At 35.5% G+C, this 288,358-nt stretch overlaps 11 protein-coding genes, 1 long non-coding RNA gene and 2 other non-coding genes across 15 annotated transcripts in view; 5 read left to right on the forward strand and 9 right to left on the reverse strand.

Annotated features, from left to right (window-relative positions):
* Positions 1–15,680, forward strand: part of LOC136807701 (uncharacterized) — a 27,567-nt gene extending 11,887 nt beyond the window's left edge. The window contains exons 10-25 of the mRNA XM_067064301.1: positions 323–430; positions 861–998; positions 1,959–2,054; positions 3,162–3,278; positions 3,677–3,790; positions 4,218–4,340; positions 5,065–5,202; positions 6,626–6,766; positions 8,777–8,905; positions 9,394–9,534; positions 10,870–10,968; positions 11,687–11,779; positions 12,117–12,407; positions 12,529–12,618; positions 12,902–13,710; positions 14,245–15,680. Coding sequence (XP_066920402.1) covers positions 323–430; positions 861–998; positions 1,959–2,054; positions 3,162–3,278; positions 3,677–3,790; positions 4,218–4,340; positions 5,065–5,202; positions 6,626–6,766; positions 8,777–8,905; positions 9,394–9,534; positions 10,870–10,968; positions 11,687–11,779; positions 12,117–12,407; positions 12,529–12,618; positions 12,902–13,710; positions 14,245–15,342 — 3,725 coding nt within the window. The 3' untranslated portion in view covers positions 15,343–15,680. The remainder of the gene's footprint in view (positions 1–322; positions 431–860; positions 999–1,958; positions 2,055–3,161; positions 3,279–3,676; positions 3,791–4,217; positions 4,341–5,064; positions 5,203–6,625; positions 6,767–8,776; positions 8,906–9,393; positions 9,535–10,869; positions 10,969–11,686; positions 11,780–12,116; positions 12,408–12,528; positions 12,619–12,901; positions 13,711–14,244) is intronic.
* A 403-nt stretch (positions 15,681–16,083) lies between these two features.
* Positions 16,084–18,058, reverse strand: LOC136807716 (melatonin receptor type 1A-like). Its single transcript, XM_067064325.1, has one exon. It carries the CDS (start codon positions 18,009–18,011, stop codon positions 16,272–16,274), a length of 1,740 nt encoding a protein of 579 aa, XP_066920426.1. The 5' UTR covers positions 18,012–18,058; the 3' UTR covers positions 16,084–16,271.
* Positions 18,059–28,563: 10,505 nt separating this feature from the next.
* On the reverse strand, positions 28,564–76,766 carry LOC136807702 (uncharacterized). Its single transcript, XM_067064302.1, has 17 exons — positions 76,683–76,766; positions 62,844–63,103; positions 57,296–59,509; positions 56,438–56,706; positions 55,401–55,536; positions 54,910–55,025; positions 52,841–52,978; positions 51,770–51,882; positions 51,280–51,433; positions 50,156–50,263; positions 49,388–49,448; positions 48,924–49,027; positions 48,122–48,457; positions 47,530–47,732; positions 43,311–43,495; positions 30,950–31,037; positions 28,564–30,428 (listed from the first exon to the last, which is right to left on the reverse strand). Exons 2-17 carry the CDS (start codon positions 63,037–63,039, stop codon positions 30,326–30,328), a joined length of 4,524 nt encoding a protein of 1,507 aa, XP_066920403.1. The 5' UTR covers positions 63,040–63,103; positions 76,683–76,766; the 3' UTR covers positions 28,564–30,325.
* Positions 76,767–78,013: 1,247 nt separating this feature from the next.
* LOC136807690 (ras-related GTP-binding protein C-like) lies at positions 78,014–93,700 on the forward strand. The gene is made up of 15 exons (XM_067064291.1): positions 78,014–78,123; positions 78,336–78,406; positions 84,959–85,036; positions 85,794–85,920; positions 86,188–86,289; positions 86,586–86,642; positions 87,368–87,437; positions 87,685–87,757; positions 87,941–87,980; positions 88,203–88,277; positions 88,430–88,494; positions 88,783–88,860; positions 89,419–89,517; positions 91,716–91,812; positions 92,694–93,700. Exons 1-15 carry the CDS (start codon positions 78,118–78,120, stop codon positions 92,775–92,777), a joined length of 1,122 nt encoding a protein of 373 aa, XP_066920392.1. The 5' UTR covers positions 78,014–78,117; the 3' UTR covers positions 92,778–93,700.
* A 2,429-nt stretch (positions 93,701–96,129) lies between these two features.
* Positions 96,130–174,113, reverse strand: LOC136807691 (cadherin-23-like). 2 transcript variants are annotated; one of them, XM_067064293.1, is made up of 63 exons: positions 173,936–174,113; positions 148,081–148,140; positions 142,879–143,024; positions 142,268–142,330; positions 141,732–141,818; positions 140,930–141,133; positions 139,575–139,703; positions 139,168–139,246; positions 138,619–138,722; positions 137,925–138,104; positions 137,318–137,449; positions 136,908–137,075; positions 136,406–136,473; positions 135,420–135,663; positions 134,869–134,992; positions 134,415–134,515; positions 133,790–134,035; positions 133,324–133,371; positions 132,783–132,834; positions 132,388–132,515; positions 131,509–131,633; positions 130,997–131,093; positions 130,364–130,457; positions 129,937–130,178; positions 129,087–129,264; positions 128,496–128,626; positions 127,815–128,022; positions 125,871–126,083; positions 125,107–125,231; positions 124,293–124,655; positions 123,811–123,991; positions 123,260–123,402; positions 121,604–121,742; positions 121,137–121,309; positions 119,991–120,507; positions 118,803–119,719; positions 118,030–118,318; positions 117,335–117,429; positions 116,607–116,750; positions 116,075–116,174; positions 115,547–115,703; positions 114,666–114,835; positions 113,840–113,955; positions 112,823–113,006; positions 112,138–112,343; positions 111,116–111,298; positions 110,889–110,999; positions 110,272–110,377; positions 109,184–109,251; positions 108,655–108,720; positions 106,443–106,464; positions 105,904–106,002; positions 105,570–105,616; positions 104,614–104,829; positions 104,174–104,262; positions 103,236–103,322; positions 102,655–102,723; positions 102,258–102,324; positions 100,779–100,956; positions 98,709–98,778; positions 97,481–97,702; positions 96,918–96,957; positions 96,130–96,628 (listed from the first exon to the last, which is right to left on the reverse strand). In XM_067064293.1, the coding sequence occupies exons 2-63, from the start codon at positions 148,112–148,114 to the stop codon at positions 96,218–96,220; spliced, it is 9,795 nt and encodes a 3,264-aa protein (XP_066920394.1). In that variant the 5' UTR covers positions 148,115–148,140; positions 173,936–174,113; the 3' UTR covers positions 96,130–96,217. The 2 variants fall into 2 exon arrangements, with proteins under 2 accessions (XP_066920394.1, XP_066920393.1); XM_067064292.1 differs by lacking the exon at positions 173,936–174,113 and adding an exon at positions 148,548–148,691.
* Trnas-gcu (transfer RNA serine (anticodon GCU)) lies at positions 99,722–99,803 on the forward strand. The gene has a single exon. It is a non-coding gene; the product is annotated as a tRNA-Ser (tRNA).
* Trnag-ucc (transfer RNA glycine (anticodon UCC)) lies at positions 122,262–122,333 on the forward strand. Its single transcript has one exon. It is a non-coding gene; the product is annotated as a tRNA-Gly (tRNA).
* LOC136807821 (uncharacterized) lies at positions 160,462–162,284 on the reverse strand. The gene is made up of 3 exons (XM_067064443.1): positions 161,903–162,284; positions 161,518–161,583; positions 160,462–160,536 (listed from the first exon to the last, which is right to left on the reverse strand). The coding sequence occupies exons 1-3, from the start codon at positions 162,257–162,259 to the stop codon at positions 160,462–160,464; spliced, it is 498 nt and encodes a 165-aa protein (XP_066920544.1). The 5' UTR covers positions 162,260–162,284.
* Positions 174,114–174,953: 840 nt separating the features above from the next.
* LOC136807692 (biogenesis of lysosome-related organelles complex 1 subunit 2-like) lies at positions 174,954–179,714 on the reverse strand. Its single transcript, XM_067064294.1, has 5 exons — positions 179,566–179,714; positions 179,253–179,351; positions 178,150–178,269; positions 175,771–175,875; positions 174,954–175,476 (listed from the first exon to the last, which is right to left on the reverse strand). The coding sequence occupies exons 1-5, from the start codon at positions 179,669–179,671 to the stop codon at positions 175,445–175,447; spliced, it is 462 nt and encodes a 153-aa protein (XP_066920395.1). The 5' UTR covers positions 179,672–179,714; the 3' UTR covers positions 174,954–175,444.
* A 4,677-nt stretch (positions 179,715–184,391) lies between these two features.
* Positions 184,392–190,646, forward strand: LOC136807822 (uncharacterized). Its single transcript, XM_067064444.1, has 9 exons — positions 184,392–184,607; positions 184,816–185,040; positions 185,228–185,397; positions 185,538–185,706; positions 186,006–186,101; positions 186,552–186,686; positions 186,934–187,086; positions 187,316–187,858; positions 190,572–190,646. Exons 1-9 carry the CDS (start codon positions 184,392–184,394, stop codon positions 190,644–190,646), a joined length of 1,782 nt encoding a protein of 593 aa, XP_066920545.1.
* A 10,213-nt stretch (positions 190,647–200,859) lies between these two features.
* LOC136807800 (uncharacterized) lies at positions 200,860–201,836 on the reverse strand. The gene is made up of 3 exons (XM_067064423.1): positions 201,469–201,836; positions 201,231–201,356; positions 200,860–201,133 (listed from the first exon to the last, which is right to left on the reverse strand). Exons 1-3 carry the CDS (start codon positions 201,518–201,520, stop codon positions 200,916–200,918), a joined length of 396 nt encoding a protein of 131 aa, XP_066920524.1. The 5' UTR covers positions 201,521–201,836; the 3' UTR covers positions 200,860–200,915.
* Positions 201,837–206,242: 4,406 nt separating this feature from the next.
* On the reverse strand, positions 206,243–208,490 carry LOC136807694 (sodium/hydrogen exchanger 6-like). Its single transcript, XM_067064295.1, has one exon. It carries the CDS (start codon positions 208,461–208,463, stop codon positions 206,718–206,720), a length of 1,746 nt encoding a protein of 581 aa, XP_066920396.1. The 5' UTR covers positions 208,464–208,490; the 3' UTR covers positions 206,243–206,717.
* Positions 208,491–219,965: 11,475 nt separating this feature from the next.
* On the reverse strand, positions 219,966–235,255 carry LOC136807824 (uncharacterized). The gene is made up of 27 exons (XM_067064445.1): positions 235,078–235,255; positions 234,681–234,789; positions 234,013–234,250; positions 231,007–232,332; positions 230,393–230,530; positions 230,075–230,136; positions 229,760–229,806; positions 228,977–229,175; positions 228,543–228,804; positions 228,194–228,262; positions 227,835–227,876; positions 227,585–227,647; positions 227,224–227,273; positions 226,600–226,672; positions 226,193–226,221; positions 225,748–225,779; positions 225,379–225,467; positions 225,008–225,052; positions 224,053–224,207; positions 223,751–223,843; positions 223,089–223,154; positions 222,783–222,871; positions 222,390–222,495; positions 222,124–222,229; positions 221,468–221,562; positions 221,037–221,135; positions 219,966–220,712 (listed from the first exon to the last, which is right to left on the reverse strand). The coding sequence occupies exons 3-23, from the start codon at positions 234,140–234,142 to the stop codon at positions 222,456–222,458; spliced, it is 3,099 nt and encodes a 1,032-aa protein (XP_066920546.1). The 5' UTR covers positions 234,143–234,250; positions 234,681–234,789; positions 235,078–235,255; the 3' UTR covers positions 219,966–220,712; positions 221,037–221,135; positions 221,468–221,562; positions 222,124–222,229; positions 222,390–222,455.
* A 43,387-nt stretch (positions 235,256–278,642) lies between these two features.
* Positions 278,643–279,211, reverse strand: LOC136807801 (uncharacterized). The gene is made up of 4 exons (XR_010846722.1): positions 279,174–279,211; positions 278,986–279,045; positions 278,798–278,857; positions 278,643–278,669 (listed from the first exon to the last, which is right to left on the reverse strand). It is a non-coding gene; the product is annotated as an uncharacterized lncRNA (long non-coding RNA).
* Positions 279,212–288,358: the final 9,147 nt, after the last annotated feature.

Below are 288,358 nucleotides of genomic sequence, written 5' to 3' on the forward strand. Positions count from 1 at the left end.
AGGAGGGGGGTTTATTTCAGTAATTCAAAGTTTTGATTTGGCACTAATTAGTATTATTTGAAAGGAAAAAGGTATGTAATCTCAAATTTAATAACGAGAGGCAGAATGCCCTAGTTGAAAATTATAAAATTGTGAAACTTATAAAACTCAAAAATAAGGTACATTTCGATGAATTCGAATTATATTTAGGTTCAATTAAGGTCGAGGAGGGGTCCGTTTTTACGGTATCTGAAACTTATTCGATCTTAAATTCATTGATTTGGATGTAAAAACTCGGTTAACCAATTTTTAATATACCTCTGAATACAACCTTTTTTTGTAGATCGTCTCTGTTATCCAAACCCATGTGCAAACGGCGGGACCTGTGTGGATGATAAAGGAGAATTTCATTGCGTTTGTCCATTATGGGCCCGTGGACGAACATGCCTAGGTAAGTCTTATTGAGGAGATATATGTTTTCTAAAAAATCTTTACAAAAAGACCAAAGGAATAATCAGATGCTGGTTCGAAATATCTGGTATTTTAATTCCTTCTGTTATTGTCCTGACCAAAGTTTCAAAATATTTTTGTCGAGATATACAAGTTATCAAGTTTGAAAGCAATAACAGAAATTCAACGTAAAATTTCAAATTGTGATATCTCGAATAATTATGAAAAAAATACTTGAAGATTTTACTAAGGACCAGATAAGGTTACTGCAAGCCAAATATCTCAAATCATCTGATTATCCCCTAAAGAACCTCGGTTAAAGAAATCTGTAGCTCTTAGAAGCTCTCTAAAGGAGATACAAACTTTAAGTAAATTCTGAAAGGTTCAAGTCCCAAGAGACAATTGAATCAATTATTCATTTTATTTTTCAGACGTTAGCCCCTGTTTGATGAATCCGTGTCGAAATGCGGCTAAATGTATCGATAAATATTCTGGTTATCGCTGGGTCCTGGGACCGACTGAATATTATTGTATGTGTCAGCCACCTTACTATGGTTCCCATTGTCAGAGTAAGCTCTTTGTTACTTTTGTTATTTTTTTTTGTCGATTCTTTTGGTCAATCCTATTGAAAATGACAAGATGATAAGTTGATAATCGTTTACATCTTATGTAGGCCGGATTTTAAAACCTCCCCGATTTTTAAAAGTTCGTGATTCTGTATTATAGTACATAAAAAAGAGTAGACCGAAACTATCATGGGTGTCAATTTTTTTTCGGCTACTGGGGTATTTTACAGACCAGTTGAAATAAACGTCTGATCATCACAAAAGATTACTCATCTGTGTTTAATTGTAGAGGGGTGGGGTAGAATAAGCCGGGAAGATGTGGAACTTTGAACGAAAAATAATGAAATCATAAAATCGGGAAATCGGGGGAGGGGGGGTGCATAATTACGTGATGCAGTGCCGTAGGAAGCATTTTCATATTGGGGGGGGGGGGGGGCTGGAGTTTAGTGACACCGCGAGGGCCAACCATGGTTTGGCCCGAGGGGGGAAATTTTGAAAATTTGAGCTCTAGATTGCTTGAAAATGCACTCAATTGTGACAATTATGACAAATTAAAAAAGAAAAACTTTGCATTTTGCAAAATAACCATTTTTGAAAAAATTATTGGGGGGGCATAGCCCCCTTGCCCCCCCAGTTGCTACGGCACTGGATACTGAAGTGATTTTCTTAATTTTTTGGCATAAAATGGGGGGAGGTTGACATTAGTTCTATTTATACTGAGACGATTAATTTGTCTGAGACGAGCAATTTAGAAAATGAGCATTATGGAGGAGTGTACTTGCCATTCATGTATCAATGAATAGGATCTCCTCCACAGATCACATTTTACAAACTACTCGTCTCAGACAATTTTTCCGTTTCAGTATAAATGGAACTATTATAAAGTGATTTTGGGATTAAAAAATCGAAAAAATGGAAAATAACTACCCAACCACTTAAAATTATAATATTTTATTTTATCAGTCAATCGATGTCAACAATGTGATGAGCATGCGCATTGCAATGTTGATCGATGTGAATGTGATGAAGGTTACCGTGGTGATGGAAAAGTTTGCATACGTAAGTCTCTCGAAAAATTTCTTTAGCCTCATTGGTTGAAATAAAACGCATGAGCAACCACTTCAGAAAGTCTTCTCGTTGGTTGGTTTCTGACACGTGATTGAATTTCTTTAGCCTCATTGGTTGAAATAAAACGCATGAGCAACCACTTCAGAAAGTCTTCTCGTTGGTTGGTTTCTGACACGTGATTGAATTTCTTTAGCCTCATTGGTTGAAATAAAACGCATGAGCAACCACTTCAGAAAGTCTTCTCGTTGAATTTCTTTAGTTGGTTTCTGACCCATGAGATTGAATTTTTCTTTTAGCCTCTCATTGTTGAAATTGAACCACTTCAGAAACTGACACATGAAAGCAACCACGTTCAGAAAGTCTTGACTATCCTCTCGTTCGAAAGTTCTCTCAGTTGGTTGGTTTTTCTGACACGTGATTGAGTTTCTTTACCTATTGGTGAAAGAAAAGATAATCAAAAACCATTCTATCACTTCCGTAGTTTCTAAAACTTATTGGTGAGTTAAATGAATGAATGAACGCCTTAAAGGAAGAAATTTTGGCGGAAAGAAAATTTGGCGGATTTGGCGGATTTGACTGAAATCCGCCAAATTAAGTTCCCGCCAAAATTTCTTTTTTCCGCCATCCGCCAAATTAAATTCCCGCCAAATTAAACATTTTGAAAATATGATCTCTTTTAAGGTATTTTTGCTATTTTTTCGCTGTTTTGACGCCACCTTAAGGTTAAATTTTTAAGCGACCGCCAAATTAAATTCCCGCCAAATTTAGTTTTTTCGTCCATCCGCCAAATTAAATTCCTTCTGATTAAACTTTTTTGGCCATCCGCCAAATTAAATTCCCGCCAAAATTTCTTCCTTTAAGGTAAATCATTTTTTCTCATTGGTTGATTTATTTTCTGGTGATTGAGTCGTCTTGCAGTAGTTGGAAAAGTAAGTTACTGAGGAAAAATTCAATCTGAAATGGAGCAATGGATCCCAAGGAGCGAGTAACTGAAACTGAGACAAAATGCGTTAGTAATCACTGATGGAACAAGTCACAAGAAAAATAAATAAATGAATGAATGAATGAATGAATGAATGAATACTTTTTTAATCATAGGAATTCCACACCCATGCCATCCGAACCCTTGTTTGAACGGAGGAGTTTGTGTAGACGAAGGGAATGGACACTACCATTGTCTTTGTAAAGAACATTATAAACCACCAAACTGTCATGGTAACACTTCTATTTTGAGCAGTTTTTAATAAGAATTCAGTGAAATTCTATTTCATATCTGATCTTTCTTATCTTATTTTATGAGAATAGGCCCTAGAATTTTCCTCAAGGTAAAAAAAAGAAGCAGATGTAAAAATTTTTCAATCCCAAGTTGAATCTAAATAGAAGTATCTTGAAGAAACTTAATTAAACGTTTTATTTTATTAGAAATTAGGGACTTTTGGAGTTTACAAAACCCTAAAATGTTCTTAACAGTTGTTCTTAATATTTTGACTATCGAAGCGCCTTGTGTAGTTTGTTCTTATAAAAAACGTGCATTTTTCACACGGCTGTTTACCTTCCTTGTTTGTACCATACTTACTATTCATCCATTATCTTCTTTCGTCGTCTTTTTCTAGTTGTCGATATTTGTGATCCAAATCCTTGCAATGGTGGCAAATGTGTGCCAGGTGGCTCAGAAGGGTATAGATGTGAGGTGTGTCCTGAAGGAATGAAAGGGAAGCATTGTACAGGTAAGTTTGATTCATTTCCCGATCGGAATGAGATAGTAATTCCGATCGGGATAAGATAATCATTTCGATCGGGATAAGACAATCATTTCGATCGACCTTCAATCATTTTTTGTGAATTTTCTTACACTCGATAACATTTGAAAATAATGTCCCGTAAGAATGAAAAAGAGTTGCACTGGTGAGTAGAAATTTTTTTTCGATCGGGCTAAAAAAGTCGGATGACTTGACTTCCAGCGATCGATTAGATTTCTTGAAAAACATTTGAATTTTCTAATTATTCCATCGCACCGAGATTCTAATATAATTTCCAGATTGAATTCTGGTATAAGGTGTGTACTAGGATCAAATTGGATTAGGAAAACTTGGAAGATCGGTAGTCTAGCATTCTTAAGAAAGTTTATCATTATCTCATTTTCCTCGTTTCCAGTGCCGGACCCTTGCGAACCAGACAAATGTGCACCGAACGGTGAATGTATACCGAACATTTCGGACGAAGACGCCACGTACTCATGCAAATGTAAAGGACGATATATTGGGAAACTATGCAAAGGTGAAAAAATTAAAGTTTTAGGATCCATGACAAACTTTTCAACCACATGAATTTTATTCGAAAGTTGAATGTATTTGAAGACATTTTCGCGAGGGGGAGTCCGCTGCTAAGGCCTGGCAAAATCACTAGAATAATCATAGTCCGTATAAAAAACCCTGGAAGTCTATTGTTGTAACTTTTTGTTAAGTTTTCCTTTTGTTGATAACGATTTTAAAAATCGATTTACTCAGTTGTTGATCACGTTACCGTTAAATACTCCTCTTGGGATTGGTTCAAAAGTTAATCACATGATCAAAAAGTGAGCAAAACAAACTAATTTGTCGATGCAAGTTCAAGTTCCAAACAATAGAAGTAAACAGAAGGCTTCCAGACTGGGATTTCTTATACAGACTAGGAAAAAATTGAACGTTTAAAAAGCGAAAAACAAAACAAGTTTTATTGGTAAAAGTTTTGGAAATCTGACTACGATTATCTTTGAAATAGACTAAATTAAAAGATTTTAACATATTATCTCGTAAAAAGATTTTAAGATGAGTCGATAAGTATTTTTGATTAGTTTCAATCCACTTGGCATACCGTAGGCTTTTCAAGATCCTGTAAGAGTCCATTTTCAGAAATTTCAAAATCTTCAGATTTTAAATTCGGAAAAAAAGTTGTGCGAAAAGGGCACATACCATAACCTGATTTTCATTTAAAATTCGTTTTCTTTTTCCTTTCATTTTAGAATGCGCTTGTCGGAACAGTGCTTTAGCAGCAAGCTTGAAAGGTCAGAACATACCACAACCGTATTGCGACGCTGAAGGCAAATGTCAATGTGAAGATCCTTATTTATGGGAAAGGAACCTTGGCTTCTGCAAAAAACGTAAGTTAAGGTTAATCTTTGCCCGGGGGGGGGTTACTTGGGCAAAGAGAGGCTCGATGAAGTGCCGCTAGCCAGGGTGCCTTTTTTCACCTCCATGAGTCCCACGTAGGGTCGCAAAAACACCAATATAGAAAAATCAGTCCCTCGTAGGGTACCTTTTTGTGAGGATTTGGGAAAAAAACGGAAAATTTTGAGAACATTTTGGAATTCCAGTACCATTTTTCGAAAATTTTGGCAGAATTTTCAAAAAACGAGTCCCATGTAGGGTCCATTTTTCGAAACTCAACGGCACACCTCCGTCGGTGGGCAAGGATAGTACCCCGGAATCTTTGTTTGGCTACAGGAGTTCTTTAAATGTCCAGAGTTTGGTACATTTGAGCCTACAAAGTAACAAAGCAAAAAATGTCCATTTCTACTAAAGAAACTCAAGTCGATTCACTTTAACTCTTTAAGTGCCAATGTCGAGTATATTGGACATGGACTAAGTTAGAAATCGTCATTTTTGGTCTAACTCGTAGGAATTGAATTGTGCTTCATGGTCAAGCAAAAAAAAATTCAAAGCGAGATTTCAAGCCAAAAAGTCAAAAAATGTAAAAATTTTACAAAAATCCACTTTTTTGAGATTTTGACCGTTTTTTGACCAGTTTTGTTCAACTTTATTCTGTCCTCTAGCGAATTGATTTGAAGTTTTGCCACTGGGCACCTATCCGTCATTCAGTTAGGTCCGCGCTGCTTTAATTCCCATGACCCCCCCCCCCTAGCCCCCGCCCAAAAGAGACAGGAGACTCAAGCTATCCAACGAGCTATGAATAAGCTTTTAACTCCTTCTAGATCCGGAGATATAAGGCTTTAAAGTTTGAACTAGCGGTTTTCTAAAAAAAGCTTAGAAAAAAAAGGACCATGGCACTTAAAGAGTTTAAGTGTGCAATTATTTTTGTTCTGCATGTCATTTATAACCAAAATGGAGAGAAAAAACGCTAAAAAACAGGGATTTTTTAATCCAACCACCCAACAAATCTAACAAATCGGTGTAGGAAAAATGAGGGATTCTAATCTATACGGCACAAAAATTTATTCTAAATTATTTGGTGACCACTTTCATGTTTGAGAATAGATGTCATCGGAGTTTTTGGGTGGTTTTACATCTGTAGGGGAGAATCGATTAACACTCCCTTTGTCGATAACAATTCAGATCATAAACAAAACAAAAGCTCAAAATCCCTTTTACGAATACACAATTTCTTTTTATAATTTCTTAAAGAGCTATCCGAAATGGGGATTCAATGTATCGCTTTTTAGAGAAAATCAAAAACTCCCATAAGGTCTATTCCATTAATACAGAGATTATAGAACTTTAGGAATAACATGCAAGATCAGTGATCCGGTTGATGAATGATTTATTCTTGTATAATTTCATTGTTAGATACTGACGAGTTTGGTAACGACCCATGTGATCCAAATCCTTGCAAATGTGGAGCGCAATGCATACCAGACAAATTTAAACAAACGTTTTCTTGCGTATGCCCAGCTCGTTGTACTGGCAGAACGTGCGAGTCCACACTGTGTAAGTATGATCTGATACACCCTATCCACCCATTGACTTCAAAGTCTGAAGGGCTAGACACGAGACTCCTGGATGGGAAATTAAGCCACTTATTTCTCTTTCTAAACGCGTGACTTTCACACGAACGCTAGATTGAAAGTAAACAAGATGAGTGTAAAATTTTTGTAGGAGAACAGATCTTTATGACACGGTAATTATCTTTTTGTATTATAAATAGATAATTAAAGACAATTACAATCTGCTCTCATACACAAATTTTGCGCCCATCTTGTTTTCGCTACTCTGCACCCTAACTCCACAGGAGGGTTGGGTTCTAGTTTACAAGGTTCGAATGACGTCAAATGCCATCGGACAATGCAACGGCTTCAGAAATTTGACGTTATTTAATTCTTGTAAACTTGGACCCAACCTTTTTTATGCGGGTTGAAATTGCAGACTGTTTTTTCCGCCGGGGATACTTTTTTGGTAGATTTTTCCAGATAGGCAAGGCTCCAACATGTATGCGAGACGGGTGTAACAAAGCATTTCGATCAATCATAGTATAAGAAAGCCGCGGCTGGAATGATAACATCTGAATGTCTGTTGTTCTATCTCTGCCGTATTTGATGACTATTTGTTGATCAAGAAATCAGTAATATGGCATCTTTAATGGTAAATTGTATTGGTTTGTCGTTAATACTTAGGCCGTGTTCAGACCTAGGTTTAAAGTAATTATGTCCGCATGCTTCTTTTATATTCCTTTTGTATTCAACGGCACGCTCCTCATTAGTTAAACCAAAGTTTAAAAAGGAATCACCCTCTGGTTTAAAAAAAAAGTTTTTACGATTTCGTGACAGTTTTCTGAATAGACGAAATCAGAATTCGCACGCATTCGCATGCTCCTTTTGTAAATTATGAAAGGAGAACGTGAAATTTATGACTTTGAGACGCTCGGAACGTCTTTAGCAATTTAGGCAGTTAATGGGCTTTTAATGAGAATATCATGGATCGAAGTATGGAGATTCCCTTATTCCACAACAAAAAAATGAATTTGTCGATGTCTTACTCAAACATTAAAAAGGGAATTCCTTTTTCCTCTCTTATGTAATCTATCTAAATGATGAAATAGCAATTAAGTCGTTGCATTTCTTAATTCCCATATCAACTTAGTACTACTTAAGCCTTAAACTTAAACTTTCAGGTCTGAACACGACCTTACTTCTCAGTGCGTTTTAGACATTAATGATATGCCCTTGATAATACACTTGAATTATAAAATCATTGTAAAGGAAAAATCAATATTAAGAAATTTAAACAAGCACAAAATGGCTGGGCTGAAAGAACTCAAAAATTTATGAGGTGCCTCGAAATGCCTTCACAATATTTCAGTGAAATCTTTTTAGAAATCAATGAAAAAGTACATCAAGATAATACTGTGAAAATTTCAAGCCAGCACCTTTAAATTTTATCATTTAAACTGACAGGAAAGTTGTCATCTTGAATATGGTAATTTCAACTTAAACTATTGCGAAAAACTATTGTTTCCACAAAATACCCCTAAAATATGTCCAAAATTAGTTCAAGTGTTCTATTGGGTACAGATTCAAAGATATCTAGCAATAAAAAAACTTTTTGTGAAGGAAATTAAGAGAAAATTTTCAAAAACTATTTACCAATAATAAACTGAGCATCTTGATGTTCTTATAAAGCTCGGAGACAGAGATGGAACAGCAATTAACTGAAAAGACAATGCGGTACATATTCCAGCCGCGGCTTTCTTATACTATGGATCAATGTTTTACATTTTTTTAACAAACCACTCGAAAAATTGATTTACAGTATGATAGCTTCTATTCATCATATGTACTACTGCAACGACTTCACGAAATTATGCAACTTTTCTGTTTTTTTATTCCACCGAATACGTCACTTTTTCTATTGTTTAAGTGACGTATTGGGTGGAAAATTTCAAAAGTTTCTCAGAAGACTCTTCAGTGGTGCATATCATGAATTTCTCAAATTATCTTTCAGATTGCGAAGATAAGAAGTTTCAAGGTTTAAATCCATGCAAAAACGGGGGTACCTGTATCACATACGAACCAGCCTTCAACACTTATTGGTGCAAATGCCCGCCTGGTTTCTACGGACAAAACTGTACACGTAAGTCAACTAAATAGATTTTTATCTGATGGTGCTCGAAAGCTCTAACACCAGCTAAAATAACATACAGCTATCATGCGCAGTTCGAGACAAAACTGCGCAAGTATTCAATAATATAGTGGTTTTTATCAGCAAAATGAATTTTCTAGTCATTGTAAGATTGTAAGTTGTGTTATTGGGCTATTCCAGAAATAGTCTGTACCCCCTATATCGTGACATCCAGGTTGGTCTGGAAAAAAAACTCCAGGGTGGTCTGGTTTTTGAATGATGAAATCCAGGGTGGTCAGTAAAATCGGGTTGAAAAACCAGGGTGGTCAGTATAACGAGGTCGAAAATCCAGGATGTTCCTGAAAAATTGGAAAAAATTCAGAGGGCTCACCTGTTTAAAAAAAGATCTCCTCAACATATAGTAGAGGGTACAAATTTTTTCTGGAATAGCCCATTGTGATATTTACTTTATAAGAAACCATCCATTTAATTTCATTCAGAGCACGTGACAACCACTCCAGCTCCCGATCGCCATAATTGCATCCCAAACCCCTGTCGAAATGGAGGAGGTTGTGTGGATTTGGGTGATCAAGGCTATGATTGTAGATGTTCAGCTGAATTTACTGGGCCGCATTGTGAAAGTAAGTTTCAGTACAAAACCTTCACAGTTTCAGTTGGGTCATCGAAATGTAAACAAGTCTACATCTAGGTAGATAGGCATCTCATATAATCATTTTTAAAAATTCTTTTGACTATCTACAGTTACAGTATACTTCGAATTAAACTGCCCAACATTGTTTTGTAGAAAAGACTCAAGATGATCAGCTAAACTTAATGTCCCAAATAATTATTGAAAATTTCAGTACAAAAACCTCTAAATTCCATTTGTGCCATCGAGAATTTCTTAATGACGAAAGTAAAAAAAATACCTTTTATATTTTCTATGCACATTTTCTGATGTCAGGAGCTCGTTCCATACCTCCTTTAAAGATGACTAAAACTTTCCATTAGGCTTTCTTCTTTTGTTATGGCTTCTGTTGTTTTTCTTTATTTACTTATTTACACCTGTAAATAAAAATAAAAAAATATGGAAAAAAAACACAAATGAGATTACAAACTTAACCAAGAGTTCAAACTTTTACGTTTATTTACGACCGTAAAGAAGTCAAACCGTTCAGCTTCGTTGCAAAAAAGCTGTTTTCAACCCCCCCCCCAGGATGGGTCTAAATATAAATGGTTCTACTCCCTTTTCTACTTTCGTAGACAAGCCTTTGACTCTAGACTCTCTCTCTCTAATCCGATCTTCAAGGAACAAAGAATTTTCTTCCAATCAAAGAAAGATTCAAATCACAGAAAATCTTCTATAAAATAATTTCTAGCTGAGGGGACAAATATCTAAGTTCGAATTATAGAAAGATTCGAATAGTAGAGCTTCGAATTAGAGAGAGTTGACTGTCTGAAAAATTCAAATTATTAGTAAAGGGTTTCTTGTTTGAAGGGACCGGAAGTTAACCCTTAGACCACGAGGGACGCGTATATGCGTTCAAAACAAGCCAAAATACCGAGCCTTAGACTTGAGGCCATAGCTCCTGACTTGATTTCAAAAGTCATAAAATGCTTTTAGAAAGAGTATCAAAATAGCTTTCCAATGGTACCAAAACCATCTTCTAAATCAAAAGCTACAAGATTTTATGACACTTTAAAGTTTTGAGTTTCAAAACAAAAAATTAGAAAAATTTCAACTTTTCCAAAAAAAACAAAAAAAACAGCGCGCACAAGGGGTTAAAGACGTTCACCGTTCAAGTATATGGAACTGTTGTACTTTAAAAAAATTCTCTCTAATTTTTTTTTAGTCGATCGTTGTAAGTTATATGGACATTACTTAGATAAACGTCAAAACAACGTTGTTATGAAGCTTCTAGTTATGAAGAATCTACTGTATCTGCTACTGTAAACATTTTCTCTATTTTTTTCAGTCGATCGTTGCAAGGATTGTGATGATAATGCACATTGTTATGCTGGTGAATGTATTTGTAAACATGGCTTTACTGGCAATGGTTATGAGTGCGTCAGAAGTAAGTGTTTTGAATACCTTATCGGGGAAAACTTCGTCGGGAAGAATTTTCGTCGGGGAAAAATATTCGTCACTTGGTCAAAATTTCGTCACTTTTCCCCGAAGAAGTTTTCCTCGATAAGCTTCGCAGTTTTTTAGTGTACTTTGGCTGAGGATGAGCATTATTCCAATTTTTCTATTCTTCTAAACAATAAGCCTATTGTTCTAACTCTGAAATCTCACTCTGATATTCTTCTGCGTGTATGCACCTTTCCGATTATAAAGAGATGCTTTGGTTTAAAAACAATGGGCTGAAACTAAATTTAGAAAATACCCAATCAAAATTTCAACAAGAATCTTTCTCCAATAGGTCAAAGTAAATAAGCCTCTTTAAAGACTGCCTCAATATATAATCTGAAGCGAAGAAAAGACTTTGTAACTTTTGATACTTTCGTTGAAAAGATAATCAGGAATGGAATGTTTAAAACAGAAAATGTTCATCAGGCAGGCCCGCCGGAACAACCGTAAAAGTGAGGAAACTGAAGCCTCAAAACGAGATAAAATTCGCTACAGATTTGAGAAAAAAATCTCATTTGCTCAAAATGACTGAGGGTCTGGTCAAAAATTGAGATAAGAAATGGAAAAGATATAAACTCTAATTCTTGAAAAACCTTGCTTGATTCATTGAGACACACTTTAGGTTTATCACCACTATCATGATAACTAATCTGTGTTTATAGAATGCAAAAAGCCTTGTGGAGAGTATCAAATTTGCAGTCAAGGTGTTTGTGAGTGTATGCCTGGCTATTATCTCCACAATAATTTCTGTCTTCGTAAGTAAATTGAGTTGATCTCTTCTAGTCTCCTGTTTAAGAATTGAGGTAGCTTCATCTCTACTGTACTGAAAATGAAATCATGTCCAAATCATGTATGTATACAGTAAACTCTCTCTTATTTGAACTTCTATTATTCGAATCTTTCTATAATTCGAACTTGTTCCCAGTATAATTCGAATCTCTCATTTAAATCAATCAATCATTTCACTTTCCATTGTTTTCCCTGCATTTTTCAGTGTTTCTGCCAAACATTAAGTCCATGATTGTATGTAGTATCTAACCATCTCTGACAATACTCATAATTTCTTGATTCTATTTTTCTTTTTCATAAAAGATATACCAATTGAAGAGGAGACTGATAGTTTCACGGGTCATCACGGAGGCGGAACGGGTGGTCAAGGTGGTGGAACAGGCGGAACAGGAGGTGGAACTGGTGGCGGAACGGGCGGAAATACATTACCCACATCAAAACCTCATACCACAACAACAACAACGACAACAACAACAACAACAACAACAACAACGACGAAAAGCCCTCACGTCCGTCCTGACCCTGTTAAACCAGGGGGTGGAGGAGATAACGGTGGCGGTGGACCTGGCGAAGGAGAGGGCGGAGGCACACCAGGTAAATCCGTTCTACATAATTAATTTCAATTAATCGTTAAATTGACTTTAGCATAAGAGATTCATTTTGGGGTTTACATCCATTACTTTCAAATGACACTGTTTTCTGTTTGCTGTTCTAGGAAGTGAAAATGGCGGTGGCGGTGATAGTGGTGGCGCTGGTGGCGGGGGAGCTCCTGGAAGTAAAGAAGAGGAACAAAGTCACTATCCAAGTAAGAAACTTTAAAATGATTTCAACAATTATACAAAGTTTTCATCGGATCGTATTTGGCTTTGGCTTTGAAAGAAAAGTCGGGAAAAAGAAAGTAGTAAAAAAGTGAGGTTTCAACTATTGTCCTAAATGAGATTGCAATTTTTTTTTTGCATGCGTAGAGATAAATCGATCTCTCCTCAGATATGATAAGTTCTGATAACCAGATTTCAATAGGACATCTAGATTAAACTTTAATAATTACAAGAAACCTAAAGAAAGATGTCTTGTTTTGTTCACTTTAGGCCCAGTCAAACCAGTGGATCCAAATAAGGGCGGAGGAGGTGATGGTCCACCACTGGCACCTCCCACGGATAGTGGAGACAAGGGACCACCTGGATCTTCAGGTGGGGTAGCACCCCCTACTGGTGAAGAGCCTAGTGGAGGCAAGGGGCCACCTGGAAGTCAGGATGAGAAAGAGGTCGAGGAAGGGAGGCCACCCGAGGAGGAAGCAGTTGAGCCACCGGAAACTACAGAGGATAAGGGAGTTCCACCAGCCGAGGTCCCTTCATTAGAGAAAGAGGAGGAAGACCAGAAACCACCACCTCTTCCACCTCCTAAAGAACCGGAAGAAGAGAAGGCAGAACCCCCTCTTCCCAGCGAAGAGAAGAAACCAGAACCATCTGAACCAGAAAAACCTCCTCCAGAGAAGGAAGTGGAACCACCTAGCAACCCAGCGCCTCCATCAAACCCAGCACCAGAAAAACCAACCAAGCCTGCTCCAAAACCACCCACTGGGGAGACAAGCAAGCCTCCAGTAGACGAGACAAGCAAATCACCGATTGAAGAAACCAAGCTTCCAGTAGAGACAATAAAACCTTCAGGGGGAGGTCCTCCTGGTAGTGGCGCACCAGGGTCTTCAGGAGGACCCCCTACAGGAGGGGGTAGTCCCCCTACCTCTGGTGGAGGGGGACCTCCAGGGTCGAGGAGGCATGATGACGTGGGGGTTTCAGCAGCTGAAGAACACTTATTGAAGGAAGAGGAAAGAAAGGAAAAGGAGCAGAAGAAGAAAGTGAAAGGATTTGCGAAACCACCTGAAGGAGATCATTTTAAGGTGAGAGGAAGAAGATCAGGCTCGGATACAGAGGGAGGAGAGTGCATTTTACTATCGTATTACCTTATATGGAAACTAATTACTCTCCATGAATAAGATAGCCTACCTCCTGTATCCGACCCTGAAAATTCTTTTTTCTCTCTATAGTTCATAGATTAAGAGGTGATCTTATACACTAAACAACCTTTCCAAAAGCTGAGTCAAATATTTAGTAGGGTTAGAGTCATATGGTAATATTGAATTACTTACTAAATTGAAAAAATAGAGGGAAATCGATTTCTATCAGAAGTTCTTCTTAGTCATACATCAGTCATGAAAACATCAGTGGATTATAGCGAAGAGTGATAGCAAAACATCATAAACAAGCCTCTTTATAGAGCTATGATAAACCTGAAGTTTACCTGATTTACCGATATTTCTAAATCAGTTATTCTCTGACCTTTGCAGGTTTATATTACTGATGGGGACAAAAAACATCTTAGTAGAACTCTGACAAACCTGATGTTTATAGATTTTGTTCTCTGACCTTTACAGGTTTATATTACTGATGGGGACAGCGAAGATGACAAAACAACGAAACCGTTCCACACGAGTCAACCAAAACAACCCATCAAGCCGCATAATACTCTGGTAGAAAAACATATCAACGAGATGAAATACCGTGATTTAGATAAAGAGCAACGCAACGGTGATTACCGGAAATTTCACGGGCGGTATACGCCCACAATTTCGGGCGGAGATAAACTGCAACATGGGGCGTTACCTACTTTACAGCATTATATTGATGAGATGAGTAAGGAAGAATTGAAACTAAACCATGGCGTAGAGACTTCGGCACACCAGGAGAAAATTGAGAGTCTGGAGCGAAAGGACCCACAAGATGAAGAGGAGAATCGAATTTTGGAGGAAGAGACGATATACAAGAATCTAAAGCAGAGTGAAAAAGCACGACAAAAGAAAGCACATCAAAAGAAAATTGAACATGAGGTTTTAACTGAGGAGGAAAAAATGTTCAGAGCAATGCATCATACGCAAAATAAAAATGTAGAGTCAATAACCAAAGTTGGGGTACCACTCATGGTTAAATTTACGGACCAGAAACAAAGGCCGGTGAAGGCGGAAACATCCACACAAAAAGTATCGAATGTGATTACCGATGTTCAATCTACTGACCAGGACGCTAAAGGTAGCTCTGATTTGGTCACTGTTACCAGCCAGAACCTAGCAGCAAATGCACCTGAAAAGGCCACCGATCCACCTGTTGGGTCCTCAAAGATAAAGTCGGAGGCTGCAACTCAAGGACCCGCAAAAGCCGAGGCCGATAAATGGGGAGCCAAGTCCCCTGATGATGTTTTCAACGTAGCTGACAGTATACCAACCGAAGCTTCTTTAGACTCTTACGAGAAAAACTTAGTAAATAATCACAAGAAAGGATCGAAGGGTGATTCGAAAAATGACATTATTGAATTGTTGAAACAATATGGGAAACTAAAAGATGAAGTGACAGAACTGACTACGGATGGTGAGGGAAGTATGTTGGACTTCAATGGGAATAAGAAATCAGAACCACTCGTTGCTGGGAAAAGACATACCCGTAAGAATAAGAACAAAACAACAGTGAAGGTTCAATAGAAGTGAAATGTGCTCTGAAATGAGCATTCTCTATGATGATTACAAGAATAAATCGGCGTTGATAGTATGGGACAGAGAAAGTTATCTAGATCTACATTATGGTATTGAGGATACGTTATGAGTATTTTGGCGTACGCACTCAAAAGAGAAACTACTGAGATTAGAATTTTTCCAAAATGTATATGGCAGCTTATCTTTCGGAGATGTACCGAGACCCGCTTACACGTTAGGAGAGATTTAAACTAAATTTGTTGGCAAATTTAAATGATTTGATGATTCAATTACAAACCGAAATATTGCGATTCAATAGAATATGTATATGTTCTATGAGAAATTAACTCAGAGATTTATTTTTCTATTTTTGGAATACAAATTTCTCATATCGTCTTCAGGCAGATTTATAGCTTGCAGATAAAGGGTTAGAATTGAAGGGGCCAATATATGCGTCAACTGGGACTTAAGCAGTTCAAGGACCTTCGCCTCATATTTCTTGTAAGAATCAAAAGCTTTCTATCAATTAAGGAATGTTTTTCTTTTAGGACCCTGTTTCAATACTTTCTTTCCAAATGTTTCCCATTTATCTTTGGAAAATATGTGTATATTTTTGATGTTGGAGAATATAATTGTAGTCAAACTTGTGGGGCTAAAAACTTTTGGAGAGTATTTTCCGGGCCAAGTTTCATGCAGTTGATACTTAAGTAAAAGTATATATTATATTATAAGATAGAACTGGGGAAATTTTAGTGTGGGAAAGAGTAAATGCTTTATTTTTGTAACTCGTAAAATATATAGTAAATTAACAAAATAAATAAATTGTGCGTAAATATAAAACAAATGGAAATCATTTCGGGATTTCTCAAATTTGGAGGGAGTTAGCCTTCAAAGATTACACTAAAAAGGGCTTGAAAAACATTTCCGCGTGAGGCCATTCAACAATGAGTTTCGGACAAATCGTTAAACTCGTTAAAACTAATTAAAGTCACGTTAAACACTACATCTTCTAAATCGATTTCAGCCGATTTTTCATCATCGATATTTATCGAGCCACATTCTATATTGTTTGAATTAATATCAATTGAGTCGAGCTTTTCGTATACTGAGACATCAAGTCTATCACGGAAAACAGCAACTGATTTAGGCCGTTCCTTTCCGGCCTCGTGGAGCCAGAAGAAAGGGCTCGAGTCTTGACTCTTGGGAGATGAAGACAAATTATTCTCGGAAAGATAAAGGAACGACTTATTACGATCCAGTTTTTGACATATGTTTTGGTCAGTATAACTCAGAACCATCTTATATGATTGTTGGGCTTTTTCTTGCCATAAATCAAGAGTATGTTTTTTACTTGATGAAGTAGTTACACTCATTTTCGGTCTAATGAAAGGCGTTATCCGAGGTAATTTTTTCTCCGTATAATCAGGGTCATATAGATCGTAAGGGTCTATATTCACGTCATTTTTTGAAACAGTTTTATGTTTTAACCCACCTCCGAAATGATCTTGCACACTCCATGGTGTGATCCATAAGAAATCGTTATCGGTTTTTGATTGGTCCTTCTCGGTCACGTGATGCTGAACGACCGTTGGAGCACGTGTGCGCTGCATCATTGAGATAATATGCCGGTACCGATCCTTCTTCCGGCACGGTGACAATAATTTCCGTATAAAACCCCGATAAGCCCGTTTAAAAAAGGGATTACATCCTGCATATATCCAGGGATTAAGAACAGCATTGGAAAACGTTAACCAATAAAATAGAACTGTGACGTAGAGGCTAAGAGGTTTGGGTTCAAAGGCCATGTAAAACCAAGTGATCTGATTGGGTAGCATGCATATAGCAAACAATAGAACAACCACGGTAAACATGTTCAAGTAATATTTTGTTTGCTTTTGCCGCGCTATAGAGACTTCCGACGTGATAGATAACTGACGTTTTAAATCTGACCGACATTGAGAAAAAGCGATTTTATTTTTTAAGAAACAGCAACAAAAATATTTCACGATGAATGGATAGTGGTGCGACTTCAATTGTACATTATCCATGAACTTTATGGTTTTTGTGTTTCGCCGTTCAATGATGCGCCATGATAGAGCATATAAGGCAACCATTACAGGCAATGGAACGCCGATTTGTACTAAAAACAAAAATATGGTGTAATTTTTACCAGCCTCTACGCTCCATCGTTCCACACATGACCAACCAATGTCTGACGACCAGGCTAAATCGAGTGTCAAATAATACGGTAGCACAGTCGCTAAGGAATACAAATGTATAAAAATGGTAACTAAGATAATTTTGATAGTTCCGGCGCCTGATCGTGTGTTGTATTTAATAGTGATATAGCGCTCTATTGCAATAAATACCATAATGAGAGAAATGGCGTTGACTTGAAAAGTTGATAACGGCATCAACAGCTTACAACTTATAATATGCGACGAAAATAAGTCACCACGATACAAAGTCAGCAAATCTGGTAAAACACCAAAAAGCACTAATAGGATGTCACATATGGCTAAGTTAACGATTAAAATACTTGTGAATACTTTCCGCAATTTCTTCATTTTCCATATACTGAGGATGATGAGTATATTACCGAACAGTGAAAAGAATAAGATGAGAATGTCCACTACGGTACGAATTCGGATGAAAATTTCGTTCTGTGAATTATCCATTGTGTTATTGGCACCGCTTGATGTATTGGGTTGTTGATATGGGGACATTTTTGCTTTGCTCTAACATTCTCTAAAACTTAAAAATCAATGAGATAAATTATTTCATTAAAATTTGACCGTCGCTTCAAAGGCAGTAGCAGTAGCGAGTTTTTGTATTTGCACATTTGAGGACGGCAGAGTGACTGAAGCGATTTGGAATAACCTGCAGTATAATACTAATTTAGCGCCGTCCCCAGTAAGTCAGGATCTACACTAATAAGGAGCTGACCGTTTCCGTCGCAGAAAATCACTGATACATAAACTCGTTTGTTGTTTGCGATGTGAAATAAATTTTAGTCATTATTTATAATATTTTACAATAATGTTATCAAAATAATCAAGAATCTTTAACAAAAAGATAAAGGTTTTGACGGCTGATGCATTAAAACTTACCACAGCAAGACAAAAAGTGAGAAATGCATAAATTTTTGCACTTTCTTAGAGGTTAGTATTACGTTTTGTTAACCGGTTACTTTTTCGAAGCGGGCTACACGACTTTTTGCGCAATGCAATTGGTTCTTTTCGCATGACGACGGGCCTACATTTTCCAGAGTTGCCCGTCGTTAGGAAAATTCATTGTGACGTCACTTTTTCAAAGGAAAATGAACAATGCGTTGACATCATTTCTCTCATTTTTTATTTCTGACGTCAGAAATTATAGCAATTTTTTATCGCTTTTCGCTTGTTTTTTCTGCTTTATTTCGCTATTTTTCCTGGATAAAGCGCTAAAAATCAATCGAAGCTTAAGGAAACGGTTAACAAATACAATAATGACCGGCTTTTTTCGGGCTGTACTGAAAATATTGCCCTCGGTCAACGCAACAACCTCGCAAGCTCGGTCGTTACTTGACCTCGGGCAATATTTCTCAGTACAGCCCTCACTAACCGGTCATTATTGTATTAATGTAGGCCCGTCGTCATGCGAAAAGAACCAATTGCATTGCGCAAAAAGCCATGTAGCCCGCTTCGAAAAAGTAACCGGTTAACAATGTCCAGAGTTGCCCGTCGTTAGGAAAATTCATTATAACGTCACTTTTTCAAAGGAAAATGAACAATGCGTTGACATCATTTCTCTCATTTTTTATCTCTTGTCGCTTGTTTTTTCCGCTTTATTTCGCTATTTTTCCTGGATAAAGCGCTAAAAATCAATCGAAGCTTAAGGAAACGGTTAACAAATACAATAATGACCGGCTTTTTTCGGGCTGTACTGAAAATATTGCCCTCGGTCAACGCAACAACCTCGCAAGCTCGGTCGTTACTTGACCTCGGGCAATATTTCTCAGTACAGCCCTCACTAACCGGTCATTATTGTATTAAAGTGCAGGGTGTGTTCTCGGCGTCAAGTCGAAGAAAGAACATCTTGAGAAACCCTCCCATGTGGTTCTTTAAGGCGCTCAAAATACCACAAAATAAACAATCTAAATTGAACAAGTTTACTTTTACAAAGGTTACCTTATTCTCGATCGAAAAAAGAAAATCAACTTTAAAGTCTATCTCAAAAGTATGTGAAAATGTGGACACTTTTTAGCCATTCCACTTTATAACATGTTAAAAATTATTCACCGTTGGAAAGATACCATGATTTGAATGTCATGATTCGAAGCAGTAAAAAATTTAACATTTTCCTTCATATTTTCCTAATATTTTTGAATTTATAAAATTTTTCAATCTACTAGAGAATCCGCCTCAAAAATATCTTTCCGACGGTATAGGTATATCATTCCAGCTTTTCAACATATCATATGGAATAGACGATATCGGCTTTCCGAATTCTCCCCGAATGATTACCCATGATGCATTGCGCAAAAAAATTCACGGACAATATTGACATACTGATTTTTTTTTGCGCAATGCATCATGGGTAATCATTCGGGGAGAATTTCGTTAAGCCGATATCGTCTATTGGGTTCTGAGAAACTACTAAACAAGTAAAGTATCTGCATGCTTTTGAGACAGACTTAAAAATGAATCCATGATATCAAAAACAATCTTTTGAATTCTTATTTATCTCTAGAGCGCTGGATTGTTCTTGCGTCTGACTCGTTGAAAGATTTGACCACAAACCATGATTGATACATTTTGGATTTAATCGCTATATGAGTATGAGTTTTCTTCTTTGGACCAAGGATGCGCGGATTTTAAATCCAAATTTAGAAAAATAAAGTAGACTATTTTTATGTTGGATTCATTTTCAACTTGAGATCGTGTTTACGCTCGTGCAATCACTCAAGAGGTACTTGAAGTAACATCAATATTACTTTACAAGGTCGAGATATTTTTACTCTGCTCTCCATTAAGACGATATACCTGATACCTTCAAAAACTATAGAAACGCCTATTCAAAAACCATACTTTAAAGTGTCAATAGTGTCTTCAGTGTCTTTTAAAAGCTTTCAGAAGCTGGAAATCTGTTAAATAAATTTTGAATCCATATGGAGCACCTCTGACTTGATGCCAATCTTGGCAAGATATCTTGCAAGATATTCATGACGTAATGTTTGATACGGAATCACCCAAAAAGGGACCCGGGTGTTTTCCAATAATTTTGAATTTAAGCAATAAAACTAGTGGCGAACGCCCTGGTGTTTTGGATGCTTCTGTATAAAACATAACGTCACGAATACAGTACAGTAGAAGTACATCTTATATAACACCACTAAACAAGACAAAACGATTTGTCAGCTTGTCAAACATATAACCATCTGTCAAACGTACACTTGTCAAAAAGTTTTTGATAATCTTCTTGTACAAGACGTGATAAAAACACCGTTTCATAATGTTATCTTTCTACTAATCGTATCAAAGACATGGATTAATGTTAAAAACAGATTCTAAATAGTGTACTCTACGCTAAAACATGAATAAGTTTAAAACTCGAAACTCTACTATAGTAGAGCCTGTTAAAACTCGAAACTCTATAACTCGACTGTCTCTTTATTAACTCGAACAAGTTTTCTCGTCTTTTTAGTTAAAAATGCCTAAAAATCTTACTCCATAAGCCAAAATTTCTTTAACTCGAACAAATTTGTTCCAGTTATATAGACTCCAATGTATTTCAACAGTGCGTATAAACGATTTTATCGATCTTTTTTTTACAGGGATAGTGAGCGAGGGAAAAACTATTATACAATAAGGTTACTGTCAATTATGGTAGTAGTCGGAAAAATAATTACCGCAAAATAGTTTTAGAAATTATCAACAAATTAATTCGCCAATACATACAAACAAATAAACTTATAATATGCGATTACTACTCCGTAATTATATTTCGCTGGTACGGAAGGAAACGATTTTCCGTAAATTATTGAGTCTGGTAAAAATGACAAAATTCCGTTCTATTTGTCCGACCGATTGACAAAAATTTTAATCACGTTAGTGTGAAAACCAATCCAATGAAAAGATCCATTTGATATCCTTTGATTAACATTATCTCTAAAAGACACCATTGCATATGTCAGTGTTTTTTACACTTTTGGCAAAAACGTGAAGTTTTTTTAAACAGGTTTTTAAAAAAAATACAAAATGCACCTTTTTTTAATATGATATCAGGAGATCGGCAACGGATTGAAGATTCCATTCCATTTTTCCCGAGCCTTCTAGAGAAACTAAACCAGTACTTATAACCTCTTAAAGTTAGGAGCACGTTAGGATTAAACGATTCCATAATGAAAATGGATTATGGATTCCATGAGCAATAACTTTTGATCTAATGGGGCTTTGGAACTGAAATTTGGCAGGCTGGAGCATTTATGTATTTTCTATTCCTAAATAAAAAATCTTCCAGCTGGGAGCAGTTTGGGATCACTTATTTCTAATTTTTCTTTGAGTTCAAGCCTTTTTAAACTGAGGATTATAGTATGTTTATTTGATATTAAGTAGTTCAAATTTAACTATTTGGAAGGTTTAGGCTTTTAAAAACACGAAAATAAGATTTTCCACTAGAATAGAGCATCTAAGGATTATCAAATCCTTCATTGAAAGTAACATACTTTGCCTTATCTGAAATAAGCGTCTTAGTCTGGAATGAAATATCCTAAAATGCTCTAAACTGATTTTTTACGTTATGCATAATATGTCGTTACGTTAATGACCTAAAATAAGCTAAGATAGAGCCCCGAAGGATTAATAATTCCATTTTGCGACAAGTTAGGTTCGGGTTAGGGTTGGGGTAGGTTCACCACTTTAAAAAGAAATTTTTAATCCCAAAACGCTCGCGAAACCGCACTTTTTGGTATCTAAGAATGTTTTAAAGTTAAGTGGAAGTGACTTTTGATTAATTTTAGATTGTGATCAGTCCATTTTAACGATGAAATGCATCTTTTATAATTGTTCAAGTTCAGAGATGTTTTTTGGATGGAATTTCGGATCCAAAAGTGCTCTTCGTCATTGTTTCATAAAATATAGAGACATGTAACAAGTTCAGACCATCAAAATCAATCCAAGAGCCACTTAACTCTCATAATTCCAAAATTCTTAAAATCTAATATTTTGGAATATTGGATCCTTCTTCGCTCCTGGGACCAAAACCAAAAGTTCTAAGCTCGTGTGTTACACCTTTTTCGAAGATTTCATCCCAAAATGCTCGTTCAAATTCATTTTATTCAAGAAAAACCGTTTTTTTTTTAAATTTAATGTCACGTTTTTGCCAAAAGTGTAAAAAACACCGACATATCAAGATAACACGACATTTTGGACAGGCAAAAAAAGTTGAACCAATTTGAACACATTTTTTGACCTGGTTTAAACAGATTTTCATTCAAATTCCGAAAAGGTCCGATACCGACCGTCATCAGGTAATTAGAGCTCATTAAAGTAATCTCTTTTACTCGAACCTCTATGACTTGGATGCATAGTTTCTAGAAGGGTCAAGACCTTGCTCCCTTAGGTAGGAAGACCCCCCTTAAGTTGTAACCCCCTTAGGAAATATATTTGAATATTCAGACCCCCCCGGGGGTCCGTGCGGGGTTCGAGTTAAGAACTCGAGCTTATTCCACTGTATCTACAGAAAATTTTTGCAATCCTTCTCTTTGTTTTAAGGCTTTCAAATTATAATACCTTTCGGACTCCTCCAGATAGAAAACCGATGTAGACTTTTACTCCAACAACTCCTAGGTATAACAAAGAAGCACGAACACATACCCTAAGAAAAGTCATAAAACTGCCATCACGATTCGATTACCACGATTTTACAGAGACTTAAATGTAATGGGAAAATAAAAGGCCTCAACAAACCTCCAAAATATATTTCCTTGATCTGAAACACAAATAAACAGGCACATTCGAAATCGTCATTCATTTACGAAAAAGAAACGTTGACGATTATTAAATTCAAACAAAATACGCTTAAAGAACCTCAATGAAAATAAACTTCCAGAACTTTATAAAAATCAGACGTGACAAAATAAACAAAACTACGGCTTAGTCCCTTCAAAACATATTCTCTTGAGAAAATCCCACTAATATAACTATAAACAGGAGAAACCTTGTTTTACAGTCAGATTTGCTTATAAAGCCTCGAAATAACCCAACATCAGAACAGGATGAAGAACGATTTGAGGCTAAAAATGCTAATGAAAATAAGAAAAGCTGAACCTTAGCAAGATTAACAATAATTTACTGATTATCTTATGAAAAAAGCCTCCAATAGTAATACACATGTTTTTTTTATTAGAACACCTAAAATTTGGCTGAGCCTGGATGTGCTTATTTTTTTAGCAGTTTTCAGCCTAAAATGTTCTTAAATGCGTTCTTAATTTTTTGGACTACTTTAAATCGACAACATCATGCAAAATAAAGAGCACTTAAAGTTGGTAAAATTTGGACAATATTTGACTCTCGATTTTAGAAAATCCATCCCTAAGTTTGGTTAAAACTGCTTGAAAAGAGGAAAAAATTGTAGTTTCTTGTCATTTTTTTCCAAACTGGGCATGGGCATGTTCTTACGATGCTCTTAATTTTTCGACAAATTTCAGCCTAAATGTTCTTATAAACTGGGTTCTAATAAAGAAAATAACGTGTAGAGTATCATCAACTGTTATAACTTTACCTGCACCAGAGTGTGGGCAGTCTTTAACTCTTACTTAGACGATCTTATCATCTACACAAGATCTCGAAGATCACTAAAAAAGGGAATAATCTATGAGGCGGGATAAATTTGAAAATGGTGGTTAGCCCCGGACTGGAGTAAGCAGTGGCGGAGGTGTCTACAGTTTACAGTTTTCCCAAACTCTACCACCACTTTTTTCCCATAAACCACCCTGATGCCCTGACTTTGCGCATATATATTTTCCCGCGTTTACTGAACCTCTTAACGGACGATAGCATCGTCTAACTCTTACTGGACTACACAAATGTAAATACTTCACGTCGTCGAAATTCGCTTTGAACGAATATTATAACTTTGACAATATCAAGGTTTAGAAATATTATAGAATACAAGAAAAGAATGCACGGCCACTAAACATACGAACCTATAATGGTAATGATAAACTCATTCAGAGAAAAATACATCACATTTATCATAACTTCTGTCCCTCTATGGAAAAGGTACAAAACCCTGTCAAGATTCATCAATAAAAGTAGAGGGGAAGGATTTTAACACAAATATCATAATTAAATTCCATTCAAATTTAGGGATTACATAAAAGTAAAGTAATGGAAGTAAAATTCGGGATTTGAAAAACTAACAAGGTTAACGTTCAAATAGTCTAACAAAATTAATTTGAAGAGGTTGATTGTGGAAGGGGTATCGACTTTTGTACGACCTTTCCACGCAATTCATTATATTCATGACGTAATGTTTTATACGGAAAAACCAGTAGTGGCAGATTTTATACAACTTTTGTCTACTTTAAATTTACCACTACTGGCTAAAACCGGGGTATTTCCGTAGAAAACATTACGTCATAAATATCATGAATTCGTCACCAAAGTGTTGCAAGCATACAATTCGAGGGAATGTGTTCTCTACAGAAAAAATGGCTGTGGCATAATATGATTCTGATATTATCATAGTCCGTATAAAAAACCCCGGTCTGGAAGCCTTTTGTTTCTTTCCATTGTTTCTTATTACTTGAACTAGCGTTGAGAAATTAGGTTGCTTTGCTCACTTTTTGATCATGTGATTAAATCTTAAAGCAATCCAAAGAGGAGTACTTGGTACGGACTATGGACATATCCACTAGAAAGGTAGTAAAAATTGACAAACATTTCTCACATAGGAGATGAGGCGTAACCTGTGAAATTATTTTGAACAATTTTGGTAATAGAACAGGCCAGGGTATCATTATACTATAAAAGAGATGAAAATGAAGAAATTCCGCCTTTCATTCAGAAAATGTGCACTAAGAATTCCCAAACACACCAAACAATAAACTCGAAAACAACAAAGAAAGGAAACTACAGTTATCGGCAACGCAGAGATATGAAGGAATCATAATTTTTTCAATTGAATATATCGTAGGATTTGAAAACAAATTCTGCTGAATCCATTCAAAAGCCGGGGCAAGGAATTAGACCATTAGACCACATAGAACTGTAATTCTTAAGAACTGTCGATTCAGACAATATTGACGTTTACATTATTTTGAATTGGAGACTTTCGTTCAAAATGTGGAGCTGCTTACTTCTCTTCGTCGGCATTTTTTCACATCACATTCTCGTAGGAACACATGACGTACCGGTAAAAAACCGACCGCAACCAGACAAAGATCACCCTGACGAAGAAGAGCCTGAGATCGAGGCTGATGACGAACACGTGGACTGGGAACCAGTTCTTGAATTCCCAGACGCGCGGCCTGATTATAAAGAGACCGCGCGGAATGGGTCGGAGAATCTACAAGAAGAGGGGCATTGGCAATTACATAAAATCGTGAACGCCGTTATTCATAAAGAGATACAAACTGCTGAAATGATTGATGATTTTCAGAAATTGGCCATTAATGGGTCCGAAGGAGGGACTTTTATCAAACCATATGTTCCGATGAAAACTTATATGGAAAAGAAGAAAGAGGAACAACGAAAAATGAAGAAGAAGGAAAAAGAAGAAATTAAAGACCAGAAAGCGGATATTGATAAGTTGAAAAAACAAGGTGTCGTTCTTACGTGACATTAACGCAAGCCTTTGCACTTTTGAGGGCGGTAAAGTGACTGAAGCGATTTGGAAAAACCCGCAAAATCGAGGACGGTAAAAGTGCTGATTCACCGTCGTCCTCAGCCAGTCAGGATGTAGACAAATTAGAGCCTTTCCGTCTCTGTCGCAGAAGAACACACGCACATAAACTCGGTATTGATTAGCTGTTGTTTTGAGATGGTGAGGAGAATAATTGTGGCCACAATTCAAAAGTATATAAGATGGAAACTGAATTGATAGGAACATAAAAGAAAAAGCCCAGCTTTCTTTTAATGACATTGCTCAACAGATGCTGAGATCATCATTATTATTCGACGACACCCGGTCGAAATAGATTCTTCAGATTCTGACAGAACTGGTACAGAACTTCATTTGAAGAGTTTGAAGTTTGAACTAAGTGTTTTAGCAGATAAAATACCGTATTTCTTTGAATAACCGCCCACTCGTTTATTTGAAACAAGTAGCTGTGAAAGAGAATTATATGAAGGCAAACTTAAATATGAGTTAATAATTGTACTCTTTCCATACTCAAACTCATTTTGACCTATTTTCACATCTCTAAAATGACATTTTTCAACTGAAAGACAACGAAAAAGCAAAACAAGGTTCCCATTCACTTTATTAAAGTAACTTTGGTTAAACGCTATTAAAAAAACCCATTCTTTTAAACGCCCCCTCCCTCCTCGAATTAACACCCCTCCTAAAACCTAAAATCGCCCGGGACGTTTATTCGAAGTAATATGGTAAGAAAAAAGAAAAGAAAAATCCATAATGAAGTACTGACATTGTCAAATATAACGGATATTACGCATATATCGAGATTACATAAGTTGCATCCTTTATCGATACGATGGTTAGACCAATCCAATTGACAGGGGATTGTTAATGAGAGAGTTGACATTCGAAGACGTCAAACATTACAGAGATGCATATGAAAAGTTGATAATAAGAAAACCCGGGGGGGGGGCACTGGCTTTGCGGACTGACGGTATGTGCGGGCCGAAAATTGGCTTTTAAAATTGCACCCTTACAGTGCAGCAAAATTCGATGAAAATCATACCCTTAGAGTGCATCTTCCCCCAAATTTTCAATCCTTTTCGTGCAAAAAATGGTCAAAATTCTAGCATTTTTGGGCAAAATATCTCGATTTTCAAGAATTTTCTGAAATTTCTACCCTTACAGTGCATCTTTAGTTTTTCCGACCCTTACAGTGCATTTTAAACATCTTGGAAAAGGTACCCTTAGGGCCCGCACATACCCGTCGGTCATTTTGCCCAGCTGCCCCCCCCAATAAAAGGACTGAGAAATTTGTGTAAATCGTGATAATGAATGAGATATGGAAAGTATATGCCCACTTTTAAAGAAGGAAAATATCAGATTTAAGTAAAACCCGAATAAGAGAGGTCATCAATGAAATTCATTTGGTGGCTGAATTAATGAGCAGCAGATAGCATCTTCTCATAATATGAGTTAATTTTATTGGTTTAAAAGTTAGAGCTCATAAATACCCAGACTCTTTCCAACCGTTTCAGAAATTGATCAATTCCAACAACATCTGATTCAAATTAGGTATTCGGTTCCTAGTCGATCAAAATAAATCAAAATTGTAAATTTCAAGTAGATCGTTAAAGAATTACTGGGATAAACTTTCGCGGGGATTAAAATTCGCGGTTGGGCCTATCCGCGAAATTCAACAATTTCGCAGAGACTTAATTTCGCGGGTGGCACTATTGGGTGGCAATATTTTCACGATTTTGTGACTTTTACTGTCAAATCATGCATTTTGGTTGTTGAAATACGCATCATTAGCGCTTCTTTGATGCCAGTAAACATTCAAATAGTATTTGTTTGACATATTTAGAGTTTTGTTTAAAAATATTTCGCGGATGAGGCCCTTCCAAATTTCCATTGGGACTTAAAATCCCAAATCCGCGAAATCCGCGAAATTTAATCCCCGCGAAAGTTTATCCCATTAAAGTAGTAAAGTAAATAAATAATCGTGGCAGTGTTATCGATAATTGTCAATTTGCTTGTGATCAGCTTGTCAGTTTACCTAAAGTCTTTTAAATATGGAAGTCTGGAAAATTATGTGTTATGGTTATCGTCAACGTTGCGTCAATGTGAGGAAGTTTGAAGCAAAGAAAGAGGGTCAAAATTGCTGCATAACGTAAAAAAGGGATCAGAATTAAAAAATGCATACAAAGAATGGAGTGGCGGGGGAGTGGCGGGGGAGTGGAGGGGCGTTTATTCAGGATCTTACTAAACGGTCTAAAACGGGAAAGAAATGGCTGACATGGTCAAAAATCGAGTATATGGTCTGAAGTGAATGTGGTGTGAACTGAAAATATGGCTAATGGGGAAATATATGAGAAAAGTCATTCGTGTCTGTAAAGATTTTACTGTCATTATGTCATAATACGTCTTCATGAATAGAAAAATATAAGAAAAAATAATTTCAATAAATTAAATGTTTTAAAAATCATCATTGATTTTTATTCTCAACTAGGAGAAGATTCTTCTTTGACCAAATTACATACCCTAAGAAAAATGCTATTAAAAAATAAATTCAATCATTTTGCTATATATGAAAAAATGTACAAAAATTAAAATTATATAAATTCTCTTTTTTTTAATCATATAATTAACCTTTTCAGCGCAGAACATTTATAAAAAATTGTGAAATTTTCAACTGTTTTGAATTTTGAAATCTAAATTTTCAAAGTGGTATAAAAGCTTGTGGCTTGAGCATCAAACAATGGTTTTAGTTTAATTCGAAAAGCTACTCTTCCAGAACAAATTCGGTTTATATCCTTTTGGCCAGGAAATATGACCTTAATTGCCTAATAGTGTAAAAGGAACCTTTTAAAACGAGTATGCGAATCACTCGAATCTGAAGGGCATTCAATGGGCAAAAGCTAAAACAATTTAGCCACACATCGTCTTTTTAAAATCAGTAAAACGATAATTAGAAGCAGAGAAATTATGTAGTATTTGATTGGTCTTGTCCGCCTTAAAGGTTTTGTTTTTAAATAAGAGTGGTAATGTCGGTGGTAATGGGGATTGTCGAGGTCAGACACTGGTGTTACAAAATGCAAGGGCGGTATAATTTGTATCCACCATTCGGTGGACAGCTAGGTAGATATCGAGAGAGGAACTTTTGGGTCGTCTTCGACTGCGGTACTTAATTTACACTGGTAATTAAAAAAAATAACCATGTGGCCGCTCAATATTCCCCAGAGACAAAGTTTTATTAAGTTTTATTGAGTTACTCGCTTTTTTTTATAAGAATACACTTTATAAGAATGTCCATGATGAAAATGGCCAAAAAATTAAGAATATACTAAGAATATCACCATCATAGAATTTGGCTACTCATGCTAAGAATGTCATCTTTAGAGCATTTTCAATTATAAATTGCCAATTACCCTCAAGTAAGGCTCACTCCTTTCACAAAAATGCCATTTTATGCTCGAGAAGTATGTACTAAATGTTAAATCTAGTCTGAATTAGGATCCTAACCCAAGAATGCTGTAAGAATATTTTAGGATGATTTTCCCGAAAAAGTTAAGAATATCCATTATGAAATGGATTTACACCATTCTTATAAAAAAGCGTGTATATAATAAACTTCATTTACGGACTTTCCAATGACCCTCAAAAAGCCCTGAGAGCCTGGACATTAAAAACAGGTGGAATTTGAAATCTAAAGTCTAAATTTACCCTTATAAGATTCCCAAAGAAGTAATTTGTAAGAAGAATTAAGAAGTCCTTATAAGATATAGCTTGATCCATCAATCAGAATCAATAATTGCAGAGAAGTTTTATTCGTTCTTCACTTTCTCAAAATGTTCTTTCTCTATTCGAGGTTATTTAAAATTTCCAGAGATAATCAGAATTCATCCTCAGTGCTACTGAGTCAAATGAAGATCTCTAAAATCCTCGGGTAAAATCAAATTTACCAAATAAGGAATAAAGAGATTCTCATACCAACATGACGTCATAAGGAGCCAATCATAAGCTTGAAGTCATCTTAAGATTAAACAAAGGATAGACGTGAAACTAGGCTCACTATCAATTTAACCATTACATCATCAAGAGCCAATCAATGTAATAATTCATAGAAGATTACATCATTATTGGCCAATCAATTATCCCTTTTGATTAAGTTTGTGTATTGTAAATTACCATGGGAACATTCAGGTGCAAGTTCTTGGAGTATGACTTCTAGTGCTGCATATAAGATGTGTCTGGAAATTAAATAAAAAAGACAATTGTAAACAGAACACCGGCGAGTTTTAAGTTTGGGATAACTCAAGACTCGTCATTTTAAGTACTAGCCTGTACCAAACTTTTCTTCGTTTCCCATTACTGGCAAAACCTTGGGTGTTTCCGAGTAAAACATTACGTCATGTATAATCATGAATACTTTGCTTTGCTTCGTTATCTCATCAAAAAGCAAGCTTTGATTTCAAATTTGAAATTGATATAATTATAACCAAGGCTCCATACGCTGTAAAGGTTTTGTTTTTACATAAGTGTTCCTGTTTCATATCAGACACATATTTCATAGCAGGACAGTGTCTGCCTATTGTTACATTATGCTGATACAAGCAAAAAATGTTTATCTCTTCCTCTTTTTGACCAATCTTGCTCCACGTCCGTGTCAATCCAATGTGAAAAAGCTTGTGAATTAAAATTGATGAATAAGCAAAACATATCACTCTTATTTAAAACAAAACTTTTAAGGGTTGATAAGAGTAAAGCTTACTTGTTGATGCGTTCATATTGAAGAGATTTGACGAGTTTTGTACAGCATCCTTTATAAGCTGGTGTTCCAATGCTCATGCGCACGAAGGCTGAAATGAAAAAGATAAATTTGATATTAAAAATTTTCTATTCAATTTTTAGACGATATAATTCGGATAAATTCCATCTTCAAGTTTAAAATAAAGTCTTAACCCTTTAAGTGCCAATGTCGGGTATATCGAACATGGGCTATATGTAATGCACATTTTGAGTTAGAAATCGTCATTTTTGGTTTAACTCGTAGGAATCGGACTGGGCTTCATGGTCAAGCAAAAAAATCAAAAGTGAGTTTTTCCAGCGAGATTTTAAGCCAAAAAGTCAACAAATGCAAAAATTTGACAAAAATCCACTTTTTTGAGATTTTGACCGTTTTTTGACCATTTTTGGTCAACGAGTGATTCAAAAACCTCCAAATTTGGCCCTGCTTTACTTGATTTTCTTCTCTAGCGAATTAATTTGAAGTTTTACTAATGGGCACCTTTCCGTCATTCAGTCAGGTCCGCACAATTATGCAACGAGCTTCTAGCTCCTTCTAGACCCGGAGATATAAGCCTTTAAAGTTTGAAGTAGCGATTTTATTTAAAAAACTTAGAAAAAAAGGACCGTGGCACTCAAAGGGTTAAACTGTTGAAATTATACCATAATATAATATGATGAGAGTTGACTTAAATTCTTATTTCCTACTCAGAGTTTCATGGCGCGCCAATCTTCAGTGAAACGAGATCCATCTTCATAATTCAAAAAAGGAGAAGACAAACTTAAACTATTGAGCACTCTTTGAGGAGAATTACAACCTTCCAACAATGTTAAAATCATATCAACACTTCTACAAACTCCTATTACACATTACAAAACCCATGTATTACACGTTCTACGTATAACAGCTCTTGCAGCAAATAAAATTGAACACATTTCAAAAAAAGAATTAGAAACCATTAGCATTACGAGGCGAAAATTCTCGATTTAAATTTAAAAAAATCAAATTCAAATTATGAAATACAGTTTGAAATGAAAACGAACAACGAATTGTCGTTGATGCTTTTCTTGAATATTCAAACACACAAAAACTAAATTATCATCAGTATACTACTGTGGCTAGCAAGTAGAACGGACTGTGCTCCGTATACCGAGTTTATCTTTCTACATCTGCAATTTGAGCTTTACTAAGCTCATTTGACGTCAATCGATACTTCGATTATCAGCCGGATTGAGAGAGAATGATATATGAGTGAAGATAGAGAGTCTATCACCATATTTCTCTAAGCCCTGCCTGGCAGTGCTTGGGATTCGAGCACAGTCCATTGCGGTGCAAGTCTGTGATCGAAACCTTTACACTACCAATCGGCAGAATGTTAGTGAGACACAGTGATGACCTTATCCAGATGGTGAGTGAATGTATACCGAGTTTATCTTTCTACATCTGCAATTTGAGCTTTACTAAGCTCATTTGAAAGAACTGTGTTCCCATTGTTTGAAAAAAGCCTCATTCAGAAGCCCCCAAAAACCATTACTTTTAATTGCCTTAAACACGCACAAACAAGTACAGACATTCTCAAAGGTGGAAAATACACCTTACCTATTGCAGTTCTCGAAAATGCCAGCGTTGTTTTATTTTACAAAGAATTGGAGACAAAATTAAAGAATCCGAGAGAAAAAGAAAGAATCCGAGACAAAAAGAAAGAATCGAAAAGAAAAAGAATAAATCAAGGATAAAAATAAAGAATCGGGGATAAAAAAAGGACAGGGGATAAAAAAAAGAATCAGAGGGGGGGGGGATAAAAAGATCATTGGGACCATTAAGATTTATAGAAATCTGGCGACGTTGTTTTAACGTAAGAGTACATTGTTCAAATAGTAAATAGCAAACTTAAGAAATTGTTCTCTAAGCCATCATGTTCTGTGGACTGACAAGACCTCTTTTGATTCAAAACCCATCACTTTTCCATGTTTGTCGTGGATGAACAAGGAAGTTTTAAAATCTTTTTATCACTTTCTAAGAATCGGCAACTTTCGTTTGTCACCAAGTTGCGAATGCGATCATCAATCCCATTATAATTGGATGTCGTGAGCATCTTAATTATCTCAAGCCTTATAGCTTTAAGTGTAGTTTAATTTGAAGATTAAAAACATTTTTCTACACGTTATTTTATAAGAGCATCCATAAGTTTTGAGGCCTTTTGCAATGTTCGTAACTTTTTTATCTTAAAGCCTAAAAATGTTCTTAACATGTTTTTATTTTCACCACTTTTTAAGTATTTTTTCCACTTTCCAAAGAAATTAGGTATCTTACCGGGTGTGCCACAAATGAGTTACCCTATTTGATTTGATATTGTTGGCAGTAAAAAAAAGATTTTTCAAATATTGTTTCGGAATCATTCAGAGGAAAGCTTACAGTATATGGCCCCCAAAACGGAGACGGCCCCCAAAACGGAGGTTGTCATTAAAATGAGGATTCTGACTTGTAGATTTATCAGAATTAAACGATTTTTGTTTATTTTGAAAGAATGATGGTTATACTTAAAAATGAGCATGCTTTTGCTGGTTTGAGACGGATTCAAAATAACATATTTGCGTCTAAAGGAAATATTTTAACACCAAAATTAGACAAAAATTGCATATAACTCACTCTAGCTCCTTGGATATTGAAAATAAGTTATGAAAACGGGGTATAGGAAACTTTCTACACCTAATGCCGTTCAGAAAATGCAAATACATATGTGACTTTAGAGGCTGGGTAAAAGATATAGCATCTTGAAGGTCAACCAGTATTTTGGAGCCCTAGAATCAGCATTGATAAAACCGAAAATTCTAAATATGAGAAAAAGCAAAAAGTTATGGAATTCTATTCCTATCACCTTGAGTTAGTAGTTTATAACAAAAAATTAACATTATGTATAAAATTTTTCGCTGAATCAGCAAAAACGGCAAATTCTGTCATTTTTTTGCAAAATATAGGAGAAAAATATCTTTAAAGCTTATTATTTTCAGTTTCAGTTATGCTTTTTTTCTAAAATTTTCACAACTTATTCCATACATGAATGGAACTATTTTCAAAAGAGATTTGTTTTCAAAAACTTGATTAAGACGTTGTTAAATCAAAATTGTCATTTTGAAAATTTCTAAATTTTCAGTTTGGACTTTGCAATATCGAAAATCTTGAAATACTTAATAGAAATCATAAATTTTACATCCATCGGGTCGTAAATTTAAGGGAAAACACAAATATGTTCATAGTTTTCCCCCCTATTACAACTGGGCTTAATAATTTGATTTTAACTACACCTCCGTTTTGGGGGCCCCAAACCTGCATTTTGACAACCAGGGGTATACTGTAAAAATGTTATCAAATAAATTTATGCCCAAAACCCTCTAAATCACATTTCCAAACTATGGTCAAAATTTTGTATTCATATCTTAAAGATATCTTGAGAAATCGCCAAAATTTCAAACCTCCGTTTTTCGGGCCATTAGAAAAAAGCTACCTATTTTTAAGCGATTGAAAAATATTGTTGAAATTGAAAATTTTGAAAAATAACTTCCAGGAAATAAAGTAGAGATGTTAAAGGTTTTCATGCAGCAAAAATTTTTGTAAAATCTCTTTTCCTCTAGATTTGAGAGAAATTTCAAATTTGATCGCCGTTTTTGGGGCCACATACTGTAACTCAAAATTTGGTGTATTACTTTTTAATTTTACTTCATTGGTTCAAAAGTTCTGTTCAATAACCGAAAATGTCAAAAAGGCGAAAAACAGTATTAAATTGATTGTAGTGAATAGAGACACAAAACGATTTTATGCATCAGGAAATGTATTTCCAATATGTAAAATCACTTATTTACAAAGTTAAGCATCCCTGTAAATACAGGGTGAATCAAGATGAGCTGCAACAGTTCAAACGAGGCATTTTTCTCAAAACTTTCACCTTCTCCACCTTTCTCAACGATGATGTACACACAGAAAACTTTCGGAAACTCTTGGAAAGATGTTGAAACTTTTGTGGGGGTTGAAGCATTCTGCATCTAGTTTATGCCCGAGGGAAAAACAGAAGTAAAAAAAAAACAATAGAGATAAAGAAAACATAAAGAGTGTTACAGAGAGCAAGACTTCGTATTTTAATGTTTTGGAAAAACAAGGGGTCCTTTCTCTCATAAAACGATACCCTTGTTTTTAGCCTTTTTTGACATTTTTTCAAATTGACATTTTAGGTTTTTGAACATAACTTTTGAACCAATGAAGTAAAATTAAAAAGTAATACAGCAAATTTTAAGTTAGGCTTTCCTCTGAATGATTCCGAAACAATCTTTGAAAAAATCTCTTTTCTGCTGCCTACAATATCAAATCAAAGAGGGTAACTTATTTGTGGCACACCCGGTATAACCCGTAAAGCCATTCTAATGTTCTTAACTTGACCTTGTTTTTGACCATCGAAGCCTTGTTTTTATATATTATGCTTTTATCAACGTGTTATTTATTTTGGACCTTCAACTTCGATATCCGCGTCTCTCAGCAAATTGGATTGGAGTTTTGATATGAACTTTCCAAATTTCGTCAAACGTTTAAAAAGTATTGATTATTTTAAAGTGGAGAAAAGTCTTTGAGCCGGTTAGCCTTTACGTTTAACTACCGTTAATAATGATATTATAAAGTATTAAAAATTGAAATTTTTCTTTTCGGTAAGTTTGAAATAAAAAGGTCTCATTAAAAAATCCTATTTGGCTGTTGATGTTATCCAACTTTTGGGACAGAACGAATCGGTGAAGTCAGCCTCTTCAGACAACAAGGAAATGTAAATTGTTTGTTTGTCGTTAAAAATCAAACACAAATTAATCTTCGGGTAAAATCTTATTAGAGAGACGGCGCTACTAAAAATTTATGGAAAAGGAGGAAATGTATGCGAGTCAATTTTTAAATAGCACGATGTTTTTAGACGTCTGTTAGAGAGAGATGATAGTAAACGCGGAAAAATATACGCAAGAGTTTACAGCCATATCATGGCGGTTTACGGGAAAAAATAGTAACGGTAGAGCTTGGAACGAACGTAAACACCTCCGCCACTGCTTACTCCACCCCGGGCTAAACTCTTCTTTCAAATTTATCACCGTTTCATAAATTACTCCCTTTAAGTGACCTTGTGTAGACGACAAGATCGTCTAGATTATTTTTTATACTCTATAAAGTCCATTCGTTTTAAGTGCGCACTAATTCTTATCTTGCCTTCTTTTTATTAATCAATGCCTTAATTCTAACAAATTAATACTGAGAAATATAACTTTCATACTGTATATCAACATAATTTTGAGAAAAAATAAATTTCAAAAATGCTCGAAAATGGAGATGAAGCAAGCGCTGAATGCTGATTGAACCTATCTGATAAAAACTGTCAAAGAGACGAAGAGAAAAAAAAAGCTCAAACAAATAGATGAGTAAGGAAAGAAAAAGGAATTTTAAGAGCAATTACCGGGTGTTCAGGCAACTTTTAAAAATTTCCAGCAACACAAATCAATTTTATTGGCAATCAAGCCATACTTAATTAAAAGGTTTTCGTATGAAAAAACACAGAATTATAATTCTTTAAGGCGGCGATTTCCGACATATTTCCGGCATTTTTAGCTGGATGAAAATTTTCTCGAAAATCAGAGTTTCAGGGAATTGCAAATACGCATCTCTGATGAAAACAAGCCACATGCTAAATGGACCTACTTAACAATGAGAATCAGATAAAAATAGAAAAATTGCCAAAGAGTAAGAAAGTCAAAACTTAAGGTTAGTAGACCCTTAGGCAGTTTTTGGAGCAATAAAAATTTAGAAAAACGGCGATTTCTGGCATATTTCCGGCATTTTCGGCTGGAAAAAAATTTTTCTCCAAAAATCAAACTAGGCAGGGGGGGGGGGCACACAGTTACTACAAGACAGTATGACACTTACTACCGTGGTGGTACTGTATTCAGAAGTTATGAAAACAGTTACTACACAGTGTAGTAACTGCTGCTTGGGGTGGTGCCGAACACTAAAACTAGCATTTTTGGTGTAGTAAGTGCTTATATTTTAATTCTTTTTAAAGAACTTTCAAAATTTTTCACAAAAAATGAATTTTTTTGTGAAAAAATTCTTTGTTAAAAAAATATTTTTGTTATAAATGGACGAAAAAAAATTTGAAATTTTTCTCAGACCCAACTTTGAAATTATGCTTTCCCTAATTATCATTAAAATGTTCTCAACAGCTGTTAATCAAGTAAATTAAAAGAAAATTTAGCACAAAAATGGCTTTAGGTTGAAAAATAATCGCAATTTAGGGTAATTTCGAGCATTTTTTTGATGATATCACTCAAAAACAGGGGTGGTACCTGGAAATCTTTTCTGAAAACAGTTACTACCAAGATGTAGTAACTGCAAAGGGTGGTGGTCCTGAAAAAAAGTGTTGAAAAAGCACTTACTACACATCATGTCTTGTAGTAACTGCGTGCCCCCCCTGAACTAGGTCATGTTTTGAGCATTGCGAATACGCATCTTTCTGCAAAAAATCAGAAAAAATTAAGGATGAAAATTCGAGAAAATGTCAAAAAACCGGTTTTTCCGGCGGAAAAAATGGTTTTTCGAAAATCGGGCTCCGTCACATTTTAGGTATTAGCGAGTTTATGTATGTGTGTTTTTCAGCGACGGAGACGGTAAGGTTCTAATTTGACTAGATCATGACCAGCTGAGGACGACGGTAAATCAGCACTTTTACCGTCCTCGATTTTGCGGGGCGGAATTGCGGGTTATTCCAAATCGCTTCAGTCACTCTACCGTCCTCAAAAGTGCAAATACATAAACTCGGTATTGTCACTTTGCGACCTTTTCGAATGCTTCAATTTTTTGACGTCACTTTTAACTTTCGAAGCTCCTGCAGTAGCGACAAAATCGAATTTGCGTCAAAGCACTCTCCAGGGGAATAAGGCGGGTCCGTGGAGGTCAAAATTCTTGCAACGTTGCAAATCATTTTCATAGGCTAATTTTAGGCTCAAACGAAGCGTATAACCAACTAGAATAAGATCCAGTCTACGCAGATGTTTTTTTATCTAGAAATTTTGCGTAATTCGCAAAAATCTTCAATTTTGCGATATTTTAATGACGTCATAAAAATTGAAATTCCAATAACTTTTGATAGAACCATCAAAATAATTTCAAATTTTCACTAAAGATGCATTTTCAAGGCAAATTTTCAAAAGATTTCAAACAATTTTTTAAGTCTTGATGACGTCAGCATTTTTCAAGGATTTTAGTATTTTGGCTGAAAAGTGATGACGTCATCAATTTTCGATGAAATTTTTTTCTAATTCTGAAAACATTAATAATATGCATCTTTGGACAAAATTTGAAATTATTTTGATATTTCTATCACAATTTGGAATTTCAATTTTTATGACGTCATCAAAATAGCGCAAAATTGAGGATTTCTGCGAATTACGCAAAATTTCAAAATGAGAAAACATCTGCCTAGACTGAATCTTATTTTACTTAGTCATACGCTTCGTTTGAGCCCAAAATGAGCTTCTGAAAATGATTTGTAACGTTGCAAGCATTTTGACCCCGCCTTAATCCCTGGAGCTTGTAGTGAGGTCAGGTAGCACATAAAAACGTAAGAATACTTCAGATGGTGATTAAAGCATGAAATTTGGCACATATGATCCTTAGAGGGTCTAAAACTTAATTTCAAACAGTAACACCAAATTTTGCCACCTGGCCACCTGCCAGATGACGTCATCAGGTGGCTGGGCAAAAAATTATTCCTATCTTCCTATCAAAAGTTATGGAGGTTAGAAAGTTTTTTGATGACGTCATCATAAGCCTTTCCAGGCAAAACTTAAAAACCTCGTATCTTTGGTACAAATTGATCAAATTTCATGTTTTATACATGAATTCATATCAAAATTCATTGCTTTTTCCGATTCTGATGTTCAAATTGAATTAAAAGCTTTAAATCCTACAGAATACTAAAACTTAGATTTTGAGCTTTACAAGGCAAATCAACGCAGCGTTCTCCCTTCAGGAACACAGTGTACAACCAACTAATTTTTTTGGATGTTTTAAGCCTTCCTATGTTGTTTAGACCCAAGCATCAGATGGAACTTCAAATTTTGACATGGATTCATGTATAAAACACTAAATTTGGTCAACTAGTTCCGTTATTACGGGATTTTAGGTTTTGCCTGGAAAGGCTTATGATGACGTCATCACAAAACTTTAAACCTTCATAACTTTTGATAGGAAGATTTTGAAAGCATGTTTTATACCTCGATTTTCATCAGCATTTCATGCTCTTTCCGCTGATACCATCAGATTTTAAATATTTTCAAAAAAATAAATTTTTGCTAAGCCACCTGATGACGTCATCTGACAGGTGGCCAGGTGGCAAAATTTGGTGTTACTGTTTAAAATTAAGTTTTAGACCCTCTAAGGATCATCTGTGCCAAATTTCAAGCTTTAATCACAATCTGAAGTATTTTTGTGCTAACAGACCTCACTATTGAAAGGCTTCTATTTTTCCGAAAGTGGAAACTCAAAGTGGAACTCACGGGAACTCACTAAAGGCCGATCTCCACTTCCGCGCGAAATAGGCGACAGTTTTTTCTTAACCTTTTTTAAGATTACGTCATAGAAAAGTTTCGAGCGAACAAAAAAAAGTTGAAGGAAGTCCTACTTTTTTCATCCGTTACGTCAATTTCGACCAATGGAATTGCTTCATTTTTCAACCGACCAATGACCTTACAAAAACGCCAAAAAGATTTCGCTCATGTCACACGAAAGTGGAGACCGGCCTTAAGAAACGGAATGAAAAAAAACTCGGTTTTCTGGTGAGGTGCTTTCTAGGCGCTTCAAAGTTCAAAAGTTATAGAGTCTTTTCAACGGTCTTCATGATTTACACCATTGTAATGTCTTTCAGTGACACAACAGCTGATTGGTTGAAGGTGACGTATTAACTGATTGGTTGAAAGTGACGTATTGATTGATTTTACGTCACTCTCAACCAATCAGCTGTTGCGTACGTGGAAGACATTGCAATGGTGCATATCATGAATATAATATGTTGGAATTTAAGCATTGGTTAAAAAAATGATGAACAATTAAGAGTTAACTTCGAGTTCTTTAGATGCAATATAAAATGCGTTTCAAAATTGAATTTTAACTCCTAGACGGTGCGCGTTTGTTTGATTGTTGGCTGATCAAAAGAGCATTAGTAATCTGATTCTCTAGGTCACGCGAAGCTATTTTGGACTAGACCTTTGTAAATATGTAAACATTTGCGGGGACTTCAAAAAGATTCAAAGGATAAATGCGCCTCTGTTGTTGTGTATAAAAGGAGGGTGGATAAGAAATTTAACATCACTCAAATTTTGACAACAACAATTGAACAGAATAGGAGAGCAGAAATGAACTTCAAGTCAAGTTTTGTCCTGGTTCTGTTCCTCCAATACATGGCTTTGGATTCAGTCTACGGAACAGCATGTAATAGACTCGTTCAAAAGATCCGGAAGCTGATTTCCGGTCCTTGCGTTCCGTGCAAACCAATGAAGAACAGCAGATTATGTGATTGTAGAGATGTCATTCCAATGCAAGATTGCAAAGCCTTTTTACAAGCTGGATACTCTAAGAATGGTTTGTATAGGCTATCAAGTCCACACTTCAATCAACTGAGCGTTCGCTGTGACCAAAAAACTCAAGGTGGTGGTTGGACCGTGCTTTTGCGTCGAGTTGATGGTTTCGTCGATTTCGCACGAAATTGGCATGACTACAAACTTGGTTTCGGTCGTTTAGAAGGAGAATTTTGGGTTGGTAATGAAAATATGCATGATCTAACTAAACCTGAAATGGCTCCGAGGAAATCCCAACTTTTGATCGACATGAAGATCAAAGGAAAACCCCGTGTTTCTGTGCATGCACTTTACGATACGTTCGCAGTTGGAAGCGAGGGAACCAAATATCAATTGACCCTGACCGGTGCGACAGGAAATGTGACAAATCCCAATATCTTTACACATCACAATGGTATGAAATTTTCAACTTATGATTCTGACAATGATAGGCATTCTAAACAATGCTCACATTTGCATGGTAAAGTTGGTTGGTGGTATAACTTTTGCTACTTAACGCTGTTAACAGGTCAGTACAAGTTCACTAAAAAGGATGGTGAAATCACGTGGGATTGGAATAAAAAAATTCAACCGACCTTCGTCGAAATGAAAGTGCGACGTATATAGAAACTTTTACTGATTGTGTTATATATGTTTATGGTAACTAATCCTATTACACGTTCGTTACCGATTAGATTTTGTTAGTGCTTTTTTTGAAGCTCTATGAAATTCTACGTCTCCTTGTACACAATTTATTAGTATTTTAAATTAGTATTTTAAAACCAAATGTAGGTCACAGGAGACTCTGAAAAGCAAGCTTTCATTGAACTTTCACTGGGTCAATTTTTCAATTTGAGAAGGGCACGTAAGGACGAGTTAAGTGCATATAAGAAGGCATAGCCGAAAATGTCAATTGACAAACTTAAGATCTGCGGTGCCGAAGAAGTTCTAATAAAAAAGGTTCTGTGCAATCAAACAAGCCTTCTAGGGCTTCAAGAGCCAGAAATATAACGATTTGAAGTTTAGAATTGTCTATATTCTAAAAAATATTTAAAAAGGGTCTTTTACAGAGTGTTGATTATATTGAACGTAATTTTTCTTGCTTTTTTATTCACTTGTAATTTATAATTTGTTACTTGTACACCGTCTTCTTTCGTCTGGAGAGGATTTATTGACAAGTCTCTTTGTAATTTCTTATTTGTTTTGGGAGAAAATATGATAAAATTTTTACTATAATATTTTCACATCTTTGTTCCCTCTCCAGGTTCTTCAGACAACGCAGATATGTAATTTTTTGTTTGTTTACCGTAAATCAAAACATAAACTTATCTCCAGGTAAAATCTTATCAAAGAGATGGCGTTTGACCGTTGACAACATTAGGGGTAAAGGGACCCAATGACGTCACAGGTATCTCATGCGATATCTCGAGTTTGAGAAGGAGTTGGGAGGTCGTTGACTTCTCATTGGATCGAGAATTCTATGGGGAATAAAATGGTAGGGGTTATGAGGCTTGAAAGTGACTTTGAAATTTGGCTGAATTTTTAGGTGTTTTCACTTGATGACGTCATCAAAACAAGTAAAATGGGATATCTCGAGATTGGATAGGGGTTGGGAGATTGTTGACCCCTCATTGGATCAGAAATTTAATGGAGAATAAGTTAGGAGGGGTAAGAGTGGTTATAGAGACTTTCAAAATTCAATATATTCGACATCAAATATATGACGTCATCAAAACCAGAAAAATACAATATCTAGAGTTTTAGAAGGATTTAAGCAATGTTTGACCCCTCATTGGATCGGAAATCATCAAGAGAATCTTTTGAGTCAATGAAGAAATACTTTCGGTGAAGTGAAAAGTTTATTAACCTTTCGATGACGTCATTTAGGGCTCAAATGACGTCACCAAACATGAGTTTTGGGATTTTTCGAGTTTTGATCGGTCTTAATTGGCAATTTTTCGTTCTTGGGATTAAATCAGTCCATAGTTTTCCCTTTACTATCCAAAGGGCTTATGATGCTTTCAGCTTATCTACTCCTCGGCGGATGCGACGCTGGGTGACGGCTAGTAATATACTAAATGAGTGTAAAGTAATGTGTGTAACGCAAGATGGTAGCAAAGCTGCAATTTCGAATGGTTTTTCAGGGGGTTGATTCGAGTATGAAAGAGGGATTTTGTGCAGTTTTAAGACAAAAAATCTTATTGTCTTTCGAAAAAGCAGTACTGCGTTGTTGTTTAAATTCAATGTTTAGGTTTCATTTTCATCTAAGATTGAGCGCGAAAAATAGGATTTGACGTTCGAATCGAAGAAGCCCCTGCATTTTTTTTTTAATTCAACGCATGATATATCACAAATTTATTTGGATAGAAATATGGCTTTAAATTCACAAAATCATCCACTTAAGATTAGCTTTCCAACGAGGTCTTACTTTTAATTTTATCTTTTTTTCTTTCAAGTGCTATAAAATGTGCGGACTGCAAATTTTATTTTGAACAGACTTTAAATCACAAACCCGGCAGGGTCCAGAGACCGATGAATACTTTTTGAACTTGGCGTAACGGCTTATCGACCCTTGGCTAACATCATTAATAATGAGTGCATAGGGCTGAGACGTCCATCGATCTCTGCAAATATTTCTCTATAATATTCCTCTTAAACTTTAGAAGTAGGTTTCAGATTTTTCCTCCTCAATAAAGTATAAAGTGTAAACTTACATGGTATAAAATCCATCAATCTTTGCAGACATTTCTCTTTCGTATTTCTTTTTTCTTCAGTAGTAGGTTTGGGTTTTTCACTTCTCAAAACATCATGCTCATCCCATATGACATTGTAAAGATCGTTCAAGTATTTATAACATCGTTCTTTCATTACTGCTTCGTCAAGCTCGCGATTGATCAACCTGAAAATTGAGAAAAATGAGCGTTTAAGACTTTAAAATACACAAATTTCCTATTAGCAGATTCATATATAAACAAGTGATACTTTTATGGACCTACCTGGTTATGCATTTAACACATATAATTGATATCTACGTGAGCATGACCGTTAAACAATCATTCAGAACACAAATAGTGACGATCTGTCAAAATTAGTCGTTTGTTTCTTATAAAAAAAACGTTTAGAAACCAAAATTTCATGCCCTTGAAATATTCTTTCATATTCAAGACTTCGTGAGCAAGAAATACATCTATCTCATCAAAAAATTGAGTAATGTCGCTAAGAACATTGATGTATCCTTATTAATAGTGATTCTTATAGATAAACATGCGTTTTTTGAGCTAAAAAATTCTTTTTTTACAAAAATCTGCTTGAGCCATCTTTTACCTACTTTCATGCAAAAATTCAGAAAAAAACAATGATCCAATATTTCACAAAGTCCAAAAACCTTTTTTAGCCGTTTTTTGGCCCAAATAATTTGCCCAAAAACATTTTTTTTTCAAATATCAGGGTCCGTCACATTCGAGGGTTTATAATTATGCATCTTTGTGCAAAAATCATAAAGAATGAAAGAGCCAATCTCGAGAAAAGCTAATACCTAAGTAATTGATAATGTGCTTATAAAAAAATATTGAATTTAGCCAGTTTTTCTATAAAAACACGCCAAGCAACCAAAATTTCGTGTCTAAACACTCATATTCAGCCCTCATGAGCAAAAAAAACATCTCATAAAAAAATTGAGTAATTTGACTAAGAACATTGATGTATGCTTATTAATAGTGATTCTTATAGATAAACATGCGTTTTTGAGCCAACAAAATTTTTTTGCAAAAATCTGCTTGAGCCATCTTTTACCTATGATGGTACCCTACTTTCATGCAAAAATTCAGAAAAAATTAATGATCCAATTTTTCACAAAGTACAACAAGCTAGATGCTGAATGGACCTACCTGATGATGAAAGTTAGATAGCAATGCGAGGAGAAAAAAATCAGTCAGAAAATATATCGTTTAGCGAAAATGCATAACGCAATAAATTCATCATTGATTGTTGATGGGGGGAGAGGGAAGGGTTGTAGGGAAAAATTAATAGAAAGTTCTGGTCGCAAAAATCAGTTTTATTGACAATTGAATCATGCTTGATGGTGAGCATTGTTATCAATAATGTTTTTGTGTGAAGAACATAGAAATACAAGGAAAACATATAATGAAAATCTGCAAAGACGGCGATTTCCGGCATTTTCAACCGGAAAAATTTTTTTTCTCAAAAATCGAACTCGGCCATGTTTTGAGCATTGCAAATACGCATCTTTCTGCAAAAAATCAGAAAAAGCTAAGGATGAAAATTCGAGAAAATGTAAAAAAAAACGGTTTTCCGGCATATTTCTGGCATTTTCGGCCGGGAAAAACTATTTTTCGAAAATCGGGCTCCGTCACATTTTAGGTATTGTCATTTTGCATCAGTGTGCAAAATTTCATGAAAAAATATAAAGTACAGCTCGAGAAATTCAAGAAATACCGTTTTTCCGGCGAAAATAGGCTGTTCCGGCGATTTTTAGAAAGTTCCGGCTTCAAAAATCACTTTTATTGACAATTAAACCATGCTTGATGGTGGGCATTGCTATCAATAATGTTTTTGTGTGAAAAAAACAACGAAATATAAGGAAAAAGTCCGATGAAAATCTGCAAAAACGGCGATTTCCGGGATATTTCCGGCATTTTCAGCCGGAATAGAATTTTTCTCAAAAATCGGACTAGGCCATGTTTTAGACATTGTTAATACGCATCTTTGTGCAAAAAATCAGAAAAAACTAATGATGAAATCTCGAGAAAATGCCAAAAAACCGGTTTTTCCGGCATATTTCCGGCATTTTCGGCCGGAAATGAATTTTTTTCGAAAATCGGGCTCCGTCACATTTTGGGCATTACCATTTTGCATCTTTGTGCCAAAAATTAGGAAAAACTAATGAGCCAATCCCGAGAAAAGCTAGTAACGAACGGACGAACGGACGAACGGACGAACGGACGAACGAACGAACAGAGGTTAATTTATAGGACCTACAGCCCACCGGGGTAGGTCCAAAAAACCCGTTTTTTAGCCATTTTTTGGGCCAAATTTGCCCCCCAAATTTTTGCGAAGCGAATTTATGAGCGAAGCAGTTTTGCTATGTGCACGTACCTTTAACTTCTATCCCAAGCAAAAAATTGCTATAAAATTTGCTATATAAATCACATCTTCAAACCGATGCTTTTATCAAAATGACCTTGAATGGTTTGGCTTGAAGCCACGAAAACTTTCTCGATTTGGTAGCTAGGACTGCGAAAAATGCCGTTTTAAAATGGTGTACCCTAACAGTGTAACAGCAACAAAATTACCGGAAGCCGAAACACGGACTTAAAATCTGAAGTTGATCAAATTGCCGCGCGGGCGGCATGCATCTAAGCAATCTAATCAGTGGTTCTTTGGTTTTAAATGTTTATTCTGCTGTTAAATGGAAAAAAATTAGTTTGAACGTTGACAGAAAGGATCCTCATCATCCCTTGACTTTTAACAGCAAGTATCAAGTATCAAATAAGGTCAATTAATGAGAGGTTTTTGCAAGTCGCGTGGACGGGCGGGAGGAGTGCTCTTTTAGTGAACGAAACTTACCTTGCAAAGCCAAGTGGATATTCTATGATAAAGAAGTACGGAGATAATCAAATTTGTCGAATTTGTCAAGAAATAAATCAAAACTGCCCAAGAACCAACAAGCCATTTTTGTACATTTTTGTTTTTGTTTTATTTTTATGTTTTGATGATATCGACAGACGATTCGTGATTCGAATAAAAATGTTCGATTGTTCGACGAATATCGTACGATTTTATTAAGGCACCATTTACACTAGAATAACTAGAAGGAAAACGAGAGCGATGCGCGGGCGGGCGGCAGGTGTTATGCCACCGTGGATTATGTGGTGTGTTTGGGGCATTAAGGCTCTTACGACCCTGTCTCTATAGCGGCTTTATTAATTAGAGGGATTTTTAGAGTGTCTCTTATTTTGCTAGCAACTTGCGAATTGAGGTGGAGTCTGGATCGCTTCGCAACCCTTATACAATACGGCTAGTTTTTTCGAAAATCGGGCTCCGTCACATTTTGGCCACCACCATTTTGCACCTTTATACCAAAAATCAAAAGATTCCTATGATTCAATCCTGAGAAAAGTTGGTAACAGACGAACGGACGGACGAACGGACGAACGGACGAACAAACATAGGTTAATTTATAGGACCTCCACCGGGGTAGGTCCAAAAAATCACAAAACAAAAAATGTCGAGTAAAAGCTCTGATTGGCTGAAAATTGCACACGTAAATATATCATTTTCAAAATGCCCATGATAAGAGGTAATCTCGGCCAATCAGAGCTTTATTTGACATTTTCTTGTGACCTCTTCATGAATCTACATAGACAGGAGACCCGTCCTTTACTTTTATAATCTGATGAGGCAGATTTCTGCCTCAAAAAATTTACAGTGGGAAATTCGAATGAAGCGATGTCCTCACTTACTAAAATAAAAACCAAATTTCGGAACTTGCGCTTTCTCTAAGAAAGTGTAACCAGTAAAAGAATAACAAAATTTGATTGGTTATGTTTTCAACCGTTATTAGGATCTGGGAAATCCAAACTCTCAGCCCATAATAAAGTATAAGAAAAATAAGAAAATATAACATGGATCTCCAGACTACAATCTACACGAATTTGTGTATAATAGAAAAGTTATCTCATTGCGTTGAATTCCTCCCTACGAAGATTACCTCCTAGAAAAAGTCATCAACGACCATTATTGCCTTTCGAGAGAAAATCAATTGTTCACAAAAATAAACACGTACCAGGATTGGAATAACGTATTCATAATTAGTGAACAATCTTGTCAAAATATTTCAAAATCCTGCAAGAAAACATAACGAGTGTGAAAAAAATGATGACAAATTTTTCATTCAAAAAGCTTTTCTCTTACCATTCAATAACACCACCCAGGCTAAACAAAATAGCCTGTTGAACTCTCTCAAAGCTCAACCATGACTTGTAGCCTCTCAATATCTGACATGCGATCGCCAAAACAGCATCAGTCAAAGGCCATGACGATTGGTATAAACTTTTCTCATGTGCAATCCTAGAGGCTAACTCCTCTCTTTCTTGGTGCAGCTTAGCGGCTAGTTCCTGAAGGATGAAGCGGAAAATGAGAGTGAAAATGATAAATGAAACAAGAATTATGCTATAATTTGTTACAAGACATGAAAAGGTTCGGTATCTGAACCTATTATCATCTAAGAGTAAGTTTTGCGACCGAATTCGGAGTGGATATTAAAAAATCCATTACCCTGGATTGTTCCTTTTCTTTATAAATAATCGAAAAAAATTAATAAAGAGGTGTCAAGATATAATTTCGAAATCTTTGTTCAGACTCGACTCTATGCACCGAAGCCTAATACTCTACTTACTTAGTTGTAGTATCTAAGTAGAGCATTCGGCTTCGGTGGATAGAAATATTGTATTGTAGTGTTCAGTATGTTGGAGAGGGATCTATGAGCTCAAAGTCGAATGAATACCTCTGAAAATTTAGCAGCGATTGATGGATTTATGGCACCATGTTGTCTCTTTGGATCAGCTCCTTTTTCATTGATCAGGTTAGCTTTCAATACGGTTTCCGAGTGTATCAGATCTGGCACTTCAGCGCCGTCTCCGTCGGTGCGAGGGCCCAGCGGATGTGACGGCTCAGGAGTCGTGCGGCCTGAGTTGTCGAGTGAACAATTAACTGCGGGTGACGTTTGGAAGTAGGTGGGCGCTTGGGCGGACTCATATCTGACTGATGGGTGGTGTTTGTGGTTTTTGAATAGAGGATAGTTTAAGACGAAATGTGATAGGACGAGCTTAGAATGTTTGTCCTGTAAAAAAGAATAATTGAAACACTTAACAGACGATCGATCTTTTACGATTAACTAGCAAATCGTTTTTTTTTGACTGGGGGTCGATAATATGAGTTTGTAAACCAATAATTTGTCTCTTCCATTATTAAATTCCTGACTTTCTGATATATTTGAATTAGTCGTCTTATGATTTTCTCCGACAAAAAAATTACTTTTAATCAAAGGAGAATTAACTCATTGATTGATTAGTTTGCCAAATTTACGTAAGGTTTAGTCGATCAGATCATTTGATAAAGACAATCGCCTCTCGCTTATTCGAACTTCTATTTTTCGAATCTTTTTACATTTCTTACTAACTCTCAGTTCCCATCAGAGAGAAACCCTTTTAAAATGCGCTGATATATCTCTCTGTAATTCGAACAAATACGATTCCCCGTCAGAGTTCGAATTAGAGAGAGTCGATTGTAATATTAAGAAAAAATACCACAGCGTCATCTTCGGCGTAACCAAACATCCGGGGAACAACATAGCCGTGTATGAAATAAGGTGAATTCATCCCGAGTCGATCCACTGTCTCTTTTTGTCCAACTATAACAGAAGAAAAAAATTGACGATGGAACTAAAAAACAGCTTCATCGAAGGACCGTGGTGTAAAATAGGCCGTATACATTTTCATTTGAAACTCCCATATAAGAGAAACACATATGAAAGAAAAAGTCTCGTCAGAAAAATCAAAAAACAAGAAGAAGTACTCTCAGGTATCTAATAAACGGAGGGTTTGGAATAAGTGGAAAAACTCTCAAATTTCAATAAGGGGGAATAAAATGTGCTGGGTGAAAAATTTTCGAAAAATTAATTAGCGGTGGGGACGCTTATTAGGTACCCGAGAGCAAGTATACTTTTAGAGCCTTATCTTGCGTGCATAAACGTTATGCCTTGAAAACTTACCATGGAGGGCGTGTTCTTGTTTCACTTCGGAAACGATCCGTTTCGCTTTGCTTTTGTAAACCTAGACAGATAGAAAGTGAAAAACGGTTCATTAATTTGTTTTATATAATGCGTCAAATAAAACTTCAGCTTCTCAGTTGTATCTAAATGAATGATTGGTCAAAGATCGAACAGTACGGAAAGAAAAAAATGAGGCCTAATAGGACCTACACTTTACACCTACACTTACTAAAGGAACCAGAGCCATTCTGCAACATTCATGATATTCATGATGTAATGTTTTTTACGGAAAGACCCCGGTTTTTGCCAGAAGTGGCAAATTTTATACAACTTTTGTCTAGTTTAAATCTGCCGCTATTGGCTCAAACCGGGGTATTTCCGTAGAAAACATTACATCATGAATATCATAAATTCCTCCTTTTTCAAATAGGAGCGCTGAACGCTGTCCAGACATTGCCAGTTCAGTACACGCGACAGAAAGATACCACGATGCATAGTGATGACACTCAAAGTACGCGGGAGAGCATATAGCTCGTCACAGGCGTGGAACGGGATGAGTGACACCACACACCACAATGTCTAGCATATCGCCCACTCTCTTGTATCAGATAGTGGTACCCAATTCCCCTCACATGGTATAGGGTTGACCTGGATGAAGGTACGTTCACTTGTCAAGTAAGCTGTAGTATGATGGGGTAATTGAAGTCGGACCTCCCGAATGGAAGGCAAGGACGATTCACTTTCGGAGAAATAGGTATATACACCGACCTGCTTTTTCTTCTTGTTTTTGAGTGAGATGACGTCATCATACTCTTCTGAACCGAGAAAATCTTTGAATTCGCGACTGTTGCATAATTCAGGACGTGAAACAAGACTCTATGGAATGATTGAAACACAAATGATGATCAATACACACAGGCATTATAAAGGAAAGCGAAAGACCATGCTGAATTTCGATGAAAAAACTTCGAGATAAGGCTGTTTTAGACACAACTTCCATGAAAACTATCCATTTAAATGGCTGAGAATAGCCTCATGAATAGCCCAAGTTTCAACATTTGCGTGATGCTACACAAAACTTTATTCAAGAAATAAATTTAGCATTTTATCGTCCATCAAATTTAACGTCAGATGAACATTGAAACCAGTTGAAACAACTAAAATAGCGAGTTTATGCTTTTGTACTTTTGAGGACAGCAAAGTAACTGAAGCAATTTGGAAGAACCCGCAGTTTTGACCCGCAAAATCGAGGGACAGTGAATGTGTTGGTTTACCGTCTCTGTCGCAGAAAAACAAAGATACATAAAAGCTCGCTAAGTTTCTGGTGGGGGTGCTTAACATTTGTACTAGTAATCTCATAGTTATGAGGGAAATTCGGGATAAATTTCCCGAGGTCAATTTTGAAATTTTTTGAAATTTCCCGAGTGCAACGAGGGAAATTTAAAACATTTCGAAATTTGACCGAGGGTAATTTATCCAGAATTTCACGAAAACAAGCATGGGATTCCTGGTTAATCTCATGGTTTGGATTGAAATTCTAACAATTCTGAAAGACGTCAATTTAACACTTGAAATTAATCTGAAACTTTAAAAAGAGGTCTCAAAAAAGTTATAGAAACGCGAATTGAGTTTTAATTAGATAGCATTCCATTTACTTAAGCCTTCGGAGTTAGTAAGAAATTCGAAAAAGATGATGAATTTCCAAACGATGGAAATTTCACTTTTGCGGGAAATTACAAAATCTTGGAGGGAAATTACAAAAGCTAGGAGGGAGATTACAAGTTCGCGGGATATTACAAATTAACGTAAACAAAAAGGTCAATCGAATTTCAATCAACCATGAGATTAAACCTAAAGAATATATTTATTAATTAAGAAAAAGTTAAACTTACAACGAGATAAGTTTCAAGTATTTTCCTCCGCCCTTCAATAACGTCAGGATCCATACGCCCGAATGGCATGGCGTAACGTCGGTTAGGGCGTAGAATGCCTTTCATGTCTTTCGATAATCGATGAGTGAGGCGGTTGTGAAGAAACAAAAACTCCCTGAAAAATATGAATTTATTTTAATATTCATGATGTAATGGTTTTATACGGAAAGTAGATTTTCTCTATGGTAAGACCTCCAAGTTTGCTCTTATTTAGCCTGTGCCAATCTCTTTTTCATTCACTGAAAGAATAACGCAGAGTTCGGTTTGTTATACACTTTTTACAAGCATTGCTTTTTACTGAGAACACTTCAAACATGTATCGTCTTTTTTATCTCCCTAATAAATGGAACAGGTCCTTCTTTATTTTTAGAATTGGTACTAACCTGTATCGCCTTTTTATCTCCCTAATCAATGGAACAGGTCTTTCTTTATTTTTAGAATTGGTACTAACCTGTATCGCCTTTTTATCTCCCTAATCAATGGGACAGATTCTTCTTTATTTTCGGAGTTGGTATTACTAACAAGTTGCTTTTGGTATTGATCAGGCCATATACGAATATCGTACTGAAATAAAACAAAAGGTTCGTAAAACCTTTGGCCTTAATTTGTGAGTACAGTTGACACTCTCCAATTCGATTTTCAAGGCAGCGAAAACTTTTATCAAATTAGAAAACCATTTGAATTACGAAGTGCGACTTTTCAGCTTATAGGTCCGGAAAATTTTTGAAAAGTTAACAAGCGGAGGGGGGGCGTTTATTTGGAACTTAAGAGTAGTTAGATTGCTTAAACCCAAAATATTTAAACAAATGTTGTCTCTGTGCTGTCCAAAAGTCTACAACCGTGAAGATACTCGAGCCCAGGGTCCAGAACAAAAAATTCAAGTGACAAAAAAATCCCCAGTTGCAAATCTGAGGGAGGTTCAAAATATATGACGGAGATTGTTAATTACCTAATTAGGATTATGGCTAAAAGCAATACCCTCCGTCATTAAGTTTGAACATCCCTCAGATCTATCATTGGCCATAACCATTTAAAAGGGATAATCAGATGGTGTGAGGTTAAATTATTTTTGCTTAACTATTTTTTCAAAGTCGAGAATTTTCTAAAAATGAGTTGGAATTCTATTGTTTTCTTACTAAAAGTTAAAAACTTGTAACTTGAATATCACAACTTTGGAGAACGGCTTGGCAAGAAAATTTTGAGGCTCTGTTCAGGAAAATAGTAGAAATCAGCTTGTCAAATATCTCAAGCCATCTTAATCCTTTTAAACTTTTTTTAGTCTGCAACCGCAGTCGGAGGCGACCCGAAGTATCCTCTTTCGATAGCTATCTACCCGAAGGTAGAAGAGGGCACCTCTGTTAGGCGATACTTCTCATAATTGCTGAGCATCAAGCAGAGAGGCATCAAGTACCATTTTGAGAATCTTTGGTATGCCCCGGCTGGGGGTTGAACCCACAACCTTGCAAACTGTAGCCGGATGCTCTACCACTGCACTACGGTCGCTATTTTGTTAACAACTTACATGTATGCCGTATAAAGTATATTTATTGATGCCTGGTTCCCAGCCTTTTTCAGTTGCAACCTCTGTTGACGGGATGGATATCATTTGGATTGGGTACAGCCATGCGGCTGGTAGTTTACTTGGGTGTGGCATAATAACCTTAAATGAAAAAAAACAAACGATACTTTTATGGACCTACCTGGTTATGCATTTAACAAATATAATTGATATCTACGTGAGCATGACCGTTAAACAATCGTTCAGAACACAAATAGTGACGATCTATCAAAATTAGTTGTTTGTTTCTTATAAAAAAACTTTTAGAAACCAAAATTTCATGCTCTTGAAGTAATCTTTCATATTCAAGACTTCGTGAGCAAAAAAAAAACCTCTATCTCATTAAAAAATTGAGTAATTTGGCTAATAACATTGATGTATGCTTATTAATAGTGATTCTTATAAATAAAGATGCGTTTTTTGAGCTGAAAAATTCTTTTTTCACAAAAATCTGCTTGAGCCATCTTTTACCTACTTTCATGTGAAATATTGGATCATTGTTTTTTTTTCTGATTTTTCACATACTCTCTAAAAGTAAGCCCTCGTGAGCAAAAAAAACATCTATCTCATAGAAAAATTGAGTAATTTGACTAAGAACATTGATGTATGCTTATTAATAGTGATTCTTATAGATAAACATGCATTTTTTTGCAAAAATCTGCTTGAGCCATCTTTTACCTATGATGGTACCCTACTTTCGTACAAAAAAATCAGAAAAAATTAATGATCCAATTTTTCACAAAGTCTAAAAAACCCGTTTTTAGCCGTTTTTTAACCCAAATTGGCCCAAAAATTTTTTTTTTCGAAAATCGGGCTCCGTCACATTTTGGCCACCACCATTTTGCACCTTTGTACCAAAAATCAAAAGATTCCTATGATTCAATCCTGAGAAAAAGTTGAACGTAACGAACGAAACGAACGAACGAACGAACGAACGAACGAACGAACGAACGAACGAACGAACGAACGAACGAACGAACGAACGAACGAACGAACGAACGAACGAACGAACGAACGAACGAACGAACGAACGAACGAACGAACGAACGAACGAACGAACGAACGAACGAACGAACGAACGAACGAACGAACGAACGAACGAACGAACGAACGAACGAACGAACGAACGAACGAACGAACGAACGAACGAACGAACGAACGAACGAACGAAACGAACGAACGAACGAACGAACGAACGAACGAACGAACGAACGAACGAACGAACGAACGAACGAACGAACGAACGAACGAACGAACGAACGAACGAACGAACGAACGAACGAACGAACGAACGAACGAACGAACGAACGAACGAACGAACGAACGAACGAACGAACGAACGAACGAACGAACGAACGAACGAACGAACGAATGAACGAACGAATGAACGAACGGACGGACGGACAAACACAGGTTCATTTATAAGATCTCCACCAGGGTAGGTCCAAAAACACGTGTAAATAAATTTGCAGAATTGAGCTCTTAGAGAGAGGGTAGAATTATGTGGCAGGTAGTTTTTTTTGGTGTGACCATATACTAGAAAGAAAAGCACGTGGGAAGAAACGTCGAGGGAGGGTGAAACTATGTGGTAAGTAGTTTGCTTGGGTGTGGCATGATATATAAGAACAAAAAAAATCTCAAAAACAGAACACAGCAATTACAAAAGATTACATATTATTTGGACCAATTTTGAAATTTTTATCGAGTGTATGTATAATTAATTGTTAGGATTATTATGTTAAAGGTTTTGTTTTTAAATAAGAGTGATATCGTTTGCTTAGACATCAATTTTAATTTACAAGCTTTTTCACATTGTATTGACACGGATATGGAGCAAGATGATCAGAAAGAGAGAAAGGAGAGAAAGAAAAGCATTTTTTTTTATATATCAGCATAATATAACAATAGGCAGACACTTTCCTGATATGAAATATGTGTCTGATATGAAACGGGAACACTTATGTTAAGATAAAGCCTTTTAATCCAATAAGAAAACTAGTAAAGTTGAAAATAGATAACAATTAAAAACATACCTCTCCTTCGAATATAGGTATATAATAACTCGGGTCCTGAGCACCATTCGCCCCACTGACAGCCACAGCGGTTGTTGGGTCAACCATCCCAGCAAACATTGCATTTTCTTTGGAACCTTGTGAAAAATCGACAGGTAATTTTACTGCAAAGGATTTCAACAATTTCGAAAAAATAAAGGATTTTTAAAATGGAAAAAGTTTCTGAGAGTTTGTCGTTTTTTGAATCGATTCTATATTTCAGAAAAGTAAGAAGTAAGAAGTAAAAGTAAGAAGTTTATGACCACAGTAGAGGGCGACCCGAAGACTTATTTTCTTCAGCTATCTACTCAAAGATGTGAGAGGGTGCAATTTCCTGGATTGCTCCACTCCTTGATTCTTCTCTTAAAAAGTTGTTGAGTATCAAGGAGAAAGTAACATTGTTGGAGTCTTTTTCAGGGAAAAATGCTCGACGATAAATTACCAACTTATACAGAAATATAGAAAACGAATACCTTTCGATTCAACAGACTTGACAGACTTGGAGTCAATAGGAAGGTCTTTGTCAGTTACGGCAATCTCTTTGGAGAGGGGATCAACAACCATGGATGGATCGATGTTGGATTGGAAAACCTCCTCTTCTTCTTCAACCTTGATAATATCAAAATGGCAGTTCAGCAATCATTAATTGAAATATAAAACTAAACTTCCGTTGTTTTTACAAAACATTTAACATTTTTTATTTTACTTTAATCTTCTTCTGTCTAAGGAGCATGAGTTGTCAACACGCGTATATGCTCACAATGACCACAGTTTTGATGCGAATTAGTCAACTGAGGGCTTGAGTGAGATTCGAATTATTTAAGGAACATAATAAAGGTCAAGAAATACAAAATTGCGTATAACAGCTGGAAACAGAACTTGATAGTTATCAGCTTTTTAAGTCCAGAATTGTACCAAAAGCTGTAAAACCCAATATCAAAATATACGCTTTTATAGTAGAGCAATTTTACAAGAACACAGCTATAAAATTTGGATAAAGCCTTATACTAAATCAATAGCAATTTAACAATCATAGTTCAAAGATGAAGCCCTTTTCAAGTAAAGAGCTGAAAGTGTTGGTAAAATGAAGGGCAGCAGAGGCTTCATTGGTTGAAAAATGGTAAACAAAATAAGAATTAGTGCAAACTTAAAGGGATGATCAGATGGTTTGAGATATTTAGATTACAGAAATCTTCTGTGGTCTTTAGTAAAACCTCCAAGTATTTTTGTGTTACAACTTTCCAAAATCGAGATGTCAAAATTTGAAATTTCTGAAAATGGGTTCTTACACGGTTTTTACACGGTTCTTACGTTGAGATTCTATTGTTTTCATCCTAAAAGCCAAAAACTTGTAACTTAAATATCTCGACTTGGGAAAATAGTTAGGCAAAAATATTTTGAGATTTTGCTCAGGACAATAGAAAGGATCCCACATGCCAAATATCCCAAACCACCTGATTATCCCTTTAAATTTTTTTTTCTGTTAATAAAAGTTAAACATTAGACTAACCTCTAGGCCTTCTTCCTCAACTAGATCCTTAGGATCTCTCCAATGGGTATGGATAGATGATGGATATTCGGGAAGACTGTTGAATTTTGTCGGTGACGTAGAAATAGACGATGATTCAATCTTCAGTTCGTCATCCTCCACTCTTGTTAATTTCCCTTTCTTGGTCAATAATTTTCCTCGGATTTTCTTACGAATATTTTGTATTTTTTCATTCCGCTGTGATGTCGTTTGCTTTGACTTTCTCTTCTTGGATGGGAATTTTTGAATACCTTAATAAAGCGTAAAGATTTAAAAGAAAACAATTGCATGTTTGATCTAAAAGCATTAGCAGCAGAGTATGCAGGCTACAACCAAAAGATACGTACTAAGCATTGAGTTTCAAGCCCGAAGGGCTAGAGGTGGGATGGGAAATGAAACCATTTATTTCCTATTCAGAACGCCCGCCAGTAGTTTTTACACAAACACCGGATTGAAACTAAAATCTATAGCTAGATTTCAAAAAATGTAGTCCTCCTAAACAAAGGAACCGCTAGATACAATCCGTCGTTATGATTATGGCGCGTTCTATGTGCTTTTTGGATGGGAAGAAAGTAGCTTCAATTTCTCTTGCCTGAGAAGGGTTAAAATTTCGCCTCTAGCCATTCGGGCTTGAAACTCAATGGTAATAAGTAAAAGAAATCGAGTATTATAATGCAGGTCAGAAGTCACGATGACGATCTTTTGAATCTTTAAAAAATAAGGGAGATCCTGGACTCGCAAACGTTATTTCGATGCTAATTTAAAGTTATATCGACGATACATTATGGACATTAGATCGATCTTAAAAACAACGTTATATTCCAACAAAGAAGAACATACCTTTCTTGAAGAATTGAAGAAACTGTTTGTCAATGGTCGATTTACGTTGCGCTAAATCCAAACTGTTTGAACTGGAACTCCTCAATCTCGTGTGTTCGTCAAGGACGCTCCCTTCCAAAGCCGTTTTGAAGGTCTGTACTGAAGCTGCGTGACTCAATTTACGAACCCTGTTTTTCGAGACACGGCTAGTAGGAACTATCTCGTAGTCAAGACTCGTATCGAGAGATAAATCAGAGCGGCTTGCGAATGAGACATCAGAGATATTATCGAACGACGAGGACTCTCCTTCTTCCGTAGGAACTTTCTCACTTTCTTCAAACGTTTCACCTGACGCTAAAAGTGTCCCTGAACTGACACTATGATCTGAGATATCGATCGGTTCTGAGCAAGGTGCTAACGAGTTATCAAGAGCTAGTGGATCAACAGTATAGCTCTCAGTGTCAGCTTCAGCGTTACAGAAATGTTCAGAATAAAGACCACATTCGTGTTCGTAAAATTTTGGCGTACCAATATTGATTCGGACTGTTTTACGACGTTCGTTTTCACGTTTTTCACGCTCCTTGAGTTCTTTCTCAGTGAAAACAACCTGTGCTCTTTCGTTCTGGAATGGACTTGCAAGATACGTCATTTCAATACAAGTTGGACACGAAGGCGCTATTTCATAAAAGGCACCTTCCTCGCCACTCTTATGCACTCTGACTATTTCATCTTCCTCTTTTTTATTTTCAATACTTTTAGGTGTGACCGCGGTTGTTGTGGACGGGTTTACTGAAGGTGGTACTTGTGATTTACGTCCAAAATTCATGGTCACACTCCCGTCAATAGATTGTGTAAAATTTCGAGCTTTCATTCCTTCAATGTGCATATCCATGGACGAGCAACTTATAGTTCGATCTCCTCTAAGACAAGGATCGATACAGTTTATAGTGGACATTTGTCGAAGCATGGCAGCTGAAAATTCAGGTACAGAGCTAACACGTGCTTTCAATTGCTCTGCTAACTCGTCCTGCTTCAAAGGCATACCGTAAAAACTTGGATGTCTGAAAATCTGATCTCTCGAAGGCGGACATACAGCCCAGCCCCCTTTTTCCTTGACTGGAGAATCAGTGACGTCATGATCATGCTCACTGTGAGCTAGAGAGGGAGCCCGGCCACTATCTATCGGCTCTATTTCCTCAATTCCTTGACTCAGCTTCAAGTCTAGCTTCCCTTTTTTAGTTCTCTCATGATCTCTAGCGCTAGTTGAACCATAAACGGGGTAAGAGGTTTTCATATCCAGCTTATCGAATCGAAACATATTCTTCGTTTGGTCGATATCAGAATCGTCCCCTGACGAATCGTTCATATTGAAAATCTTTTTTGATTGTTTCTTTGCTTTAGGTCGTGTGTGTGATTTCCGATTTCGCACTTTACCAGACGTTTTCTTGGGAGGTGTTTTAGCTTTGATTAAATGTTCATGAGTACTCTCATAATTCGTTTCAGGGCTACTAATATCGACATTTTCCATTGTTCTTGACTGGTCATTCTCAAGCTCTTCACTCTCAATTTCCTTATAAGCATCTTCCCATTGTTTCAAAATAACCGGTAACGGTAGAGAAGGCTCCAACACATCAATAATAACCTCATTTACAAAATGTGGGTCTGTAAAAATCTGTACCAACGGTTCTAAGCATTGTATGGCTAGAATTTCACGTAATAGAAACCGTCCGCTTAGACAGGAGAACGTCTCAGCAGGGACATACTTTTGTAACAACATATCAATCAATGTTTTTAAATAATCTAATTCAGATCCTTTGGACTGTGTCGCAACGTGAGGTACAACAGCCTCTTCGTAAAGTTCAGATATCAGCGGCGCAAAATCTTCTTCTCGTAAATTCGGATATTTCTTATGTACAATAGCTTGGCATTCGTCAAATGTTTTGATATGTTTTTGAAAGACGTTTATAAGGTTGACAGTCACATTCGGAAGACTCAGATCCTTTAAGCTCTGGTGTAATTCAACCGTTATATGTTCAATTACTATTCGTGTTTCTTCTAAAAAATCTTTCTCATCAGGTCCGAGATATAGATACCATGATTCAACAAAGTCACGTAATATTGATGTGATGTATCGGTCGAGTATTTTCGCAATGGGTTTTGGGAACGATCGTAACCCATCATGTTTTCTGTTTGCAGATGTTGGCTGTTGTTGATGGGTGTGGTCATTGGTTTTACCTGAAAACAAATATATAAAAAATTGAAATTTTAACAAGATAAAAATAAAGCACTGATCGCTTTTCATGAGGATGTCAAAATCGTTTTAAAATCCTTTGTGTGTTCTTACAACGTTGTTTCGACGTCAATCTAATGTTCACAACGTCCATATAACGTTAGATGAACGTTGAAACAACGTTGTGTGCCAGCTGGGTAGGGGCAGAAATCTTTCAATATCCTGTTGAAAACAATGATGCTTATTCAAACTAAAGTCATCATTCTTTTGAGAAAAGTTTGCAGATACAGAAGGCAAAGAAGAACAACTTTTCGTTAGGCTATTATGAAGCCTTCCAAAAAATCAATAGGTTTAATACTGCTATTCTGCAGTCTTGATAAATGAAAGAGAAAGTCTCCAGAAAAAACATTGGTATTGATAGGGAGGGGACTTAAAAAAAGAAAATTAGAAAGAATTTAGTGGCATATGTACAAAAGCTGCCAAATTATATAAAAAGAAGGAAAAAATCAAAAATTTTGACCGGGGACCCTTTTCAGGGTCCCCCCGGGCCCCATTTCTGCGGGGTACTCAGCGCGACCCCGGACCAAAAATAGCCTAACACCAACTTTCTTAAAACATAGTCATGTGGCATATCAAATTATCAGAAATTCTATGCTGATTCCAAAAAACATTAGTAGTAGGGGTCAGAAATAAAGCTAAAAAAAGTTATGACCATATCTTGGACCAGATTTTGAGTAAATTGCATAATTCGCAAGAAATTCGAATAGAATCTTGATTATGACTAACATTTTATGTTGTTAGTAGTTAAACTTTGACAAAATTCTGGTTTATTGATGTAACTGTTTTCATGATATGAAGACATTTTCAGGTTTATTTAAGTTTTCTTTAGAGAGAAGGATTATGGATGTGTGAAGCTGAGGTACCTTGAACAAGAGCAAGATATATTTTATCAAGCCAGAAATTGCAAAAAAATCAAGGAATAAAAAGTTTTTCAATTGTAAAGAGCATAACGAACTGCCACATGAGTGGGCAGAATGAATGTAAAGATAACCTTTGGATGTTCTTTACCAAATGCCAAGAAAGCGTTGGAATATCTATTCACCACTAAGATGGTCAATACAGGAAAGAATAAGAATTTTGAAAAAGCTGTTGAAAAGGGTGTTGTTGTAAAGGGTGTTGTATTTCAATGGATTTTTTGCAATGTTTATCCAAAGAACTATCGAACATCGGAGCACGATATTAAAACATTATTAAATAATTATGAATTATTGAAAAAAAGAAGCACTTCAAAAAAACAGATGATTTTAAGCAAATAGGTTAAAGAATTGTTTGACATTATTGGAAAGATTTCTCTTTGATTATTGAATAGTCCATTGCTAGGGCAAAATCTCTCCTAGGACTGACAGTGATATCCAATTCAATTCTTTGTAATTTTCGTTTAGGTATACAAGTTGAGTTCAATCCATAGACCATGATGGCACCTTTAAAGTTTACATTTCATTTGAAAAGGCATTGTAGGGTACAGTCATTGATTGGTGCTAAATTTAATTTAAAAGTTCAAAAGAAAGAGTAAGGCTACAAGAAACAACCTGGGTGTAAAAATAAGGCAAAATGACTGGACATTTTACAATAACCAAAAACAAATCCCACTAGAAGGGTTTTGTACCAGTTTCACTGATAGACTCTTTTTTAAACTTTCCAACTCACCGAGGATGCTCTTAAGATCTGCCATTGAGATACTGGTAGCTGATCTGGCGCCTTCAAATATATTTTTAACCCATTTTGATAACCCCCCCTTGAACTCAACCTCTTGCCATTCTGCCTCCTCATTCTGCATCCTGCAAATGTAAACTTTAAAGGTGCCATAATCATGGTCTCTGGATTAAACTCAACTTGTATACCTAAACAAATATTGCAAAGAATTGAATTGGATATCACTGTCAGTCCTAGGAGAGAATTTGCCCTAGCAATGGACTATTCAATAATCAAAGAGAAATCTTACCAATGTTAAACAATTATTTAACCTATCTGTATTTCTCAAACTTAGGCCAGTACTCTCGGGTACCTAATAGCCGGGGGTTTGGAATAAGAGGGGGGCATAGTGCGGAAAGGGTCTGATCCCCTTCTTGGCAACCCCCCCAACCTTTAAAAATATCTATCCCCCAAGGGTTTTGGGCTAAATTTTCGAAAATATATAGTGTATAGTGTGATCCGATAATCCCCTCAGACTACTCAAACAGAAAAACTTCCTTTCATGCAGACCAAATTCATAACAACGCTGGAAAGAATATCTACAATATACGTAAGCCCCCCCTTCTCAACCGATCCCCCCTCCTTGCTATCCCCCCTTTTTAATGAAAATTTCTTATCCCCCCTTCTTCACTTTTTTGGAAGGTATCATCCCCCCTTAAGCCCCTGGCTATTAGGTACCCTAGAGTAATCATCTGGTTTCTTTGAAGTGCTTCTTTTTTTTAATGATTCATAATTATTTATGTATTAATTTTAATTATTTATAAAATTGTAATAATAATCTTTTAAAATCATGCTCCACTGTTCAATAGTTCTTTGGATAAACATTGCAAAAAATCCATTGCAATACAACTCTTTGCAACAGTTTTTCAAAATTCTTATTCTTTCCTGTATTGACCATCTCAGTGGTGAATAGATATTCCAACGCTTTCTTGGCATTTGGTAGAACATCCAAAAGTTATTTTTCCAACATCTCAAACTTAACACAGGTATTACAATCTTTACATTCATCTGTCCACTCATGTTGCAGTTGGAAATGCTCTTTGCAATTGAAAAACTTTTTATTTCTGTGTTTGTTTTGATTTTTTGTCTTCATATCATGAAAACAGTTACATTCAATTAACCAGAATTATGCCAAAGTTGAACTACTAACTACATGAAATATTAGTCATAATCAAGATTCTATTCAAACTTCTTGCGAATTATGCAATTTACTCAAAATCTGGTCCAATATATGGCTATAACTTTTTTTAGCTTTATTTCTGACCCCTACTACTAATGTTGTTTGGAATCAGCATAAAATTTCTGATAATTTGATATGCCACATGACTATGTTTTAAGAAAGTTGGTGTTAGGCTATTTTTGGTCCGGGGTCGCGCTGAGTACCCCGCAGAAATGGGGCCCGGGGGGACCCTGAAAAGGGTCCCCGGTCAAAATTTTTGATTTTTTTCTTCTTTTTATATAATTTGGCAGCTTTTGTACATATGCCACTAATTGTTTTTTTCTAAGTCCCCTCCCTAGATTGAACGTTAATTTTTAACATTTTCTACCTTTACAAGTTGTTGTAAAAATTTTATTAAAAGAACTTACTTGCCCCACCAATGAAATTTGGTATTTTCAAATACTTCAAATAATTCTCCAGTCTCAGTCTTGTGTTTAGCGTGTAGCAAATGTAAGTGGTCACCAAGGTGATTCCAAAAATACAAACAGATGTGTAGACGTATAAGAAACTGTATGATAAACATAGTAAAAGAACGGTGACAAAAATCAGTTTGTGTGAGACCATGGCTGCCTTGCTGTTGTTTGTGATCGTGTAAATTGTTGTTTTTTATGAAAGTATTTCACATTTTCTGAAAAAAAAAAAAGAATTCAAAGCTGTACTGGTGACAGGAGATTTATTGAACAAGCTGTAAAAAGAGGAGGATGTCTCTAGCATGGAGTTTTGGTGGGAAAGAAATGCAGTGCATCAAGAACAAGTCTTTCTTGTACAGTAAATTTATTACCAGTCCCCTAAAAAACTGACTGTGCCAACAAGGGATAGATGTATTAGACAACGACATCTTTTAATTAGAGCGAATCGCAATTCAAAGAAAAGAGATGATCTAGAAAAAAGATGGAAACCCCTGAGGAGGGTGATATTCGGCAAAAGAAAAAAAAATCAAGAAAAGATGACAGAATCAGCTCATCATAAACTTGCACCTTACAATGGCATAAGGAAGCTAAAGAAAAACGATCATGTAGGATAATAAAAACGGCACAAGAGGTTAAAGGGTCTTGTTTTACTTAACTGAAGTGGTTAGAAGGGGAATTATAAAAATTAGTGTTTTGAAAACTTTCCGTGAAATTAATTGAATTTTTTTTTTCATTTTTGAAACCCTTTGTGGGTATGAGCTACCTTCTACTGTAAAAAAATCCAAAATTCATGAATCGATAATTGACAAAATCGTTGAATGTGTTTAAGAAATCAAATTGTTGAAAGATTCTTGAAGACAATGTGGAAATACTTATGCTCAATGCGTGAAAGCGTTGGCACGTGTAACTGTTGTTTTTTACAGTCGTCACACGTGCAAACTTCAACCTCCCTAATTTAGTCAAGCCATAGTCCGTATAAAACGCTGGTATGGAAGCTCAACTTTTTGTTAGCTTTTTCCTTTGTTAATATCAAAATATGAAAATCGATTTGCTCAGTTTTTGATCACGTTACCAAGTATTCCTCTTGGGATTGGTTTATATTTTAATCACATGATCAAAAAGTTAGCAAAATAAACTAATTTCTCAACACAAGTTCAATTAGGAAACAGAAGATTTCCAGACAGGGGTTTTTTTATACAGACTATGGTTTAACTTGAAGCTTATCTTCTTCAAAATTCATGCCAGATATTGAGGATGATCCCTTTATTTTGTCCCTTTCAATACACGTGTATAAATTGTTAAAACTAAAAATTTTTCTACCTGCAGGACTGCTCAACAATATTTCCGCCCAAAATTTCTGAATTTAATCTTTCCACTCACCAAGGCGTTGCTAAATAAGCTTTTCTTTCCCTTCTGTTAAAAATGTGTCCCTTCATTTATTTTGCTTTATTGCAAACCTGAGTTTTTCTAGTCAATAGAAATGGAAACATACCTAATTTTATATCAGAAGTTTTTTTGGTGAAAATTGTTGTTTTAATACAACTTAAACAGGAGTTTTAACAGGAAAGCAATATGTGTTCAAAGGCCTGCTATTAATAAAAATGTAACAATTGAAGCTATTTAACGTTTTTTTTATAAAACAATCCACTATCAGAAAAAAAACATATAGCTTATTATTAATAAGTGTTTCTATCTAGAAAACTTAAACCATCGTGCTCCACCGTGACAATATCATCCTTTAAAAAAAAACAAGAATCGCAAAATTGCGACTAAATATTTCCTTAAAAATGAAGGTCATTATTGACATATATAAAAAGGGATAATTAGCCTTAGTAAAAGAAAGGTGAGAGTTACAAGTTACGTGGTTCTAAAGGTTCCTCCAAGTTCTTGTTTACGACTATGAGAATCAAACAAATACAATTTTGAAATCGAGATGTAATTGCCTTCAATAACAAGGAAGTTTTTATCAATAATGTCATCTTTGTCAGAAAGTATTTCAGCAGAAAAATCAACTTGTCCAATGACAGTGATATCAAAGTAATTATTTTCAAAAATAATCCGAGGAAGCTCATCCATTTAACAAAAATCTTTTAATTCCAGTACACGTTTTTTTTTTTATATAAGGAACCTTAACTTTGCTCTGAGCCTGGAGTTCCTTATTTTTACAGAAAATTTCAGCCTCAAAGTTCCTTTTGAGTTCCTTATTTACATAGCTAGTTCAAGTGAAAACTCTTACTTTTACTGTTCCTTAGAACTTGTTTTCTTATTCTTAGCCTGAGCAGTTCCTTAACAATTCCTTATTTTATGGACTACTTTCAGCCTCGAGTTCCTTATAAACGTGTTCCTTGTAAAAAAAAAACGTGTATTTTTATAAAACTGGGTATAATCTTTCCAAATATTAACACAACGAACTTTTGTCCAACATATTGAAAAAAATGTGTTAGTAGCACACTGCTTACCCGCAGTCTCTCCAAACATTTTGTGTGCCTGATTAAAGTTACCTTGGATTGTTTTTTCAAAAGTCATTTTCAAAAATCTTAGCGTTTTATTAGCAAGAGCTTTTATCGTGAGAAAATAATATTTTAATCCACGAAAGTGGTAAAAAATACTTAGAGAAAATGGTACTATGAAAGCCCATTCTATACTCCTAAATGATAGTTGAAAGGTCAGCAGTTGAGAGGGTTGATTAAAATAGAAATCAAAGCACACATAATGAAGTATACATTTATATTTGTCCAGAAAGAATTGGCATGTTGTTTGATTTGTTTTGGTGTTTAAAAATATGTACTTATCAGTCCTAAAAAAAATACAAACTTGAATACAATGAGGGCAATAAGTCTGGTTAAATGTTACTTTATTCACAGGATTTAAGGATTACTGATAAAATACTACTGCAGATGAACTAAACTCAAAAACTAAAACAATAAATTTACATTACGACAAAGTAAAAATTTATCTTTAATAGCAACAAAAAAAATGTGCCTCAAAGTTTTAAAGCATTTAAATAGCTTTAAACAGAGCTAGTCAGAGCTTCAATTCAGTTCAGTAGGTATAGAGAATTCAAGATTTGAAAACAGACACTGCATTTGTTTACAAGACTAGAGAAAGATGTCAACCATCCACACGGTTCATGAAAAAAATAAAGTTTATCTTTTTTTTGGTAATCAATTCCAACAAACAACAATCAAGATACTGTACCCTAACAGGATCCCACGGTGTAATCTTTATCAACCAACAAAACCCACACCACCAAAATTGTAAAAATAAGTCAATATAATTTCTACGACAATTTCTCGTAAAATGTTTTTTTTCCAACATTCTGATACCAATCTGCAATCATGACTGGAGTCATCGTGTGTAGAGTGACTGTGTATAAAAACAAATTTTATTGAAAATCATCCCACGGTCATGGTAAAGCTAAAGATTTATCAACCAAACAAAACTGACGCCAAGTCAAATCTGTCGATTAAATCGGCAAGTACAAAACGCCTACTACCTACTACTTAATACTTACTACCTACTACTTACTACTTACTACCTACTCCGTTTGTATACTTTACAGACCAGAACTCTCCTTCGCCTTTTCGAAATCTCTACTACATATTTTAAAATATTGGTTTTGTAATATCTGAATGCTAACACACAAGTCTTTGCTTTATATTTACTTGAAAAAAGTGTTATCTAAAAGAATATTTAGCATATTTACGTAGTGAGTAAATATTCTCTTCGCCTCATATAAGTATAATGAAGTATAAAACAAAAGGCCATTATCTTGATTTTTTCTTTTTCCTAAACCTACTCTCTCTTTCTTATGATTCTCTTATTATAAGAACTTTCCTTTTTCCTAAACCTACTCCCTCTTATGACTCTTATTATAAGACGAGAGCAGCCACCGAGGGGTCTCTTCAAAATATCTGTTCTAAAGGCATGTTGTTCCAGCTGAAAATAGCGATCTGTTCTAAGAAAAACGGGAAAGTTGTCTACCTGGAAATTATTGATCTGTTCTTACATGAAAATCTGCCACCTGGAAATTTTCGACCAGTTCTAAGCAAAAATTATGGCCGATCTTTTCCCTTAAATATACGCTTCCCAATTTTGGTCCAGCTGGGAAAATTCTACCTGTTCTAAAACCTTGTCCCCACTGCCCGCTTTGGTCATCGATTTAATCTGTTCTATAAGTTTTCCAGCTTATCTGGTACCAAATGTGGAAATATGCTACGACACGCTTTGTTCTGAAGGTCGGGCATATCGGTCCGCTCCTTTAGAGCTTTAGCGTGGGCGGCCGCCAATACGCCATCGTAAACACTCGCTCTTTTCTGATCTGTTCAAAAGGTTTCCAGCTGGAAATTAGGGATCTGTTCTAAGGCAACTACTTTTTTATTTTCTGGTTTACGGGCTTTTTGAGGTAAAATTTTGGAGAGGAGGATGGAAAAAAAATAAAAATAAAATTGACCTTTTTATTTTTTTTTATTTTCTTTTTTAGAATCTAAAATCGGAGGAAATAAAAAAATAAAATATACAAGTTTCTCTGCAACAACTCTCACACGTGCAGAAAAAAATTTCACTTGAAAAAAAAAATCTGATCTGTTCAAAACAGTACAAAGAACAATCGTTATAATAGCAATTTTATAGGAAAAAGAAAGAGACTTTTAAAAAAGAATACACGTTTTTTTTTTTATAAGAACGTCAAAATTTTTTGAAGCCTTCGGATGTTCTTAGTTTTTTGGATTTGAAGCCTAAAAATGTTCTTAAAATGTTCTTATTTTCAGCATTTTTTGAGCATTTTGATGTAATTTCTTAAGAAATTGCATGTTTTAAAGTCTCCAAAGCCTTAGTATGTTCTTAGAATGTTCTTAAATTTTTGGGCCTCGAAGCCTTATGTTCTTATATAGTTTGTTCTTATAAAAAAAAAAACGTGTAGCAGAAATGGTTTATTATTTGTTCTCTACTTTCATTTTAACAATGGTTTTCAGTTAAACAATTTAATTAGCCTTTCATCTTTCATCTTTCATCTTTTTATACCTACTCTCAAATTTCAACAGTAAAATCAGAGAAAGGATTTTAAATAAAAGAGATTATAAAAAAAGAAAGAAATTAAAATAAAAGGAAATGGGAAGAAAATCCATTTGGGAAATTCCATTAAAATAATGGGGAAGTTCCCTGGCATTGGGGGAAGGATCAAAAGTATCTTCACAGCTGTGTTATATCATTACGATATCTAAACCCTCTCTCTCATTCTCTTCTTTTCTGTTTAAAGAAAAGTCTTCTTTTCTGTTTAAAGTAAAGTTTTTTTATTTCTTTCCTCTTTTTTGCATGTCGGAGGAGAAAAAATAAATAAAGGTTTTTGAAATCTCTATTTTATTTTTATTTTATTTAAGCAAAAATAACATCGGCGGGCCCGTAAACCAATAAATAAAAAAGTTTTTGCCTAACATATTAAAAATATTTCCAGCTGGCAAGTAAGAACACATATTTTCAAGAAAACTAATTTCTATTATCTGTTCTAGGATTGAAATATTTCCATCTGGCAAATAAGAACAGATATTTTACAGGAAATCCGATTTTATGATCTGTTCTATTTTTTTCTCAGAAAATAGTATCAGTTCTATTGGCTTTAGCTTTGTTTGGCTGGATAAACAAGATCTTTTCTAGTAACGAATAATAATAGTTTGATCTGTTCTGAGTAGAAAATTGGTACCCTGGAAATTGGGGTATCAGTTCTAAAAATCGAAAATCCTTCCAGCTGGCAAATAAGAACAGGTATTTACAAATTTTTCGTCGGTGGCTATGCTTGTGATAGGAATACACGTAAATATTTAAAAGAGGCTCTATAATATAAATAGGGGGTCAATCTCTATCCTATTGTATGATCTGCATGATATCAAATGGTGCCAAAATATTTCTTGGAATTGGTTTGTTAAGCTTTATATTCAATAACTGTGTCAATATTTCTATCAAAAATTTCATTTAGTCAAATTGACACCTCTAAAACATCTCTTTGTCTGTAGTATTTTCCTACTTAAAATTTCGACCTTGCGATACTGAAAGCATCTTATTGAGCACAATAAGAATTTTTGCTACATAAAATGAAGTCTACAAAGGTCATATTTAACGACCCTGTCAATAGTTTGGTTCAAAAGGGTTATTTTGTCAATAAATGTCCAAGACATGTCAAAGGATTTTCAGCAAGTACCCAGTGAAACATAGGGCTCTACTTACTTAAAGTATTTCAACTTTTTAGATTGATTGATTCTTATAAAAAAAAACAGACATGAATAAATAAGTTATTGTGCGAAGGAAATATTTTTCTCACGAAGAAGTGCGTCTGTAAACTTTATAGAAAAAGCGCGGGAAAAAGTCATCAACAAAATAAAAGAGAGAAAATATTTTGAAGTCTCCAAAGTACGATAAAAGAAGAAGTTTTAGCTTTTTTACCACCAAAGTTTCAGATTTTGGTAATTTTAACATGCTGGATATTTTAAAGGTAATTTCGAGCCGTTTTGACCTATTTTACAGTAGGTAGTAAGTAGTAGGTAGTAAGTAATAAGTAGTAGGTAGTAGGCGTTTTGTACTTGCCGTCGATTAAATATTTCCATAAAAATTGGAATCGAAACTTATCTCATAAAATGCTTTTTTCAACATTCTGGAGGTGCTTGGTGCTCAAAGTTAGAGGTATCATATGTAGAGCCAAGCAATACATGAAAAGTCATTTGCTATCCCATTTGCCATGAGATATATGAGTCAAGAAATCAAACAAAAACCAACAAATCAAACAACCAACAAGTCTCTTCACATTTCATGTCACATCGAATCGTGTTTATATGCTGATATGGGGTAACCAGAAAGTCAATCCACAAGAACAGCCATCTTCCTTTATTATGGAGTGTTCCAAAACTATTGGTAGGTTGTTTAGAAGTAAAGAAACCCACACAGTTTGATTTATTTTAAAGATTTAACTTGAAAACGGGAAATATTTAATAATAATGAAAACAATAATTACTGATCTATGCTTGTAAATAGTGATTCTTATAGATAAAAAATTTTATTTTTTCAACCAAAACATTTTTTTTATGAAGATCTGGTTTTACCTTGCGATTTACCTTATGATAGTACCCTTCTTTCATGCAAAAAAAGAGAAAAATATAATGATCCAAAAAAAAAACCAAAAAAACCCTATTTCTTGCCATTTTTTGGCTGAAATTTATTCAAAAAATGTTTGTTTTTTTTTCAAAATTCGGGCTCCTTTACATTTTGGTCACCACCATTTTCCACCTTTGTACCAAAAATCAAAAGATTCCTATGATCCCAGGCCATTTTTCATGCCCTTTAAGCGTCCGGTTATCGAACGCTGCCTCTCCTGAAATTAATCAAAACATTGGTAGAAACAGCCTTTTCAGTGGAAAAAGATTAGAAAAAATGCCCTTTTAGGCTACCAACGGACGCTGCCCTGCCTTTCTAAAGTATACCCTGGATCCTGAGAAAAGTTGGTAACAAACGAACAGACGAACACAGGTTAATTTATAGGACCTCCAGGTTACAAGTAGGTCCAAAAATCTTTGTTGATAGTCATAGTCATAGTGTAACAGGGTTTACAGCTCAGAAAAAGATGAAATATTAACAGTTTCAGAAAACAGAAATAGTACTTAAGAGTCAGATGGTGTAAATCTCAGCAAATAAGACCCTACTTTATGGCTTATCACCTTTTTAAAAATATTTCTTTAAAATTCCAAAAAGGATGCATATCATAAAAAACATAAGATCAAACTTGTATACTACCGGACAAGGTGTATAATATACAAACCATTAAAGAAATCTAAATGATGGCAAGAAAGCTATTTCTTTTATCTAAATCAACCCTAACAATAATATCATTTCCTTGTTTTTGCATGTTTTAAAATGGTAAATTCGTAGGAAACTGGGAAAAATTGTGATTTTGTTACTTTATTACCAATAAATGACAATACTGTTTAAGCTATTCCCATGAAATGCTTTAGTATGATGGTGCAGCTAATTCAAGAGAAGACGCAATGGACTAGCCCCGGCTTGAACCATCAAAGTAAGCTTAGCAGCGATTTGAAACTCAGCACGCTAACCACTAGGCTACCGAGCTGCTGAAAATTTCCGTAATTTGAGCAAATTTGACATGTATAGTATATAATGGGTAACCAGACTTCACGAGCTAGGCTAACTGTTATGACCCTAAATCCTCCAAATGAGCACCACCCATGCATACATCCTTCAGGGTTCCAGCTAAAGCTCCCGAGCAGTACAAATTGGAGAGGAAGAGACTTGAGAAAAAATTAATATTCTCATTTTGTAACCCAGATAACATTTTTTTGGCATTCATTTGTTATATTTTTCTCTCTAGATGTGCAACAAAGATCGAAAAAGATTTAAATACAGAAAACTTGACAACCCACACCTGAAAAATGTCACCCCCACCTACATAGGGTTACCCCCACCTACATAGGGTTACCCCCATCTGAAATTTCTCATCAACCCAACCCCCACCTATTTTTAAAAATATGAAAATCCTCAATCCCCCCTGAATCCTGGGGGATGCCCACTATGGCAATACTTGCGTCTTCTTGGGACTTAGTTGCTTCTATACTTTCCTTCTGATGCAACCAAATTCAGAAGTTTGATCTTTTATTGTTTTAATGATGTCTCTTCTTAAGATACTTTGTTGGCTAGTAACATGAAAACCAGAATATGATTTTTCAATGAGAATCAAAACTATAAAGTGCACTTACAAACATCAATATGTCAGATCTAACAAAATTAATAATGGCACTGTCATCATTGACAATAAAACAAAGGATTTTCTGTCAAGAGCCTTGTAAACATTCCAACAACTTCCATTGAAATTATCTGTCACAGCTAAGTCTACCATTTTAGCGCAGCTCGAAGCAAGATTGAGCTGAGAACGCACACGCAGAACACCTGTGAGCTCCCGCACGGGTGAAAACTGTCAATCTGTCAATCATATTCTCAAGCGAAGAGTATGCGAAGCAATTCTAACTTTACGATAGTGTCGCGGACCATCAGTGGATAGTATTCAATTATCTTTATCCCTTTATTTTCATTCCTAGAAATTCAAAAAATAAAAAAGTTGTATTTTTTACTGCTCTATTCACATACTGAATTTGAAAGATCTTCTAGGTGGCGTTTTTTTGCAAACTTCAAAAAACTGATTTTTGTCCTGCTTTTGAAGGACTTTTTAGCTTAAGTGCTTGCGTGCAGCATAGGGTACCGTCAACTGCTCTAACTTGGCATGGGACTATCTGACAAAACATGGGACTACAATTCGTCCACCATTTCACCGAACCTCCAAAGTCATTTGATTTGAGTCAATGAACGGCATATTAAAAAATACACAATTTCCCTTTCGCACCAAGTAGGCTTTTAAAATCGAAATATGGAAAAAATCCGTAGTGGAACACAATGGAGCATTTGAAATCACTCGTGCTGCAAGTTATAGAAAGGTTGTAAACTGTTTTTCTTTGCTTAATGGTCAGAGAGGAATTATTCTTTTTCAATCAGTGATTCAAGCTTTCATATTATTCCTGTCTCTAAAAAAGGGTGTCGGAATTAGACGAGGGATGTCGATATTAGACCAAGTTAGGATACACACTCTACTATTGTACTATGTACTGTACTATTTTTGAACTTTTTTAAACTTTTATGAATTTTAATCTAATGAATCTAATTTAAAATTGTATAAATTACCTACCTACCTATCTATTCTAATTTTTTATATCTTTATCTTAGCTATTAAACTTTTTCATTTTTGTATTTTTATGTTACAGTAGTAGAATTTGCGAGATTAGGCATTTTATGTCTTATGCAAATATAAAACTAGAACTAGAACACTCGTTATTTGTTAATCCCATCGAGCGATAGGCGATAAGGTGGCGGGCGTTCTCTAATTCTCCAATCGGTGTCTGGTCATTTTGAATAAAAACAAAAAAGTTAAAAAGGGCGGTGCACTATCAGTGAAAGTTAGGCCTGGGTCACCAATAAGTTGTGTTCACGTCCTCCGACCGACTCACTTTTCATCTTAAAAATCTGACTCTTTTCTAGTCGGAAAGTCGGAAAATTTGTCGGATTTTTTAGCAATATTATTCAAAGTATTTCGTAGATTCAGCGTAGTCAGCGTTTTGATCATTGCGTGATTTTAGGATTTTTTCCGCAATAGTTCAAAGTGTGTTAAAAGCGCTACGCAACTACTTTTTGCGAGGTTGCGATATGCAAAATAATCAAATTTCGGCTTGCACGCTTGATGATTCTTGTCGCCTGAATAAACATATGCTCAGATTGCATCGCATCCCATGTTTGGACCAATCGTCCCAAGTTAGAGCAGTTGATAGGTACAAAGTCCAAATATATGTGTTTCCCGTAAAACTTTTATTTGCATGAAGAACCATGGTCTATACTGCCAAGATAGAGATGGAAAAGCGGAAACGTCTATTATGTCTCTTCTTGTTGATACAAAGTTAGGAAACTTCTTTAATGCAAGCTTACTACAAATCCTCGTTATAAAGTCAATCATTCCACAATTTTCTTATCATGTTCCAAAAGAACTACCGTGAGATTGGGTAACTTGCATCAGTGGAGAGGCTAACATGCATAGCCCTCAAATGATGAATGACCTGTCTTGGTCATTAAAATACAACTACGCAGCTCCGCTCGCAGCTCTACTCTACCATTTTTGTTTTGATTTAATAACTTTGTATTTTAATGACCAGCCAGGTCTTTCATTTGAGGGCTATGCATGTTTTAGAGCCTCCACTCCAGACGTAATTAATCGAACAGTTCGATTACCGAACTAATCGAACTTTGTCGAACTTAATCGAACGACAAAAGTTCGATTAAATTCTTTAATCAAACTTTTTAAAAGTCGCTAAAATTGTGAGTATTCGATTAAGTTCGACAAAACATATTAAGTTCGACAAAGTTCGACAACGAGAAATGTTCGACAAATTCGACAAAAAACTCAGTTCAAAAAAGTTCGACAACAAAAAATGACCTCCTTTGGGTGCTACCGTGGACGGCCCCTGGGGGTCCGATTGGTGCCCACTGGTCAGGGAAATGTGAGGGTACACGTCTGCACCGTTGGGGGTCCTTCAAAGTTCCTCAAAGTGTTGTAAAAAGCCGGCAAAAATTGCGGAAAATGATCTCTTTTGGGTACCAGCCCCGGTGGGACCAATCGAGGCCTCTACAGGCCCCCACAGCCTACCACAGCCCTTCGGACCGCTTCGGATACCATCTGCCTTGCTTTCCCTCAAAGCCAGCACCCTCCATCAGTCATCCGAAGCCTTTAAAAGGCTTGGAAAGGCAGAAAAGCTTGAAAATTGGTCAAAATTGGAAAAAAAATGACCTCCTTTGGGTACCATCGCGGACGGCCCCTGGGGGCGTCGGCCGGTGTGCCGGGAGGTCTAATCGGTGCTCACTGGTCAGGGGGGATGTGAGAGTACACGCTTGCACCGTTGAAGGTCCTTCAAAGGTCCTCAAAGTGCCATCAAAAGCTGGCAAAAATTGCCAAAAATGCCCTCCTCAATTGAGGCTGCTACACCCCTTTCTCACCAGGAAAAATCGCCGGTGAGACCAATTGAGGCCTCTACAGCCCTCCACAGCCCCCCATAGCCCTTCGGACCCCTTCGGATACCCTCTGCCTTGCTCTCCCTCAAAGCCAGCACCCTCCATCAGTGCTCCGAAGCCTTTAAAAGGCTTGGAAAGGCTTGAAAATTGGTCAAAATTGGAAAATATGACCTCCTTTGGGTACCACCGTGGACGGCCCCTGGAGGTCCCGGCCGGGGTTCCAGGGAGTTTGATTGGTGCTCACTGGTCAGGGGGGATGTAATGGTACCCGCTTGCACCGGTGGGGGTCCTTTAAAGTTCCTCAAAGCGTCGTCAAAAGCCGGCAAAAATTGGAAAATTGGTCAAAATTGGGAAAAATGACCTCATTTGGGTACCACCGTGGACGGACCCTGGGGGTCCCAGCCGGGGTTCCAGGGAGTTTGATCGGTGCCCACTGGTCAGGGGGATGTAAGGGTACACGCCTGCACCAGCGGGGGTGCTTCAAAGTTCTTCAAAGTGTCGTCAAAGGCCGGCAAAAAGTGCGATTGGATTACGCGCAAGTGGAGAGGCCTTCAGTTGCTCGGGTTTTCTCAAATTTTTATTCGATTAAACTTGACAAAGTTTGATTAAGTTCGATTAGTTCGATTAAGTTCGATAAATGTAATCGAACTAATCGAACTGTCGAGGTCTCTTTAAAAAAAGTTCGATTAAGTTCGATTTCAGTAATCGAGCGAACTTAATCGAACTTTGTATTTTGAGAAATTTGTGAGTATTCGATTAAAGGTAGACAACCGAACTTAGTCGAACATTAATCGGCCAACAAGGTTCGATTAAGTTCGACAAAGTTCGATTAAAAATACCGTTCGATTGGTTCGATTAATTACGTCTGGTCCACTACTGTGCACTGAGTCAAGTACCCGATCTCACGGTATATCTTCTAAACCAGGCGTAGTTAATCGATATAATCGATGATCTTGAGTAATCGATAAATAATTGATAAGTAATCGATGGATTAGATATCGATTAACCGATAGAATCGATAGGTAATCGATACTCAAGATTTTTTCAAAGCTCGATTATTTATCGATCAATTTTGTCATCGATTGTTTATCGATTATAGATCGATTATACTTCGATTAAATTAAGTAACGATTAAAAATTGATCGGCTATCGATCACAGCTTTTGATCGATTATATATCGATCAAAAATTGATTAATCATCGATCAAATAGTTAATCGATCAACTATCGATTCGATTCGTGATCGATTATTTATCAGATTTTAGGGAGTGGTACTTTAATTGGATTAACTTTCGCCTTCCCGAGATTAAATTTCTCGATTTCTCGAATTTTCGCCATTTTCGCGAAATTAAAAGCAACATTTTTCGCTGATCTCGATTGGGATGTACTTTTGAATTGAATCCAATCCCCTGGTAGCATAGGCCTAGAAAAGCTACTACACTCATTTTTTTATAAGCATACAGTAAATTTCGGCTGAAGCATTCTCAAACCCTCTGAAAGGCTGAACAAAAAAAAGTTTAAAAAAAACAAAGTTACCGTTTTATTTAGAGAAGGGGCGTTATTGAATGGTTTGCCTTTTTGGAGGAGCATTATTAATTAGAAAGCGGGCGTTTATTCAAAATAATACGATCGGTATGAGATTTGGCGAATTCCAGAAATTTTCTTTACTTCATTAAATACCTTATCTTGGCCCTTTTTACGCCGGACCTTATTAGCGTTAGTTTTGGGCTTGTTGGTGGAATAAGGGCCGGCGTAAAAAGGGCCGGTAATGTAGTCAATAGTCGGTCACAATCAATATATAATCGATAACGATACGTGATCGAAGATAAGTAAATAATTGATAAGTAATCAATGCATGAACGATAAGTAATCGATGATTGTTAACAATCGATACATGATTGATAAGTAATCGATAGGTTGTATGTAGTCGATATGTGATCGATAAGTAATCAATAGCTTGGAAATAATCGATCACTGATCGATACTCAAGATTTTTTGAAGGTCTGATTACCTATCGATTCTATCGGTTAATCGATATCTAATCCATCGATTACTTATCGATTATTTATCGATTACTCAAGATTATCAATTATATCGATTAACTACGCCTGGTCTAAACTTCTTTCATGTTAGACTTTGATCACTTAATTTTCGCAACCCCCATTAGAAAACAATTGAAACAGAGTTAAGAACTTACCACAAATCGATTAGAATTCAGTAGAATTTCAGGATTGAAGACAAAAAATACGAAGAGGCAGTCGACTTCCTCTCAGTTTTTCTCGGAAAAGGATAATTACAAGGTCTCAAAAGAAGGTTGTCTATTGCTCATTCCGACATTTTAAATTTTCCGGGGGTTTTGTTGTTTGGAATTGATTAACTAACAGTTAGGTAGGGTCAGGGTTGCTAGTAACGGCTTGTCACTGTGCCGGGTGCATACCACTGACCTTTATATAACCCTGGACCAAACAATATCTGCCATCTTTGATTGGAGTTTTTTTAGAATTGGTACCCAAGGAGAAGTAGTCTAGCAAGCTAGACGACTAATTCAGACATAGTAGAAATAAAGCAAAAAGTAATGAAGGGAACAATTTTAGTCGTCTAGAAACCTTTGTGCACAAACTCCAAATCAAAGAAAAATGTCAATATTTAAATTATAATTTTTTCCCGCTCAAAAAAAATATTGAAAATAAAAATGTGTGTGGATTTGTGTGTTAAAAGTTTTTCATTTTGAGTTGATTTTGTTTTGGGAGTTTGTTGTTGCTTGATAAATTGTTTTCTCGCTACGCAAGTTTCTGCGTAGCTAGCCGGGGTATCTATAAGGCTGGAACACCGGATTCTTCCAGTCGTTTATACAAACTAAATCCCGTATTAGTATTAGTATTATTAGTATTACACGCATATAAACGACTCCAGTCTAAAGGAGAAGCCATTGCAATGTTAAAAATTAACGTCTAACGCCGCTACATCATCAAAAGAATTTGAGGAAAAGTAGCCCTAGCGCTCTCGATGCATTTACACCGCTATCGAGTAGTGCCGACATTAGGGTACCAATTTTCAAAAAACTCCGATCAAAGATTTTGCTTGGCTGGGATTGAGAAGCTTTGTCCAGGGTTATATAAAGGTCAGTGGTGCATACTCGGCGCCTTGGGCCCCGCAGGGTTGCTAGTAACGGCTCGAATTTCAGTCAGGTTATAAGTCGATGTCGGAATGAGCAGTAGACAACCTTCTTTTGAGACCTTGTAATTATCCTCTCCCGTTTTTCTCAGTTTCTGACTTGCTTGGATTCCGCTTTTGCTGCTCTATTTTGGCACAGAGAGCGTTCTGAAAATCTAGAATAAAGGTAAAGAAAAAAGCCACAGCGGCCGTGAAATAAAGGGAAAATCGTGAGGCTGTCTTAACTTAGGTAAGGGTGAAGTCTATTTCGTATCAGGCTGAGTTCTTAAAATTTCTCCCGGGTTTCAAACTAAACCAATGACGTTCATTGTTTTGAGCGGCTAGAATAATTTTTCCTCTATGAGCTAGTCTAATATTAAAATCATATGACCGAATGCCGACCTGCCACAATTTTCCTGAATTTTTGTTATCTGGTTGTTCTTTTGACAGAGTTTTGCATTTTCAAGCACAATTAAATCATGGCTGTAAGTTTTGTTATTCATTATCCTATGGTATTTTTATTTAATGCAATTGAATCCTTTATTTTAAATCCAAAAGGCTCACTTTTTGTCAATTTTCAGAGTCTGAATCAAACTTTTTGTAAATTTTGTAAACTATAAATTTAATGTCGGAACTAAACTGAACTTGACTGATGAAATTACCTGATTGTGTCTTCATGTCTATTTTTACTTTCTAGTCTTATGATGAAGATGAAGATTTTGCTGGAAGTGGAAGCTACGTTGTTGGATCATTTCCTAAAGATTTTGGGTATATTATTTTATCGGCGATCCAAAAAATATATCTTGTATTTTACATGTACAAAATATAAATTGATGAAAAGATGTTGTTGCATTGTAGCGGTAGCAGCAATCTAACGTCACTTTGCTACAAAAGTGCCCTGTCCTTTTTTTCCAACACAAAAAGTGCATTTTTTTGGGCCACCGATAAACCAGTTATCAGACATTTGGTTGTACAATATGGAAATATTTCACTCGTTCCAGATTTCCGTATATTTTCCTCGCCTAAAGGCCCGGAAAATATTGTACGGAAGAATCTCGGAACTCGTAAAATATTTCTCATATTGTACTTGCAATTGTCTGATAACTATTACATATATGTATTCTGCGAATTCAGTCTATTGGACAGCAAAAGGAAAAGATAACATATTTTTTACTAACATTTCTTTATCCAAGTGTGTTGAATTTTTAATCAAGAATTGCTATTTCAAAGTTGGTAATCATATACTCGGACAAAACATCGGTATCCCGATAGATCCAGCTCCATTTTGGGTGGGCTAACCTCTTTCTTTATTATTACCAATCTAAATATGTACAAAATTTGATATCTATTAGTTCTCCTAGAGCATACAATTTTCATTCAGTTGGTAGATTTATTGATGACCTTTGCGCTATTAATGATAGAGATGATTTTTTCTTATATTATAATGATAGGTGCCGTGGTATAGTGGTAGTCGACCTTGGCTTCTGTGCAGGGGCCAGGGTTCGATTCCCACTCACGGCAGTTCACTTGGCAAGTGAACATTCCTTCGCCCGGGTCAACCCATGCCATGTGAGGGGAATTGGGTAGTCAGTTCAAGGTGCTGATGGGACGCTCATTAGTAAGCGTCCATAGTTGCGAAAATAGGCCTCTAAAGCCTCCTGCAACTCAACCAAATAGAAATAGAAATAGAAATAGATATCTATCCACATAGAAGATCTTTCAAATTCAGTATGTGAATAGAGCAGTAAAAAATACAACTTTTCTATTTTTCCTTTTTTTGCAAAAGTTCTAGGAATGAAAATAAAGGGATAATGATAATTGAATAATATCCACCGATGATCCGCCGGCACTATCGGAAAGCTAGAATCGCTTCGCGTACTCTTCGCTTGAGAAGTTGATTGACAGATTAAATTTTTCACCCGCGCGGAGCTACTCGCAGGCGTTCTGCGAGCGTTCTCGGCTCAATCCTTGGACTGTGTTAAAAATGGTAGACTCAGCAGTGACAGATCATTTCGATGGAAGTTGTTGGAATGTTTACAAGACTCTTGACAGAAAATCCTTTGTTTTATTGTCAATGATGACAGTGCCGTTATTAATTTTGTTAGATCTGACTGATGTTTGTAAGTGCACTTTATAGTTTTGATTCCCATCAAAGAATCATTTTCTGGTTTTCATGTTATTAGATGCTGTTTTAGAGCTTTAGAGCTAGCCTGACCTTTGTGGATATAAGCATTGAAAATAACATCTTTTGCTACAAATTATTTGACAAGAGAGACGCCTTTCCCTTTTTCATTGTGAGAATGCCACATTAAGATAGTAATTTACCATCCATCATCTTTTACAGTTCTATATTCTGAGGTCCTACGCATTGCTAGATGCACTCTTCTTTTTGAAGATGTTCTGCCCAGAATTTCAGAACTATTCAAACGCATGCTCAATCAAGGAGCTGAAAAATCTTTCTTGCGAAAACAAATTGTAAAGTGTTTTGATAGATTTCCAGAGACTTCGTGAAATTTGGAGAATCTTTAAATGATTTTTTGCGCAGTTTCATTTTTGAAAAATTGAAACATTTTTATATTATGTATGTTTTCTCAGTCATTTTCTTTTTCGTTCTTTCCCGTGCGGACGGCTGCACGGCATTTCGTACTTTAGGTGTCGAACCGGGTTCTTGGCCTACTTTTTGAAAATTTGTGTTTTTTGATATTGTCTTTTGTTGTTTGTCTTGTTCTGTCTCTTTAAGCTTGTTTGTTTTGTCTGTTGTTTAACCCCTTTTTTGTTTCTTTGTATTTGTGTGCTAGTTTTTGTTTATTTTTCTATGTTTGTTAGTTTGTTTGGACTGCAGGTCGGTTCAGGGTTATGGAATCTCTGGGGGAGGCTGAGTGATGGAAGTCCTTAAAACATGTTTAAAGCCACTGCACCTGTCGCAAGTCGGGAACTAGCCTGGGAATCCAAGCTCATAATCTTAGAAAAAAACAAAAAATACCTCACCTCACAAAGTTCTAAAATTATAGCGCTTGGTGCAGGTAGATTAGTCTGGCACAGAATGTTATAAACAGTTTGTGTGTGAACCCTTGTTGACAGACTTGCTGAACTTTGGAAACCCAGGCAAACACACATAATCAACTTACCATAAAAACTCTTTCACAAGCTCTAAAGACTTTCAAAACTACTAAAAACCACATCAAAACATCAGCCACATGTATTTAGACTTCCAGCCAACAGCCATTTTGTTTCGAAATGAATCTATGTTTTCATTTTCATTTGTTTTCCTTTTTTCTGCAGAGTCAGCTTTTTCCATAAATTATGCGCGCGCATCGAAATCATCAAAATGCGCGCGAAAGTACTGGCAAGTAATACGCCAAAAGCTGGCCAATCAGGCCGAACCTGCATTGCAGGGAAAAATCTCCCTGCAGGCGAGTTACCTGTGCCAAGCGTTAAACAAGCAGCAAAGATATCATAAACTAGACTGTGAAAAAAGTTTAACGCTTGGATTCCCAGGCTAGTCGGGAACTCCAGATTGCATTACATTTTTGTTGGGTTTTTTAGTGGTTTTTGGTGTTTTTGTTTATGTGATTGCTGTGTTTGTGTTTCTGCTTGACTTTTTAAACTTTATGTCTATTGGTTTGTTGGTTGTTTTTCGCATAAAATTCTCATTTCCTGACAGAATGTTTGATTGGTTTGATTTATATATTTAGAAAAATTCAAAAAAATAGAAAAAAACGTATAATTATATAAATAATAGTCCCTTTTTATGTTTCATCTTTCTTTTATTCAGTATTTTCAACACTTGCTCTCCTTGAGGTCAGATCTCTGATCTTCACCATATATCCTAATGTTACCAAAAACTCTGGAAGCCATCAAGTCTTGAATTTAGTTTTTTTAAGCTTAATATTTTTATTTGTCCCATATTTATTGGGGTTGCTTCTATAAGCAAGAGGAAACTTTTGTAGCCTTGAAACAGCCTCTTTGGGTCTAAAAAAAAGGTTATTGAAAAGCTAGATATATGAATTATGCTAGTTGACTACAAGAGATTTGGAATGCAAAAAAGTGAATTCATGTTGTTACAGCTTTCTGACTATGTAAAAGTCTAGAAGTATACCGTCAACTGCTCTAACTTGGGACAATTGATCAAATCTTGGGACGGTTAATTTCTGGACTGTATTTTCGCTTACTATTTTAAATCTCTTTGACAACAAGTTTGTTTCAATATATATCAATCAAATATTCACCATCTCATAATCACAACCAAATGTATTTTCAAAGCATTTTAAAAGTACATAATTTGAAGAGTTAATTAACAATTTTATCACGATCATGCTGCTCACATCTTGACGCCATTTTCTTTTGTGTTGTTTTTCTCTAGAGACTTTTTTCCAGCGTGTGCAATTGATTGATTGATTGACATGACAAAGTTACTGAGTGTCGATACCAGATCTCACATCTGTGTTTGGACACTTAAGAGCCATTTTTTTTAAAAATCTTCAGAATAAAGAAAGTGTGATACCTCACCCTCTTAGATTTTGATGAAATTTTGACCAAATGATCCATCACACAAGAAAATAAGACCATGAAAATTTCACCTTGATATCTCAAGTAGTTTTGAAGATACAGAGTCTCAAAGATAGGCTACTAAGCGGAAATTGACCCCTAAAAATCATGAACTCTGGTGGGGAGCAGATTTTGAAAGCCAATGAATTTTTATTCAAGTACATTAGAAAGCTGATTTACAGTGGATTTCAAGAACTTTTTGTAGGGAATCAGAAAAAATCAAATTGAGTCTCCAAAATTTTCCCCGAAAATCTCTAGCACCTCCTGTAGAGGGCTTCAAACTTTCTGTAATCTGGGTTTGGAAGCACTTTTAGCTGTCTGCTGATGGTCCTTGGAGACTTTTTTGAAGCAAACTTTTGACCTGGAGTGTTTTACTGGTGGGTTTTGGCCACAAAAATAACATTTTCAGGATTTCTATTTTTGCGTAAGCGTCAAAAATGGCCGAAAAAATTGCTATTTTGGCTGATCTGGAGCAAAATTCAAGATGGCGTATCTTTTTGAACCCCCTACAATTTTTTTGAAACTTTCAGTAATGCTTCCTTAGTAGGTCTAGTTTATAACCTCAAAAAATCTCAGTGGGGCCTTGAAGTCTCTTAAAGATATGATCAATTGAAAATTTGCTTAACTTCGTTGTTTTTTCCCTCCTAAAATGCTAAATCAGGCCCACTTAAGGCCTCTAAAGGTAAATTCTTGTCAAAATATTGGTTGATCTTCTCTAGCCAACTAATCATTGGCATTAAGGGAACAACTGTAAAAAAATTCAGGTCATTTCCATTAACAGATGACATTTTATGACTGTTTCTTTATTTTTAAGTATAGAATATGTAAAAAAATGGGACTGACATCTGGCCTTTCCTACCATTCCAGGGCCTATATTTTCAGGAAAAGCCTCAACCTTTTACAGTTTGGTGAATATTATTCTTAAATATAAGCAGGTTACTTCAACTAAATGGGTTTAACAGTACTTAATTCCTATTCAAAAACTTTTTAGACTCATTCAGAAATCCTACTTTGACAATAATTTGCGCTTTACCGCAAAATTTCTAAGTCCAAGTGTCGTGATTAACTTTAGACTGTCCAATATCTCTATATTTGTGTACACTGTCAGCCTTACTTGTTGATTCTTAAATAACTAAGCAACATTACTAGGGTGATATTTTATGAGATACTGCAAACAATGATGTTTAAATCATCTGGACAAGAAATATTGGACAGTCCAAAGTTAATCACGACACTTGGACTTAGAAATTTTGCGGTAAAGCGCAAATTATTGTCAAAGTAGGATTTCTGAATGAGTCTAAAAAGTTTTTGAATAGGAATTAAGTACTGTTAAACCCATTTAGTTGAAGTAACCTGCTTATATTTAAGAATAATATTCACCAAACTGTAAAAGGTTGAGGCTTTTCCTGAAAATATAGGCCCTGGAATGGTAGGAAAGGCCAGATGTCAGTCCCATTTTTTTACATATTCTATACTTAAAAATAAAGAAACAGTCATAAAATGTCATCTGTTAATGGAAATGACCTGAATTTTTTTACAGTTGTTCCCTTAATGCCAATAATTAGTTGGCTAGAGAAGATCAACCAATATTTTGACAAGAATTTACCTTTAGAGGCCTTAAGTGGGCCTGATTTAGCATTTTAGGAGGGAAAAAACAACGAAGTTAAGCAAATTTTCAATTGATCATATCTTTAAGAGACTTCAAGGCCCCACTGAGATTTTTTGAGGTTATAAACTAGACCTACTAAGGAAGCATTACTGAAAGTTTCAAAAAAATTTGTAGGGGGGTTCAAAAAAGATACGCCCATCTTGAATTTTGCTCCAGATCAGCCAAAAAAATAGCAATTTTTTCGGCCATTTTTGACGCTTACACAAAATAGAAATCCTGAAAATGTTATTTTTGTGGCCAAAAACCCACCAGTAAACCACTCCAGGTCAAAAGTTTGCTTCAAAAAAGTCTCCAAGGACCATCAGCAGACAGCTAAAAGTGCTTCCAAACCCAGATTACACAAAGTTTGAAGCCCTCTACAGGAGGTGCTAGAGATTTTTGGGGAAAATTTTGGAGACTCAATTTGATTTTTTCTTATTCCCTACAAACAGTTCTTGAAATCCACTGTAAATCAGCTTTCTAATGTACTTGAATAAAAATTCATTGGCTTTCAAAATCTGCTCCCCACCAGAGTTCATGATTTTTAGGGGTCAATTTCCGCTTAGTAGCCTATCTTTGAGACGCTGTATCTTCAAAACTACTTGAGATATCAAGGTGAAATTTTCAGGGTCTTATTTTCTTGTGTGATGGATCATTTGGTCAAAATTTCATCAAAATCCAAGAGGATGAGGTATCACACCCTGAAGACTCTTAAAAAAAATGGCTCTTAAGCGAATGCGCGCGATCACATTTACAAATTAGTCCACATACATTACTTTCCCTCAGCCAATAAAAACGTGATAAGTTATCTTGTCTCTAGGTATTTGTTGTGGAGTAATTAGTTATTCAATAGGCCCTCGCGTTCTCCAAAACAACTATTCTGACAGATCGTCAACTTTTTGGAAATGTCTTTACTGGGTGTGTCACAAAAAAGTTTCTCTTTTTCAAGTAGTAAATTTTCTCAAAGTTCTAATGAGTTTTAAAAGAATCAATCCTACCCAATACAAAGGAATTCATAAGAAAATCAAGTTCACCTGGTAGCTTTTTTGTAGGTTGACATATAAATGTGTTTTGATATACATATTAAAATGTTTTTAGCACACTTTATTTATTGATTTTTTTAGGTATTCTGAAGATAGAGAGGAGCCTTCCAGCCAATCTGATGAATCCAAACCAAAAATTCTCTTGATGGGTTTAAGAAGGTTTGATTTAATTTTCAATGTCTTCTAGCTTTTCCATACAAAAAATCTGCACATAAAATTGTTATTAGCGATGTTCAAAATATCTTTCATTATTTTCAATTTTTTCAATGTTTTTACAATGTTGAATGCGTAATTGGGTGCTGAGTAATTATTTAAAAAAAGGCAAAGTGTCCACGTCAGTTAGTGGAAATACCTCCATTTAAAGCATGTTCAGAGTTCACAATAACGACTTTTTATTTATTACGGAAACAAAAGAAAGGAGAACAAGTCATTAAAACTAAGAGTCAGCACTCTGTGTTTGTGACGTAGGTTTTGTAATTGATTTTCACAGTTTTTTATTTCTACGTTATTTTTTAAACCTCTTAGTAGGAGAACGTGTCATTCAATAAGGAATTTTATAACACTTCATGGCAGATTTTAAAAAAGACAATTAGATAGAAAACGAAAGTTTCTTCGTTTTTCATTTTCGCATTTATGGGGAAGAATATTCGATATGAGGATTCCCATTTTTGTAAAATCGCGATTCCCCATGGTTGCCAAATGGTAGCTATGGGTAATTCCTTTGTTCTTTTGCTATTTTCTTTTGTTCTGTGTGACGTAAAGACGCTTCGTAAATCGAAGTACTTTCACTAACTGCAGTTTTGAGACTGAAAAACAGAATGGAGTGAGTGAAATAGCTAGTGGGTCAAAAATTAAAACATTATATCTCTTTATGGTTAAGATCAATTTGCTAATTGAATGTCTTGCAATTTTACAGGAGTGGAAAATCTTCCATTTTAAAAGTTGTCTTTCACAAGATGTCTCCAAATGAAACGTTGTTCTTGGAAAGCACAAATAAAATTGTGAAAGATGACATCTCCAATAGCTCATTTGTACAATTCAGGGTAATGTCACATTCTTATTGTCTTCTTTATAAATCTTTTTACATTTTTTACAATTTTTTGACAGGAGAAACTTCGACTGATAAAACCTAGTATGTCTGATCTGTAAATGGCCATCGTCCATAGAAACTAAATTCAGAAAAGGTCAATTACTTCTATAATATGTAATCAATCAATGATTTTAACAACATCATTATTCCAAACTTTGGAGCTAATGGAGTAATTTAATTAATTATGAAGTATCTATGTTTAAAAATTGTGCTCTTTTAGATATGGGATTTTCCTGGACAGATAGATTTCTTTGGGCATGATTTTGATTCTGACCAAATCTTTAGTGGATGTGGTTCACTTGTATTTGTAATTGATGCACAGGTAAATTACATAATTTTCAGAAAAGCAAAAAAAGTTTGTTCCTAAATTGATTGATCCTTCTGAATATTTTCAACGTAAAGTTCAAGCATAGAATTGTGTTTTCATTTTATTTGAATAAAATTCAAAACATATATTTAGACGTTTCGGTGTCGATCACGATCATCAGTACAAATTGAAATTTGTTCCTTACCAATTCTTACAAGTTCTTCACAATGAACATCTTTTATTCAATACTTTAACCTATTTACATAACCTCAACATATTTTTCTACACTGAAAAATCTCTTCTTTTGTCAGGACGACTACATGGATGCATTGACCAAATTACATCAAACAGTCACAAGAGCTTACAAGGTATGTTATTATCTTATGGGTAGACCAGTAAACTAGTCGGTTATTACTAATAATAAAACTGTCAATCAAATAATGTAAACACTGATTAAATATTCAGCGCGTGTGAGAGAAAAGGAAAATAACCGACTAGAAGCTTCTTCCAACGCCTTTTTTTCTTCACCTAAAATCGTAAGGAGAGACATACAGATTTCTGTATGTCTGACTCGTGCGGGATTGCATTTATTTTTCTTTCTGTTTATTGCATTTTTGGAAATGCTCATTTATTTATATGTTCCCATGTTTAATGTTACTATGAAATATCATTTAGTCAAAAAAGTTGGATGGATTCTCAAAAACCTAAAAAAGGTTGTAAAATTAAACAACGTTTTTTGAGGGAAGAAGCTTCTAGTCGTTGAAATTCAGAAAAGACACGCAACCTCACCTCTTCGATTCTTTTTATTTAGAGCTTGAATTTTTTGTATATGGGTCTGTTTTCAACGACTAGTTTACAAGTCTATCTTATGGGAAATTATTTGACTGATTAATTTAATCCCAATTTTTGCCAAAATTCTTTGTGTTTCTCAGGTTTTTCATTTTTCAAAAATGTTTCTGTGAAATTTGTTCCTTAGTTACCAAGAAAATTAATTGAAATTGCATCAATTTCTTCCACTAACCAAGTTCTTTGTATCTAGTTCTAAGGAAATCTTATTGAAATATTCAACTCTTTCACCTTTGAATCTTTATAGGTCAATCCAAACATTAAATTTGAAGTTTTCATTCATAAAGTTGATGGGCTCACAGATGACCATAAAATAGGTTTGTTGGGTTCTTTTTTCAAAGAATTTTACAAGCTCAACAAGATAAATACAAGACAATCGTCTGCTTTCTAATAAATTTCATCTTGTTTTTGCATTCTTTAAAATATTGGGTCCAAGGAAAAATTTCTCAGTTGCAATATATAAGGGAAAGAAGACTATAAAATCTTCAGTTGCTCTTTGATACAATTAATCAAACTCAACTAGAGCTTTCTTTTTGACAGTTAATCCTGTTTTTGGAAATTTAGATACACAAAGAGATATTCACCAACGTGCCACTGGCGAACTGGAAGATGCTGGTTTAGAAAATCTTCAATTAAGGTTTGTAATACTGTTGTTAGTTCTTCCAACAAGTAAGCGTTTTTATTTTTCTTCTGTTATGTATTTAAATGAATATATTGTTGGTTTTTAGCTCTAAATTCTCTAGAATCAATTTTGTCTACTTTGAATATTTCAGTTTGCAGTGTTTTGAATTAAAATCTTTTATTCCTTTTCTGCTTTTAGCTTTTACCTAACAAGTATATACGACCACTCCGTCTTTGAGGTATGGAATTCTCTTGATTTTAATGAATGAGTAGTTTTGAATTTGATATTATAAACTCTTCCTTTTAATTCATTACAACCTCTGATCATATATTTTCTAAAAGAAGGTTTAAAGTGTTGATGAATATAAATGCCACACTCTCCCCCTCGTTGAACTGTGGTTGATATGTAGACATGGTGCTATAACTGCGGACATTATATAATACTCATTTTCTTCTTTTAGGCATTCAGTAAAGTTGTACAGAAATTAATCGTCCAATTACCTACACTTGAAAATCTTCTTAATATCTTAATACAGGTTAGAGTACTGTAATTTCTCCACTCTTGTGTTACCGCTTCTAATCTTATTTCCTTGCTTTAATATTAGAAAGGAATGTTGTAAAGTCTTGTAAGAATGAGGAACTACCTTTTAAAAAATCAACACTAAATTCCCCTTTTTCTTTGTTTCAGCATTCTGCAATTGAAAAAGCATTCTTATTCGATGTGGTCTCCAAAATATATATTGCAACTGACAGGTATAAATAGTCAATTATTTTTTTGCTACTTTTATAAGTTCTTTGCATGATCTACTTATAAATGTCAGAAAATCGGGCGTCCAGAAAATTTCATGTCTTAAAATTTAAGTCTTTCGACCGAATTTGACTTTAGTGAATATTATTTCCAGACAAAATAGCATCTCGAAAGGCTCTTGTAATTGTTATTAAATAACATTATAAATTGATGGAAAAACAAAACTCTTTCTCTTGGAAGTTTGCTTTCATCGCTTCAAACTTAAAATATTCGATCTTTTTCTTTCTATTCAGTGCACCAGTAGATATGCAGTCATACGAATTATGTTGCGATATGATCGATGTTGTTATAGACGTGTCTTGTATCTATGGGTAATTTATTTTATGTTCTCGAAAATGCTGAATTAAAAATTAAAGTCTGAGGGATATCGTTGAAAAAGGTTTCATCATTCGTATGCGTGCCTAAGTATCCCCCCCTGGCGTGGTAACAATAAAATAGATCTTTCCACTTTTGGAAGCAATTAATTGAATGTGGAGTGGGAATCGGTGATAGATTACATCTAGGGTTCTCGAAAAGCAATTACGATGCACGGAATTCGTACGTCAGGTGGCTCAAAAAAATCGCCCTGACTTTTTCTGGGTGAATTCATTTAATTCGTCTTTCCATAATGTCCGTTGAAAAACAGCTAATCACCACGAATTCCTCCTAAAAGCGACAGTGAATTCTTCTTTTTTCTTGCAATACTGGACTGGAGTCGTTTATAATCCATGTAATACAGTAACATTGCGCTGGTATATAATAACACAATAAGCGTAACGGGATAATATCAGTTTGTGGAAACAGTGCTATGATTTGCCCCTTCCATCATGTTTTGTTTATGTCTGAATTAGCATGCTACACTACAGTGTAATATCATGTTTTTTCTACAGGTTAAATGAGAGTGGTGATCCGAACGCGTATGATACAGAAACTGCTTCAGTTATCAGACTCAATAATTCAACCGTCTGTTATCTACGAGAAGTCAACAGGTATGACAAATTCAAATATTTACTTTAAAGGGACAAAACTTCTCAGATTTCGTAGATTTGGGTGTCATTCGCAAATTTAGGTCCCAACAGGGTGGCCAGCGATACTGGAAATACTTGAAAATACTTGAATATACTGGAAAAAAATATTGGTACTTGATTATACTGGAGTTTGTATTGTACAATGTATTGTACCCTATTTGTAAGGTTAGACATTCTTGGTTGGTCTTATTCACTACTTAACCTATTTGATATGGCTTTTTTTTTAAAGATGAACCTTATTGGGATACAAAAAATGAAAAAAAGTAAAAGCAGAATCTTAGATATTCTTCAGCTCAAGTTATTTACTGCAAGATAACCCTCATTGAGAATTTCAAAAATCTAGCCTTTGGAGCATGTATTGAAAGAATATATCCAATGTGCACATTTCCACTCTTTCTCTGCCAAATGGATATCTGATATTTGCAAATCAAGCTACTGCTGAAAAATGGAGCCCATGGTAAATGAATTGTGCAGGCTAATGCTAAAGCGGTCAGGGAAAACCTGGAAAACCTTGAAAAAGGGCTATTTTTAGAAAAAGTCAGGGAAAACATGGAAAAGCCAGGGAATTTTTGTAAAATTCTTCAAAAGTCAGGGAAAAGTCAGGAAATTTCTTTCTAGAGTCCGTTGAAATTGATGGTTTTAGCCAATCTTTGAATCCCTATTTTTCAAAATTTTCTTTGTCGGACCCAACCATGGTGGGTCCTCCAAGTAATCATGAAACCCACTAATATCAGGACACTTGACCTATCTAAAATTGATGGTGGTATTTTTGAAAAGTTTGAAAGGTAGTGACATGAAAAGTGCTCGCCAATTTTCTATGTTAAAAACTCTTGCTAGAAAATAAACCTTCTGGGAGCAGTGAGCCATAGGGAAATGATTCTAGAAATAAGAAGTTGAAAATTGGGAAAATGTCAATTTTTCAGCAAAGTTTTTGATTTGACTGAATTGAATAAACTCTTAATTACACAGTTTCTTCGTCTGCTCGAACTGGAAATGTCTTAAAAGTCTTGAAGTCTGATATTTGAAGAAAATATTTCTGATAGTCTCTAGAAAACATTCTGGAAATATCGGAAAATTTCTTCCTACTACTTAGAATTGCAATAAAAGAAATTCTACCCACTTCGCTCGCAACCAAATCTTCTGATTTGACAACCTTGCTGCGTAAGCTGTTAGTAATAAAATTCTAGAAATTAGACAACCGCTGTAGTACGCCATGGTGTCATAAATCCACTAGTTTCTAGAGCACATTTTGATCTGTTGTTTAATTTGAGAAATAATTCTGGCATCAGTGACATTATTTTGTGCACACAATTTTGTCATAATATTTTTAAGAAAGGGAAGCCCATAAAATTTCTGGCAAATTGAGGATCCGGATATCCCTCTTCTAACGAAGCACCATACGTAAAGTTCAAATATACTTGAATGTACTTGAATTTTGCACCTTCATATACTTGAAAATAGCAAAGATATACTTGAAAATCATCAAAAATGCTCCAAAAAGTACTTGAATATACTTGATTTTCAATGACAAAAATCGCTGGCCACCCTGTCCCAATTTAAACTTCAAAAAGCCTTAACTGTGAAAAATCTTTTAGACAAAGTTTAAAGAAATGATAAATTCCAACAACCAACAGATAGAGCTGGTACTGAAAAGGCAAGTTTTTCCGAATAGTGTGATAATATTAATTCCTACGAAATTTTATTCCTTAGCTATAGAGATGTTTACTTTGCTCATTGAAGATTTGGAAAGTGCACTAATTTTTGACACCATGTGAAAACCATATTAGTGTGGTCGTGTTACAAAAATACAGGCTGTTTGTAGGAAAAAAATAAGATCTAGCTGAAACTTTCTCCAGACCCTCTCTATAGGATGCTTATACCTGAGGAAAAAATCCCCTAAAATCCCACTGGTGGAACATCCTTTTTTTGGGCAATTTCTATTTTCCCTAGACAAAATCCTAAGGGCGAAATTTTTTGAAAATGGGGAAAATAGAAATGTCCCAAAAAAGGGATGTTCCACCAGTGGGATTTTAGGGGATTTTTTCCTGGGGTATAAGCATCCTATAGAGAAGGTCTGGAGAAAGTTTCAGCTAGATCTTATTTTTTCTTGAGATGGATTTAGATTTGGTTCATATAACGTTTCCTTCTTGTTCCAACAGGTTTTTGGCTTTGGTGTGTATTTTACGGGAAGATAATTTCAGTAAACATGGGTTGATTGATTACAACTTCCATTGTTTCCGCCAAGCAATTCAAGAGGTAAAAATCTTCATTTCTCGGATAGCCGACTTTATCAAAGTTATGTAAATTGAAATCCTCAAAACTCAACTGGGCTTAGAAAAATCGAAATAAGATTACAATTCTTTGTTCAATCAATAGATATTCAATTTATGAATAGGTTTTTGGCATAAATTTTGAGGATTTCACTCTTGTAGAAATTTGTCCGTCTTTTTTGGGACACACTGTATAAAATAAAGGGGAGTTAGAACGGAACAGGAATAGCCGGAGTTGAAAAAAGTACTTTCAAACAGCCAGAGCATAACAAATATTTTAAATATACTAAAAAAAGGCTGTCAATTAGAACGAAAAATCAAAGTGAAACATGTATTGATTTTTAGAGTGAATAAGGGTTTTGTTTTTTAATAAGAGTGATATTGTTTGCTTACTCAATCTATTTTAATTCACAAGCTTTTTCACATTGGATTGACATGAATGTGGAGCAAGATTGATCCTGATTGATCAGAAAGAGGGAAAGAAAATCACCAGTATAACAATAGGAGACACTGTTCTGATATAAAATATGTGTCTGATATGAAACGGGAACACTTATGTAAAACTAAACCACAGATTTCTGTAAAGTCCGAAGGGCTAGATGTCGTGCTTCAAGCTCTTCCAAGCTCTTCTAAGCAAAAAAAAGTGAATATCGCAAAAAATATTGCTGCTATTTTCTTCGAAAAGCTTCTTATTGGTCAAGCGCTGTAATTCTATTGTAATGTTACATGTCCTAGGTAGGGTTTCCTACCTAACCTCGGCATACTTTTCAGCCAAAGCACAATATCTAGCCCTTCGGGCTTTGTAAATCTATATGACTAAAACCTTGAATATAAAAAATCCTTAAATTTCTTATCATCTTTTCGCAGGTTTTCGATTTACGACAACAAGCACGCGAACAAGGCATCAGGGATTCATCATCAAGACCTAAAGGGGAATCTCTCGTCGTTTAAATGCAATGCACCAATCAAAAGCCACGCTTTAGCTGCTTCAACCACTTAAAAAAGACTATGGTATCATGTGATATTGAGATAGCCAATCAAATGCATTTAAAAAGGTTTTATTGGGATTGAGTTAAAATAGTGGTTATAATACATTGCACATTAGAACTTACAATAAACGAGAGAGAAAGAAATCATGAACTCTTATACCGTTTAGTTTCCTAAGTTATAATATTCCTAAAGACAGTTACGCGAAAGGGATATTTCAAACAATTTTCTTCTGCTAGATTCTGAGACTGTATAGACCTTTTCATAAATTACGTAACGAACATCACTTGCCTCGTATTCAAACAATTACCATGATGATTATATTAGTTTTATTAAAGTCCGCTGGCAGTTAATCACCTTGGCAATAATTTCAATACAAGGCAATTGATGTTCTTGACGTAATTCATAAAAAGGTCTATCGGGGAGGAATTATGATCATATACCTTACTGACTCTTCTTATACAGGTCCTTATAGCGCCAAAGAATTACGCTGCTGCTATATTACGCCGCTAAAGGCCGGCTTAAAAAGGGTTATAAACATGACAACAATCTAATATTCTTATAGGCTAAGATTTTAAACTGGGTGTGTTGTATTCAATTTTTGATGTTCGTTTTTTCTATTCAGTAAAACTGCTTGAAAAAACTTTTCTCAAAGTGAACTCTTAACCCGAACTCTGAAAAGACTAGCTGGATTTATTATAGTTTGAAAGAACGGAATTTGATAATAATGCATTTTGTAACTAGCGACATTTTTTATACACAATATAGCGAATGTTTTATTTTTATGTTAGACAATATTATTAATGTTATTATGTTTTCGTTTAGATAATTTTTTGCCCTGAAAATTTTAGTTAAAAATTTGAAAATCTCAAGCTTGTTAAATTATTCACCTAAATTTTTTGACCCAGCTCGACGTTTTTCTATTTTGTATCACTAAAAATTAGAATGATTTTTCGGTTTTGTGTGAATCTTCGAATTTAATATAAATTGTCCAATTAAAGGATATATTGTTCTTAAAAGATTGTTAATTAATTCGAACAGTGATTCTTCTTGTGAAATTCTTATACTTTATTCTTATGATGAAAGGTTGTCACGTTCGGGTGGGTCAAGCTGGAGTTTTTATAAGGTTTTCGATGATTCGGTTGGTCGTTGAATCTTGAGACAAAGGATTTCATTGCTTTTTCTAAAGAACGCGTCATCTCTATTATTTCAAATGACCAATTAGTGAAGCATCTTATAAAAAAATCCAGCTCATCCCGTTCGGGTACCATCACTCTGATACAAGAGTATGGGGAGATATGCTGGACATTGAATGTGATGTGGTGATGGTACTCATATGCTCAGTACCTGCGAGGACGCAAGGTTCTCCCGTACTGTTCGAGTATCATCCTCGATACAGCATGGCTCTGATGTGTCGCCAGCACTGGTAAGCGCTGTGATATTATATATAATATATTAAACTACCCCGGGATAGTCCGGTCCAATGATATCTGCTTCTCTTCTCTCTCGTTGATGAATTACTGCACGTTACTGCAAACAAACTCTCGTTGTGACGCACCTTGACGCTTCCTGAAACTCTGCATATCATAAAAACTTCAACTTTCAACCTCTAATCCTTCGTGCATCCAATTGACTTAAAATTTTGCAAATGAACACCAAAATATTGGTCAAATTTTATGAGACAAATCCATGACACGTACTCTCGGGTACCTAATAGCCGTCCCCCCCCCCCCGCTAATTAATATTTCGAAAATTTTCCACCCAGGACATTCTTATTCCAACCCCACCCCCCCCGCTTATTAATTTTTGGGAAAATGGTTTTGAAAGTTCCCTTTTTTGTCTTAATTCTGCTGTATTATTCCCACCTTTTGATGTTTCGTGTACTTTTCAGAATTGCCCAGAATTTCCTAAATCAACCATCATACAAAGTTTCAACAATATATATTAAATAGTTTTTGAGATATTCCATTTTGAATTTTTTTGGACTTTAAAAAAAAGTTTGTTAACGACCACCTTAAGAGACTCTTTTTGGCCGAAAGCTGCAAACTCTAAGATATAAGATGGCACCCCTGTGTCACAGACCCGCTGGACCCCAGCCCCACTATTTGGCAAAAATTTCGTCCCCGGTTGGAAAATACCTTGAAATTTCAGCTCCACTGGGAAATTGACTTTGATTTCATCCCCATTCGAAATTCAATGTTTAAAATTTCACTCCAAAACCATCCCTACTGGATTTTTTATGGAACAATAGAATTTTTATCCCCATTGGGATTTCAAAAGGAGTTTTTATCCCCACTGAGGAAAATAATTCCACCGAGGCTGTGAGACAGGGGTGAATACTGGTTTAACAGCATCTTCTTCCCGAGAATCAAGAGCTTCGACCTCTCGGGTCGTGTACTTAAAAGGAATTGTAAGTTTAAAATGATCATTTAAATAAACTATCTTTACAAAAATAATATTTTCTTAAAAAAATATAAATTACTAAATTTTCAGAAGCGTCTGTTTTGGGAGCTCAATAATGTCCGTTTACAAATATACATCGATATGATAATAATCTGTGCGTTATAAAGGGTGTGCATTTGCCTCACCTAATTATCAAATACTAAAAGGTGAACTGTACTGCAAAAGAGAAGTGCGCTCGTCAAAACACTCTCTCGCACGGTTTTTTTTATGGCAGACATACTCCTATTTTTTACTTTGTAGGAGAATTGCCCCTATTTTGCGTAATAAGAATAATGGTCTGGAAATCGAGACTAGGTGTGCGTAAGAAAAGTATTGAGTCAAATGTGACTTTTTAAAACCTTGAGAGTCTCTCAAGGGTAAAAAAACGACAAAAAAACGATAAATTAGCAATTCAGGATCTCAAAATCACAAAATATCAACTAAGGCTCATTAAATCTGATATTGGAAAAGTAGTCTCTCAAAAAACGTCGAAATTCAGTCTCTCAAAGACACGATTTTCGAACTTTGGCTCGTCACCTCGAAAACCTAGTACCCACCCTCAGAGGACTAGAGAGGAATCTTCCCCCTTTCTCAAGCAAGAAAAAGGTGAAGCCTTAAGATTTGTGCCGCATTAGGAATAACAGATTGAATCTAGCTCTTTCTTCGTTTTTCACGGGGCATATTTTTCGAAATATGGTGATAGATTTCACTTTCAATATGGTCCTTGTTGTGTGAAACCACGTGCAACAAGCAGGGCTTTTAACTCGACGAGTGTGCAGGAACGTTACAAACGATATAAAAATGCATGTGAAAATTACATGGAATTTCAAAAGCTCTCCATTGAAAAAGTCAAAATTGCATTGCTTGCGAGTTCGGTAAAGCCTATATGCATCATCCCATATAAACTAAAGCGAAAAATGGAAAAATATTTCTTAATATTACAAAGTCTATAATAAGTCTAACTACAGTCGCGTTGGACGTAAATTAGGATCATTTAAATCCGGTGGTGCAAACGGGTTTGTAGAATTCCGATTTCCTCGGATATCGGGATTATCATCAGCGTAAACAGGAACAGTAACCAAGTCATCAATATCATCGGCAACAACTGATGTCGTCATTTCGGATTCAAGATCGTCATGATCCAAACCCCGATTCGGGTAACTACCACGGACTCTTTGTTTCTCTTGACTAGCCGCTAAAATCGCATCAAATAGCGTTAGGTTTTTCAGGCTATCATTATCACGGTCTTCTGATTGTGTTATGGTTGATGAGGGCGGTGAATATCGGGGTGGTTTTGGTGGTGGTGGGGCGGGAGAAGGTAGCTCAACAATTTTGGGATGGTAATCTATCTGATCCAGATATTGGTCTTTATCCTGTTGGGAAAACAAAATATATTGTTGTTTTGAAAGATAATCAATAACAATTTGGACGATTCTAACGTCCTAACTGTTTACTCCACCCACTCCGCCCCCAATTTATGACACCTTCTGAATTATTTCCTTTTTAGTGACGATATGATTGTAAACAAAAAGTGTATTGTTGATTCGCATTTTCAACTTGAGTTAAATTCTTCTCTTAGCATATTCTCCAATAAACGAGCGACAGTCTTTTTCAATCAGTTTACAGTAAGAAAATCTTCTTTTCAACGTCGAAAACACTTACCCCTGGTTCTAGTGTTGTCCCTTGGAAAGTGGAAAAGGACCTGAAAAAAAAAGAAAGATTTATGATAAATTTACGATTCACCAGCCACACTTTGTTTATAGGAAGTCAGGCTAAAACTGATATTTAAAATGAAAAATTTTCGGAAAGAATGCAGTCTAATCGATTACCGATTGAACAGTTTTTTCCTGAGAATGGACTGAGTCAGAGTTATGGGCTATGACTAATTTTGGTCTCTAAAATATTCCCATGGCCCATAACTCTGACCCAATCCATTTTCATAGATGCATGTTGTAATGTTTCTTAGAATCAGTGTGAAAAAAACTTTCCAACGGTATATTATATGACATGTTTTGAAGACAAAAGTCTTTTTTTTTGCCTGGGAGGCATTCTGGTCTGTAAATAACAAACAGGTGTTCCGGAAGTGGGTTAGAGGCTTAAAATGTTTCTTACCCCATAAGATACCACTATACAAAATTTCATGCTTTCTAGCCAGAAACGAACAACTGATGCACACTTTCCCCTGGACTATATAGAGTTGGCGGGAAAAAAATCGAACCACTTACCGCCCAAGTCGTGGGTGCTTACCACCCACGGCGCTCGAATCTGTCATATCGCCATCTTGAGATCTCCCCGAAGAAAACATATCACTAAAATCGTCATCATCTGTTCCCATTATCTCCGTAGTATCTTTATCTCCATTAGGTGAACGTTTCTGAGACGCACGCGAATCGACTGTTGTTGTGTAATAGTTCTGTGTCTCAGGGTCCACAGCTTGTTGGTTGTAACTAGTAGAGAAAGAAAAGAAACATTTTGCTATTGATCCAACTAAAGCGTGTAAACTTATATCGCAAAAAAGTGTTCAACCTTAAAAAGATGATTACTGCAGTGATGTAGATGAAGGTAAAATTTACTGTTAAACTTTAGATTTCCACCGTTACAAAAAATTTGCTAGTTCAAAAATATGATCACGAAGAAAAATGAGCTAAAGAAGTAAAGAGTATTATTATAATAATGAGTTTGTTAGATGAAAGTAAGGAAAAGCAGAGTTTGACAAGGCGGACTATTTTATAGTCCAAGACTAACCACTTTCTAAGCTCAAAGCCCTAGGTAAATTTGTGAAAGGGTATTGTTGATCAAGGAATTCATACCTTATTTCTGCCATTATCACCCCCTCCCCCCCCCCCCCCCCCCCCCCCCCCCCCCCAGCGCATCCGAAATTAACGCATGAAAAATCCAGGAAAGTTTGCTCAAAATTCATGAATTCACGCAAAATATTTGCGAGATTCACTGATTCAAGCAATCCCCTGTGGCTATAAACTGTGATCATATGATTCCTGCATCTGTTCCATGCTATTTTATATTTTATATTTAATTTACAGGGAATGTGTGCAGATTTTCCTTCAAGAAATACCTAGAAAACAAGACATTTTAAACTTATACCAATTCGCAAAAAGTGTTCGACCATAAAAAGTTGATTACTGCAGTGAGTGAGTCGAAAAAGCATGTACTAAAACACGAATCCAATGAAATAGGGTAATACACATAGATTTGTAAAGCCCGAAGGGCTAGATAGCGTACTTTTGCTGAAAAGTGTGCCATGGTTAGGTAGGAAATCCTTCCTAAGTCACGTGACATCACAATAGAATTTCAGCGCTTGACCAATCAGAAGCTTCACCGGTTTTTGAAAACAATAGCAACAATATCTTTTCCGATATTCACTTTTTTTTTGCCTGCAATGGCTTAAAGCACAACACCTAGCCCTTCAGGCAGGTATGTAACACGATGACTTACTATGAGAATCTGAAATCACCATGCAATGGTTGCATATTAATGTCTGCTCCTTTCGATCGATATCTTCGATCTAAAATACGAAGAGTTAAGCATTATTTTGCCTGATTTTAAAGAAAGTAACGATCGATCGATCTTGTACCCAGAGCCAGTTGTAACACTTTGTTACTTTATTGATAGTCTATGACGTGACGCAGCCTTTCGCGAGTGCTGTCTGAATCATTGAGTTTAAAGCCTGAAATGCTAGAGTAGAATCTCTAACCTTTCCCAGGCAAGAAAAAAATGAAGCCATTATTATTTCCCATCCAGAACATGCCTAGAACGCGCCACAATCATCACGACGAATTGTAATTAGCGGTTCCTTTGTTTTTGAGGACTGCATTTTTTGAGATCTAATGATAGATTTTACTTTCAATTCGTCGTTCGTGTGAAAACCACGCGCGGACGTTCTGGATAGGAAATAAGTGGCTTCATTTCCGATCCAGGAGTCTCGAGTCTAGCCTTTCGGGCTTGGAAGTCAATGGTCTGAATCACAAAAAAAGCGAGCAAAGAGACTGGGTTCAACAGGATCAAATCTTCAATCATCCCTCTTTAATATGTTTTGTCATATCAAAAATCTATTTCAGGGATTTGCGCAGCCTACCTAAAATGCATAAAAGAATTTGTAACGGCACAAAGAATCTATAAAATTTAAAGGCTAGCCTCCAAAAAACAGAAATTAACTGGCAAAATTATCAAACGGTTTAAAAAAAAATTCCAATCTAGATAATAGAATCAATTTTCCCAAGACGTTTTCCTACAAATGAGGCATTTTTGACGATTGTCAGATTTCCTAAAATAAAGATACAGTACAATTGTTAAGAAGAAGGAAAAACTTTTCTTCTAAAAACAAAATCATAGTTGAAATGAATTGTTTCTATTGAATGGAATTGTTTCAGCATTCATCTCTTGGCAACTGACTTCACACCTCGACGAAATGTTAAAAAATTTATTTCGATTTTCAATTATGCGATCAAGACGAGGTGGCCGAGTGGTTAAGGCGATGGACTGCTAATCCATTGGGCTCTGCCCGCGTGGGTTCGAATCCCATCCTCGTCGAACAATTTTTAAGATATAGTTGTGGAAAAACTTTCAACCGGTTCGAGTTAAGCAGTCAAAACTTTTGCAGGTTTTAAGTCAAAAATTGTCTCTAAGGGAGGGGGTTTATCTAAAGAATCCTATATTTTCTAAAAATAGACAAAAAGAACGACAAAAACGACCGAAAGTGACTGTACCATGCCTACGTATTCATTCCTCTTTGATGATCACGGGGATTTACTACGTATAATTTAAAGAACGACAAATTGCGCATGTGTGTTATAATGCAGAATTCTTTAGAGGAACAGACTGAAGGGTCACTTTTTCGCAAAAATATAGTCTCTCTAAGGGTCGGTTTCAGTTATTAGTCATGAACAGTCGTAGGCTGTCACGCCAGGAGGGCCGGAACGCGGGAAAATTGAGCGTAAAAGAATCAGGTAAGGGTAGGAATAACTTATTATCGATGGGTTGGGCTAAAACAGCCCCTTGAAGCACCTACAAGCACCTGTTACTAACTTTTGCTCGCTATCCTACGCAGATCTTATTTAGCAAACGTCTACCTTGAAATCTTGTAGAGGTTTCATACGTTTTACTGTTATAGTTATTTATGAGTGTCTCCTTTTCCTTGGACACAGGAACAAGGAAAGGTGTTTATAAAGAGTTTTAATAAAAAAGATAATTGTCGCGGGAGAGTGGTGTAGAAAGCAAAGTATACACCTTTTCGACCGTAGTCGCGCGGTCAGGCGCGTACCACTTTATAATTCAATTATCCCCCTAAACTCGATCCAATCCTTTTTTGTACCTTTTTCTATTGTCTATAGGTGCGAAAAAAAAGACTGGGTCGGTTTTAGGGTAGTAAAACGGACAAAAATTGCCCGCGCGGCAATTTGCGTCTATGGTCGAAAAGCAAAGTATTCAGCGAACGCAGTGAGCCTAACGCAAGCATAAGCTGCAGTGAAATACAAAACGACGTGGTTTACTACATAGTCTACTCACCACTAGCAAAGGCATCAGCTCTAGCAGCTTTGATTTTTTCTTTTTGTCTTTTCCTCGCACAACAAACACAACATATCAAGATGATGATCAGCAACACCAAGAAGACTGGAACGAGGATGGCCACAATCAAAAGAATGGTGTCGTCATCGTTCTCAGCTATTTGTGGTAATGGTTGACCCTGAAAGAAAATATACATGAATAGTTACAGTGTGGAATCTCCATAACTTGAACCCTAGTCAGAAAATCTTCGCTATCTTCGCTTTCTGATTTACATGATGACTCTACTCCCCCCATCAGAATTTTTAAAGGCAAAAAGTGGTTGAGCTCCAGCTTCTGGACTACTTTTGCACCCGCACAGGGACACTAATTTGTTCCTGTTAAGGAAATTTCTAGCCTGTTAGACGAAAACCGCTTTTTTATCGCGATTTAACATAGAAAAAATTTGGTTTGTGGGAAGGCACTGGCTAGGAAATTTCGAGTTATGGAGTTTATAAGCTCTAGTTTAGACGGCCGACTTTCTGCCCTGTCTATTCTAATTGTTAGAGTAGGCAGAAAGAGGGCACAAAGTTGGTTGTTAAAATCTTTGCTTGGAAAGGTTTGAAAGAAGACATTACATTGACGTCAAAAGAGGGCTATGCATCACTTTAGACAGCCCACTTTATGCCCTCTTTAATTCACAATTAGAATAGGCAGGGCAAAAAGTGGGCCGTCTAAACTAGAGCTAAGGCGTTGTTAACTAAAGGGACGAGAATACTTGTTCGAGACAATCGAGATATAGAGGTTTGAGTTAAAGAGACTCTGTATAAAATATAATTTCTTGCTTTTTTCACGGCATGACGACAGGACTGGGTAAAACCCGAGCACTATGACGCGTTGTAATTCATCCTCGAAATATTATGATTGGTTCAGGCCCGTAGGAAGCATTTTCATTTTGAGGAGGCCAAAATTTCATTTCGTCAAATGCCCCTGTGCCCACCCCCCCTCCCCGGTTACTACGGGACTGTTGGTTGATAGATACATCACGTGACATATTCCATGGCAAAGAATACAAAAAAGGTTGCTGAATGAAAGTACAGTTGACGCTCTCTTATTTGATTTTCAGGGGGAATTGGATTTTCATCGAAAAAAAGGGTAGCATCGGTAATGAGAGTTCTGGTTGACCGGTGGCTTTCAATATTATCGCATAATGGAGCGTATTGGAACGTCAAATTAGATAGCGTCAACTGTTCTTTCGAGCCGAATTTAAGCTAGTTAGATAATGAGTGAGCGAAAGGACGAGCAAACAAGCAAAAGCTAAAGGTGGGGACTTAGCAATCTCCTTACATTTATTAGCCAGAAGTGAAATCATATTTAGCAGTCAGATTTTCACTGAACGTTTGCGAGGAGAGTTAGTTTGAAATAATAATTTAGTCAACTTTCATCATTATCAAGCAGTTCCTTCTTTACAACTGATGGTGGATGATAAAAACAACTTTTTACCTCGTATGTTGTGACATTCCAATATTCAAAGAAGTCTTTGATCAAATGATAATTTTCTTCAATCGCCCTGAAAACAAATGCATTGAAAATGAAAATGTTTCTTTTAATAAAGTTTTTCTCTCTGCAGTAGTATCGAGCACTCTAAATGATAAAAATTAGTATATTTCAGTTTTCCAGGGACCAATAGTATTATTATCGGTCAGTAAAATGTCAGCTTCGGAGAGTTAAAAGTAATTAAGCGTGTTGTGACAACATTAAGAAAAATTACTCAAAAAGTAGAACAATTTGTCCAAATTTCTCCAAAATCTGTAAACTTTATAGGGACACTCTGCATCTATAAACCAGTTGAAGCCTCCTGTACGAGATTCAGGGAATCTTTTGTATAGTAAAAACTTACTTGAGCACAATGCCTCGATTTTTCACTTCTCCAGTCTCTCGGTTCATTGTATGAAATATAAGCACTGTCCTATAAAAGAAAAACAAAAGGGAACGATAAGATTGCGGCAATATCTCTACGCACGTTATTGCGATTCACGCTTTTCTCAGACTATTTCACGAATTTCTTCAAAATGTGAAAATCCTGGGCTTGATTCTTCTGACACGAAAAAAGTCTGTGTTGATCCCTGTGATACATGTATGTTATTAATTCATAGTTTAGTTCAACCCAGCGATTTGTAGTGTTAATGTTCAAGGTTCAATCCATTGGTTGGTCATGCCAAAGACTCCAAAATGGTACTTGTTGTTTCTCTACTTAATATTCAACAATTAAAGAGAAGGATCAAGGGTAAGTGGTGCAGCACTTTTAGTAATCAAAGCAAGGTTTTTCGTCTGAGACGGAAAATACATTTTATGCAGCAAATCAGCACAAATTTTTGAAATTTTAGTGAATTATACAAAGTTTTGGGACGTGAAAGCCTCTATATATACTTTACGGAAATCCTTCTGACACAGAAACTTTTAACATTAATAAATTCATACCTTGTGGTATCGGAATCTCCGTTTTCCAGAGTTGCAAATCTGATCCCATCGATGTTTACAATGCAGCCTGTGACATTTTCAAGTTTGCTGAATAATTTAGATAAGAATGTAAGAATGAGTATGAAAAATGGTATAAGCCTTTTAACTATATAAGAACCATATAAGGCTTCGATGGTCAAAATATTAAGAACAAGTTAAGAACATTTTAAGGCTTTGGGGTCTCTTAAGGATTTCATAGGAAATTGATGCTCAAAAATGCTCTAAAAATGGTGAAAAAAAGAATAGGTTAAAATAATTTTAGGCTTAAAACTCGAAAAAAATTTGAAAAACGTGGACACATTTTTTATACGCAACTCTATTTTATAAGCAACTCTCCATTTTTCGGGTCAGGGCTGGGCTTAGCATATTAGCTCATTTTCTGAAAAATTTGCTTTGTCCACCCCTGATATTATACCATATATATGCTTAATGGGTCGAGGGCTATCGTTTGCCATGCTTAGATTTAATAAAAATGGCTAATTTCAGGGCTCGAGCATCATCAGCACAATTCACACCTCGTCGCACGTTAAATGTGGCGAACCCAAGAAAAGTCTGGTGCATTTTCCACAACACTGCACAGTATCTGCCCGCATAACTAGGTAATAAATTGATTTAAAAAATGGTACATATTTTTTTATAAGAACATCCAAAAGCCTTCGGATGTTCTTAATTTTTTAGCCTAAAAATGTTCTTAACTTATTTTCACCAATTTTTCTAAGAAACCAGTTGTTTTAGAGTCTGCGAAGCCTTAAAATGTTCTTAGCTTGTTCTTAACATTTTGGCCATCGAAGCCTTATGTTCTTATATAGTTGTTTTTATATAAAAAACGTGTATACACCCCTGCAATACTTTTACAACAGTTGTTTAGTTATAAACACAGACAAGTGTTGATTACTCACGTGATGAAATCTGATTGGTTAGTTCTCACCCAATCAGGATTCGTTCTCATTGTGATCAATACTCTTTGTGCATCCGTCACAACTGTTATCTAAAAACAACAAAAATTTTATATGTACCATAAACGTAATAAAGATATAGAGAAAACGTCTCGGTAATGACCTAAATGGTCGTTAAAACGTTTTATGATCTTTGCCTGAGACCGCCATATTTGCCCGAAAATCACACCAAAATTTCCGAAAAAGAATTTGCACCCAAGTCATTTTGATTCCCCTATCCCTTAGCTTTCCAAAAATGTATAACAAGTGCTTTGACTAAAACAATCGAGCGACCTAAAAAATCAAATTTCCCTCTACTTAACACTTTTAGCCTTAAAATCTCAAAAAGGTTGAGCTCACACTTTTTAGTAAATGTTAAAATAAAAAAACGACTGAGTATGTACCTTCACGTTTGTAGAATCATGCGAAAAATTGCCGACACCTCCATTATCTTTGACCATCACTTCAAAGTTGTACACAAGTTGTGTCGATTCTGTGAATAAGCTTTGAGATTTTATCCAGCCTGTATTCACATCGATTGAAAATTTGCCAGTTGTTGATGAACCGTCCTCTAGACTGTAAGCTAATACAGTTTCTGATGGACTGTCGGCGTCTATAGCCTGCGATTGAATAAGGAAACAAGTAGTTTACAAGTAGTCTACACAATAGACAGCTCCAGCCTTTTAGGCCTTACTCTTGGTCTATAGGCACTGCTATGGGCGGCTATTAGTAACCCTACTGGTAATTCGCGAGTAGCGTTCATATCCCGAAGGGTAGAAGTTTTACACTCGAAACGAAGGAAGATATGACGTAGCCTAGGAAACAAGTAAATAGGTGACACAGTACATACTACATGACAATTATTGATTTTTGTAAGGTGTTGAACTTTAATAGGTTAAATGAATTAAAAGCATTGGTCCCACGAAGTCTAGGACCATTTGGAAACTAGCTCATTCCCAGGGCGGAGCTCAGAATAAGCGTAAGCGTAACTAAGGCTCTTGTACAGGCGGCCTCTAGTACAGGCGGTTCTAGAGGCCTAAAAACCGGTTTTCTGGCAAAACTAAAGTTTCTAGCCGATTTGTTTCGTTTTTTCAATTAAATAATCGCCATTAAAAACGAACAATGGGACGCTGGACTCTTAGAAACTTCTACGGTACAAAAGATATAAAGACCGCATTGAAAATAAAATTAACATAAAGCAACATAGTACTGCCTTCTGGCATTACACAAAAAATCTAACAGCTGATTTGCTGTAGGTGACGTGAAAATAAGTCAAGACGTCACTTGTAACCAATTAGCTACGGGCTATTGATGTGATGCCAGAAGGCATGAAAACAAAATCTTTGAACAATAGACTTACGATTAGTTTTAATACTTTTGTGCCATATTCCGCTTTATCCGATATTCCTGAAAATAAAGATGTACAAATTAGAACAATAACCAAATAAAGTGCGAATGTAAAGATCTTCATTCACACAAAAAAGTGTTAAAATACAATGAAAGCTTCATAACTCAAACACGCTCGGGGAACATAAATTAGTTCGATTCATGAAGATTTCGAGTAATGGAGGCACCAGTCTATAAGGCTTTGTTAACTGAAGGGACGAGAAAACCTGTTTGAGTTGAAGAGACATTCGAGTTATAGAGGTTCGAGTTATAAAGACTGTAACTGAAAAAAGGGAAAGGGAGTTTACCTCCGATGAAGAGATTTTTAGTGAAAACAGGAGGGTTGTCATTTTCATCACCAATCGTAATGTTAAAATCTTCTGTGATCACCTGATGGTCGATTTCTCCTGTGAAAGTTAACCAAAAAAGTAACGTCAGTTACCCACCTTTCAAACCTTTGCAAGCTAGCCTTACAACACTACTAATTATTACCCTACCTACAATTATCACGCCTTGTTTTTAAGCTGGCCTAATTCTATATTTCCCCTATGACCTTTCTTCTGACTGAATTTACGAAATGATATATTCCTCGATGCAAGAAACTTTTATTTTTCAATTCAAGCTTTAATAAAAAATAAGTTCTGGAAACTATTTCAGTTGTCGGGGTAGTCTGTACACAGACCCGATATCTACGGCTAATTTCAAAATACATTGCATTGAACTACGCTACGATAATCGTGAGATACGCTCTGGTACAGAGTATGTCGGGGTCATAGAAATTGCACAGAACAGAAAAAAGGAAGAAATAGATTGTGTATAAATCGGGTATTTAAGACAATCAACGTACTTCTTCGACGAGATCCAGTATTCTAAAAAGAGAAAAGAATACGAACAGATGGGTTATGAACACTGACCTTTATATATCCCTGGACAAAGTTTCCCAATCCCAGCCAAGCAAAAGAGTTTTTTGAAAGTGTTACCCGCATCAAGAGCGCTAGATCCACTTCGCTTATACAGTTGTGGGATGTAGCGCCGTTTGTCGTTAGGCAAGATTTTAACACTGCAATAGCTTCCTTACGGGTACCAATCACTGACCTTTATATAACCCTGGACCAAGCAATATCTGCCATGTTTGATTGGAGTTTTTTTAGAATTGGTACCCAAGGAGAAGCCATTGCAATGCTAACAAGCAACATGCTGAATGGACCTACCTAATGATTAACATCAGATGAAAATAAGAAAAAAGTGACAATAATTGTACAAAAATTCAGAATGGAAAAATAAAGCTTGTGTGTTGAATAATGTAAAATGGTAAAAAGGAATTTCCCCAAAATACGAAAATCACTTAAACCATTCAGGCCCAAAAAACCCTATTTTTAGGTAGTTTTTGGCCCAAATTTGCCCAAATAAATTTTTTCTCAAAAATCGGGCTTCGTCACGTTCTTGGCATTGCCATTTTGCATCATTGTGCAAAAAATCAGAAAGAAATAATGAGTCAACATTGAGAAAAGCTATATTTTCTTATTTGGTTAAAGGGAATTTCCCCAAAAATAAGAAAATCCGTTTTTTTAAGGCGAATAAGAATTTTCCGGGAAAAACCACTTCAGCCATTCTTTAGAGAATCTTGCCCTCCATCTTTGTACAAAAAATCAGAAAAAAGTAATGACAGGATTTTGCACAAAGTCCAAAAAACCCTATTTTTAGGCAGTTTTTAGCCCAAATTTGCCAAAATATATATATTTTTCGAAAATCGGGCTCCGACGCATTTTAGGCATTGCCATTTTGCATCATTGTGCAAAAAATCAGAAAAAAATAATGAGTCAACATTGAGAAAAGCTATATTTTCTTATTTGGTTAAAGGGAATTTCCCCAAAAATACGAAAATCCGTTTTTTTAAGGAGAATAAGAATTTTCCGGGAAAAACCACTTCAGCCATTCTTTAGAGAATCTTGCCCTCCATCTTTGTACAAAAAATCAGAAAAAAGTAATGACAGGATTTTGCACAAAGTCAAAAAACCCTATTTTTAGGTAGTTTTTGGCCCAAATTTGCCCAAATAAATTTTTTCTCAAAAATAGGGCTTCGTCACGTTCTTGGCATTGCCATTTTGCATCATTGTGCAAAAAATCAGAAAAAACTAATGAGCCAATCCTGAGAAAAGCTGGTAACAGACGGACGGACGAACGGACATGGGTTAATTTATAGAACCTCCACCGGGGTACCCGGAGGTAGGTCCAAAAATTAACGTCTAACTACATCATCAAAAGAATTTGAGGAAAAGTAGACCTGGCGCTCTCGATGCATTTACACCGCTATCGAGTAGTGCCGACATTAGGGTACCAATTTCAAAAAAACTCCGATCAAAGATTTTGCTTGGCTGGGATTGAGAAGCTTGGTCCAGGGTATATAAAGGTCAGTGGTACCAATTCAAAAAAAAACTTCGATCAAAGATGGCGGATATAGCTTGGTCCAGTGATATATAAAGGTCAGTTTTTATGACTGAAATCTATGGTCGTTTTTGTCAAAAAAGGACTGGGGTTCCAATTTTCAATGTTTTGGGGCTCATATTCTGCTTGTATATATTTCACCGTCGCCTCTCTTTAATTTCCATGAAATAAGATTTTCCTTTGAATTGGAGAAAGATACGAATTGTAGAGTGCAATGTATTAGTTGAGTCACAGAAGGTTCGAATTAGAGAGAGTTGATTATACACTTGACCTACTTATAAGCAAGAACCAAAATATTTTGTAGAACGATAGTTAACGATGAATAAAAAAGAGAGAGTACACTCTTTTTTTATAAGAACATCCAAATTTTTTGAAGCCTTCGGATGTTTTTAACTTTTTGAGTTTTAAGCTAAAAGCTAAAAATGTTCTTATTTTGACCATTTTGTGAATATTATTTTGACCATTTTCCTAAGAAATAGAGTGTTTTTGAGTCCACAAAGCCTTAAAATATTCTTATCTTGTTCTTAACATTTTGGCCATCGAAGCCTTATGTTCTTACATAGTTTGTTCTTATAAAAGAACGTGTAGTTTCCAATAAAAAACGAGAGCCTTACATAGGTTGAAGTATTTCGGTTGCTGGCTTCAATCTTCAATACGAAAGATGAATTCAACTCGCGATCCTATAGAATAAACCAGAAGAATAAAACAGCAAAAATTAAATTTAGTAAATGCAGAAATTATTTCCAGCTTCACGCTTTTTCTTTTATAAGAATAGTGTACTTTGGTTGAGGGTGAGCATTATTCTTATTGTTTTAAACCCGAAATCTCACCCTGATTTTCTTATAGAAGTTATTCTTATAAAAGAAAAAGCGTGTACCTTCCCAGTAGCGTTCTCAGGGGTGTCAGAAAATTTGTGGATGAGAGAACAATTATGTTACAAAGTAATCTTTTTATATTATGAATAGATAATCACTTTGTCATAAACATCTGCTCTCCTACACAAATTTCCGACAGCCCTGAGAACGCTGCTGCTCCTCCTATAGTTTCCAAAAATTGAGAAATAACATGAAAATAGTTCCAGTGATAGAGATTTATGCAAGTGTACATGTTAAAATGTTAGAAAAGATAAGAATTGTGACTTACCAAAATCTTATTGGTTCTTAATTCTCCTGTCTTGTGTCCGATAGTAAAATAATCGTCCGAATTACCGCCTTGAAGTGAAAAAGTAAGAAATCGAGTGGATAAGATGAGAGGAACTAAGGTAGCAATTGCATTCCTCATCATATGACGTATGGACCTTGTAAATCCTGGACAAAGCTAAGCTCTAGTTTAGACGGCCCACTTTTCGCCCTGCCAATTCTAATTGTTAATTAAAGTGGGCATAAAGTTGGCTGTTTAAAGTCAATGCATTGTCCTCTTTTGACGTCAATGCAATTCTTTCAAAACTTTTCAAGCAAAGATTTTAACTGTCAACTTTCCGCCCACTTTTTGCCTACTCAAACAATTAGAATAGGCAGGCCAAAAGTGGGCTGTCTAAGCTAGAGCTAATCCGCCATCTTTGATCGGACATTTTTTGGAAATGGAACCCGCAAGGAAGCCATTGCAATGTTGACAATTAACGACGGACGATGCTACATTATCACAAGTAATCAAGAAAATCGGTGCATTTCCACTTCTATTAGTGCTACTAATAGGGTGCCATTAAAAAAAACTCCGATCTAAGTTTTGGTTGGCCGGTCTCCAGGTTCTACATATGCCATTTCACAGTCAAAATGAATCATGGGTAATCAGGACTAGTTGCGTTCTAGTTTTTTTTTCTTCAAGACTTTGGACCAATAGTAAGTCGTCATTAGCGCGCAGTGGTCCTGATTACCCATGACGCTTTGCTTGCTATATTATAAATCTCAATGTGCTGGCCACGTCATGCGATTGTAAAACTCCCTGGTGAACGAAGGATGGGAACAATCCGAAAACTTCAAACTTTTGGATAGTTTAGAAAAGGCTTTTGGGGGGCTATTCATGATATGTATTGCGATGTCTTCTGACATTACATCACGAACCCAACAGCTGGTTGGTTGAGAGTGACGTATTGACTGATTTTACGTCACTTACAACCAATCAACTGGTGGGTCAGAAGACATCGCAATGCATATCATGAATAGGTAATAAGCAGGTCTAAAGGAGAGTGAACTATTAAAACGTTCCACTTTAGTGTATGTTATTATACGTACCGACAATGAAAAAATAGATTTGGTCTCCATCTGCATCATTAGCCTGGATAGTGGTCACTGAAGTACCAATTGGTGCATTCTCCATCACCTCAACTTGTGGTTTTATCTACGGAGTAACGAAAAGCATATGTTATTTTTACACACCTCAATATTTGTGAACATTGTGCACGTTCTACATCCAAAAAGACGACGTCTCGTCAAAATTGAATTCTATTTATACAAACTAATATTATCACGTATCAATAATCGTATTATCATATAACACGCATATTACTGTATCACACGGATTATAGACCCTTGAAGAGACCATTTCGAATTTCTGTTGTTTTCGTAATCCTTAAAGAAGATTTCTCATAAAAACTGAACCCCTTTCGCCAGCACTTGTCTTTCATTCTCTCGCGCCCAAATAATCGAAAAGAGCTCGAGACTGAATAGAACGTTTACACGGAAGACAAGCAAAGAAAGCTTTTTCGTACGATTCATATTACAAGGTTATCTTAGATTCTCTAGTTTACTACAGATAAGACGACTGCAAGAACACTCAATACAGAACCGGGCATCCTCTGTACAGTTATTGTCATTTACATCTAAGATTCCCAAGGAATATATATACTTACATTAGTAGGGAACAAAGGAATGTTATCATTGATATTGATGACCGGAACAACAAACTCTTTGATGACTGAAAGTGCAGTGTCTCCTCCGCCATCCTTAGCTTGCACTTTCAACTATGGTGGAAGGTGAAATAAATTAGATAACTATTTTTTTCTAATTTGCATAAAATGAGGTAATGAAGAATAAGAATAGCATGAAGACAATTTGGATTTAAACGCACTAAACGAACCTTATACTCTGGAGTCCGTTCATAATCCAAATATTTGAACGTTTCGAGTACGCCCGATGTTGAATTCAATACCAAGTCACCATTTTCGTTACCAGAGATGATGGCATAAGATACAACACCGCTCGCTCCAAGATCTTCATCATCAGCACTGAATGTTGCAATGTATGTTCCTTCTTTGACATCCTGAAATTTCAATGAAAATATAATATGAACCTCCCCCTTCTTTTAAACAAAAACCTTAACAAAAGTCACCGGCGAGTTTCTGTATTTCTTGCGCTTTTGAGGACGGTAGAGTGACTGGAGCGATTTGGAATAACCCGAAGATTTACCGTCGTCCTCAGCTGGTCAGGATCTAGTCAAATTAGAACCTTACCGTCTCCGTTGCTAAAAAACACAAATACATAAACTCGGTACTTAAGGATAGGGGTTGAGAAAAGTTGCCTTATAAAGAGAGTGGTAGATTTTCAAAGGGAGAGAGTACAACCTCATTTCCTTCATATCATTGTTTTTTTTATGCTTACTGATAGCACAAGAAAAATTTATCAGGCGTCCAGTAATGTAAATATAAAGCTATGATACACGAGGACAAGGTTGGGAGAGGCAAGGATTTTCAACTTAAAAAATATGCGACATTAAAGGAGATAATAGTTCATTGTCACTTGGCGCAAATTTCCAAAAAAATGGCGGTATTGTAAGGGGTAGGTATGCTTTTCAGAGTTTGGTGGTCACAATAAAGGTCGGTTATCCACTTTCGCACAAAATGGGCGACAGTTTTTTTTTCAACCTTTTTTTGCCTGAAGAAAAGATTACGTCATAGAAAAGTTTCACCCGAACAAAAAAAAGTTGAAGGAAGTTCAACTTTTTTCAACCGTTACGTCAATTTTGACCAATGGAACTGCTTTATTTTTCAACCGACCAATGACCTTACAAAAACGTTACAAAGTTTTCGCTCATTTCGCGTACGCCGCGAAAATAGAATAACTCAACTCAATATAAAAGAAAAATAATAAAAAATATTGTACCTCCGATAGAGCTTTGATTTCAATCTCACGGAATCGCGGTGTGACGTCATTAACATCGGTTACCGTAATACGGAAATCTGTAGTTGTCGACATTGCCGGATCTCCGTTATCTATAGCCTGGACCTCAATCACGAGTTCATCTTTGGTTTCACGGTCTAGCGGCTTCTCAAGGCGTAGTTGTCCATTAGTAGAAAGATGGAAGAATTCTAAAAGAGAAAATCCATACTTATATTATCATCTGTAAAAAATCCGAGAAAAAAAATAGCTTTTATCATGGGATTCAAAATCACGGTGAAGCATACAATGTTCTAGTCTTTCATCAAAATTTAAGAGTGGAAATAAAAATAATCTTATCCCTTTAAATCCGAGTGACGTGTATAAACATTAAGAATTAGACAGTATACCGAGTGTCAGAATTAAGGCTGTAGCTCCGACCACTTGATTTAAAAGGGCAAAGTATGAAAAAACCTTTTTAATTGTACCTTGTTGACTCTCTAGTTACAAGCTTTTATTCCAGTTAAAAGTTTTCAAAAAAAAATCAGGGTTAGGGCTAGAAAAAAATTAATTTTTCAGAAATCTATTTAGATATTATTGGAGTTTGCTGAATTTTGAGGTGGAAATCTTTACCCCTAGCAGAATACTGATAACTGCATCAATTTTTTATATAATTATAACCATTACTAACCATTATCCCCTGAGTTTGGATCCAGGACGTACGATACTTGATTATTGGTCGGCCCATCAGCGTCAGTCGCGTAGAAAGTATAGATAACACCGTCAACCGGGAATTTCTCAGAAACACTGACATTGCAGCAATAAGGTGGGAAAACTGGTGCGTTATCATTGTGATCAAAGATATGGAAATCAACCTAAGAGGAAAAGAGAACGACCAGAGAATACATTACAATGGCAAATCGCTGCCATCAAGGCAAAAGGTCCAATCTCAATGTCTGAGAAAACTGAGAATTTTTCTGTTTGGCTAACCTTAAATCTTGAGCTTGGCCCTTTTTTCATAGTGAGGGGGTCCCATCTACATGAAAAAGGGTCAATCTCAAAATTTAAAGTTTCATCAGACACTAATTTTGAGATTGGACCTTTTGCCTTGATGACAGCGAAATATGGTCACTATGTTTTGAAAAAACTTTGGAAATTCTGACAAAGATTTTAGATTGTTCCCATTCAAAGACACTTTTTCGCTAATTTTGACACAAGCCAATTTTTGTAATTTCTACGGCATTCTCTGTCAGTTGCCAAGGTTCCCTCAACTCCTTTAACAGATGGTGCTTTTTTATCCTAAACGCAAGTCAAAATAGTGGGATAGGAACGAACACGCCAATTGTCGTCTTCTAATATTTTAGGTAATGAAAAAATAATACGGGAAGAAATACAGTTTTAAAATGACAATTACAGCTTTGGAATCTTAAGGAGAATATATAAAATTCAGATAATCCCTATCCCCTTTTTTATTTGAGCTAGACCTGGGAGTTTAAATGCTGAGGTGGAGCGCCACACCTACTCTCAGCTACCCAGTAACGTACCGCCTAGATCAGATTACCCAATCTGAGCTACTCGTTCGCTGAGTTGGCGGTGACCGGGGATGGAGCCCTCGACTATGGGGGGTCCGACTATTGGATTGTAAGGCAAATACTCTACCGACTGAGCAACCAAACTCATTTAAAAGTTCATTGATTCAAAAACTTACAAAGACATGGGTGACCATAGAGCGTTGTTCAAAGATATCTTTGTTGTAAGCAATGGCCACTAAGCTATACATTCTTTGTGTCTCGTAGTCCAAAGTAGTTGCCAACTTGATGCGACCTGGAACAAGAAAAAGTCGTTGTGCCGATAGACCGTAGATAATCCGACCGACAGATTATACTGAATAGCAAGTTTAAAAGAAATGCAAAAAGTAATATCTCGATTAAAATCGTAAAATCATTTAGACCATGTTCACACGCTGTGGTTCCTTCCTCTCCGAAACGAAATGAAACCATTATTTTATTGGTCAAATTCAAAATTTACGTCACTTCTGACCAAATGAATAATTAGCAAAACGGAACCGTAGCGTGTGAACGTGGTCTAAGTGATTCCAAGAAAATAATACTGTTCTTTCAGGCCAGGCTGCCCATTTTAGTAATTTTTGCTGATAACACCATCCAACACAAAGAAATTATACGATTGTAGGTTTCCATTGTGAATTCACTCAAAAAAATCATGATATGTTTAGTTTTCTTTTGTGAAATACAAGCCAAGGAAGACGCTTGCAAAATTCACCTAATCAAAAGATGTTAAAATGTGAAGTAAATTCTGCATTGTATTGGGAGAGTTTAGGCTCATTAGAAAAAGATTCAAATGATTCAATTGATGGTTTTAGGTTTTAGAAAGATTTTACTTGTGTCTTGATCCAAAGAAAGTTTTTCTAGCTTTCTTTAGATAATATTAGTGTCATTTATTTCGAAAAGTGTTGTTAAATTCTGCATTGTATTGAGAAAGTTTTTGCTCATAAGAAAAAGAGTTCGCTATCTTACCAGTCATTTCATCGATTCGGAAATCTCTGTTGGTATTGGTGTTGTTCCAATCATAATAAACAGTTGACAACAATGCAGTGATATCTTTATCCTTGGCAACGATACCACCAACAAACAAACCAACTGTTGCGTTTTCCATAATGTCGAATGAATATTTCTGTTTGACGAATCTGAAAAAATGGAGGATTATTTTACTACATTATCGAATCCGTTATTTTTTGAGACTGAAAGTAATTCTGTCCTTCAGATAAATCCAATACTTTAATAAAAATGCAAGTACAGTTGAATCTCGCTAATTCGAACCCAAACAGGGAATATTATTTGTTCGAATTACAGAGAGATTCGAATTACAGAAAGTATAATAAGTCGGTATCTTCTTGATGGGGACTGGAAATAAGTTCGAATTATAGAAAGATTCGAATAGTAGAAGTTCGAATTAGCGAGAGTTTATTGTAACGTGTACGTCTTTTAAGACCGTGTTCGCACGTGACGGTTCGGTTTCGCTCCGAAACAGAATGAATCCATTCTATTGGTTAGAAGTGACGTAACACTTGAATGTAACCAAAAGAATGGCTTCATTTCGTTTCGGAGCGAAAAGGAACCGTCACGTGCGAACATGGTCTAATATTCTTTCAATCGATTCTTTTGAATACACGGTGACACACGCCAACAGTTTTCAATCAATATAGTGAACTTTGAAAGAAAACAATCACTACTATCATCGGTATTTCTTCTTGTTCAGAAAAATACTTGAACGAAATAAAGTTATTGAAGAACGTGAAAACTTATTTAACTGATTTAACTTTTTTTGAATAGGTTAGTAGGTTCTACACCTTGATAACTCCGTTCTTTGTTGTCTTAGCTATTGGTAATAAACTCACATAGGGAAATTATCGTTGACATCTTTGACTTGTATTTCAACGTGAATTTGCGTAGACAGAGGTGGGGTACCGTGATCTGTTGCTGTGATGGTCAGGTTGTATTTCTGTTTCGTCTCCACATCCAGGGAGGTTCTCACTCGAAGCTGCCCTCCTTCCGCTGGAAGAGACGAGAAATGATACAATAATGGCCTCTTACTTTAGATTTATACGCCATGGAAACAATACATAGTCTATTATTGGTAGATGGATGTGTTATTTTTTTCAAGACTTATAAACAAAAAACAAATTTGCCGGTAAGATAAATTGAAGCAAGAGCACTAAAATCTTTTAAAAAGTAAAACATAGTCCCTAACTAAAACAACAAACTAAGTCAAAATAAGAAGATTAAACATCTGCAATCAAAACAAGAAACTTAAAAACAAGTTTTATTAAAGCTCCTTGGTCAAAACCATACTTTCCAAAGTTTTTACTAGAACGTTTTGAATCTTTCACGGGCTGACAGGTATAATACGACAGGAACAAACTTACGACTGATATAGAAATTGGAATTAGGATCACCGCCAGTAATGGAGTACTCAACTTGACCATTGCTTCCAATGTCTTTATCTGTTGCCCAGATTTGTAAGAACTATAAAAAGAGAGGAACAAAATGGGAGTTTATAAATTTGTGTTTTTCAGGGATGGAGACGGTTAGCTTCTGATTTGTCTAGATCCTGACTGGCTTACTGAGGACGACGGTATATCAGTACTTTTACCTCCTAGATTTTATGGGTTAAAACTGCGGGTTATTCCAAAACGTTTCGGTCGTTCCACCGTCTTTGAAAGTGCAAATACAGAAACTTGCTTAAGAACGAGGAGGAACGCGTTAATGCAGCCCGCACTTTTCCACGGACTAATATATAAGTAATTGGAAAAATTATTTTCTGTTGTAAAAAAACACTCCGTACGGCAAATGCCTGTTAGTAAGAACATCTAGTCTGAATTGCAGACCTCTACAAAACCCCAGGTAGTACGAATCCGTTAGTGGATGTCAGCAGCCTGAGCAACATCAGGAAATTACCGGTTGTAGTGACGTAGTATCTTCAAAGATTGCTTTTTGATATTTCACTGAGGTAAAGATGGGGTTGTTATCGTTGACATCGATGAGGGAGATTTTCACGGCAACGAAAGCCTGGTGGTTTGGAACATCGCCGTGGTCTGCTGCCTGAAAGAAGAAGAAAAAAATTAAATGTTATAATTCAAAAATTACTCGAGTAAAGACTCTCGCAAGGAAGTTCATTACTGAATTCTCAGACTTTAGTATTTCAATGAGTTAAGCAAAATATTATATATGCCATCATCTTTTTATCGAGCTAAAATTTTACAAAATACTATCACAATTCAAAGGGATTATCAGATGATTTTTGATATTTTGGCTTAGAGATACCTTTTATGGTCCTAAGAAACACCTCCAAAGTTTTCGACCCAATTATTTTCCAAAGCTGAGATTCAAATTTTTACTTGAAAACAATAGAAATTCAACGTAAAGACTGTGTAAAGACTCATTTTTAGAGATTTCAAAGAAGTCAAATATCTCAGCTTTTCTTTGGGAAAAAATTGCGTCAAAAGATTTAGAGGTGTGTCTCTGGAACATAAAAGGTCTCTAAGCCAAATCTCTAAGCCAAATATCAAAAATCATCTGATAACCCCTTAAAGCAAACAACTTTAGACCATTAACATTTTATCTATCTACCTCAAAGAAAATAAAATCTTTTTTCGAAATTATCCAATTTCATTTGTATTTGTTACCTGTACAGTGAATTCGTAGAAACTTCTTGTTTCTCGATCCAGACCCCTTTTAGCGTAAATGTATCCATTCTCAAAATCGATCCGGAAAAATGAACCTGTGAAAAAAAGTAAACAAAATCTACTCTCGACTAAAGAAAAGTAAACGTGTGAAACTTCATCTCAGAAATTTGTTGCTGAAAATACCCTTTCGCTCTAAGCAGAACAAAATATTCTGTCAGTTTCGAGGAATTTTCGCAATTGGTTGAAAGGTTAATACTAAAGTCGAGAAAATTTCTTTTCTTCTAAAAACATAACACTATGTAGTAAACTCCTAAAATGGGCTTTTCCGGAAAGAAAAATTACCCCACTGTTGAGGATATTGATTTTTCGAAGTATCGAACCCCCTGGATATCCTACTTTATTAGGATATCCACTCTTAAAAATATGCTCAACCCCCTGGATATCCTCTCTTATAAAGATGCTTACCCCTGGATATCGTATATTTTACTTGAAAAGACACTTTATCCACTCCCTTGTAGATATTTAACCCCATGGATATCCGCCTCAACAGGGGAGGGAGGCACGGACTATTACTGGAGAAGCCCAATATCCCGATTAAATAGTCCAAAATCATAAGAATTTCTGAAAACCCTTCTCTTAAGAATCAAAGGAAACTTTATCAAAAAATCTCGGAAAGTTACACAACAGCAACTTACTGAACTGCGAAGGTTGTATATTGTAAGCCACCAACCCGTTAAAATATTCAACATCTTGGTCGGTGGCCGTGACTTTCCCGACGATTGTCGTCGTGTTGATGTCTTCCCGAACATCAAACTCGTATTTTTCACGAGAAAAGATCGGCTTATTATCGTTGTAATCAGTGATATTAACTGTTACTATGGCAACTCCTTTGTTTGGGGGACTGGCACTATCTTCCGCGATTAAATTGAATGTAATGAATGATTGAACTTCACGGTCGAGTTGTGCTGCAGTGTAAACAGAGCCCTATAACGAAGTGTAGAACGAGGGGGTCTTAATAAACAACTAGGAAAATGTATTGCAGGCACTGACCTTTATATATAAAGGTCAGTGATTGCAGGTTTGTTTACATGGTTGAAATATATGCTTTTGGGAACGGCCAATAAACATATATTACGCAGTACGCAGTGCTGACGGGTTCTAACACAAAAACGAAATGTATACTTTACCATCTTATTTGCCGGAAAAATCGGAAAAAATATTGTTGCTATTGCTTTCGAAAACCCGCGAAGCTTCTAATTGGTCAAGCGCTGATTTTCTATTGTAATGTCACGTGACCTAGGTAGGATTTCCTACATAACCACGGCACACTTTTCAGCCGAAGCACGACGACATCTAGCCCTTCGGGCTTTATAAATCTATGTAACCAACCCAGTGAGGCATATAAAAATCAAAATCATCAGGAAAACAAAAATCAAATACAAAAATGAAAACAATAAACTTTACTTACATTTAGAGGGTAAACTTTGAAGGTATCTTGACCACCAAACAAAGTGTACGTGACCGAAGATTGTCCCGTTACTAGGTAACTTTCCAAAATATCACCCACACTGAAATCCTCACGCACGGTCAGCTGGTAAACGGTTTTTTCAAACTTTGGCGCGTTAACATTTGTTGGTAGAACTTTCACCGAACATGAAAGCGATTCTGATAGTTTTGGCACCCCATTGTCAGTAACATGTGCCGTAAAATTGATCATTTTAGATACACGAGGCGTGAAATTTCCATTTTTTGTAACAATACCTTTCTTAGGGTCTATAGACAGTAAGCCATTAATATCTGAACTTAAACTATATGTCAACTCAGCGTTTACACCTGAATCTAAATCACGTGCGTTTAAAATGAACAGTATGGCCTTGTCCGGATATCCATCAGTGACTTCCGTTAAACACTGACTGTTCAAAAACTCCGGTGCATGATCATTAATGTCAATTATATTGACATTAATGACCAGGCCGTCCAGAGCTGACTTTAAACCAGCCGAATCTGTAGCTTGGAACTCGACTCGATAGAATGACACACTTTCGCGGTCGAGCGGTTTAGCTAGTTGGACATCTCCTGTGGTAGGGTTGATTTTAAATTGACCAGCGTGGCTGCTATAGGCTATGTTGTATTTAACAACGTCGTTTAAGTCTAAATCTTTAGCCTTGATTGTGAATATGGTTTGGTCGATTGTGGAATTTTCTAACACGTCTACTGTATCGGTCGAAGGTGTGAAAAACGGAGGAGAGTCGATTGCGTCTAGAACGTTGATGTTGACGGTGACGTTTCCGCTCAGTGAAGGAGTGCCTTTGTCAGTAGCGAGCACAATGATGGAGTGTGATGATTGACGTTCGCGGTCAAGTTGTGAGATAAGTTGAATGCTACCTGCAAATTTGAGAAGAATCAAAACGAATAAGGTATAGAGTGTGGCGTATCAGTGACCAATAAATTAGTGCAAAATGAAGGCTAAAGTGCCTATGAGAAGAAGAATGTCTCATTCTAAATGGGTGGGAATTCCAATTTTCATTGCTTACAGCTTGAAAATTGATTCTCATAAAAAGTAGAGTCGTTTCCAGAGTTAATTAATTTCCGAAGATGATTTTCTAACCGTAAACGATTCTTTGAGTAAAGATTTTTGAATCATATCGTGAGTTACCTGAGCTCTGATCAATCGTGAAAAGAGAAGACATGCTCGCTAGCGAGTAAATAATTTCACTGTTCGATCCCATATCCATATCTGTTGCACCCACATCGAAAAAAGGTTTGTCAATTTTTTGAGACTCTAGTACGTCGACTGTTACTGATGAATTAATGAATATAGGTGCGTGATCGTTGGTATCTAAAATACTGATTGTTACGTTTGCGTCCGCAAAAAAGCCGCCCTCGTCAACCGCACGGATGATTATAGTGTACGAATTTCTGGTCTCGCGGTCGAATGTCGCTGTCGAATAAATTGCTCCAGTTTCTTTATTGATTTGAAAGAAGCCGCTATTTAATGGTTGGTATGAAATCTGACTACTGCTGTCCGGATCCGTAACTTTTATTGGTGACTCCATAGTTACCATGGTTCCCGTTTGTTGATTTTCCAAGATGGTAGCATAGTAGCGTGGAGAATTAAAAGATGGTGGGTGGTCGTTGACGTCGTTAAGAGCGATGAACACAGAAACTGTAGCCTGTAAGAAATTAGAAAATTTTGCTGAAAAAAAATTACTTGAAAAGCCGCTAAAAATGAATTTTGAGTCTGCCTTCTTCTTAACTTTCACAATTTTACTGATTCTTTTAACACGTTATGTTCGATGATATACAAAACAGACGCAATAATTAACTTTATGCTGGCAATGCACATAACGAAAGAACTTATTCCAATTTATGGTTGTGCAATGGGGGGAGTTGATGTTTTGTCTAAAGAAATGCTGTGTGCGCAAATGAAAATTATGAGTTAAAATGTAAATGATACCCTCTAAATTTGAACGAATTACAGTCTCATATTGGGCTGTTCCATTAAATTTCCATACAGGGGGTGGACGAACCTTTTTAGAAATGTGGTGATACCCCCTGGAAAATGCCAAAATTTACAAAAGAAGTCTTGGAAGAATTATTTTCATACCTTAAAGATAAGGGCGGAGAACAAAAATGAGTATATTACCTACCAACTGGAAATTCCTCTCAGATTACCCCCTGGAAATGTTCTTCCACCCCCCTGTATATGGATATAAAATGGAATGACCCATTCTTCTAAAATTAATGAATTTTCAAACGAATGTTGTTATTTTTTTTCATCAACTTCTAAATTGTTCTTTACCTTTCTTGGAGCAGGGAAACCAAAATCAGCTGCTTCAACAGTTAACGTGTAAGAGGGGACTAATTCACGATTTAAAGCTCCTTTTACACTGATTTCACCAGTCATATTGTTGATTTGGAATTTGTTTGCACCGTTACCATTGACGATGCGATACCAAAGACGACCATTATCTCCTGAAAACATAATGAGATTTACAGTAACTTGTTTCTTCAGGATGAATTATCGCGATAGCTTATTTTCGTTGGTAAATTGTTAACTTTGAAAATCCATTAGTCTCTTAGCAAGTCTATTGAATGCTTTGAATCTTATAAAATCTCTTGAAATATTTCAGAGCCAACTTCAAACTGACCATAATTTGGTCTTATAACATCAGCCGAAAAAGAAGCTTTGAGCGTGAGCATGAAATGAAATTGAAATGAAACAAACAAACAAACATCAGAGTAAAAAACATTCAAAAACCAACAAACCTTCGTCTTTGTCTGTTCCGTTAACTTTGATCACCATCTGACCGTTGGCTAAATCTTCCGGAATATTGACGGTATATGAACTTTCGTAAAATTCCGGATCGTTATCGTTTATATCCGCTATCTTGATCTCAACTTGACACTGAAAATGAAAAACGAAAATTTAAAATGTTTACGCTGTCTACGAACAAGACTTGTAATGTAATGCTCACGCGTACCATTTTTGTCTGAATGAAATAATTGGTCTTGGTGACTACGTGTTCCCTTTGACATAATAAATCAATGGGAAGATGCTGTAAGATATTTACGGCGGTTAGGTCTGAAAACGACTTTTAGACTTTTAGAGCGGGTTTCAACTGATTATATAGAGCTTCGGGGGTACTAATAATGGATAACTATTCTAGTTACTTTGATTAGTTGCATGAAGTAGGATTTAAGCAATGGAAGTCACAATTAATTATTGAGGAGATAAAATAATGAGATGAGATAATGAGCTTCAAAATGTTTTGCTTCTTAGAAAAAGGAGGGTAGACTCAAAAGCTATTAAAAAAAGATGTCAAAACACTTCAAAATGTCAATCATCAGCAAACTGTGATGACCACAGGAAGTGATGATTGTCAAAACAAAGCTTAAAACTGATAAATGGTCGTCTGTAAAATAAGCGTCGGTGGTGTAAAGGTTAGCATTGTTGCCTTCCAAGCAATAGATCCGGGTTCGATTCCCGGCTGACGCACATTTTCGCATCAAATGATCTTTATCAGTTTTGACATCCCCCACTAACATCATCTCGAAAAAAACTTAAATGGTGATTAATGTAGAATTCAGAAATTTTTCTTCCAAAACACTCATTTCTGAAGATATACCAAACATCTGGGAGTACTTGTTCAAACTCGGAAGGGCCGAGAGATAGCCGAGTCCAACAACCCTTATTATCCATACAAAATTGTAATTGACCTGTTAATTATTATCGAAGGAATATTGACCCGCTTAACGAAGGGAGCTTAAAAACGGTAATAAATTTTGTCATTTTATTAAATAAAGTCTCTATTGTGACCACTGGACCTTTATATATACCCTGGACCAAATTTCTTAATCCTGGCCAAGAAAATTCTTTGATTTTTGAAAAGTGGTACTCTAATCATTGAGTTTCAAGCCCGAAGGGCTAGAGGTCAATCTCTAACCTTTCTCAGGCAAGAAAAATTGAAGCCTTAAAATATGCGCCGTATTTTTGATGACGGATTGAATCTAGCAATTCCTTTGTTTTCGAGTGATATATTTTTCGAAATTAAGCGGTAAATTTTAGTTTCAATCTGTCATTTGTGTAAAAACCAGGCGGGTCGCTCAAGGCCGCGCAACTTTGGTAGGATTTGTTGGCTTCAAATCCTACCAAAGAGATTGACCTCTAGCCCTTCGGCCTTGAAACTCAATGACTCTAATGCGGTACTACTCAATAGCGGTGTAATTGCATCGAGAGCGCTAGATCTACTTTCTCTCCAAAACTTTTGATGATGTAACGCCGTCAGACGTTAATTTTTAAGACTGCAATGGCTTTTTTCGGGTACCATTTCAAAAAAACTTCGATCAAAGATGGCGAATATAGCTTGGTCCAGGGATATATAAAGGTCAGTGATTGTGACACAATCGAGGTCAGATACTTACTGTCGAGGAGAGTGAGAATTCATTTAATTGCACCCCATCATCAGTTGCTTGTACTGTTAAATTATAAATGGCTATTGTGTCCACATTTAGTGCACCTGCTACACGAAGTATTCCAGAGTATGGATCACTGATGGTGAAAGCACCTGTGAGAAAGAAATGGAAAGGATAATAATTCATAGTAAAATAAGCGCAGTACTCTCTAACATGAAAGTCTCCGAGGTTAATAGTCAGGTTGCCGGACCTTAAAAATTTTAAGTTTAGTTTTAACTTCACTGTAACCTCGTGTGGATCAAAACAATCATTATCCTATCTTGCTGTCTACATGGTCTAGAAATATTATTTTATCCAGCTGACGCTCTCTAATTCGATTTGATAACTTTCGATTCGATCTCGACTTTTAATTCGATTTCTTCGAATAAAGGAGTGTATCGAGTGGTAAAGCGTCGTTTATGAGAGCTTTTTGTTGAAGGTGGTTTCGAATAATGGAATGTAACACGTCGAATTAGAGAGCGTCAACTGTAAACTCATTTCAACTGAAAATAAAAAGATACCTCCAACATTGCCTTCAACAATTTTATAAGAAACACGCCCACGAACGCCCAAATCTTTATCGAATGCCGTAACAGTCATAACCTCACGGCCAATTTGATCACTTTCGGCTGCCGTGGCTTTATACAATTGTTTGGTAAAAGATGGCGTCTCATCGTTATAGTCAGTTACAAGGACTGTCACCTAAAAAAGCACAATTGAACTTAATTTTAATCATTTTATTATTCCCGACTCGCAAATGTCTGATATTTCGCCCAACATCAAATTAATATAACTGCTGAAATCTCTAAATTATGAAGTTATTGTGCCAAAACAACCAATCAGAAAACGATTTGATCGATGAAAACTTTGAAACTACTTACCAAATTTGTCAAAATGTCGTCATAAAAAATGTCGTCTTCGAATTAAGAACTGTCAACTTGTATTTGAGTATTTGACATGATATATTGTGAATAAAAATCCAACGACGTTAGTTCTGACTTACCTGAGCAAGAGCGAATTTTGTTTTATCACTTTCCAAATATACCATCGCTCGGAAGAGTAAGATCGCCTCACCCTCACTGTTATAAGTTGCCCCGGCTGCTTCCCGATCCAATTCCTTCCGTAGTTTAACATGTCCGGTCTTCGAATCGATATGGAATAATCCCGCTTCTCCACCCTCGACAATCTCGAACACAAGGGGCGTTGAAAGGGTGGTAGTGGCGTTGAGTCGTATAATTGAGGTGTTCAACGGGGCGTTCTCTTTTATGCGTACAGTGTAAGCGTCGGAAAAAGCATTCGGGTTTGGTTGGAAAAATGGAAGATTGTCTGGCAACTTGGTTATCATGATGGTAAGCTCAGCACTTGTCTATGAATAAAAGATTAAGAAAGTGAGTCTTGAAGGGGTAAATTTCGACAGGCGACAACACATTATTTAGAAATATTTGATTTAATAAGGCATCAAAAAAACTTGGAAATTCCTTTCTAAAATGTTTCGTTTTTACATCTTATTACCATATTGACGTAAAAATCGCATCGGTGCGTACCGGTCTGTAAACCGAATCATGTATACAGTGTACACGTTTTTGTTTATAAAAATATCCAAAGTTTTTTAAGACTTCAGATGTTCTTAATCTTGTGGTAGTAGTAGTTCTTAAATATCCTTAAAATTTTCTGCAATTTTCAAAGAAATTGGATGTTTTAGAGTATACGAAGCCTTAAAACGTTCTTAATTTGTTCTTAATATTTTGGCCATAAAATCTGATTAAAAAAGTAAAGTGTATCATAATTAAACTGAGGCTTTAACCAACATTTCTTACCAACATGGGATCAACTCCAGCCTGGATATTTAGCGTATGTTTGCGGCTAGTTTGACTATCAATCGGTTTGCTAGTCGTCCAAATAACTCCACTGTTTTTATCGATACGAAACAAAGTGGACGAGCCTTAAAAGTGAAAAATGATAAATTTGATTTGAGCTCCACTTTTACATACCGAATTTGCCTCGAACTATCTGGTTGATATTCAAGAAACATTCTTCCGAAGCTTAACCCTTCGAGCATCTTCCTAATCTTTTAGCAGGGGAAGCATCTCGAAGCATCAAGTCGTTTTGGGTTTTGAGGTCAAAGGCAGTATGATTTTTGTATTTTCGATTTCCTCAGCCTCTCTATTTCGTGTATATTGGCTGTCAAAACAACAGGTGGGTTACTAAAGGACGATTTATTCCTCATTCTTTAACCCGGAAGAAGCCCCCCCCCCCCCCCGCGTGACGCCTAGTTTAAATTTGAGACTTCCATTTTCGGTCAGATGAAAATAATTGTATTTCGTTTGCGTTTCGAATGACTTCTTTAATCCCCCTCACCGACATCCCCTCAACAGACCCCGACCTGCCCTAAAAGAGTGAAGAAACTCTTAGCTTTCTAATGCGTTACAAAAGAGCTTCTAACTTTCCAGTTCCGGAGATTTAACGGCTCCAAGTTGAACAATCTTTGAGAAAACTCAGAAAGAAAAACAGTCTGGTCGATAAAGCGTTAACTTGAGCTAAACTATTATGCACCGAATTTAGTAGTAAAAAGTGTAATCACCTTCTAAGATCTTAAAATTCATGATAGCGTTTTCACCCATGTCTTTATCTGTAGCGTTGACTTGAAAAATCGGAATGTTCATCGCAGTTGCTTCACTGATGTTTAAAACGTTCGGTAAATTATGAAAGATCGGCGCATGCGTGTCACGATCTTGGACTGTGATAGTGAAAGTGGTCACGGATGATAAAGAAGGAGTTCCATGGTCAGTCAGTCCTAGAAAGAATTGTTGGAATAGTATGGTTATAACGTAGGGGTTAAAGAACACATTATGTATAGTGGAATTCCGGGGGAGGGGGCACTCGATTCAAAAACGACCATACGTGTGGCCCAAAATTAGGCCTTTGAAATCGGACCCTTACAGTGCAGAGAAAATTTTGCAAATAACGGTGCATTTTCTTGAAAGGCATGACCATTTTTAGACTCATCTTTGCTGATTTCCACCCTCACAGTGCACTTTGGGAAGCTTGGAAAATATAACCTTAACCCTATTATTATCAGGCTTTTTCGGATTTTGTATTCTCAAGGGGGGGTGTTTTCCACCAGCCTTGTATAGCTTTTGATCTAGAAATGGTACTGACTTGAAATTTGGCACAAATGTTGTCTACCATAAAAGGAGTTCATAGAAAAAAATTTGGGTTGATGACGTCATCATAAAGGTGATGACGTCATCACAAAGTTTCACAATTATCGCTAACCAATGAAAAAATACTATTCAATAAAATAGCAATTAAAGCTGAGCGAATGGAGATTTTTCAATTCTGTTTTGAATTTCTAAAAGCCAAAAAGAATATCTCTAACATATTTGCCAGTTTTTAACATACTAATAAAATCGAGGTTTAAAATCCATGCAGAAAATGAGTAAATTTTTTCAAAAAACAATGACGTCATTTTTTATGACGTCAGCAGTTTTTGAAAATTTTTAAAATATTTTTTAAAATCTATCATTGATACCTAAAACCTGTCAAAATTTGAAGTCAGTTGGATGACTAGGTCAAAAGTTATGCTAAATTTAAGATTTTTGGATTTTACAGGGTTTTAGCTGGATTTTATTATATGCCTGCACAAAAAAGTCATAAAACCTGATCTGGTCGGTGCATAATTGTAAAATTTGGTATACATGCTTCTAATAGAATTATAGTATAAGTCAAAAACTTTCAGAGTTTAAAAAAAAAATTCAGTGAGCTATTAACAAAAGAGTGCCAGCCTGGTGGAAAACACCCCCCTGATAAAAATAGGGTTAAGGTCCGTACGTATGGTAGGTCATTTACCTTGAGTGCCCCCCCCCCCCCGGGAATGGAATTAGGTGTTCCAGTTGTCAGCTTCTTTGTTTGAAAATTTATGTTGTCTAATAGGAAAAAGACTAGGCTGCCCGCATCCCCTCTGATAAGTTTTGATATAGGGGATGCGAATCAGGCTCACAAAACCGTTCCGAACTTAGCAAAAAATCTGCTAACCAAAAAAAGAGTTGAATGATAGAGAACTTTGATTGACAGTTTGTCGTCTTTTGTTATCTTGAGAGTTTTGTTTGCTAATTCAATTAATTTCGATAAACAAAAAGAAATAGAGTTTTTATTTGAATCTTTATTTGATTTCTATTTACGTCATTAAATAACTCAAACAATACACATCAAGTTTTTTGAAAAATACAAGTCGCCAAAATTCTGCAAAATACATAGCTATTCGGTAATTTTCTCGGAAGCGATATCAGAGCCTGATTCGCATCCCCTATATCAAAACTAATTTGGGGATGCATGCAGCCTAGAAAAAGACTATTCCAAACAAGATTACGTGATTCGAATACAATAAAGTTGCCCAGATTCTTTGAGTTTCGCTAAATTTTATGAAGGAAGGACTTTCATCATCGAGAGAAATCCCTTTTATATCTAGCTCATTTTCATTTAACATGAAGCGCAATGAGTGAGGGCTGTATTCTTATCTACTTACCGATTTGTATTGTGTAAGAATCCGATAAATCCCGATTGATAACCCGTTTATTGGTGATTACACCAGTTGATTCATTGATCGCCAACAACTCATTGGTCAGATCGAAGTCCTCTGGATAATTATTGTATGTTGTTGACGGGATCGTGATGTTGAGTATTGCGTATGAGATTTCTGCATTTTTTGCTGAGTCAGCATCTTCACCGATGACCTAGAAGGAGAATGAAATAGTTTTAAAAACTTGTTTTACAGAGGTTTTTTTAATATTTTGTTAAGTTACGTAATTTTAGTCATTATGGAAGCAATTAACTGTCGATTTGCGTAAGGGATCGCATCCACAGACTCGAACTTTTGCTTCCATATTATTTGCAAATCTAACTTGCGATTCAAGAAAGTGCTCTATACCATCGATAAAGCGATATATCAGTCAAGAATAGAGACTAATTTATTTTCCGATACTCGGAGTTTCGTGCCGCTTCAGGCAGTCTTCAGTCAGATTTTCAAAATCAAAAGACAAAATCTGACTGAAGACTACTTGAAACGGCACGAAACTCCGAGTATCGGAAAATAAATTTGTCTCTATTCTTGACTGCTTCCATATTACGTAACTTAAGTTATAACGGAAACGGCAGTCGTTGCATATTTCTTAAACAAATTCTTCTTTATATGAATTGTAAATCTTACCTGGAAGAGCTCTGTTCCGATTGGATCAGATTCAAAAATATTGATTAGTGTAGATAGGGCTTTAACTTGAGGTGTATTGTCATTGATATCGTCAATAGAAATCGTTACTGAGACTTTCGAAGTCGTTCCTCCTACAGAATAAAAGTAAAAGTCTGTAAGACACCTTTAAAAAGATAAGAGCTACCTGGATAAAACTTACGATGTCCCTTGCTGTGTTTCTAGAGACCATAGAAAGTAGAGACCAAATGCAAGCATTTATCAAAATCAAATTCCAAAGTTGCTTCCCACTGTGACGATGTTTTCATGTATAGTTACGTAACTTCCGCCATTATAGAAGCAAACGTTCAATCCGCGTGAGGAATCGCTGTTTCCAATGGCGGATCTTTAGTAATCATGGTTCATTGGTTTTTCGACCAACACCCCAGGTTCTAAATGGAAGTCTCAGTCTCAGGGAAATACTTTAGCAATTAAAACCAGGCCGTGTCAGCTTTTGTCAAACTCCTTTCGAGTAGATTTTAGAGGAAAAGAGGAAAGGGTTCCAAGGAGTATGAAAATTCTCTCAAAACATGGTAGAATTTTTTAAAACTTTACCATCACTTGCTTGCACGAAGAATTTGAATTGTTCATTTTTCTCATAATCGACTATTTGCTCCAAAAACAATTCGCCAGTATTTTGGTCGATACGGAAAAAACTTTCGGCTTCCGTCGAAATTGATAACGAATATTGAACCACGCTGTGACTCCCTAAGTCCGCATCTGCGGCTGACACCTGTGTGTGATGTAAAAAAAATGTTCAAGATACATTAAAGTGAATCTGGCATCAAAGATCTTGCATTTTCGGTAAAGAGATGTGTCACTTCCCAAAGCATGATTGTTTAATTCAACTAAGAAACGTTAGATCTGGGTTTCATTTTAATTTCGCTAAAGCGCACTTTCTTTATACAAGGGTGGTTGTGGGTGGAGCGCCCTTCTTGTCGACTTAGTTCTTTTCCGTTCCGGGATTTATCTCAGTTTGAAATGATAGAAGCCGAGCAACAACACCTCTGACAGGAAGCAGAAAGCTCTGTAATGAAAATTTACGTCCCTACCACCCTGCTGAAAAGGTTGTAGGCGACCCTTGTATATATAGTTAGTATATTTACTGTACGTAGTGGGGACTAATTTTCCCCCAAAACGTATCGAGCGGCCAGCCAAAATATATTTCATTCCAAAACTACTTGACTCTATCCTCAGCCACTCCCCAAGCGGTATGCAAATTGAACATTAAAAGCGGTTTTTGGCAAAAGCCACAAAAGAGTGCTTTCCATTTTCTTTGGCGGAGTACTCATAACAGTGAAGAAATTTTACTGGCGGGGGTCAAATAAGCATAAGTTATCTACGTGACAACATTGAAAGAAATTACTAAGAACAGAGGCGTTAATTAGTAAAAAATATTACTTACTTTTAGTAAGAAAGCGGGAACTGACGAATTCTCTGCTACATTCGTTTGATAAGAATTCTCATCGAAAATCGGTTTATTGTCATTCAGATCTAACACTTGAATCCTAGTTTTGATAGAAGTTGACAGAGGTGGTTGACCATCATCAGATGCTGTTATTGTCAGATTGTACAATGCTTCTGCTTCTCTATCCAATGGTTGAGTGGTTTGTAAAACTCCTGTCTGTGCGTGGATATGGAAATGACCTGGAAATAAAACAAGGTTCATACTACAGATATCTTATATAAAACACCAGGTGAATTATTCTGTCTGTGGCAAAATAATGCACCACCTTTATAAGAAGATCAAAGTTCAGTGCTGACAATCGAGCTTTTAATCCATAATGGCGGATTTTCATTAAGTTTGGAAAATCCTGAAAAACCTCACATACCATCGTGGTTGCCATGAGTGATATTATAAACAGGTTGGCTACCATCTTTGTCGATAGATAAAATGTAGCCAACTAATGCTTTATCAGGAAGGTTCTGTAAAGTTAAAAAGTGTGATATCAGACAATTGTACAACGTTTTCGGATATTCCGAACCAAGATAAACGGTAGTATAAGGTGAGGTTAAGTGCCAACCCGGACATTTTGGTTTTCAGAATTCTATAGACCGATCCCAAGTGACGTCATTTTCACCCACGATCAGCCATTTTTTATTAGAAATGGTAGAAAGAAAATGTGCAGGATGGTTTAGTAAAAACTTATAACTTATAACTTATAACTCAAAGTCTTCAAATATTTCCCGTTTAGACCTGCACATAGTTTTTTTGTTTCGTGGGTGAAATTTATGTCAGTTAGGAACAGGCAGACTGCTAGAGGTTTACTTGAAGATAAGTCCCTAACTGGATTTTGCCGAATCGGTCTATTGTCATAGTTGTCTACACGAGAGAAAATGCGATGCATTGTAAGGCTTCCAAAGTGATACACGAAGTTTTTAAACCGTGAAAACTGATTCCATTACAAGAAAGTCCTTGTAACCCAATAATCGGACGTTCAAGCAATGTGATAAATGATACCTACCTCGTAGATTTGAAATGAATAATATCCGTTTTCTGTCGCAAGGAATTCTGGATAATTGTCATTTACATCTTTTATGGTGATGGTTAGAATGGCATTCCTGTGAAAATAAATAAATGAATGAATGAATATATGGACGAACGAACGAACTAACGAACGATTTTTGCTTTTTGAAACTCAAAAAGCTGGGTTAGCATTGAAGAAAAACAAAACTTTTTTTATAAAAATCAATAAACGTTTATTATAAGACAATTTTTTTCTCAGAAGTTTGAATCTCGATGTATTCTTTTTCAGTTAAATGTGAGTCGATTATTTAGCCTTATAGCCTAGCCCGGGGTCCACGATTCAAAATCTGTTATTGATGTTTGTCTCTCATTCTTTATTGCAACTTCAAGTAGCTTTTCTGTTATTTGGAATTTAAACATTTTTTTCTGAAAATGGCAACCTCGTCAAATGCTCCTAGTCTACTGCACTGAACAAAGTTCAGCCAGAAGTAGACTATCTTATAACCTTACCTTGAATTGACTTTAGCCCCTTGGTCTTGTGCTTTCAACACTAGCGTATATGCTGATATCATTTCACGATCCAATGTACGAGCTACTGTTACCAAACCGGTAGTTTCGTTCATCGAAAAATCGTTCTGCAAGGAAATGGAATACAGTTTGAATCATATCTATCATTCTTCTAGTTTTTATCTTATACTTTTGGGACTGGTTGCACTATAAATACACCCCTCTGTCATAGACCCGCTGGGACACCAGCCCCACTGAAAAAAAATTTCGTCCCCGGTGGACAAAATACCCATCAATTTCAGCCCCACTGGCTAATTGACTTTGATTTCATCCCCATTCGAAACTCAATACAAAAAACTGCTGTCTAAAACCATCCCCACTAGATATTTTAAGCTCGGGAACAATAGAATTTCTTTCCCCATTGGGATTTTGATATAAATTTTTATCCCCACTGTGGGATAAAGTTCCACCAGGGCTGTGAGACAGGGGTGTATAAATGCACTATAAATGACAGCTTCCTGTTAAACAAACACAAAATCCTCAATAATTTCGGCTGATAGGATGCCGTTGTTCGTCCTGATCTGGGAAAGGGTATTTCACTTAAGGGCTACACACACTAGAAAAAATATTGTAAGGCAATATATTGGTGATTGCATGAAATATGGTTAAAGGCTCTAAGTGTCTAAGTTCGATTTGCAATATTTCATTAACATAGGGTAAATTGTTCGCTAATATATTGTGTATTCTAAGTAGCCCTTTAGGGTTGCTCTTTAAGAAACCGCTAAGGGTCGCAAAAATCTAATTTTAACCCTAAGGGTTGTAAAAAACAATAGAAAAAGGGAAAAATCCCAAAGTCCTGATAACCCATCATGCATTATTTACCTTGTTCGTGCCTGACGCTATAGTGTATTTAATTGATGCATTTTCACCGAGGTCTTTATCAATAGCGGTCACTGTGATCACACTTGTACCCACATCCACTCCTTCCGAGATCTCTGCTGTATAAGATGCTAAGAGATGAAAAAAAGACAAAAATTTTAACGAAGAAAATTAAAAACTCATTGTCAAGTGTAAATGTTCTGTGACGTTTCCTTTCAGTTACGCCTTAAAAATTTATGTATATTTTGGAACATCTCCTCCAATGAAATTCGAACAAATTGATTGTATGATAAAACTTGATGAGAATTGGGCTAAAAAATAAACATATTACTCGGAACCGTCGTAAATGAGACTGAAAGGAAATATTTTCATGATGTTTTAAAAAAGTATTTTCAAACCTTTAGTGAAAACAGGGCCTTCATCATTTTGATCTAACACTTGAATCAGCACCTAAAACATCCAAGGAAAAAAGCGATGAAATTCTTGTGAATGGTGTTGCTGTGCTAGTAGTTGATTTTTAAATATAAGCACTGAGTAAAAGTTATTGCTGTAAATTTCTTGAATAATAAAGTCCTTTCAATAGGTTGAATGTCAATATTGATATACGGACTTTTAAGGCCGGTCTCCACTTGCGCGCGCTTCAATCGCTCTTCTTCGAGCAAAGCTTCCACGCTATTGGTCAAAAGAAAAATGAAGCAACTTCATTGGTGCGATATGACGTAACGATCGCGCGCTTGAAAAAAAAGTTGAAATACATTCATACGCCTTTTTATGACGTAATCTTTTCTCCAAGCAAAAATGATTGAAGCCAAAGTTGCGATAGCAGCGCGCGCAAGTGGATACCGGCCTTTAGGCGGGTCTAGTGTAATCACACTTTCAAAAGTGCCATGCAGTAAGTCCGGTATGTTTTATTTTTTTGTATGATATTTTTAAACCTACCTGGCAACGGCTAGATCTTTGCGGGATACCTCCATCTTTGACTGACACCTGTTCAAGAAAATATAATATCACAGTTTTGCTACTTTATCTTGGAGATCTTTGGACCATTACAATTTTGAATAGAAAGGAAATTTCACATCAGTTTGCCAGGCGGTAAATCTTCCAAGCAAACGACGAGACCGCGGTTAGTTTCTCAATATTCACTGGTGAAACAATTTTTTATACGAAACCTTTGAAAAATAATGCACCATCTCAGGCAGACCACTCTACAACTTCACTTCTTGTTTTATTGAGAAAAAAAACACCTATTAAAAGTAGACATCTAAAAGAAATTCACTATGTGGGCTATTAAGATATTTTATTATTTTGCTTCAACTGCCGCAGTTTGGGAAAGGTAGAGTAGCTCTATCTAGTGTTTTCTATAAGTTTCAGTCCAAAATATCATCAAATTTCCCATCCAACATACCGTGAGATTGAAAGATTGGATTTTCTCTCTATCTATAGCCTTTTTGGTGAATATTTTCCCGTCTGCTTGAATTTCGAAGGTACCGTCTACATTACCATCTTCAATCGCATATTGTAAAGCCCCATTTACACCACTGTCTTTATCAGAAGCGAACAGTTGGAGAATAAATGTGTTGATTGCGTTGGATTCTAAAGCGACGCCAGTGTAGATGGTCTGATTGAACTTCGGAGTGTTGTCATTTTCGTCCTAAAGATAGATGAATTATACACAGCAGAGTGGTACTAACACAGTCTATTCTATAATAGGTTAGATTCATCGGTGAAGTTTAATATCACAAGCTTACTTATTAATACAAAAGGGTATAGCAAAAACAAGAATTCTCATAAATAGACTACAACTCCAAAGCAGAATGAGAGATGAAGTTTTTACAAGCTCTTATTTGATTTGGTTGGTCGTTAACCAGTAATAAAACAATTTTGTTGCTTTTTCTAAAGAACGCGTCATTTTTATTACTGCAAATGACCAATTATTAAAGTATCTTGTAAAAACTCCATCTCATCTGGGAAAATCACCTAAACTAACTTGAGCAGTTCCATTGGTACTGCTTTTTAAAATTCATTAATACCTGTATGAGAAACTTGAGGAAAGACGTTGTTCTTAATTGGACGTCAATTCCAAGGTCTTGTGCGGTGACCGCAAGATCAATTATGCTTGCATCCTCGAAGTCTAAAGGTTAATAGAAGCTAAGATTCAGTCAAGTCCAAACATTGGCATATGGCATATTTGGTGTTATTTTCAAAACACACTTTAAAAAGTAAACAACCTTTAACGGCTGCAAAGTTAGGCAATACTCGAACTATCACTCTAGGTTCTTAAAAAACAAAATGGAAAAATTGAAAAACAAGACAAAGGGGCAATCAAAAATGTATTTTGACATTATATGGCGGTTTGATCTAGTCGTGTTTTCCCTTTAAACGTTTGGCGTTTTGTGATTGACGTTTTTGACTCTTAACAGACAAGACTAGAACATAGTCTAGTCTAAACCTCCGCCATCGCTTACATGATTGTAAAATACATACCTAACGGTTTGTTCAAAGAAATAACACCGCTGGACGCATTGAGAATGAAATGGCTGAAAGAACTGGTAGAGTTGGTCAAAGTGTAAAGCAACATTGCGTTTTGACCAGAATCTGCATCGTTCGCCTGAAAAAGTAAAAAATATAAAAAGTCTTAGTTGGTTTGCCAATTTGCCACAATCTCTAAATTTGCGAGTTTATGTATCTCTGCTTTTCAGAAATGGAGACGGTTAGCTTAGGATTTACCTAGATCCTGATTGACTGATGACGACGGTAAATCAGCTTTGTTACCCGCCCTTGATTATGCGAGTCAAAACTACTAGTTATTCAAGATCGCTTTAGTCGCAAATACATAAACTTGCTATTGTAATTACTTCTCCGAAACCTGAGTAAGAAAAAGTAAACATAGAAATTTTACTTCACGTTGTTCTCTTCTTTTGGTATGTCCGTCAGTCATGAGCTCAGTGTGTCAGGATTTACATCATACAATATGAGGAATTTTCACATTGTTGAAGCAGTAGTAGAAAAGTTTCCATTTATGATGATAGACTTACCTTAACTTGGAATAAACTTGAATTGACTTCATTTTCTTTAACAATGACTTGAGCCGGTAAATTTGTAAACTTTGGCGCGTTATCATTATAATCCGTTACCATGACAACGACAGAGGTTTGTCCTTTGTTTTGAGAATTGGTGGAAGTATCAAAACCTGTGATGGTTATTCTTACTACAGGGTTCATTTCGAAATCCAATGAGTTTTTGACGTAAACGGCACCCGATGAGGAGTTCACTTCCAAACTATAAATGATAAGACTAATAATGAATGGGCTCTTCCAGAAAATAACAGTCCATAATGGGTGAAAAATATTTTGTCTAGGGGTATCGAAAGAATCCTGAAAAACTGCCATGTCCAGGCTGCCGATTTGATGCTTGTCCATGGATAAAACGCGTGTCCAGGGGGTGAAAATCGAAATGTCCATTGAAAAAATAATATATCCTCCACCCCCATGGAAGATTTTCTTCTGGAAAAGCCCAATGTTTGGTCGATACCCTCGAATTTTGAAAGCAGGAGTTACTTCACATTCTACACCGTTCGCCCCAATATAATGCAATATTAATGTTTTGTGGATCAAGGGCATTGACCTTTATATACCCTGGACCAAGTTTCTCAATCCTGACAAAGCAAAATCTATCTCAATAGCGGTGTAAATGCATCGAGAGCGCTAGATCTACTTTCCCTCCAAAACTTTTAATGATGTAGCGCCGGAAGACGTTAATTTATAACACTGCAATGGCTTCTTTACGGGTAACAATTCAAAAAAAACTTCGATCAAAGATGGCGGATATAGCTTGGTCCAGAGATATATAAAGGTCAGTGATCAAGGGTTATTTCAAGCATACCAAACAAAGGAAAAGCTACATACATATAAAGGTAGTATAGTATATCTGATGATCGCACAAGGCGTGAAACTGACAGTAATATATGGATTTTAAATTTTAACAAATGAAAATATATGTACATATAAAGTTATAAACTTACAGATTCAGGTCATTATTATCGATGCGATAATGTACCTCACCAAGAGATCCCAAATCCGCATCTGTGGCCTGTCGAAATACAATAGAGATTTATCATGGTGTTTCACAGTCGAACGCTTATTAGTGGTTAAAATAAAAAAATTTATCTGAGTCGTAAAATGGACACAACACAGCCAATTAGCACACATTCTTGAGACTTTGGTGAATTATGTATAATTTTAAGACGGAAAAGCATCCTTATATACTTCGCTCTGACGGAAATTTGTCTGACATAGAAGAACTTTTAAGACTGTTATTGAATACATAGAAAAACGAGTAAGAATCAAAAACATTATCAAAGTCGGTCGGAAACAAAATGGCAAAAATTTCTTGGTTTCCCCTTACGGCTTAAATCTAAATAATTTTTTTCAATTTTACTTTTGGCGGCATTTCGGTTACCTTGGAAAGACACAACACATAATATGCAGTCGGTCATTTTACGTGGTAGCAAAGTAATTTTTTACCTTCACAAAGCCGAGCGTTAAACCAATAACAACATTTTCAGACGTCGTAAAACTGTATTGTGATTCTTCGAAAATTGGCGAGTTATCGTTCGCATTTTCGAGTTGTATAACGACTGTTGCGTTGCTGATGTGTTTTCGATTCGGGTTGTTCAACTCGGAAGCAAAAACCTTAAAATTGAATCGTTCAGAAAATTAAAAGTACTGTTTAAAAGCAAAGAACACGGCTATAACTACAGAAGGGAACTTGACAGTATAAGGACAGTTTAAGATCGTCATGTTGAGCTTGTAATGTTAAAGACTTAAATGATTCATCGACTATAAGCCTTAAAAACCTCAATAACATCCTAAAAATAAGAGCAGCCGAGTCATCATCATTATACATCCTTGCTCAAAAACAGGGTGTAACTTACTTTAAAAATATAACTTTGTTTCGTCTCATAATCCAGCACATCGGTGTTAACTTTCAAATTTCCGGTGATTGCATCAATGGTGAACAAAGTGAAATCTTTATCAAGAGAATATTCGAATACTTTGTTGACGGGCTATGAATGGAGACAGTAAGGAAGATTTGATTACAGAATTATCTTTATACATCACCGCATATATACCACTATGAAAGTTTAGATAAGGCAGTTTTAGCAGGGGGTAAGAACAATTTGAGGTTAAAAGTATCAAAAAAAAAACGGAATGAAGCCATTCTATTAGCTAGAAGTGACGTACCACTTGAATGTAACCAATAGAATGGCTTCATTTCGTTTCGCTCTGAAACGGAACCGTCACGTGCGAACATGATCTTAGCTTTAGATCATGTTCGCACGTAACCGTTCCATTTTGCCCCGAAACGAAATGAAGCCATTCTATTGGTTAAAAGTGACGTAAAACTTGAATTTAACCAATAGAATGCCTGATAGTGCGCCGAGATATTTATCATAACAATATTATTTGAAAGTGAAAGATTTTTTGTATATCTTCTCTTGGCCAAACCTCACTTCGCTAGTTCAATATATTGAATCTTACCAAAATATCAGCATCAGTGACTGAGAAACTGGTTTTGATTTCTGTTCCTTTGGGAGTGTTTTCATCAATCACGAAAGTGTACTCCTCCTGAGGGAATGTCGGTAAATTATCGTTAACATCGCTTAAAAAAATTGTGACGTCTACGAAGGAGAACGCTGATGAATCGTGTGCTTCTGTTGCCTGAAGGTAGGTGTAAAAACAAATAAATTGTAATCTAACTATGCGACATATCTCATAGCCAAACAATCACGAGTGTGAAATTATGGGCAAGGTTCGATATACATTTTTGGACAGTGCCATTTTTAATAAATATCACCACATATAAGAATACCTACTTCAATTACCATAATACACGGGTTGTTGAAAAATTATATCAATGCAGTCATAACATGTGATTACTCGAAAAAGTTCACGTGACTTTATTCCCATGTTACTTGCTTTACAACTTACAGCTGATAACAAATGTCATGTAACAAGCACATCAAAATTTCAAGTAAAAGCGTGATTTGTGTGCAGACTCTAATTTTGCAACCTGAGTATTGATTGTTTTATCGTGCTCTTGGAAACAGTTATGAAAAGTTTGTCACTGCTAAAATCCACCGCGTGAATTTCAAACAACTTTCAACAGGGAGAAGACAACATAATAATGAAATTTTCCCCAAGATAGTCAAGTAACTGACAGGTTATAACTTACTTGAACTTTGAAAGAATAGCTAAGTTTAGTTTCCATGTCGAGCGATTGTGAGTTAGATAAAACACCTGACGTGACATTGATCGAAAACGTCGCAGAATCCTGACCTAGATAGATGTAAAAAGTAGAATTTTTTTAACAGCATTAGCACCACTACCTATGATTTTGATATAAGGAGTTAAAAAGCCTACCAAATGTTTATCCCAGTTTCAATAGACCTTTTCATAAATTACGTCACGAACACCACTTGCCTCGTATTCAAACAATTACCATGGTGATTATATCCCTTGAGACATTAAATTATTTATTATGAATAGAAAGGATTTTTAATAAAATCCGTTGGGAGTCAATCACCATGACAATAATTTCAAAACGAGGCAAGTGATGTTCGTCTTATCACAGCAGACTAGTTTATCATGGGCAGATCAGAAATTAGAACAATAGCCCCACAATGTTAATGACGCCTAAAGCAACTCCTTAAATAAAAACATCTTTAAAACTACAGTTTTGTATCCAACTCTTACTACAGAGAGACATTTTATGAAACCTTACCATTGACAATGTTGTACATGATTTGATCATTGACACCCGTGTCTCCATCTATAGCTTGGATACGCAAAAGACTCGAACCCTGATATAGGAAAAAACATCACTGTCACTACGAAACTAGCGAAGATTACATGAGTTGGATCTGAGAATTTCTATTGTCTAGAATTCATTTTGCAAGATCGGAATGAAATGGTGTATTTTTCAACGATGAATTTTTTATTATAGTTTATGTAAGAATCGGAGATTTGAGCAGTCAAAGAAAAGAGGACTATGGGTAAACAAAACAACGGTGTATTCTTGGGTTTCTTCTTTGTTAAAGGGAGGAGATTAAGTGAAAGTCGAATTTTTATCGGAACTTCTTTGTTACAAAGAGAGGAAGCGAAAATCGGGTTAATATCGGGGAAACAAACCTTTGGTGTATCCTCGGGAACTTCTTTGTTATAAGGAGATGAGGAAGTGAAAATCGGGTTAGTATCGGGGATATCTTCCACGTTTACGGTGATTAAAGTATCAGCTTTCAGCGGTGGATTTCCCAAATCCTATAATGGAAGAAATTCTTTAAATTTTGAAGAAAAAAAAATCTCGTTTCACCAGTTATTTGAACTGTTCCAAAGAAAAATGGCGATGTCTGTTTTTGGCCCAGCGCGCAGCGGAATGGGCCTTTAAAACACAACTGGTCGAAAAGATTTGACTTTGTCGGGGCCAAAGCGTGCAATTATCAATTGACGAATCCAGTCTAGAAATTGAATTATCATGCGTAAGAACATAAAAACCACAAACAATCAATACCTTCGATTGATATGGTCAAATCTTTCTAATTATAATAAGAGATACTTATTTCAGAAACATAAATTCTTTATTGCTCGCCCGATTCGAGAAAAAAATTCACTCTTGTAAATTAAGTTGTATGGCGACCCTGCCACGGAAAATATGTTGAAACTACCAACACTGCTGGGCCTTTAAGCTGCTTAGGCTTTCTTGTTTTTCTTTGACCAGTTATTGGAACTTTTCCAAAGAAAAATGGCGATGTCTGTTTTTTCTTTGACTTAGCATCAATCTCTAGACAATATACACCTATCAACCGCGCGGTCGGCTTTAAAGGAGGTTTGGTGATGAATTTACAAGGAAATGACGTTAAAATTCTTTGTTAGGATGCCAAATCTAACACTTCAGGCATTTCGACGTAATACCTTCCTGGTAGACTCGGGCCCAGCTTCCTCGCAATTTAAAGGTTGATAGGTGCATATCATAAACCCCAGTCTTGCATGACAGAGCAGTTCATAACTTGAAATACGCTATTCTGTATAAGTAATTTGTTTATCACAATGATCACGGATCGTTTTACACTTTACAATGATCAGGCCATATTTTTTTGTCTACAAAGAACCATTAGGAAATAATTCAGAATGAACTTGACCACAAGGTAATAATCTATTAGTAGAGGGCGCTTTATTTTAAGTTTAGTAATTTCAGCTATGTTCCGAGAAAACGACAACCTTGTCTCACACAGCCCCGGTGGAATTCTTTCCCGCAGCGGGAATAAAATTTCTATCGAAATCCCGATGGGGATAAAAAATCTATTAATGCGGATGAAACAAAGTGAATTTCCCAGTGGGGCTGAAATTTCAGGGCATTTTTCCCACCGGGGACAAAATTTTGACCAAATTTTACGGTTGGTTGGGGGGACCACCGGGTCTGTGGCACAGGGGTATAATACTCTACAAAGCAGGTGCAAAAGGGAAATAAAACATAATCTTTGACATACCGTCGCTTCAATTTTCAACGTGTAGCTTTTGTCTGTCTCATAGTCAAGCTGTTTCAGCACTATAATGGATGCAGTATTATCGTTGTGTGTTTCGATATCAAAAACATCCGTTTGTAACATGAATTTGAATTCAACTCGCCCACTGTCACGAAAGTCATTGTCTTCGGCGCTGATCGTGAATACCACTGAATTGGTTGTTGCATTCTGTAAAAGTTAATTAATTTGATACGACTTTCAAGCGAAAAAAATTAGGAACATTTTTAGAATATTTTAAACCATCGTAGACTGCAAAGATTGTTAGGAAATTAGACCAAAATACTCGCTCGCCACATACTGGAAATAAGAACGCTTTAATAACAAAGTTTTCAGGCTTCAAAGTTCGTTTTGGATACTCAGTTTTAGTAAATCGATTATCAAATATGTAGTTAAGCGAGACAAATTTTGTAAACTGCTTTAAAAACTTTCCCGGCTTTTTGTTTGGCTCTTCAATATAGATTACACTAGTCTCTCGCTAAATCATACTTCTTTTATTCGAATATATTTCTATTATTCGAACTAATTCTCAGTTCCCATTAAGTCAAACAAATTCTTTATTGGAAGAAACAAAACTTATCGTTCGAGTTCGAATTAGCGAAAGTTCGGGCGAAGTGACCAAGGCAAAACTTTTGCGTGACAAACTGGACTTGAAATTTACTCGACTTAACCCCAAACAGGAACTGCAAATTTTGCTGGATTTTTAGACTAGCTTCTTTTTGTATTTTTCTGAGACAGTAATCGGTGTGACGGAGGACTGCGAACTCACCTCTGGTACAGAGAATTGTGATGGGCTTGTAAATTTCGGTATGTTATCGTTGACATCTAAAACGTGTATCAGAATGTTGACACTATTCTGAAATGGAAAATTAATTTCAATGAAAATATCAGAAAATTGACACTGTTCTAAACATTGAGAATGAAGCATTGGCTCACAAATGTAACATCACTAAGTCGGAGGAATTCTGATGCTAAAAATAGCAACATGCTCCATCACCGTGCGTGAAAGACCGTACTTTTCAACGAAGAATATTTTGTTGGGTACAGGCTAATACATACTAATGCAATCATATTTCAGTAGCTTACACTTTATGTAAATTAAGAGTACAACACCCCCACAAAAACGCCCCGGCCTACCTTAGTCTAGTATGCTAAGCGACTAACTTAGACATTCAGATGAAAGAGACAGTTTTTACTTTATGCAAACTGATAAACTGATATTATCCCGTAACACTTATCATATTATCACATAACATTCATATTATTGTTTTACACATATTATAAACGACTCAAGTCTAGGCTTACCTCGACCTCAGTCCCACCAATTACAGCTTTAACATATCCTTTGAATTGATATTTGGTTTGATTCTAAAAAGAAAATGAAAGACATTTCAGTGCAAACGGTTTTCTATTGATAGCCATGGAAACAACAGAAATGTGACAAACAAACATTAGTTCGAGTTAAGGAAATTTCGAGATTCTCAAGGCGAAAGTTTATAAGGTATTGTTAACTGAAGCGACCATAAAACCTATTTGAGTTAAGGAGCTATAGAGGTTTGATTTACGTGGCTATTTCTTTTAAAATCAAGAATAGAAGATGAGCTGGCTTATTCGGTTTAACACGGTCATTCGAGTAAACTCGTTGTAGAGGAGTAAAAATACCAGTAGTACTTTAAAGGGTCATAACATTTGATACTAAAACTTTTGATTAATTTTTTATTGCATATTAGGAATCTATGTTAAATTCTACGCAATTCTGTACGTTCTGAAGTAACTTGAAGCAGAATTGAGGCAACAAAAGTCCAAATGTACAATTTCTGAAAAGGGCTTGTCAGTGAAAGGGTTAAAGAGCATCATCTAACGAATCTTCTCTGTTTAACATTAAAGTGAAAGCCTAATGTATAATCTCCGCCTACCTCTCGATCCACTTTATTTTTTAAGGTCAGTGTCCCATTCTTTGGTATAATATTTAAGATCTGTGCACCCACGCCATCTATTTCGTATGTCAGCGAGCTTTTATTTTCGTAGTTAACGTAAAGGCTCAAAATATTCACAATAGTGCCTGAAAATAATAAGATTGAACCATGAACTTCTAACGACTGGACGGAGAACTCATTGTTTCAAAAACAAAGCGCGGCTTTTTCCTTTTTGCAGAGAGCGCGTTGCCGCCAAAAAATTGAATTTTGGTGATTTTCAACATGGCGTCGAATTTTTTTTTCCCGACATGGCTTGCATAACAACCAAAGAAACTGATATATCTTTCTTCGTGCTTATGCTATCACTATGGGGTTTTGATTGGTGAATTTGAATATGATTCATGTACCAACATCCAAAAGGAATCAATCTCAAACTTTACATTCATCGAGACAAGTCATCCGACACTTGCACCTTTTAAAATCCGACAGGCTTTTATTTTGAATTCGTTGTGGTCAGAGATGGACCTGGATCTTGGCTTATTTTGAATGAATGGGAATGAATGGTCAACTGGTGATAGATCAAGGGTTTCTTGAAAGAATCAAATGGGATTCACACCCATTCATGGCCTAGAAGCTCCACTAAATTTGATTTGAAAATCATGCTGAAATGACGTTGTTGTCAAGCTGTTTTTGCCTCATTCACCTCCGCTGGTGCAGAAACCAAAGTTTCGAACTTCTTGAAAAATTTAATTTCAAAATTGATTCAATCATGTTCAAATCTAAACCAGAAACTGGATATAAAGAAGGAATACAGAAAATTGATTGGTAAAGATAAGAAAGACTAAGAGATCTTGGATATTTTGAGTGCCATCCACTGACTTTCTGATCTGGATTATATATATGCATTTTGCACTGGCAAGCTGGCAAGTTGGCTGAGTTGATAAAAAAGTAAGTAATTTTTAACCTGTTTGTTCATCTCTTTGATCTCTGAACTGTCTGACTGTACTGGGTATAGTGTACAGTAGGGGTTATTAAACATGATGCTAATTTTGCAGAATTGACGTGTTGGTTTGGCGTTTGGTACTTCAAAGGTTTGACTAGTTTCTTATTGCGCTTTGTGGAAATACAAAGCTGGAAGATAATAAATAATGTCAAAAATGCTGCCAGCATCGTACTTTGCTGGGATTGATTCTAAAGTTTAGAAATTCTATATAGTTCTGAAATACCCCTTAGCATCATTCCATCCCACACAAATTTTATTCAAATATTTACTGAATTGGCAGGACGTCTGCATTCCAGCCATAATTTAAGAGCAATAAATTTATTGGTGTGTCCCTGATAAATCTGTTACATTGTTATCAAATGAAAATTAATGTCATACTGTAACATTGTTGTCAAACTAAAAATAATGAATTTTTGTTCTATTTTACAGGATGGCTATAAAAAGATTGGAAACAGATTGGGCGAAACATTGTCAAGCTTTAACGTAACTACGGACTACAAACGTAAACCATGCTGGAGATTACATTTTAAGAGATGCAACCATTTGAATCAATCGGCAAATCTATGTATTTATTTGGAAAATTTGTCTTTGAACCCGTTTGATGACGTTTTGAAAATATTAACATTTTAATGCCATTTTTTAAAAGTTTAAATGGATGCAATCTATAATCAAACTATAAAGTTGAGATCTACAGCATTTGCATTTCATGCCCTTATAAGAGACACATGAACCGTTACAGTAAACATCAATGTTTGAGAACAAAAGACTAACTGGGGTGGGCAAATGATGTGTGGTTATTTTTCTGGTATTTGTGGTATATATACATTGATAGATTTCTGATGGAATTACAGTAATTTTTTACATTTTGCTTTCAAATTTTCTGCTCTTTAGAATGAATTTGCACACTGTATATACTTTAATCGGATTAATTTTCGCGAGATTAAATTTCGCGATTTCGCGAATTTTTGCCATTTTGGCGAAATTAAAACTCGCGAACACGCGTGAGATTCCTGGTTCGCGAAATTAAATCCACCACAAAACTTTTAAAATTGTATTTTTGGCGGAGAAACAAGTTCCAAGTCTCCATTTTTGGCAAAAAATGCCTATTTTCAGCTGTTTTCTGGCTTATTCGCGAAATTAAATCCATGCAAAATATTTCAAAACTCTGACTCGCGAAATTAAATCCAGAAAATTTCGCGATTTTTTTAGCTCGCGAAATTTAATCTCACGAAATTTAATCCGGTTAAAGTAATAACTGATTCCCTCACTGATACAAGAAATTATGATTTTATTTTTCATATATATTTTATCAGACCTTATATTAATTTCTTAAAATTTACTTCAATTTTTTGAAGTTTTTAAATGAGCATTTGCAGGATATTTTGCACTTAGACCTCAATTTGAAAATTATTTAATGTTTTTGTATCTTCAGTATTTTTGTCTGATTTCATTCATACTCTGACTAGGGAGATTGGATTTTGGCTAAAATATTCTATAGGAACACCTATAATAAAATGAATATTATTGTCTTTGAAAATTGTATAATTTTTAAATTAGATTTTTGTACCAGTTAACAAGGGTCCTGGTAAATATATTTCATCTAAAGAAAAATTAAAACAAGTTTAATGTCTGGTCTGATTTTGGGATTTCTCTTTTATACCCAAACTTTTGCTTCCAAAATTTCACTTATGTCACTCCTTTTTTCTACCCAAATTAGGAAAAGTTATTAATTTTGCTCCCTTATATACATAAAATCAGTAGAAATATTACAAATTGCCAATTTTATATTAGGTGTACTTACTACTAGGAGGTCTATCTGGGTGTATGATAAAATCTAAGATATTTATTTATGGTATTTAGTGACACAAGTGGTTAAACAAAAAACTGATAACACTCTAAGCACCAGGCGTACCAGAATGCCTCGTACAAAAACTTCTTTTGCCTGTACTGATTTAAAATTCTTTTTGCTCAATTAAAAAAGTAAAAATTTTGAGGTATTAACTTGTACAAAACTTTTGCTGAAAAAATTAGGTGTTTTTTTTTTTAAATGGCCAAAAATTTTCTAAATTAAAATTGTGAAATGTTGTTGAAATGTGGTATTAAACAGGTTTCATTTCAGAAATTGTAAAATTGAAAAAGATATGCACACACATGATTTAGGTCTTTGAAATACTGTAATTTATTGCTTTGTGAAAATTTAAAAGACTGATCAAATTGTGTACACTTTATCAAATTAATTTGATTAAATTCCACAGCATAGAGATTTATCCTGTAAACATTAAAAAAAATTGTACATAAAATTGGTAAATCAATAAAATTCAGCTAAAATATGTTTGAACTAATTTCTAGATAGCTCAGCCCTTTCTTAACCGAAATACCACCTCAAAATTAAAGTAAAATTTAAATACATTTAGCAGAATGTCAGCACTGTTGTTTTGGACTCCAATATTTTTATAAAGCTTTTGAAATTAATCTTTGTTTCAGTCTAATAAATTAAAATCATCCTAATTACAGTAGAAAAAAGTTTTCATTACCAAAAATAACATAAGTAAAATTCAATCAAAATTTTTGAAATAAAATTTCTAAATAAAAATTGATTTTCGCCACTACATTCCAGAGTCACTGCCAATTTATGTTCACGTACAAATTTTGGTCATTGTGCAGCTATGACCTTACCATCGCTGGGAGTGTCAATATTGTCAGCAAACAAAATAACAAAAAAGCTGACCATCATTCCATTGCAGTCTTTCATGTGTATTTTCCAATATTTTAACAAAGTTTGACCAAACTGACATAAAGTATAGTCAGGAAAGTCATATATAATATGCCAAACTATCACATGTTCAATTTAGAAATTCATTTCCAAATAAGTCCTGTCATTATAATGTCAATTTAAAGAAATGGATATCGATTTTTTTCTGCGTGTGTGAGAGATTTAATAACAAACTTAAAAGCTTTGCTTTTTACTAGAATTTGACCAGTTGATTAACGACATTGATTTAGATCAATCCAGCTGGGGAGTAACGTCAAACATCATAATGTATGATTTATCGTAAATACATGTAATTCATCTTTCTTGACATCAGCATCTCTCATCTGCTCCTCATACAAATCCCGTTCAATGAATAAATGTTAGTCGTGGATATAACCATTTTCTGTTGTTGACACCACAGAATGAGAATCCTAAAAATGTAAAAAAATGTACTTTAAAAAAAGCAATTTTGACAAGGTATATATTATTTAATTTTCTATACATTTGAGTGAAGGACAGTGAAGGTAGTAGGGTAGTAGTTCTTCGAAAGCACATTTGGTAAATTGTTTCCTGTACTATCAGTAATGTATATGTAGGGAAGATTTGTGAAAATCAAAAAAAAATTAATGATTTTAGTTAGAGAGTCGAAGAAACCTCATCAGCTTGTCAGCATTCTCATTCCAACAACATACTTTTCCCTCTCTTTTCATAGAAAAAAGAAATAAATATTCAACTCCTACCTTTATATTTGGATGTGAATCTGTATTTAAAAGATTGCCAATAGATATTGTCGATATTTTGATGAAAAAGCTTGTAAAAGTCAAAAATTTCCACTTCACACTGATTGATGGTGGGAGAGTGCTTTCGAAAAAGATTGTTTTTTTGCCCGACATTCATACAAATCACAACGACTTTTTCTGATGCAATATCACGTGACAAGAACGTCATCATCCTATTTATTTGAAACAATGAAAACTACGCGCATATATGAGGAGCTCTCCGTCCAGTCGTTAGAAGTTCATGATTGAACTGAGAACTGTCTTCTCCCTTTTTTCTGAGGGGGGATGGAGGGGGACTAGATATATATTCAGAAGGTTCTAAAATAGGGATAAACCAAAGGTTTGGCACTGAAGTTACTGTTATCCTCGAACAGTATTATAGGGTTAAATACAGTAGTGTCTAATAGACGATATCGGCTTAACGTGAAAACACAGATTTGACCTCCGAAAATTGCCCACAATGCTTTGCGCAGAAAAAAGTTTACGGTGAAATTTTTTTCCGCACAAAGCATTGTGGGGAATTCTGTCTATTAACGATTTGAAAGGTGTCACTAATTTTTTTTTAGTTCAGCGTCTCGTTAGTTGAACCAAAGGAGACAAACGGTTTAGGCGGTTCTGTTACTTTTGAGACTGCGAAAAAAAAATGAAAATAAGTTATAACGTAATACCTGGAGGGGCGTCTTCGTAAATTGTCCATACCATAGTCTGTGAACCAAAGCGAGGTGGATCTGAAAAAAAAGTAGCAAAAGTAAAAGTTGTTGGCACATTTAAGTTCTTGGAACATGAAATATAACATAGGTTTCCGCCCTTATATTGGAAGGTGGTTCGAGACAAAAATACCCTTAGATGTTAGAAATTTAGGTTTATCTTTGTATATTTGAATTTAAGTTAGTTCTCCTCACTTTTTGCTATTCGAGTCAGGGGATTTGGACATGATCGGTCTAGATTTGTACAACAGTTAGGGGAGTTATTAACTGCTTCAATGCCGATTATATATAGGAAATTTCTACGAATTTCTAGCAGCTAATGGTATCTTTGGCTCGATCCTCCGTCCAATAGATTATATATCACCAATTGAGCCAAGAACTAGGAAACGTCATATCAAAAAAGTTGTGTATTAAAATAAATACAATACCTTGACTTTCCACCATCGCCAGTAGAGATTGTCCAAAAATCAAGGCTAGTAAAACTCGACAAATCATTTTATATCGAATCCAGTAGACAATATTTGCATATTAAGTTAAAAATCGTTTTTAGTTTTATTTCTTTTCTGAAAATCTTCTACCATAAAATGGTCATTAGAGAGAGCCAAGAAAGAAAATGCGATTTCAAAATGGCTGAACAAGTAACTAGATTTCACATTTTTCACACCCAAGTAATCTAATCACTTATATCAGCAATCATAGAAATTTTGAAACTTTTTCATGTGCTTCAAAGTCTTGCTTTTAAACTACGTGAAGAATACTTTATCACCTTTCTAAGCTAGACAAACCATAAAAGGTCACAAGTCTAACCAACAATCACTACTGTTAGAAATTCATTTTAAATCGCCAAGATACTAAATTCACATTAAATTTCCGTTTTCCTTTAGTCCATAGCAAAATGAAGCAATTCTATTCGTTTAAAATCGTTTAATAGACCTTATCGGAGTTTTTGATTTTTCTAATAAAGCGATGCATTGTGGGATTGTTTCGAGTGCATTACAATAGAATTCCCTCGAGGAATTTCTAAAAGATATCTATTGTAATACACTCGAAACAATCCCATAATGCATCATTTTTTTAACTCCGATAAGGTCTATTTAGTTTTGACATAATGAGAAACCACAAGCGCGATAGTTCTCAGAATATTCCATAAGTACTGGCAAAGCTATTGGATGTCTTGTGTTTCTTGGGCTACCAGCAGCGTGATGCCTTATTTTTTATACAAACGTTGCGTGAGGAAAATTTAACAAACAAAGTCCTAACCCTATAATACTTAAGGTATTAACAGTGCGAAAATCAATAGAACAACCTATTTTCTACTCTGCAGAGTGTATCTCACGTTTATCGCTTCGTAGTACACTTTGTGCGCTTTGTCTGTTTGATAGAAAAATTCCCGTACGGAGAACTCTGCGATGAAGTATGATTTATAAATAAAAACACTTCTCTCGTCGTCTCCCCTCTATCACCAACACTCCATCGCAGCGATCGGTTTGAAAAATCTCGAATGAGAAAAGACAATGGCAACAGACCCTCTACGGCCCTCTCTATTTCCCTGCATTTTACCCCCGTTTTACTCAGATTTGCTATAAAATTATGTACGTTGTAATTTAGATGGAAGCAGTGTTTCCTGGCCTTGGCGTGAGGAGAATTCAACAAACAAGTCCTAACCCTATGATGCTTGAGGTATTAAGAGAGTGAAAATCAACAGAACAACTCATTTTCCTGCATTTTACTCTTCTCTTTATTTTTGCTCGCCAAATTACGTAAGATTTGTCATAAAACTATGTACGTCACAATTAGATGGACGAATTTCCTGGCCCTTATTTTTATTCCTTTAATATTTATCTATTTTGCACATTCATCAAGGAAATTAGCATTATTAACATATGAATTTGATCCTCGGTAAATCGAACCAAGGTTCATTTTATACAGTCCATTCTCTCTAATACACCTTTTCGACCGTAGTCGCGTGCCACTTTGTTATTTAATCTACCAACCTAAACTCTTTGAGAGAACTGGGAAGTACATTAGTGCAGGATCCGTTGATTCACAACCTAAACTCGATCCAATCCTTTTTTTTACACTTTTTCATATTGTCTTTAGGCGCGAAAAAAAGGCTGGGACGGTTTTAGGGTGGTAAAATGGACAAAAAAATGCCCGCGCGGCTACGGTCGAAAAGGTGTATTCGATCTGCGCGAGATAAGAATTTACTTCGAATTTGAGAGAGATTCGAATTAGAGAAAGTAATTTAAACGACTTTCCACCCCTAGAGTTCTGTTATTTTAGTTCCAATTAGAGAAAGGTTCGAATATAAAGTTTCATTAGACAGAGCAAACTGTACTTCAAAAAGGACAGCAAAGCGCAACTCCATAACTTGAAAAAAATTTGCGTTTTCCTTTAGACCATGTTCAGACGTTACGGTTCCGTTCCGTTCTGTTCCGAAACAGTTCCGAAACAAGTGTGAAAGTCAAAATTCGAAACGTCAAAAAAAAAGACGTTACAAAGCAAAACAGTTTCGCTCCACTTTTTTCATCGGAACGGAACTGCTCCGTTTTCTTGCTCCGAATCGTTTCGAAACCAATATGAGCACACTGCATCCGTAACGAAAATAATACCGGAACGAAATGGAACAGTAACGTGTGAATATGGTCTTAGAGACTTCACTGTTTTATAACAGCGTAATTGTACTTTCTAACATAAAGATCTCGTAAAGTACAAATATTTTGGCTATGTGAGCTGCAGAACCACCCAAAACTAGGTAGAAAAAAGTGCGTCTTGTGACAAAATTGAAAGACCTCATTCGTAGTGCCATAGTACAAGAGGGGAGGCGTGTTAAACTTACAAACATAATATAATAAGCTGAAAATCGGGTTATAAAACAAATCTTGAAATAATATTATGTTAAAATAACAGATTTAAAGCCCCTTTTCGCTGTGCTATGTATAAAAGATGAAAGACCTTTAGTAAGAATCATGCAACAAATACCAACGCATTTTCCTTGCATCAACGGCAACACTGCCAAAATCCTTATTTTGTCATTGGGCTTTTCCAGAAAAAAACAGTATACCCCGTGTTGAGGAGATTCATCCCTGTGTGACTGGAAATGCTGTAACCCCCTGGAATTCCAGGTAATTTCAGGTCTAAACCCCTCCGGATTTAAAAAGCTACCTCCATGGAATTCCAATTATTTTTGACAGATTTTTGTATCTCCCTATGGAATTTCGCCACACATCAAACCTTACGGAAACGGAAATGGACCTCCTCAACAAGGGGTATACGGTTTTCTTCTGGAAAAGCCCATTGCATGACACTTTTGACACCGAAATACCGTCACTTTTTCTTCAAACACTGAATCATTAACAGAAAAATGAACCATTAGAATCAAAACGTCAAACCCGTAAGACAGCGCCAAACCCGTACGACACCGCCAAACCCGTACGACACCCCCAAACCCGTACGACCCTCTCTAGGCAGTTATAGGGCTAAATATTGTTTGTATTTTGGAAATTCACTAAGTTGGTAGGGATATACAATTACCTAAAGAACAAGAAATTTCATGGACACTAAGAAAAAATAGACAATCATTTTTGTCATCTACATATATAGTCAACTCTCTTTGTCTTATTCGAGCTTCTATAATTCAAAACTTTTTAGCACATTTCGAACTAAAATATTAGTCCCCTCACGTGAAATAGCGTTTTAATATTCACTCTGTAATTCGAAAATTCCAGATTCTATGAAGGTCGAATTAGAGAGAATCTAAAACGAAAACCTCAAAGCAGCTCATACTGTGATAGAGAAATGTTATAATAAACATTAAAGGAGAAATTTTGGCGTAAAGTTAATCTGGTGGATGGCTGGAAAAAAATTTGCCGGGAATTTATTTGGCGGTTGCAGGATACAACATTTACCATTAAATAAGCAAAAAACATATTTTGAGGCCAAGGTTTTCGAATTTGAATTTTGAGAATGTAAGCAGATGTAAGGTATAAATTTAATTATTTTAAAAGTTTTTCAAATAAATCCGTAAAATCCACTAAATTTACTTCCCGTCCAAACTTCTTTCTTTAAAACATTATAAATATAATCCTCCCAAATGTTTACACTACTTTTATGATGATGTACAACCAGTTCTTGGTACATCTGACTTGGTATTAAATCATATCCAGCATTCGTTGCTCGTTAGTACAGTTGACGCTCTCTAATTCGACGTTCTACTATTCGATAGGCTCCCTTAATCGATGAAATTTAAAGTCCCCGTCAACAAGAAACTCATAAACGACGCTCCCTTATTTAATAAGCTCCCTTATTCGATGAAAATCCAATTCCCCTTGAAGATCGAATTAGAAAGCGTCGACTGTAGAAGACCCGATTAAAATGCTCACGCCGGCAGTAAAGGTCAAAAAATCCTCTACTCACCACTTATTTACTATGCACAACAAAAACAATCATATACAACATATCAAGTGTCGAAATCATTCAGTACCAAAAATGTAAATGCCTGTAAAGGCATGTCTCAAATTTGACTTGTAAAAGCAAAACAGCAGACAGCCTTGAATACACTACATTTTGCAATCTCACATTACACCCACTCTTAACAAAACAATACCACTCTTAACAAAACAATAACAAAGCCTTTTTTCACATATACGTAAACTGTCGAACGTGCTAACCGCACTGGCTCAACTTCAGTATCTTTGAAATCATTCGTAGGCCCAATTGTAAACTTAATGGCTTAAGAAAAATTATAGCATTTTGGGTTTTAGCCTCGTTTTGGCAAAAAACTCGTCCCCAGGCCCCAAAAATTAAAATTTTGAAAAAATGAAAAAAAAACCCCCAGGGATTTGCCCAAGGATCAAGTGTGCAAAATTTCAGCCAAATCGGACCATTTTTGAAGTCTCCAGCCTGCCCCAAAGTTTAGCCTCGTTTTGGCGAAAAACTCGTCCCAGGCCCCAAAAATTAAAATTTTGAAAAATGAAAAAAACACCCCCCAGGGATTTGCCCAAGGATCAAGTGTGCAAAATTTCAGCCAAATCGGACCATTTTTGAAGTCTCCAGCCTGCCCCAAAGTTTTAGCCTCGTTTTGGCGAAAAACTCGTCCCCAGGCCCCAAAAATTAAAATTTTGAAAAAATGAAAAAAACACCCCCAGGGATTTGCCCAAGGATCAAGTGTGCAAAATTTCAGCCAAATCGGACCATTTTTGAAGTCTCCAGCCTGCCCCAAAGTTTTGGTGACAGACACACACACAGACAGACACACACACACACACACACAGACATTCTCAGATTCTAGCTCAACTGAAGTTGAGAATAATACTTAAGATCTTCAAGAATTGGGAATTCCCTAAGCTTGCATATTGCTTCAAGGCCTTAAGTCAAGTTTTGCTTACGTTCAAAATGTTTTTCTTATTCATTTTTATAATTACAAAAATGGTCGAATAAAAGGACAATTTGTGTTTGGACAACTTTTTTGTTCCTAAAAAAAGTATAAACACAACAATACGCTACTAATCGGCTTCAAGATAACATTCACCATTTTTGCGGTCAATTCATTTTTACCAAAAATGTTGCACAAAGTAAACACCACAACCATAAAAATATTTACGATTGTAATTTGTTTTTCTTTTCAATACACGCGCCATTGTATAGCTGATAGAAAACCGTCCTTTAAGGTGCCTTGGTTCTCTTAAGCCCAGACCTTTTCCAGAGTGCCAATACCAATCGAGAATTGACCATTAAGTCGAATATAATTAAACATATTAGCTTTTGTACGATCTCGAGCTTCGGTTGAAGTATTAAAAACGATATAATCGTCTGAAGGCACACTTGAAACGAGGAAAATCAAAGCATTGAGAGTTTTGTCTGGAGCACTCAGAACCTCTTAGCACGTATCAATGGGTAGCAAAAATGACATTTGAAAATTGACACTATCATTACAAAAAGAAGGAAAGGAGTGGATTTTTTAGATATCTTCCGCTGTAATAACCTTAATTGTGATCGTTGAAAAGGAGAAAAGAAAACCTCTTTCAGTTTAAAAATGGTGATGAATGTTGATTTAAGGGCGTTAAAAAGTGATCTACCGGAAGTACTTTCTAGTGTTCTTTGCGATTCATAAATAACAGAGAAGAACACGGTGGAATTACCACAAACATTGTACCTTAAATTTAATTTAATTTTTCCCGTCATCCGCCGAATCAAATTTCCCCTGCCAAACTTATTGTATTATCCAAATGTATGATTTTTCAGGCCTTGAAACAGATTTTTTTGATGTAATAACGTTATTGGTAAAAAAATACCCTTCATCCGGCAAATTGAATTGTAGTATTGAACCGCAAAAGTTAATTAGCCAAATTAATCAATTATTATTGATTATATAGAACCCTAGGTCATACAAAAAATGCCACTAACAAACGTCAATCCTGAACAAATAAGCCGTTCAAAAAGGCAACCGGAAGTAAGATAAGGCTAACTATCTTGATGATAATTCAGGTAATAGATAATACCATAAAAAGTCTATCAAGTCAACCATCATATAATACAACCCACGATCATTAAGTTTTTAACCAACCGAATACCTAAAGTTTAACATGGTTGCCAAACAGTGCCAAGAAGAAGAAGGCATTAAACACAGACAGGCCAAAATAGTGGATCACTTGACATTTTGCTGAATGTTGTTGCCTTTTACTTTACCAGCAAATAAGCTAGCAGCGTTCACTAAAAACCCAATATATTGTTTGATTTTGGGCCTAGAAGTAGAAATGTCTTTTCTGTAAACAAAACCGACATCTACTACATTTTTAAAACCCATTGCGGTGGAAAGGTACTACGCTACGTCACATACGAGATACACGCTTTTTTTATAAGAATAGTGTACTTTGGATGTACAAAAAAAAGCGTGTACTCGTTATGAGTACAGAGTAAAAATTGCCTTGAAAAAATCAAAACCTGTTAGAATTCAAAACCTGTTAGAATTCGAATCAAATTAGCAGAAATAAACAAATCACAACATAAACAAACACTACAAAACATCAACAGTTGTTTAAAATTACTAAAAAGAAAATGATTTGGACAAACTCAAAGGAAGTTTAAAAAGGGTCACCATAATGCAGTCGATGTCAATGGCGTCCTACTGGTTAGATGGTTTAGACGTTCAGATATTACGGTTCGAAACAACGGTTCTGAAACACTGTGTGGACACCAAAAAAAGAAGACGTTACAAAGCAAAACTGACCGAAACACCGCCGTTACGTTATTACCGAGTTTATGTATGTGTGTTTTTCTGTGACGGAGACGGTAAGATTCTAATTTGACTAGAAGTGCGGGTTATTCCAAATCGTTTCAGTCACTGTACCGTCCTCAAAAGTGCAAATACATAAACTCGCTATTTTCATCGGGACGGAACTGCCTACTTTTTTGCTCCGTAAAGTTGTGAAACCAATACGAAGACTCTCCATCCGTAACGACAATTCATAACGTCTGGATGATGTTTTAGTCATAGATTTATAAGCCCGAAGGGCTAGATGTCGGGCTTTAAGCCATCGCAGGCAAAAAAAATTGAATATCGGAAAAAATATTGTTGCATTTGTTTTCGAAAACCCCTTGGCACACTTTTCAGCAAAAGCACTCTATCTAGCCCTTCGGGCTTTTATAAATCTATGGGTTTAGTCAGAAATGATTGTCCAGAAATAATAGCAACAGTAAATAACAAAACAACTCGGGACAAGCTAGTTAAAAGAACTATTCCAACCTAACCAGATTTCACGATCACGAATTCGTTCCAAACTTTGCTGATGATGGTTTTCGAGGAGCGCAAACAAAGTCATCCTACTATAGATATCCCTACATGGAATGTATATTGCCACGATTTATCGTCGAGTCAACCTCCATTCACTTGTTTAAAGAGAACCTTAACGAAGAATGAAGAAGACACAAACTTAGATATTTAACAAATTAGAATTGTAATCAAACCGGTTCGTAGTAAGCTTATATACTTTATAATAATAAAAAATAAAGAATAATTTCCTAACATACGAAATAAAGAAAATGTACTGAAATCACCACAAAGTAAAATTGAATTCTACTCAAAATTCGATATATTCAATGAGTATAATTGAAACTGAAGACTAACTTATAAACTCAAATAAAATTATACGATACCCAAAACTACAAATTTGTCACAAGCACAAAATTAAAATCATCAAGATAAAAAAATCATCAATTATTATCAATCAGAGCACCATATCATCAATATCATTTATGACATCAAGACTGATCAACAAAAATAAAAATGCCTTAAAAACAAGCATAGTCTGTATAGATAGGCAAGAGGATCTTACTATTCAACGCTATTAAGGACTATTAAGATGTTGGAATATAGGATTAAGCTGGTAATAGGTATAAAGAAAAAAAACACGAGTATAAATTCATAAGTCAATAAATGGTTCATTATCATGTCTTTGTGTATTCTCATTTAATTATCATTTCGAGTTATAAAAGCATTCGTCATAGCGTTATGACTGTTAAGCACTTTTTTGTGTGTTAATTGTAAGAAAACAATTAGATTCTAAATTAAGTTATAATAGTTGATAAGAAATGAATTGGTATTAAATTAGAAGGTCTTCTCTTCTATGCATTTTTATGAAACAAACTTCAAGTATGAAAAGTTAACATTTTGGCTTGTAAATGGATGAAGAAGTTGACATTTGAGTTGAGGTATCTAAAATTCTTTCTGCAACATTTTATAACATATAAAAAGGTAGAGCATAGTTCAGTTTTAGAGTTTAGTATAATACGCTGTTATACACTGTGAATCTGATAGCCTGAGATGGAAAACAAGACTCGTTGGAGCTGGTTGAAAGCAAAAAAAATGTTTTTATTTTCCTCTTTGTGAGCAATCTTGCTCCACGTCCGTGTCAATCCTATGTGAAAAAGCTTGTGAACCAAAATGGATAAGTGCGCAAACGATATTAAAGGAAAATAGATTTTACACAGAAAATTAGCATATATTAATGAAAATTTGCTGAAATTTACAGAAGTTTGACGCTTTATAAACGGAAATCCGTTTGAAACGAAAGAAATTTTAACACTGTTTTAAGCAGTGGAATGGACTAATATATCAGCTGTCGCGTCAAAAATTGTACGGGGGGTTGGGTTCCAGTTTCGTTCGAGTGACGTCATATGTCAGAAATCTTTAAGTACTTAACAATGTCCAAAACAGACTCTTTTTATACACATATCAACCCTTGACCGCGGGGACTTGAACTGGAAACTAATTTACAAGGAAATGACTTCAAAGTTTGTTGTTTTTAATAATGTTTATGGAATGAATTTAGACATTTTGACATCACTTGTTCTTGGTAATCTCAGACCAAGTCTCCTCACATTTTAAAGATAAGTGAATTCTATCACTCTTCTTTTGAGATTTTAATTTAAAGAAAGTGAAAAATAGGACGAACAAAATTGCTGAAGAAAAGGACTTCCATTCTTTGATAACATAAATAAGTAAAGAAACCAAAGTCTCAATTAGTAGTTGCTATCCTATGAGTAGTTTACTACGAACTATAGCCAGTGCTAGACAAACTAAGGGTACATTGTAACGTTAGAAGATATTCGACATTTTTGACCAAGGTAAACTCAAATCAACCCATCTCCTTCCATTAAGTTCAACTTTTGACTTACGATGCTATTAATAATGACACTTACTTTCGAATTTGTTGTTTTTTTCGAGTGCAATTGCTGAAGTTCAGAAGTTCTATGCGCTTAAACATTTACCGTGAACTTGGATCAGTGAAGGGAAACTTAATTGTCTAATTAGTATTTATTTAAATATTAGTACTTCTATCATTTGCTGCTGAGAGAAATCATTATGGGCAAGACTACAGGATTTAAACTCAGCATATTACGGTGGTCAAAGCTAAGCAAAGTTTTTCTCTGACACGGAAAATAGACTCAACACAGCAAATTAGCCCTGGTCTTCAATATTTTGCTAAATTCTAAGGCGAAAAAGCCTCTGTTTAAACTTCGCAGAGACGGAAATCCGTCTAAGATGGAAGAACTGTGAACACTGTATTTACCAATGTTGGCCGTTATTACAAGGTAGTGCTTTAAAGAACTTATACCAATTCAATATATCTGAAGCCTTTTACGGCGAAACTTAAAGGTTTTGGCGAGATCGGCGAGATCGTTTGTTTACTCATCAATTTTAATTTACAAGCTTTTTCACATTGAATTGACACGGGTGTGGAGCAAGATTGGTCAGAAAGAGGAAAACAAGCTAGATGCTGAATGACCTTACCTGATGATGAAAGTTAGATAGCAATGCGAGAAGAAAAATGAAAAAATCAGTTGGAAAATATAGCGTTTAGCAAAAATGCATAACGCAATAAATTCATCATTGATTGTTGATGGGGGGGAGAGTAGACTAGCAAGCGTCTGTCTTTCCTTGGACACAGGAACGCGGGAATAGTGCTTATAATAAAGAGTTCTTATAAAAAATAGAAATTGCCGCGGGAGAGTGGTTTGGAAAGATTCAGTGAACATATAGAAAAATAGATCCTATTGCAAGTTTAATCTGCAGCAAAATACAACGACGTGGTTTACTAGTCTAGAGGGAGAGGGAAGGGTTGTAGGGAAAAAATAAATAGAAAGTTCTGGTTGCAAAAATCAGTTTTATTGACAATTGAATCATGCTTGATGGTGAACATTGTTATCAATAATGTTTTTGTGTGAAAAAACAAAGAAATAAGGAAAAAGTCAATTGAAAATCTGCAAAAACGGCGATTACCGGCATATTTCCGGCATTTTCAGCCGGAAAAGAATTTTTCTCAAAAAAACAAACTCGGTCATGTTTTAAGTATTGCGAATACGCATCTTTCTGCAATAAATCAGAATTAACTAAGGCTGAAAATTCGAGAAAATGTCAAAAAACCGGTTTTTCCGGCATATTTCCGGCATTTTCGGCCGGAAAAAAATGTTTTTCGAAAATCAGGCTCCGTCACATTTTAGGTATTGTCATCTTGCATCAGTGCGCAAAATTTCATAAAAAAATATTAAGTACAGCTTGAGAAATTCAAGAAATACTGTCTTTCCGGCGAAAATAGGTTGTTCCGGCGGTTTTTGAATAGTTCCGGCTTCAAAAATCAATTTTTTTGAAAATTGAAACATGCTTGATGGTGGGCATTGCTATTAATAATGTTTTTGAATGAATAAACAACTAATTCTAAGAAAAAAATCCAATGAAAATCCAGAAAAAACGGCGATTTCCGGCATATTTCCGGCATTTTCGGCCGGAAAAAAATGTTTTTCGAAAATCGGGCTCCGTCATATTTTAGGCATTGTCATTTTGCATCATTGTGCAAAAAATCAGAAAAAAATAATGAGTCAACATTGAGAAAAGCTATATCTTCTTATTTGGTTAAAGGGAATTTCCCCAAAATACGAAAATCCGTTTTTTAAGGCGAATAAGAATTTTCCGGGAAAAACCACTTCAGCCATTCTTTAGAGAATCTTGCCCTCCATCTTTGTATAAAAAGTCAGAAAAAAGTAATGACAGGATGTTGCACAAAGTCCAAAAAACCCTATTTTTAGGTAGTTTTTGGCCCAAATTTGCCCAAATAAATTTTTTCTCAAAAATCGGGCTCCGTCACATTTTGGGCATTGCCATTTTGCATCATTGTGCCAAAAATCAAAAAAAACTAATGAGCCAATCCTGAGAAAAGCTGGTAACAGACGGACGAACGAACGAACGAACGAACGGACATGGGTTAATTTATAGGACCTCCACCGGGGTACCCGGAGGTAGGTCCAAAAAAGAACATTTTTTGTTTATATCAGCATAATATAACAATAAGTAGATACTGTCCTGATATGAAATATGTGTCTGATATGAAACGGGAACACTTATGTAAAAATAAAACATTTAAGTTAGGAATTAAGACCAGGAATAAATTACGTTTGGATACCTTTTAAGGACTCTGACCATAGTCCAAAAATTGATTTTGGTATTTGAACATAAAAGTTATATTTCAGGTTCCTTAACACTTTTAACAAAGAATTGCCTTTATTAAGTGGAAGAATCTGACTCTCACAGGAAAGTTTTAAGTCTCTTTTGGGAATTGGATGAGTGATTTTCGATAAAAAATGTAATAAAAATGCTTCGAAAAATCATTTAATGAGGGAAGGAGAGTGAACAATAAAATCATTGCTGCGGACATAGCTAGTACACGTGAAATCGGCAAAAATCTCTTACTTGTATATCCAGTGTATAATAAATCCTTGTCAAGACTAATTTTGAAATAAACAGAGAACTGTTATTCGTGATATGCATCACTTCAACGTTCTCTGACATTACATCACAGATCCAACAGTTGATTGGTTGAAAGTGACGTATTGACTGATTTTACAACCAATCAGTTGTCGGTTCTACGATGTAATGTAAAGAAGATATCGTAATGGTGTATATGGGCTCTTCCAGAAAAAATATATGGGAGTGTTAAAGATACCGGACATCCGGGAGTGTATAGGCATCAAATAAAGGCTGGATACCAAGGGGGTTGATTGAAAAAAATTTTTTTGTGGATATCAAGAAGATCATATAGTAGAAAAAATAACGGAATATTGAACATTTTCAAGTTGTATATAGTTTAGAGGTTGAAGCAAGAAAAGTTTTGAAGAATAAGTCAAGATTCAATGTTAAATCTGTCAAATTAAACACATCTAGAAATCGGCCGTAAGTTCAGAGCCTCAACACATCTCCATGAGTTCATGCATATCATGGATACTCTGAACTAGCTAACCTCAATCAACTCATCATCGGAACAATAGCTTTCTCATGATATAAAACATTTCCAAATTATTTAGTATACCTAAAAATGCCCTTTTAATGGATGATGGAAGTCAAGGAGATTCAACTCGATTTGTTTCCGTCGAATATCAATATCATTTCGACCGGATATTTTTTTACTTGCTAAACAGATTAGCGCTAAAGTTACATTGCATAGTTTGAACGCTACTCTGTACCAGATACACTCTGGTTTATTCACGTTTATCATGTCGTAGTACACTCTGTGCACATTGTCTGTTTGATAAAAAATTCCCGTACGGAGACCTCTGCGATGAAGTATGATTTATAAATAGCAACACTTTTCTCATCGTCTCCCCTCTCTCGCCAGCATTCCATCGCAGCGGTCGGTTTGAAAAATCTCAAATGAGAAAAGACAATGACAACAGACCCTCTACGACAATGAATTTTAAATTAGCCGTAGATACTGGGTCTGTGTACAGACAATCCGAACGTAGGCTTAAAACTCACTTGAAGCGAACTTTACAGAACCAAGCAGTTTGACATAATCGCATTAGTACTGATTTCTTAATCGGGTATTAAAGAAAAAGTAAAAACCATACCTCTTTGATTTTCGTGACTTCGTCAGTGTTGGGTGAGCCATATGAACGATTTTGACTAGGTAGCACCTGTGAAGATAATCAAAATATTGAAAAGTGTACCTGTTGGTCGCCCGTCGATCAAATTTTGCTGATAACGATTTCACGTTTAGGCTAGGTTACGTAATTTCCGCCGTAATTTCGAATCTGTAGCAGGGGATACAAATCGCAAATCGAACGTTTCTTTCCATAATGGCGGAAATAACATAACTTAACAAAAGATGAAAAACCTCTGCTAAATAATCTGTCACAGAATTTAAAAACTAGAAGGGAAAATGGTAAAAAAGTAAAGAGGTGAGAGGAGGAAACAAAAACAGTTAATCTTTATACAAATGTCCGGCAAGATTACCTCTGCACTGTTCTGTCTGCCAATTCTCGTTTTACGTTGGACAATATTTCCATCAGAGCTTCTCCTCCTATGCTCGCGATGCGCATGCTGAGAGCGGTCATCTTGTCGTGACCCTAAGGATAAAGGAGCGTTTGATCTACCCGCAGGTTGTTGATGGTGATCGTGCGTTGGTGATTCAGGACTGAGAGAAAGTTCGTGTAACATTTGATCAATGTTTTGTTTGGTTCTAACGTTTTTAGATGCTTGCGGTTGTTGTCTTTGGAGATCTTCGTCTTCGTCTGTGGATCCGTCTCCAGATACTTGTGAAAAGCCATGACCGCCACCTATTAAAAGGAAAAACAGCTTTAGCATGTTCATGGTTTTAGAAACATTGGAAAAATTGTTGTCCATCCCAAATAATACTGAGTTAATGCACATGCATGTGTGTTTTTCTGCGACGGACACGTTAAGGTTCTAATTTGACTAGATCCTGACCACCGTTATCAAAAGTACAAATACATAAAATTGAAAATATCTCGGGTCCCTAAAGCTAAGCCACTGATTTTTTGGTACAGTTTCATCTATGCGTTTCTCTGTTGCGGATGCGGTTAGTTTTCATTTGCCCCATCTTAAAGTGAATGAGAACGACGGTATATCAGCACTTTTGACGACCTCAATTTTGCGGATAAAAAATGCGGATTTCGTCAAAACTTTTCGGTCATTTCATTCCATCCTCAAAACGGTAGACACATAAACTCACTATAAAAACAGTTTTTATTACAAAGTTTGCTTAGACCATCCGATCGAACATGTCAAAATAATCTAACATTTAACCGTCAAGGAACTCCTTTTTGCGGGAGTTTCTAATGTCTTTAGAATACAAATTACCGTATTCGCACTTTTGAGGACTGAAGCGATTTTGAATAACCCGCAGTTCTGACCGGCAAAATCGAGGACGGTAAAAGTGCTAATCTACCGTCGTCCTCAGCTGATCAGGATCTAGTCAGATTAGAACCTTACCGTCTCCGTCGCAGAAAAACACATATACATAAACTAGGCAATAGCTTTCAGGCGAATGAAACATCCAAAGAGCAGAAAGAACATTGTCCTTGGACTTTAGCTTGCCCGTCGTAACTGGGTTATTCGAATCTGGACAAAGAGTTAGAGCCTAGACTACTTTCATATGAAAGTAAGAGAGCTGAATCAGAATTTTTAAAACGGGTTTTGATCGATAAGAACAGACGGAAGAGCGGTTATATATCTATAAAGAGTTATTTGCAAATCTGACTTGCGATTCAAGAAAGTGCTCTATACCATCGGTAGAGCGGTATATCAGTCAACGATAGAGACTAATTTATTTTCCGATACTCGGAGTTTCGTGCCGTTTCAGGCAGTCTTCAGTCAGGTCTCTATAAAGAGTTATATACTGGTTTTAAAAACCCAAGTGAGTTTCAAAAGTTACTACCATTCATAATAATATTCCAATGGTAGATTGGAGCTAATTCATCGAATTTCATTGAAAAATGAGGCAAAGGAAAAGCGGACATTAATCTGACATTTTCATGTCTTGTTCTTTCTTGGTAATCATTAATAGTTATTAGCTGATGATTTTTGAATGATATCTTTTTCTGACATGATGACAAATTGGTCAATTCCTATTCTGAATCGAAGACCTCTAAGAGTTTAACCAGAACAAGTGATACTTTTATGGACCTACCTGGTTATGCATTTAACATATTTATAACTGATATCTACGTGACGTGACCATTAAACAATCATTCAGAACACAAATAGTGACGATCAATTAAAATTAGTCGTTTGTTTCTTATAAAAAAAACGTTTAGAAACATAAATTTCATGCTCTTGAAATATTCTTTCATATTCAAGACTTTGTGAGCAAAAAAAAACATCTATCTCATAAAAAAATTTAGTAATTTGGCTAAGAATATTGATGTATGCTTATTAATAGTGACTCTTATAGATAAACATGCGTTTTTTGAGCCAACAAATTTTTTTTGCAAAAATCTGCTTGAGCCATCTTTTACCTATGATGGTACCCTACTTTCATGCAAAAAATCAGAAAAAATTAATGTTCCAATTTTTCACAAAGTCCAAAAAACCCTTTTTTAGCCGTTTTTGGCCCAAATTTGCCCCCCAATTTTTTTTTCGAAAATTGGGCTCCGTCACATTTGAGGGTTTATAGTTATGCATCTTTGTGCAAAAAATCATAAAGAATGAGAGAGCCAATCTCGAGAAAAGCTAATACCAAAGTAATTGATAATGTGCTTATAAAAAAATATCGAATTTGGCCAGTTTTTCTATAAAAACACGCCAAGCAACCAAAATTTTATGTCTAAACACACATATTCTTTAAAAGTAAGCCCTCATGAGCAAAAAACCCTACTTTCATGCAAAAAATCAGAAAAAATTAATGATCCAATTTTTCATAAAGTCCAAAAAACCCGTCTTTTGGCCCAAATTTGACCAAAAAATATTTTTTTCCAAAATAGGGCTCCGTCACATTTTGGCCACCACCATTTTGCACCTTTGTACCAAAAATCAAAAGATTCCTATGATTCAATCCTGAGAAAAGTTGGTAACAGACGAACAGACGAACGAACGGACGAACGAACAAACACAGGTTAATTTATAGGACCTCCACCGGGGTAGGTCCAAAAATGAATTGCAGATTATACTCGATGAGTTATTTATTATTATTTCTACTTGTACAACAAAACTAAAATAAAAATACATATCTTATCTGGCTTAACTGGGGGGTTTGTACTTTTACGGTGTGACGGGATTGGCCCTTTTTTAATACGGTATTACGGGATTTGACGAAAAAAAAGACGGGAAAACGGTATTTTAAAATCAGACAGTGACGGTATTTGGCCTTATTTTTTGTCATTATGCCGGTATTTGAACATGGACAAACCGGTGTGACGGTGTTATTATTTTTTTTTCAATTTTCGGGATTCAGCAAAATTTTTGACGGGAAAACGGTATTTCGAACCCCTACAAACCCCCCCTTAACTTTGTTAATCCTGCGGCGGATTTAGGGACGCCGTTAAAAAGGGCCGGTATAAAAAATCCATTTCGAACCTGGTCCTTTTCGATCGATTCAAGCAGATTGATTAAAGTATGATGTGAAAAAAAAAAAAAAAAAAAATTAATCCAAAAATTTGCAAAATCGTCGATTATTCAATCGAATGCACAATAAACCTTTTCATAAATTACATCACGAACATCACTTGCCTCGTATTCAAATAATTACCATGGTGATTACTTCTCTTGGGACATTAAATGTTTTTTTTATGAATAGGAAGTAGTTTTAATAAAGTCCGCTGGGAGTTAATCACCATGGCAATAATTTCAAAACAAGGCAAGTGATGTTCGTAACGTAATTTATGAAAAGGTCTATTTATCAGTCAAGTTCGAGCATTAATTGCAAATTACTTAATACGGCGCATAACAAAAGAAAAAGGTTTAACAATATAATACGACCTCAAATGCTAAGAAACGGATTCACTACAGGGTGTCCCTAATAAAAGTATCGAGTTTGAACATGCGATTGAGTAAAAAAGTTTGTGTGTGTTATCGCTAAAATATAAGAACGTTCTCCATCACATAGGCTCATAACAAAAGGTAGTTACATCTTATAAATTAATCAATAGCCCTTTTACAATTCAAATTCCCTCGTTTTACTTTTTTATTGTTCCATACATTCCATTTTTATTATTTTCATAGTTTTACATACGATTCTTTACAAACATGTTTTAATTGTTGCGTTTTTCTCATGATCGTAATTTCGTTGCATTTGCAAACAGGCAGAGTATGTTTTTATTGTTACGTAATGACAAAGAAAAAAGAGGGAGAGCTTAAAATACAATTTTGTGAATACACACTTAAAACTTTCTACTCAATCGCATGTTCAAACTCGATACTTTTATTAGGGACACCCTGTATATTCAATCGAGTCAAATAAGGAAAATTTAACTTCTACAGCAACAAATTAAAATAAACTTATAAATCAAATAAGATATCATAAAAATGACAGGCAAGCATAACACAAGAGCTTCACAAATCAACAAGATTTCACCGAGTTTGTAATAGAGTTTGTCTTGAAGCAAATCCGCATTGTTAGTCACTGCCCAAAACATGTTGAAAAATGTCAATAATAGCAAAACTAAAATTGACACGATTTGAATAAAATTCAATCTCTCCTCCCTAAACGGCTTTTGCACAAAATCATGAACAGCAAAAATAAAGAAAAGCAAACCCACTGGATACAATTTGACGATCGGTGACGAAATAAATGTTGTCATGACGATCAATAACAAACGGCGTAAAATCAAAACAGGTTCCCAGATGAGATGAGATTCTTGGTTTTTCAAACTCAACTTGAAAGGTCCGTTTAACACACCCAATATTTCATCTTTTTCATCGAGGGTGGTTTGGTCGAAAACAAAATGGTATTCAGTGTACGCCAGAGGGCGGATGACCATGAAATAAAGTGATAGGGGCGGTAAAGTAAGGATGAGAAGAAACTCGTTGGGCGAAATACGATATGATCTAAGGGCGCGGCAGCCAGTGTACAAGACTAATGGGAAAGGTACCACCCAAAAACCAATCACAACCATGATAAGATATTGCCAATCAGTATAACATTTGATGGAAGCTTGAACGCGAAGATATGATTCGCCAGCAACCTCTACACAATGAATATTTCGTAAACAAAAAACTGAGATATTGGAATAACTGAGTAGCAAAACATTGACATATGCTCCTTTCAAACGACGTAAGAATGGCTCACAAGCTTGAGCGGTATTTCCATCCTTGAACCTCTTCTTTATAATGAAATTGACTGCAACACAGATAATCATTACCAGTAAAAGAATTGCCAAACATGCTAACGATAAACTAGATTTCAATGCATCCATAACAACCATACTATTTGTACATAAAGGACAAATTTTGATGAAACTGGAAGTGAAATCCAATTTGATATTGAAGAATGTAAACAAAAAGCTGACAAAGTTTGGCATGTGATAATAAGTCTTTGCTGAAGCAACAACTCGAATGATGGAAGCGGTTTGGTAAAAAAAGAATGTGATTTTTATTACGCCAGGCAGTTGGTAGGATGGCGAGAGGTTTTTCCTAAACGGGGAACTCGCAATCAATAGTTTGTTGTTATCATTGTTATCCAGAAGTAATTCCTCGGTCTCAAACAATTCTTTATTGACAACATTTTTATGTTTGTTTCTCATGTAGTTCCAAACGTCTTTGTTGAACAAGAAAAACAGACAAATCAAAGCAGCCATAAATATATATCCCAACCAAACAGTCCACGAATATTCACAACACGATTTATCCGTACATTTGTTGTGACTGAACAAAGATAAAACATGTCCTTTTTGGCAATCACCGCAAAGTCTCCCTTCCCTATTCCTAGCACAAGTGTTGTATGACTCGCACGTTTCCAAAGACGAACAACAATATAAAGGAGGACATGAATAGAATGTCACTTTACCAGAGCTGTCAGCTAATCCCCAGTAATTTCCTTTACTTCGAATAATGTCGTCTTTGCAAGAGGCTTGATAGGGGCAAAGGTAACAAACAATATTATGCTGTTCAAGCGATGATGAAGCTGTATCATTGATTCTTATGAAGGCCACGTCGTTAGCGTTATAAGATGAACTATTACAGCTGACGCAATCGAATCTTAGGAAGTGTCTTTTTACATAATAATGCTTAAACTGTTTTCCATGTGGGCATACCAGCTTAGTATGTTCATCAAAGTAAACCCATGAAAGGCCACTTTTATAGTCATCAGTCTGAAACAAAACACTTGTATCGAACATTGACATAGGGTGAGCGCCAGCCACAATGGAAGTGTTCTCTATACGGAATGTCGAGCCAGAGATTAGAACCCCACCGGTCATTTTGACTTTGACTGAGCCAATTTGACCAGGAAGTGCCGAGTTATTTCTAAAAATGCAATTTGATAGCATATACGTTATCTTTTTATTGCTTGTCATTGTTAAAGCTGCGGAACGTTCAGTTGGTGCATTTCTACCATCGTCTGAACTGCCCATAAATTTCGAATCTCGAATGATTACGGATGAGCTTATGATTTGTACTGCACCGTATATTGCGCTCTCAAACGTGCAATTTATGATGTAAACATTACTATTTTCGATTTGTAACATCAACGGGACGTTGTCACGACTAAAGTTTCCGCTATTCGATCCGTGAAAATAACAATCCTCGATATTGCTTTGATATTTGGAGGGTTTCAATGAGGGACGATCAACATCAACACCTGTTATATGTACAGACGAGTGAAGCAGATAATTAAACTTCAATATTACATCATAGAAAGAATCGACTTTGATGTCAGAGTTTATGAAAGTCGACCTAATCGCGACCAATTTTAAATGAACTGTATCACGGTGGACAAGATATCCGAAATCAAGAATACTGTTTTCAAAGAGGCATTCAATGAATGTGATTGATTTCTGAACATTTGAAGCTTTGAAAGTGTTACCACGAGCGTTCGCTGCTTTAAAAATCTTTGAAGAAATTGTTGACACGTTTCGAGTCACGTCTATAAGACCTAACTTCGATATCCGACCACAATTCAAAAATGTTGTCTTATAAAAAATAACGGACGTGAAAAAGTCGAAAACGTTTAACAATTGCGTGAAACGATATTCAGTTTTAAGATTTAGAGTACAGCCATTCACTTTCATCATAGATCCATTGTTAAACTGGAAGATATGAAACGGTGTCCAATACTTGGCATCATAGACGATGGACAGATTGTTTAAGGTGATCTTGCAAACAATATCGAAGAGGGACTCATCACGAAGAGATTCGGAGAATTTTATAACGGCTTTTTTGTTATGTAATGCTGGAAATGAGGTAAACGATAGGGTTTTGTCGATAACCAGAGATTTATTTCGAATATAGGTGTATTCAGCATCTAAAAGAATGGTATCGTTGTGTTTGGATATTGAGATAGCGTAAGAAACGGTGCGACAGGGATGCGTTTGTTTGCCGCATGTTTTGATATCTTCACTTGCTTCGTTCTGTGAAACGTAAATCTCTCGTGATGATAATCCTATGAAAATAAAAATAAATTTGAGCGGTGATGCCAATTTAAATTTGTTTTTGCGGGACAACAATTTGAGGACCAAGTAGATCGGTCAAGTTTAAGACAAGGAAAAGTTTAGCAAAAAACGCGGAGAGAGGAGGTACATAGAAGATAATGTTCAGTCAATGCTCAAAAATTGGCTTTTTCAACAGGAGAACAAACAAAAAGAAGAAAAACTTCATGTCGTTTAAAAAATAAAGTAGTAATAAAGGGAGTTTACCCGATAAATATTTCGTGCTTGAATTTCTGTCTGTAACATAAAGATTTGCCTCCCCCCACGCTTCAAAAGGAAACCCAGCAGTAGTGAACGAAGAAATGACAAAATATGACAGAAAATAAGTATATTACCTTGAAAGTAGTAAAATATCATCAAAAGTAAAACACGCAATGTCATCTTCTATGAAATGATGATTTTCTTGGACTATTTGTCCATCTCTTGAAAGCATTGAAAACACAAAGGGTTTTCCAAAAATGCTGATAGATTAGTATTTGTTACTATCTATATTATCACCAGTTATACATCAATAATGAAGTCTTTGTTTTTATTTATGAGTTGTTGGCTAGTCTTTCTTATAAGAACTGAAAAAGAAAACGAAAGTCAAATTACTTTGATGTGAGTATGAGCGGACTATCTGACAAAACATGGGACGGCCATTCCACCACCGTTTCACCGAACCTCCAAAGTCATTTGATTTGGGTTTAATGAACCGCGTATTAAAAAATACATGATTTCTCTTTCGCACCGAGTAGGCTTTTAAATCGAAATATGAAAGAAATCCGTAGTGGAACACACGCGAGTGTCTGTGCACTCTAAGAGGAACGAAGAAGTATGATTGATAGACTTGGTGGAGTTATCAAAACAAATTTGTTGTCAAAGTGATTTAACAGTAAGTAAAAATACAGGCCAGATATCAACAAGTCCCATGTTGCGTCCACTCGTCCCAAGTTGGAGCAGTTGACGGTACTACACAAACTAGGTTTCACAATAAATCTACATAGACTCTTCAGTAATTTCATACACGTTTCGCATCCCCTATACAAAACATATCAGAGGGGATGCGTGAATCCTTTAACAAACTTTAATAACAGTCCTTATAGAAAACTGGAAACAGTCTGACTAATTCTTTCACGATTTAAAAGTAAACATAACTTGAGCGAGGGTATTTGAAATAAGTGGTTTAAAAAACCATAATTGCACAGTTTCGCAATAAAATGTCTATACGTTGATAGATCATAATTGCACAGGGGAAGTCCTGTAATTCAGTCAACCTTTATAATCATACTCATCGCAATCCAAAAGATATCAAAAGCTTTAATGCAATAAAAAGACCTTTCTCTCGTAGAAGATAAATATTACCTGATAATACTTAATTCTAAATTATTGCCTAGTCAGAATAGTCGATTCACGGAGAGATTCTCGAGAATATCTTCTTGGGGCGACTTTTAAGCTTGATCGAAAAGGGGAGCTCCTCGATTAATAGAAAGTCGAATTAGAGAGATATAACTGTAGCTCCTTGAAATAAGTGTGTGTCTGTCCAAAGAACTTTTTTAAACAGACGATTTGTCCCGCGAGCTATAGTCAAGAACATTTTGAATGTACCGATCATATCAAACTAAGAAAATAACTCAAAATTAGATATTGCCTGAATTCAACAATCCCTGTGTAAATTAAGAATAAATAGGATTTCAAAAAGACTCGTTCACAATACAGTCTAGATAAGTATAATTGTACATTAGCCAATCTTTTCAAATTCAAAGTATTGTTTGAGGGTCGAGAGCTCCGCTCGTGTGTCTAACGGGATGTGATAAGAAGGCTAGAATTAAATAGAGTTAATTTTTTATCCGTCAGCCTATTAGACCAGCGGTGGCCGAGGTAGTGAATTGCGTCACTTCGTAAATAATTCGATCTCGAGAAAATCCACTTCAAATAAAGAAACATTTTTTGTAGTGCATCCGAGAGATTGAAATCAGCAAAAAACCTGAGGATATATGAGGAACTTTTCTTTTGACGGTAAAAAATTCTTTTCCAAAATTATGAAAAGGGAGAGCCTTCTAAAAGGTCCGATGGAAACGGAAATTATCGAAAAATTTAACAAACATGGAGACCCGATTATTCGCCGCACGAGAGTAAGTGATCTTTAAAACCAATGTAAGTTTAAACTAAAATGAACAACTAACCAAAGCATTGTCAGCTTGAGAATCACCTGTAAAAGAAACAAGAACAATGCTTAAAAATTCTACTTCTTTCGCTTACCGGATAATCCAAGAAAGATTACAGGGATTCGATAGACCTTATTGGAGTTTTTTATTTTTCTAAAACAGCGATGCATTGTGGGATTGTTTCGGGGGTATTACAATAGAATTCCCTCGAGGAATTCCTAAGAGATTTCTATTGTAACACCCCCGAAACAATCCACAATGCATCGCTTTTTTAGAAAAATCTAAAACTCCGATAAGATCTATTGGTAACTGAGCATATTACAATGTGAATTCAAATTCAACAAGCTAGATGCTGAATGGACCTAGCTGACGATGAAAATTAGATAGCAATAAGGAGAAAATGAAAACCATCAGTCAGAAAATATAGCGTTAAGCGAAATTGCATAACGCATTAAATTTTATCATTGATTGTTGATTGGGGGAGAGGGAAGGGGAGTAGGGAAAAAATAGAAAGTTCCGGTTGCAAAAATCAGTTTTATTGACAATTGAATCATGCTTGATGGTGGGCATTATTATCAATAATGTTTTTGTGTGAAGAAACAAACAAATAAATATGAGGAAAAAGTCCAATGAAAATCTGAAAAAACGACGATTTCTGGCATATTTCTGGCGTTTTCGGCCGGAAAAAAAATTTGCTCAAAAATCCGAATAGGCCATGTTTTGGGCATTGCTAATACGCATCTTTGTGCAAAAAATCAGAAAAACTAATGATGAAATCTCGAGAAAGTGCCAAAAAACCGGTTATTCCAGCATATTTCCGACATTTTCTGCGGGAAAATCTTTTTTTCGAAAATCGAGCTCCTTTACTTTTCGGGAATCACTATATTGCATAACTGTGCGATAAATCAGAAAAAACTAAGGATATAAATTCAAGAAAATGTCAAAAAAACGATTTTTCCGGCATATTTCCGGCATTTCCGATCGGAAAAAAATGTTTTTCGAAAATCAGGCTCCGTTACATTTTGGGTATTGTCATTTTGCATCAGTGTGCAAAATTTCATAAAAAAATATAAAGTACAGCTCGAGAAATTCAAGAAATACTGTCTTTCCGGCGAAAATAGGTTGTTCCGACGATTTTTAAATAGTTCCGGCTTCAAAAATTCAATTTTTACATGCTTGATGGTGGGCATTGCTATTAATAATATTTTTGAATGAAAAAGCAACGAATTCTAAGGAAAAAGTCCAATGAAAATCCAGAAAAACGGCGATTTCCGGCATATTTCCGGCTGGAAAAATTTTCTCAAAAATCGGACTCGACCATGTTTTGGGCATTGTTAATACGCATCTTTGAGCAAAAAATCAGAAAAAACTAATGATAAACCTCGAGAAAATGCCAAAAAAACAGTTTTACCCGCATATTTTCGAAAATCGGGCTCCGTCACATTTTGGGCATTGCCATTTTGCAACTTTGTGCCAAAAATCAGAAAAAACTAATGAGCCAATCTCGAGAAAAGCTGGTCACAGACGGACGGACGGACGAACAGACACAGGTTAAATTAAAGGACCTCCGAGGTAGGTCCAAAAATATCGTTTTTCATTGCATAGAGGAAAGACAAACTTAAAGCTGATCTATATGTAGCCCGGATGCCACTTAAAACTTTTTGATGAATTGGATGGCGCTGATAGGTAGCCCGACGTAATTTGGCAGACTCCATTATTTGGCTTTGCTTGAGGTGGTAGCAAATCCATTCTCCTTTTTGGAGAAAAACAAACAGAAAACCACGACCAATGGACCATTTTTTCTCAAATGTTAGAGGCGTTTTTATGTTTTTATTATAGTTTAACAAACTTTGATGGGGTTTTAGAATACATTTAATTGTCTTGATGTTTTCTTACAATTTTCGAAAACAAAATGTGAAAAAATTCAAGATGGCAATGTCCTCTAGTTTTACTTTACTGGACTCAGCGCCATCAAAATCATCAGAAAGCAAAGCCCAATCTATATGGAGCTGTTTGCTGATTTGCAAAGACAATGGGAGAGTGACTGAAGCGATTTTTAATAAACCCTCAGGTTCGACCAATACGATTGAAGACTAAAATACGCTGTTTACCGTCGTCCTTAGTCAGCCAGAATCTGAAATTACTTAGCAGAGAGTAACCGTCTCTGCCACGAACTTGTCAACGGGTTTAGTTGCAGTTTTTTTCTGCTAGACGGAAAATTTCTTGATATAGATATTTTGGTATACAGTGACTGGCCCAGGGCCAGAAAATTTTCAGATTTTTACCCCCTAGATTGGCTAAAAAGGCACTAAAATTTATTAATTAAAACAACTCAGAATGTTCTTAAAATGCCTATCATACAGCGCTATATATCTATCTAAAACCAAAATGTAAAATCAGCAATAAATACAGTTTTAATACGAGATTTCTTTCTGATGGAATTATTCTAGAGAATAAAATCACTATTTCTCGCTAAATAACCATTTCTAAATGAGGCGGAAAACTTTGACTAACATTTCTGTAAGACGGAAATCCGTCTGAGGCGGAAGAACTTTGATCACTGATATTACGCATAGGTTTATGAAATTTGATAGCATTCAACCTCAAAAAGGTATTCCAGAGTATGCAATTCACTTTAGGCAAATTTAGGCTGAAACGGATTGTGCCAAACATCATGAGGTTTAATGGGGTTCGAAAAAAATTACATCTAAAAGAAGAAGAACAACAAAAAAACTTACATTGTTTTGTTTATCTTTCCAGTTCTCATTTCCAATTTCTCCTTCCTGTGCATCTTCTTTTGGTTTGATATGGATGACATGGTGATTGGTTGCTATGGTTACCAACAATGGTTCCAGAACTGTTAATTTTGTATTAGTTTTAGTTAATATTTTGTTTGTTTATTAATGGTAGTTGACTAAAAAGGAAAGAGCAACACTAAAAAAGATTCTAGCTTTATGGAAAGCTTGCTTTACTTCAAACGGCGGAGTGAGAACTATTTCACTAGAACCTCGTGAAAATGAGCATTCTCTAATTTAGGTAGGGGTTACCTAGGCTCTTGACAGATGATAAGGATTGAAAGTCTGGTGGCACATATTCTTTAACTTGGAAATCTATATCACCCCTCGAATATTTCAAAAATCATCTTTGAATTTCAAAAGAAAAAAACATTATTTCATTACTGTTAATTTAGGACTCTTCATGATTATTTAATTACTACTTATTACAAATTACTACTTACTCTCAGGTGCCAAATAAACCGGGGGTCAAAATAAAGGAGGGGGTCGTAAAAGTTTTTCAAATTAAATAAACGGGGAGGGGGACCTAATTACCGGGGGGGTTGGAAAATGGACCTAAATAAGGTCCGGGGGGAGGTTGAAAAAAAATCGAAAAATTAACAAGCGGGGGACGTTTATTCGGCACCTGAAAGTACAGGCATTATTATTTCTTAAACAATGTTGGTAGTTTAGATCAATGAATAATTAGATTTTTTTTTCATTGATAAAATTGCCCCAATGCTGACATCCTTTAAAATGGGAGCAATAACAAAAAATAAATGCAAAAATAGAATATCTTAATAAAGTCTAAATAAATTATCATTGTATAAAGCAATTTCTACATGTAAGAAAACAGCGATACATACATTGATACGATTATTTACGTAGACTAGTCTTAAACTAATTTATTTACCATACAAAAGAATTGGAAAAAAAAGCTATCGCAGAGATTTTTGATCTCCAATGGATATAAGAAAAATCATAAGATTATTGTTGATGATCTTTAAAGATTGAACAAATTTAAAATGCAATATTTTCAATATTTCAAAAATTTTATAAATTACATGACCTGCATTAATTAATTTACTTGAAATATATTTACAAAATCAGTTTTTCTAGAACAATAACAATAGGAATTTCACACCCTTTGAAGCCTAATACAGAAAGTAAGCTTGTGAGATATGGGTATGTCTGAGTTGAAATAAGTCAAAAATTACAGACAATTTAAGAAAAGACTCTTTGGAAAGTTTCAGTTTAGAATTTAATTCAAAATTAAATAAACTTTGCGAGACGGAGACTCTCCTTCGTTCAAAAGACTTGTGATTCTGTGACCCCTTTTTGTATTACTAACAGGAAACTTTTGTATGTGAAGAAAAACGCTTCATTGATGTCTGGCTTTGCTGAACATGGATTAAGCTATTGAAGCCCCAGCTAAAGAGAGCAAACCAAACAACATTATTACTACAGAGACAATCACCTCCTTTCCATGGTCTTGAACTTCGTTTCTAGAAAATAGGTAAAAAGAATTTATAAATTTCATCTTCATTTAAGTTTACTTCAACCTCCATGCCCACAAGAGCTTTGAGACACAGAATATTATAGGGATCTGTTTTGGTGAAAAGAAATATTGAGAATGATAGGTATAATAGCACCACAGAGCTTTGTTCTGAAGTTCTTATTTAGATCGAAACTCGAACTATATAACAACGTATTTATAGTTCCAAATCTGAACAACAAGATTTTGTGTATTTTGGACCTGATGGACCTTAAGTCAAGAATAATATTAACAACAAATATACCTAATTGTTTAGAGTAGCTGTCTAACTTGTATGCAGTTTGTTCCAACTTGAGAACACTTTCTTCTAACAGGTCAATTTGTTGTAAATAAGGTGCCAATGCCTTGTCTGTAAAATAATAAAAATCAAAGCCAAGTTATTTTCCATAATGATAAATCAGTTTTTTATAATCTAATCCAATCAGGGTGCAAATACTTTCCAATTGGCTTCCATTCAATCGTGGTAGACTCGAACCCAACCTCCACTTAAACAGGCAAAAAATTGCAATTCAATTCAAACTCTATCGAAAGTTACATTTTTTTAATAAGCATATCTTTTTTGAAAGACAGGCTCAGTTATGTTTAGCTGTATTTTGGAATCAAGCTCAAATTATGCTACAGTTATTCTTATTCTTCCGGAGATTGGTCTTTTCGGTAGATTCTTGACAAGAATTATTTTAAGAGTTTCATTAGGTTCAAATTGGAATTATGCTATTGGTTTTTTAGTGTAAATACTTGACAGAAGATCTTTTCAAAATCCATAAGCTCACTGGTGCTTAGTGTGCATATTTTTCACCAAATCCCAGGTCTTAGAATGCATATAAACGTTACACTTATATTTAAAGAAAAACATCTATTCGCATTTGCAATTTAACTGAGAATTAAATTGAAAGGAACTTTAACAAGCAATATGCTGAATGGACCTACCTGATGATGAAACTTAGATAGCAATAAGGAGAAAAACAATCATTTAGAAAATATAGCAGTTAGCGAAAATGCATTAAATTTTATCATTGATATTTGATGGGGGGGGGAGGGGTTTAGGGAAAAAAGAAATAGAAAGTTCCGGTTGCAAATTTGCAAAGGTTTTGTTGACAATTGAATCATGCTTGATGGTGTCATTGTTATCAATAATTTTTTTAAGTGAAAAAACAAAGAAATATATGGAAAAAGCCCAATTCAAATCTGCAAAAACGGCGATTTCCGGCACACTTCCGGCATGACAAGATTCTCAAAAATCCGAATCGGCCACACTTAGGGCATTGCTGATACACATCTTCATGCAAAAATCGGGAAAAACGATTAATGAAATCTGGAGAAAATGGCAACAAACCGGTTTTGACGGCATATTATCGGCATTTTTGGCCGAAATTGTTTTAACTTTCAAAAATCAGGCTCCGTCACACATTTTAGGTATTGCCATTTTTTCATCAGTCTGCAAAATTTCATGAAAAAATATAAAAGTACAGCTCGAGAAATTCAAGAAAAAAAAATCGTTTTTTTCCGGCGATATTCGGCTGTTCCGTTCCGGCGATTTTTTAGAAAGTCCGGCATCAAAAATCAGTTTTATTGACAATTGAACCATGCTTGATGGTTGGCTTGTTATCAATAATAATTTTGCGTGAAAAAAAAACAAAGAAATAATAGGAAAAAGTCCAATGAAAATCTGCAAAAACGGCGATTTCCGGTATATTTCTGGCATTTTCGGCAAGAATAGAACTTTTCTCAAAAATCGAACTCAGCCATGTTTTGGGCATTGCTATTACGCATCTATGTGCAAAAAATCAGAAAAAACTAATGATGAAATCTCGAGAAATTGCCAAAAAAAAAAACGGTTTTTTTTCCGGCATATTTCTATTTCCGGCATTTTCGGCCGGAAAAAAATGTTTTTTCGGAAATCATGCTCCGTCACATTTTAGGTATTGTCATTTTGCATGAATGTGCAAAATTTCATAAAAAAATAGAAAAATAAAAGTACAACAGCTCGAGAAATTCAAGAAATACTGTATTTCCGGCGAAAATAGGTTGTTCCGGCGATTTTTAAATAGTTCCGGCTTCAAAAATCAATTTTATTGAAAATTAAAACATGCTTGATGGTGGGCATTGCTATTAATAATGTTTTTTGAATGAAAAAACAATCAATTATAAGGAAAAAGGCCAATGAAAATCTGCAAAAACAGCGATTTCCGGCATATTTCCGGCATTTTAAGCCGGAAAAAATTTTTTATCAAAAATCGGACTTGGCCATGTTTTGGGCATTGTTAATACGCATCTTTGAGCAAAAAATCAGAAAAAACTAATGATAAAATCTCGAGAAAATACCAAAAAACCAGTTTTTCCGGCATATTTCCGGCATTTTCCGCCGGAGAAATTTTTTTTTTTTTTTTTTATTTTTTTCCAAAATCGGGCTCCGTCACATTTTGGGCATTGCCATTTTGCATCATTGTGCCAAAAATCAGAAAAAACTAATGAGCCAATCCTGAGAAAAGCTGGCAACAGACGAACGAACGGACGAACGAACGAACGAACGAACGAACGGACAAGGGTTAATTTAAAGGACTACCTTAGGTAGGTCCAAAAAGAAGCATTCAGACAGATTATGAAGTAAGAAAACAAAACATACATCTTTCATTGATATCGTCCATATTAGTTATCAGGTTGTTTGTAGTCTTGGACATGTCCGTATATTTTTCTGTAGCCATCTTGTTTAAGTTTTCCAGCAATTTGTAATCAGCAGAGGTAGCTAAATCCAAAAATATAAGTATTATATAGTAAATTTGATAGAACAAAAAACATCAGACTTTTTCGATGAAAATTATCTCCACAAGAACAATTAAAAATAACTTATCACAAAAATACTGTTTTTGTTTGGTAACGTTACCAACTACTTTTGAATTATCATTGTTTTATGCCACTTCTATTTACCATAAAAACTTTAAAAATCTTTAAACAGAATCTAGTTTGTTTTACTAATTCGACTGTGAGAGACATTTTTATAAACCATATATTTTGGGCTTTTTTCCGACAGGTGGAAATTTATATGGCCGGTTTTCTGTCGTGTCTAATTCAAATAACTTCATAAAAAAAACGAAGTCGAATTGAGTGCAGCAAAAGAGCTTCTATATAAATCAAATTTTGATTTGAGGTCGACCTTAACAATTGAACAAGGCAAATTTTGCCGAACTTAATTAAAAAGTGCGGCAAAAGATCGGCACTGGTTTAAACGACCCACTTTTTTGTCTTTTTTGACACGGCAAAAAAACGGCCATATAAACTACACCTTTGTAATGACGTCATAGCTTTTTGGATGAAGTCAGCAATTTTTTTTTCCTTCCTGGGAGATTGTGTCATAATGGAGAACATCTGTATGAATTTCTTTGTCCTTAGCACTACTAGATTTCAAAATTTCTGAAATTTTTAATCAAGTCTTTTTGATTAAGAAATTTACAAGTGTAACAAAGACGTATGAATTCTTGAAAAAGAAATTATTTCTTGCAATTCTTTACCATTTTTTGGTAAAGAATTTAAAGTTTTTTTTGTTAAAATTGATGAGCGAGTAAACAATATCACTCTTATTTAAAAATAAAACCTTCAATATAAGAAAAGAGTAGAACTATTTGAGACTCAAGTGCCAAAAAGCTGAGCCTCAACAAACATTTACTGGTTATTATAGAGTACAATTATAATTTGTAGATGAGTTTTCACGTGGATCATCCCAAATTTTACCTGCTAATTCACCGTTGAGATAATCTGTAATTTTATCAACCATGTTATCACAAGATTCTTCTAAAGTTTGTGGTTCCACTTTTCTGACCGCCACTGGTGCTATTTTAAAGGTGAAAAATATAATTATAATTATTTTCACAAATAAATCTGATTTGAATATTTTTTATTAATCATAAATATTAGTGTGCTGTGGTGAAATTGTCGAGTGAATAATTTGCATGTGTTTAAAGAAAGTATTCCTGATTTTTCTGACGAGTTTTACATGATTATGGTAAAATGATGTTATTAAACAAAAACACCAAAAAATACTTACTGCTAACATCACTGAATGAAGAATCTAGATTTTCTGAACCAGAAGAGGTACTGATATTATCAAAATTAGTTTTCTCTACAGCAGCTTCTGCAGCAGCATCTGCCATTATTCCTTTATTTCCTTTTGAGACAAGATTAATTTGAAATCAGTTTTACAGACCCTCTACAAATTGAAAAACCAAAATAAAGCACTTTTTTTGAAGCACACTTTGTTTCCAACAACTACCTCCTTAAGTGGAAGTAACTAAACTTAGATTAAAACCTGCCTAAAAATAGCATTTTGCAGAACACTTTTGATTTCTTTCTTCATTACTTTTTATGAATTAGTTTTAGAATGTTTTAGAATTCAGCAAAATGAAGAAAGAATCAAAGAACAAGGGTGTTATGCTATGCAAAATGAGAATATTATCTTTCTGATAAAAATCTAACTCTACTGTAAATAAGAAAACAAAATCAAGAATGTGATGTGAGAGTAAGCAGGAGTAAAATTTCCCGGGAATAGTGTACCTAGCAGTGCGTGGATCTAGGTGGGTTCCGTCTTCCACGTCGATCTTTGGGAAGTTGATCTTCAAATTAGTTTTCAAGGTGGGCTTGGCTCAAGTTTTTTCATCTATGGCTCAAATTTTAGGTAATTTCTCATAGCTGTTGAAAATATTAATTTCATTAAAAAGCGCTGGATTATTTTTTCATGAATCCCTTTAAAAGTTTTGCAGTGCATTTTTGTGCTTGCGAGTCCAGTAAACGATATAGCGCTTTCGCAGCATTAATCTTTGATACGAATTTCAGCGGGACGCAAGCGTGACTAACTTTTTGAAGAGTTCTCTCACGTGGCTTAGGTCTTTTTTGATTTTGAAGAACTCCCAAAAATCAATTTTCAGGGCTTTCAAATTTGCCTTAAAAACGCAAAAAAATGCAAATTATGCAAAAACTGCGGGTTTTCAAGCTTATCATGGTAACATTTAAACTCCAAATCAGCACCCTCAAATTGACTAAAATCAATGGTCAAAGCTTATTCACCCGCATTTTGAAAAAAAGTAAAACGTTTTAAGGGGCCTGGTCATGGCCTAATATTCAGAAGCATATAGTACAACATGGATGTAAACAATCTGTTCAATCCAAGCCAGCATGGCTTAAGAAGTGGACGCTTGTGTCTAAGTCAATTGCTTGAACAATATGACTTGATATTGAATATACTTGACGAAGAAGCAAATGCAGATGTTGTCTACCTAGATTTTTTGAAAGTCTTTGATAGAGTTGACCTAGCCTGGATATCCAGACCGTAAACTATTTCACTGTCTAGTTTTTTTTAATATTTTGTCTCTGGTTTACGGTCTGGTCGAAGTAACTTGTCTACAGGGATATCTGTCCCTGCATACAGGGATATCTGTCCCTGCATATGCGAGTGTCTCTAATTGGTCAGTACGCGCCCAGTCACTGAGTAGAATTTTCGCGGGGTTTGTGATATTTTTCGATGCGCGCGCATAATTTATGGAAAAAGCTGGCCTTGCAAAAAAAGATAAACAAATGAAAATGAAAACTAAATAGTTTTGAAAGTTTTTTGAGAGAGGTTTTACAGTAAGTTAATTATGTGTGTCTGCCTGGGTTTACAAAGTTTTGATAGTCTGTCAACAAGGGTTCACTCACAGGCTGTATCAAACAAACTGTACCCAACTTTTTTAGTTGCACCAGACTCTAAAATTTTAGAAACTTTGTATGTTGAGGTAAGAGTGTTTTTTTCTGAAATTTTGAGTCTGGATACCCAGGCTAGAGTTGACCATGCAATTGTCCTACACAAGATAAAGCAACTAGGAATTGATGGAAAAATACTACAATGGCCCAATTCCTTTCTTACAGGAAGAAAGCAGTCAGTGCTTGTAAATGGTGTGAAGTCAAAACCACAAGATGTCTTATCAGGAGTCCCTCAAGGAAGTGTCCTGGGTCCTTTGATCTTTCTTATACTCATTGGTGATATTGACAAAGACATCTTAAACAGTATTGTGAAGTCCTTTGCTGATAACACCTGTGCAACAAAACAAGTCAAGACAATTGAAGATGTTGTCTTACTGCAATCTGACTTAGAGAAAATTTACAAATGGACAGACGACAATAACATGAAACTTAACGACATAAAATTTGAACTGTTTAGATATGGTCAAAATCAATTTATCAAGGACCATACATCACCATCAGGCAATATAATTGAAAGCAAAAATGTTGTAAGATTTGGAAATCCTGATGAGTAACGATTGCTTGTTTAAAGAACAAGTAATTTCAACCATTCAAAAAGCAAAAAATTTAACTTCATGGATACTGCCAACTTTTTCATCGCGGTTATTTGAATGTATGACTACACTCTACAAATCGTTGGTAATACCAATTTTAGAATATTGCTCCGTTCTATGGAGTCCAAATACATTCAAAAATCCTTTCTAAGTTAAGGAAAAAAGGCACCTCAAACAGTTATTGGGAGTGTCTCAGCTGGCTGTGCCAACTCCAAGAATCAAACATCCAAACTTAGAGATTGCACTCTTTATGTACAAGACTGTACAAGGTGCAAAACTATTCAATGCAATGCCAAAGAGCATAAGAAACTTAAAAAACACTTCAACTGAAAAATTTAAAATTGCCCTTGACACTCACTTTAAGTCGATCCTGGATGAACCCCAATATGTCAATACTTGACATGAAAAATATCTGCTGAGATTCTTTTTCCCTCAACAGATTGATCAAACAGAGGCGTGATTCATCAAGAATCTTACCTGAGCACTTTGCTCGAACACCTACACAAGTAACAAGTAACACAAGTAACAAGTAACACAAGTACCATAAGTTGGTCTAATATCGACATCCCTTGTCTAATTCCAACACCCTTATTTAGAGAAAGGAATAATATGAAAGCTTGAATCACTGATTGAAAAAGGATTATTCCTCTCTGACCACTAAGCAAAGAAAAACAGCTTCAACCTTTCTATAAATTTCAGCTGATAAAAAGGGTGTCTGAATTAGAGGAGGGGTGTCGACAGTAGACCAAGTTACGGAAAGTAGCAGCCAGTAGCGGCCTGGCTTAAATTTCTTGGTGGTGCAAACTATGAAATTGGCGCCCCTAGTATTTTTGTCCTTATTTGCGCCCTCCATCATTAAGTGAAAACTGTAAGAGCAGTGACTGTTTGAAAGTAACGCCGCTAATCTTTGAAATGGAAATTTTATACCTGGTAAGTCGATTTAGTCTATATTTTTGCTTTCTAAAACTCTTATCAGAAAAATCACCAGGTAATCTTTAAACTTTTGCGCCGCTGGTCTTACTTTACTCTCTTTTTTTAAAGATCAATGGTTGAAAGAGGCCCCAAAAATTCAGAAGTTGGGAGGAAGGGTTCCTTGTAATTGTGGCGCCGCAGGTAAAAAATTTTGGTGTAAGAAAGGTCAAACAGCTTAAAAGATCTTCTAAAATGGAGAAAGTTAGTCAGTATAAGACCACAAAAACACAAAACCTAAGCGAGAATCAACAAGTTTTGATAATTTTGGCAATCTCTCATTTTGGGGGTGAGCATTCTCTTTAACCCCTGGTGGATACACAACACTTCTGTACTTCTGATTCAATATTGATAGAATTTTTGAAAAAAATCAAGACAAAGGATGCAAGATGGTAAAATAAAGCGCCGCAGGCGAAAAAAATTAACATTGTACTCATAGAAGGCGCTATAAACGTGCCGAAGGGCGCCAAATTGCCCAACTAAACATCAAAAAAGATTTGGCCCCCTCTCAGATCTTTCTGCACCCCCTGCCAGGCCGCCACTGGTACAGCCGACTGAGAGATTTTTTGGAAATTCTTATCTTCTAGGAGACCAAATGTTACCGTAGAGTCGTTTAATCTCGACATACGTCTTGCAATCTCGACACCGGATCTGTAAAATAATCAAAACAAACCTTGAATGAAATTCTTGGTATCATTCTTATCGAACAAGTTCATCCATCAAACTAGAAGATCAGTAAACATTACAATCCTTTCAATTAAAAAAACAGCCAAATTATAAGCAGTTTTACACAACACACGAAACGCATGCAAACTTCCTCATAACTTTCTCGTGTCCATCATTAAAATTTTACAACTTTATTACGCTTCAAGTCACGTGATAAAAATAATTCGCGCGCTTAGTCGACCTGGTTTCCCCGTCCTTATTATTTATTATTGCAAGCACACGCTCTAGGCGCTAAGAGGCCGAGTTAAACTTCTAGGCGCCGCACCTAGCACACCCGGTCCCCCTTTAAAGTTATTTATTATGCGCTCTCCGCCGGGGCGGGGAAGAAGAAAACTAACAAAACTAAAAAGATTTAACGGTGGAGAGAAATGCTCTTTTTATCTTTTATTGTTAAATAAATTGTAATCAAGCATAAATCTCTGGGGATAACTTCCATCCGCACGGGCAATCTCATACAACTCCCTATTTTTCAAAAAGACTTTTAGAAACGCCATAATTAAACGAGCAAATATTTCCCTGGAGAACGATTATCTTGGGATATTGTTGTGTATAAAATGGCATTCTGCATCAGAGAGCTCACACAGCCATCAAAGTCCTCTTCATTAGGACAGCGAAGTACGCAAAGAAAAATAATAGAAAGGTGAGTGTTGTTTAAATTTGTTTTAGGTAACTTTTCTGCATAGAGAAACTTGTACTCAATTATTCTTTTACAATCTCAATTTGCGACTGGAGTTCTTTTGTAGCTTTTGTAAGTTATCTGTGAAATCTGAACTGTATGCTCAAATTTTCTGAGGATTCCTTTTGCCATTCTTTTATCAAAGTTTCGCCACTTTCGTAATATTTAGTGAAAATGGCTCCTAAAGGCAAGACATCAAAGCTGGAAAGAGAGGAAAAAATTCAGAAGGCGATCAAGGCAGTTGGCGATGGCGAATCCGTTAGGCAAGCTGCAATCCGGTTCGACCTTCCGAGAGTCACCTTGTTGGATCGGATCAATGGAAAAACCAAATCTTCTAATGCAGGCGCACCCACCGCATTAACAATAGATGAAGAGAAACGGTTTGTTGAAGTGAGTAATTTTCCTGAAGGCAGAATAAACGCTTTAAATAAAATATTGAAAAACCACTAGTAGGGGGGGTTTCAGTTTTAAAATATCAGAGCAGTTATAATCACTATTGTGTATTATTTGTGGGGTATTTTAATTTTAAAAACATGTAAAAGCAGACTTGCAAAAACCTCTGCATCTGGAAAATAACTTCACCTCTCTTTCCCAACAGGTTTTAAACGTGTTCGCGCAATGGAAATTTCCAATTGACGGGACCACCCTACGTGAGATGGTGCAAAAATATCTGAACAAATTGGGAAGAAATGTGAAATGTTTTAAGAATAATTTACCGGGAGACGAATGGTTGCGTAGGTTCAGAAGACGAAATAACGTGACCGTACGATGTGCGGACAAAGTCAGCAGGAGACGCTTCAACGTCACAAGAAACGACCTGAAAGTAAGTGCACGTGTATTTTTGTGTTTTGAGCCTAAAATCGGACGGAAATTGTAACGGATTTAAAACTTTGTTATAAATACTGGTTTTTGCTGAGGTCATCAACTTTGTTACAAGCGACCATAATTGATAAGAAGGGTAAAATATAAAGTGGCAGATAGGGTTTGAATGGCTATTTTTTATTACACAGAAGTACCACGAAGAATTGTCAACGGCCATAAAGGACATCGATCCACGTTTGATATTCAATTATGACGAAACCAATTTACAGGACGACCCTGGGAAACAAAAGGTTTTGGTTGGGCGTGGTGCACTCAAGAGAGTAGAAAAATTGGTTGAGCATTCAAAACAAGCATACAGGTGTGTGAGAGTTCATTCCTGAAGTTTTTAATATTTCTTATCGGTTTTTCTATTGTTTTGTAATTATCATGTAACTGGGAATTACTTCTATTTCCTACGCCTCATCACTTAAGAATGCATACCTTTTTATCTGATTTTAGCATTATGTACGCCGGTAATGCAGCCGGCACGTATCTTCCGCCAATGATTGTATACAAGGCGGAACATGTATATGTTCAATGGACGTTAGGTGCTCCAGAAGGAACCGAATTTGGTTCATCCAAATCTGGGTGGTTTAATGGTAGAACATTTGAACATTGGTTCTTTGAGGTAAATAGAACTATTTAACATTTATTAAAGGAGAGGCTTGCGGCTAAATCCACCACTTTACCGTATTATCTTCCTTCAAGTTGTTTTTTCGTCGTCTCTAATTCGAGCTCTCAAAAATATACTTTTTCAATTATAATACTCCCACACGGGCCTTGTATTCAAATCATCATAGTTATTTTAGTCCGTCATTTTACTAAAACTTTGTTAGAGGTCTCGTTTCAAGATAAGGAAAAAGTTGTATATGCTGATAAGATGTCGGCCTTCTCGTGCGTTTACTAAACCAATCTTTTATGTTATAGCTCTTCGTGAAGAATCTACCCGCCAACCGTGGTGACGAGTTTTGTGTACTCATTGGAGACAATCTTGGTGCACACTTTTCATTAGAAATTTTAGAGGTAAATATAACTCAAAACATTAGTATTTCATTTGGTTTACTGATCCTATAACGGTATAGCTTTACAAAGCATTTGAAATATTAATTAAACATGTGATCACGCATGAGCCACCTCGTTGGATAAATAACTTTCCGCAAAAGACTGTACGAACATTTTTCAATTAGATTCTGTATTTATTCTCTGGTTTCTTTTTCTAGTCCCTCTCACAGTTACCATAACAAATAAATTTTATTAGGACTACTTAGGCGTACAAACTTTCGCGCTTCTCGCCAATTTTGGCCATTTACGCGAAAGTAAATGTCTTTGAAAATTCTTAACAGGGCAATTCGCGAAAGTTTATACTCGCGAAGGTTTGTACGCCTAAAGTACCTCGACCAAGAGTACTATTTTCTTTTGAAGTAAGAAATGCATTGCATTCAGATTGGTTACATTTTGCAATCCTTTTTTTAGGAATGTGTGAAACAAAAGATTCTGTTCATCGCTCTTCCTCCAAACGCAACTCACCTTGCACAACCACTTGACGTTGCCGTTTTCCGTGGGCTGAAGGCAAAATGGAGAAAGATTTTGACTGACTGGCGGATGGAGGTAAGATTGAATAAGGACAAAGTTAGTTTCATGGAATTTACAAAATGCTAAAGTGTTCTTTAAAATGTGATTAATTTTCGCTTTTTTCTACCCGCGAATAATATCTGTGTAGAGCTCAAACCCGCGAAATTTAATGACCACTAGTCGCGGTTTTCTCGAATTTCTTTCGACCGCCAAAATTAGTGCTGGTGAAAATTAGTTCTTGACGTATGTATGGACGACACTAGTTATTATCATATCGTTTTAGAATTCTGGTAGCACGATTCCAAAGGCAGAGTTTCCACCGTTGGTATTCAAACTGCACGAGACGCTCCAGCCCGCTTCGCTCATCAGTGGTTTCAAGACTTGCGGGATCTATCCACTAGATCCAGAACCGTTATTGAAGAAAATCCCAACAGCGGTAATTTGGAATTTTAACTTTAAAATTTTCTTTAGCAAATAATTATTGTCTTATGTTATATGCTCGACCCTTACATTTCTCCCTGGAGTTTGCTACATTAATTGCCTTTGGAATTATAAGTAAAGATGTTTAACTCTAAATCATAAAAATGCCGCGGTTTGAAAGGCTGAACTTCTTTCAAATTAACGTTACCTTGTTTTGTTAATGTTACTAATTGATTCTTTTCCAGGAAGAGACAATATCAAAAGAAACGTCGTGTTTAAACGAAGTCACCGTGCAGCATCTGGTCGGTATGCAAGAACTGACCAAGAGAGCGGCAGAAAAAGATCGGCCAAAAAGACCCTCAAAGAAGGACATTGTGCCTGGGCGTCCAATTTCACCCAAGGATTTGTTGTCATCGTCAAGTTCGACACCAACTTTGTCACCGTCACCGTTACCATCACCGTCATCGACATCGACATCGACATCGACATCGACATCAACTCTGTCATCGTCAGCATCAGGTTCGACATCAACCCCGTCATCGTCAACATCAGGTTCGACATCAACCCCGTCATCGTCAACATCAAGTTCGACATCAACCCCGTCATCGTCGGCATCAAATCACCACACCACAAATTTCAGTGATGTTGAAGATGAGATCGAGAGCGCTGACGACAATAACATTCTAAACGAAGCTGAGAAAGGTGAAGAAATACAATCGTCCTACTCGTGTGGTGCTTGTGGTGGTTCCTGGGAAGAAGAAGCAGAAGATCAATGGATCGAGTGCGAGGTCTGTGGTCAGCCTTTTCATTTACACCGTGAATGTAGTGGGCTAAATATCCGGCGTGTAAATGTGCAAAAATATAACGTTGCTGCTTTACCGGCATATTATTGCACGGGTTGTAAGAATTTCCAACCACCTGAAAAAAAAAGAAAAATGTGAAATTCATTATAAACCATATAAATGTGTCTTTCTTTTTTAACATTTAAACCCTAAGTCCAGTCGTTTTTGTTCGGCCGCGCCTAGATATAAGCAGGTGGGTAGGGCGGGATGGTTGGCGGTCACATCAAATTCATAATAAGGAAACCGGGTTCTTTTTATTCTTTTCGGTTCACGGTAAAAATGTCTACTAAAAAATTCCTCGCGTGCAAAACAAAATGTTGAGTTGTTGTGATTTGGACATCTTCGTTGAAAGCATGCTAATTAGTTTTTAGTGATTACTACATCGTTAAAGTTTTCTTTTCAAATATAAGTAATAACACTTCACATTTCTCATATTATATTAACAATCTGTGACGTGGATAGAGAGAGAGAAAAATTTAGTGATTGATTGATAACTTTGGTATGTATTTGTTTATGTTTGATTTTTTATTTCGAAGACCAGCCTACAGCTATGTCGAGATTGCAAGACGTATGTCGAGATTAAACGACTCTACGGTATGACCTTCAATTTTCTAATACAAATGATATGTTCTGATTTCTAGGAAACCTTTATCGATCTATTTGTCTCCCTAAACTTACTACTATTTTATGGTTGGGTGTGTTCTAAAACCCGGGGGGGGGGTACTAGGTTGGTGAATGAGGGGTATGTGCGGACGGGACCTCCAAAAACCGACCCTTAGAGAGACCAAATTTTAGTGAAAAAGTGACCCTTAGAGAGACTTTTTCGAAAAATTTTCTCTGATTTTCAAAAATTTCCTACCCTTAGTGAGACTTTTTTGTAATTTTTTCTCTAAAAATCAAAAAAAAAAAAAAAAAGACTACTTTGAAATTTCCTGATTTTTGTAACCCTTAGAGAGACTTTGAAAGGTGAAAAACCCGACCCTTACCGTAGAGTCGTCTAATCTCGACATACGTCTTGCAATCTCGACACCGGATCTGTAAAATAATCAAAACAAACCTTGAATGAAATTCTTTGTATCATTCTTATCGAACAAGTTCATCCATAAAACTAGAAGTTCAGTAAAAATTGCAATCCTTTCAATTAAAAAAACAGCCAAATTATAAGCAGTTTTACACAACACACGAAACACATGCAAACTTCCTCGTAACTTTCTCGTGTCCATCATTAAAATTTTACAACTTTATTACGCTTCAAGTCACGTGATAAAAATAATTCGCGCGCTTAGCCTGGTTTCCCCTTCCTTATATATAAAAGCACACGCTCTAGGCGCTAACAGGCCGCACGCCGTGATGGCCAGTATGGCGGTCACATTAAATTCAAAAGGAAACCGGGTTCTTTTTATTATTTTCGGTTCACAGTAAAAATGTCTACAAAAAATTCCTCGCGTGCAAAATGTTGTGTTGTTGTGATTTGGACATCTTCGTTGAAAGTATGCTAATTAGTTTTTAGCGATTACTACATCGTTATAAAGTTTTCTTTTCAAATATAAGTAATAACACTTCACATTTCTCATATTATATTAACAATCTGTGACGTGATAAAGAGAGAGTACATTTTAGTGATTGATTGATAACTTTGGTATGTATTTGTTTATGTTTGATTTTTTATTTCGAAGACCAGCCTACAGCTATGTCGAGATTGCAAGACGTATGTCGAGATTAGACGACTCTACGGTACCGTCCGCACATACCCAGCACCTATTTTTGCCTAAGTACCCCCCCCCCCGGGTTCTAAAATCAGGCAAAACATTTTGCCAAGATATATACCGTCAACTGCTCTAACTTGGGACGCTTGGTCGAAACATGGGACTGTTGCATATCTGGTCTGTATTTTACACTTACTGTAAAATCGAAAGGAAAATCGTGTATTTTTTAATACGCCATTCCTTAACTTAAATCAAATGACTTTGGAGGTTTGTGGTGAAATGCTGATGGAATGGCCATCCCATGTTTCGTGTCAGATAGTTCCAAGTTGGAGCAGTTGACGATACTTGTAACATATTTGTTAATTTAGCGTTAAAATACTGACCTACAATCTTACCGCCTACTTTCTACCAGACCCGATCAGTCGAACTAATCGAACCGATTTTTTAATCGAACTAATCGAACCTGATCGAACCTAATCGAACGATTAGAGTTCGATTATCGAACTTAATCGAACCTAATCGAACACTCACAATTTTTGATAAAACTCAAGTTCGATTAGTTCGATGAGTCGTCAGGTGATTAGTTCGATTAGTTCTATTAATTTCGATTAGTTCGATTGGTTTACTACGGATTAGTTCGATTAGTTCGGCAACTTGACCAGTTAGTTCGATTAGGTTCGATTAGTGCGATAAGTTAAACTAGCGACTAGTTCGATTAGTTCGATAACTTGACAATTCATTAGTTTAGTTCGATTAGTTCTACTAAGTTCGATTGGTTCGACAACTTGACAAGTGATTGGTTCGATTAGGTCCGATTAGTGCGATAGGTTAAATCAGCGACTACTCTCGGGTACCGTAGGACGGGGTGAATCGGATACCCGGGGTGAATCGGATAATTTGTTTAATCGCCTCTCATACTTCACTGACGATGTCTTTTTCCATTCTGTTTTCAGATCCCGTTCACTGATCGATCAAGCTATCGGAAAAATATGGCTTCGAAGATTTGGAACATGTTCTTCGGAAATTGAAGAAGAAAACCTTCTGATTTTCGGACCCTTTTTTGAAATGCCGAATAAGAAATAATGAAGTGACCGTGATTGGAGATTCCTTTGGCATTGTGTTCTACGAAAGCCAGTTGTACACAATCTTTGGTTCACTAAACGAAAAACAATGTCTATTCTTCGTATTTTCATTCTAAAGTTAGGGCGGAAAATTGTTCGCGTTAAAACGCGAATCGCCCATTTGCGCCCCAAGTTGAAGGCGTTGTTAAGTGATACGGAACCGAGAAATGGAAAGGAGTTAATTATTGAATAATTAAAAAATATCAAATGCCGTCATTATGTCATTTTTAATTGCTGCCACACTATCCCAAGAGGCTTGTTAGTGTTCAGAGTAGCTAGGAATAAATGTTCAAATGTTAATAGTCACTCATTGTTCATTGTTGTTCACGTGAATACAATGTCTTTGTATATTTTGTATAGTGATAATTTAGGAGTTTATATGTTATGTATTATTTTCCAGAAGAAGATAGTGGGAAGGGTAAGGCTACAAACACTTTACAACAGGATAAGAACGTTTATTAAAGAAATGGACGCCTCGATCTCTCGTCCTTCCTAGGAAATGTCTTTGACGAAAGGGATTATTTCTAAAGGCTTGATAATGAGACATGGTACAGTATGAAGCAAGACATAATTTCCCGTTCGTTCATATGCTGTTCATTCTCTCGGAGGTCTCGCATCCCCTGGCTTAAATCATCTCTGACTCTGAGACAGGGGTGCAAATATTTCTGCAAGCGGAAATTAGAAAAAGGGGCAAAAAAGTATGACACGGTGGATCCCCTTCCTAGTGGAACAATTGGCAATAAATAATCGGCCCGGTGAAAAAATATGCCCCAGACATTTAAGAACCCGAGAAATTTTTACTTTCTATATTCCTTACCGTTTTTTTTTATCCTTCATTTCCCCATAGGGTATAAAAGTTCTCACCGGGCACTGAGAGAGACAATGTTATAAAGTATTTTCTTTCGCTAAGAAAAGAACAAAAAGTACATATTTTCCAAATAAGATCTTAAAAAGTTTGCTGCCAGCTACGAGTATACTATGCATCTGAGCATTGAATACCATATAGAATTAATACTGTCTCCTGTATTTGTGTTCATGGCGATTCCACGCTGGTTCTGAATTCTTTAAATGCCACCGTAATACCCCTGTCTCAGTAACTCAGTGAAAATTTGAAATCGACCATCGGAGAAGTTATGAAACAAGTAAAACGTCACACGCACACCGGGTCTGTATTTGTAATCTCTTAATACTCGCTGGAGTACGGAAAAATTCACTTTTAAGCATTATTCCTAGAATTCATTAATAATATTTTTTCGATTTTGACCGGGTTGACCTTGTTGCAGTAGAGGTGTCAAAATACCGACAGTTCTCCAAGGGCCATAACCTTTGATACATATACTTTAGCTTGCTTCGTTTTTGTATTTTTGGAATCTTCCTTAAATTCTGCGTCGATCGGTAGGCAATTTGTACGCACTTAAAGCAGAACCAAGGCCACCGGAGCCTCTGAAAGTCAAACTTTCGATGAAATTCAATGAAGTCAAATTTCTGAAAATGGCTTGACAGTGAACGTGTTAGAGTTAGGTCATTCTTTGTAATTTTTTCACCGGTTTCCATCGGACAGGATCTGTGACCGGGTCACTGATACAGGGGTGTATCATACGCTTTCTCTTATCATTTTGTCGACAAATCTTAGAGTTAACCAGAGCGTTATTGATAATCTTCTCCCTCTCTCAAGTATCTAAGATTGTTCAGTACCACCTGAAATAACGGGAAAACAAAAATATACGATGATCAAGTTAATTTCTCTACTCTTTTTATCGGCTCAGCTATAATACACCCAGTATCGCTGCGAAACTGGAAAAAGTTAGCTTTTCATGGGGCATTAGTAGAAGTCCAGTGGATACTTGAGACAGGGGTATTCTATGGACGCTAAACGTCAAAACAATGTTCTTTTATAACGTCCGTAAAACAACGGGATATGTACACTGTTTTTTTTCGGGCGAATTTTCTATTAACCTAACCTAGCCTGTGAATGTGAAACAGAGCTGTGGGTATGCTAGACTCTTCTGGGATTAAAAGAAATACGCACCTGCTGGGTATGATATATTTCTGTAACCGCGGAATATAACGACCATATAACTAACGACCATGTGTTTGTTGACTCTATCGGTCGATGCTTCGATGAAAATTTGATATTTTCGTAAGTTGTCCAGTTTCTCTAATGCTCTTCTTTTTTAATCATTTATTTACTTCTCCCTTTTCATTTTCTATGGAACGAAACGCAAGCGTTAGATAAAAAACAAACTTGGATTTAGCTAATGTAGTCAGACCTTTCAGAGACGTTTCATTTTCTTACATTGCACTTTCTATCGTGCATTCAACCAACACTTTTCATAGCGCACACTAATCAAAATTTTAAAACTCGCGAATTAGACCCCACTCGTCAAGTTCTGCGGTATAATTAGGTGGTAGGTCTCGTCTGGAAGAGACAATTTCAAAACTTTCCAATTCTATCCGATTCACCCCGTCCTACGGTACCCCCGCTAAAGTTTTGAAATTTTTTCCACCCACCCCGCTTTTTCAACCCCCCCGTCTATTAGATACCCAAGAGTAGTTCGATAACTTGACAAGTCATTAGTTCGATTAAGTCCGATAAGTTAGCGGTCCCACAAACGTGCTTTTCAATCAAACATCGGATTGGAAGAAAAATTAAACGTAGGAACACGCTCGAAAACAAAGAAACCACTATCGAACCATTAAATCTAATCGAACTAATCGAACTATATCTTGATCGAACTAATCGAACCATTAAATATAATCGAACTAATCGAACTATATCTTGATCGAACTAATCGAACAAACTCGAACTTAATCGAACTTAATCGAACTTAATCGAACACTCACAATTTTAAGGAAAATCTGAAAGTTCGATTAGTTCGATTAATCGAACTCTAATCGTTCGATTAGGTTCGATCAGGTTCGATTAGTTCGATTAAGAAATCGGTTCGATTAGTTCGACTGATCGGGTCTGGAATAATGCATGACCTATCCAAAGTGGTCTTCAAGTTTGTTTTTAAAAGATGAATGTTCTTTAATTGTTGTAAGTCCACTAGTATGGAGATCATTCCAGAGTTTAGCTGTCGATGGAGCAAATGAGTTTTTGTAGGCAAGCACTCGCCCATGCATTTGTTTGAATCGAATACAATTAGAAAACCTAGCCCTGTTTGAAAATATAGTCTCAGGAATTGCAACTGCTCCGTGAATGATGTTGTGCATCATTGTAAGGTTGCGAATTTTCCTTTGAGTTTCTAAGGTTTTCCATTCAAGATCGTTCATCATTCTCGTTGGACTGGAGTGACGTTTCCAGTCAGCATAAACAAAGCAAGCAGATTTCCTTTGTATCATTTCAATTCGGTCTCGCAGTCCTTGATTGCTCTCCCCGATAGGGTTCCAGACAGTAGATGCGTAGTTGAGGATTGGGTTTATGTACGTCGTTGTCGTCGTTGCTTTGGTGGCTTTGATGCATCCTCTCAGATTTCGCTGTAGAAAATTTCATGTTTTTTGGACAACTGTGATGATGAGCTTGAATTTCAGTTTCAAGCTCATAGCTGTAGTTATGTTGACTGCGATGAATTCAAATCACTTGCAGCCAACACTCCATCTAAATTTTCTGCCTTTCACCTGAACATTGCTTCACTCTCAAAACATTTTGACGACCTTGAAGATTTGCTTGCCCTCCTCAATTCTAAATTTAGTGTCATAGGGATTTCAGAAACCAAAAGCCTTGTTGACACCGAAACAGAAAGTCCTCTTGAAAAAAAAGAGGACTTTGCTATACCAGGTTACGAAAAATTTTTTACACCAACTGAATCTTCTAAAGGTGGAGTAGCCTTATATATTTCACACTCTTTCTCTTACAAACCTAGGACAGACCTAGACCAAGTTTGCTATTCTTCGTGTAGTCTTGAATCATGCTTTGCTGAAATTATCCTACCAAACAGTACCAATATCATTGTTGGTACTATATATCGCCATCCAAAAATGGGTTGGTCTAAAAAGCAGGGTAGCCAATGGGGTAGCCAATTGGGCTAGGTTATGGGGTACCTCTTTTTGCCTAAACTTTTGAAATCTGAAACCTGTTTAATGTGGAAATAACTATTACAACATCTTGTTAATGATTCCATGTAATAAAATTCAAGATTCCTTTCGAACTTCAGCCACAATAGCCTTTTTTCCAAAGGTACTGAACTTTGTTACTTCTCAAGAGACCTGGCGCCATTTTGTCTTCCTTCTTGGCTTCGTTTGAAAATTTACAGACCCGAATAAAAAATATATACAAAACAGTTTTTAAAATATTTAGATTTAAATTTTATTTATGTTTTTAATTGTTATTTCCGTGAAGCTGTAATTCGATGATAATAGCTTTGGAATCGCCTTTGGGCCATATGATCTCTAATCTTGTCATATCTTAACAATCCTTTGCTATTGAATCTATTACTTAATTTAAATCATGTTTAGATGTTTCAAACAATTAATTCCTTTCAAAATTTTTAAATATGGCAGCTTATAATAGGTACAAAAGGTCTTTTGAAATAGCTCTATTATAATGAAGCTCTATTATAATGAAGCTCTATTTCTTACTCCTCGTGCATTAACACGTGGTAATTTATATCTTTGTTTATCTTTGGAATCATACATGATCAATCTAAGTATCAATCAGATTCATGCTCCCTGGTCAGTAAAATGTGGTTCTATGCATTCATTTTCGGTATTTCTATTCTGGTCTGTAAAATATTTAGGTACCCCACAACCTAGCCCAATTGGCTACCCCAATTGGCTACCCTGCTTTTTAGACCAACCCTCCAAAAATGGTTGGCTTCAATCAAGATTTTCTAAAACCCCTGCTTAGTAAAATTTCTTCTGAGAAAAAGCAACTCCTCCTTCATGGATATCCTCGATTCTAATTTTATACTTCCACAGATCCTTTTACCAACAAGAATAACTGAGGACTCCAGGACTCTCATTGATAATATTATTTCTAGCCCATCTGATAATGGAACTGTATCTGGCAACATATGCTTTTCCATTTCAGATCATCTCCCCCAGTTTTGTCTCTTTCCATCATTTGAAGGTAAGTTTCCCGGTGAAGATAATACTTTTTTTCAGCAAGACTGGTCTCGTTTCAACCGAGAAGAATTTATTCTGGATTTTCTTGAAGTTGATTGGGACACCCTTTTTTTGAGATTTGGTCATAATCCAGACTCCTGTTTCAATATTTTTAACGACAAAATGAAAGTACTTGTAGAGAGACATCTACCCACAGTCAAACTTACCAAACGTCAAGTTAGATCAAAAACAAAACCATGGATAACGCCAGGAATTTTGAAGTCAATCAAAAACGTGAACACTACCATACAACACACGCTAAGGCTAAAACTAAGGAGTCCAAAGATCGACTCTATGAATTATATCGTAGATATCGAAATATGATAGTCACTTTGACTAGGCGTAGTAAAAAAAACCACTACATCAGATATTTTGATTTCCATTCTAAAAATTCTAGAAAAGTCTGGTCTGGTGTTCGCAATATAATCTCAACAAGGGCTAACTCAGAATCACCCATTTCAATCATCACAGGTGACTCTTTGACATCAGATCCTGAGAAAGTAGCCAATTCCTTCAATGATTTTTTCACTACTATAGCTGATTCTATTCGTGAAAAAATGCCGCCTTCTTACAATCACTTCAGCAGTTTCATGAAAGATCCAATCTGCATTCCATCCTCTTAGCACCAACCACTTATCAAGAAATTGCGAAGGTGATTGGCTCTTTCTCAATAAATAAAGCAAGTGGTCCTCATAGTATTCCTATAAAAATCTTTAAACTTTTAAGACTTGATATTTCTGTGCCAATATCGGCGCTGATAAACTACTCCTTTCTCAGTGGTATTTTTCCCTCTACTCTCAAAATATCTAAAGTTGTGCCTGTCTTCAAACACAAAGGTTCTCCCCTTGAAGTCTCTAATTATAGGCCAATTTCACTTTTATCTAACATTGAAAAAATTTTTGAGAAAGTGATGTATTCACATCTCTCTGATTTTCTTGAAAACCATAATCAAATCTACCCTCGACAATTTGGTTTTCGTAAGGCTCACTCTACTGAGCATACACTAATTAATATTGTCGAACGTATCCGAAACTATCTTGATAATGGTGGGGTGCCTGTGGTGTATTTGTCGATCTACAAAAGGCTTTCGACACAGTTGATCACGAAATCTTACTTGAAAAACTCGATCACTACGGAGTCAGAGGCATTGTTAATGACTGGTGGGCCAAATTGAAAAGTCCCGTTTCTGTCACGGAAGGAAATCAGAGCCTTTTTTAGTCTATTTTTGAAAAATGGTAAACTTAATGAAAATAGTATTAATTAGTCCTGAATTAAAGCCTTTATAGTACTACTACTTCCAAACCAAAATAAATTTCATGAAAGTTTATTTCCATATGCATATTTCCATGGTGCTGAAGCGATTTAGAGGATTTAGAACCAGCTAGGAACAGTAGTTTTGCCAGAAAACCGGTTTTTAGGCCTCCAGAGCCGCCTGGGCTTTACGCTGTAAGCTTACAGCGCTGTACTGGAGCCTTAGTTTTAAGCTTATTCTGAGCTCCATACAGGGCTGAGCTGGTTCCCAATGGTTCTAAACCTCGTTGGACACTCTCCTGCAATAAATTAGACCCATTGAAGTCCAAGATTTCTAAAAATAACAAGATATTTTTAATCTGTCACGGAAGGACAAGGTGAAAGTGTCACGGAAGGACAATAATTTCAGACCTTGTAAGTGAATATGAAGGAGGTTGCTTTGGAATGTAATGTCATTTTTTGTTAGGGGGCACCAATAGTTAGAACTTGCAATAATATCAAGAATAGTGTACTTGCACAAAACTGGGAAAAACACTTTTTGTCTTGAAATTGTCATGGAAGGAATTCGATATTTGAAAAAAGTTTCTGCTTGCAGTACTTTTTTGTTGTTTGACTTATTTCAAAATGAAAAAACCTATTAAACTAACTAGGGTATGTACTTGTTTTAAAACGACATTTCATTTTTAATTAATCATTTATTTTTCAAAAGAAGGTCCATTATATTTTAACACTTGTCCTTCCGTGACAAACCTCACTAGTTGTATTTCGATATAATCACCTGATTACAGAGACTAAAAGTGCGACTCAGTTGATTTAAAAGTTGAAATTAGAAAATTTAAGGGTTAATTTTACAAAAAATCACAGTTACTTATTTTGTTTGTAAGATTTTTGATTTTGTGTTTTGGTTGACGACTTTTCAATTTGGCCCTGGTTCCGATCTTACCTCACTAACCGCTCCCAGTATGTTTCTCTTGCAGGCTCAAATTCCCTTTTAAAATCTATTAATCATGGAGTTCCTCAGGGTTCAGTCTTGGGTCCTCTGCTGTTCTTGTTGTATATAAACGATCTTCACCGCTGTATAAGAACCTCTGAAACATATCATTTTGCTGATGATACTCATTTACTAAATTTTTCAAAAACTGTATGGAGTCTTTGTGGGAGGGTTAATGCTGATCTCAGAGTTTTAGTCAGCTGGCTTAATGCCAACAAAATTTCTTTGAATGCTAGCTAGCAAAACTGAGTTTGTTATTTTTCGTTCCCCTTGGAGACAGATGGACTGTATTCCAAGAATTAAGCTTTGCGGGAAAATTCTATCACCAAGTAAGAGTGTGAAGTATTTGGGTGTTCACCTTGACAATCATCTAAACTGGAAGGTTCATACTTCTTTCGTTGCTGCTACATTGAAAAGGGCAAATGGGGCAATATCCAAACTTCGTCACTATGTTCCAATTAACATCCTTCTAAACATTTATCATGCAATTTTTGCTTCTCATGTTCGATATGCTAGTCAACTCTGGGGACTGTGTGACAATACTGTCACACATAGAATTCTTACTCTTCAAAACACTGCACTAAGACTCATGACCTTTAGTGAACCAAGAACTTCTGCCACTCCCCTGTTTGCTGAGCTTAAATTACTCAAAATCTTTGATCAGGTGAAAGTAATGAATATCTTATTTATTCAAAAATATCTCCAGGGTAATCTTCCATCTGATGTCCTATCAACACTTAATTTTGATGAAATTGATCACAAAACTGACACCAGGAGCAAAGCTATTAAACTACTAAAACTTTCAACGGTCAAAACCACAAATTTTGGACTTAACTCTTTCTCTCGTCTTTCGTCAAAACAATGGAATGAGTTACTAATAAATCATCCTGACACTGATTTTCACAACCTTGATACTGATAAACTAAAATCTTTAGCTACAAAATTCTATTTAGACAAATACAAAGCTGAAGACGAATAATCTTTGTGTGTGTGTGTGTGTGTGTGTGCGTAATTGTGTGTGCATGAACTTAATGTGTTTCCCCAGGGTGGGAGGGGGTGGGTTGTGTAACAGGAAGAACTTTATAGATAAAACTACTCAGAGAAATTTCATAAAATAAAAGTAAAAATATGTCTTATATTCATTATTTTGTGTCACTATTAATATTATGATATGATAATCGTTTATTCATTTTTTCTTTTGTTCTGTAATAATTTTTCATTTTCTTCTAGGTTCCCCATTGTATTAGAGAAATCTATTTTTTTTTTTGTAAGGGGTTATCCTGCTGTGTTGCAGCGAAAATATATTCAATTCAATTCAATTCCTTGCGGGACTCCTGACTTGACTTCAGCATACTTTGATGTTTTACCATTGACCACAACTTGTTGCGTTCGATTCCTAAGGAATGATTTTATCCAAGATAGGTGACTACCTCTGACTCCATAGTGCTCAAGTTTGTGGCAAAGCTTTGAATGGTCAACCTTGTCGAAAGCTTTGCTGAAATCAAGTAAGATGGAATCAACTTGATCACCATTGTTCGAAGCTTTCGCAAAGTCATTTACTGTTAACAAAAGTTGAGATTCACAGGATCTTTTTTCTCTGAAACCATGTTGCAACTCTGACAATACTTTGTTTTCGGTTAGGTGCGACATTACTTTACTGTAAAGTATGTGTTCTAGCAATTTACAAACGATGGAAGTAAGTGATATTGGTCTATAGCTTTCAGGATTACTTCGACATTTCACATTCCCTTTGTATGCTGGGACCAGGGGGGGTGAAGCAGTTAGTACAAGACATCATTTGAAAAAAAAATATACTTCCCAAAAGATTTTTTTGGTAAAATATGGTCTTTTTTTTTTTAATTTTCTCACAAAATCCTATTTTTACACAGTTAGTACCAAAATTTGGCAAATTTTTAGCAGGGGACCACCCTTTTTTGCAGTTAGTACACCAATTCATATGGCACACCACCACGGTACTAACCGGCATGATGTCTTGTACTAACTGCTTCACCCCCCCCCCTGCTGGGACAATGAGGGCATGTTTCCAAGCTGTCGGGACTTCAGATTGTTTTAGAGAAGCTTCAAAGATAAGTTTCAGGGCAGGAGATATTTCATCTGCAAACTCGATGAGGAATCTGGCTTTAATGGTATCTGGGCCGGTTGCTTTATGTGGCCTGAGGGATATGATGAGTTTCTTAATCCCATCAACCGATACTGTAAAGTCACTCATTTGATTGGCAACTCTATTAGGTATGGGTGGAGTTTTACCGTCTGGGTTGGAGAAAACAACAAATTTATCCTTCGATTACCGTACTTACCTTTAATAATTCAAAAGCACCAAATTCTGCAAAAATTGGAATAGTATTGTGGTATAGCCCCCCCCCCCCCAGAGCAGACTTTCCAATTCAGTACAATTAATAACTTTTTCCAATCAATGGCTACGTAGGGGGAGGTGTTAGAAACTAAAAATCAACCTATCTTTATGAAACCCTGGGAAAAGTTGCCGTTCTGGGTGTTATTATATTAACAATGAAAAAAATTTTTTTTTGCTGGGACCATTTTAAAGGCTTCCAAATTAGCCCTTTTTGACCCCGAAACCGCCCTACAAGCAAAAATATATTTTTTTTCCTCAAAACATATAAGTGTGGGTACTTGTTGGAATGAAAATTTGATGCTGATCACTTTTTTATAACAAACATACCCTAAAAATAAACTGAGAAAGAGTTTTTCCATAAAAACGCTATTAACGACTTGTAAAAGCACGCAATTTTCTTTGTTTTTGTTTAAAATGAAGTTTATTAACTGTTTACAGGAGCAATATTCCTAATTTAATTTGAAAGTTCTTCAGCAAATGCTTTTTCAATAGAGCAACGAATTCTGACTCCTGATTGGGTGTATTTCACTTCAAACCCAGATGCCATTATTTGCTCAAAGGAAGTTTGTTGCACTTCAACCTCCTCTGGGAATACCCAATGAACACCAACTTTATCAGTTTGCTTTAAATATGATACGTTTGCGTGATCACCATAAACATCACAGATAACACCTATGATAATAATTAATATATATTAATAATGTATGCCTCAATAACATTTACTTTTTGAGAGACTGGTTTCCAGAGCACAAAAGTAACACTAAATTACCTAAATACCAAGAATAAGTGCCATCATCTTGTAGCCAAATTGCTGCAACATGTTCTCCATTTTTCAACATTTTTGAACCGTTTGAATTATTACCGTTGTTGTCTCTTTCGTCTTCTTTTGGAACACCTGAATTTATATAAAATTTATAAAATTAGATAGAACTTGGTAAACATGAAATTGTTTTTCAGAAACTTAGCTGTTACATGGGTGGTAAGGCTGAGCACAATTTCGTTATTACCTTGTAGAGATCCCAATACATTGTTCAAGTCAGTTATGGTTAAGGATGCCATGTTCTATGAGTCATCAAGGTACTCCATCAAATTAGATGCATACTCTTCAGTCTCAAGTTTCTTGCCTCCTCTTTTCAATCGAAAAACCTTTGCTGTTTCCTTGAGTGACAAACTTGTGCATCTTGCGTACCTAACCTCAACATACAACCTTGAGTTTTTTTCTTTGTTTGAGAAATTTGTGTTCTTCAAGTAATCTGCAACATCTTCTTTCTTAGTGAACGGTCCTCCCAAGGTTTTCAGAAAGTCTAAATCTTTGATCTTTGCTGAATCTTTCTTCGCATTTAAAACCTCTTTAGCATCGTATCCCTTTTTCTCAAGATCTTGCGTATTTTTGTTCAAGTTTAGTTTTAATTCATTGATGGCAATCGATTGTTTTCTGTAGGAATTCAACTTTTTAGGGCCAGCAGCTTGCAAGAGGTCCTTCGCTCTAAATGTAAAGGAATGTTGAGTGTGGAGTGTATTCTAAATTGGAATATTTAGCACATTTTCAACATTCATTCGAGTTTTCTATATATTACTTTCATGTAGGAATCAAAAAGGTAAATATTATAATGAATTATATTGATCAATCGATTATGATAGATCCATAGTGTCCTCCAGGGTTTGTTCCCTCCACCAAATTCTTGATTTTTTTTAAATCTCCCCCCTCTTTTTTTCCCCCTATGACTTTTCAGTTTTTTAGTTTCCCCCCTCTTTTTTGCTTTCCCCCCAGAAAATTCTGAAAATATCATTTTCCCCCCATATACCCGTATAAATTTCTCAACTTTCAACCTATGTAACACAAACATAAAATTTTGCTGCAAAAGGAATACTAGACAAAATAGAACGAAAATTGGTTAATTTTTCAATCATGATCTAATCACATGATATCATGTGGACTGACCTTGGTTGCTGAGATAAAATTGAAGTGATTTCACCCCCCCCCCCCCCACCAAATTTTCCAACTATCGATGTTTTCCCCCCTTTACTATTTAAATTTTCGTTTTCCCCCCTCATCCATTCAAAATTGGAAAATTGGTTTCCCCCCCCCCCCCTTTATAAAGGGGGAGGAGGACACTATGAGATCTTACCTTTTGATGACAATCTTCCTTGAAGCAGACCCCAGATTTTGTTTCCCACGTATGTCCAATTCATAGTTGATCATGCCAACATTCCTCTCTTCACCAAGATTATGAACTGGTACATATTTGTCCATCTTTTCTAAGGTTTCCTCATCTGCATTGGCTTTCTTCATGACACTTTTGGTTTCTTTATCAGCGGAGGGACCAAATCCAAAGATTGCTCCTTTTTGATAATCCAGTCCTTCAGCAAACATTTTCAGGGATAGAGTATATATTTGGACTGATTTGGAGGGATAGATACTATTTCGTTTTAAAGTCAAAAGGTAAGACAAAACTTCTTTCCCTCTTGGTAAAATGCCATTTGGAAAACTCACATAAACTGTAATTGACACATTTGGCACAGCCTGTATTGATATCTGTCCAACTTTTACTCTTTCCAGTATAATGTTCCTTGCATTTAAAGAAAGCACTATTCCTCGGAGAAGATTTCTCTTTAGTAGAAGCTGGTGTTGAACAAGAGGGAGTATCTTCTAAGGGGCATTCTTTGAAATATCTGCCAGCTCTAGTCACTAAAATTTGCATTTCTTCTTTGTCTAAATCCTGATCTCTTTCACAATCCATTTTAAAATATACTCATCGAAATTAAAAACAACATCAAAATGACCAATATTTTTCTCCACTACAACTTATAATCTAGTTTTTCCTTTACTACTTCTTCTTTTTATGTCTCTGTACTCTAAATCAAAATATTGCAGCTCAACTTCCACATAACACACTGACTCACAAACCGTTGAGCCAACACAAGCTGGTCAATCGAATCAAGAATGGAGCCAGCTAGAGTTGATAAAGGCCGATTCCACCAACATACGTTGCCAATCCGGCAATCAGTCTAGGCCAACACAAGCTGTGCGACCAGCGCAAGACAGCCAACAAACTTAACTCATCTAACCTGTGCAAGTCAATTAACCAATAGTGAGACGTTCGCAACGACCAAGCAACTTGAAAAATTACGAACTGCACACGTCGAGATACTTGAACACCAAAGCCCATAATGTCGTGCCCTAATTTTAATTGACATTTAACATGTGATTTAAGTTGAACAAGTTCGATCCCGAGAATTGACAGATGAATTGTCACACTACTATGACTTCTTGATGTAATATGGACTGAACCCAGCTCAGGGCATTTAATATATATGTAACAGTCAGCTACTGCGGTTGACTTAGGAGGGGGAGGGAGATAGAGAGTATTATTATAGCTATAATATATTATAATTACATTTCATGTACTCTCGGGTACCTAATAGCCGGCGAGGTTGGAAAAAATCTCAAAACTTAATAAGCGGAGGGGATGGAATAAAAATGTCCTGGGTAGAAAACTTTTGAAAAGGAGGCTAATACAGCAGAATTAGGACAAAAGAGGGAACTTCCAAAAACATTTTCCCAAAAATTTATAAGCGGGGGTTTGGAATAAGAATGTCCTGGGTGGAAAATTTCGAAAAATTAATTAGCAGAGAGGGACGGCTATTAGGTATCGAGAGTACTTAAATTTTAGATATAACATTACTAATACATGCTAATATATGAATTTAGTAAATGAAAATCAAACTTATGTAAAGATTTTGATAAAATGTCAAAATATACCACTTTGAAATGTTTACTGTCGTCAAAGAAGCGCATCACGAACTCCAGGAAAGGAAATGTTATGTTTTTACCCAACAGGGCTAGGTGCAAAGTTTCCCATTTCAATTGCGCTTTTGACTCTGACCTCATGTAGTTATCTGTCCACATCTGTCTTGTCACGGCACAGAAGGGAGAAAGGGTCGCGAAGTCAATATTGAAAAGTTAGATCTAACAATTGACTCTTTCGTTTGTTCTTTTTTAGTCACTGACTTCAAGCGTTGTAAACGAGCGACCTGAAAATTTGTTGGATTTCCTACTCGAGAAGTTACATTACCAAACGGCTTCGAGTCAATCGATAGAGGAGAAAGCATGAATTTGTAGATTTGGTAGTGATGATTTTCAATTATTTGTTATTCAATGAGCTTTGGAAGTTTGAAAATTGCTTGTTTAACAAAGTTATGATATGCAGCGTTAATATATAATAATCGTGTAAGCTGTTGCAATTTCACAATTTTGGCGGAAGTACGATGAGAATAGGATTTATCCTGAAAACTCATACGTTCTGGATTATCTTCTTTTCGGATTAACAAAACATACGAATTTAACGGGCTCGATCATTTGAACTTAGTATTTGGCCGTGTAAGCTTCGATTTAAAATTCTGTCCAATTATTTTCTAGCGATTTTATAACCCTTTTAAAAAGGCCAAAAATTGAAATAAATAGCAACTTTGAGTTTTCACCTTGAAAAACATTCCTACATTGTTTTCTTGAATTTTGGGAGTAATTTGGTAATTGATCAAGTCTCCTTGAAGTAAAGTCTGTCTCAATATAATCTGCAGTGGAGACACAAACGCTGAAACACTTTCGATATCATTCGAATGAAATGGTGGTTTGCACTTTTTGAAAAGATAATAAGGAGTTTGATATTTTAAAAAGATTTCAAAAAAATAGAAAATAAAGATGAGACATAAAGAAGAAAAAGATTCAACTTCTTGTAGAATTGTCCTATGACGTTCACTTTCATATTATAAAATCTTCAATCTTAGAGGATGCGAAAAAAAAAATTTAAATATTTATTCAGCCAAAGCTAACTTTGGGATGTATCTTTTGAGTGAATTTATTATCTTTGAATAATTTTTTCACTGAGATGATATTCTTAAATAAAAGAATTACTGTTTGGAAATTGGAAATTACAGTTATTCACGAAGCTGAATTTTTCGTCTTCATTTTTCATCTTTTTTTCCCTTTTTTTGTTTGGTAATTTTCCACTTCTGAATATCTTTTCAAACAAACGCTAAACCGCTATCTAATTCAAATTCTATCAAAGGTTACAGGTTTTTTGTCTCTGCTGCATTATATTGAGGCAGACTTACGTAGACCTTTTATTTCGGACGGCAAATGTTAGTCGCAGGAGTTCAATTCTTCAAATTATATTAAGTTTTATCGTATTGGTTTGTTTTTTTGTTTTTTTTATTTTCCAATTTTAAACTTTCCAATGGTGTATAAAAATAAATGTAATGATAAAGTGTCAACCTAAATATTAAATTTGCTGAAGTTTTCTGCGTTGTACGTTCCTTGTTAAACCATGATAGAGAATGTTCCTTTCGACCGTTCCAAAATACTTAATGCGTAATAGAAATGCCTCTGATTTTTTTGCTTCGTACAGGCCCTTTTGGTTTATGAAAGGTCAATTAGCCTCAAATGGGGCCACAAAGAGGTTAGGTTTGCAAGAATAAAGCCAAGTGAACTTGAAAACTGATTTTCATGTGCGTATGAATTCGAAAATTTGAATTTGTATAAAAATTAGCCAATAAAATTCAAATCGCCAGAAAAATAGGTCAAGTAGATAATTTCGTTCCTTCGCATGTTTACTTGTCAGCTCAGTAAGAATCATTTGAGATAGTATTTTATGTTTCTTCAGTTATTATATCTTACGAAGACGAAAACATTTTGGTTCGATTTTTTTTGTGTGATAGATTCAGGATACTTAATTTTTCCTTTTCATTGAATAAGTCATGTGACCGTTGTCTTCCCTCGAGAATTAGATTCCTTAGGCTATCAATGACTAAACAAATCTTTGTGATAATTTTTTTTTTACAATTTTATTTATTTCCATACATTTTATTTCTAATCATATTACTAATTTGCTAATTTAATATTAGAATAATGGACAAGAAATAACTGAGTGAAAACTATCCATCAAGTAAGATCCGAGGATATTATGGTCAGGGGATACTTGGTCTATTTGCGTGCCAAGCCTTCGGATGCAGAACTTTTGTCACTTTTGACATACTTTGGTTCACAAGAAACCCCCCTTCCCCCTCGCTTGTTAATTTTTCGAAAACTTTCCAACCCCTCCCCCCTCCCCTTCTGGACCTGATTTGTGCCTTTCTTTTTTACCTTATTTTTTGGTTTTCAGAAGTACAATGTCAAACTCTTCCCAGCGATTGCCCCCCCCCTCCCCTTCCGATGACTTTTACAAACTTGAATAATCCTAGAATTTAGAAATATTTTTTAATCAACATATTCGTCTGTGAGAATTGGCATAAGATACTTTCTATCAAAAGCACCATAGGTTCTGACAAGCCATGACTTTTCATATCTCTTTTTTTCAGCCCGATCTTCAGGTGTACTTCCTGGATCATCCAAATTAATCAAGCTCAATCGTTTAGCTTTAAATTCTTCTTCTACCTCGTCAATTCCAGTTTCAAGGTTGATCAACTTGGCGAAAGGGAGTGTCAAGCCACCAAAAAAGATGACTGACACTAAAACAATCATTAGTGTAGCTGTAAGCATCATTTGCCGTGGAACTGATACCGTATTTCGAATAGCCAATGAGAAAGCGATAGCTCCTCGAAGACCCGCGAATGTCATCATATTTTGATGTTTGCATGGAATCTTTCGTGTCCTTCCACAGTTCAATAAGAGTGAGAGTGGATAAATATTCAAAATACGACCAATTTGAGTGGCCAAGAAAGCCACTCCAATAAATCCGAAATTCCATTGGTGAAAGTTGAATAAAAAAAAAGACAGACCGATGTACGAAAAAATGAAATTCTCCGCCAAGAAGTTTAATAACTCGAATGTTTGAGTTGTACGTATCGCTGATTCAGGCGTCAAATTTTTGTACGTGTAATGTTTTTGTGCTATACCACAGAACAGCACTGCTACTATACCAGACCAGCTGAATACTTCTGCTGCCAAGAACGTCACATACGACATTAGGAAAAAGAGAGCTGTTTCGAGAATAGGGAACATGCCAATTTTGGTGAGTTTGGAGAGGAGGGCAGTAAAACAAGCGATAAGGATGCCAATAAACAATGATCCAACGAAAATAGAAACAAAGTCGCCCAATGCGTAGAAAAAAGAGTAAATATTAAATTGTCGTTGGTCGTATGGGTTGTACGCTAGATAAGCTTCGATGGCGCGATACAATACGATAGCCACGGCGTCATTTAAAACACTTTCACCGAATATCAGAGCGTATAAATCAACATCGACGTGTAAATCATGGAAGATAGCTAGTACTGTCACTGGATCTGTCGCCGATATCATTGCTCCGAACAAAAGACATTCGGTGAAATCAAATGTTTCAATAACTCCAGTCATTCTGTTGAAGTAGTATGTCATCACACCCACCACCAGACACGAAATACTTGTTCCAAAGAAAGCATAAACGCAAATTGCACCAAGGTTACGGAAGAAATAGCGTCGTTTCAAACTGTATCCACCAAAGAAAATGATTGGCGGTAGAAGCACGTAGAAGAAAATTTCCGGGTTAAATGATGATTTGTCTTGCAATTCGTTGCCACCCTCGTTTGCGCGATTGTTAGTGGAGTGTTGCACGATACCACTCAACACATATGAATAATCTGTCCCGTTTATTTTCATCCACATATTACGGGGTGCTGTTGTTAAGTTCTCACAATTGCTAACATGGACGAACTTTTCCACGTTATCTTTTTCTTCAGACAATCTGATGATCCCACCAACGATTATTCCAAACAGCATGGCGACTCCAGTCTCGTGGAACACACTGAATCGACGTAGTTTGAACAACCAGATTACCAGCACAGTAGCAATAAGAAGACCGATTAAGATCATCATACTCAAGCTGTCTGTCTTGTGACTGCTCGAAAGTTCTTCTTCTTTCAGGCCTTCAAGAGAAACTGAATCGTCAATCATGTCGAAAGCCATGCTTACACTTTGAAACAATTGTAGGAACAAGAGCCCAACTTTCATTCGTCCACGGTCAAACATAATTGCATCGATTGAAATCCAACTTAGTCTTTTGACTTTTTCAAAATCTTTCTCAAGAATTTCAGATAATGCTTATGTGAGTATATCAATTACGCTAAAAATTGCTTATTGGAGCGAATCGGTTAGGCTAAAACAAATTAGGTTGTTTGGTGTATGCTTGTATAAATATGTTTATTAAAGAATTTACTAAGGAGTGTCTTGGAGATTTCCTAAGCATAATTTTGAAGGCCCCCCAAACGGTTTTCGTGATGCCCGGGGAGACATACTCGCTTTAAAAACGACCGTACGTGAGGACCAAAACTAGGGCTTTAAATTCAGAACAAATTTAGCTAAATTTAAGTAATTTTGAGCGAAAAATCGGGCATTTTCTTGCACATTTTCGGCAAAATATGATTATCCGAGATATTGAAGCAGCCAGCGGAGGAATCTTTCAAAATTCTGTTCTTTTTTTCCAGGAGAGGGAATTTCGGAGTAAAATCTAAGAGCCAGCTATTTTCTAAGCACTTCAAAAAATCTAGGAAGGAGTATGAAACATATCTTCCGAAAATCCAGGAGCAATAATTTGGGAAAATTTTTCCAGCAAACCTTAGATTTCCCCTATCTAAAGAATCCGGGACCAAATTTAAACAGAGTATGTAGATCCTAGATGCTGTTTTTCCAGGAGCATCTCGACGCTCAATTAAAGAATACTAGCCGGTACCCGGCGTCACACGCCGGTTAAGCTGTAGCTGAACGCACTAAAAGTCCTTTGGATGTTGAAGCTGGCTTAAAAAAGCGATCAAATAAAAAAAAGAAATCTGTACAACGTTTAACTCTAACCTTCCCCGGGTGTCTTATCTTTTTACCATATTTGGATCGTTTACTGCCCCCCTCCCGAGACATAAAGCCCTAGTCCCCCCCCCCTCGGGAAAATGACGTACACACTTTTTAGCAGTAACGACCAATGAAGTATAAGCCCGAAGGGCTAGAAGTTAATCTCCTTGGTAGGATTTGAAGCCAACAAATCCTACCAAAGTAGCGCGGCCTTGAGCGGCTCGCCTGGTTTTTACACAAATGACAGATTAATACTATAAAATTTACCTCTAAATTTCGAAAAAAATATCAATCGTAAACAAAGGAATTGCTAGATTCAATCTGTCGTCAAAAATGCGGCGCATTTTATAAGCTTCACTTTTTCTTGCCTGAGAAAGGTTAGAGATTGAACTTTAGCCCTTCGGGCTTTAAACTCAATGGTAACGACGGCTTGAATATTTTTATAAGAAAAAAGAAGTGAACTGATTTTTTCTTATGCTTTATATCGCCCTTTGAATGCTGTTGTTGTCCACAAACCTTTTTATGTTTTGATTTACTTTTGAAATATTCTTTTCTATGAAATGAAATTGTTTTGTTTTGAAAAGAATTCGAATGTCATTAATAAATACGATCGTTAAATACATTCGAAAACATTTAAAACAAAAGAAGAGAGAAAAAGGCAAGTCTGGGCAGAAGTTAAAATTACTAAATGTAGATGGGCCTTAAATTTCAAAACAAAGGCTTAATAAAGTCTAAACCAAGCTCTATCCGATCTTTTGCAAATGGCGCGAATCCAATAAAACAAATTTGTGGAGCAAGAGACTAAAAGTCATAATTTTAAAACACAAACAAAGCGAAAACGAAAGTAGAAAACACAGACAAACACACATACAGACTACCACTATTAATATATAGATGAAAACAGATGAATTTTCCAGGAATTTTGATTTAAACTCGGAACAGATGAAAATTTCCAGGAACCTCAATTCTTTCAAGAACAGATACGTATATTCAGGAGTCTGACAAGAGAAGAACAGACACATATTTCCTGGGAAAGTTACCATTTAGAACAGATAATTTCGAATTTCTAGCCGTTGGCTGCTCTTGAGCTTCAAATATACATAAAAATTCCCAGAAGAAACGGCTCCAACCACATTTTAGAGAACCTTCAATGCACTCTGTCTTTTATGCAGAAAATTGGGCAGTTTTTCATGGACCAAATTTAATGCCCCAAAAAATTTTTTCTCGAATATCACAGGCTCCGTGACATATCCAATAGTCAGGTAGAATTAGCCCGAGACCTGGACAAAATTGCCATCAAGCTGAAAATTGGCACAGATGTTCTTTAGGGTATACTGAGTTACCAAAAAAAAAGCCCCATCAATCCGGACAGGGGAAACCACTTTTTCGGACAGTTTAAAACCGGACATGTCCGGAAAATATGTCCGAAAAAAATTGTATTATATATCAAAAGAAAAATAATTTCAAGACGAACAAAGAATTTGCTTACAAGAAGTCATCAAAATAAACACAGAAAGAGTTATGAGTATCAAAAAAGACCCTATTGTCCAACTATTTTTGAATTATGTAGTAGTATTCCCTATTCTCAATGGCAGCGAATCTCCTTACAGCTTCAAGCCATGTATTTTTAGAGCAGCTCCTGAGTGCCGGGTAGCGCCAACCTAGAGGGGTAGTAACTTTATATACGATTTTCGTGCTGCTCATCATCCAGTTTACGGAATGAACAGGTAAATAGCGTTTTAAGGGGACTTTTGAATTAGGGGGTCTTAAAAGAGCTTGGGTAAGGAATTACACGTTTGTTTGTTTTTAAGAAACTAGTTTTACCAAGCAGCCTCAATGTTTCTTAAGAAATCGGCCTTTTGAGCCTTAAATGTTTCTTAAATGTTTCTAAACTTTTTGACATAATCAGCCTTATGAAAGTCTGGATTGGAAGTTTCTTAAAAAAACCGAATTAAAAAATGTTATTTTCTCATTCTCAGCCTCAGCTTGTTTCTTAGATGTTTCTTAGTTTTTAGGCATTCTGAGCCTTATGTTTCTTAAAAGTGTGTTTCTTAAAATAAAAAAAACGTGTACTATTGAGAAGCCGTTTTATGTCAGTAACATCAGTCCATATCTTTTTATCTTAGCCATGGAAATGTTTTGAAACTTGGTAAATATACTCAAAAGAAGTAGTAAAACAAAAAACTTCGAAAAATGTTTTCCAGGGGCTCGCAAGGAGAAAAACGGGTAAAAAGTAGTCATTTTTGCCTATTTTTAGCCTGTTTTCACCCTTATTAACAAATTACACGCTTTAAAATATTCAAAAATTTAACAAAAACATAGAAAACGTTGGACTTTTCGTAAAGAAAATTAACGTTACGTTGTCATTACTGGCAATTTTCAACGTTTCAGGGGATAAAAAAACTTTTTGCTATATTTCGCCTATTTTGCTTACTTAAGCTAGTTGGAGAGCTCAAGAATACTCACAAACTTCATAGAAGTGTGGTTAATATTGAACTTCAAAACTTTTGCCTATTTTTCACCAATTTTGCTTACCTAACTTAGCTAGTTCAAAAACCTCATAGAAGTGCGGCCAATGTAAAAATCATACAAAACTCAACCAGGATGTGGCATTGTTGCAAGCACTTTTTGACTTTTCAGGGGGTAATAATGCGCACATCATCTTTTTTCGCCTATATTGGCTACATAACCTAATTGAATAATGAAGAGCTCAAAATATGTTTAAAATCCTGGACAGAAGTGAGGAAGGTTTGACCAATATAAAACTCGTACTACAATTTCACGACGCGTCAATCGTGTCAATCTAATCACTATAGAGAGAATCAAAGATGAAGAGCAAATATTACCGTATTAATGTCTAGCAGACTGTATCAGTATACGTGCTTACTATTGACGAATTCCCCCAGAAATCTCCAAGTTTAATTGAAATGTGTTTCTTTCAAAAGAAATCCTCTACATCATTCCAAATGTATAACAGTAATTGCACTAAACTATTAATTATACTTTAATGGAATCGAAATAATGCACAGATCTTTATGTTATCATTCTCTATCACTGACTCTTCTTTAAAAGCGTTGATGATATTTTTGAGATATGCTTTCCACGACGTGAGTAAAAGTATCAACTTTAAACTTAATCCAAGATCTTAGATTTTCGTCATGCTTACTTTTCACAGCGTTGAATATGCGCGCTACTGAATAGAATTGATATTCGCTGTCACAGGTCGGAATACGATTTCGACATGTGATTTTCACGGTAGTCATGTTCTGATCAGAGGAATGTAAAGAGATGGAAAAACAGCTTTCCTGATTACTCAAAGTTCAACGATCACTTCTATTGATAAATTCTATTGTAAAAACGTTGATTAGGTCATTAAATGAAAGTCCAGAAAAGACGGCTCGCCATACAAATCGGACGGTTTCTACATGATTTGACGATACTAGTTCAATTTTTAAGAATAAGGAGCAATATTTTTACCAATGTATAGCAAAAGAAATTCTTAACGCAATGATATTAAATTGGTTCTTGTACCGGGTGACGCACGAAAAAGTTCAGACGTTTCCCGACGTCTTGAGGCCGAACAAAAACAACAAAAGAAACCTTTTTACTCGACATAAACTCCCTTAAGGGCAAGAGACCTGGTATATGACGAGCCGTTTTTCCATTGTTTTCAAGAAGCTGTTTTTCCATCTCTTTACATTCCTCTGCTCCAACATTGAACATAATATCTGTTTTTTTCTCACGTTCGCTAATTTCGTTGTCTGGTCATTTATTTTCAACAATTCTTTCTTAATGATTTAAAGATCTAGGTCATTTTTTTAATGACCTGCATGAGTTCAACACAATGTTTGTTGAATTGAAAAAATATGGCATCATGGTAATTACTCTTACAAGAATATGATTTATTTATTTGTTACGATATGCACTTAGATCATGGCTGCATTCGAATGCGACCCGAAAGCTTGGCTATCAACCTCAAGGTGGAGGAAGATGCCACTCTTTCTTTCTGGACTACTCCACATACCCTTTATCCTTTTCTTTAATACTGAGCATTAAGCAGTGAGGTATCAAGTACAAATGACCCGACCAGGGATTGAACCTACGACCTCGCGCATCGTAGCCAAGTATTCCATCTTTACATTATGGTTCGCTTCAACGTTTTGTTTTCAGGGTTCGCAATTGACCGTATAGCAAGTTGATTATTATCAGGCGGAAAAGTTGGGTCAAAATTAATTATTTCATGTCTAAGGAACTGTATCGTACGGGTTGTTCGACAATATATCCAAGCAGATTTCCGGGAAATTTCTTGTAACGGACTTTTTTTACTTTAATGCTTAGGTCGTAAAGTGTTGTTTTACCTTGCTCCTCATTACTAAGTCTTAGCGATTGTGACGATGCGCTCTCGAACTAAGTTAAGTGAGCAAAATAGGCGAAATATAGGTAAAAATAGCATTTTTACCCCCCTGAAAAGTTAAAAAGTGCCAATAATGACAACGTAACCTTAACGATTTCGATTAAGTCAAACATTTTCTATGTTTTTGTCGAGTTTTTGAGTATTTTAAAGCGTGTAATTTGTTAATAAGGGTGAAAATAGGCCAAAAGTAGGCAAAAACGGCTTCTTTTTACCCGTTTTTCTCCTTGAGAGCCCCTGGAAAACACTTTTCGAAACTTTTTGTTTTACTGCTTCTTTTGAGTATATGTTACAAGTTTTTCCATGGCTAAGATAAAAAGATATGGACTGATGTTACTGACATAAAACGGCTTCTCAATAGTAATTCCTTACCCAAGCTCTTTTGAGACCCCCTAATTCAAAAGTCCCCTTAAAACGCTATTTACCTGTTCATTCCGTAAACTGGATGTTGAGCAGCACGAAAATCGTATATAAAGTTACTACCCCTCTAGGTTGGTGCTACCCGGCACTCAGGAGCTGGTCTAAAAACACATGGCTTGAAGCTGTAATGTAAGGAGATTCGCTGCCATTGAGAATAGGGAATACTACTACATAATTGCCCCCGCAGGAGCGCAGCGACGAGGAGGCACTTATAGTTTCACGCATAGATATTGGACTGGAATCTCGAATTTTTGCGTTTTTTGTTTTGTTTTGTTTTGTTTTGTCGCGCAAGCCTACCCGTAGTTAGTCTCTTCCGTAAATGTTCGGTTTTTTTTCAGGGACGGCAGTTGCTAGCCTAAAAACTTTTTCTTTATGATAGCAGGCGCCGCGGGCATTTTACTCAGCTTTCGACAGTAGATTCTATTCCGCTTGTAGAATTTTGCCCGATTGGTCAACATGCAGGAAATGGAATGGAGAAGTTTCTGGAAGTTTTTTTAAACGGTGTTGTTACGGCTGCGGAAGGTTATTTTTAGCCTTCCGCAAGAGTATCCACGGCTATATAGACGATGTTAAAGATGCGGAAGGTTTTAAATTTCCTCAGAAAAATTCATCAAATCTTCCGCAAGAATAGCCATAAACGCCAGCCATCTTCCGCAAGAATAGCCATATATTGTCTCATGGCTAAAGTTGCGGAAGGCGATACTGCTAGATAGCAACCTTCCGCAAGAATAGCCATATATCGTCTCATGAGTAAAGTTGCGGAAGGCGATACTGCTAGATAGCAACCTTCCGCAAGAATAGCCATATATCGTCTCATGGCTAAAGTTGCAGAAGGTGATATTTGCTAGAGATGGCCATCTTCCGCAAGAATAGCAATATATCGTCTCATGAGTAAAGTTGCGGAAGGCGATACTGCTAGATAGCAACCTTCCGCAAGAATAGCCATATATCGTCTCATAGCTAAAGTTGCGGAAGGTGATATTTACTAGAGATGGCCATCTTCTGCAAGAATAGCCATATATCGTCTCATGGCTAAAGTTGCGGAAGGTGATATTTGCTAGAGATGGCCATCTTCCGCAAGAATAGCCATATATCGTCTCATGGCTAAAGTTGCGGAAGGCGATACTGCTAGATAGCAACCTTCCGCAAGAATAGCCATATATCGTCTCATGGCTAAAGTTGCGGAAGGCGATACTGCTAGATAGCAACCTTCTGCAAGAATAGCCATATATCGTCTCATGGCTAAAGTTGCGGAAGGCGATACTGCTAGATAGCAACCTTCCGCAAGAATAGCCATATATCGTCTCATGGCTAAAGTTGCGGAAGGCGATACTGCTAGATAGCAACCTTCCGCAAGAATAGCCATATATCGTCTCATGGCTAAAGTTGCGGAAGGCGATACTGCTAGATAGCAACCTTCCGCAAGAATAGCCATATATCGTCTCATGGCTAAAGTTGCGGAAGGCGATACTGCTAGATAGCAACCTTCTGCAAGAATAGCCATATATCGTCTCATGGCTAAAATTGCGGAAGGCGATACTGCTAGATAGCAACCTTCTGCAAGAATAGCCATATATCGTCTCATGGCTAAAGTAGCGGAAGGCGATACTGCTAGATAGCAACCTTCTGCAAGAATAGCCATATATCGTCTCATGGCTAAAGTTGCGGAAGATGATATTTGCTAGAGATGGCCATCTTCCGCAAGAATAGCAATATATCGTCTCATGGCTAAAGTTGCGGAAGATGATATTTGCTAGAGATGGCCATCTTCCGCAAGAATAGCCATATATATCGTCTCATGGCTAGAGTTGCGGAAGGCGATACTGCTAGATAGCAATCTTCCACAACAATAGCCATATATCGTCTCATGGCTAAAGTTGCGGAAGGTGATACTGCTAGAGATGGCCATCTTCTGCAAGAATAGCCATATATCGTCTCATGGCTAAAGTTGCGGAAGGCGATACTGCTAGATACCAACCTTCCGCAAGAATAGCCATATATCGTCTCATGGTTAAAGTTGCGGAAGGCGATACTGCTAGATAGCAACCTTCCGCAAGAATAGCCATATATCGTCTCATGGCTAAAGTTGCGGAAGGCGATACTGCTAGATAGCAACCTTCCGCAAGAATAGCCATATATCGTCTCATGAGTAAAGTTGCGGAAGGCGATACTGCTAGATAGCAACCTTCCGCAAGAATAGCCATATATCGTCTCATGGCTAAAGTTGCGGAAGGCGATACTGCTAGATAGCAACCTTCTGCAAGAATAGCCATATATTGTCTCATGGCTAAAGTTGCGGAAGGTGATATTTGCTAGAGATGGCCATCTTCCGCAAGAATAGCCATATATCGTCTCATGGCTAAAGTTGCGGAAGGCGATACTGCTAGATAGCAACCTTCCGCAAGAATAGCCATATATCGTCTCATGGCTAAAGTTGCGGAAGGCGATACTGCTAGATAGCAATCTTCCGCAACAATAGCAATATATCGTCTCATGGCTAAAGTTGCGGAAGATGATATTTGCTAGTGATGGCCATCTTCCGCAAGAATAGCCATATATCGTCTCATGGCTAGAGTTGCGGAAGGCGATACTGCTAGATAGCAATCTTCCGCAACAATAGCCATATATCGTCTCATGGCTAAAGTTGCGGAAGGCGATACTGCTAGATAGCAACCTTCTGCAAGAATAGCCATATATCGTCTCATGGCTTAAGTTGCGGAAGGTGATATTTGCTAGAGATGGCCATCTTCCGCAAGAATAGCCATATATCGTCTCATGGCTAAAGTTGCGGAAGGCGATACTGCTAGATAGCAACCTTCCGCAAGAATAGCCATATATCGTCTCATGGCTAAAGTTGCGGAAGGCGATACTGCTAGATAGCAACCTTCTGCAAGAATAGCCATATATCGTCTCATGGCTAAAGTTGCGGAAGGTGATATTTGCTAGAGATGGCCATCTTCAGCAAGAATAGCCATATATCGTCTCATGGCTAAAGTTGCGGAAGGCGATACTGCTAGATAGCAACCTTCCGCAAGAATAGCCATATATCGTCTCATGAGTAAAGTTGCGGAAGGCGATACTGCTAGATAGCAACCTTCCGCAAGAATAGCCATATATCGTCTCATGGCTAAAGTTGCGGAAGGCGATACTGCTAGATAGCAATCTTCCGCAAGAATAGCCATATATCGTCTCATGGCTAAAGTTGCGGAAGGCGATACTGCTAGATAGCAACCTTCCGCAAGAATAGCCATATATCGTCTCATGGCTAAAGTTGCGGAAGGCGATACTGCTAGATAGCAATCTTCCGCAACAATAGCCATATATCGTCTCATGGCTAAAGTTGTGGCAGGTGATACTGCTAGAGATGGGCATCTTCTGCAAGAATAGCCATATATCGTCTCATGGCTAAAGTTGCGGAAGGTAGTATTGCTAGAGATAGCCATCTTCCGAATAGCAAGTGATATTGCTAGAGATAGCCATCTTCCCCAAGAAGAGTCATATATCGTTTCATGGCTAAAGTTGTGAAGAAAGGTGATATTTGCTAGAGATGGCCATCTTCCGCAAGAATAGCCATATATCGTCTCATGGCTAAAGTTGCGGAAGGTAATATTGCTAGAGATAGCTATCTTTCGCAAGAATAGCCATATATCGTCTCATGGCTAAAGTTGCGGAAGGTGATATTTACTAGAGATGGCCATCTTCTGCAAGAATAGCCATATATCGTCTCATGGCTAAAGTTGCGGAAGGTGATATTTGCTAGAGATAGCCATCGTCCCCAAGAATAGCCATACCCATACATCGTTTCATGGCTAATGTTGCGGAAGGCGATATTTGCTAGAGATGGCCATCTTCCGCAAGAATAGCCATATATCATGGCTACAGTTGCGGAAGGTGATATTTGCTAGAGATAGCCATCTTCCCCAAGAATAACCATATATCGATAATGGCAGTCTAGTAAGAACTTAAGTGGAGCCAGTCCAGTGTTAGTATTATAACTGGTCTTAACTGACGCTTTTATCTTAATCCATTTATATGCTGGATTTTTAGAAGCCTCTGTTCAATATACTTCCACCCCCTATGAATTTTTTCGCTAAAGAGCTCAATGTCGGATATGTGATTGATTTTATGGTGACGGCGATGTTTTTTTTTTAATTTTTAGATAATTTCAATGATTACCTAAAACCTGTCAAAATTTGAAATCGTTGGAATAACTCTATCAAAAGTTGTAAAGATTCTAAGTTTTCAAGATTTTAAGGGATTTTAGTTGAATTTTACGGTATATTGTCAGAAAAAAGTCATAAAATCAGATCTGGTGGGCCTAAAATCATGAAAATTTGCAAAAGTGCTTCTTATATGTTTTTGTTAAAAGTCACAAAGTTTCAGGGCATTCAGAAAATTTTTCGATAAGCTATAGGTAAAAGATCACCGGCCTGGTGGACTCCACCCCCCCTGACAGGAATAGGGTTAAAATAGTTGAAAAGCACATTTTTGAATTTTTCGACAATTTTTCAATTTTGAATGGACAGTAGAGGCATTTTTCGAATGCTCTCTTCTAAATTTGTGTCAAAGTTTTTTTTTTATTGCTGGGGAAAAAGTTGCTAATTTGGATTTGAGGCCTCTGGGTTTCTAAGCAAGTTGCCTATTTTTTGGGCCATTTTGAGGCCTGAGCCCTGAGAAATGTGTAACTTCAATTCTATTGATGCAATTAGCTCTAAAATGTGTGGATTGACTATGCAGATGTCATCAAAAAATAAAACATCTATCCAATTATTAACGTTGTGTAAGAGTGAGAAAATATGGGAGGTACTAGTGACATTTATTCGGGTACGATTAATCTTTCTTATGTTTGTTTTTTAAATCAGCTAAAAATGTCAATATAAATAAGTAAAAATAAAAATTTACAACTTTTCTTTTTAAAAGTAAAATATAATTTACATTTTCTCTTTGTTATAATTTTGGGATGTTAGAAACCTAAGAAAAACCTAAGATTAGGCCTAAGCTTTTAAAGATGTGTAGACTCTTTAAATTGCTTACAAATCCGAGGGGCAAATCACAAAAATACACAATTTTACAAATAAAAAATAAATCAGAAATAAATCATAAATCAAAAATAAATCATAAATCCAATATAAATCATAAATCCAATATAAATCATAAATCAAAAATAAATCTGAAATAAATCAAAAATAAATCAGAAATCTGAAATAAGTCAGAAATAAACAAAAAATCAAAAATAAATCACAAACAAATCATAAGTAAGAAATAAGTCAAAAATAAATCACAAATCAAGAAAAAATCAAAAGTGAATCAGAAAAAAATCAAATGATCAAGAAATCAAAAATCAAAAATAAATCATAAATCCAATATAAATCGTAAATCAAAAATAAATCTGAAATAAATCAAAAATAAATCAGAAATCTGAAATAAGTCAGAAATAAATCAAAAAACAAAAATAAATCACAAACAAATCATAAGTAAGAAATAAGTCAAAAATAAATCCCAAATCAAGAAAAAATCAAAAGTGAATCAGAAAAAAATCAAATGTTCAAGAAATCGCAAATCAAAAAAATTGAATCTTAAATAAAAAAATAAATCAAAATCTCGTACACCAAATTTAATTGATTTGCCCCTCGTATAAATCAACGTCAAACCAAAACCTGTGAACAGTTTAAAATTTATAACGTATTTTACCCTCCAAAAGCCTTCAATCTAATATAGATACGTCGATTTTTGTGTCAATCGAAAAAATCGGCGTGTGTAAACCACGCTTATCTCGAAGATAACTAATTTTTCAAATTAGGAAGATTTTGGCGAAATTTGTAGATACGGTTTTCGCAAAAATATATAGTCACCACCTCACCAAAATTGCACCCTTTTAAAACTACTGCAATATTGCCGTGGTTTTTCTAATTTAACGAACGCGTGGCAATAAATAATTATTTTGGAAACAAACCGTCAAAAATTAGGTGAAATTAAATTTCGCGCTAAATTGGAGGTAAAAATCTTTGTTTACTAAGGAATTAAGTTCAATGTAATACAGCCTGAAGTCCTATAACTGCCATTTTAGAGCCTATGGAGCAAGTTATGAAAATATCCTTTTAGCCACAAAAAGATATTCATGATACTCCTATGATATCCAAAATATAGACCTCGATGTGAAAAGTCGATGATCTCAAAATGGAAAAAATGGACTTCAGTCTGTATTGCGTGGATACGGCGATATGATCGATAAATGAAAGTTAAGAGTTAGAATTGCTCAAAGTAAACCCTGCCTTTTTCATAAAAGCCTCTTCTTGGGGTGTTACATTTACGTTGTCATCTATGATGATCTTCCCAATGGTCTTTCCGTACTTTGTAACACATTTTTTGTCAATGTGATAATGGACATCAGCTAAAACATAGTCTTTCTCATTGGTAGATGTCCAACTTTTGAACTTTTTTGGTCTTCTTTCTTTTCGCATAAAGACCAGTTCGTAGGGAAATTCTAAAGGCTTTTCGTTTATCTTGTTTGGGCAGGCTCCACACTTGGATATTTTGAGGTTTTTCCTTCGTTTCAACAACAGTTCCCCGGGTTTCAGTGTTACCTTCGGTGACTTTTTAATTTCCTGAAGAAAACGAGGAGGAGTAAATTTATAAATTTGTTTTGCTACCTTACTACCATGCCATGGTAATTTGTGTAGTTTAAATTGATTACGACACTACAAAAACACAAGTTTGGGAAAAGAAAGGTAAGAAACGACGTGAATGGATTAGAGTCTAAGATCCATCACTCGACTCCTGAAATTTGCGTTTTTGTGTCACGAATGATATCCTTGTAACCAATCGATGTCTAATACTTAAACATATGCGTACCACACTTTGATTCAAGGAAAGAGTCTGATATTCAACTTTCATTTCAGATGATGTGTCGATCATGAAAAGTAAATCACCTTATCGCAATCATATGACATATCCTTGGTGGCTGTTGAGCCACTACCCAGGCAAAGGAGATGGAACCATCTTTCGGGGATGCAATTTTCACATTCAACCTGAATTTAATTGATTTGATAGAAATCTTGAATATGATATGAATCGTATGACTGGTTACAACTTAGTACCAACGTTCCGAAATCACATATTTTTGAAAGATTCAAGCATTTTTTGAAAATTTTAGTCAAAATCTTGGTCAAAATAAAGACCGAATCCTCTCTTGTAACAAGTGTATGTTAAAAACATGAAGGGGCCGTTCCCCGGGTGTAGTTCAAACGTTTTCTTACATAATACCGGAAATTATGTACCTTAGCAAAAGGTGAAAGACATCTCTATACGATAGTGAAAACAGTCTATGTGAATATAGTCTATACGGTAGTAATATACATACCCAATTTGTCTTCTTTGGGACGTTCGAAAATTCACATTTGGGTGGATCGCTTCTCCCGCATATCCGGCACAGTCGTGCGGTCCACGATCCATCACCTGTTGATAGATTGAATAAACAGGGGGTCAGCGGGATCTGGGTTCTGATAGGAGTCAATTAAGTCCTCGTAACTAAATAAAGATTTTTTTCAGAATTCTCGATATCTTTTTATTGACACTTTCTTTCTATACACAATTTTCCGTTTATTTATTGACACTGTGGAAAATAGTGAGAGGTCTAGGGATAGAGAAACGACGCGTGCGCAATCACGTGACTTATACACGTTTTTTTAGATTGCGTTCTGTACATAGTTTTTATATTCATTCTTAAAGTATATTCAGTAGCGGAAAGACGTATAAAGTTTATATGTAAAATCTTCAATGTTTCTACGTTTTTACTGATACTCATGATCCAGAACTATTAAGAGTTAAGAAGATTTTACAGACACTAACTAATGCACTGATGATGATGGAAATATCGAAACATGCTTGAAAACTAAAAATCAAATGCTACCAAGTTACCCGACAATGTCTTTAAAAACTTTTTTTTTCAGAAATATTACTGAATAAGGTTGGTCCAACAACATTAAAGGTGTTTAGAACGAATGGATCACAACATACCTCCCATGCGAAGAAGTTGTACACCGATTTTTTCTCGGTAACTAAACACCTCCTTCAGCGAAAATTCTAGCGGCAATGTCCTCGTCAGAAGAAATGATTCTAAAAACTAGAAAGTAACAATTTAAAAAATATTGAACTGTTATCAGCAGGTTATAATTTTCTTAGTTCCCCGACCATGGTTGTACTCTCAGTAAATGTTTTTTTTCTGGGCTGGGGTTGGTGTCAAGGAGCCTAAAGAGAAAATAAAAACATTTCATCCAAACTACCTTCAAGCAGAAAACGCCACATGAGACACTATCCTCTTGTACTGCATGCTTGCTCCCGTATATCGTCTATGAAGAAGTAGCATCAAAGTTTAAATTCATGGCTGATCTAAACAAAGACACATTTGACGTAGTAATTATAGCCCATCGATTTTCTCGGCGCCTTCAATATGTTTGTGATTTACTTGCACTATTTACATTCTTTGTATTTTGAAACTCAAATTTTCTTTTTAAAATGTATAGCGCTGCCTCCGAAAAATCTAATGAAACAGTGACGACGTTCTGGGACCGCTATTTATGATACTGGAGCTAATGTCAAATAGAAGATATTCTACAGCAGAAAGCCAAATATAGCCTAGAAACACAGCCCTTGCAAGGGAAACAAACGAAACCTACTGCCATGTCTTAAGGACATTCTGCATTACAGTTGTTCCTTCACCGAGAGGATTAGCCAGCCAGAGTTGCGTTTTTTTTGGAAAAATAATCTACAAATATAAAAGAACAGTCGCTCGTCAAGTTCGGGATTCAAGCATCGTATTCATTTTACCACCTAGGTAAAAATACACAATTCTTAGCAGTAAAGAAAGCTGTTGAAAATTGAGAAGTATTTTACCCTGAGGTATTTCGAATATTACTAGGGCGTGGAAAACCGGAAGAGCAATAATGGAATACAGGGAAAATGATCAAAATGCAGATTCTTACTAGTAGATTCCAATGATCATTCTTGTTGTAAATTCCGACCACGATTTCTTTTTCTTCGAGAAGTTCCTGAAAATATGAATGGTTAAGAAGTTTAATGATACCAAGTTACACTTATTGTGTTCCTCCGTTGATTTACCATTTTCTGATGAAGTTCTCCAACCCTTAAACAGCAAATATTCGAGGCTTGAGAGTCTTTGAGCCACAAATGTTCACCGTTCAGCGCAGGTCATCTCCCTAAATCCGAAATAGGATCCCTGGAAAGATTCAAACACAAACCGGGTGTCCCAGAAAAAAGTTCCGCTCTTTGAAGGGTCTTTTCTCGAGTTCTATGAACTTTTAAAAGATCAATCCTTTTGCATTTGAAAATTATTCAGAAATGAATAAAAATTTCATTTTTGGAAAATGTTCAAAACCGTTGAAAATCGACCTATCAAATTTTATAACCTAATTACTACTTTCTTGCAGGAATAAAAAGTTTAAAGTGGACACGAAATCGCATACGAAACACTAAATGGAAACATTCTAAAGTCTCCCAAAATGTACAGAAATCTAGGCAGATTGTAGGAAATTATTAGAAGTCGTTCAATTTTAAGAGGATTTTAGGAGTTTTAGTCTATTCTAGGAATTTCAGAAGAAGTGGGAAAACTTTTTTATATACGTACCTTGACGCTATTAGGCAATTTATAGGTGCACTTTCTTGACGACAAAGTTTTACCCAAAACGGTGCAATCAATAAAACCAATTTCATCTCCGCCCTGTAATTAAAAAACAAATACAACAAATACATCAAATATTTCCAAATTTCTGATAAAGACTGAATTTGAAAGAGAAAAATACTTAATTTGGAAGTCAAGAAAGATATTTAAGTTAGTTTCTACAAGAGAACCCCCTACATTAGTTAAATCTCCCCATGTCTTTTTATCTTCAGCAAATGTTAAGTAGATCAGAATAAGTCTACTCTTACATGAAGGCTTAGCAAATGAACAATGAAACCGTGAATAATGTTATCCTTTAGCTTCCCCGTTGCCAAGGCTTTTAAATCATTGTCTTTAATTTCTATGCTCTTCGTCTTGACCATGATGCAGTTCTTGACAGTTTCGATAGAAATTCGTTTGAAAGCTACATTAGAACAAAATAATTGATGATTAATAATCAATAGAATAATAATAGGTGTTCCCATTTCACCTTCAGATTAAAAGAGATTTAATGGGCACGTTGAAACACTCCGTAATGGTTAATTTTCAAGGGCCTTCAGAGGTTGGAAACTTCAGAGGCTGCTCATAAGGGACTCTGATTTTAATGTGTGAAAAATTTCATTTTATAAAGTCGGAGTCTAATTTCGCCTACTTATAATATAGAGTAACGGATTAAATGCAATAGATTACTCGAGATTTATTATGGAGGAATGTAGAGGAAAAATATTCTGCACTCTATTGTCAAATTTCACATTAGTCCTTGGCACTAATCAAATACAAAATATATATCAAATTATCTTTCCAACGATATATAACTTTCTGATATCATAAATGGATGCAGAGAAAATGTTGGAAAAGTAAAGTGTCCACATATTTTTGAGATACACTTTAAGTTAAGTGGGAAAACGTCGAGTTGATCTGCACATATACCCGACATAACTGAATCATAGCACCCGCACGCAGACCATGGCAATTGAAACTCTTACGATGTATGGAAAAGACTTTTAAAAAGTCACACATGATAGGTTTAGAAATGCCGGCATTTGCCATCAGCATCAGCTGTTGATTAATCCTTTGCCCATCTTATAATCGAAACTTAGTCACTTTCCAAATTATAGTAGACGAACTACTTAACGAGCTACATTTGTCTGCATCCCATGAAACTTAATGCAGATCTCATGAAAGCATTGGTCCATAATACGAGAATCGATTTTTTTTCCTTACTTTCTTCTGGTGATAGGTTGATGAAGCATTTTCTTGAGAGATTTGCTAAAATTCGAAAACAATAACTTTGCTGTAGAATATACTTGTCTGGTTTTAAAGTGATGTGTATATAGCTAGGTAAGAAAAAAGTCCTCCTCACGGTTAGTGCCCAATGTATTCCCATGTATTTTATTTCTTTTTTGTTAGTTGCGAATAATTTCTGTCTAAAATCGGTCAACATTGAAAGAATTTTGAATGCGCAAACCTTATTGGTGGTCTTATTTTATTGTTCAGTCTTGTTCAGTAAGCAATTACTTCCATTTCTCTCATTTCGCTACGTAGCTCGCTTTAATTAAACTAAAAAGTAACGAAAGATTAGGTAAATCATTTACCATCAGTACATTTTTGTCGAGTAACATTAATTTTCTCAGATTTCGAATTGTCAATATCATTGTCTTCTTCGCAGCTTGACTCATTTCTCCTGTAAAAGATACGAGAAAAAAATCCTAGAGCACTTTGATGTCAAACCCAGTAGTGTGGTGATGATAACTCTTATCCTCTCTATATCTCCCAAGGTTAAAATATCGCTGATATATTTCAATTTGAGTTTCCTGCGGGATATTAACCCTTTCAGTCCAAAGATATCAATGTCCGCTCCAGATCCAAGCTTTGGCACGGGCTATATCTCCTGGACCAAAATGTTTCCCAAACTTCCGGAGAAAATTTGGGTTTCACGCATATTATTTAATTAACAAACTTACAAATCAATAATATCAGGATCGATAGCAGAATTCTGAAAAATACACCAAAAAGATTATATCGTTATTAGATAATAAAATAAAAATACGCTTTTCTTTTTTAAAAACCGGCAAAGTTATGCTCAGACTAAGCTGTTCCTATTTTCTTTTGAAACTTTCCAACTTGTTCTTTTAAGATGACCACCATGTGCCCCCTCTATAAACACTGATTGGATAATAAAATTGACTTGAAAGTTGGTACATAAAATAAAATCTTTGTTATGTTGTGAAGACATTCGAAATGCCATAAGTTATTAAATTCAAAAGACATTAAGTACTGTTAAAGAATATTCACAAAATTTCTATTTCTCAGCTAAAACGGCTATTGGTTCGGTTAAAAATAAATTTTGCAGTGACTTTTTAAAAAAGTGTTAAATACTATTACCAACACGAAATAATATTTTTTAACCTCGAATCCAGCCACGATTTCATCAAATTCTAAGAGGTTTAAAATGAAACAAGCATTATGAATCTAAAAGCGTCAGATAGAATACATAGATCAATGTATTTACTTCATATTTCTTGACAGTACTGCAGTAAGAGAATCTTCCCATTACCTTAATGGAACTAAATTACGGTAGAACTAATCTTTGCGGAACTACTTTTCGCGGGAACTATAGTTCCGATAAATATGATTTTTTAATGAAATCGGCAAAACCCCATAGAGTAGAAAATAAAATAATTTCGCCAAAAAAAATTAGTTCCGCTAAATACACAAATCACATCTCCTCACACTGCGAAAATTACTTCGCGCAAAAAAAAAATTAATTCCCTTCTTCTTCGAAAATGCTGTTCATTTACAAATATCACATTTACTTTCAGCATGTTGCAGTAATGATTTGTCATCTATGCTGTGCATCGAGGTTTCGAAAAGATCCAGCTCGGCATTCTAAATGAAAGGCAACGACGTTTATTTAATTGATTGATTAATAAAAAATTCAATTCAACTAAAAATTTTTTATACTTAAACTTTTTGATTTAAATCTGCTCTTTCAGAGAAAGAAAAGGAATAAGGTTTTCACTCGAAAAGAGAACCAGTTTAGGGGGCCCGGAAAATTATTTGGGATTTCTTTGACAACCAACTTTGTGTTTTTCTGAATCCAAGCCAAAAGTTCTAATAAATTAGAAAGAACAGGACCTACAATTAGCTTCAATAAGTCTTTATTCAAATTCAAAGTTTCTTCCCCGCAGAAATTCTAGCTATTTCTTTAGGGAGAGCTATTTAAGAGATTCGAGGTTCAATCTGCTATATCTCTAGAACCGCCTTTAAATATGAAGCTGAAATTTTCAGCGTTGTCTCATCTTACTGAAAGGATCATCCTGTCAAGATTTCAGCAAAATCTGAGACATCAAAGTATCACACTTTTTGAAGAAATTGATTATTCAAGCATCCGTTTATTAACTTATCCACGATGCTATAATTTATTAAAATAAAAATACCATTTCAAGTTGTTGACTCTTCTGATTTGAAGATTTGCTATGATAGGAATCTGAATAGATGAAATAGAAAGGATAAGTAGATGAAAATGAAATAGAACTAATATCTTTCAGAGGAGATGATTCTAAGAATTAAATTTCCAAATTCAAGCTTCTGTTAATTGACATTTTTTAAACGAGCACAAAATCGCTACCTAATTCAAATTCTATGAAAAGTTACAACATTTTTAAAAACCCATTATTATTTTAGTTAGTTAGTGTTCCTGGTCCTTATCTAATGATGATTGGTGATGATTCGAAAGAAAAATTAGGTTTGTAAAGTCAGAAAATTCATTTGGAATAATCTAGCAAAAAACAAACTTACGAGGAATTTCCGATAGGATTTCGATCTGCTCCTCATGTAATTTCCGTAAATCAAGAGAAGATTCTAAATAAGAAAGACCATGAATTGAATTAATATAAGTTATTCATTGTGTGGATCTCATCAAAGAATCAGGGAGAGTATATAAATAAGTGACCTATCAGACGTGAGGGGGGGGAGAGGTCAAAGAAAGAAAGTTTTTATGACATTTATCGCTTTAAAAAATTGGACAAAATGTTTTAATTATGTTTACCCTTCTTGATCGGATGTTTTGATTCTTCTTCTTCCGAGGAACCTAAGAAATCATAAAAAATATAAAACTATCAAATGATGAGAGGTAATTTTTAGCCTTTTTCTTAACGGAATAAATTTTGATATTTCCTTGTCTGATTTTCTGTTCCAAAAGTATATGTAACATTTTTTTAAATTTTCTCAGCAACCACTCACATTATATTCACAAGTCACATATCGTTGATATGACTGCCAGTTGATGAATTTTTAGAACATTTTAACCTTGCTGGTTTCAAATCTGTATATTTAGATTTTTTTCATAGTGTGCTTGGAACTAAAGTTGCAGCCCTTTACTTAAAGTAGCTTTAGTATGAAACTTACAAAGAAGTGACAAGGCCTGTGTCTGCTGCATAGATAATCCATGAGTTCTGGACAGTGCCTTTGAAGTCTCTATATAATAAAAATTGTTTGTTATTTTTCAAATGAATTCTGTACTTTAAATCAGATAAATTTTAAGGTCGACAAGAAAAATTGGATATTGAAAATTATTCAGTCGAGCTTGATATTATCAAGCAAGGGGGTGTTTAAAAATGAGGGGGGGGTTAATAATAAGCAGGAGCGGTGGGTGCTCGGGAGGAAAAATCATAAAATGGGGTGTGGGTGTTTTTTTTCAAAAAATTGCAAAATGACCTCCTAGTATTAAGCAAACAAGAGTAAAACTACAGCCCACCTTCGAACCTTTTGTCGACAATAGGCTCGTAATGTTCTCCAATTTTGTGGATGTGGATCGGGCCGTTTGAAGGCAAATCAGTTTTTGAAGGCTTCCGATGCCCAATCAAAATGAAAGACCCATCTTTTTCACGACGCCATAAAAAGGCATTGGCCATTGTTACATTGATTAAAGAATTGAAAAGAATTTCATCTCCGACTTGTCGTGCGTAGCTTTTGTTTTCGATGTATTGCTTTATCTCTTCCTGAATATCCACGTTCCTCTAAGATTAATATTTTCCAAATAAGTTAAGCCAGGATACAATAGAGAAATATTTTATCATGGATCTAGTTATATTGACCTACACCAAATAAATCTTCTCTCATTTTAGAGATGCATGTCGTTAAAAATCCAAATTCAAAATGAGGTGAAACGTTAAAGAAATACCAAAATACCTCATTGTCACAAAAGAAATCACGGTATTTGTCCCCGTACGATGCAAAATCTTTCAGCACCATCGTTTTCAGCGTATCATAGGTTGGCTTCATGCAAGACACTTCGGATACATGAAGAGCTATCTCAAAAGCATACAGAAGGCAGTGACCATCACCGGGAACTTCGATCACAGCACGCTTACTTGGGTCACGTATATAGCTAACAAAAAAAAACAATCAGATATCGAAAGCGAACAAGACAAAAAAACGATCTAAGGTCCGACTGATCCTGTTTTATTAAAATCCTTATGTTTTGACTCACGCTATTTAAGTGACCCCGGTTTAAAGCCGTTATCTGCCTTCAAAAATGTAATTGGTATACAAGGTCAAGATGCGACAATACGAAAAGAAACAAAGAAGAAACATGAAGATATGAAAGATACTTAAAGAAATTTCAAAGGAAGAATTTTTTAGCCTCTCGCATATGCGTTTGATGTCACCCGTTCAAGGAGTAGAAAGTCCATTGACCCAAAGAGGATTTGAAGTATTTTGTAGAAAAGGTTGCATTGGATTTATTTTAAAGAGTACGAAATGCTAAATGATTTTTAATATCGCTTATCGTAATAATATAAATAAACGAATCGAAACCCCTTACTCAATATTCTTTACATGAAACTAAGAGTACCCATTTTCCCGGGTTAAAGAGAAATTTATGGCGCAAGTTTCTGGCTTAGATTCTCTGTACAGGGTTTTGTGGAGTTTAGAAGTAAGTGTATGGAGCTATCAATTAAAGAAGATATTTACCCATTCACTCCGAAGCAATCGTTGTTGCTTTCAAAATGATCAGGAAGCTGAAAGGAAAAAACAAGAATGATCAAATTTCGTCAAAGTTCGTATCAATTACAAGTGTAATTGAAAATGCGAACGAAGTTTTTGCTGCGTTTATACTTTAATTCTTAAAATAGCTACATTTAAAGTTTTGAACGATGATCTGTATATTTCATACCTAACGAAAAAAAAAAAAAAAGAAATAGGGCAAACTACTTCTGTTCTGCAACTGCTGCCCGTTTACTTTCAAATGATCTTCGTAAAAATAACACAGAAAAAGTTATGCATTACCTCAAACTCAGATTGAATCTTTGGTACTTTTTGTGGCTTTTCGTTGATATTCGATTTGGATTCTATAGAAATATCAACAGTTGCAAAAGAGTAGACTAAAATTCAGTTTCTTGGATATTTAAAAACGATTGGTATAAAAGGAATGCATCAGGTCAGGAATCGCTGCCTTTATCCAACCAACTCTAACGTAACTTTATTCGTATTTTGATGCTCTAAATTGCGTAAAAACACACTCAAAAAACTAAAATAATTCGAATAAAAGCAAAATTTAAAGGTAAAAGACTCCTAAAAAAATATTGACGGGGGGGGGCTAAGCACCGAAATCGAAAATCCTGAATATCTTAAAAACCTTTAAAGATGTAGAGTTCTTTAAAAGAAGAAGTATGTTAATCTTTGGAGGCAGCTTTAGTTTTGATACTTGCGATTCTTCTCCATTGCAAACATTCGTATTGCTTACTAAAAAATAAAAGAAGCGTTCAAAATAAGAAAGTTTCAAATTCTTCTCTAACAAAATAAGATATAGTAAATACTAAGAACAAATTAAAAATTCGAAAAAGAGCAGCCCAACCTGAGCCAAAATTTACTGGTCCTTATTTAAAAAAAAGCTTGTAGATAGAGTAAATATGGTTTTTAAAAGAACTTTTACATTTAGTTTGAAAACTTGTCCGCTATTGTTATAAAAGTTAAATAGATTAATCGCACAAATTATGAACAAATAATGTTTCGATAAAATCGATAAAAATAGGCCTTTTCATAAATTACGTCACCAACAACACTTGCCTCGCTTTGAAACGATTACCAAGGTGATCATCACCCTTGAGAACTCATACTTTTATGAAAAGAGTGCACCTCTAAAAAAATCTGTTGGGAATTTTATTTCGAAAACGAGGCAAGTGTTGTTCCTGACGTAATTTATGAAAAGGTCTATTCACCTATTGGTTTTGGATCAGACTTGACTACATTGGTTTGGCTGGATTTCGTTAGCGTTAGAATTCGAAATTCTTCTCCATTCAGCCATATCTCTTCTAAAGCTTTGAGTTGGCTTATACGTTCGTTAAAGATAGTGCCCCCAGTCTCCGAAGCCAAACTTGCAAGGCTTTTACACACATTGTTAGCAGTTCTATACCTTTCATTTTGGTTAAGAGATTTGAGCGGACGGCTTGGGGAAGTGATCGAAGTAACAGTACCAGAAGATACAACTTGTTTTGTAAACAACCGTTGGTGCTCAACAAAGTACTTTTTAGACCAACGGTTTTCACAAAGGCTTTTGTCGAACAGAGGGTCACACTTTGCAATGGAGCGAGATAAAAAAATATGCCTACATGGCAAACGCATTGAATTATAAAAATGACAGCGGCAGGAATCAATAGTACTGTTGCGAACATCTGTTTTGCCAATGGCAGAAAGCTCTTCACAAACAAAGTCAGCTGAATATGACGTCAAGTGGCTCCGGATAGCTTGAATATTAGGATCACTTGGAGTTTCAATTCTTGCTTTCAGGAATTCGTTAGCGACTTTCAGGTCCCTATCAGCGCGCAGTGAGGAGAGAACCGTGAAAAAGTCACGCACAAACTCTTCTAAAGAGCTTCGATGACCGATGACTGACTTCAATTTAGAGTTTATACTCTCAAGCCGATTGTTAGTTGAATTCAAAAAGTTTCCATATTCGGCTTTAAAACATTTCACCCACTCATTTGAAATCGGCTTCCAATTTTTAACATAATACTGCCTCAATTTTGGACATTCGATAGCCATAAACTCTGCCTGAAAGTCGTCGAAAGCTTCCTTTGACTGAGCATAGCAAAGGTTTTGGAAAATGATTTTTGCATTCTCTTTAGTGACAGAGTTCAAAGAAAGATTACTTAATTCACGCTTGAAAGTTTTCAATGCATGAAACAGACAAATGAGTGTGGGGACATTTAGGATCTCAGTGATTCGATTACGCTCATTAATGTCCTTATCTGCCATTACTACTCTCAGTCCATCAGCAGGATTTTCTTTTTTGAATGTTTCGATCAGCCAAGTTAAATTTTCTTTGGTCTCGTTGACCATAAGTGCAACCCCAACAACTTCACTTTGGCCCATCGAATCTTCCACAAGAAAAATGTATGCTGGCAATCGAAGTTCATTTAGCTTAAAGGTGGCATCGAGAAAAAGAATTTCAGGGAAATTTGCAAAGTCTAATTTCATTGATTTGTCCTGAAAAAACATGCCCAAAAATTCATCATTTTCATTGTGGTTCACAGTCACCGAGCAACCTTAAAGAAAGAGAAAACTGTGGTTTTACTTTTTAAAAGGGTCAAGTTGGAATAATGAATATACCTAAATAGAAAAATCCATATTAAAAAAAAATACTTCATAGAACAAAGTTATTTTCAAATTGCAGAGAATCTGGTAAACGGCCATTACAGGAAAACGTCAAGCCCGATTCGAGATAGTCTATGCCCGGTTGAACCGCCTCTATGGGTGCTATCAAACGGTCCATGGGTTGCGGCGCTCCTAGTTGCCTACTAGCCGTACCCAGTCCAAAAAGAGCGTAACGTACCATTTCTTCTGGAATGGACCTAAAGAATATATCCTAGGCTTCTCCACTAAAAAAGTCAAGCGAATAATAAAATATTTTGAAGAAAGTAAAAATCTTATCAACAGAAAAACAAACTGGATGCTGATAGAACCTACCTGTAACAAAGTAATAAGTAAAAATAGTTCAAAGCGTAAATGAAAAACCCTGAAAAGAATAAACAAAAGAACGAACAAAAATTCATGAGCAAAACTTGATCATAACTGCAGAAACTCAAGGAAACCCGTCTTTCCCAGGCATAATCAGCAGTTTTAGAAAGTATTGGGAATTGCTATAAACAAATATTTTGAGCGAAAACACAAAAAAAATGAAGAAAAAGTCCAAATAAAATTTGAAATCTCAAGAAGATTTGGCAATATCGGAAATATTTCCGACTGAAAATTATTTTTGCGAAAATCTGGCTCTACTGTCACATTTTTGACAATTTTGCATATTTGTGCCAAAAATCGGAAAAAAACTAATGAACTAAGCTTTTCATGCAAAGTAATATCGATGAAAAAAACACTATGCTAAGAAAATAACAAAGTAAACAAAACATATACTAACATCATGCACTAAAAGGTAGGAATGTTTTAAACTGTAAAAATTAAAACTGAAAACTTTAAAATAGGCGCTGAGCCCCTGGTGGTTTCTTTATGAGTGAGGACTACTAGTCAAATCATTAAACGATTGTTCTAGAAGTAATCATTCATATAAATCATTAACCCCTCAGCTGATAAAATAATATTTAGAAATCAATTGTACTTTATAGGTGCTGAGCCCCAGGTGGTTTCTTTATGAGTGAGGACTACTAGTCAAATCATTAAACGATTGTTCTAGAAGTAATTATTCATATAAATCATTAACCCCTCAGCTGATTATTTTAAAGTCCTTCTCTGCTGAGTTAACAGATTAAACTTTGTGACTGACATTATTTCAATTTCAAATTTTAATTGCAAAAATTTTGCCTTGAGATCCAGGGTGACTGCTGTTTTCATTACAACCATTCAAAAGCCAAAACTAATAAACTAATTGCAATATAATTTGAAATCTACACAAATCTTCCAAAGCCACCGAACAAAGTTATACGTTTAATGACAAGAGAAAAAATAGTGCCACAATGTTAAAAACAAAATATTTCACGAGAAGGCTTAATTAAATCAAGCTGGCATTTAATTTTGCAAAGCGGGTTAAAGAAATTTTTCCAGGAAATTGATTTGGCAAAATCTACCAAAACTTCCTTACGCCAGGGAACTTGGAAAAAACATTATGAACCAGTATGAACCGCCTCTCTGGATCTGTCACTCTTATTAATTTGATGAGTCATATTGTTTAGGCTTTATATACTACAAGGTGCACACAATTTATGTCCACTTACCAAACTCTTCTTTTAAAATTTTTATAACTTCTTCCAGATCATTTCTGCTATTCTGGTGTTCTTTCTTTGTCTGGTAGGCCAAGTTGTGAACATCTCGCATTGTCACAACTTTTCCAGATTCGCTAGACATCTGAAGCCTCACGATCTTTTTGTTTGCTTTGGCTTTAAGCCGGTCAGCAGCTTTCTTTTTGACATCCTTAGACACTTTTCTCTGGCTGGTATAATGTCGGAACAGGTTCTTGATTAAACAGATTAAGAATGAATAAATCTATTCAAAAATGTTTCATTTCCAGTTAAAATATATACATAGGTGAAGCCAAATTAATTTGTTGTTTCACGGGCCAAGGTTCTCAAAAGAGTGGGGCCGGTCAGACAGCAAAAAAATAAAAATAGAAAGGTAGAATTCAACCATTAGAGTTCGTAGATAAGCAACAAAATTCATTATCTAGTCAAAAATACAAACAAAAAAATGGAAGACATAGAATTATTAAGGAATTGGTGAATAAGAATTGAGAAGTTAACCCAAGTATAAATAGTCAATTTTATTTTTTCCATTTTTTTTCCAATTTCTATTCTTCAAATTTTATACTTCTTGTATCATGTTCACAAGCAGATCGTTAGCTTAGTTCAAAACGTGTTGAAAAATCAAAATTTTGTAAAGATCTTACTTTATCAAGCTGATGATTATGCTCATCTTTAATTGATTTCACAACCAGTGCCTGAGCATCTTCGTCAGCACCAAACTTTATGATAAACGGGCATTCCTTCTTGAATGTTCTTTCATGAAATTTGAAATAAGAAAAGGTTATAGACAAAGTAAGAATATAGCACACATAATTGTCAAAAACAGTCAAAACATCATCATCAAGCCTCCATTGGGAACCAAAGTCTCCAAAAATATTTTTTTGGCGTACCCATTTTGAGTTAAGTTAGTAATTGTCCTGTCACAATTTTTTACCTTGTATTAGTTTTAAGGAGGAATGTAATAATTGTTTTATTATTATTATTTGCAAATATTTCAAATAAATAAAAGTTTTCCATTTCAAAAATAATTTTTACACTTACTTAGTCTTTCTTTTGCCTGTGCTTCTTGATGAACATTTTCCACCCTCAACACAGCGATAATTTAGTTCATAATAACGTAGATCTGAGTTAATATTTTTGTCTGTTGTAATAGATTTTCTTTTAACAGCATTTTCCAACGATCTAGTGTTAACTTTATACAGCTCGGTTGCATTCTCTTCTTTATATATTTTTAACTTTCTTTCAAGCTCTTCAAATGAAGAAAATCTTTCTCCAACTTCAAATTTACAGGACATTTCAAATCATTGTTTTTCTGAAATATAATGTTATATTATAATGTTTGCTTTTCAAACGCTGCTAGGCCCATCTGCACAATCCTTTTTCCAACTTATAGGAGGATATTTTGGCAAATTGAATCGATGAGTCCTTCCCCACTGGAAAAATACTCTAAAACCAAATATTATCAGCTAAAAATAATACATTCATTCCCTTTGAATTTCTGTCCCAGTCTGTCCAACTATCTTCTATCAGGAGATTTGGGTGGCAGAACAGATGTATGCATTTCGTCCTTATTGAGACTCGTCAGCACTGTATACTGCACCCTGGCGCAAACTGAAGGAAGAAGTGGACAAGTTTTCTGATATAAAAAAATGAAACAAATTCTTGAATTTAGCCCTCATTTCTATTGGTATCTATAAAATCACTTATGGTTTTAAGACCTTTTTTGGAAAAAAAAAATTAAAACTTCTCAATTTTTTCTCCATCTGTGTATTTTTCAAGGAAAATTAATGCTTATGTTTTGAAGGAAAATGATTTTTCTGCATCTTTATAGCAAACTAGATTTTTGTACTTTGCAAGAAAAATTACTCCTTTTTTGTGGAATATATTTTGCGTATTCTTGAAGGAAAACATGTTTGTAAAAATGGCATGAAAGTGTTTTTGATTTTTCCTTAATCCAAACTAGTCACATTGTTTCTTGTTTTTCAACAGAATTGAGTTTTGACCTTGGAAATTATAAAACTAGCTGAATTTTTGTTCCAAGATAGAGAAAGATAAAAAGTCTGACCAGAATTTGACATTGAATTACTGTAAAATTTTGAAAACTTGAAATCGATACCTTTCATTTTTCTTTTTCCCATAAAATAAAATTCATGAATATATCCTAAGGAAAATGGATTTACAAGTCTTGAATTTTCCAAGAAAACTTTATTTATTATTAAAGTCCTGTATTCCCAAAGGAAAATTTTTTTTCAAGAGTAGATCTAGATGCCATAGGGTTGGTTAATAATAACTGGTTTGGAGGTCAATACGTAATATATTGACTGCAGCCAAATTACACACTAAACTTGCGAGGTCTGTTTATAGGATATGAATGTTTTTCTTCTCATTTTGAAGTCATTCCAATGTCGATTCTAGAAATCAAAAAAAGATTAGAGGTTGGAATCCCTGCAGGTTGCACTATTTCTCCCATCTGGTTTATACTTGCAATGTAACTTATCTTGAGAAGAACAGACCTTGATGTCAGCCATTGTTTCCTCCCCCCGTTCTGCTGGGGCTGGCTGGGGGGAAATCTTTTCCAAAAATTTTCCAAAAGGAAAGTTTTTCTGAGGGGAAGAACTTTTCAACTTTTTAACAGAAAAGTGAAATGGTCACTTTTGCATTATGGCTGATAATCATTTGACATTCTTTCTTTTATAACATGTAAACTAGGATTTTTATTTAGATTAGCAACATTTTGGTATTTTGGTGTGTAATGCAAATGTCTAAGGTGTCTAAAAATTAATTGCTCAGATCCAGCTTGTCAAATGGGAGGGGGAGAAAAATTTCTGGGAAGGGAAAGTGCAAAAAGGGAGAGAGGAGAGGGATATTTTCATTTTCGGGTGGGGGGGAGTATTTGACAAACTGGCAGTCTAAAATTTCTTTGAGTAACTGACCCAGGAGGAAACTATGTCTGCACATCAAATCACCTAAGCTAAGAAGACATTCATTGATTTACAGTATTTATATTTTGAGAAGGAAACACAATAAGATAAGATGAGGGAGATTCTTATTACTGTAAAGAAAATTTGATTGAGAATTTGACTGGGTAATATTCGATTGTGTTTGATTTGTTCAATTGAATCGTCGTTCCATTAGTTTGATTGATGATGTCTGGGTTTTAACAAAGACAAGTTAAAACTACCTGGTTGGGGAATTTTATTTTTCATGAAATATAATTTATATGCACAAAAGACATTTAACAATTAAATTGTAAAAATTGTTTTCCCCAACAAGGTAGTTAATGACATCAACTTTCATATTATTCCTATCTCTAAACAAGGGTGTCGAAATTAGAAGACAGATGTCAAGATTAGACCAACTTATGGTATTCAGTTAGGCTTTTGCCTTCATCGAGCGAGGAGCTATTTTAGAGAAGTTAATCTGACTGCAAGAATAATGCTGGAAAATTTGAAGTAAATTTTCAAAAATAAATATTATTTCTTGTTAGTATTTTTACCCAAATCTAGTCCAATACTTACCCCAAATCAAACGTGTGTCAAGCATTAATGTACAGTAAAATTTTCAGGCCCAGTTTAAAGTAAAGCTTGGTTTCATCATCCAATTTTTACTTTAACCCTATCCAGACTCTCCAGCTTGATACTCGATGGTTAGGGGTTCGTTTTAATGAACGCGTCAACAATCGATAACTTTTTCCAATTGATGACAAATCAATAATCGAGGAGTTTGTTACTGATACATGATTCAAGATTCCATACCTAACTTGTATTTATATTGATCCTCACCCAGTCACCCATAGAGAATCAGTTGCAGGTTCTCCTCCATCAACGAACCTGTCGACGCATCAATATGCCAAAAACATTTTGTTCAACCACCTTCACTTCAAGATAGGCCACCACAGAATGAACTTCCTTTTATAGGATGAACAATATTCATGTGGCTTTCAGCCTTGCACTCCATCGCAGATGCTAATTAATTTTAATGACTTTTTTGACTAATGACCAAGTTAAAAATTTTTTAATTTTTTTTTTTATATTTGAGTATTAAAAAGGCATGCATTCAAATAATAAAGGTTTAAAATTTTTCTCTGGGCTACTTAGTAAAATATCTTAAACCAGAGGATGTCAATCGAACGTTCAATTGCCAATCGAACCAATCGAATTAATCGAATTTACTCGAATGATTGATTTTTGATTAGACGAATTGATCGAACGCCAATTGAATTCTAATCGAAACCAAAAAACATGTGAAATTCGATTGGTTTCGATTGAGTTTGAGGAGCTTCGATTAACGTTCTATCAACTTCGATTAACGTTCGAGCAACTTCGATTTTACTTTAAAAAGTTTAAATTTTGCAGGGCTAAATTTGGAAGATTTTTTGTAACACAACCATGAAATTCCCCTCCCGCCAAAAGAAGTTAGCGGAAGAATGTTTGCTTACTACTACTTACTTACTCTAAGGGTCAGAAAATTCAAGATTTCTAGGAAATTTTTTTGAACCACGAAAATCGAAATTACAAAAAAACTGGAACAAAATTTGATCAAATGCCAATCGAACATAAATGGAATCAATCGAATACCAATCGAACATAAATCGAATTAATCGAATGTCAAGCGAACGTCAATATAATCGAAGTTGATCAAACGTTAATCGAAACTAATCAAACGGTAATCGAATCCAATCAATAAAAGGATGTGAAATTTCGACTGGCGTTCGATCAATTCGGCTAATCGAAAATCAATCATTCGATTGGCTTCGATTAAGTTTGATTGATTCGGTAATTGAACTTTTCGATTGACATCCCCTGGCTTAAATAGGCTCTGTGATCAAAAAATTATCCTTTTTCTGTAGTGGACGTGGTAAGTCCAGTGTCAGTCCGGTGTTAAAATGCTGGAAACACAAGGCACCGGACATGTGTCGGAAAAAAACACGGCCAAAGCAAAATCATCAAAGTTTGGTCTATCAAAGGGTGAAGGGTCAATTTTCAATTTTTGGCTTGGACACCTCGCAAACTAGTACCCCTGCCCTGGGACTATATTAATCCAGACCCCCGCGCTCGATAGGATCGATCATCGGAACGGCTCGATGACGGATCGATATGTGATTGATGGATTACTTATCGATCCGGATGATAGGAGATCGATAGAGGATCGATACTCAAGATTTTTTTAAGCTTATGATTAGTTATCGATCTATCATCGATCTATCATCGATCTTTTATCGATCTTATCGATCCTATCGACTCTTTCTAAAAATCAAGCTCTAATATTAATCCATCTTTCTCGCTATCGATTACCTATCGACACCTATCGATTACCTATCGACACCTATCGATTACCTATCGACACCTATCGATTACCTATCGACACCTATCAATTACCTATCGACACCTATCGATTACCTATCGACACCTATCGATTACCTATCGACACCTCTATCGATCCAATCAATCAAAATATTGACCGTTTTTTTATAATGATTAATCGATCCATATCGGTCTAATGGCGTCAAACCGGATTTACTTATCGGTACTTATCTGGCACCCGATGTAGAAATTTTCTTTCGACACGCTAAGCAAGCTCTGGGAAAAGGTCGGGGAAACTTTCAACATCTGCTGGAAGGTTTAGATTACGGAATTTCGCCTAAGCCCTAGCTCCGAACCTAAAAAAGCGGAGGGGCCCGGCTTAAAAATGGCCGATATGGTACTCTCGGGTACCTATTATAATAACTAAGCGTCCCCAACCCGCTAATTAATTTTATAATCAATGCATAATCGATTTATAATCGATGCATACTCGAATCGATTAACGATGATCGATGACGAATCGATATACTCGATTGAAATACTAGCTCGGTAATGGATCAGCGAAGGATCGATACTCAAGACTTTTTAATGGCTGAATCTTCCATCGATCTCCTATCCGGATCGATAAGCAGCCTAGACTAATGTTAAATTTCGTTTCCGCGCAAATTCGTCACATTTTGTCTCGATAACCTCATAACTACGGAACTTATCCTTAGAGGCAATCGAGCAAGAACAATAGAAAAAATCTTTATTTGGCTCTGTAGAAAAATTGCAAAATAGAAACTCGCTTAAATTCACAATACTGATTCTTTACCCCAAAACGAAACTTTTCTATTTTGTAAATCTTTCTTACACTTCCCCATACGTAAAATATAGAGTACTTTCGTTTTCCCCCCAAACTTACGAGGGAAAAAAGTTAAGACCGCGTGTTGTCCTCGCGGACTTTCCGAGCGTAATTTATTTGTGTGATGTCATAATGTTATTGTTCTCTTTCTCAGATTATTACTGACGGCATTTCAATCGCTTACGGGATTGGACATGGTTGACAATAGATCGTGACGTAAACAATCCAATGACGCTTGACGAATGAAAGTTAATTTTGGGTGGCTTGATAACACTCGTAATTTCTTTATTTCTCTAGTGTATTTTGTTTTTTTCGTTTTGGAAGAAGAACTATATGGTAGAAAATAGGGTTTTTATACTAGTATTTTTAACTTTGATATTTTAAATGCCTACTTTAAAGAAAATTTCGTAAGTGGGCGGAAAATAAAAACGCCTTTGTTTTGAACGCCCGACTGCCAAAATCTCGGGATTCTGGGACTTCTTTTGAGACGGGGGTTAGACATGAAAACAAAGAACTAAGTAGAATCGACTTTTTCAAACTTAAAATACAATGTAAAATATTTTTGTAATCAAAAATTATATTTAACAATTATATTGAAAAGTAATAATTCGTTATAAGGAAAGATAACTTGTGCGGAAAAGAAAGTTTTCATTTATTGACCCCCGGATTTTTCATCGCATAATTTCAACGGGAAATCGAAAGTAATTTCATTTGGCTTGTGATGTTTGAGAGCTTGGATGTTGGGAAGCTGCAAGGATAAAGGTAAACAAATTATAGTCTTTTTTCTGAAAGAAAATTTAACATTAGTCTAGGCTGATAAGTAATCCATCGATCACATATCGATCCGTCATCGAGCCGTTCCGATGATCGATCCTATCGAGTGCGGGGATCTGGATTAATACATAAAAAAACCTGCGAGAGTGAAAAGAGCTCATAAATAGCGAGCAACACAACACAGACAAAGTTTATGCTGCACCAGACCCTCCCACTTATAATACAATCAATAAATATTTCCAATATCGATAACCAATCAATGCCAATGCAATGGATTGGATATCGATATTGGTTCCGATAAGCGATGCGATAGGCAATCAAAGTTCTCCCCACACACAAGTCAATCTCGATACTGATTAGTAGCTCGACTAAGACAAGAGTGGAGACATGTTTTTTGTTGTCAAAAGGAAGATTACCATTGTTTCTGTCTATACTACTTATTTGTAGTACTGTGTATCTGTCTGTGATAGTGTTGTCGTTGACGTTGTGAACTGAAATAAATCAGAAATGTGCCGCAATAAATACTTACCACTACTTGCTTTGTTTGTCTACTTGTGGTATGACCCCACAATGTCTTCCTCTATTTCATTCTGTTATTTTCCTTTTTGTCTGTTTGAATATATTCCTTCCCAGATTGTAAGACTAAGATATAACTGAGCCTTGGCACGCGCCTTCTTTCTTGGTCATGGCTATTAAGACGTCCAGGTTTCACTCCAACTTTCCAATGACTTTTGACTTACATCGGGCTCGAACTCACACTATGAAAAATAGTATATCCACCTTGCCAACTCTCTAACCTCTCGGCCACGACAGATGCTGAGCTACCGTAAATTTCGAAATAATATTGATATACCTTCCGCAACTCTAACCTTAGCTATATAGCCGTGGTTAGTCGTGCGGTAGGCTAAAAATATCTAAAAATAACCTTCCGCATCTCTAACCACTCCGTTTTTTAAATTCAATTTTTAAATTCAAGCTCTCTCTTCCTGCAGTCAAAATTTACTTGTATGCATTTACTTTTGACTTTCGGATTAAACAAGATGTATACATATACCAATCAGTGAATTTGCTGACAGTCAAATTACAATCTGTCTCCTGTCTTAGACATTCAGGAGATTGATTCATTTTTCGATCCAAACAGTTTGTCCCCAATAGCAATAATAATGAACAATGATTATCAGAACAATGATTGAATATGGACAAAAGTGATTATTGTTTGGTGGTTGAATTGGCAACAAAATTCCACTGTAACTAAATTTTATTCGACAATCGTCATTCAACATACTCTACTCTCAACAAGAATGCTTAAAAATCCTGTGTTATGGTATACTTCTCGACAGTAAGTATAAATATTTTTTTCTTTCTGTACTTTTATAAGACTTGGTTTTATTAATCTTTTATGTTTAACACAGGTCTGTGTTCTTGTTGATACTTACCAGGCACTATTGGGAAATTATTATCAAAGATTGAAAGAAACTTTTGCTTTGGTGAACTATTTTTGAGGAAATTTCAGTACACTCACCATATCATCTAATTTCATGTTTCTTATTTTCCCTTTAAGCTTTTTATGAATGAGGATTCGTTTACCTTGACAACGCAATATTACCTCGTTACTGCTACTATTACCACGTTTACGTCATGATTTTCCATCCTTCTAACACGATGTTGCTGTTACAACAGCATATCTTTTTAATGTAAACAATTTTGTCCGTGAGATCCCTTTATATCATGCCGTTGGAAAAAGTCCTGAATGTACGCTATTTCCTGTTAATACCTGCTTCCTGCTCATCAATATTGCCTCGTTACTGATACTATGTACCACGTTACGGTCCTATCATCTTCCATCCTTTACACAACGCTGTTACAGCTTCTAGATTACTGGTAATCCATTTATTGTAAACAATTTTAGATCACGATATCCTTTGTTAAACATTGGAAAAAACTCCTAAGTACCGTGAGATTGGGTAACTTGCATCAGTGGAGGCTAACTTGCATAGCCCTCCTCCAATGAATGACCTGGCTGGTCATTAAAATACAAAGTTAAATCAAAACAAAAATGGTAGAGTAGAGCTGCGAGCAGAGCTGCGTAGTTGTATTTTAATGACCAGCCAGGTCATTCTTTCGAGGGCTATGCATGTTAGCCTCCACTGATGCAAGTTACCCAATTTCACGGTACGTTGTTACCTGTCAATTTTTGGTTCCTGCTCGTTATGTTTCTGGCTCATAGCATTTCTTATGCTGTTTGGTTCTACTATGTTTAATTTATACCTATTTCAAATTGGTTGAAATAAATATAGTTGCATGTCTTTTGTCCGGTTTAGTATACACAAAAACACAAAAACAAAAAACAAATCTGTAACTGTCTGTAATTGATTCTACCTGGACACTTTTCCTAATGAATGTTTTAAGATTCGTATTTTATTCTTTGTAAAAAGTAATTCATATTTTTAGAAAAAAAATGTCTCATTTATGTTAGCTTATTCATTGATATCTCAAAGAAAATGCTGAGAAGAATCATTCTAACTATTCCAAATCATTTCCAAACTTTTGCTATAAAGCATTAAAAAGCCTTAATTAGCATTAATTAGTTTTACAAGCATTTGTATTAATTAGCGGGTGGCAGTTAGTGAAAGCTATGGCTAGTTCAAAAATAGTTGGACAGTAGGGTCTTTTCTGATACTCATAACTCTTTCTGTGTTTATTTTCATGACTTCTTTAAAGCAAATTTTTTGTTCGTCTTGAAATTATCTTTCTTTTGATATATAAAACTTGTATATTTTTTTTCGGACATATTTTCCGGACATGTCCGGTTTTAAACTGTCCGAAAAAGTGGTTTCCCCTGTCCGGATTGATGGGGCTTTTTTTTGGTAACTCAGTATACCCTAAAGAACATATGTGCCAATTTTCAGCTTGATGGCAATTTTGTCCGGGTTGTGGTGAAATTTCAACTAATTCTACCTGACAACTATCATAGACTGGAGTCGTTTATAATGCGTGTAATAAAGTATTATAATAAATAGGCGTTATATGATAATACGATTATTAAAAATTGTCTCCTTACGAAAGAGGATTCCCCGAAATACGGTATTCCGATTCTTATTTCCCGGAAGGTAAAAAACTGTACTTACTCATTGCAATTCAGAATTTCCCTCAACAATCAAATTGATCTGATTTGTGAAATTGACATGTAATTGATATTGACCCAAATCAACCAATCGGAAAAAGCATTTGATACTACACCTTTTCATAAACATAAATTACGTTACGAACATAACTGCCTCGTTTTGAAATTATTGCCATGATGATTAACTCCCAACGGATTTTTTTTAAAGCCTTTCCAAATCTGATATTACAATAGAATTTCAGCGCTGGACCAATCAGAAGCTTTGCGGGTTTTCAAAAACAATAGCAACAATATTTTTTCCGATATTCACTTTTTTTTGCCTGCGATGCGGCTTAAAGCACGACATCTAGCCCTCGGGCTTTATAAAGCTATGATGGTAATTACAAAACTGCTTCAGCTAGTTTTTTGAGTATTTTTTCCTCTGCGAGGCGAGGGGCTAAATGATTTTGATTATCAGTTCGTTTTAATTTGAAATTTTTTTTTAGTATTTTACATAAAATTACTCTTATTCATGAGCCGAGATCGAAATCAGAATCAAAAATAAAAAATGAATCATAAATCTTGTACACCATTTTCGAATGATTTGGTCAAAAGTTTTCTCAATATTACCGACCCCACAGAAAATGAATTTGCATTTTTGAAGAAGTATTGTCTATTTCCGAGGGCCTTTGTCAACCAAATACCAAATGACACACTCTTCAAGTAATATCAGATTGTAAAATCAGAGTTTTTGTCAATAAGGAATGGAGTTTTTACTATCTCGTAAGGTAAAAGCTCCATAGATATAGATAATTTAACAATTACAAAGATTATCAAAAACCAAATTGGAGTTGCTTATAAACAAAATGTGTATACCGGCGGGTGGGGCACTAATATTCCAGCCAACGGCATGTGCCTCCCTTAAGGATAGGTTTTTCGCGACCCTCGAAATACAGTGTAAGGGTGTATTTTTGATGAGCCCCCACCCCTCCAGCGCTACCCTGACTATCAGAGGTCAAGTTTTCAAAGAGAAAATATTAACCTCTGAGGACGAGGTTGGGTTTTCCAATCGGAAGGTGCTGCATTGCGAAACGTTCGAAAATTGTCAATCGAATTTTGTTTTTAAAACGCAGAACACAATTACGTCACTCAAGAAACTAGCTGATAGGCTAAATAACTGATAATACAGGCTAATTAGCCTGTATGAAATAGGCTAATTTGCTTATTGCCCCCGCAACGAGCGTAGCGAGTGAGGAGGCCTTCATAGCTTCACGCAAGGATATTGGACAGGAATCTCGAATCTTTGCGCGCGCGTTTGTTCGTATTGTATGTTCCGGCCAATTAAGTGTTCCGCAAAAATATGGCGGTAAATTATACAGCGGTAAATGTTATACACATTTTCATATTACGTTATATGCTATTACCATTATTATATATTGCATTTCATTAGTTTTGATTTAGGATTGAAAAGCTGAAGCGAGTGTTATAAATGCAAATTATAGAAAAAGTATATAATTACACCATAACAAGGATTACAATATTACTTTTGCAAATCAAAACAAACAAAATGGCAGACTGGTTATGATGGTGAGCTGATTCGATTCATTGAATGGAAAAAGTGTTTTGTATGTCTAATTTTGTTTCTTGTCTTTAAAACTGAATAAATACTGTAATTTAGTCAGAAGTTCATTTCAGCAATGATTTCAATTCTTTTTCGGGAATCTTTAAAGAAATTTGCTCAAGTTTTCAAATGTACATTTTGTTGATATTTTTGTTCAAACTTATCAAACTGTAATTTATATTGTCTGTTATTTTATTAATAACTACCTTTATTGTTTATAGAGCTTCTTAAGCTTTAAAGACCATTATATGGTCGTAACTCGGGAATATCTTTCTTAACTCGGTAAAAAAAGATACCGGCAAAGTACAAAAAAGTAGAATGTAGCATATGAATCCAAAATTGAATGTGAATCGATGTAAACAAACTTTTTTTTTGGTCTTCAAAATAGATTTACCTCACTTAGAGTGTTTTCACTGTTTGTTCAGTGTGGTAAATCTATTTGGAAAACCTGAAAAAAGTTTGTATAGGCGCATACATTCAACTTTTTCAGTTGTGATAGCCTACGTAATAACTTGCGCTCCAGTAGTTTGGTGAAATAGCTCCAATTCTGGCTTTCCAAGTTAGGAGGGACCTTCCCGAAGGCATTTAACGGTGGTTAGACTAGGCACACAGACAGTCATACAGAAACACCATAAAGTGAAAGTATATAGCTATAAACTCAAAAAGTCTAGCTTCCTGAAGGCACGTCTCTTCATTGTCTGCGCTGCGATCATCTTAATGGATTCAATCAGCTTTTAGTTTGGAGAAAAGATTGCATCATGAAAAAGTACTATGCACTTTAAAAAAAATTAGGCGCATTTCAACTTTTCTCGACTGTACGTCTGAATGGACCACAATGGCATATCTTTATTTTTCTTTTGACCAACAACATAAAAGATTTTGCTTGAGAAGTACAATCAAAGCGTAGGCGAGTGGAGTCCGGGCCTTAGCTAGGATTGGTTTCTATTTCGCCCTATTTAAGATGGCGCAGAACTTTTTGATAAATTTTATCCGCAGTATCCTCTTGACTATTGTTTATTAGGCAAAGTAGCAATAGAGAATCAATCAATCAATCAATCAGTAATTAAATCAATCAATAATCAAATCAATTAATTATTCCTGATTATTTTTTATGTTTCAATCTTTAAAGCATTAAAAGCTTTATCTCGTCAACCTGTTCCGACAAGCTCGTTTCTTGAACCCGTCTTACATTTAAAATCTATTCCATGTAAATTGGAAGTTTGTTTTGCTACCATGTACAAACCACTCTCAAGGAAGATACTCTCGGGTATCTAATAAACGTACATGTACGTTTATTAATTTTAACAAAAATTTTCCTCGATTTCAAGTGCCTACTTTTGTTTCTAATGATAAATATCCATCTTTGACTTTTGAGGTTTGTTCTACTCGTCAAAAGAAAGCAAATTACCCAATATTTACCCCCTAACCTCATTAAAAAGATCCTTCAATTAGGTTTGCATGCCTCCATTTTCGACCCTGTACGTTTATTCGCGACTGTACGTTTATTAGGTACTCGAGTAGTCTAATTACTCTGATATGGTTTCCACATGATAGCAAAAATGAATGCCAATTTAAGTGGAATAAACTTTAGCTTGTAAAACATAATAGTCATTTCTTTTTAATTAGATTTTTTCATGTCTTCGTCGAAACCTTAATTATAACTAGGCCATCGTTTTTATTTATTTAGATGGAGTGTTATTGTTATTATTTTCAGGAAAAAAGAAAATCTTTTATTTCTTCGTTTAACCAAACGTGTAGTTACTTACTATTTTTTTGTCCCCATGCATTTCTTATAATCTTGCAATTGACATTGTTATGATTATACAATTTATTATAGAATTCTTTAAATATTATATTGCTGCGGTGGCATGTTAGTGTAAGCTATGTACTAGTTCTAGGCTAATTAGCTGATATTCCGAGATGATAGGCTAATCAAAATAATTTCGAAAAAAAACATTTTCAGCTCACCAAAACTTCATCCCGACCGAGGATTCTTTTGTTTTGATTTCATGCACGGAACTCAAAAATTGAGACTAGATTGGACATCAGATGATCAACGCACATCCTCTCCTACCTATTCGATTGTCCATTCCAGTCTTTATTTTCGAGTTCCGTGTTGTCCCGCCTTTTTGCACTCCGCACAGAATCGACGTCACCCTCCACCACAGTGAGATAACTTTCGAAAAACGCTTCAAAGTGTAACTGACCATAAAATAACAAAGAAAAAATTTGGTTTGTGGGAAGGCACTGGCTAGACCCTAACTGATAAGATCGAAATAACAAAAATCGAAAAGGTGAAAAAAAGGAAGAATAAAAAAAGTCCACTTTTGGCCATCCACAACCCCGACCGAAAAGTGACTGAACGACCCCCACCGATTCATTCGGTAATTAACTACATGTGGTCTAAAAGAACGACAAATAACTACGCAGGCGTGTTAATGCAGAAGTCTGATTTTTTAATTCTTCGGAATGGGACCTTTCTCTGACTGTTTGAGAGACTAAGAGTATGCAAAACCCGCATTGACTGTTTATTTTGGAGGAAACATTATTTCCAAACCAATGCATTAGTCACCTCCCGACCTTCGGAGTAAATGTCCTCCCTTGAATGTTTTCGTCACGTGGTGTACGTATTGGAGTCACAATAGCATAAAAAGAAAACAAGACGACTTGAAGTTGAAAATTTCGACTAAAGTTTAAACTGCATGGGAAAAACAAGAAGTAGAGATGGAAGCTAATCTGAAATCTACTTTACATCGAGCCTTGATGAAACAATTTTTTACGAAAAACGAGGCTCAAAATTGCTAAAAAAGAAAACATCAATTTAAGAACTATGAATGGTTGTTTAATTCTTAAGAACTAATTATCGAACGGTATATCACCGTCTATCAAGAGTTATTGCCCCCGCAGGAGCGCAGCGACGAGGAGGCACTCATAGCTTCACGCATAGATATTGGACTGGAATCTCGATTTTTTGCGAATTGTTTGTGTCGTAATCGGCTTTCCGGCCAATTAAGTGTTCCGCAAAAATATGGCGGTAAATTATACAGCGGTAAATGTTATACATATTTTCATATTACGTTATGCTATTACCATTATTGCGTATTACATTTTATTAGTTTTGATTTAGCATTGAAAAGCTGAAGCGAGTGTTATAAATGCAAATTATAGAAAAAGTATAGTGATTACACCATAACACGAATTACAATATTACTTGTGCAAATCAAAACAAACAAAATGGCAGACTGGTTATGATGATGAGCTGATTCATTGACTGGAAAAAGTGTTTTGTATGTCAAATTTTGTTTCTTGTCTTTGAAACTGAATACTAAATACTGTAATTTAGTCAGAAGTTCATTTCAGCAATGATTCCAATTCTTTTTCTGGAATCTTTAAAGAAGTTTGCTCAAGTTTTCAAATGTACATTTGATATTTTTGTTCAAACTGTAATTTATCTTTGTCTGTTATTATATTAATAACTAGCTTTATTGTTTATAGAGCTTCTTGAGCTTTAAAGACAATCATATGGTCGTAACTCGAGAAAGTCCTTCTTAACTTGGTAAAACAAGATACCGGCAAAGTACAAAAAAGTTGAATGTACGTACATCAGTAAAGTTGAATCCAAAAGTGGTTGAATGTGTTGAATGACAATCAATGTTTTTTTTGGTCTTCAAAATAGATTTACCTCACTTAGAGTGTTTTCACTGTTTGTTCAGTGTGGTAAATCTATTTTAAAAACCTGAAAAAAGTTTGTTTACATTCGTTTAACTTTGCATGCGCACGTTCAACATTTTCATGCAGTTGTGATTGCCTAAATAACTTACGCTCCAGGGGTTTGGTGAAATAGCTCCAATTCTAGCTTTCCAAGTTAAGGCATTTAACGGTGGTTAGACTAGGCACACAGACAGTCATACAGGAACACCATAAGCTGAGAGTATATAGCTAAAGACTCAAAAAGTCTAGTTTCCTGAAGGCCCGTCTCTTCATTGTCTGCGCTGCAATCATATCTTAATGGCTTCAATCCTTCAGCTTGGAGAAAAGATTGCATCATGAAAAAGTACTATGCACTTGAAAAAAAATTAGGCATATTTCAACTTTTCGACTGTGCGTCTGAATGGACCACAATGACATACCTTTATTTTTCTTTTGACTGCAATCACAGCGTACACAAGTGGAGCCCGCGGGCCTTAACTTTTAACTAGGATTGGTCAATTTCAGATGGCGCAGAACTTTTTGATAAATTTTATACGCAGTATCATCTTATCATCTTACTATTGTTTATTAGGCAAAGTAGCAATTAGACAATTGTTGAAATATATAGCAGCCAATGAAAAATAAACAAGCTATTTCTGATCACCCTCGACCCCATGGCTTATCTAACCCCCTTACGCTATTGATGATTCTGATGGACGCGTTGACGGGGGATATAAACGATTCCTCCAATTATACGGTACTGGCCTCTTTAAGTCGCAAATCGTTTATCGGCCCTGGCTCGCGAGGGTGATTTCTGATTGGTTACCTTGTTGATTTATTCACCGCTATATATTTTGCCTACAATCTAAGATGTCTGCACCCGGGGGGGGGGCACTGGGTTTGCAGACTGGCGGTATGTGCGGGCCAAAAATTGGCTTTTAAAATTGCACCCTTACAGTGCAGCAAAAATCAGTGAAAATCATACCCTTAGAGTGCATTTTCCCCCAAATTTTCGATCCCTTTCGTGCAAAAAATGGTCAAAATTCTAGCATTTTTGGTCAAAATATTTAGATTTTTCAAGAATTTTCTGAAATTTCTACCCTTACAGTGCATCTCTAGTTTTTCCAACCCTTACAGTGCATTTTAAACATATTGGAAAAGGTACCCTTAGGACCCGCAAATACCCGTCGGTCCTTTTGGCCAGTTGCCCCCCCCCCGGGGTCTGCAGCATTATCGGAAAAGGGCTATTTAGTGAATGATCATGACATATATTGTTGTACGAAAAAACCATGATTTTCGAAGTATGTTTTTGAGAAGCTTTCCTTGAATTTTATTGAATTGTCAAGCTGCAATGAATTCTTCAAGTATTTTGTTAATGGAATATGATTTTTTTTTTTCAATCAATCAATAAATAATTAAATCAATCAATAATTCCTGATTATTTTTTATGCTTTAATTTTTAAAGCATTAAAAGCTTTATAAGTGCATGACATGACCTTTCTGTGGGGGCATTTAGTGAAAGCTATAACTAGTTAATTCAAACCCAGTTTTATACCTCAAAGTCAAAATGATCAGTAACAGTATCAAATATCCGATTGATTGATTGGGCTCTTCCAGAAAAAATCCGTTCATGGAGGTGGAGGATGAATTGTCCAGGGGTATTGAAAAAATACCAAAAATGCAATGTCCAGGGGGAAATTTCCACAATGTCCAGGGGTAATTTTTTGTGTCCACGGGGTTGATTTAATGTTTGTCCAGGGGGTTAAAAATCAAAATGTCCAGGGGTAATTCATTATAAAATAATATATCCTCCACCCCCTATGAACGGATTTTTTCTGAAAGAGCCCATTGATACGAAGTTAGAATAATTTCAACTTTAGCCTGGGTGGTTATTTGGCGGGTCTATTGTCAAAAATCCGCCATTGTGCTTGTGGGTTTCTTCCCACGATTCCAATCGCGAAACCCCTAGACTAGCAAACTAGTCGTTGTTTCTGACTCTCAAAAATTCATATTATCATAAGTAAAAGGGAAAATAACTCAGTACTTTATTAAGCGTGCAAACGGGGTAAAATTACCGATTTCAAAGACATTTACCCCGTTTCGCAAAAGTAAATGTCTTTGAAAATTCTTTAAGGTGGTAGTTACCTGAGATTTGAAAAGTTACTGAAAAAATTATAAATTTTTGTTTTTTGGGCGTTTTCGAATCTACAACCATTCCTGAGAGTGCCTTGAAAATTTCAAACCCGTATCTTAAGTATTTGGGTCACAGAAAGCATTTTTGTGTACCATGGTAGTCCAAAAAACCCCCTAGCAACCAAATTTCAATCGGTTGCTATGGCCTTAATCGCTCAATACCTGTCCCAGCATAGCAAAGTAGCACGCCAAAAGAAAGCTTATTTAACGCCCTTTCCGAGCGTCAAAGTTCCTTATCTACTTTGTATGGAATACATTTGTCACATGAAAACAATAAACTTGGTATATCGATCGTTCTTCTTGGTATATCGATCGATATACTTAGAATATCGTCGTTATTCTTAGTTTTTCATCGTTATTCTGAGTAAGTCGGATCGATATACTAGGAATATCGCGCATTTCAAAAAATAATCAACTACGGTAGCCGATTATCTAAATATTTTAAGTGTGTCCATGCATTCAGAAATAAAAAAACTTTGGCGGGAAAGGGAAAAGGACTCTGCTGAACTATAATGGTGGTTGCGCACATGTACAGCAGTTCAGTGTTGTTAATATAGTTTAGTTTATAGTTAGTTAATATAGTTAGTTATATAGTTAAAAATGGTTAACGATAGTCAGTAGGATAGCTAATGATAATCAGTAAAAATCTCATAATCTCACTTTACCTATTGACTGATTTTATGTTTCTTTTCTTCCATTTGTCCTGATTTTGGTCTCTAAAACTATTTTACTAAAAGCTAGCTAAGATTCGACCTAATTCACGATTTTAATTTATTTAAGAAACTTCAAATGGAAACCGTTTAGACTGAAAAAAATGGGAATGTTGTTCTATTCTCAGGACCCATAGTCATGAAAGGTGATGAAGGTGTCAGTGGGCAAAAATCTCAAACCATCTGATTAACTGTCAACAGCTCTATATAACTTGTTATTGTTAAACCCTTCTCTTTTTTCTACTATTTCTATGTCAGTCAGGGAAATCTTGCATTTACAGTAGTAAAAATTTGCGTTAGCCTGAAAAAGCTTGTGACAAATACATGTGGTGCTGGTCGGAAAAACAAACGAAAATCACATCTCAAAAACTGTATCAGGAGTAGGCATGTCTTCATTTAAAAAATATGATCTTAGGAAAAAATAATTTTATCTATGCGTTTAAAACATATATTTCATTTTATACAAAAATCACCCTATTTCTGCATGACTTTTGAATACTTCTTGTTAGTGTATATATACTGCAATTATGTTACATAAAAATGCAAAAGTGAGGTTGATACTGCAATTGCAAAAACCGGCAGTATACCGCAATTTTCCCTTAATGTATGTATATTTATTTGCATATAGGTATAGTAAGAGAAATAAAACTATGAATCGACTGGAAAGAGTACAGTCACTTTCAAATGATGAAGAAGCTTTAAATACAATTGTAGCACGAATTCCTGGTATTAGGCGAACACTTGAACTTTCCCCTGATTTTGAAACATTGAGAAACCTACACAATGAACTGGAAGCAATCTTGCTGAATGTTCGCAGACTTCAACCTGTTACTGATGTCCATTTATACAATCAGACTGATGATAGTATTACAAGTTTGATAAATCAAATTGACATTATGACAGTTCCAATTGAGGAACTAAATGACATAACAGTTGATGATGACCATGATGATATGATTTTGCCACCTGACACTATTGAAGAACCAGTGCGACCCCATCGGAAATCAAGATTTGTCATTGATAAATCAAAACTAGAGAGATTATTATCACTGGGATTTCCTGTACGCAGAATAGCTGAAGATGGTTTGCTCGGTTGTAAACTTCATTACAATACTATCCATAATTTTATGATCAGAGAAAATATGCTTTCAATTCGTCAGCGCTACACTTCAAAGTCCGATGAAGAGATAAAGCTGCTTATTATAGAAATAAACAAAGATTTCCCAAATTCAGGAATTAGAGAGATGATTGCACATCTTAAAAGATTGGAACCACCAGTAATTTTACAAAGAAACAGATGTCAAAAACTTTTAGGGGAAGTAGATCCTATTGGGACAGCACGGCGTTGGGCTCAAGTAATTAAGCGGAGGCAATATAGTGTACCATCGCCTAACAGTTTATGGCATATCGACTCTAATCATGCTCTAATAAGGTAAGATCAATCCATCATTTCCATCACTCAGAGGCGTAGCCACGAATTTTCGTTTCGGGTGGGGGCGAGATTGGAAAAATTTTGACCTTTTTTAGGGAAAAGTTTCGGAGAAAATTTTCTCGTAACTTATGCGCCACAGGCGTAAATTTTTGCTCTAAAAAAGCTCAAAGTTAAGGTCACAAAAAGTGCAGAAAGCATAAAATTTCATGTCGCAGAGAGTTTTCTTTGTAATCATGGCGCCGCAGGCGAAAATTTTGGTCTAAAAATTGTCTAACAACTTAAAAGAGGGCTTAAAAAGGTTGAAGGTAGTCGGAAAAAAGGTCAAAAAAACTACAGACCCCTTCACATTTTATTGGGAAAACTTTGACCCTTTTGGTCAATTTTTATTTTTGGAGGGGCGACCGCCCCCTGCCCCCCTCTCGGTGGCTACGCCACTGTCACTATTGTTTTCCAGATGGTTCCAACATTTAAAATGCCCCCGGCAGTGGTTGGCGTCAATGCGTGAAAGTTCCCCTATAGAGGTCTTTCACATTTCGATAAGTTAGGTAATTTCCGCCAAAACATTTGTTTGCATAGAGGTGATCCCTTAAACAAATCGAATGTTTTAGTCCATAATAGCACAAATTACGTAACTTTAGGAAATGTGAAAAACCTCAATTTTTGACAATTTCTCCAGATTTCCCAAAAAATTGGGTTTGCATGAATTTCGAATTAGCGTGTAAAGTAGAAAACCAACTCATGGAACAATAATTTTAAAGTTTATCACTGCTTGATTAATTTTCCTTGGATGGCATGTTTTACTTTTTTCAGATGGGGTTATGTTGTTTTTGGTCAGATTGATGGCTATTCAAGACTTGTCACCCAACTTAATTTGTCTTCTGATAACAAGGCTGCTTCTGCTCTTTTCACATTCATTGAAAGTGTAAAAGAATTTGGTGTTCCCAGCAGAATTAGACTAGATAAAGGAAAAGAATTCAATCATGTGGAGCATATGATAAAAGTTTTCAATGGGGAAGGAAGGGGAAGTTGTATACGCGGGCGCTCTGTCCATAACCAGAGAATCGAAAGACTCTGGCGAGATGTATATTGGAAAGTTTTACAAAAATTTTATGTCATTTTCTACCATATGGAAGACCATAACATACTGGATATACAAAATCCAATTCATATGTTTAGCCTGCAGTATGTCTTTGGCCCTCGTATTCAAAATATGCTAAAGAATTGGCAAATTGCCCACAATAACCATCCTGTTCGCACCGAAAGAAATAAAAGCCCTTTGCAATTATTTTATCAAGGAAGCCTCAATTCCCAACACCAAAATTCCACTGCAATGAACAATCTATTTAGACGGAATATCAATGAGGTGAATCTTACTGTGGAAGAAATTTTAGAATCGCACAATTTAGTCGAGCCAGATGACATTTCAGTTGTTGTGCCTCGATATATTGCACCCCTTACACCTACACAGTTATCTAATCTGCATCAACAAATAAATCCAACTGCTCATTCAGTTTCAGATGGTATTGATATTTATGGTAATGTTATCAGATATATTCAAGCATGTTGTTCCATGTGATATATATAAGTTATATATAATTATAGTTATAGGTATAATTATATATATGGTGAAGATCAGAGATCTGACCTCAAGGAGAGAAAGTGTTGAAAATACTAAATAAAATAAAGATGAAACATAAAAAGGCACTAATATTTTTATAATTATACGTTTTTTCCGGAAATTTTTATAAATATACGTTTTATATAGCATTGATGATTTTATCTAAAAGGGATAGCCACCAGACTTTATGCTAAGGTGCTGTGGTATAGTGGTTTGATTTCCACTCATGGCAGTTCACTTGGCAAGAAGTGAACGTTCCTTCACCTGGGACCCCTACCCCTTTGAATTATTAAAATGGTAAAAACAGCTTTTTTATGAAACAGAGCAGAAAAAGTGCCTTTTTTGGTCTCTGGCGGACGCTGCCTTGCCTTTCTAGAATTTAGCCTGGGCACTAAATACCTTATTAAATGAAAAATTTTAACCATTGGAAGTTTTTCGTCTTACCTTATATTTTTAATTATCCAGATGTAGTAGTTCTTTCTCTGGCAAATATGCTTAATTGCATATTGGGTTTTTAGATACAAATAATTTGTTTGGATTTCAACCTGATTAAGGCTCACTCTAATGTCCTTTGTAAAGCCTTATAGCAGTCAGATTAACTTCTATAAAATAGCTCCTTATACTCTATGAAGGCAAAAGCCTAACTGAATACTAATTAAAGGCTCTATTTATACTGAATTTTATTTTTCATGAAATAATTTATATACACAAAAGATATTTAACAACGTAAAAATTGTTTTCCCCAACCAGGTAGTTAATGACATAATTGATTTTCTAGGTATTCAGTTAGTCTTTTGCCTTCATAGAGTGAGGAGCTATTTTATAGAAGTTAATCTGACTGTATAGTGAGGTCTGTTAGCACAAAAATACTTCAGATGACCCTAAGGGGGGTCTAAAACTTAATTTTAAGCAGTAACACCTAATTATGTTATCTTGCCACCTATCAGGTATTTTTCAGAAGGTTTAAAACGCACCAAATATTCCAAATCAGATTTTGAGATTTTCAAGGCCAAACCTCTGCACTATTCTCACAAGTGAGCACTGTGAAAAATTGATATTGAATATTTCATATATTTTAAAGCTTTTGATGTTGTTTAGGCAACACCATCAGAAAGAGAGCCAGATTCTGATATGAATTGATTTAAAAAAACATCAAATTTGGCAAACTGGTTCGAAAATTATGAGCTTTTTCATTTTTCCACATATTGTGACTTCTTGGAACCCTTCTTTTTAGGATTTTGTTTTACTACTTTTGCTTACCCACTTAATGTTTTTTTTAGATTCATTTAAGTTTGTTCTTTATTGTACTATTTACGTATTTTGCTTTTGTTAAATGTTTGGTCCTTAATTTACACCCATTTGATTTATATTATTCCTGTAGAACCAAAAAAATGCCATGTACGTAGTCAATTTCTTTTTATTCCCCTGGTTGACCACTTAGTGTCTAATAATGGCAAAAAATGCTGTATTCTAAATTCTTTGTAGCTTACCAAAGGTTTAATACTACAAACTAGGAAAAATGTTCTTATTAAATTTTATTTTTATCTTCTGTATACAAATTTTTTTTCTTTTTGTAGACCAAAAAAGTAAATAAATATGACAGATAAAGTACACTATGTCATGAAGGAAGCATTTCTCAATGCTGATAGAAATAATTTCTTCAAGAAAGCAAAAAATCGTATTAGAAAAAAGCTTGTGGTATGTCTTTTTGGTTATTATATTATAATTTTGAAGGTGACAAGTTTCAGTCACTTTCTTTTCAGTATAAATTTTTTACCTCCAGTCTTTTGATTGTGTTAACAAAAGGAATTCTTTTCTGTAGCTGTTGGCTTTTCTAACCTCCCAGTATTTTGACCAATAAAACCTCTCTAAATCTGAAAAACATACATACATATGAGTAAATACAAGATAAAGCTTAATCCAAAAATTGATTTATCCAACAAAATTTTAATTTTTTGAAAAAATAACTCAGAGGATGCTTTTGTTGTGAAGCGAAATTTTGTTGTTTGTGATCTGACTCCACATTGATCAATGGCAAAATCAATTTTCGGATTAAGTTTTACCTTGTTTTTACTGAAGCTTGTCAAAGTATACGAGTAAATATTATCACTTTAATTAGAAACTTTTCCTTTAAATTATAGAAAGACCTTTCTTCACGGATTGAACCAATTACCAATAAGGATGAAAAAGAGTATTTAGACACACTTGTCAAAGATATTAAAAAGAAATATGGATTAGAGGTAATTGATATGGAATTTCGCCACTAATATAATAAGATGCTTATTATCAATATAACATTGAAATGAAATTTAGATGTAAGGCACTCGAGAGTACGAGTTAGCGTTTCTTTCAAGTTGAAAAAAATTTGCTTATTATTTTTAGAATGATTCAGATGATGTTTCAAACGAATCTCTTTCCACTGCAGATGAGATCCAAGTAGAAAAAGTATGTAATCTTTAAACCATTCGTTTTCTATCTAATTTTAAAAATATTTTTACAAACTTACACAAATTTGGAATTTTGATTTTTCCAAAAATTGGACTACTATACGTGGTTTATTGGATCTTGACTCCTATCATGGATTATTTCACCCATTCAATTTTTAGGTTACACCCAGCACTATTGGTTCGGAAAGGATCAAACATAGAGATTTCCATGGAAAATATCATGAAATTCACCTTGTAAGTACCTCATATATCTATACTAAGTGTAGATACATAACCGAATGGCTTTTACAATGGGTCCCTCAATAATTAAAAAAAATGAATAATACTGTCATGATTCTTTTCTATGTTAAGCTGTATCAAAGATGGTAAAAATGTATGTACTTACACAATATGCGTTGATTCACTATTAAAAATTTTGAAAATGCTGATATATTTTTTGTCAATTTTCTGAGTTATGTCATCGGGGCTACCTTATTCACAACAGAAAGTACACCGGTATGTACCTAAAGTCTGTTTCAAAAAAGTGTGCAGTCCTAATGGCTTTCATGTGAGAACAAGGTCTGCGTAGTTAGATGAATTCCCTTGAGCCTGGTTCATACATTCTAGTTAAAAAGACTGCATACCTTTTTGACACAGACTTTAACATGCTACATTTTTTTATCTTCAGGTAAGAGAGATACGATGTTTGAAAGAAATGGTTACGATGTTGAGAGATTCCGTGGAATTAAAAGAACGCCAAGTTATTGCGGAAAAAGAAAAACAGAAAAAACTGATACATCAGAATAATCTTCTTGGGTATCGAAGTAAAGAACTGACCCGACTGAAAATAAAACCCTATGTATCTAAGCGCTCAATGTTTATTGTAGACTCTGCTGTTTACTCTGATTTTTTTGGATATGTTGATTCTGTCATTCTCGATACTCCAGTTAAGTTTGTAAACATTGATGACTTTTGCATCCCTACACGTATTTACCGCAAAGGAGTGTTCAGAAATATTTTCAAGTACTCCTTAAGCAATGGAGAAGTTGTCATCTTGAAGGAAGTCAACCTAGACTCCAATTTTTCAGAGGAGAAAAATCTTACTACGATGTCTGTGGAAGCAAGAATATCGAAACTGTTACAAACCAACTCAAACATAGTAGACTACCATGGTTTGTTATTGTGGGAAAGTCGTTGTTTTATCGTCCAGTCAAAAGAACCGAGCTTCACTCTCAAAGATTTTTTCGATGAAAATTCAGAAAAAGATATTCCATCATTACGTTCAATCTTAAAAGGCATCGGCGAAGCTGTGACCCACATGCATAAATCAGGAATCTTGAATAATAATATTTCAAAAGAAAATATAGCCTTGAGAGGAAGACAAACTGCTATCGCATACTCTCCAGTATTTTTAAGTCTCTCTTTGGCATGTAGGGCAGATTCTAGTAAACCTCTAACTATAGCCCAGCAATCAACTTATGCCAACTGTTTTCATCTTCCATGGAGGGTTCTTAAGGGGTTAGATTCGCCGTCTTTTTCATCTGATCGATTTTCAGTTAGTATTATTGTCGCTGGTATTATCAAGTGTCTTCCCAAAAAAGTTGACTTCACTTATTACAGTAATTTAGATTCCCTTTGGAGAAAATGTTATCGTATGGATAGAAGGATGACTATAGATGAATTCTACACGTCAATCTTTGATTGCTATTTGAAAATGGATATGGACATGAATTAAACTTTTTTAACGATACCTCCAACATTTATATATTATTTGTATTCCGTACAGTTTCGATGGTAAGTTAACAAAAGAAAATGCTAACAGAAAACCCACTGATTTCCTTTTATTAACACCCCTCCCGTTTAAAAGCAAAGATTCCCAAAATAGGGTTCAACTACCCTTTCATCATAGTCATTATAAAAAACACCGGTCTGGCAATGCATTGTTTTAGCTTTTTGTTCAATTTTCTTCTGTTGCAAACAAAAAACAAGTTGCGATTCACATACTTTTTGACAGGGGGGTCCATGTACAAAACAACGGCATGTATCAGTACTTCATAGCTATTTTCGAATTTAGCCCACCCTTATAGTACAAAATGTACCAAATACTATCCAGCAAACTCCCAAATACATCCCAACACCCCCTATATTTTACAATTTATTATCCAGCAAACTCTCAAATACACCCCGACAGCCAGCCCCCCCCCCCCCCCCCCAATATTACAAAATACTATCCAACAAACTCCCAAATACACCCTAACACCCCCTATATTATACAATACACTGTCCAGAAAACTACCAAATATACCCTTACACCCACTCCTAATATAAAAATTTTAAGCTAAAAAACCTGAAATTTTGAGCAATTTTTTAATTCTTCCCAAAAAAAAACATTTTCAAAATATTTTCTCGAAAATTGAAAAAATTTTGAGAATTTTAGAAATTTTTCAACAAAAACCTAAAATGAATCAAAATTTGATATAATTTTGGCTATTTAGTACACAAATACTAAGCAGAAAATATGCTGCAATATGACCCTGACACCCCCTGTATAGTACACATATACTAAACAGCAAATCTGGAATTTGACCCTGACACCCCCATGTATAGTACACAAGTACTAAACAGCAAAAAAATTTTTAAAATACCCACCCACCCCATGCATGATACATGCCGCTTTTTTGTACATAGACTCCCCTGTTCTCAACTTCAGTTGAGCTACAATCTGACAATGTCTGTCTGTGTGTGTGTCTGTCTGTCACAAAAACTTTAGGCCTGGAGACTTCAAAAATGCTTGGATTTGGCTGAAATTTGGCACACTTGTTCTGGGGGTGTTTTTTTCATTTTTCAAAAATTTTGATTTTTGGGGCCTGGGGACGAGTTTTTCTCAAAAACGAGGCTAAAACTTTGGGGCAGCCTGGAGACTTCAAAAATTGTTCGATTTGGCTGAAATTTTGCACACTTGTTCCTTAGGTGATTATCTGAGGACGTATTTCTTTTATTTTTCAAAATTTTTTAATTTTTGGGGCCTGGGGACGAGTTTTCGCCAAACTTTGGGGCAGCCTGGAGGCTTCAAAAATTGTTCGATTTGGCTGAAATTTTGCACACTTGTTCCTTGGGTGAATATCTGGGGTTCTACAATTGGGCCTATGATTAGTTTGAAGGCACTGAAGTTGAGCCCAGTGCGTTGCGCACGTTCGACTATTTTTTATCGCGTTACCAAATTCGCTTCTTGGGATTGCTCTATTTCCTAATCACATGATTAAAAAATTGAATCGATTTTGGTACGTAAGCTCCATCTTTTAACAATGAAAAGAGACAAAGGCCATCCAGACCAATAATGACTATGTTGCACGTAAAGCTAAAAATATTTCTTTTGGACCTGCCAATTCCCGAAGACGAGTTCTGGTAACCCAGCTCTCCCATTGCAAAATTCTGGACACGGTCTTGCAAAATTCCGTAATCAAATCCTTCATCAAAATGTTGAAAATCTTTGGATGAAAAAAATGGACGAAATGAATTTTTTTCAAAAATGACACCATATGTCACCTAAGGCCCGATTCTTATAAAAGTACGCTTTGGTAGCTACGAGATTTCCGGAAACGTCTTAGGGCCGGGGATATAGCCCGTCAAAGTTTGGGTCCCCAAAGCACCCGTCAGACGGGTTACTGGGAGCATGAAGGTAGGAAGATAAATGGAGATTCGACTTTCCTTTCTTATCAGTATTTGGTCATTAAGTTGCATTCAAATTCTATTCAAATCGACTTCCATTGTTTACTGAATCTGTGAGAGCAAGACAAGTTCGTTTTCGATGGATTTTTTGATATTTTGTTAAAAACGAGCGCTTGTAAGTGTAAAAGCGCTTAAAAGAGTAACCCTAAAGTGTTTAAAGCTTGATTTCTAAAAATACTTTCCACGTAGGATCTTTGAAAATGTTGGATAATGATTGTCTATTGAAAATACACTCAAATTACTAAAATCTACTTAATTTAAAATTGAAATGGTCAAAATTTTACGGCCTAATTTTTTCTCACTCACTCACTCACTCAAATTTAGAGCAGCGATTTCAATATTTCAGTATGTCATTGCCGATAGGTTTCTCTTCTAGAAAATTTTAATATAATTTAGAATGGTCTGGTTTTAAAGAGAACTTGGGCGAGAGCAAATTAAATGTTAAATTGCTAAGGTATTATCTTGATTATTGTTGATCTAGTTGATCAAAACTTTAAACCCTCTAAGGCTCTTCTTTGGTAATCTGCATCGCAGACCTCTATAGATATACTCCCTATATATATGAAGGTAAGGAAAATAAATGGAGATTCATTTCAAATTTTTCATTGACGAGCAAACACGCGCTCTGTTACACTGGGTGAAAACCGAAATTTCCAGTTCATTGGAAATACCAAAAAAGACCTAAAAATGTCTGGAAATCTCACTTTTTTTGGTATTTCCAAAGGTATGGAAATGTCAAATTCTCAAAATTTGGAAACGCCACTATGTGACATTCGCTAAATTCCCAGACTTTGAAATGTCAAATTTCCTGATCTTTTTTTATGTTTTAAAATTCATCTTTTTTGGGATTTCTTGAGGAATGGAAATGTCAAATTTCCCAAATTTGTAAACGCCACTATGTGACATACACTAAATTCCCAGACTTTGAAATGTCAAATTTTCTGATCTTTTTCATGTTTTAAATTCATCTTTTTTGGGATTTCATGAGGAATGGAAATGTCAAATTTTCCAAATTTGGAAACGCCAATATGTGACATTTGCTAAATTCTCATAACTTGGAAATTTCATATTTCCTGGTATTCCTTTTAATTATTATCATCTTTTAATAGGTTTTAAAAAGCTTCAAATTACTATGTAAGGAAAGATGACCATAAAATCTTCGTTAATCTAATCATTTTACCAACTTGACGCTACAAGGATACAAAAAATGGCAAACCAACAAATAATACATAACATTAAATATTTATTTAACATGTTTCATTTCAAAGCACAAAGATAAAAAAAGCTATGATATTCTGTGATATTAATTGTATAAAAAATCCATCAAATCCACCATCTCACCATCAATCAAATTCCTGTCGAGTCTAGTTATTAGAACCTTGCATACAGTATTTGAAATTTTGTGTACAATAATCTGTTGAGTGTATCATTAAAACTGTGATTTCTGAGATTTCCGATGAATGTTTAGTTTACCCATTCTACAAGTTTATGTCTGGAGCGAAGGAGGTATGAGTTTTAATTAAGTTTTCAAGCCACTGATCTGAATGGTAAAGTCTGTCATTCTGAAGCGTAATGTATCAATACTCTGTCCATTGGAAATCCAAAAGAATTCAATTTAATTTACCGACTGCAACAATATTTCTTCGAGCAAAGGCTTCAATTAAAAGTCTTGAAGGTACAGTAGAATGATTCCATGGTTGCGTTGTTTGTGACTGAATTTGTTTCCATTTCAAGTATTGTTTTTTCTGAAAAGAAAATCAAAACATTAAATCGAGCATTAAATGATAAGAAAATAATATAATTTTACAAGTTAAAAATTCATAACCAACACACAACTTCATCTTACAAAGAACTTTTGAGAAAAAAATAAAATCGAAATTTTTCACATGTTCGCTCAAAAGTCACATGATTGAATACTCACATATAATTGGCTCAACACTATGTTTATTGATTTAAGATAATAAACCACATTTTTCTTTCTTTCGCTCTCTTTTGTTGAAAATAATAAACAAATCTAATAAGCGATTTACGTCATAGCAAAGATAGTTCAAATAAAGTCTTAAGGAGAGCAATTACTTCCATATAAGGAATAATAACAGGAAAGAAACACTTTTTATTTGAATATATTTTATTCAACCTTTTTTGTTAGAAAAACTTTGAATTTTCGACCGTTTTTCACAAAATTTGCTGAGTCGTGACCAACATTTGAAAGAATCTTTTTCCATTTTTGTGATCTTAGGACTGCTCTGAAAAATTGGTGAAATTCATACCCTTTACATGTCATACAGTGGGCATACAGTGGGCATTTTCCTCAATATTTCAACCTTTTAAGAGCGAAAAATCTTTTTAAGAATCTCTGAAAATTCATCTTTAGTCTTTCTAGCGACTAAAAATTTGAAATTTCCTGAACTTTAAAAAGCGCTATAAAAATGTGAAATTTCGAATTTTGAAAGATGTGAAAATATAAACTTTCAGATCTTTTTGTAAATTAAAAGGTCAGATTTTGAAAATTCAGGAAATACGACTATTTTTGTGAAAACTTCAGGAAATATGACATTTTGAAAAATTTGGGAAAGTGATCTTTCATGGTCTTTCTGACATTGGAAAATTTCGGATATCTTGACATTTGAAATTATGAGAAATGTCACCTTTTTTTTCTTTGGAAATCTTGGAAAGTTCATCTTTTAAATGTTTCTTACGACTTAGAAATCTCACATTTCCTGAATTCTAGAAGACCATAAAATGTGAAATTTCAAATTTTGAAATATCTGAAAATATCAGCTTTCAGATCTTTTTGTAAATTAAAAGGTCAGATTTCGAAAATTCAGGAAATACGACTTTTTTTTATGGAAATTTCAGGAAATATGACATTTTCCAAATTTGGAAAATTCCCGAAGACAGCTTTTCACCCAGTGTTACTTTGGGAGAAAAAGATATTAGAGGAGTCACGCTTATGGGAATATACGAGTTAATGAGAATTACAATCCATTTTGAATGAAAACGTGAAAGTCATATTAATTTTTTTATTGAAAATAATAGCGTCGTTCAATCATATTAAGCTAATGTTTGGAGATTTTGTTGGAAAAAACCTTATGTTTAAAGATACAATTCTCGGGGGATCCAAGGTCGGGTCCAAGGTTTGCGAGGTGACGGCAATGTCCGAGCCGAAATTATAGAACTCTGGATAAACATCAAATAAAACGGTGGAGAGCGAAGCATTGTTTTTCCATTGTTCAAGAAAACAATCGAGGATCTAGCTTTGTCCACAAAGGACAACTGTCATGGTAGCCTGGATATCCAAGCAGTGAACTTTTTTATTGATTTTGATGTTTATTTATTCACCGCTTGGTTTACCTAACTCGATTTGCATTCAAAATTTTGCATGCGCACTAAAGTAACAACAATGATTGCGCGTAGCTAAAGATTCGTCGAGCCTGGGCTTATAGGTACACCAAGTTGCTACTGTCATGACGGCTCGAAGGTCTCTGATTTTGAAAAATGATTAATAATAATCCCGTTTCTAAAAAGTCCTGTAACTTCTTGTTTTTGTATATTTACCGGATGAAACTTTGAAAATGAAAGCAAGAACGCTCTACGAATACATTTATGAAATCAAATGTGACAAAAACATCATCAAACAAGAAAAATCGAGTAAAAAGCCTAGAATGAAGCTAAAAATAAAGTTGGCAACATCTTTCCAATTTTTTTCTGGGAAGAGCTAAGATTGACATATGTTAGACTGGAGTATCTTGGCTTCATAGTGATATGAAAATCTTTTAGAGGCACGCGGTGGCACGGTGGTTTCGGCGAGGTGGAAGTTTGAAATTTTCTGGTGTCAACTTTGAAATTTCTTATACAGGGTGTCCCTAATTAAAGTATCGAGTCGAAACACAACTATGAGTAGAAAGTTTTATGTGCGTGTTCACAAAATTGTATTTTAAGCTCTCTCTCTTTTTTCTTTGTCATTACGATTAATTTATACGTTGTAACTACCTTTTGTAATAAGCCTGTGTGATGGAGAACGTTCTTATATTTTAGCGATAACACACACAGACTTTTCTACTCAATCGCATGTTCAAACTCGATACTTTAACTAGGGACACCCTGTACATAGCATGTTTGTCATATTTTTATCATAGTCATCATAGTTTGAAACGTCATAACGACATATCATTAGCAATTAATTTGATGCATTTGACTGTCTTGAGAGAACTTTAGGTCTCATTTGAGAATCGTATAACTGTGTTTTGATGAAAGATCCAGTAACAAATTTACGAAAAAATGATTAGTGAAGGGAGGAGGGTGAACAATAATGTCATTTCTGCGGACAAGGCTTGTACATGAGAAATCGATGAAAAACCAGCTCTTTGTGTATCCAGAGTTCTATGATAAATCCATGATATTTTGAACCCGTTGTTATGATTGTGCATCAGATTTTTGGCAGAACAGATATATATTTTGCGGGCCTTACAGTATGTGGCCCCCAAAACGGCGATCAAATTTGAAATTTCTCTCAAATCTAGAGGAAAAGAGATTTTACAAAAAATTTTGCTGCATGAAAACCTTTAACATCTCTTTATTTCCTGGAAGTTCTTTTTCAAAATTTTCAATTCCAACAATATTTTTCAATCGCTTAAAGATAGGTAGTTTTTTTCTAAGGGCCCCCAAAACGGAGGTTTGAAATTTTAGCGATTTCTCGAGATATCATTAAGATATGAATACAAAGTTTTGACCATAGTTTTGAAATATAATTTAGAGGGTTTTGGGCATAAATTTATTTGATAAAATTTTTACAGTATACCCCTGGTTGTCAAAATGCAGGTTTGGGGCCCCCAAAACGGAGGTGTAGTTAAAATCAAATTATTAAGCCCAGTGGTAATAGGGGGAAAAACTATGAACATATATGTGTTTTCCCTTAAATTTACGACCCGATGGATGTAAAATTTATGATTTTTATGAAATATTTCAAGATTTTCGATATTGCAAAATCCAAACTGAAAATTTAGAAATTTTCAAAATGACAATTTTGATTTAACAACGTCTTAATCAAGTTTTTGAAAACAAATCTCTTTTGAAAATAGTTCCATTCATGTATGGAATAAGCTGTGAACATTTTAGAAAAAAAGCTTATCTGAAATTAGCCTCCGTCTCAGAACGCGGTCAGAAAATTTTGCGGATAATTTCACAGCGAAAATGCATCCAGTGAAATGTGAGTAATGTATCATGATTCAAGTCGACTGACATAATTATACACATAATACATGTTACAAGTTCTGCCTACGGATTCTCAAGCTCAGCTATTATAAAACTATTACATGTTAGTAGCAGACCCGACTGGCCAATGTTATGTAGCAGGTTGAAACATGAGTTTCTACTGGAACGATGCAGTTTGTTTTCAAGTTAATTCTTCAAAATAAAGCAAACTGTGTGGGTTTCTTTACTTCCAAACAACCTACCAATAGTTTTGGAACACTCCATAATAAAGGAAGATGGCTCTTCTTGTGGATTGGCTTTCTGATACCCCATATAAACACGATGTGACATGAAAGTGAAGAGACATGATTTGTTGGTTTTTGTTTGATTTGTTGACTCATATATCTCATGGCAAATGGGATAGCAAATAACTTTTCATGTATTGCTTGGCTCTACATATGATAGCTCTAACTTTGAACACCTCCAGAATGTTGAAAAAAGCATCTTACGAGATAAGTTTCAATTATAATTTTCATGGAGATTTTTAATCGCCAGATTTGGCTTGGCGTCAGTTTTGTTTGGTTGATGTTTGGTATTGTGATCATTAAAAGCAATGAAATGCCACACAGTCACTCTACACATGATGCCTCCAGCCATGATTGGTATCAGAATGTTGGAAAAAAACATTTTATTTACGAGAAATTGTTGATAGAAATTATATTGACTTATTTTTACAATTTTGGCGGTGTGGGCTTAGTTGGTTGATAATGTTTACACTGTGGGATGGTTTTCAAAAAACTGTTATATTGATTGTTGTTTGTTGGAATTGATTACCAAAAAAAAAGAGAACCTTTTTTTGATAAATACTTTATTTTTTTCATGAATCGAAAAAACCGTGTGGATAGTATGTCTTGTAGTAACACCAATGCAGTGTCTGTTTTCTTTTTGAAAGCTTTATACCTACTGAATCTGTGAATTGAAGCTCTGACTAGCTCTATGTTTAAAACTTTGAGCCATGTTTTTTTCTTTGTTGCTATTAAAGATATATTTTTAAATTGTCGTAATGTAAATTTATGGTAAAGTTTTAGTTTTTGAGTTTAGTTCATCAGTAGTATACATACAGTAGTATTTTTTCAGTAATCCTTTCTTGTAAATATAGTAACATTTAACCAGACTCGCTGGCCTCATTATATTCAAATTTGTATTTTTTTAGGACTGATAAGTACATATTTTTAAACACCAAAACAAAGCAAACAACATGCCAGTTCTTTCTGGACAAATATATATGTATACTTTATTGTGATTGTGTGCTTTGAGTTCTTTTTAATCAACCCTCTCAACTGCTGATCTTTCAACTATCATTTAGGAGTATAGAATGGGCTTCCATAGTACCATTTTCTCTAAGTATTTTGTGCAAATTTTCAACAAAGAAGTAGACTTCTTGACTGTCCTTGTCCCTTATGTTAAAGTTGTTCTGATGGAGGACATTGCTATTTTTGGTAGCCTTCACATATCAATAAGGAGCTTTGGTGTAAATGTTTTTTCTGATGAAATCATACTAATCTGAAACTATTAGGCCTTTATGAACTTTCTAGAACAATAATCTTGCTCTAATCTTTAGAAACACTGGAAAAATAGGTTAGCATTCCCTGCCATAATTTCACAGATTTCCTCTGCTTTCTGCTTGAAAACGCTGTCGCATAGCCGAAAACGAAAGTGAAACTGTGAAAACGTCCGCAAATTCGGGCCCAGTCCTCTTCCGAGACGGAGGCTAATTGAAAATATTAAGCTTTAAAGATATTTTTCTCCTATATTTTGCAAAAAAATGACAGAATTTGCCGTTTTTACTGATTCAGCGAAAAATTTTATATATAATGTTAATTTTTTGTTATAAACTATTAGCTCAAGGTGATAGGAATAGAATTCCAAGATTTTTTGCTTTTTCTCATATTTAGAATTTTCGGTTTTGTCAATGCTGATTCTAGGGCTCCAAAATACTGGTTGACCATCAAGATGCTATATCTTTTACCCAGCCTCTAAAGTCACAGATGTATTTGCATTTTCTGAAAGGCATTAGGTGTAGAAAGTTTCCTATACCCCGTTTTCATAACATATTTTCAATATCCAAGGAGCTAGAGTGCATATGCAATTTTTATCTAATTTTGGTGTTAAAATATTTCCTTTAGACGCAAATATGTTATTTTGAATCTGTCTCAAACCAGCAAAAACATGCTCATTTTTAAGTATAACCATCAATTTTTCAAAATAAACAAAAATCGTTTAATTCTGATAAATCTACAAGTCAGGATATTCATTTTAATGAAAACCTCCGTTTTGGGGGCCGTCTCCGTTTTGGGGGCCATATACTGTAGGATCTGAGGAACTAAAAGTCCAAGAATGGTCCAACAGGCCTCAGAATATAGCCTGGAAGTCAATAAATTGAAATAATTGAATAACCTTATCGGCCCTTTTTACGCCGGCCCTTATTGCGCAAGATATGTTCCTTCGTTCTTTGTAAGTTAGAGTTAGGGTTAAATTAGCGTTAAGTTGTCTGGAAACGTTATATAGTTAAGGATTGAAATATGTTGTTCTTTGATAATTAGGGAGGGTTTGTCGCTTTTTATAATAGTTATTTGTCGTTCGTTTTAGATTGTCTGGAAAGTATTTACCGTAACTGCCAATATGGTAGATTTACTGATGTTTTCATCTCTACACATATGGTAGAAATAAGTGCGAGTTTGGCCTGAAAGTGTTTCTTGGCTCTGGGTGAAGTATTCTTAGAAAATTCCCGGAACTAAGGTTGAAATATACTGTATAGACAAATTTCTATTTTTCGTATGCTGTTTTTACATTTCCTCTAAAATAATGCTATAGGGTGACCCATTTTCTGTCTTCGAAGACAGGGATCTACAATTTTGATAAACACAACGTTACTGTTAAACTCAGGCTAATTAAGGCCTGTCCAGATTTTTCAAACTTACCTCAATTTTTTATCACCGTTTCCACTTATCATAGCATATCACTTCATACATCAAAAGAAGCGTATTGGAGTGCAGATCACTGGAATTGCTGTGCCATAATTAATTTTTTCACCCAAAAAAAGATATTAGGCAAAAACCAAAAAATGCTGACGTCAGCAAAACTTGTTTTATGAATAACTCCAGTTTGGCTTATGGTAAAAACATGAAATTTGGACCAAAGTTGCACACCATTAAAAGGATCATTTTGAAAAAAATTTTTTGAAATTTTGCTGACGTCAGCACTTTATTGCAAAATTTCGTATTTTGCTGATTTCTGCTGACGTCAGCAAAATTTGCAAAAATAATTATACAAAAATGTTCCTATTATTGATATGCAACTTTTGTCTAAATTTCATCTCTATACCATTAGCCAAACTGGAGTTATTCAAAATACAAGTTTTGCTGACGTCAGCATTTTTTGGTTTTTGCCTGATATCTCTTTTTGGGTGAAAAAATTAATTATGGCACAGCTATTCCAGTGATCTACACTCTAATACGCTTCTTTCGATGTATGAAGTGATATGCAATGACAAGTGGAAACGGTGATAAAAAATTAGGGTAAATTCGGACGTGCCTTAATTTGCCTGAGAATGCCTCCTTTTGATTTTTCCTAATTTTATTACTAGCAAGTACAGTAGTAGCTATCGCTAAGAATGCTCCGCAGAGCTTGCTTTTGAAATGCCACTAAGTAAAATAGCAAGGTTATCAAGTGTCGGGAATAAATCACGACGAAGAACGGAAAACATGAAATGCGATCGGTTAAAACGCACTAGCCTGAACCATTGAATTTAAAGCCCCGAAGGGGCTAGAAGTGAATCTTTAATCTCGCATAGGCAAGAAAAAGTGAAACCTTGAAAATATTAAATCGTACGGAATTGCGGGATTTTTTGCCAGGACGCAGGTCTGGATGGGAAATAAATAGCTTCATTTCCCATCCAGAAGTTTCTTCTAGCCCCTTCGGGGCTTTAAACTCAATGGCCTGAACAATTTTTTTTTTTCGTGATCCGGAATGCTTAGGCCATCTTTTACCTGTTTTCATGCACAAAAATCAGAAAAAATTAATGATCCAATGTCACATTCGAGGGTTAATAGTTATGCATCGTTGTGCATAAAATCAAAAAAATTGATCAAGTGATCAATCAAGTCTAGCTCGAGAAGAGCTAGACTTGCAAGCGTCTGGTTTTTCGTGGACACATAGCCAGAGTGTCAGGCGTGAAGTATAACCTCCGTTCAACAAGTTTTCACTACACTTATACAACGCCTGATTGCAAACAAATCTACTTGCGACTCGTTTTACCACATCCAATCAGAATCTATTATTTTCCCTGTCAATCAAAACGAAAATTTGTCGTTTATGATTGCTTTGATAAAATAATGCGTTTCAAACAAAGAGAGAAAATTTGACATTTTTATTGCTCTTGGGAATAACGTAGATTATTTTAGACTTTGATAATAGAACATTTTTAATGCCTTCGCAAAAGGCGAGCATGTTTTTACCGAGTTTGTTAGCTTAGAATCTTGGCTAGTGGACACAGGAGCGGGAATAGTGCTTATAAATTTAAACGCGCAAGAGAGTTTTTATAAAAAAATAAATTGCCGCGGGAGAGTGGTTTGAAAAACCATTGTATTCAGCGCACCTATTGCGCGTGAGCAAAATACAACGACTAGTTTACTAGTCTAGAGAAGAGCTGGTAACGAACTCACAAACGCAAATGGGTTAATTTTATAGGACCCCCGCCGGGGTAGGTCCAAAAAGCGTGTATGCGAATGACCGCTAAGTATTTTCCGAATTTCTACGATCGAATTAGAAATGAACCTTTTTCCATAAATACTAAACTGGCAGCACCCAACTGCAGACTCCAGAAACCAGTTGAGACCAAAATGGTCCATCTCACTGAATGGAGTCTACGATTAGATTTATCTTGATTACTGAGAAATCAGTTGGGACCAAAATTAGTCCATCTAACTGATTCACCACGCAGTCAAGATATACAGTTTGTATAAACTTATATTGTCTCAAGTTTTAGGGTAATAAGAAAAAAACTTCAACAAGGACAGGGGGAGAAATTAACATACAATTCTTTTTACATTTAAAATTGCCTTTTTTCATCCTTTTTAAAATACCTAAATGAGCCAAATAAAATCTGTCAAAAAATATTAACAAGTAAAAATCTTTTTTAAAATACCTATGTGAGCCAAATAAAATCTGTCAAAAATATTAACAAGTAAAAATCTTTTTAAAATACCTAAGTGAGCCAAATAAAATCTGTCAAAAAATATTAACAAGTAAAAATCTTTTTTAAAATACCTAAAAGAGCCAAATAAAATCTGTCAAAAATATTAACAAGTAAAAATCTTTTTTAATAAAAATACCTAAGTGAGCCAAATAAAATCTGTCAAAAATATTAACAAGTAAAAATCTTTTTTAATAAAAATACCTAAGTGAGCCAAATAAAATCTGTCAAAAATATTAACAAGTAAAAATCTTTTTTAATAAAAATACCTAAGTGAGCCAAATAAAATCTGTCAAGAAATATTAACAAGTAAAAATCTTTTTTTTTTAATTAAATACCTAAATGAGCCAAATAAAATATGTCAAAAATATTAACAAGTAAAAATCTTTTTTTTTTTTAATTAAATACCTAAATGAGCCAAATAAAATATGTCAAAAATATTAACAAGTAAAAAATCTTGTTCCGTGTACATGTTTTTTATAAATATATTCTTTTGGGGAAACAAGCTCGGTTATGCTTATTTTATCAATGCAAGTAGGCAAGAGACCCTTTGTTTGAGTTAGTTTTTCCATTAAAACAAACCAACTTCGATGATTCACAAAATAAAAAAAGAAAGGCAAGCCGTTTAAAATTTCAATAATATCATAATCAATATAATGTGAATTTGTTAAAAAATTCTGGGTTATCAATAATATTTAGGAGAATCTTCTTAAAACTTTGATACTCAAGGAAGTATTTCGATATACGGATAGTATTTGCACATGGATTGGTAGTTGGTGCCATTAATTCAAGGTCAGTGAGACCATTAAAGCTTATCATTATCGTTTCGTCAGTGATGACCTCCATTCCCGTTACAAATCTGCAAAAGCTTGCAGCTCGATCTTTATTTAGGCTGCAGACAAAGCACCTCAAAAATTCATAGACTCGATCCTCATGAGGGTCACCAGACTCTGGAGCAGTGATAAGAGCGGCCAACTTCTCACCACCTGGTTGCAATCTTTGTATTGCTCTTCGGAAATCACTTTCGCTGCACATCAGAAATCTTCGTGACATGTTTGACAACACGTAATGAGGTTTGAAGATAATTTCAATTTTAGCCAGATCCTTTAGAAAGTCGGCATAATCACTTGGCTGTGGTAATTCAACACCGAAACAACCCAACACGTTTAATAGCCTATCCTTGAATTCACCATGGAAAATGTCTTTGGTCATAGCCTCTTTCAGAAGATTTTCCTCATAAGAGGAAAGACAGCTTAAAAAACTTTCCAAAATCATTTCATCAGAAGGCATCTTTGACGTGCAAATGAAATACAGCTGTGCCAAATTTATCCAGAAAGGTAAAAAGTTTACCTTTTTATGGCCATGTTCCAATATTCGCCCTATGGCCTTAATTTCTGATAGAGACAAAAGATTTCGAGGCATGATGTTAAACCTTTGAAAGGTATCACCTTTCATGTGTTTAGCTTTCATCTCTTTCCAAACAGAAGAAAACAAATCTTTCGTAACACCAGTCATATCTTCAGCAGGTTCCCCAACAAATTTGACGTAAGTTGTCAAATTGATTATATCATCACTAGCGTAATACGGGAAAATATCACAAAGAAGGTTGTTTCGGTTCACTAAGATTTGCTGCGTTTCAAAAGGTCTTATCATCTGTGACGGAGCTGAAAGAAAAACGTTGTTATTTCTTAAAAAAGAAAACGTTTTTATTTATAGTTTATTTTTTCAATGGGAGTGCAATAACTCCAGAAAGATATCAAGATAAATGGCCTAGCAACAGATTTTTAGAATGGATAAATTAATAGGTTTTGCCTGTGACGACAGCTCCAGTGTGGAGATTTCTTTAGCTCATTTGCCGTGATAGGTGTTTTTAAATAAACTGCTAAATCCTACTAAGATAGTTCCAATAATCCATAATGCAGTTTCAGACTTACCAGTGATGTCAGAGGGTTCATCATCACTGAGATCGAATACAGGAATTGATTCTAAAACAAAAATATGAATCCACGTTAATATTTGATACCATGCAACAAAAACAAGAGATGTGTATTAGCAGAGCAGATAGTTTAGGAAATTGGACAATTTTAAACAGATCTAGTCGAGTGTCGTTGGTTATTTTAAGAAAAACGATTACTGATCTAGTCTAGAAAAATTAAATTTTGACAGTAAAGAAGGACCTTGATAATTGGAAACACATATTACATATATTTTTCATAAGGCAATGAATTCAAAATTCAAAACCAGGTTCAAACGTCATTACATAGTGTCCTAGTAGGTTGGTTAACCCCACCCTTGAAAATTGAAAAAAGATCCCTCTGCCCCCCTTTTAGTTCCCCTCCCTAAGGTTTTTAAAATAATTTCCCCTCCCTTGTTTGCTCATAACATAATACTGCTACTATTCACGTTATCTCGTCCCTATATACAAAGAAAAAATGTTAATTGTCACCACCTCGAATATAAAGCTAACATAAAAGCTAACTAAAGCTCTTAACAAGGTCTTGAAAGTGTTAAATTTCTCTCACAACTCACATTGAGTACAAAATTAGAGCATCAGGAACAGAAACAGAAAATTTTTTTCCCTCAGATTTTTTCTCTTGGCTTTTTGGAACTATTTTTTCCTCCCCCTTTTGATTCCCCCCGCTAGAATTTTGGAAACGATTTTGCCCACCCTTTTCCCATTTTCTGAAGAACCCCCCCCCCTTTAAAAAGGGGGGGGGGCACTATGCATTAGCAAATGACTTTATAGCTCAACATTTGAGCTGAACGTTTCAATACTTACCGAGTGTTCCAGAGTTGCTAGATCTGTCAGTAATGGTTCTGCTTGTCAAGGTACTTGAGCTAACCAGTGGAAAAGCTGAAAAATAAAACAAAATACATCCATATTTTTTATAATGGCACCACTGGTAAGGGAGGTACAAAATAAAGAGCAGAAATTGCAATAATTGTTAACATAGACTTACCGAGTGTTCCAGAGTTGCTAGATCTGTCAGTAATGGTTCTGCTTGTCAAGGTACTTGAGCTAACCAGTGGAAAAGCTGAAAAATAAAACAAAATACATCCATATTTTTTATAATGGCACCACTGGTAAGGGAGGTACAAAATAAAAAGCAGAAATTGCAATAATTGTTAACATAGACTTACCGAGTGTTCCAGAGTTGCTAGATCTGTCATTAATCGTTGTGCTTGTCAAAGTACTTGAACTTGTGCCAATTGGTAACAAGGCTGAAAAATCAAAAACAGTATTGCAAGATACTTCCATATATTTTATACCTTTTTTATAAGGGAAGAAGTTTTTGCTAATCAAGCTTCTTATAGTTTGAGTGTTTTGCGGATGAAAATTTACAAATCAACTGTTTCATTCATACATTGAGATGATTGTATAATTAGCTCCACAAAACTAACCTGGAGTAACAACAAGTATTCCTTTGTAGTCAAGATTTTTGATACATTCTGCTGATTCGATTGCCTCTAGTTTATCCTTTTGTATTCTTCGGTTTTTATCCAGCTTGTAAAACTTTGGATACACACCCTCCAGTCTTGGAAATAACTCCTGTATATGTTTTGCAAATTGTTGCCCTTTCATTTTTAATGACATAGATGCGTGTTTGTACTTTTGTTTACGCTCATCCCAACAGATAGAAGGAAAGCCTGAAAATGGCATAATAAATGATTCTTAAACCAACCTTATTTGAAGATCATCCTGTACTAACTCATTTAATATCATCTTTCTTAAAAACAATTTTCATAATACTTTAATCATAGAAATTTTAGATAGACTTAATTTTAGTGTATATCACTATTATCATTAGGAATGATCAGTGAAAAAAATTTGATTTTTAAAAATTTATTTTAGAGATCTGTCCATTCAGAGTGCTTTAGTTTAGAGTAAGAGTAAGAGTAAGCCATCATAAAAAAGAATATCGAAACTCAATCTTACCATAACCTTGATCTTTATGCTGCATAAAGGACACTGGAAAATTCCCTTGACCATCTTTACTTAATCGTCTGGGAAGTTCGGAGCCTGTTGGAAGTAGGTAAAAGATGTACTTTGTTGTAGAGGCTTCTGGTCCTTTTTTCGATCGCTTAGCTCTCTTCCTTGGTATTGTTGATTGCCCATATTGTTGTCTTACTTGAGAGACAGTTGAAATGCATTGGTCCAAATTCTGAAGGAACTGACTGTCATCTATAAGAAAACAAGTATGTTAAATTAGCTATCGGTGTTATTAAAAAATGAAATAGCAGACTATGATGCCACTTGTTTTGCAGGTATTTTTCCCATTTTAGCCTCAAATACCACCAATTTTCTATTCGTTTCATCAAAAATTGAGTAAAAGTGGAAAAAGTTTTTGCAACCCTTTTTGCAACCTGAATTTTCTTGGACCATTTGTGTTTTTTTAAGTGGCAGAAGTGGCACAAGTTTAAATCCTTCAAGGCAAGATGTGAATTCAATTTATTTCTACATTTTTGTGTTTTGCTTTCGCTTATTTATTTTTGCTCTGCTGCCTGACTCCATTTCAAAACAAACAGCAAGGTCACACTCTCCCTCAGACAAAAATAATTTTTTTTGGGTTTATAAAAATTGGTTGATAACATTTCTAAGAATTTTGATACAAATGCCTCTTTTTCAAATGTTTCATCTATAAGGGCCTCCTAAGTGCCAATGGGACCAAAAAGTCAAAAGTGCAAGTCAAATAAATTGACTCAAACAAATCTCTTGCATTTAACCTTTTCCATCTGAAAATTAATTTTGGTTTTCAAAGAAGCTCAAGACTATAAGGGATATAAAACAGCTAATGCAAGAATTTATACAGGAAATAATTTCCCAATTTCCCGAACTTTAATTCCTATCAGGTGTTCAAACTTTCACTTTTTTGTTTTTATGGAGAAAGCACCAAGATTTAATCAAGTCTTTCTCACTTACCATGGGGCGACCAATTACACTCTACAACAAAAGCAGCAATGATAATTGAATATCACTTCTACATACCTGTACTAGGAGTTGTTATAGAGTCACTGGTGTCAATTCTGGATGTTTCATGTTGATCTGCACGTATTAAATAAAAAGAAACACTAGAATAAAAAATTTACATCTCTAGAAAACACAACAAAATCTAAAGATTGAAGTACTTACTCACACTTATTTATAAGCTTGCAAGAGCATTTATTAAAAAAGTCAATAATTTTCAAAATAAAGTACTTACTTGTTGCATTGATAGCCAATGGTTGAGCTAATAAGAATGACAAAAAATCTAATACTAATATCATATCTAACACAAATTTGATTTCAAGTCTTAATAAATAACAAATAATAAAAAAATTTAAATACAGTTGACGCTCTCCAATTCGATTTTCAAGGGGAATTCAAATTTGATCGAATACAGGAGCTTATCGAATAGTAGGAAGTCTCTCCAATTCAATGAATACAACAGAATACAAGGCAATTATTGAATTATAGAGCCGGGAAAGTAAAGTATGGACGAGACTGGATTGGTTTGAACTCAAATCAGGGCACATGTCGAAGGTCTTCCTGAGGACCGAAGTTCTCTGGAAGAATTCATCGTGGTTGGCCTGTTTTTTGCTTGACAATGATTCATATTCTATTGCCTTTTTACATCGAATGAAAAATTCGAAATTTCTAGATTATACCACTTTCTTACAGTTGATCGCATTCACAATGATAATGGGCAAGTTAATTATGTAAAAGGTTGTTTACTTACTAGATGTACTAATGGAGGGCAAGCCAACTTGTCGAGTTTGTTCTCTCTGTGTTTGTGTAAGTGTTGCTAAAGTAAAAAGAGGAAAATTAAGCATTTTAAACTTTATTTTTAGATTATATTATATGAAGCACCAAATTCTTACAGTGCTGATCACATTCACAATGATAATGGGCAAGTTAATTATTTAAAAGGTTGTTTACTTACTAGATGTACTAATGGAGGGCAAGCCAACTTGTTGAGTTTGTCCTCTCTGTGTTTGTGTTGCTAAAGCAAAAAGAGGAAAATTGAGCATTTTATACTTTATTTTTAGATTATACGCAGCACCAAATTCTTACAGTGTTGATCGCATTCACAATGATAATGGGCAAGTTAATTATGTAAAAGGTTGTTTACTTACTAGATGTACTAATGGAGGGCAAGCCAACTTGTCGAGTTTGTTCTCTCTGTGTTTGTGGTGCTAAAGAGAGGAAAGTTAAGCATTTTAAACTTTATATTTAGATTATATGAAGCACCAAATTCTTACAGTGCTGATCACATTCACAATGATAATGGGCAAGTTATTTATGTAAAAGGTTGTTTACTTACTAGATGTACTAATGGAGGGCAAGCCAACTTGTCCAGTTTGTTCTCTCTGTGTTTGTGGTGCTAAAGAGAGGAAAGTTAAGCATTTTAAACTTTATTTTTAGATTATATGAAGCACCAAATTCTTCCAGTGCTGATCACATTCACAATGATAATGGGCAAGTTAATTATTTAAAAGGTTGTTTACTTACTAGATGTATTAATGGAGGGCAAGCCAACTTGTTGAGTTTGTCCTCTCTGTGTTTGTGTTGCTAAAGCAAAAAGAGGAAAATTGAGCATTTTATACTTTATTTTTAGATTATATGCAGCACCAAATTCTTACAGTGTTGATCGCATTCACAATGATAATGGGCAAGTTAATTATGTAAAAGGTTGTTTACTTACTAGATGTACTAATGGAGGGCAAGCCAACTTGTTGAGTTTGTTCTCTCTGTGTTTGTGGTGCTAAAGAGAGGAAAGTTAAGCATTTTAAACTTTATTTTTAGATTATATGAAGCACCAATTTCTTACAGTGCTGATCACATTCACAATGATAATGGGCAAGTTAATTATGTAAAAGGTTGTTCACTTACTAGATGTACTAATGGAGGGCAAGCCAACTTGTCGAGTTTGTTCTCTCTGTGTTTGTGTTGCTAAAATGAGGAAAGTTGAGCATTTTATACTTTATTTTTAGATTATATGCAGCACCGAATTCTTACAGTGCTGATCACATTCACAATGATAATGGGCAAGTCAATTATGTAAAAGGTTGTTCACTTACTAGATGTACTAATGGAGGGCAAGCCAACTTGTCGAGTTTGTTCTCTCTGTGTTTGTGGTGCTAAAGAGAGGGAAGTTAAGCATTTTAAACTTTATTTTTAGATTATATGAAGCACCAAATTCTTACAGTGCTGATCACATTCACAATGATAATGGGCTAGTTAATTATTTAAAAGGTTGTTTACTTACTAGATGTACTAATGGAGGGCAAGCCAACTTGTCGAGTTTGTCCTCTCTGTGTTTGTGTTGCTAAAATGAGGAAAGTTGAGCATTTTATACTTTATTCTTAGATTATATGCAGCACCGAATTCTTACAGTGCTGATCGTATTCACAATGATAATGGGCAAGTTAATTATGTAAAAGGTTGTTTACTTACTAGATGTACTAATGGAGGGCAAGCCAACTTGTCGAGTTTGTTCTCTCTGTGTTTGTGTTGCTAAAGTAAAAAGAGGAAAATTGAGCATTTTATACTTTATTTTTAGATTATATGCAGCACCAAATTCTTACAGTGTTGATCGCATTCACAATGATAATGGGCAAGTTAATTATGTAAAAGGTTGTTTACTTACTAGATGTACTAATGGAGGGCAAGCCAACTTGTCGAGTTTGTTCTCTCTGTGTTTGTGTTGCTAAAATGAGGAAAGTTGAGCATTTTATACTTTATTTTTAGATTATATGCAGCACCGAATTCTTACAGTGTTGATCGCATTCACAATGATAATGGGCAAGTTAATTATTTAAAAGGTTGTTTACTTACTAGATGTACTAATGGAGGGCAAGCCAACTTGTCGATTTTGTTCTCTCTGTGTTTGTGTTGCTAAAAAAGAAAAGTTAGACATTTTATACTTTATTTCTAGAAAACTTTTGCAACATTGCTTACAGTTGAACACATTCAAAAAGATAACAGACAATTTACTTATGTAAAAGGTTATTTACTTACTAGATATGCTAATGGAGGTTAAGCACCACTTACATTTTAACACATTGAAACAAGTGATACTTTTATGGCCCTACCTGATTATTAAAACCAATAACAAACAAAGAGATAAGATAAACAAAGAACAACTAAAATAACATGATGGATATTCAAAATTCAATCCATAGAATCTTAACTACTTAAAAATGTTTACCGAAAAAAACAAGCTTTAATGAATATTTGATGACGATCTTTTAAAAGAATTTAACCCCTAGAATATTTGATGGCAATCTTTTAAAAGAATTTAACCCCTAGAATATTTATATTTGGTATTTAACCCTTTCTGGATGACTAAAAGACTTGAACTTCTTATTTGCTGCCCTGATCACTAAAATGTAAATTTTCTTGACTGCTGTTTCACAAACCTTGGTTTTCCAGAGTACTAATGAAGATATAACTTCAGAGGATGTGCGAAGGCAGTGTCCACCAAATTGGACTCGCTTTGGTTTCATAAATGGTATTTTTTCTAGACATGGCTCCGAATGGGGTTCTAGGTCCCCCCAACAAATTTAGGTCCCCCCTAAGTTTTAGGTCCCCCCACTTTTCAGTAAGGTTCAGGTCTCAGTTGAAATCTAAAGGTTCAGGTCCCTGCAAAAAGTACTTTCAAGGTTCAGGTTCCAGCAAAGAAAAAATATTTGGCACAAAATTATTTCAATTTCAATAAAACAAAAAAATATTTTTATAATTCCTTAATTATTGTAATTAGCCCCCAGAACAGCCCAGAACTTCAGTGCAGCCCTTCAGGTCCCCCCACTTTTTTAGGCCCCCCCCACCACTTTTAGGCTGATTTTAGATTTACACCCCCAAATAAGTGGGGGGGGGGGCGGAGCCATGCTAGAGTGGTCAAGCCTGGTCAAGCCAAGGTTTTTGACTCTTCTGAGGAGTCTTGTATATGTGCTTTCTAGTTTTTTTTCTAACTTTCTAGATCAAGTCACTGAACCATAAAAAAGAAAAGTACAATAGTAATTTTGAATAAATTTTAAAGTTACTGTAAAAGGTTGTTTACTTACTGTTGGAGGGTAAGCCAACTTGATGAGGTGGTGGTCTGGCCAGTGGATGAGCTATCAACAGAAAATTGAAATAATTTTAATTCTGAGGAAGCATTATGGTTTAAAATTGTATTTGTTGTTTTGCTGTTTTAATTTTTTTAAATCCCTACATAAAATGTGAATGGGGTAATATTACCTAAAGTTCTTGCCACCATTGGTGGTAGGCCCAATGGAGTGCAGGTTGCTAGAATAGAAAGCAATATACATACTATCATTCAATCAGTATAAGCAATAAGAAAAATAAATTAGGGTAACAAAGTAGTTTCATGGCAATCTTTAGTTCCTTGATTACTGACAGAAAGTTGAAAGTTAGTTTTTATCCCCCAGTAATTTTACACAAGTTGCTTTTTGGTCTCCATTATTTTAAACTGGCTGTCTCAATAAAGAATGACCTAGAAAATTAACTTACATGAGCCAGAATTGGTTAGACATATTCTTGGTCTGTAAGTAGCTGAAGGTGAAATATGAAAATATCATCAGGTTTTAATAGCATCTAGATTCAAAATATTGAAAAATAAAGAGGTAAAATATAAGAAATTGTTTGATTATCCCTTTAAAAAATAACATATTATAGGAACAAAATATTTACATACCGTCGGATTGGGTAAGAATCTGATTCCCAGACTAAGAATCCACTTGCCACTTGAAAACAGAAAATGAGCAAAGCTCTGGCTTGTTGAAATATAAAATTTAGAAAGTTATTGAGTCATTCAGTAAGTGGCTCATATTTTTCTGGGCCATTTCTAAAAATATTTTAGCCGGTATAACCAAGAAAAATAGCAGAAAAGCACCAAGATTCTTAGTCATCAGATTTTTACCCAATCCGATGGTACATACATATTTCTCAGTGCATAGTATTAGAACGACCCTGCCGACGCACCCGACAGTGGGGTGCTGAAATTTAGAAATTTTGCAACCCGACAGTTGGGTGTTAAATTGTCGGGTGCTCAGGCTCAGCACCGCTGAAAAGCACCTGGCTGTTGCCCAGTTTCCAGAAAAGGGTTTTCCAATATATATTCAGTCCATTCCAACAACTCAATAAGGAAGATAGATAGTTCAGTTCAAATTAGCCCAGTTTCTAGAAAGGGTTATGCAACATTCAGTCCAATCCAACAACTCAATAAGTACAATAAAAATTGGCAATAATATAATAAATAAATACAGGGTAGTTCAGTTCAGATTGATTGCTCGTGACAATTTGCTTGTGTCGCAGAAAAATAAATTTTACAGATAACCTAAATTAATGTATAAAACGGCACCATTAGGCACTCTTTAAGAGGCATAAGCGGGTGATCACCAAACTCAACGCGGTCACACGGATAAAAGTGACAGGGAAAATACAGGGCGGAGAACCGCCCAACGCCCCGAAGGCGGTGTCGGGTGCCGATTGTTGGGTGTTTTCGAAAATTTCGAAAATTCAGCACTTGAGACCGGCAGTTCAAGCACCGGACTGTCCTGGCAGGGTCGTATTATTAAAAAAAGAGGCCAATTTAAACGCAACTTACTGGTAACTGTTGTTGTTGTAGGTAATGTATTACCTAAAAACATTAAATTTAGATTTAATCTATAGTAAAAAATGTTGGTTTGCCGTAACCCGACACTAGATTTTGTAGGAGGGTCAGTCGGTCAGAAAATTTTTTTTATTTTGTTGATTTTTGAAATTTTTAGTTTCTTTTTGATTTTTAGACCAAAAAAATTTTCTTTGCTAGGATAGAATGATAAAATTTTTTTCGGTCGGCAAGTTAAGAGTATATTTCTAAAATATCTTATACACCGGCCTTTCCCATGCCGGGACTCCAGATTTGCTCTCTACTGTTTTTTTAATAGACCATTTTTTAAAGACGACACCATTATACCTCCAATAATTAAGCGCGGAAAGATTACGTAATGAAATTCCCTTAAAGCAGATATTCTAGTTCTAGTTACCTTTTTGGAACTAATTTTCGCAGGTTTTAATTTTAGCGTTTTTCGCGTTTTTTCGTCGAAATCGCGAAAATTTGATCCCGCGAAAAATTTTGAGAGTGCAAAACCGCGAAAATTAAAACCCGCGAAATGCAATTTTTCAGATTTTTTTTCGACCGCGAAAATTAGTTCCCGCGAAAATTAGTTCCAATAAGGTATGTATTTTCATAAGACAATTAAGCCTAATCTCGCAAATTCTAAGTAAAAATTACAAAAATGAAAATATTTTAAATGTGCTGTCAGCAATAAATAATATTTAAATATAAGTTAGTTATGTATAAAAGTTAGTTTATTTAAAATCTAATATAAATAAATAAATGTATGTAAATATAAAAAGCTAAAATATAAAATGATCTTAATGCCGAAATCTTAAATTTTAAGCAGACAGATTTGAGTTGATTAGCTTGCATGGTAGATTAGTGTGGAAAGTGTGAGAATTTATTCAAAAACTAGCAAAAGGATATGAGTAAGTAGTTTAGTTTAAGTTTTATCTATCTTAGTGATTTCGTAATAGTTTTTAAATTCCTAAAGTTAATTTTTCATCTATTTCTTTTTTAAATTCGCTTTCATCAACAAGGTTTGCAACATTTGAGGGCAGTTTATTCCAGTACTGTACGGTGGAGGGAAAGAAAGATGATGAATAGCACTTAACTCTACCTTGATGATCAGGTCTGTGCTGAGTTTTTATCTGCACGGTTGTTACCAATACAAGTTTCTGTACAGCAAGCTAAAAAGTACACGTCATACAATCATTAGCATGTAAAGTCCAAGAGCTTAATGATTATATCTCTACTTTCTAGCTTGCCTCACCGACACTTGTATAGGTAACAACTGTGCAGATAAAAACTCAGCGTGCGACCAATCCTTTGCTTTCAGGGAACTTTATTACGTAATCTTTCCGAGCTTAATTATTGGAGGTATAATGGCGTTATCTGGTTTTCGCTTGAATTTGCTTGGCTAGGTGGTTTTTGAACTTTAAATTTCATTCCACACAAAATCGAGCATCCAAAGTGTTAGCACATAAAATTGACTTCCCCTAAACAATCTCCAGCAAGACAGATTTGTTCACCTCCCCCAAACCTTTTTAAACACAAGGGATGCAGGACAATCTTCCCCTTGCAAAATTTGAATTACAGGAAAGGTGTATTCAGTATTGGGCTTCGCAGTAGCAGATTATCAAATCAAACAAAAAGCATCCAAGATCGAGAAGAAGAGAAGAAGCTTACCATTCATATTAACCATTTCCCGAAATCTTCCACCTGGGCGCGCCAATGTATCTGTTCTTCCTCTGTTTCGTGGCATTTTGCATTTGCTGGCTGTACTAAATAAATTTCAAATTTATTGCTTGGTTTAAAGAATAATCAATTTTTTTTATATTCCATTTAGCCAAGAAAATTGAAAATTAAAATTTGAAATTAAGAGGTTTTCCTCACAGGACCATACAGTATTGAGACTACAAAATGCTGGTGTTTTTTGCAATAACTCTACCATTAAAATCTTTAGGAAATCTAACTTATTCTTTGGCTTAATTTGGAGATTTCCACCCGTTCTCACTCCCGAAACATGTCTTTTTATATTTCTAAGACATTTTGTCACATTTTTTTCATGGTTAAAAATGCCATTTTTTGTGTAGGGTACTACAAAATGCTAGTGACGTTTTTTGGTGAAAACTTTTGAACAAAACTTTCTAATGAAAAATAAACAACTGGGACTTATTTTCAGGAGCAAAATACACCATTTGATTTGTAGTGTTATTGGAAAATTTTATTTTCTAATTAGGTTTTAGGGCAAGAAAAAAGTTTTTATAAAAACCGAAAAAACTTCGAAGCAGTATTTTTGTATTCAAAGCTAAACGTCACTAGCATTTTGTAGTCCCCACACTGTAAGAGGAATATGTTGATGAAATATTAAACAAATTTGATTATCCCTGTATTGCAACTTGCTATTTGTCAAGAGCCATAAAAAACCATGCACCAGGTAAAAAGTATACTTACATTAGCCCTAAACTAGAAGAGATTCGACATTCGACGATGCGCACATGGGGAAAAGGCACTGATCTCCATCAGATTGTTCCACTGGAGCCGTAGAAAAAGGTAAACAAAGGCTATGGTCATACTAACTAACAGTTGTTTCGTTTTTCGACTGCCGTAAAAATCGTTACTTCATGATCGATATATCAAGTTTTTCGGCCGTTATTCTAGGTTTAAAAACGATATACTAGGTTTTGCAATCGTTATACTAGGAATAACGAACGTTATACTAGGTTTAACGTTCGTTATACTAGGTTTAACGTTCGTTATACCTAGTATCGTAAAAATATGTGATAAATGTATTCCATAACTTTGGTTTACGGGTTGTTTCAAAATATAGGTTTTAGTTCCATGACAAGCGAGCAAAAGTGTAAACAAAATGGAAGCAAGTTCTGTGACTTTGCAACTGTATTTTGTTGGTGTAAAGCCATTTTATTTGCATGAAATGACATTGCTGATGGATTATTCTTATTGTAATTTGTTGTTGAAGAGTTCTTGGATGTATTTGGACAAGCTTTTGTGTTGTTAATATCCTGAAGAGGTTGGCTATCCGGTACAAAACCATTTGTCGTTATGTGATTTTCTGGAAGGATTTCTGCAGCTCTTCTTGACATTCAAACTATTTTGTGATATACTATGAACCACTAGTTAATTGGAGTAACCAGAAAATTCCATTGTACCATCAATTAGACGTCCACAATACAATAAATGGTGTACTTATATGGCTTCCGCGAGGGTTGCTGACGACCCTGCCGGTGCACCCGACATTCGGGTGCTGTCGGGTGTTTTGTCGGGTGCTGAAATTTCTAAATTTGCAAAAACACTCGACAATAGCGCACCCAACAGTCGGGTGCTAAAATTCCTAACTTTATTACATGTCGGGTGCTGTTAAAAGCGCCCAAGATAAAAAAAGTCCGAAAAATGGCGATTTCGATGACGTCAGCATTATTAATGAGTAAAAAATTAAAACGTCGACCAGCTCATCATGTAGCCCTGATCATAGGCTTTCAGCAGAAAAGTATATGGTTTAGTAGTATGTTTAAGTAGCACCCGACAAAAGTGCACCTGACTTTCGGGTGTTTAAATTTCTAACTTCAAACACCCAACAACAGCACCCGACTGTCGGGTGCACCGGCAGGGTCGTGGTTGCTGAAATCTGGTATGAGCAACCGGTCGCCCGGTCGCGCAGACCTTGCACCTTGACCGACATGACAACATAAAAAAACCCTAATTGATAGTCAGAAACTGACTGCATTTGATTGAAAATGCATGATAATATTTTATTGAGTGAACTGAAATGAAATATACCCAAGATTTGGTGAATAAAGGGTCAAAATGGACTTTGCGCAAGCCAATTACATGATTTTTGTTAGTTTGGCGCAACACGAAATAGGACAAAATGCAAGGATTTTGGACGTTTTTGATGATTACACTGGTTATGTGATATAAATTATGGATTGTTTTACAAAAACAGTTACAAGGCTGAAAAAACTAGGTTAAAAAACACATTTTGTCATAAGATATTACATTTTCTTTACTTTTTTGCCCTTTTCCCGGAAACGCGTTTCCGGGGGTTTACTAACGCCTTGACGGATATTTCTCAGGATTGGAAAGTGCTAGCTTCATGAAATTTTCAGGGAAGGTTTCTTTCACCATTTGTCAGAAAACGAATGAAAAATTTTCATTAAAAAATGTTTCACTCCTTCAGAATCCAAAAATTTACAAATTTTAGGTTCCAGACCCCCTGGAAAAAAAATTCAAAAAAATTTTTCATTAGTTTTCTTTGTTTTCTCATTACAAAGCTGTGTGCCAAAAATCTTTAATTGAAATGATCTAGAACTCTAGAAAAGCCTGCCGAAAGAAAAATATAGAACGTTACCCCCTGGCCAATATTACCCCCGTCTTTGCTATTTTTAGAATTTTTTTTTCATTTTTGACATTGTTAATAGTTATGTTACATTTATGGAAAGTTTCATCAATATATCTTTGATATTTCAAAAGTTATGACTAAAAAGGTAAAAAAATGACTTTTTCCATTTCTCAGGTAACTACCACCTTAAAGGACAATTCGCGAAAGTTTATGCTCTTGAAAAGTTCTTGATAAAATAGAAAATCTGCAAAAAAATCAGTAAAGTTAAATGTAAGAGCTATGGCACTTTATAGCCTGTTGAATCATAATAGTGAGGTTAAGTAAATCGGTATAATCACGACGACGAACGAAAATTTAACAGGCTAGTGAGTTTCAACCAATCAAATTTCGTATTTCCACTAGCCTATTACATTTTTCGTTCGTCGTCGTGATTATCCCGTATACTTAACCTCACTAATGTTTCAATCTAATTCAATCTCAATGTCCATCATGTGAAAGATTTCATCTTTATATCTTGATTCGCAAAAATATATACAGTAAAACCTCTAATTAACGGACACTCTAAAAGGCGGACACCTCTCATTAGCGGACAATTTCATTTTCCCCGGCCGTTTCCTAGTCAAATCCTCATAAAAAAGTTTCTAAAAGGCGGACATTCAATTAGCGGACCCTCTGATTAGCGGACAAATCTTTTCGCACGGAATGGCCAAAACCCCTATTTTAGCTCTCCAGTTAGCGGACATTGAATATCAAACGGGTCAGAGACGTCCAAAACCGAAAAAAACATTTTGAGATATTTTTATTTCAAGCACTTATTAGTCTTCTAAGTATTTTTCTGAAATTTGCCCGTACCGGTACTAACCCAACGCCTAACCGCTTACGCCAACGAGACACGGCAGAAAGTTGTCATTCACAAATACTTATAGCGTGTAATTTACAGACCTTAATTAAGAAAGCTTCCAACCCTACCGGTGCCCCTACAAGGATCCCTAAGTTAAGTCACAGGGTACGAATGCCCCTAAGAAGGCCTTCGGCCTTATATTGTGACTCTCGAGCTCCAACCCTAACCCTAACTGATAATAACCGTACCCCGTCTAGGTCTGCGGATTGAAAAATTTCACTTGCATCCTGGAGTATGATATCGTCTGTAAACCCCATAAGACGCTGTTCTGTGTCAAATTTGAACATTTGAAAAGGTTGTTGACGGAAGCTATGACGGAATAACGTAAAATCACGCAAGGGACTCTACAAGCCCTTGTTGAAAAAACTCAAAATCGTTGTATCTTTCGAACCGATGTTTTGAAAGCCTAAATTTTGCACAAAGAAGCCCCTCACAAATTTGAAAATGCGTGCCAAAAATCAAGTCTGACACATGACGTAAGCGAGACTTACGGCAGAAAAACGTAAGACTACGTAATACACCCCTGCCTAGGCTGGTTAAGGCAAAACTCGAAGTACTCGTAACTCACGAACCAATGAGTTTCAG

Source organism: Clytia hemisphaerica, unplaced genomic scaffold, assembly GCF_902728285.1.
Source record: "Clytia hemisphaerica strain Z4C2 unplaced genomic scaffold, Clytia hemisphaerica genome assembly, whole genome shotgun sequence".
Taxonomy (NCBI): Eukaryota; Metazoa; Cnidaria; class Hydrozoa; order Leptothecata; family Clytiidae; genus Clytia; species Clytia hemisphaerica.

Excerpts from the sequence above, each read along its gene's own strand:
- LOC136807716 (XM_067064325.1), bottom strand. The coding sequence starts at position 18,011 with ATGGATAATTCACAGAACGAAATTTTCATCCGAATTCGTACCGTAGTG.
- LOC136807702 (XM_067064302.1), bottom strand. The coding sequence starts at position 63,039 with ATGGTCTCACACAAACTGATTTTTGTCACCGTTCTTTTACTATGTTTA. Across the intron at positions 55,026-55,400 it reads CAAGTCTGTTGAATCGAAAG|GTTCCAAAGAAAATGCAATG; the intron begins GTATTCGTTTTC and ends ATTTTTCACAAG. Across the intron at positions 51,883-52,840 it reads ATACTTTATACGGCATACAT|TACGATATTCGTATATGGCC; the intron begins GTAAGTTGTTAA and ends GTTTTATTTCAG.
- LOC136807690 (XM_067064291.1), top strand. Across the intron at positions 88,278-88,429 it reads TTCTTAATATCTTAATACAG|CATTCTGCAATTGAAAAAGC; the intron begins GTTAGAGTACTG and ends TCTTTGTTTCAG. Across the intron at positions 89,518-91,715 it reads TATCTACGAGAAGTCAACAG|GTTTTTGGCTTTGGTGTGTA; the intron begins GTATGACAAATT and ends TTGTTCCAACAG.
- LOC136807691 (XM_067064292.1), bottom strand. The coding sequence starts at position 148,614 with ATGATTTGTCGAGTTTTACTAGCCTTGATTTTTGGACAATCTCTACTG. Across the intron at positions 123,992-124,292 it reads CAAAATTCGCTCTTGCTCAG|GTGACAGTCCTTGTAACTGA; the intron begins GTAAGTCAGAAC and ends GTGCTTTTTTAG. Across the intron at positions 121,310-121,603 it reads CGGAACAGACAAAGACGAAG|GAGATAATGGTCGTCTTTGG; the intron begins GTTTGTTGGTTT and ends TTATGTTTTCAG.
- LOC136807821 (XM_067064443.1), bottom strand. The coding sequence starts at position 162,259 with ATGAACATGCTAAAGCTGTTTTTCCTTTTAATAGGTGGCGGTCATGGC. Across the intron at positions 161,584-161,902 it reads GCAGACAGAACAGTGCAGAG|GTGCTACCTAGTCAAAATCG; the intron begins GTAATCTTGCCG and ends TTATCTTCACAG. Across the intron at positions 160,537-161,517 it reads AAGTCACGAAAATCAAAGAG|AACCGACAACTGATTGGTTG; the intron begins GTATGGTTTTTA and ends ATTACATCGTAG.
- LOC136807692 (XM_067064294.1), bottom strand. The coding sequence starts at position 179,671 with ATGGCAGATGCTGCTGCAGAAGCTGCTGTAGAGAAAACTAATTTTGAT. Across the intron at positions 179,352-179,565 it reads TTCATTCAGTGATGTTAGCA|CACCAGTGGCGGTCAGAAAA; the intron begins GTAAGTATTTTT and ends CCTTTAAAATAG. Across the intron at positions 178,270-179,252 it reads TCTCAACGGTGAATTAGCAG|CTACCTCTGCTGATTACAAA; the intron begins GTAAAATTTGGG and ends TTTTGGATTTAG.
- LOC136807822 (XM_067064444.1), top strand. The coding sequence starts at position 184,392 with ATGGCTCCTAAAGGCAAGACATCAAAGCTGGAAAGAGAGGAAAAAATT. Across the intron at positions 185,041-185,227 it reads TCACAAGAAACGACCTGAAA|AAGTACCACGAAGAATTGTC; the intron begins GTAAGTGCACGT and ends TTTATTACACAG. Across the intron at positions 185,398-185,537 it reads CATTCAAAACAAGCATACAG|CATTATGTACGCCGGTAATG; the intron begins GTGTGTGAGAGT and ends ATCTGATTTTAG.
- LOC136807800 (XM_067064423.1), bottom strand. The coding sequence starts at position 201,520 with ATGGCATCCTTAACCATAACTGACTTGAACAATGTATTGGGATCTCTA. Across the intron at positions 201,357-201,468 it reads TGTATTGGGATCTCTACAAG|GTGTTCCAAAAGAAGACGAA; the intron begins GTAATAACGAAA and ends ATATAAATTCAG. Across the intron at positions 201,134-201,230 it reads CACTTATTCTTGGTATTTAG|GTGTTATCTGTGATGTTTAT; the intron begins GTAATTTAGTGT and ends TTATTATCATAG.
- LOC136807694 (XM_067064295.1), bottom strand. The coding sequence starts at position 208,463 with ATGTTTGACCGTGGACGAATGAAAGTTGGGCTCTTGTTCCTACAATTG.
- LOC136807824 (XM_067064445.1), bottom strand. The coding sequence starts at position 234,142 with ATGTCTAGCGAATCTGGAAAAGTTGTGACAATGCGAGATGTTCACAAC. Across the intron at positions 228,805-228,976 it reads ATTTCTTTTGTGACAATGAG|AGGAACGTGGATATTCAGGA; the intron begins GTATTTTGGTAT and ends TATTAATCTTAG. Across the intron at positions 225,468-225,747 it reads GATCCTGATATTATTGATTT|GAGAAATGAGTCAAGCTGCG; the intron begins GTAAGTTTGTTA and ends TATCTTTTACAG.